The sequence below is a fragment of the Cervus elaphus genome, chromosome 24, assembly GCF_910594005.1.
Source record: "Cervus elaphus chromosome 24, mCerEla1.1, whole genome shotgun sequence".
NCBI lineage: Eukaryota > Metazoa > Chordata > Mammalia > Artiodactyla > Cervidae > Cervus > Cervus elaphus.
The window spans coordinates 64,420,807-64,665,855 of NC_057838.1; the positions used below are offsets into that span (position 1 = coordinate 64,420,807).

Consider the following 245,049-nt stretch of genomic DNA (forward strand, 5'->3'; position numbering starts at 1 on the left):
TGGGATCCTGCATCTGTGCCGTAAAGCTGCATAGAGGATCCTGCCGTGAAACCATGTTGAAGAGCCCAGCAGTGCTCCTGAAACCTTGACATCCCTACAGAGCCCCTGGGGGTCTTGCTGAAAGGCAGGCTGTGACTCAGGAGGCCTGGAGCGGGGCCCGGGAGTCTGCATTCCTCACAGGCTCCCTGGTGGTGCCCCTTGTGGGCCAGTGACCACATTTTGAATACGGACAGGCACGAGAAATCCAGTATAACTGGAAATGTTGAGCTTGTGAAACGAAGCATGTGTGTTTTCTGGCAGAGTGAGATTCACAGGGCTTGTCCTGTTATGAAATGAGAGAACAGGCACAAAACAGCCCAGCAGGCCACAGTGAGACCCCTTAGGGGGTCACTGATTGAGCCTGTCGGCGTACTCTGACCCTGGAGAATGTTTTCACAGGGCTCTGTCTGTTTTTCTCCCCCAGATTATGCCTTCTAGTGGGTCCTGATTGCTTGTTCCTGGCAAAAAATATTTGAGGTGAAGAAATAAATTTAGCCAACACCAACACAAAGCACCGAAGGGTTCTTCAAGGCTCTCGGGCCGGTGTTTTCACAGCGCTTGGCTGGATCTTCCTAAGGCAGGTGATCAGCTGAGTGGTCGTGGGGAGGAACTGCGGTGTTTTCCAGATAAGCTTGTTTCTTCATCTGTTCCCTCTGACCTGAAAAAAACCTCTTTGTTCCGTCCAGGCCTTTCTAAACAATGCCCACTTGGTGCTCTTTATACACATGAGTTCCTTCAGACAGCAGAAGGATCAATGTACAGAAAAGCCTTTCAGGTTATTCAGTTGAAACAGTTGTCCTTTGGAAGTGAGCCTGACGAGCAAAGGACACAGCCTGTTGCATGTGCTGTTTTCTTTAACCTTACTTTGAGCCTCACAAAGCCCTGAGTTTTGACCAGTAATTAATAGTCAAGTTGTTGTTCAGTCGCTCCATTTTGTCCGACTCTGTGCCCCGCCATGGACTGCAGCACGCCAGGCTTTCCTGTCCTCCACTGTCCCCTGGAACTTGCTCAGACTCAATGTCCATCGAGTCGGTGATGCCATCCAACCATCTCATCCTCTGTCATCCCCTTGCCCTCCTGTCTTCAGCCTTTCCCAGCATCGGAGTCTTTAGTATTCAAAGAGTAAATTATACAAATTCAGACATTTATATTATGACTTCCCTATCATTTTAGATTAAGTCTTTGCATTCAAGCCTTAGACTTATCATTCTCTTTTATCTTAAACTGCCATCGAGCTCATCTGTGTCCCGTTAGTTTTGTCCTATCTCACAGCAGAAACAGCACTGGAAATACAGCCACAGCCTGCAGCTGCCACCCCAGGCCCAGCTCTGTGCGGTCACTGGACTTCAGTTCTCGCCAGCAGTTCTTCAGCATCCTAGGGACTCTCTGCTTCACCGACACATGCCAGATAGTCTCAGTTTAGTGGATAACTTCAGTTCAGTTCAGTTGCTCAGTCGTGTCCGACTCTTTGCGACTCTGGGGACTGCAGCACACCAGGCTTCTGACTCCATCGCCAACTCCTGGAGCTGCTCAAACTCACGTCCACTGAGTCGGGGATGCCGTCCAACCATCCCACCCTCTGTTGCCCGTGTCTCCTCCTGCCATCAGTCTTTCCCAGCATCAGGGTTTTTTCCAGTGAGTCAGTTCTTCACATCAGGTGGAGATACATCACAAAGTATTGGAGGTTCAGCATCAGTCCTTCCAATGAATATTCAGGACTGATTTCCTTTAGGATGGACTGGTTGGATCTCCTTGAACTCCAAGGGACTTTCGGGAGTTTTCTGTAACACTACAGTTCAAAAGCATCAATTCTTTAGTTCTCAGCTTTCTTTATAGTCCAATTCTCACATCCATTCCTAACTACTGGAAAAACCATAGCTTTGACTAGATGGACCTTTGTCGGCAAAGTAATGTTTCTGCTTTATAATATGCTGTCTAGGTTGGTAATAGCTTTTCTTCTGAGGAGCAAGTGTCTTTTAATTTCATGGCTGCAGTCACCATCTGCAGTGATTTTTGAAGCCCAGGAAAATAAAGTCTGTCACTGCTGCCATTGTCTCCCCATTTATTTGCCATGAGATGATGGGACCGGATGCCATAATCTTAGTTGCTTGAATGTTGAGTTTTTTGTTGTTGTTGTTGTTTTAAAAGCAATTGTATTTTAATTATTTATCATGTAATTGTCAGTACCAGCTCTTACAGATACATATTTGCAAGCATATCATTGAAGTTTCTTTCAGATTTTCAATTCAAAAGTCAATTTAAAAAGTCAAACTCTATTTGTAGAAAATCAATAGACACATTATTGCACGTCCACATAATATTATTGTTGGACAATCTGTTCACCAGCAGTCCCAGGGTTTTCTTCATTTGTTGCAGAGTCCGGATGGTCCATCATCTGATAGCTGCTACCTTTCCAGAACTTTTTCATTTCCTTTCGTCTCCAGGCAACAAGCAAAGCAGTAATAAGTGTGCAAGGTACTAAATATAGGAGAGCAGGTTGCCCCTTTTCATCAGCACCAGAACAGCAAATGTAAGAATCGTGCCAACGGCATAGGCAACTGTGGAGGAAACAGAGTATATAGAAGAGCCAGCCTCAACGTCAGGTCTTCCACAGTATGCAGTCCACAGGCCTGGTACAGTGACGTCTCCACAGCCCGACATTGAAACTGGCCTGAGGGAGGGGGGATTGGGATGGGGAACACATGTAACACCATGGCTGATTCATGTCAATGTATGACAAACCCACTGCGATGTTGTGAAGTAATTAGCCTCCAACTAATAAAAATAAATGAAAAAAAAAAAAAAGAAACGCATGAGACACACACACATTACTGAGAAATAGGCCAGTTTTGGTCCCCTGATGACTACTGGTAACTTTTCATTATTTCCAAAAGGTCCAGCTGCAAGTTCAACCATGATACTCTCACCATTCTTTGTGATGAATGGTGTTATGAAAACAAAAAATGCATCATAGAGGAGAAGGCCCAGAAGTATCACACATGACTTGAAGTTGGGTAACTTCAGTGTTTTAATTAAATTCAGACAGAAAGCAATCTCCAAGATATCCTGTAAAATCCAAGCCCACCTATCTTCATTTCTAAATACAGCCCAAACAACAGCTACTGCTATGCACAGTCCAGAGAGAAAATTAAGTCTCACTTCAAAGCTCTTGCCACAACAGGTAATCGTGCATCGTCCCCATTGTATCTTACGAACTAGTGCAGCAAGAGAATTGTACAGACTCATCGCTGATGCTATGCAGAAAATTGCTATCATAACATAAACCAACCATTTGTAGAAGAAATAAAGTAAGACCATCATAATACAGCAGATGACCACAAATATAACTGTTAGAGGACTAAAAGTAAAATATTCTTCCTTCTTTTTCCTCACTTCTCTATCTTCAGTGTTTGTCATTGCCTTCATGTTTTCCAATTCAATTAGCCCGCTCCAGTATCCTCCTAATGCCACAGTGAATACAGCAATTACAAAAATAACCACCATAGTATAGTCAGAGTTAGGCCACGATGGAGAATACATTTTCACAATAATGTTATCTCCGAGAGTCTGCTTCATATCTTTAAAGTCTTTGTGGTTTATAAATGCAATCAATATTTTCACATCACGATATTCAGATTTGTTCCCTGAGGGAGGAAATAGAGGACACTGTTACTGGCAACCAACAAAGCTTCAGCACCTCCTGTTTGTGCAATTTTGGCTTTTTCCAGAAAATGGCAGGTTCCCCACTGTACCACAACTGCTTTGTTCTTTATTCCATCAGGAGGAATATCAGAAATGTTGCAGAGTGGTGTGGTAGATTCATCAAACTAGTGGAAGTTGCATTTTCTAGGGTACTTGGAAGAGATGTCCAGTGAGGGTTATATAGCTTGCAATAAGTAGTCCATAGATGGTGAAGGCGTGCCATTTCCAGAGGCATGGAGGATTGCTTCGTGAGAAGCTGTCAGAGGGAGCAGGAAGCCCCAGAACAGGGCGGCCGCGGCGGGGGTCAGCGGCGGCTGCCGACCCATCGAACTGACAGCAGGCGCCGGGAGGCGCGTGCAGGCTCAGCGGGGCAGGCTCCGGGTCCCGTCGCGGCGCTGCCTCGGTGGCTGGGCGGGACTGGGTCGGACCATGGAGCTTGACTGGGGCCGCCGCGGCTGCTGGAGCCACCGCTGCGGCGCCCGAATGTTGAGTTTTAATCCAGCTTTTTTCACTCTCCTTTTTCACTTTCATCAAGAAGCTCTTTAGTTCCTCTTCACTTTCTGCCATAAGGGTGGTGTCACCTGCATATCTGAGGTTACTGATATTTCTCCCAGCAATCTTGATTCCAGCTGTGCTTCATCCAGCCCAGCATTTTGCATGATGTACTCTGCATGTAAGTTAAATAAGCAGAGTGACAATAGACAGCCTTGATGTACAGATTTCTCAGGAGGCAGGTTAAGGTGGGCTGGTATTTCCATCTTTTGAAGAATTTTCCACAGGTTATTGTGATTCACATAGTCAAAGGCTTTGGCGTAGTCAGTAAAGGAGAAGTAGTTGTTTTACTGAAATTCTCTTGCTTTTTCTATGATCCAGTGGATGTTGGCAATTTTATTTGTGGTTCCTCTGCCTTTTCTAGATCCACCATGAATCAACATCTGGTACTGTCTCCCATTTTACAAATGTAAAATGTAAACGCAGGTTATACACTCATTTTTTTCCAAAGTCTGTCAATAGCAAATATAATTAAATGCCTAAGTGTATTTACAGTGCTATAATATATATTATACATGCCATATAAAAACTAAATTAAACACATTCTCTGCAAGTTATAGGGAGAAAAAGGTGTTAAATAATCCCCAATGAAAGAGTCGGGCAAATCCTGAATGTAAAACATTCTGCAATTTAAACAGTCAGTTTTGTCTCTTCAGAAAGTCAATGTCATGAAATTTAAAAGTTGGGAAAACCGTCCTAAAATCAACTCTATTCTTAGCAACTGCATGCAATCTGTGACCCTAATTAGATCCTGGAGCACTATGAAAATCATTTGGTACGATCTCCCTGCAATGTTCACTTTGCATACCATCACAGAGTCTAAAGTTACTCACTTCTGTAGATCATTTGAACTCTTGTGCTGTGCGGTGCTCAGCCACTCAGTTGTGTCCGACTCTGCGACCCTGTGGGCTGTAGCCTTCCAGGCTCCTCTCTCCATGGGATTCTCCAGGCAAGAATACTGGAGTGGGTTGGCATTTCCTTCTCCAGGGGATCTTCCTGAACCAGCAGGGATTGTGTCTTCTGGGTCTCCTGCATTGGCAGGCATATTCTTTACCACTGTGTCCACTCTTCTAAATTACATGCTATTTTACTTTTTCAGACCTAAGTTCTATTTTCTAGTTTTTCAAAATCCCCCAAATTGAACAGTCCTCTGCAGCAAGACCTTTGTCATGGATTAAGGGCTCACCATGATGTTCTGGAGCTTCATCATGAGCCATCCTGATATATATTTCATTCGTTTTTTTTTAATCCTAAATAAGATTGACTGGACTAAATGAATCCGTAGTGGAAAATGCTGAGCTCCTAGTACTTTTTTTAAGTATGGGTCTGTCTCAGTTTCTTTTCTCAATCTAGAATAAGCGTACACTATTTTATTGCCCTGTGTATTTCATCTGGGTATCTTCTTCTCATGTATTCTTTACCTGTTTCTGAGCAATCTTCCAGAAAATTTCTGACATATCTTTGAGTTCATCACATTTCTCTTCAGCTGTGTCTAATCCACTTTTAAACCCATTCACTGGGTTTCTGATTTCAGCTATTTTTCATTTCTAAAAGTTCCATTTGGTTCTTAATAATCTGTTGTCATTTTTCATTCCTTGTTCTTTACTTTTTATTTTCTGCTTTATCAGTAATGGAGAGAGAAGTATGGAAATCTCCATCATGATATGTCCACTTCTGCTTGTTGTTCAGTCACTCAGTCATGTCTGACTCTCTGCGACCCCATGGACTGCAGCACCAGGCTTCCCTGTCCCTCACTCTTTCCCGGAGTTTGCTCCATTGAGTCGGTAATAACATCCAACCATCTCATCCTCTGTCGTCCCCTTCTCCTCCTGCCTTCAATCTTTCCCAGCATCAGGGTCTTTTCCAGTGAGTCGACTCTTCTCATCATGTGACCAAAGTATTGCAGCTTCAGCTTCAGCATCACTCCTTCCCATGAATATTCAAGGTTGATTTCCTTTGCTTCCCAGCTTTTGAAGCTATATCTTTCTGGTGATAGATGTTATTTCTATCATTAATAATACTCTTTAATAAAGTCTATTTTGTCTGATGTAATATAGCTCTCCTTAGCTTTCTTTTAGATAATGTTTCCCTGCTATTTTCTTTTTATCATTTTACTGTAAATCTGTGATCTTCTATTTGATTTTTCTCTTGTATGTGGCATGTAAATGTATGTGTGAATTTTTAAATTCTGGTCTTATAAGTCTCTGTCACCATACACATTACTGATAACATCAAAGACATGTCCCCACCAATTGAGCCAACAAGCCTACAGTAACTGTAATACCAGATAGTAATTTAGTATTGAATATTTCCCAGATCATGTGACTCTGAAATTCATTCTGATCCATTTCCTTTGTATTTCCAAGAATTTATGTAAGGACTATTTTCGTTGCAGCATTCAGTTCAGTTCAGTTCAGTCAGTCGTGTCCAACTCTTTGCGACCTGATGAATCACAGCACGCCAGGCTTCCCTGTCCATCACCAACTCCCGGAGTTCACCCAAACCCATGTCCATTGAGTCGGTGATACCATCCAACCATCTCATCCTCTGTCGTCCCCTTCTTCTCCTGCCCTCAATCTTTCCCAGCATCAGGGTTTTTTCAGATGAGTCAGCTCTTCGCATCAGGTGGCCAAAGTATTTCAGTTTCAGCTTCAACATCAGTCCTTCCAATGAACACCCAGGACTGATCTCCTTCAGGATGGACTGGTTGGATCTCCTTGCAGTCCAAGGGACTCTCAAGAGTCTTCTCCAATACCACAGTTCAAAAGCATCAATTCTTCGGTGTTCAGGTTTCTTTATATTCCAACTCTCACATCCGTACGTGACCACTGGAAAAACCATAGCCTTGACTAGACAGACCTTTGTTGGCAAAGTAATATCTCTGCTTTTTAACATGCTGTCTACATTGGTCATAACTTTTCTTCCAAGGAGTAAGCGTCTTTTAATTTCATGGCTGCAGTCACCATCTGCAGTGATTTTGGAGCACAAAAAAATAAAGCCAGCCACTGTTTCCACTGTTTCCCCATCTATTTGCCATGAAGTGATGGGACCAGATGCCATGATCTTAGTTTTCTGGATGTTGAGCTTTAAGCCAACTTTTTCAGTCTCCTCTTTCACTTTCATCAAGAGGCTCTTTAATTCTTCTTCACTTTCTGCCATAAGGGTGGTGTCATCTGCCTATCTGAGGTTATTGATATTTCTCCCAGCAGTCTTGATTCCAGCTTGTGCTTCCTCTAGCCCAGCCTTTCTCATGATGTACTCTGCATATTAGTTAAATAAGCAGGGTGACAATATACAGGCTTGACGTACTCCTTTTCCTATTTGGAACCAGTCTGTTCCATGTCCAGTTCTAACTGTCGCTTCCTGTCCTGCATACAGGTTTCTCAAGAGGCAGGTCAGGTGGTCTGGTGTTCCCACCTCTTGAAAAATTTTCCACAGTTTGTAGTGATCCACATAGTCAAAGGCTTTGGGATAGTCAATAAAGCAGAAATAGATGCTTTTATGGATCTCTCTTGCTTTTTTGATATCCAGTGGATGTTGGCAATTTGATCTCTGGTTCCTCTGCCTTTTCTAAATCCAGCTTGAGCCTCTGGAAGTTCACAGTTTACATATTGCTGAAGCCTGGCTTGGAGAATTTTAAGCATTACTTTACTAGCATGTGAGATTAGTGCAATTGTGCGGTAGTTTGAGCATTCTTTGGCATTGCCTTTCTTTGGGATTGGAATGAAAACTGACCTTTTCCAGTCCTGTGGCCACTGCTGAGTTTTCCAAATTTGCTGGCATATTTTGTGCAGTGCTTTGACAGTGTCATCTTTCAGGATTTGAAATAGCTCAACTGGAATTCCATCACCTCCACTAGCTTTGTTTGTAGAGATGCTTCCTAAGGCCCACTTGACTTCACATTCCAGGATGTCTGGCTCTAGGTGAGTGATCACACCATCATGATTATCTGGGATGTAAAGATCTTTTTTGTATCGTTTTTCTATGTATTCTTGCCACCTCTTCTTAATATCTTCTACTTCTGTTAGGTCCCTACCATTTCTGTCCTTTATTGAGCCCATCTTTGCATGAAATATTCCTTTGTTATCTCATTTTCTTGAAGAGCTCTCTAGTCTTTCCCATTCTATTATTTTCCTCTATTTCTTTGCATTGGTCACTGAGGAAGGCTTTCTTATCTCTCCTGCTATTCTTTGGAACTCTGCATTCAAATGAGTATATCTTTCCTTTTCTCCTTTGCTTTTCACTTCCCTTCTTTTCACAGCTGTTTGTAAGGCCTCCGCAGACAGCCATTTTGCTTTTTTGCATTTCTTTTTCTTGGGGATGGTCTTGATTCCTGTCTCCTGTACAATACCATGAACCTCCATCCATAGTTCATCAGGCAGTCTGTCTATCAGATCTAGTCCCTTAAATCTATTTCTCACTTCCACTGTATAGTCATAAGGGATTTGATATAGGTCATACCTGAATGGTCTAGTGGCATGTGTACTCTTAATTGCAGCATGTAGAATTTCGTTCCCTGACTGGGGATCGAACCCTGGATCCTCTGCTTTGGGAACCACAGAGTCTTAGCCTCTGGACCACGAGGGAAGTCCTTCCTGCTTGAATTTAAAAGGACTCCCACCACCTCATTTTTTTTTAGTCTCAGGAATTGGAGAGGGTCAGAAAAGATCATTTGAGAGTCCTGGTAGAACACTTACATCTCAAAGTCACAGGGAGTAAAGAAACGGGTTCCTCTTAGAAGACCAGCTTCTTCTAACTGCAAATGCAAAAACCTGTTTTGGAATATCAGAAGAGCCCCATCTTGGCCATTTTCATGGTGGTATACTTCAGTTCTCAAATAGCCAGTTCAGTTTAAACAAATCACAGTAATAGACAGTAATATTTAGTAATAACATGTCATTCACCCACCTTCACACTTCAGACAAACTTACCTGTTCTGAATCAGGCTCGAGACCACATTTAAACTATCGGTTTCTAAGAGTGTCTCGACCACATTTTCAAGTTACCAAGGACTCTAAATGGTCAAAACCAGGGATAGAAGATTTGAACGTGTGTGTCAAGACACTCATGCACACACACACAAGATGAAAGCCAAACCAATTCCAAAAGACTTAAACGTTGATGCAATAGGATGAAAGCCTACACATAAGTGATGTCATCCCAGTTTCCTTCCCTTTTACAAAGCAGTTCTAATGGAAAGATGGTGTTACAGTCTAAAGAGCCACTGAGGGGTGGTTGTCCTCCAGATCCCAAGGAGTATTGAGGCTAAGCAGTATTGCAATAAGATACCATTTATGTCTTTTATGGGAACATAACTGAAGATCTCCCAGTTTTGCAAAATACACCCTAGGAAACTCCAAAATGGAATAGAGTTACGGTTTCCCATTATTCTTTCACACGGCTGGTATTAGTAGAAACAGGCAGATCAGTATCTGATGCCTCTCAGAGTCACGGTTCCCTAGCACAGGAATGGAAAATTTCCCAGATGGGGCTGCAGACAAGCCTTGGTCTAACAGGGACTTTCCCACTTACCACTCAGGCAATACCTGATGGGCAAAGGATTCCTCAACCCAGAATGGAAAATCCAGTAAAAGTGCTCCACTCAAAACCGGATGACTGAGTCCCATGCCTTCCCCTCCCCGAAAAGGGAAATTCTAATCAGAGCAACCCAGTAGAGAAGAATAGCCTGGTGTCCTCACACAGAGGTTCTGCCACTTGCCAGAGAAGTCAGGCTCAAAGCCTTGTTTCCGTCACCGTGAGTCTAGAGCACCTGGGTTAGCAGCGAGTCTGGGGGTTTGTTCCTGAGACGGGCACTCAGGCAGCTACGGGACAGGACCCACCTGCCACCACCAGCCAGGGGTCAGCGTGCCATGGGCAAGATGCCCACTGGGGACAGCTGTCCTTTCGTGGTTGCCAGTATTTTAACTGAACTTGAGTTCTGCTCAGCTGCTGCACAATAGCAGGGTGTGGGGAAGGAAAGTACAACATTTATTTGCAGAGCATCAAGCAAGGAAAACAGGGAGCTCAGGCTCGAAAGACCCTAACTCTTTACATCTTTCAAGAAGAGTTTCTAAAGGCAGCATTTGGGGTGAGGGCTGCAAGGTGGAAGACTTCCTTTGTGTTGTTGTGGTGGGGTGAGGTGACTGGTTGGTGTTTCAGGAATCTTAATTATCAGCCTTCTGATTCCAGTCTGAAGTCTGTGTACTTGGAGTCAGCAGATAGTCACCATCCTCCACGTGTGAGGGGGTCTTAGTTTCTGCCTAAAAACTCAGAGATACGCATCAGATTGTTACGTATGTCCCCTGAGGGGGAGCTAGGACTATGTTTTATCACGGAATTAATTGGTTTTCCTGCTGAACCATTTGCTTTTCCTTCTTTCTGTGTTCCCTCACTTCCCTAATTAGTAACAGGCTTGAGTCTGCTCTTTGGAATTCAGGGAAGGCCTAGGAGACTAAAGCCTTTTTCTGCAGACAAGAAGCAGGGGACATGGAGAAACTTCTGTACCCGGGGGGCCTCGCAGGACCCTGTTCAGTTTCACTGTCTCCTCAGCATCACACACATAACAGAGGCCTGTGCACACATCGATGCACACACAGATACACATTTATATACATGTGTGCATGCACTCACAAGCATGTATGCAGGCACACATACAGGCACACACAAATACACGCACAGTTGCACACATAAACACACACAAGCATGTGTGTATGCATCCACACAAGCACACATGCAGACACGCACAAATACATGCACATGCATATGTGCACACACTCAGCCCCGGGGCAGGGGCTTCCCCAGACTCTTTGGAAGACCCTCCTCTTCACCACCTGGGCTGGACCAGTGACCCCAGTAGCTTCAGCATTTCTTCTGCAGAACCTCCTCCTGATGGCTGCCAGATACCTTGTGTGCACTGTGTGTGTGTGTGTGTGTGTGTGTGTGTGTGTACATGCACGTGTGCGCGCCCCACAGGAGAATAAGCAGGTGCCTCAGACAGCAGGGGAAGGAGGACCATCAGTCGTGAAGAGGTTTTACCTCAAGTCCCCAAGCCGGCTCAAGGCACACAGTAGCAGGTGGGCAAGAAAGACTTGAGTGTCTGAAGAAATCTTCTGCAACATGGGACTCAGGCTCTTGGATAGAATTTATACTGAAGTGCTCAGATCTTGGGGCAGGCTTCTCATGTACCCACAGCCTCCTTGAGACTCAGCCGTGTGCCTGGCACTGGGGAAAGAAGGATGACTGTAAGACATGATTCCAGCCACAGCCCAGAGGGGACACGTATGTATCTTGCTGTTTTCCTGCCAACGCAGCACAGAAAGTGTCAGAAACCAGATATGCACCCAGTCCTGAGGGCGGGGGAGAAGAAGGAATGGATTCTGCCTGGGGACAGAGTTGCTGGCGCTTCTGGAAAAGGGTAATATTCCATCTGGGTCGAGAACAGTGGACTGGCTTTTCCCAGGTCAAGAAAGGAGAGCCTGTTCCTGGTTGAGGGAACTGTCCTGAAGTATAAAACTGCACCGCTGTTCCCAGGAGGTGAAACGTCTAGCCTCTTCTGGAACCTAGGTGAGCAAGGGTCAAATTCCTCAGGGCCCAATTAAAGAGAAAAAAATTCCCAGAGCCTCACAGACCAGGCTGAGGAGTTTGGACTTTTATCTTGTGGGGAACCGAGAGCCACTGATGAGATTAAGTAACAGCGGGATCACTAGGGTGAGCACATTACTGAAAGCTGCGAGGCTGTAACTTGTGGGGTAAGAATCTGGAATCCTGGCACGGGGCTGTGACCCACACCCACACAGCTGAGTCAGGGCCATCCCCCCTGGCTCCACCCTCGTCCAGAAATCAGATAAGGCGCACAGGCTGGCTTATCCTTCGGGGAGTGAGTCCTGCGTGACGGGGCCCAGTGAGACCGGACAGGCCGGTCCACGCGAAGGCTCCTTTCTCACTGCCTGTCGCGGGCCCCCAGGAGCACTCGGGGTGCGGCTTAGCTGAGCTGAAAACCCTGCTGCCCGTGGGCCCTGGCCCCTGAGAGCTGAACTGCCCCCCTCGCCCCTGCCACACAGAAGTTGCTTCCCCAGCCCCAGGTCCCTGTAGAGCCCTGGGCCAGCGCCTACAGGCTGGTGAGCGCCACCAGGTACATATTCAGGAATTGTGTGTGGGAGCTGATTGCTAAACACAGTCATTATTAAAAAGTGAGTGTTAGAAACCAGATATGCACCCAGTCTTGAGGGCGGGGGAGAGGGAGGAATAGATTCTAGCGGCGGGTAGAGCTGCTGGGGTTTCTTAAAAAGGATAGAATGGACCATCTAACAATTTAAATCAGAAGTAGTAAATCCTCAAAGCCCACCGCTTCCTAAATTATTTTCTACACTATCAGCTCTGTTCTTATTGAGGTTTCTGTCATTGCACTTGTATGGTGGACATTCAGTTTAATGGTGAGCTACTGCACTTCTCTCCAAACTCCTCTTTCAGTGACACCACGTTGGTAGCTTGGAATCAGCCGTAGTGGAGACATCTACACCACTGGTTAACCGATGTATCAGCACTCCTCCCACAGAGAGCCAGTGGTTAAACATCTGCCAGGCTGCTGCCGCTAATGCCCACCGCTGCTTTGCTGGCCCCCCATGGACGACACCCCCTTCCCAGGCCTGTTCTGTCCCCTCCTAGCGGCCACGGCAGCGCAGTGGGTCTTGTCAGGTTACAGTCTTCTCAGGTGGAGTTCAGGAAGGTGTGGGGGCCTCAGCAGGACTCCTGAGGACTTACTTAGTCCTGTGATGGGGGTGCCTCTGTGTGCTGCCCACAGCCCCACCCAGGGCCTCACACCGGGGACAGGCTCCCACGATGTCTGGCGGTGTGACCGGACGGAGGTGCTGGCTTGATCCCCGGTGTAGGGAATTGAAGAGGGCCTGGCCTATGTCAAACCAACAGATGCCAAGCAGCCTCCTGTTTCAGGTCACAGGCTGGGCATCTCCCTAAGGTGTCCTGTTCCTGAGCCACCATATAGCCGGCTTCCCTCTGGGAAAACTCATTTATGAGAATAAGAAAGAGCCAAGTCGATGGCTGGAGGCAGCAACATGCCCTCTTTACCATTCAACAGCATTAAAAGGCCACCCAGTCTATGTGTCACTGAGGCTTATTTTGCCACAGATTTTAATTATCTCATCATGACCCTGGAGTTGAAAGACTTATTAAAAAAAAAAAAAAAAAAAGAAACCAAAGGGGAACACTGAAATTAACCATTGGTAAATTAGGACTTTATTAAAGTTAAGTGTCTATTCATTGGTAGATGCAGACACCGGCAGAATAAAAAGGCCACTCACACACTGAGAGGAGAAATCTGTGATTCACAAAACTGACCAAGGGCTCATATCCAGAACACATAAAGAACCATACCCACAGCCATTTAAAAGCTGGCAGAAGACTGAGGCCCTCCAGGAAAGGGTGTATGCAGATAACCCCATCAGCCCATGGCAGGGTATGCACTGCTGAGCTTAAAGCCACAGTGAAGGGTCGCTGCACACCCACAAGGCTGGGTAGACCTTTGAGAACAGAGCAACTGTGTAAGCTGGTGCGGCCTCTCTGCAGACAGCCTGGCAGCATCTGCTAAAGGTGCACGTACGCCGACCTTATGGCCCCGAGTTCCCAGCAGTGAGTGGATTCATGCACCCGAGGGCTCCTACTAGATGGCATTAACACTTTATTCATCACAGCCACAAACTGGAAACAACACAAACGTCAGCCGTGATGAAGGTTCACTCACACCTCGGAAGACTAGGCAGCAGGGATGAAGGACATTGTCCACTGCACACGAGAATGTGAGTAAGGCCCACCGAGGAAGCCAGGCAGCACAGAGTATATATTGCAACAGTTCCATTTTGGAGAGGTCAAAGCAGCTGAAACTGACCCATGGGATAGAAACCAAGGGGGTGGGTTCCTTGGGTAAGGAGGGTGAGGGGTTAAAAAAAAACCTCTAGACTAAAATCTAAAAGTCAAAATCGTCTCCCTGTTGCATTGAGAATTTGTTCTGCTTTGCTTTTTGGAGGTAGGAAGGTTGACAGCAGGTAATATGTCTAAGGAGCCCCTACCTTCCTCACCACACCCCACTTTCATCTTCTGCCACCAGCCAGGGGCAAGTCTAACCAGAGACGGGCGCAATGGTGATTTCCTTTTGGCATCACATAAGATTTCCACTGGCAACTCTGCTTTTCATCTCTTTAATTTTACTCATTTATCAAGTATTTTCTTAACTGTTACTATATACCAAGTGGACTGTTCAAAGTATGTAACTATTAGTGTGTTACCCATTCATTTATTCAGCCTATAATAATGGCTTCTTTATTGAGCACTTAGTATGTGCCAGATAGTAAGCTAAATTGTTAATTCTCACATGAACCCATGGAAAGGGGAATATATCTGTTCGTGCTATAGATAAGGAAACAGGCTCAGAGAAGTTAAATGCCTTGTTCAAGGTCACAGCCAAGTCAGTGGCTTTGAATCAGAACTGAGATTCAAAGCCAGACCGTGCATTATTCCAAAGCACCCGACTTAGTCGCTGCTAGGGACCTCCTTAAACCCAATCACCTTGAGAGACTGATAGAAACAGGAGGCTTCTTAGGTCTCAAACTGAGGCTAATGAATTGGAATCTCTGGCCCCAGGAGTAGAATATCCCACCGCGGTTGTTGGAAACCTGGTCCGGCCCCACCTCTCCCTACCGAGCCATACAGCTGGCCCTGCACGCAGTAGGCGCACACAACTTATCTGTAGATGGAAGCAGGTGGCTGCGTGGGTCACTCCCGCTCCGCTGGGGAGGTGGGGGAGCCCCTCACTTTTTCCCGATCTCTGAACAAACGTAAGCCCCCTCCTCTGGGAAGCCCTCCTTGACCACCCCAGCCTAACACCCACCCGCCCCGCGCCCGCCCCGTAACTGCTGACCCCTTTGCTTTGCCTTCGTTGCCCTCCTTGTGTCTCTCTGTCTTAAATATGGGGTAAGATAAACCATATGGAGTTATCCTTTCTGGGGGTAAAAACTGGTTGAAATGGGCTCTTTCGTCCAGTCCACTGAAGCCTTTACCAGAGCGTCAGCTCCTGGAGGGCTGGGGGACATCTGTGTCGTTCACAGCCCCATCCCCAAAGTGTGGCACGCGGGTGGCCACACTGCGAATGACGCCTCCCCGGAGCGCGCAGCCGACACACCAGCCCCCACGTGGAGCCGCAGGGGCCGGGGCGCGTCCCTGGACGGCGCGATCTCGGGCTCCTTCCCGGCCGCGGCGGCCCGGCGGCGGGGTGGGGCTCGCCGTCACCCATTTACTAGCCTCGCCCCTCCGACGGGCGCGCCGTTAATGAGATTAGCAATTAAAAAGCGGGCGAGCGGCCGCGGCAGAGGCGTGGGGCCATCCCCTGGCCGAGCCGGGCGGGACGGCGCTCCTGGCGGCCGCGCACCCACCGCGCCGCGCGCGGAGCCCCGGGGCCATGGAGAAAACGCGGGCGCTGTGGGCCAGCCCGCTGCAGTTCGTGTTCGCCTGCATCTCTTACGCCGTGGGCCTGGGCAACGTGTGGCGCTTCCCGTACCTGTGCCAGATGTACGGCGGAGGTGAGTGCCCGCCCGGGCTGCGCCCACCCCGCCACGCCGGCGCGCGTCCCTTCCCAGCCGGGCAGCCCGGGCCGCGCTTGGCTTGGTCCCGTAGTGCGTGCCAGGAAACTGAGGCTCAGAGAGCGAAGCGATTTGCCCAGAATCACGGAGCCCGGAATTGGACCTAGGACATCTCAGCCCACAGCGGGAGCCCTTTACCAGAGCGCCCTCCCGAGCCCTCTGGGGCGGCCAAGCGCCCCCCAGCACCCCCGTCACCCCGGTCGGTCAGGCTGCCGCGCTTCGAGCAGTAGGAGTCGTCAGGGACACTCTTTTCCTCCCTCCGGAGAAGTGCCGATGATCCGACTGCTAGTGTGTAAACCTTAGGTTTAAGTGTAAAAAGTGAGCAGGAAATAGTGTTTAACAGAAACTCGTTATACAACTTTCAGATCTGAAGCGCATTCCTGGCAGCATGACTTGAAACTCAAGATAAAATGATCTTGAGCTAGTTTGTTTTTTTTTTTTTTTAACTTTTTAATCACAAGATTGATTTGGGTTTGGAACCACAGCAGGCAGGAAGGCTAATCACTGTATTTCACTTTAGTTCGTTTTTTGCAGCATTTCCCTCACATCGCAGGGCATCCCGGTGCTTTCACTAGTCAGCTGCACACCCACACAGCACCCCTACCTTGCCGGGGGCTGGAAGCACCTTCTAGGACCTGCCAAGGAGCCTCGGAGGCGGCCAAGTGCATTTGAGGGAGGCAAGGTGGCAATAGGGATTGAAGTCTCAGCATTAAAAAAGTTTTTGAATTATTCCATTTCTAGAATTTTACCTAAGTAAAATAGTTCTGAGAGAAGGCAGACACCAGAAGGACGGCCTCCGTCTTTAAATAAGAACAAGACGTTGGAAACTTCCTAAGCCCTCAATTAAAGGGGATTGCTTCCATGAATTATGGAACATGCACGCCATGCATGATGCTCTTGGAAGCCATTAAGATGATGTTTTCAAGAAAAGTATTTGAGTATTTTTTCACGTCATACATTAAACAGAGGGAGGGAAGTCAGATTCGAATCTGTATAAAATGGGTGCTCTTAATTATGTTTGAAGCTATGCAAAGAAAAGGGAATGAGCAAAAACATACCCAAGAGAATAAAACAACAGATATCTCTGGGTGGTTTTTGCTGACCTTGTACTGTGTGCGTGTGTGGTGTCTTCTATAATCAGCGTGAGCTGTTTTTTTCACAATAAAGGACAATGGAAGATGTTAGATCAAAGTATTTACCAAATCTCAGCCATTTAAGAAGACTAAGACTAAAGGCTCCGTCACTCTCACCCCCAACTCCCAGCTCAAAAAAAAAAAAACAAAACAAAGATGGCAAAAGGTTGTACAGGTTTTTAAAAATAGTGCATTCTTAATCCTCTGAATCCTTTTTAAATTTGAAAGGCATATATAATATGTATCATAATTATGTGAAGTGCATGTGTTGTCATATGCTGTAACAGCTTGATAATTGACTTTTGAAAGAATGGTCAGGATGAGATGTCCACATCATTCTGTGTTCAGCACACCTACCCACCATTCCTTTATCCTGGCTACACATTTCCCAAACATCAGGCCAGGTGAGCCGTACTGTCACATGGCTATTTAATCCCTTGTTTCTAACAACACCATCGCCTGAATAGTCTGCAGGTAGACACTGGTAGGGAGGGGTGGTTCTGAGGTTGAATATAATTGACCCTGGAATGACATGGGGGTGAAGAGCACCCATCCTCCATGCTGTGGAAAATCCCCATATAACTTACAGCTGGCTCTTTGTATCCATATTTCCTCTAGAGCCACGGTTCAGCCAAATGGGGATTATATAGTATTATTGGATTTACTATTGAAAAAAGCATGCGTATAAGTGGGTTCATGCCTTTAAGTCAGGGTTATTTAAGGGTCAACGGTATATATAAGTTGCTGGGGAGATGGTAAGACCTTCAAGACCCATGAAAAGAAGGAAGAAATCTTGTACCTGGTACAGAGTCCACTTAAGCTGATAGGTGGAAAGGTAGATGGATGGATGATGCTTGACCAGAGAATGGATACTGGACAGAGGATGGATTGGGAGGGTGGGGAGAGTGGATGGATGAATGGATGGATCTAGGGTGGACAGATGTAGCTTAGGTGGGTGGCATCCTCTCAGTCATGTGTCTGCAGATCAAGGATCAAAGAGTTTATCCTGTCTCACTGAGCATTTGCCCACCCAACACCTATCCCTGTTGTCACCTCATCTTCCAGCACCCCCTCCAATTATCCTGAACAACTCTTTGTTTACTGAACACCCACTCTGCCTGCACACTTTGCTCAAGCTACTTGTCCACCTGGACGTTAGCCTGGGCCACTCCCAGCACCTGGTCTGAAGGACTACACTTTGTTCTCGAGTTTCTGTCGCCCACTACCCCGTCTCTGTGAAGTGGTGGGGTCAAAGGAGGCACCCAGTGAATGTCTGTTGAATGAAGAAGGCAGGTCTGTTAGGAAAAGCTGCAGCGTTTGGGAGGCGGGGGAGCTGGGGGTTCCCCAAGCCTTTCGATGCCGCGATGTCACCTACAGAAGTGATGTATGTTTACACTCTCATTCTGTACCTGACCGGTAACCACCACATCATGAAAAGCTCTAGCCGGGTGTCTAACTTCCCTCCTGCACCGAGCTGGCTTCCACCACCCCTACCCCCCACCTCCAGCCAACAAAGAGCTTGTTTATAAACCGCAGAGCCAGGCCACGCCAAAACACTCCCCAGAATAAAAAGGATTAGGGTCCCACTCCTCTCCGTCAGGCTCTGCCCGTGACCAGGGAGGCTGGTTCCCTCCCTGGTCTGCGGGCCGGGCAGCACGAGGAATGTTAATTCTGAGATTACATGCCAGGTGCTTACAGCGCCCCGGCACTGGAACAAAGGAAAGGCAGTGAAGGAATTGCTCACAGTCCCTGCTCGGCAGGTCAGCGGGCCTTGGCGGCCTTGCCAAAATCTGAGGCCGTGGTATTTAGGAAGAAATCAGGGTACAAACGTGTTGCATCCTAACATGTGGAAAATGAGTGCACCCACGGTTGACTTTTATATAAATTTTCTCTTCATTGATGGCCCAGTGGGTAAAGAATCTGCCTGCAGTCCAGGAGACACAGGATACACGGGTTCGATCCCTGGGTCGGGAAGATCCCCTGGAGGAGGGCATGGCCGTCCACTGCAGTATTCTTGCCTGGAGAGGCCCATGGACAGAGGAGCCTGGCGAGCTACAGTCCATGGGGTCACAAAGAGTCGGACACGACTGAGCACATGCTCAAATCATGGAGAAAACATGGAGGAATAGCAAGTTATGTGGCTAATGGAAAGGTGGCTTACTTTTTTCCCCTAAATTTTCTCTATATGATATTTAACCCTTAAAGTGGGGTAGTTAGGGGGCATCTGACTTGGCAATAGGGTGATGTCACTTTTCCTCAAAGCCCCTCCTGCTCCTCCCTGGAACTCAGATCTGTGCATCTCAGATTTGCCCACCGAAGCTTCTTGATAAACTACTGGCCCCACCCCTAGAGATTCTGATATGGAGATCTGGGGGGAGGGCAAACTGCATTTCTGACAAGCTCCTAGGTAATACCAATGGGTGCTGCTGGCCCGGGGACCACACTTTAGAAGAACCCCACCCCACCAGGCCACTAGCTGCTGGGAGCCAGGCAGTGGGGCTCCGTTCATGTAGTGCTGGCTTTGGAAGGAGAAGCAGGACTTAATTTATGGTGTTTGCTGGTGTGTGACGTAAATACTCAGAAGATGGTCACGTTCAGACGGCAAGTGTGGTGTCCAGGGTGGTGTGGGGTTTGAGGAGATGTGCAGTCTCGACAGCTGGTGTGAGCCGGCCCCGGCACGCCTGGAGCCGCAGCGCTCCGGCCGGCACCCAGGCTGGGACTGAGCCACACCAGGTCAGTCCACGGATGGACAGGCGGACAGCACACCCACTGCTCTCTTATACTGTGTGTGTGCGTGTGTGTGCGTGCGCACGCTCAGTCTCTGGCTCTTGGTGTTTCTGCAGTGCTCCTGGATGGAACAGAATCCTGAGTTTCAGAGGCTGTAAAGTGTCAAGCACAATTTGGCAAGTAAGCTTGAGATGCTGGGTCCCAGGCGTCAGGAAATGCGGCCGGGCGGTCCCTTGAGAGAACACGTCTGTGGCTCGTCCTGGGGTTTCTGGGTTCAGTCCTGGTAACAACCAAGCTCTTGGGCTCCTAAGACGTGCTGGGCACCTGGAGGGTGGACACAGGGGACTGCACAGAGATGCCAGCAGAGTTAGCTTGGGGTTAGGCTGGGCCCCAAATAGGGAAGAACCTTTGTATTCTAGCACAAGTTAATCACTAAAGGGATGTTGCCTTAAGCTTGAATTATACATAATGAGCCATCTCTGGCAACCCTGGCTCCAGGGATAAGAAGCATCAAGCTAAAATAGCTTTGTTTAGCTCACAGGAAGGACTGCCTGGGTGGCTCAGTGGTAAAAAAAATTCACCTGCCAATGCAGGAGACCCAGGAGACTTGGGTTCGATCCCTGGGTCAGGAAGATCCCCTGGAGGAGGAAATGGCAACCCACCCCAGTAGTCCTGCCTGGAGCATCCCCTGGACAGAGGAGCCTGGCGGGCTATGATCCTTGGAGTCACAAAGAGTCGGACACGACATAGCGACTGAGCGCTCAGCTCAGACACATCCTGATCAGGCCCACAGTGAATGGCTGCCTTGCTCTTCCCCACAGCAGGCTGACCGGAAGCAGGAAGTGCTTGGCTTTACCCCCGTCCCCCTTCCTATAAAAGAGCCTGAATTCTTACTCCAGGCTTTGAGTCCGCCATCTTCTCAGTTCGCTAGCTTTCCAACCAAAGTCGCTCTTCCTTGCCCCCACAACTCATGTTTGCATTACGTGGCCCGGCATGCAGTCAGCAGTGCACACGTGGACTCAGTAGCAGATCTTGCCTTGGGGAGTGTGTGAGTAAGGCCCTGGAGGCCTCAGGACCGCCTGGCCTATGCACCTGGGCTTCAAAATTCTCCAAACCGCACTGGCTTCCTCAGTGCTTGGCGTTTGCAGCTGGGAATTGATATTTGGGATCTGATGGGCTCCGTGTAGTAAGGTAAATCGCTCTGGTGTGTACAGCCGGAAACTTTATTTCCTTTGGGTGTGGAGCTTTTTCTTCAAATTAAGGCAAGTTTTTATGTCTTTGAGTGGGCTAACCTGTTGGAGAGAGGAAGGAGTTGTTGGACTTTGACCTGGTTCATTTGCTTCTTTGTTTTCTGTTCTGTGTTTTAAAAAAACGCGTACAGATTTATTTTTGGCTGCTCTGCATCTTCCTTGCTGTGCTCGGCTCTGGTTGCCAGCGCGGGCTCTAGGGCACGTGGGCTCAGGTGCCCCGCGGCATGTGGGTCTTCCTGGACCAGGAGTGGAACCCGTGTCCCCTGCGTCGGCAGGCGGGTTCTTAACCCCGGGACCACCTGCTTTCTTGGATGTTAGCATTTGTATGGGCCGTCTATATTTTGTCTTGAATTTCGGTCTTTAAAAATGGGAAAATTTTCAACTATCCCTAAAGAAAGCCCTCTGAGGCATGTTTTGGTTGAGTGATCTGATTACGGCTGTGAGCGGAAGGTGATGCTGCTTTACTGTAACCCTGAGTGGCCACAGTACCTGTTAGGATGCCCTCCTCAAGGGCTTCAGGCGGGGTTACCTTGGGACCCTGTGCATCAGGTACTGCCAGCCTTGCTGTGTTAATGGCATCGCTCGCGGTCTCCTATGTTGTTGGCATGTGTAAAACCCCGAGACCAAACTGGAGGGTTTATTTAGGATTTTCTGATTGTCTTTGGGCTTTTTTGTTTCATTTTGTTTGGTCCTGTTCCTCCCATTTACAGCCAAATCAATTTGATGATATTTAAAACACTTAATGATGCCACATGGAGGAGAGTAATAGAAAAGAAAAAAAATGAAAACCTTCTCTTATCCTAGGGATAAAAGAAAGGTTCCGCTTGGTTCCTAAAATCACCAAACGCCCCAGCCCAGAATTCAGTCTGGTTGTTTGATACCAAGGCAAAGGCACCCTTTTGTAGTTAGAGGTAATCTATTGCTATTTATGGTCTTAGGGTGGGCTGCTCTGTGAAGAATTGGGGGAAACTGATGAAATTCTCTACATGCAAGCATTTGTGCTATTACATCAGAGAAAATAAGAAAAAGAAGGTAAAGTGAGTGAGGACAGGTCGCTCCAAACCTTAACTCCTCCAGCTGAGCCCAGGACGGCCCCTCCTTCCAGGGATCAACCAGAAAACCCCGTGTTAGTTCTGGGGTGCCGGGACCCGGTCTGGTATCACCATCTAAGACCCGGCAGGGCACCAGTTGGGGCCAGAAGCCACTCCTGGGACAGGGCGACTTACCTTACCCCGTCGTCTCGTGGGGTCCTCAATGCCAAGCACCTGCTGGCGAGGTTTCTCAGACGTGTTTATTTGCAAAGATCGTGACCCCCTTACAAGGAGGCTCTCCTACACCTGAACCCACTTGGCGTATCACAGCTGAACCAAATTGTGTCTCCATGAGGGAGGCCCGCTCTTATTAGAACTTTGCTTATCAGCACGTCCTGGCTGGGCTTTGAAAAGCGGACCCAAAGCAAGAGAGTCTGAACAAAACTCAAGCAATTCAGCAAAAACCATGTGAATACCCTTGTAAATTTTTGGAAAAGATTTATCAGGCATGTCTGTACATTACACTAATTACTAATGTACATTACACTAATACAGATCCTGAGGCCCCCTGAAAATATAAGAACAGTAAACTTGACCTTTTATTGGTGGGGGTTAGGGAATACCTTACAGCAGGAGAAAGTTGCAAAAATTAGTGCGTTTGGAATGAACCCTTCTCAGTTGGTAGATGTGGCTTCCTAAAAGTGTTCAACAGGAAACAACAACAGAAGAAAGAAAAGGCAAAATGAAGTGCCACCTTTTTGGAAGTGGCACTGGATTCCGTCAAAGGTGAGTAACCCAGAGAGAGTTTAAAACCCTGGGCACTATACTAACCTCTCCACGAGTTTGTCTCCAACAGGTCTGCCTGTCCAATGAAGTAAATGGTCATTTCATTGTAACTGGAGACGTGTCAGCCTGTTTGTTTAATTTTGTCCAAGTAAAAAGTCACAGCTAACACAATTTTCCTCACGCTTCTGTCGGTGGCTGGGCACTTCTCTCCCGGTCTCATCAGGCCTGGCTCACACGGCTGTATTTGCTGGTGGGTCTGCTGGGCTGGAAGGCCCCCCACATCTCGGCAGTTGGTGTCGCCTTGGCTGGACCCCTTGGCTCTCCTCCGTGTGGCCCCTCACCCCCAGGTGGCCTGTGCGTGGTGGCCTCAGGGCTGTGCTCCAAAAGGACGAGGCTGGAGCTGGAAGGCATCTTGAGGTCTGGGCTCTGCAGCCATCGTGGTGCCCCCTTCCCCACATTCTAGTGGACAAAGCCAGTCCCAGGGCCCGCCCAGACCCACGGGCGGAAATAGACTCCGCGTCTCTGCAGGAGCCGCCAAGAGCGCGCGTGTGTGGCAGGGTTTAGTCTCCCACACTTGTGCCCCATTGACATGCAGGGGAGTAGGCTCACCAGTCTCAGGCCTCTGTTAGCTTCTCTCTGATGCCAGGCCCTCCTCATACAGAGCCTGGGTCAGAATTCTTGTATAAAACGAGCTTGAGGAACAGTCCAGTTGGAAGAGGGTTTGGTGAGTGGGCTTGTTCTCAAACTGATCACAAAACAAAATTCTTTTATTGAGATTTTTTTTGCATGCAGAAAAATTCACATTTTTTGGTGTACGGTTACATGAATTTTGACCAGTGCAGGCAGCTGTGTTATCGGCACCGCAGTTATGGCCCGGTGTAGTCAGCCCCTCCTCACTCCAGCCAACCCCTGAAGCCACACCTCTTTTTCCCGATAGTTTTGCCTTTCTCAGAATGTTGTATGAATGGAATCACACAGTGCGTCGCATCTTTTGAATCTGGTATCTTTCACTTAGCATAATGCTTTTGAGATTCTCCCATGTTGCTGCTTGGGAGAGCTTGGTTCTTTTTTTTAATTGGCCAAGTACCACTTCATTATATAGATGTACCAGGGTTTGTTTATCCATGCACTCACTGAAGGACAATTAGATCGTTTCTGGTTTATGACAGCTGTGAATACAGACACTGTAAACGTCGGTGTGTAGGTTTTTGTGTGAATGCAAGTTTTCATTTCTCTGGAGTCAATACCCAGGAGTGGGATTTCTGGGCCAGACAGTAAATGTGTGCTTAACTTCAGAAGCAACTGCCAAGCTGCCTTCTAGAGTGGCTGAACCGTCTTAGATTCCCACTAGTGACGTATGGGAATTCGCAAATCCTCATCAGCGAATTGGTATCGTCAGCCTTTCCTGTTGTAGGCATTCTGTTAGGTGTATGCTGTCATCTCATGGAGGTTCACATAATGCAGTCTCCTAATGAACATTGTTTATGTATTTTCTTCAGTGAAATGTCTGTTCATTTTTGTAGCTTTTTGAACATGTTGTTTTCTCATTTCTGAGTTTTTATTAATATCTATTCTGGATATAAAGAAACATGGATGTCTTTGTCAGATGTGTTTCCCTGATGCTTTCTCCCAGTTCCTAGCTTGTCTATTTGTTTTCCAGACTTCTTTCATGAAGCACAGTTTTAAAATGAAGCCCAATATCTTATCAACATTTATCAATATTTTCTTTCACAAAAAGCTTTTCTGATGTTGTATCTGAGAAATCTAGGCCTAACCCGAGGTCAGAAAGACTTTCACTTGTGTTTTCTTCTAGAAGTTTTATAGTTTTAAGTTGTCCCTTTGGTCAGTGATCCATTTCAAGGGCCTTTTTTGGGTGGGGGGGTGCAGTGAGCGGTGTATAAAATGTGAGACATGGGTTGAGGTTCATTTTTTTCTGCATATGGATGTTCAGTTGTTCTTATTTGTTGAGAACGTGATTGTAGACCAGATCCACTGGGATTGTGTGTCGGTTGGGTGGTGGGAGGGGGTAGTAGAAACCTCTGAAGGGCAGGGCTGAAGAGCCCTCATATTCCCATCTGGGCACCAGGCCTTGAATTTCCAACCTCCCCACGGGCGGTGGACCATCAGGCAGGCTCTGTGAGAGAGAAAAACGTTCTGTGGACCTTGCCAGGCCTCCCGTGGTTACTGTTTAACGTCTTGGGTGAAATCAGGCTTTCCTTACAACCACTGAAGGCTGCTCCAGGCAGGCCGTATCAGCACAGCCTGTACTGACGGTGTCTGTTGGGCGGGAGCCCCCCGCCGCCTCTGGGACTCCTTGCTGTTGAGAGGAGCCGGGTGAGATGCTGCCGCCGGGCGAGGGCCTGGCAGAGTCCAGAGATGAGGGGCGGGATTCGCCGTGGCCTGGTGTGAGCTGGGTGTGCAGAGCCCTGCTGGTGGGGGCCTGCTCCGGTGCGCATACGCTCGCGCCTTTCTCTCTGGGGTGAGAGGGTCGGACGGGGGCTGTGCGTGGCCCTGGCGTCAGCCCTCTCCTTCTGGGATTTCTATCCCGAGGAGATAAACGCACAGACCAGACTTCGTTTACGATGGCAGAAGACTGGCAACAACCTGAGTGTCCAGGGACTGGTGAGGAACTGTGGGCACCTTCTCCTAGTGGAAGGTGCACGGGTGGTCCTGAGAGTGGTCGTGAGACCCTGTCGGGGCAGAAACGTGGCCTATAGGACAGCACGTGTGTACAGTGGAGGCTTTTTTAAAAAAAAAAATCTATTTGGCTGTGCTGGGTCTTGTTTGCTGCATGTGGCATCTTGTTTTGCGGGACGCAGAATCTTTCTTGCGGCCCACGGGCTTAATTGCCCTGCGGCATGGGGGATCCTAGTTCCCTGACCAGGGAGTGAACCCGAGGACCCTGCATTGGAAGGCGGGTTCTTAACCACTGAACCAGCAGACCAGTCCCCAAGGGAGCATTTTTGTGAATATTAGATGTGTCTATGAGCATATGTACTGTGTATACCGTAATACTTCCAGAGCCAGTTCCTTCTTTAAGCAGCCCTTAATCCCTGCAGCTGTAGGGTCAGGGTTTTCTTTTAATCAGAAGTCCTGCCCTCCTCTCCCAGTGAACCTTTTTTCAGGTCCACTGCCAAGGAGCCAGGAGCTGGGGGACAGATGTCCGAGGGTGTGTGGAGGAGGAGGAGACGGGACCAACAGCAGAAACAGTGGGGCAGGTGGGCTGGGGGACGCCCCCCCCCCCCCAGCAGGCTGCCAGCCTCTTTCCCTGTGTCTGGGGGTGGGGGCCCTGTCTTAGCTCTGTTCACTCACCCTGGTCCCCACTATCACCAAGGGTGCTTGTCTGCTGGTGGCTTCTTGGGAACCAGTGGGTTTAAAGTCTGTACTAGTCATAATGGTGGTGGCGTGTAGTTGCTCAGTCATGTCCGACTCTGCGACCCCATGGACTGTAGCCCACCAGGCTCCTCGGTCCATGGGATTTCCCAGGCAATACTGGACTGGGTTGCCACTTCCTTCTCCATCACCCCGACCCAGGGATAGAACCTGCATCTCCTGCATTGCAGACAATGCACTTTACCACTGAGCCACTTGGTAACCTGTTATTAAAATGAGAATTTAGGCTGAGGGCCACTGTATAAAACAGACATACGTACAACAGAAGTGCTCTTTCACGGGAGGCGGTGGCCTGGGTTCTGTCTATTGGGGGCCCTTGTCTTCACACAGACCTGTCAAGCCCCGACCTCATCTCTGAAGACATAGGCCCTGCGGAGTACTGTGGCTCTCAACAATCATGAGGCCACTGAAATTCTTCTGCCCGGGTGACCCCTCATGGGCAGGAAGCAGGGCTGCCATCCTCCCATCCTCCCCACACTCAGCTCGGGGCCTGCCCAGAGGAAGTGTTCGGTGAAACACCTGTTTAGAGTAGCACCCCCCGTGGGGCACCAGGCGAGCCCCGTGAAAAGCCCAAAGGAAGTACGTGGAGGTGGGTGGCCGTCTGGCCGGATCGAGGGGCGACGTTCAGAACAGTTAACCACTCAGCGGTCCGGGCTCCGACCTGCCATTAGTTGCTTTAGGAGAAATGGAACGGGGGTTTCTGGCAGAGGTGGGGGGGCCGCTGAGGCACTGAAGGCGCTCAGGGGTCTTGGGACAGCGGCAGTTTACCACGCAGGATGGAAGTATTTAGAAATGTTAAGGACTGATGTGGCCGCATATGATCCATGGATGGAATGATGAGTCGAAAGATAAAAGGCTAGAAGGATGGGTGCATGGACAGAAGAGTGGGGAGGTGGAAGGATGGAGGCTGAGTAGACAGGTAGGAGGACGGGTTCTGGGGAAAAGGTAAAATACAGGAATGGATGGGTGGGGCTTCCCTGGTGGTTCTCTGGTAAAGAATCCAATGCAAGAGACATGGGTTCCATCCCTGGTCTGGGAGGACCCCACATGCCACAGAGCAACTACACCACCACTACTGAACCCGAGCTCTAGAGCCGCGGGGGGCCACAGCTACTGAAGCCCGCTCACCGCAGCTGGAGAGTGGCCCCCGCTCGCTGCAACCGGAGAAAGCCCGCATGCAGCAACGAAGACCCAGCCCAGCCCAAAATCAATAGGATACATTTTAAAACCGTGTTTAAGAATGGATGGATGAACGGAAAGTTAGGAGAAGGAAGCGGCGAGTAGGATGGGGGAGTGGGGAGGGTGTGCGGGGGAGGGAGGGAGGGTGTGTGTGGGGAGCCCCCGGGGAGCCCCGGGTGACGGCTTCGGCTTCGTCTCTGGCCGCCGCAGGGAGCTTCCTGGTGCCCTACCTCGTCATGCTGCTCGTGGAGGGCATGCCGCTGCTGTACCTGGAGCTGGCGGTGGGGCAGCGCATGCGCAAGGGCAGCATCGGGGCCTGGAGGACCGTCAGCCCCTACCTCAGCGGCGTGGGTAAGTGGGCGCCCCCGTCCCCCCGGGAACAGGGAAGTAGGGCTTCCCTAGTGACTCCACGGTACGGAATCTGCCTGCCAACTCAGGAGATGCGGGTTCCATCCCTGGGTCGAAAATACCCGCTGGAGGAGAAAACGGCAACCCACTCCGGGATTCACCAAAACTCGGACGCCACTGAGCGATTAACTCACGCTACTGATGGCTTGTCAGTATTCTCGCCTGAAAAGTCCCACGGACAGAGGAGCCTGGCTGGCTACAGTCCAGAGGGTCTCAAAGAGTCAGACATGACTGAACAACCGCACACACACACACAAGAAAGGAGCGGCCCAAGACAAGAACTGTAACCAGTGTCTGGGCCATTCCATCAACCATCGTGGGAACCATGCAATGGCTCCTGCTAATTTCTGACGCCTCCCCCATCGGTGCTGGCCCGTGTGAGTGTGAGCTCACTAATCGTCATCACACCAGAGGGCTTGTGGGGTGCTGTCAACATCTCTAGTGCATGAAAAAAGGGGCCCAGTGAGTAGCAAGAGGGGCACTGCCTTCCCTCCCGCCTCTTGAGTTACTTTGAGCTGGTGTCTGGGGCGCCCTCGTGGGATCTTCGCCCAGCGTGGCCCTGGTGTGCCAGGCTCCCCTGGGAGCAGGACGAACTTTGGCCAGCAGTGGCCACAGTCTGTTCTGCTCACCTCACACACACCCACACCCCCACATCCAGGCGGAAAGGGAAACAGGAAAACACAGGAAAGTTTTAGGAACAGGGCGCGTGTGAACTAGCACGTAACTTCATCTCGGGTACAGAAGTGTGTCCAGAGGCCTCACACATCCAAGCGCAAGTGCCCCCTTGTCTTGAATGGCTATTAATTTTTAACACAGAGGTGTGTGGTTTTACGATCGGCCCGAGCCGTCAATCACAGAGGGCTTCTCCGAGGCAGCGTTTGTGGCCTGATAGGAAAAACACCAGATGTGGGTGCCAGCCGGGGATGCTGGTGAATGATTACCAGCCAGCTCTGTGAGGTGGGGTGGGGGTAGGGGAAGGCCCGAGGAGAGGTCCCAGAGCGGGGGCCGGGCCTGGAGGCACGCAGTGGCTCTTCAGACCCCCACAGTCTGCTCCGGTCCCCTGGCACCCCAACTGGTTCCCCGCAGGCCTGGCCACCTCAGGGGCAGCCCCCGTCCCCTCCACGCCTGACACCCCTCACAGCCTGCTCCCCACCACCACCGGGGAGGGTTTGGCACCAGTGACCCCGCTGTAGGCAGGCCGAGGAGGGCGCAGCCGTGACGTCCAGCATCAGTGACAAAGCGCTTCTCAGGGAAGGTGCGAATCCCAGCTCCACCACTTGGGAGCAGCGTGGCAAGGGCTGTGTGTCGGCTTCCCCCTCTGCAAGGTGGGCCTGAGGTCGCTCTGCAGCTGTCAGGCCCCTAGAAGAGCACCCAGGGCAGCGTCGCCGGGGAGAGGGCGGCAGAGGGCGAGACGAGCCTTAGGAAGCGCGCGCGGGGTTCGGGGCGCTCCTCAGGCCCCGCGCCCCATCTCTGCAGGTGTGGCCAGCGTGTTGGTGTCCTTCTTCCTCTGCACATACTACAACGTCATCAACGCCTGGGCCTTCTGGTACCTCTTCCACTCCTTCCAGGTGAGCGGACGTGGGCTGGGGCAGGAACGGGCGGGGGGTGGCCGGGCACCCTGGACCGAAGAGAGGGCTTCCGGGCTGGCGATCCATGGACCCCTGCTGTTTGTGTGATGTGTGCGTACATTTTTGGAGAGTGGGCCCACAGATTTCATCGGGTGCGCTCTGAAGGATGTGACCACCCCCCTCCAAAATATTAAGAACCGCTGCCTGCTGGGCCATGGGGAAACCCGTGGGGAGAGCTGATGGGGAAGGGCCCCCCCTGAGCATGACTGCATGGCCTCCCTCCTCTTTCCACTTCCTGCCTCTTACCATGTGTCCTCCAGGTTTCTGACGCTAGCCAGATCCCTCCTTGTCTTTGCAAACGTTCTCCTAGAAGGACCACCATCACCCTGTAACACAATAGAGGCTCTTCCCAAAGATACACAGTTGAAAAATGCATTTCTGATGATAGCCCTAGTTGATGCTCATTGTAGAAAATGTGGAAGGGACTGGGACTTGTGGAGAACAGAGGACCCTAATTCCACACTGAGAGGGGGGTCTTCATGTCTGAAGCTTCCCCTCCACGGCCTGTGTTCACATCTTTTCCTCAAGAGTCTGCCCATCCGCTCCCAGGGCCCCTCCTCGTGCAGCCTCCTGCACCTCAGCCTCTTCCCAGACGGGGGAAGACGGGGAAGAGACGGGAGCCCACTGGGGGGATGTCTCCCTCTTCGCCCCTGAGCCAGGCCTTCATGAGCCAGACCCTGTCTCCAAGGTCAGAAGCTACATGGGCCTGGTCGTGGACTCTGAACCGACCCCAGCTTGTGAGGCCAGTCTCTGGAGCATTTGAGTACACCATTGGGTCTTTGGGGCCCCAAGGAATGCTTGGGAGAATGACCTCAGTAGTCAGGAGCTGGCATCTATTCTCAGAAGGTGCTATATTCACATCCAGCTGTAGCTCTCCACTCTGCCACACCCAGGTTGTCTCGTGGGAGAATGCCCGGACAGGAAGGACTCTGCCCTGAGCTTAGCTATGCCTCTTCTTCCTCTCCCTGGCTCAACCTAGAGTTCCATGAAGACTAGTCACAGCCTTGCCTCTCTTCCACCTTCTGGGTAGAAGCAGGGCAGCTCCTCTACTCTCCAGCCTATTGCAGAGTAATGGTCTCCGGTGACCATTTCCCTCCTCTGTGCTGGGCTGTCATGTACGGTTGAGCAGGTTGTGCACTGCACAATGCCATTCCAACTAAGGGGTGGCCATACATGCTGCAGGCATTGTATATATATAGGCATCCTTAAGGCCATTTTCCGAAAGTGGAAGCGTTGTGTGTTCTTGTAACAAATCAAGATGATTTGACCGTTTTCCAAAGGCAAAGTGTATAAATAAAGTAAGGGGGTACCATTTTCTAACCCTCAGAAGTGTAAAAGTCAGGGATTCCTGGAAATCACTTGGCCGTTCATTCCAGCCTTCACAGGTCCATGCGCCTCTCCCCTGCCCCTCTGCCATGAGGCCTCCTCCATGGCCCCATGGGAATGGCAGTACCTCCAGCTGCAGACACTCACTCACGCTTGCTCCGGGCCAGCTAGCGCCACCAGCACGTTAGAACTATCCCCTTGTGTAATCGCGACCACATCCTGTGGTGCTGATGCCCGAGGTTCCTGAGGGGGCCTTCAAAGCCGGAAGGCTGGACGCAGCAGCCTGGCCACAGGGTCTGTGCTCTGGTCCAACCAAGTCGGGCTTCCCAGCTTTTCCCCCTGGGAGCTCCAGGCTAATAAGCATGTGAATGCAGGGATCTCAGCTTCCTCACCTAGTGATTCAGGGGGCGGAGAGAGGCTGGGTGCTGAGAAGTGGTCAGTCTAAGTCCTTCCATACTTAAAGCTTCTCCATGCTGGCTGCGTGCTGGGATCACCCGGGGGAGCTTTTAAAACTCTGAGACCCAGGCCCCACCCAGACCAGTGAAATCTGAGTCACTGCCGATGCAGTCTGGGCATCAGAGTTTTTAAAACCTCCCTTCCTCTGAGTGATTTAAGTCACGTACCTGTAGCCACGGTTGGCGACCAGCCTGTGCTGAACAACAACAGCGATGCAGTGAATGGACGCGGTCAGTGCCCCCAGGCCAGGCAGACCCCGGGGGCTGTGGTCTGGGCTTCAGGGCCTCAGGGACCCCCCACCTGAGAGGGCGCAGTCCTGGCTGTCACTACACCTAGGTTTACTCCACGCGGCCATTCTATCCACGAGTCCCCCTCGCTCAGCAGTCCAGCCCGAGGGGCTGCAGGGCGCTGGTCCACGAGGGTGAAAGTAAAAGCTGTGAGGCCAGGAGGTCACGTGGCTTCACTTCAGTGCCTCCTGTGGGTCAGAGCAAGTCACAGGTCAGCCCAGGTCACGGGCAGGGGCAGAGGGGGCCACCTCTCAAGGAGGGCCGCTGGTGGTCACCTTGGGGAGCATTTTAGGTCAAAGCTAGAAACCGGCTGCGGGGGGGGATCGGTTTCTGCCAGGGGTCCCAGCAGCACAGGGCCTAAGCACTTTGCAGGTGACCAACGTGGGCTCCCGCTCCTTACCAGCAGAGTAGCCCTAGCCACTCAGGCATTACCTAGCCCATCAGGTAATGCTGTTGGGCTCATTTCTGTTTCCTGTGAAATACAGGGGTTGAACCCATTGGGGTTAGACTTGCCTCTGTCAGCAGGGAGTGTTTGTCTCATGAAATCTGATCCACGCGGGGCTGGTTGTGGCAGAGCAGATGTGGGACCCTAACCCCTCCCCTCCCCCACTCAGCTCCGCACTTCTCTTTAGCTCTTGGCCTTGCGTCCTGTTCATCACCCCTGCGCCATTTAGGCGCTCTGGCTGCTAAGGGAGAGAGAACCCAGCTGGAACTAGCTGAAGCAGAAGTCGCCCTTACTGGCTCTACCTGCAAAGTCCAGGAGTGGAACCGTTTCAGGTGTAGCTTGACTCAGGCTCAACGGGATCAGTACCTGCATCAGTACTTTCTGTCTTAGATAGAGAAGAAGGCTGTGGTGGGGACGAACCACAGCCCCCTCGAACTTCCAGACACAGTGACTGTTAGGAAATGCCTGTCTCCACCTCGGTAGCGAGGGCAGGACCCCAGTCTTATTCCTGCTGGGGTTTGCTAGGGGCTGGTGGAAATAAAGACCACCCAGATGAGAGCAAGCAGGGGCTGTTTATCCATAGCTTGTTCTAACGAGGGAGTCACATGACTTGCATTTGACAGAGACTCCAGGGCAGGCAGAGCACTGGGGAATTGTGTTGGGTGTGTGACTGGTTAGGGGAGGGTCTCTGGCTTTTTCCTCTTGGCCCTGAGTTGGAGGGAACACAGGTTCAGAAAGCTGCAGTCAGCGACCAAGTCCTGACCACTCCGAGCTGACTGCAGGCGCTGTGCTTTGGGTTCCTGGGCTGGAGGCTGCCGAGGTTGTGGGTCAGAGTCCATTTGTCATAGACCGTCTGGCCATTGTCCCTTTGATTCGGCCTCTGCCACCCACCATGGAGCTGAGACGTTTTCAGCAGACACCCACGGGGTCGCTGGGAGTGTGGGGCCCCTGCCCGCCTGGCCCTCTGCCCAAGCCCCGCCTGTGCCCGGGGTGGGGGAGAGCCTTTGGCTCCCCTCTGCCTTCAGGAGCTCCTGCCCTTCGGGGACCAGCGACTCTTCCAAGAGCCTCCCCTCGGGCCGCCTCCCGTCCTCCCACCCCAACCTTTGGCCTCCGCCCGCACCTCTGAGCGTAACGGTGCTTTTGACCCCGCAGGACCCGCTGCCGTGGTCTGTGTGCCCGCTGAACGGCAACCGCACGGGCTACCTGGAGGAGTGCGAGAAGGCCTCCTCCACGCAGTACTTCTGGTACCGGAAGACGCTCAACATCTCGCCGTCCATCCAGGAGAGCGGGGCGGTGCAGTGGGAGCCGGCGCTGTGCCTCATCCTGGCCTGGCTGGTGGTGTACCTGTGCATCTTGCGGGGCACCGAGTCCACCGGCAAGGTAGGACTTGGGGGGTTAGCGCCCCGGGCAGCGGCGAGGCCCCTCCGCCGTCGGCGCTGGGGAGGAGGGGCGGATGGCGATGCTGGAACGAGTCTAGCTGCCGGAGACGGCCAGCGGTCCTGCAGGTCGCAGCCCTGAATCTCGAAATGCGGACCTCCCCCGTCCCCGCAAAGATGAGCATGTCTGTCCCAGTGACCTGCCTGTACCACCCAAGGGGTGCCAGGCAGCACGACCTAGTTTTCCTCTCTGTGAAAACTTGTCATGTCGACACGCGTCCCCGACACACGCTGCACTCAGCCGCACCGCGGGGAAAGCCCCTAGGACTTGGGTGTCCGTCCGACCCTCAGAGCTTCCGAGATGGTCCGTGAGGGGTACCTCTGAGCACTGGGACTTTAAAGGCTCTCCAGGTGACCCTATGAGCAGCTGAGTCGCAGAACCTCTGGTCCAGGCTGCTTTCCATGACCTAGAGAGCTGTTGGGCCTGATTAGAAACCTTTTCTCTTCGGCATGTCCCTAAGTTTATGGTCCTGCCAGACCGGAGACGTTTCTCTGACCCGCTCCGGGTGGAATGCCTTCCTGGAGGGTTCCCCTCACCTCCCATCTCTCCAGCTGCAGCAGATGCTCCGGGCATGCATGTGCCCACCTCGTGCCCAGTCACGCCTCACAGTGCATCCATCGTGGGTGGGACACGCAGGTTGTTTCAGTCTTCAGGCCTTCACAGGAGATCTCACTGTCCACTCACCTGAGGCTTTCAGAGGTGAAGTCCTGCCCAAGGGCAGAGCCAGCAGACCCCGCTTTGCCCCAGAAACTCCCCGTCATTTTCGATTGAGCACCTCCTGTTGGCCCACACTTTTCATGACTGAATCAGTCCCGGCTTTTCCCTTCTGAAGGTCGTAAGAGCCCACCTGGCCTCTTCCTCCTGACCAGCCCGGTTGCCTTCTCCAGCCCCACCTTGTGTCTCTAACTCTGGTTTGTTAATTAATGGCTGTGCTAGTCTTAGTCGTGGCATGCAGTCCTCACTGTCGCCTGTGGCATCTTTCCATGTGGTGTGCGCGCCTCTCTCCAGCTGTGACGTGTGGTCTCGGGAGTCGTGGTGTGACAGTTTAGTTGCTCCGCAGCATGTGGGATCCTAGTTCTCCAACCAGGGATCAAACCCCCGTCCCCTGCACCAGAAGGCAGATTCGTGACCACTGGACCACCAGGGTAGTCCCCCGACTGTGTGTTTCTTGAGGCATCAAGGCCAGAACTACCCCCAGTATTTTAGGTGTCCGGTGACACCCTAGTACCATGTCTAGTAGGATATCTTCTTTCAGTTTTCAGGGCCCCGTGATGGCCAGCATCTTAATCCCAATAACCCCCTTCTCAACATCAAAAACCTGAGATTCTACAGCAACTCACTCTGTCCCATCTTGAAATTTGGAGGATATTTTATGCTCAGAAAAAAGGTTTCCAAACTGGCCTCTGCCAAATTATCATGAACATGATCCAGAAGATCCGAGGGCAGTATCTGCAAACGTGGAGATTCAGTGAAGCCATCCCTTTTCCAGATCACTGAGAAACTTGCCAAATGAGGACATGTCATAACATGAAAACTTACTTCTTCTTATTGTCTATTTCCTCGGCTTAAGCCACGCCCCTCTCCATGACAAAAGTGCCCCAACAACTGTTAATTTATGGTATACAGCAAAGTGATTCAGTTATGAATATTCTTTTCCCTTGTGGTTTATTACAGGATATTTAGTGCATCCTGTGCTAGACAATAGGACCTTGTTGTTTATCCATTTTATATATATATATGTATTTTGTAGTTTGCATCGGCTAATCCCAGACTCCCAGTCCACCCTTCTCCCGCCCTCCTTTCTCCTTAGCAACCACAAATCTGTGGGTCAGTTTCTGTTTTGGAGACAGGTTCATTTGTGTCATATTTTAGATTCCACATATAAGTGATATCATGTGGTATTTGTCATTATCTTTCTGACTTCAGTTAGTATAACTTCTGGGTCCATCCATGCGGCTGCAAATGGCATGATTTCATTCTCTTTATGGCTGAGTAATAGTCCATTGTTTACATATATCACATCTTCTTTATCTGTTCATCTGTTGATGGACATTCAGGTTGTTCCCATGTCTTGTCTGTTGTGAATACTGCTGCCCTTACATAAGGCTGCATGTATCTTTTTTAATGTTAGTTTTGTCTGAATATATGCCCAGGAGTGGGACTGCTGGGTCCTATGGCAACTCTGTTTTTAGTTTTCTGAGGCACCTCCATATTGTTTTCCCTGGTGGCTGTACCATCTTACATTCTCATCAACAGTGTAGGAGGGTTCCCTTTTCTCCACACCCTCTCCAGCATTTGTTATTTGTAGACTTTTTTTTTTTTGTAGACTTTTTAATGATGGCCTTTCTGATCGGTGTGAGGTAATGCCTCATTGTAGTCTTGATTTGTCTAATGACTAGGGATGTTGAACATCTTTTCATGTGCCTATTGTCCATCTGTATGTCTTTGGGAACATGTCTATTTAGGGCTTCTGCCCATCTTTGGATTGGGTTGTGTTTTTGTTTTGTTGTAGTTGTCACTGAGTCATAGGAGCTCGCAACAGCTCTATTTATGGGGGTGAATTTTGTTAAAGCCTGTGTGCTGTATATTGGCCTTCTTTGTTGGACTCTGCTTTCTTCCCCTCCAAGGTTTGTTTTCAGATTATTGAGAAATGGTTTTTCCAAGTTCTTTAGGCTGGATCACATATCCCGCAGTCCTTCTAGCTTCCCTGATTGGGGAGAAGTGAGCCAGCCTGGTCTCGACTGAAGAGAGATTTCCAGGAAACTTGTTCACCTGAGGTGAATGGGGGCGGCTACCAAGGACTGACTCTGTGTCCTCTAAGCGCCCACTGGTCACAGACCACGGTCACCCTCCCCTGCTGTCTCTTGCTTTCCTTCAGCTCACTGGCCAGATGCCCTTCTCTTTCCACTTGCCCATTCCCATCTTGAACCTGGTCTATCTTCGTGTAATCTCATGTGGCTGTGTTACTCATCTCAAGTTACAATATCCTCACTTAGGAAGCAATCACAGAAGACACGCCCGGCGTCTGCCTACCATCCCCGGGGTCAGAGGGCAGAGCACCACGCGGGCGTCCTTGGAAATCCGTGGGGCGATAGTGCCGCACCTCGGTGGGCGTGGAGGGCCGGGTGCAGCTGGACTTGAGTCACCAGCTGTTTCTCACAGGGGGACCCAAACATGAAGGGAACTGCTTTTACTTTAAAAAAAAAAAAGAAAGAAAGAAAAAAAACCCAAAACAACACCCCCCCACACCCAACCAGACAAAATAACCAAGCAAACAAACAAATTTGCAAAGTGCTTGAAAAGGGGCTTTGGTGCACATATGAGTTGATCTGCAGAAAAACAAATTCCAGCCCTGTGTGGGCATCCGTGCACTTGAAGGTCTCTATTGTAAGACTTTGTGAAAAAAACTGCCTAGCATTGAGAGGCTACTTCCAAAGCTACCATGAAAATCAAAGATCAAACATCAGTGAACCCATGACATACATCAGCAGGGAAAGAACTGGTTGACAAATTCCACTGGTATGCACCTTTAAAGCCCGTGGAAGGCCTCTCTCTCCTTCTGAGGTGGCCCACACTCTGTATGTAGGGTGTGCTTCCCTCTGAATAAATCCACTTCTTACCGTTAAAAAAAAAAAAAAGCCCGTGGAAGTGAGGCCTTTCATAAAAACCTTTGAATTTCTATTGTATTTTTCACAGGAATACCAAATGACACTGCTTTTCCTTTATACACTCATGGCCAAGCTTGTCTCAGGCCCCAGTCCTGGGGGTACCTGACCTTCATCCAAGCTCCTGGTTGTTTTGTTTTGTTTTTCCTTTCAGAGACGATATAAATCCTGTAAGGGACTGCTTCCTGCTCTGCTTGGGCCACGAGGAAGCTCAGAGATCAGTCTGGCTCAGAAACTGTGTAGCACCTCACCTATTCCATGAGCCGTCTTTTCCTTGGGGCTCATCTTCCTGGGTTGCCCACATTTTCTTTTTACACGGATATCTCATGACGTATTCCTGTGGGCGGCCTTGAGTCCTTTCTGGAATAAGGTTGAGTTGAAGGGAGGCTGGAGGACAGAGGATTCCAGGACCTGTTCCCTCTTCTCCACTGAACAAGAGATTTCCTGGGGGTCACACGCGTGGGCATCTATGCCCACCACCCAGTTTCCCAAACTCAGAACCCGTGTCTGACCAAGAACCACAATACCTTCCCAGCTGCCGGTCGCCCAGACAGCCAAGATGGTGCTGCGGCGTTCCGTGGGGATGGCGGGTCTGCCTGCCTTGGGCCTGAGGGCCCCGTAGTGCCTGCTCCTCCAGGGAGCTGACTCTGTGCTCTGGTGCCCACAGGTGGTATACTTCACGGCGCTGCTGCCCTACTGTGTGCTCATCATCTACCTGGTCAGGGGCCTCACGCTCCACGGAGCCACCAACGGCCTGGCGTACATGTTCACTCCCAAGGTATGGGCTGGAGGGGAGGGGCCCCAAGGGTACCCCCATTCATCCCCCCGCCCTCCAGGATGGGTGGAAGGGGGAGACCAAGGCGGGTGGAGCAGTCATGAACTCAGGGAAGTGGATGTGAGCCTGCCAGGCAGTGAGGGTCGTGGCTTCCATGTCCTCAGCCAGGGAGCCCTCACGCCTGTGAATTCTGGGCCCTGACTCTGTGGTCCACGTACATGCTTGTCCTCACTGCCCCCAACCTCTGCTGCCCCAGTCTCACCCCAACCCTCCTCTCCAGCTGCAGACCAAGCTGTTCACCGGGAGCATCCCTGCAGTCAGCTCACCCTCCTGCTCACACTTCCAGTCACCCCTTTCCCTATGGGGGTGAATCCACACATGGCAGGGCCCCCGTGATCCTGCCCCATAGCTGATGCTCATCAAGAGGGCCACTGTCGCCTTTGGGACAGGGTCATTTAGCAAGTCTGGTCCCTGGAAACAGTATGACTATAGCAGCATTGCCTCTAATGTCAGTGCTGGGTACAACTCAGCCTTGGGCACCAGCGCCTCCATTTCTGGAGGCCGAGACCCATGCAGCGTCTGGGTCATGGATCAGGGGCTCAATTCGTTTGAAAACTTGTATCCGACACTGTCTCCTCTGGGTAAGAGGCAGTGAGGGGTGTGACGTGAGGATGTCTTTTATATGCTGAGAACCTGGCAGGGTACAGGCGGGGCCAGGAGGACTGGGTTCGAGCCTCAGGCCTGCCCCGGCTGGCTGTGTGCCACAGACCCGTTCCTTCCCCTCTCTGGGCCCCCTCCCCCTGCTGGTCTCAGAGCCTGGGGTTCCCACCTGGGGTTCACCCACCCTGTCCCCACTGGCTTTCCCCCACCAACTGCTCCCCACAGATGGAGCAGTTGGCCAACCCCAAGGCCTGGATCAACGCAGCCACCCAGATCTTCTTCTCGCTCGGCCTGGGGTTCGGGAGCCTCATTGCCTTCGCCAGCTACAATGAGCCCTCCAACAACTGCCAGAAGCACGCCATCATCGTGTCCATCATCAACAGCTCCACGTCCATCTTTGCCAGCATCGTCACCTTCTCCATCTATGGCTTCAAGGCCACCTTCAACTACGAGAGCTGCTTGAACAAGTAAGCCTGAGTCACCTGGTGGGCCCTAGGCCTGAGGGTGGGCAGTGAGCCTGCAAAGGCCTGAGCTGAAGGGCCTCTGAGAAGAGGCAGATCCCAGAAATCAAGGGGGTATTTTGATACCCCTTGGGGCACTGTCTTTGCTGCCCTCGATCCAGGATTTAAATCAGACCCACCAGCATCTGCCTAAGGGGATGAGGGCAGTTTTGTGTATTCAGAGCACTTATAGCACCAATAGAGCATTCAACATGTAAGAAACCAGTTTCTTCTGTCCCATCTCCCCTGCCTCAGAAGTAACCAAGAGCTCCCCAGCTGAGCCATGGAGCTTGCAGAATCTTTCTGGTGCCCCCTTACCCAAAACATAAGAAACATCATCCAGAAGGTATGCTGTCCAGTACAGCAATCCCTAGCCACAAGGGGCTATTTACAAATGTAAATGTAAATTGATTTAACATTAGCTAAAATTTTGTTTTGTTGTTGTTGTTCAGTGGCTAAGTCGTGTCTGACTTTGCCACCCCATGAACTTCAGCACACCTGTCTTCCCTGCCCTTCACTGTCTCCCAGAGTTTGCTCAAACTCATATCCATCAAGTCAGTGATGCCATCCAAACATCTCATCCTCTGTCACCCCCTTCTCCTCCTGCCTTCACTCTTGCCCAGCATCAGGGTCTCTTCCAGTGAGTCGGTTCTTTGCATCAGGTGGCCACAGTATTGTAGCGTCAGCATCAGTCCTTCCAATGAATATTCGGGGTCGATGTCCTTTTAGGATTGACTGGTTTAATCTTTTGCTGTCCAAGGCACTCTCAAGAACCTTCTCCAGCACCACAATTCAAAAGCATCCGTTCTTGATATAAGACTGGTTTCCACCTCAGTGTAAGGTAGTTGAGATCAGCCTCTCAGTGGCACTAGCCTCATTCGAGTACTCATTGGCCACGCGTGGCTAGTGGGTATGAGGTTGGAGAGCACTGATGTAGAACTTGCCCATCATCGCTGGAGGTTCTCTCAGACAACGCTGGTCCAGAGATTAAAACAGCCCACCCAGCTGTGTGGGTTTGGTTCCTTTGGTCATCACTGTTTCTGTCTGAGGCTCCTTCAAAGTCATTTACAATCACCCTGTCCTTTAAAAGCTCACCAGTCAACACATTCCCTAGGTGGGAGAGGGTTTGGCGACAGCGACCTTTGTAATCAGCTGCTCTGCCCTGCAGGGTGATTCTGCTGCTGACCAATTCTTTCGACCTTGAAGATGGCTTTTTGACAGCCAACAACCTGGAGCAAGTGAAAGATTACCTGGCGTCTGCCTACCCCAGCAAGTACAGCGAGGTGTTCCCACAGATTAGAAACTGCAGCTTGGAATCGGAGCTGGAGACGGTGAGCTGCTGGCAAAATCTTGACTTGCTTCACCCACACGCTTCACAGGGGCCTTTGACCCTGCCCATGAGAAAGGGCACCTTGAGGGGTACACACACCCCGTGAAAATCAGGGAAAACTGAATTTTCTTCCCTGCGCCTCTTAGAGGACGAGCGCCCTGCCCACCACGCTCCCGGGTGCCGCACGGGGATCCCAGTCCCTACACAGTTCCTTTGGGACCCCTGTGTCCCTTGTTTCTTTAACTTGGCTCTTTTCAAAATTTAAAAATAGAGGAAAGGATGAAGAGTAATTAAACACCCACCTGTCCACCTCTCAGAATGAAAAATCTAAACATTTTGTCAATTTGGGGCTCAGATTTTCTTTTTTATGTAAAAGGAAAGAACATTTTAGGGACAAAGGTAGAATTCTCTGTTACTCTCCCGAAAAATCTACCCTACTCCCAGAGCCCAGAAACTTCATTTTGACAACTTTATTACCCATATATATATCATGGGTAATGTTGTCATTTTCCTTGGCTGTTTTTAAGTGGAAATAAGTGGTCCTGAGGGAGATCTTTCTCATTTAGCATTTTATTTGAGATTGCTCTATGGGGATACATACGGACTTCCATTCATTCACTCTAAGAGTGACATTTTGTTCTATCATAAATATCCCACACTTGATAGAACCTGAGCCACCAGCACTGGAAGCCTGGCGTCTCCAACTGGACCCCAGAGAATTCTCTATGAACTTCCTTACTGATAAATATTTGGGTTTTTTAAAAAAAATTCCCCCAAAATTGCTCTTGTATACATTTTACAGAATTAAATTGCTATGCTGGGACCTCTATTTTTAAAAATGTAAAAAAAAAATTTGAATTCTGCTTGATTTAAAATCTGTTATTTTCTTATAAACATCACAATGATTCAGTTACACATAAATTTTTTTCATATTCTTTTGCATTAAGGGTTATTATAGATTATTGAATACAGTTCCTTGTGCTATAAATATTACCTTGTTTATCCAATATATCAATAGATATATGTGTGTGTGTGTGTATATAAAAGTTTTCATCTCCAGGTTCTAACTCCCAATTCAACCTTCCTCAGCAGCCCCCCCAGGCAATCACAAGAATATTCTCAATGTTTGTGGCTTTCTTCTTTCATAGAAAAGTTCCTTTTGGTCATATTATTTTGTAAGTTATTATTAATATAATTTTATTTTATAATGAGTTGATTTACGCTATTGTGTTTGTTTTGGGTATTCATCAACTTCAAACAGTTATACATAAAAGTATATCTATTATTTTGCAGATTCTTTTCCCATATAGGTTATTAAAGACCGTAGAGTACAATTTCCTGTGTTATAGAGTAGGCGTATTTGATACCTGTTTTATATATATATTAGTGTGTATGTATTAATTCCAAATTCAAAATTTATACTTCCCTGACCTGAGTTTTCCCCTGTGGTAACCATAAGTTTCTTTTCTAAATCTACGAGTCTGTTGCTATTTTGTAAACAACTACATTGGTATCCATTTTATTTATTTATTTTTTAAATTTATTCATTTTAATTGGAGGCTAATTACTTTACAATATTGTAGTGGTTTTGCCATATATTGACATGAATCAGCCACAGGTGTACATGTGTTCCCCATCCTGAACCCCCTCCTACCTCCTTCCCCATCCCATCCCTTTGGGTCATCCCAGTGCACCAGCCCCAAGCACCCTGTCTCATTCATCGAACCTGGACTGGTGATCTGTTTCATATATGATAATATACATGTTTCAATGCTATTCTCCCAAATCATCCCACCCTCGCCCTCTCCCACAGAGTCCAAAAGACTGTTCTATATATTTGTGTCTCTTTTGCTGTTTGGCATATAGGGTTGTCGTTACTATCTTTCTAGATTCCATATATATGTGTTAGTATACTGTATTGATGTTTTTCTTTCTGGCTTACTTCACTCTGTATAATAGGTTCCAGTTTCATCCACCTCATTAGAACTGATTCAAATGTATTCTTTTTAATGGCTGAGTAATATTACATTGTCTATATGTACCACAGCTTTCTTATCCATTCGTCTGCTGATGGACATCTAGGTTGCTTCCATGTCCTGGCTATTGTAAACAGTGCTGCGATGAACATTGGGGTACACGTGTCTCTTTCAATTCTGGTTTCCTCAGTGTGTATGCTCCGCAGTGGGATTGCTGGGTCATATGGCAGTTCTATTTCCAGTTTTTTAAGGAATCTCCACACTGTTCTCCATAGTGGCTGTACTAGTTTGCATTCCCACCAACAGTGTAAGAGGGTTCCCTTTTCTCCACACCTTCTCCAGCATTTATTGTTTGTAGACTTTTGGATAGCAGCCATTCTGACTGGTATGAAATGGTACCTCATTGTGGCTTTGATTTGCATTTCTCTGATAATAAGTGACGTTGAGCAACTTTTCATGTGTTTGTTAGCCATCTGTATGTCTTCTTTGGAGAAATGTCTGTTTAGTTCTTTGGCCCATTTTTTGCTTGGGTTGTTTATTTTCCTGGAATTGAGCTGCAGGAGTTCCTTGTATATTTTTTAGATTAATTTTGTCAGTTGCTTAGTTTGATGTTATTTTCTCCCATTCTGAAGGTTGTCTTTTCACCTTGCTTATAGTTTCCTTCATTGTGCAAAAGCTTTTAAGTTTAATAAGGTCCCATTTGTTTATTTTTGCTTTTATTTCCATTACTCTGGGAGGTGGGTCATAGAGGATCCTACTGTGATTTATATTGGAGAGTGTTTTGCCTATGTTTTCCTCTAGGAGTTTTATAGTTTCTGGTCTTACGTTTAGATCTTTAATGCATTTTGAATTTATTCTCGTGTATGGTGTTAGAAAGTGTTCTAGTTTCATTTTACAAGTGGTTGACCAGTTTTCCCAACACCACTTGTTAAAGAGATTGTCTTTTCTCCATTGTATATTTTTGCCTCCTTTGTCAAAGATAAGGTGCCCATAGGTGCGTGGATTTATCTCTGGGCTTTCTATTTTGTTCCATTCATCTATATTTCTGTCTTTGTGCCAGTACCATACTGTCTTGATGACTGTAGCTTTGTAGTATAGGCTGAAGTCCGGCAGGTTGATTCCTCCAGTTCCATTCTTCTTTCTCAAGATTGCTTTGGCTATTGGAGGTTTTTTGTATTTCCATACAAATTGTGAAATTATTTGTTCTAGTTCTGTGAAAAATACTGTTGGTAGCTTGATAGGGATTGCATTGAATCTATAGATTGCTTTGGGTAGTATATTCATTTTCACTACATTGATTCTTTCAATCCATGAATGCGGTATATTTCTCCATCTATTTGTGTCCTCTTTGATTTCTTTCATCAGTGCTTTATAGTTTTCTATATATAGGTCTTTTGTTTCTTTAGGTAGATGTATTCCTAAGTATTTTATCCTTTTCATTACAATGGCGAATGGAATTGTTTCCTTAATTTCTGTTTTCTCATTGTTAGTGTATAGGAATGCAAGGGATTTCTGTGTGTTAATTTTATATCCTGCAACTTTACTATATTCATTGATTAGCTCTAGTAATTTTCTGGTGGAGTCTTTAGGGTTTTCTATGTAGAGAATCATGTCATCTGCAAACAGTGAGTGTTTTACTTCTTTTCCAATCTGGATTCCTTTTATTTCTTTTTCTGCTCTGATTTCTGTGGCCAAAACTTCCAAAACTATGTTGAACAGGAGTGGTGAGTGAGAGTGGGCACCCTTGTCTTGTTCCTGACTTTAGGGGAAATGCTTTCAATTTTTCACCATTGAGGATGTTTGCTGTGGGTTTGTCATATATAGCTTTTATTATGTTATGTTCCTTCTATTCCTGCTTTCTGGAAGGTTTTTATCATAAATGTATGTTGAATTTTCTGAAAGACTTTCTCTGCATCTATTGAGATAATCATATGGTTTTTATCTTTCAATTTGTTAATGTGTATTACGTTGATTGATTTGTGGATATTGAGTAATCCTTGCATCCCTGGGATAAAACCCACTTGGTCATGATGTATGATCTTTTAAATATGTTGTTGGATTCTGTTTGCTATAATTTTGTTAAGGATTTTTGCATCTATGTTCATCAGTGATAGTGGCCTGTAGTTTTCTTTTTTGTGGCATCTTTGTCTGGTTTTGGCATTAGGGTGATGGTGGTCTCATTGAATGAGTTTGGAAGTTTACCTTTCTGCAATTTTCTGGAAGAGTTTGAGTAGGATAGGTGTTAGCTCTTCTCTAAATTTTTGGTAGAATTCAGCTGTGAAGCTGTCTTGTCCTGGGCTTTTGTTTGCTGGAAGATTTCTGATTACAGTTTCAGTTTCCGTGCTTGCGATGGGTCTGTTAAGATTTTCTATTTCTTCCTGGTTCAGTTTTGGAAAGTTGTACTTTTCTAAGACTTTGTCCATTTCTTCCAAGTTGTCCATTTTATTAGCATATAGTTGCTGATAGTAGTCTCTTATGATCCTTTGTATTTCAGTGTTCTCTGTTGTGATTTCTCCATTTTCATTTCTAATTTTGCTGATATGATTCTTCTCCCTTTGTTTCTTGATGAGTCTGGCTAACGGTTTGTCACTTTTATTTATCTTCTCAAAGAACCAGCTTTTAGCTTTGTTGATTTTTGCTATGGTCTCTTTTGTTTCTTTTGCATTTATTTCTGCCCTAATTTTTAAGATTTCTTTCCTTCTACTAACCCTGGGGTTCTTCATTTCTTCCTTTTCTAGTTGCTTTAGTTGCAGAGTTAGGTTATTCATTCAATGTTTTTCTTGTTTCTTGAGGTAAGCCTGTATTGCTATGAACCTTCCCCTTAGCACTGCTTTTACAGTGTCCCATAGGTTTTGGGTTGTTGTGTTTTCATTTTCATTCATTTCTATGCATATTTTTGATTTTTTTAATTTCTTCTGTGACTTGTTGGTTATTCAGCAGCATGTTGTTCAGCCTCCATATGTTGAAATTTTTAATAGTTTTTCTCCTGTAATTGACATCTAATCTTACTGCATTGTGGTCAGAAAAGATGCTTGGAATGATTTCAGTTTTTTTTACTTTACCAAGGCTAGATTTATGGCCCAGCATGTGATCTATCCTGGAGAAGGTTCCATGTGCACACTTGAGAAAAAGGCGAAATTCATTGTTTTGGGATGAAATGTCCTATAGATATCACTTAGGTCTAGCTGGTCCATTGTGTCATTTAAAGTTTGTGTTTCTGCTGGGGTCCAGCCTCAGCAGGATCCAGGGGTACCCTCAGGATGAATGGCGTCAGTGAGAGAGAGAGAGACAGAGAGATACAGAGAGAGAGAGACCAGACTGGGGGTGTGCAGCAGAGTCTGGCAAATCTTTATTTTTTACCGTAGCTTTTATATTTTAAGTTAGTACATTTTTAAGGGGAAGATAGTGTAATATTACATCAGCTTATCCTTCATGAAACCAGGGTGTTTTCTGCATACTTCTTTGTGAGAGTCTTGTACATTATCTTCTGGCCATGGGGCCTATTGACATTTTATGACCTAGGTGAATGCAAAGCACTTTTCCGTAATCTATTCTTTAATGAACACAAAGGTCAGTCCTTTTGCAGAAGTTATCAGTTAAATTTATCTAAAAGGTTTACCACACAAAGACTCTGCAGCTCCGGGGTGAGGCAGCCTCTCCCTGTTTAGCATTCCTGGTTAAAATTAACAATTCGAAACTCTTATTTTTCTAAATCTTTAACTATAACCACTTTTAGAATAATATTTTTGTGTTCTCTAATAGGGCTTCCTCACCCCCAAAGGGCTCTGTGCCTATCAGGGCCTTTTGTGTGATCAGGTTCTTTATGCTGTTTATGATTAAGGTGTTGTGAGCAGTCATGTGTATTAGTATGCATTTGCCAAGCAGGCTAGAATGCCAGCAAAGGAGTTTAAATTGAAACACTCCTTTCATCCTGGATAATCTTATAGGATTCCACCTTCCGGCAGACATATTGATTAAAGTTCTAAGTTGATTCTGTTTGGAGAGAGATCGGGGAAGGCCTTCCAACTGTGTCACAGAAATTAGGGAGTAGTCTAATATAGCAAGCATCAGAAAGACAGAGATCATCTTTAAGGTGAGCGCTGGGGCAGCTTTGCGAAATCCCTGAAGTCCTGATCTGCCTTGCTTGTCAGGTCTTCTCCTCACGACCTTGTCATGGGTGGGATCTCGTGAGCTGGCTCCGGCATGTTTTCTTGTTAATTTTCTGTTTAGTTGATCTATCCGTAGGTGAGGTATTAAAGTCTCCCACTATTATTGTGTTATTTTTATTCATATTATAAATAAAAGAATTATTATTAATTTTTCATACTTGCTAGCATTTGCCTTATATATTATGGTGCTCCTATGTTGGGTGCATATATATTTACAATTGTTATATCTTCTTCTTGGATCAATCCTTTGATCATTATGTAGTGTCCCCCTTTGTCTCTTTTCACAGCCTTTAAAGTCTATTTTATCTGATATGAGTATTGCTACTCCTGCTTTCTTTTGGTCTCTATTTGAGTGGAATATCTTTTTCCAGCCCTTCACTTTCAGTCTGTATGTGTCCCTTGTTTTGAGGTGGGTCTCTTGTAGACAGCATATATAGGGACTTGTTTTTGTATCCATTCAGCCAGTCTTTGTCTTTTGGTTGGGGCATTCAACCCATTTACATTTAAGGTAATTATTGATAATTATGACCAACCTAGATAGCATATTAAAAAGCAGAGACATTACCTTGCCAACAAAGGTCCGTCTAGTCAAGGCTATGGTTTTTCCAGTGGTCATGTATGGATGTGAGAGTTGGACTGTGAAGCAAGCAAGCTGAGCACCGAAAAATTGATGCTTTTGAACTGTGGTGTTGGAGAAGACTCTTGAGAGTCCCTTGGACTGCAAGGAGATCCAACCAGTCCATCCTAAAGCAGATCAGTCCTGGGTGTTCATTGGAAGGACTGATGCTGAAGCTGAAACTCCAATACTTTGGCCACCTCATGCAAAGAGTTGGCTCCTTGGAGAAGACCCTGATGCTGGGAGGGGTTGGGGGCAGGAGGAGAAGGGGACGACAGAGGATGAGATGGCTGGATGGCATCACCGACTCGACGGACATGAGTTTGAGTAGACTCCGGGAGTTGGTGATGGACAGGGAGGCCTGGCATGCTGCGATTCATGGGGTCGCAAAGAATCGGACACGACTGAGCAACTGAACTGATGATCCTGTTGCCATTTACTTTGTTGTTTTGGGTTCGAATTTTATACCCTTTCTGTGTTTCCTGTCTAGAGAAGATCCTTTAGCATTTGTTGGAGAGCTGGTTTGGTGGTGCTGAATTCTCTCAGCTTTTGCTTGTCTGTCAAGTTTTTGAATTCTCCTTCATATCTGAATGAGATCCTTGCTGGGTACAGTAATCTGGGTTGTAGGTTTTTCTCTTTCATCACTTAAGTTCAAAACCTGAGAACACCAGAGAACGCCTGACTTCAGGGAACGTTAATTGATAAGAGATGATCCAAAAACCTGCATACCTACACTGAAACCAAGCACCACTGACATCTCAAAACCCACTAGTGGACACTTCATTGCATCAGAGAGAAGAAATCCAGCTCCACCCACCAGAACACCGACGCAAGCTTCCCTAACCAGGAAACCTTGACAAGCCACTTGTCCTGCCGTTCCCTTCTGGGCTGAAGAGTTTTATTGAAAGATCAGCTGTTACCCTTATGGGAAGCCCCTTGTGTGTTATTTGTTGTTTTTCCCTTGCTGCTTTTAATGTTTGATCTTTGTTAATTTGATTAATATGTGTCTTGGGGTGTTTCACCTTGGTTTTATCCTGTTTGGCACTCTCTGGGTTTCTTGGACTTGGGTGACTATTTCCTTCCCCATTTTAGGGAAGTTTTAAACTATTATCTCCTTGAGTATTTTCTCATGGCTTTTCATCTTCTTTTTCTGGGACTCCTATGATTCAAATGTTGGGGCATTTAACATTGTCCCAGAGGTCTCTGAGGTTGTCCTCATTTAATTCTTTTTTCCTCTCTGCTTCATTTATTTCTACCATTCTATCTTCTATCTCGCTTATCCTATCTTCTGCCTCCGTTATTCTACTGTTGGTTCCCTCCAGAGTATTTTTTATCTCATTTATTGCACTATTCATTATATATTGACTTTTTTATTTCTTCTAGGTCCTTGTTAAACATTTCTTGCATCTTCTCAATCCTTGTCTCCAGGCTATTTATCTGTAACTCCATTTTGTCTTCAAGATTTTGGATCATTTTCACTATCATTATTCTGAATTCTTTTTCATGTAGATTCCCTATCTCTTCCTCTTTTATTTGGTTTGGTGGGCATTTACCCCGTTCCTTGACCTGCTGAGTATTTCTCTGCCCTTTCATCATTTAGATTGCTGTGTTTGGGGTGGCCTTTCCGTATTCTGGCAGTTTGTGGTTCCTCTTTATTGTGGAGGTTCCTCCCTGTGGGTGGGGTTGGACAAGTGGCTTGTCAAGGTTTCCTGGTTAGGGAAGCTTGCGTCGGTGTTCTGGTGGGTGGAGCTGGATTTCTTCTCTCTGGATGCAATGAAGTGTCCACTAGTGAGTTTTGAGATGTCAGTGGTGCTTGGTTTCAGTGTAGGTATGCAGGTTTTTGGATCATCTCTTGTCAATTAATGTTCCCTGAAGTCAGGCGTTCTCTGGTGTTCTCAGGTTTTGAACTTAAGCCTCCTGCCTGTGGATTTCAGTCTTATTCTTACAGTAGTGCCAAGACTTCTCCATCTATACAGCATTGATGATAAAACATCTAGGTTAATGATGAAAAGATTCTCCACAGTGAGGGACACCTGGAGAGGTACACGAGTTACAGGGAGAAGAGGGAGGAGGGAGAGAGAGGTGACCAGGAGGAGAAGAGGGGGAATCGAAAGAGAGCAATCTAGCCAGTAATCACTTCCCTATGTGCTCTCCACAGTCTGGAACCCTCAGAGATGTTCACAGAGTTACACAGAGGAGGAGAAGAGGGAGGAAGGAGACAGAGGTGGCCAGGAGGAGAAAAGGGGTAATCAAAAGGAGACAGACAGATCCAGCCAGTAATCAGTTCCCTAAGTGTTCTCCACAGCCCGGAACACACACACAGATTCACAGAGTTGGGTAGAGAAGAGAAGCGGGAGGGAGGAGATAGAGGTGACCTGGTGGAGAAAAAGGAGAGTCAAAAGGGGCAGAGAGCAATCAAGCCAGTAATCACACTCCCAAGTAAAAATGGGTACTGAAGATTGGGTTCTTAAAGGTACAAAATTCATAATAAATACCAAAAAGCAAAGATTAAAAATAGAGTAGAGGTTAGACTCTCAAAAATACAATATTAAAAAAACAAAGTCACAAAGATTATAAAATATATATATGAAGTTTGCTTTAAAAATAGAAAAAAAATTTAAAAATGATAATAGTAAAAATATCTCTAGGAATTTCTCTGGAGCTGTTGTGGGCAGTGTGGGGTCAGTTCAGTTTCAGATAGTCCCTTGATCCGGCTTATACTTCTCAAGATCTATAGGCCCTTTCCAGTGTAGTTGGTGGTAACTGCAGAGTTTTAATCTGTTGCACCTGTCACTTCCAAAGCGGTTCCCTCTGTTTATTTTAGCTTCTTCTGTTTGCTGGTCTCTTCAGTGTTTAACTTCCGCCCTGACACAAGGGGGCAAAGGTGGTCACTTATTTAGGCTCACTTGTTCAGCAGTGCTGTGGGGAGGAGGGAACACTGCTAACAAGTATCAGTGACGTGTGGGGAGCGCGCGCAGCGTCAGCCGCACTGGGTTTGCCCCGCTCACGGGGTGTGTGGGGAGCGCGCGCAGTCTCAGCCGCACTGGGTTTGCCCCGCTCATGGCGTGTGCTTTCATGGTCTGCTCTTCCCAGGCTCTAGTTGCTCCGCCGGGAACTGTCTAAGGCGGGCCCTGGTTGCGTGCACTTTCCAGGTCTAAGCCGCTCAGGTTCTCGGGTACTCCACAAAGGTGCAGACTCGGTTGGGCCTGCGTTTTGGGCCCTTCTCAGGTCGGAGCAGCTCAGGAGACCAGGTGCTTGGGTAGCGCAGTCACCCCCAGGCGGGGGGGTGCGTCTGATCGCCTCCCCCGTCCCAGCCACTTGGTTTTCTGGGTGTACAACGGGCACGGCTTCTCAGGTGTGCTGTCTCTTCTGGGGGGCTGATCTCTGGCTGCGACCCTCCCAGAGGATGTCAACAGTCCAGAATCCCAAGAACTCTTGGTTAGCAACGGAGCCTGCTTGCAGTTTGGTAGAGGATGCCTCTCTGGGGCTGCAATTTGCCCCTTTCGGGCTCTGGCTGCACCCCGCCTGCTTGTCCCAGCAGGGAAGGGCTGGTCCACAGCAGGGTAGCTCTCCTCTGGTATTCACTCAGTCCTTTGTTCTGTGAGTGGGCCCGGCAGTACCTCAGGTTAGGGCTTTTCACGGGATAGTCCTCTCTTTCTGTTTTTTTTTTCCCCCCTCTCTGGCTATCCCACAGTTTGGGTTGCTGTCTCACATTAGTTCCCTCAGACTGCCCTCAGGGCATCTGGGCCCGGTCCTTACCCTAAGAAATGCTGCCCGCGCCCCCCTGTTCAGCCCCTGCTTGCTGGTGGCGGCTGTGAGCACTGGGAGTTGCCGTTAGGCACGTAATCTGTGGGTTTATGTATTTATTTATTTTGCCTCCTGGTTATGTTGCTCTCTGAGATTCCAAGATTCCCCACAGACCGCCAGTGAGAGTGTTTCCTGGTGTTTGGAAACCTCTCTCTTGTTTAAGACTCCCTTGCTGGGACGCACCTCCATCCCTGCCTCTTTTGTCTTTTTATCTTTTGTATTTTGTCCTACCTCCTTTCGAAGACAATGGGCTGCCGTTCTGGGTGCCTGATGTCCTCTGCCAGCGTTCAGAAGTTGCTTTGTGGAATCTGCTCAGCGTTCAAATGTTCTTTCGATGAATTTGTTGGGGAGAAAGTGGTCTCCCCGTCCTATTCCTCCACCATATTAGGACCGCCCCCCCGGTATCCATTTTAAAGTGGCATCTATAAATGGTGTCATGTAATGCTTATTATCTATCTGGCAAACTTGACTAGTATGATCATCTCCAGTTCCATCCATGTTGCTGTAAATAGAGATTTCATTCTTTGAGCTGAGTAATAGTCCATCCTATGGATGGTGCACGTCCTAGGTTTATTCTGTCAGTGGACAGATGGGGAGTTCACATGCTTGTTGTAGGCAGATGGGAAAAGGCCAGTGGACTCCATGTGTGATTGTTGTCGATGGTTTTCTCTTTGGACAGACAGGCAGGAGTGGCATTGCCAGCTCTTCGAGGAGCCACACCTTTCCTTTCCTAAGGACCTTCTCTACTTCTCTCCATAGTGGCTGTGAGAAGTTTACCTTTCCACGTATACATTGCACAGGGTCCCTTCTCTCCAGGCCCCCTCCATCATATATTCTGTGTAGTCTCTTTAATGACTGGTGCCAGGAGATACCTCCTTGTAGATTTCATTTGCATTTCTCTAAGCACTAGAGATGCCCCCCCCCCCGCCCCCAGGGGGTTTAAAAAGGAAAACACAGGTTGAGAGAACTTTCCCCTTGGTTTGTCACAGGTTGGCCCATTTTTGAATTTGTCTTCGATTACCTCATGCAGAAAATTTCTTGAGAGCTGTGTGGTCTTTCACAGCCCCTGAAGCCTTTTGCATAGTTAAATACCCAGAAGCACAGGGTTTTAAGGCTGTTGCTCCTAAAAACGGCCACAAGGCGGCAGCACTTCTGCGTCAGCTCTCTGGTAACCTAGGTAACCAGAGTCTGGAGAACTTCCTGTTTCTTGCTTGTCAATCAGGTGCAAAGTGCCCTAACAGACACCCAAGGGCTTGTGTCTCATTTCTCCTGGCTCCATAAACTTCTAGACAGATCCCAACAACTGTGCTGGTGGTATGCAACTGAGGGACTGTAAGGAAGGAGGCTAGAGGTACCTATTCACCAGAAGCCATGAAGACCAGGGGGCTTGCTCTCCTTGCCCAGGGAGTCCACCACCCTTTAGCTGTATGAGACTTGGTTTACCTGTAGGATGGCTCGACTGTATTTAGAGATCAGGGTCCCATCCAGAGGAGAGCAGGCGCTACAGGTCCAAGGTGGCTTGTATGCTGGCTGTCCCATTCTCCCCCCGGTCACCGGGGCTCATGACTGTCAAAATAGGGATCCAAGCCACCTCTGCATTCCACGAGATGAGCTCAACCAGAATCAATTAGGCCTGAGTGAAACAGAGGAGGCATTCTTACATTGAATTTTTATTTTCTCCTTGAGTATGCTCAATTTACAGTATCGTCTTTTGAGTTCAATAGGACCTGGATTCAAGTTCACATAAACAAGGACCGATTTTTCTTTTGATTCTTTTGTGACAGTGTTTGTAGAGTAGAGTTGTCTGTGTTATGCAGTAGGGCCTCATTAATTGTTTATTTACATTTGTATGTATATTAGCGTGTACCAGTTCAGGCTAACCTCGTGATTTTTTCTCTCCAACCTCGCCATCATGCTCCACCAGAAACTCTGAATTTTTTTGCTGAGGGTGAGTGTTTACGTTTCCCTGTCAATTATTACAGTTCGGTTCTAGCTTCCACCTACAAGTGGTATCATCAGCTTGGTCTTCCTCTGTCTGACCTGCTTGAGTTAGTGAGGTCTTCTCCGGGTCCATGCATACTGTTGGCAATGGTGTGTTGCAATTTGGTTTTCTGAGTAATAGTCTGTTGTACACATGGTGTCTTCTTTGTATAAGATGTATACATACATCGTCTTTGTCCGTTCTACTGTCACTGACAATAGTCTGCATGCCTTGCCCGTTGTAGGTAGACGGGAAAAGGCCAAGGGAGGGAGTGTGTGATTTTCACTGCTGATCTTCTCTTTGGACATAAAAGCAGGAGCGCGTGGCCAAATGTACAGAGCTGTAGTTCTCCTTTCTTAAATAGCTTCTCTACTTCTCTCTATACTGGCTCTGAGCAATTTACCTTTCCACAAATACCTTGCTCAGGGTACCTTTTCTCCAGGCCCTCTCCATCATGTATTGTTTGTAGGATTTTTGATGATTTGTGTCAGAGATACCTTGTTGTAGATTTCATTTGCATTTCTCTAAGCAGTGGAGATGCTGAGCATCTTCTCAGCTGCTTTAAAAAGAAAACCACAGGTTGAGTGAACTTTCTCCTTTTGAAATTGGCATGTGGCAAGCAGACTCTTCTATGAATTTTTCTTCCGTGACCTCCTACAGAACTTCGTGAGAGCTGTGGTCTTTCACACCCTTCAAGCCTTTTGCTTATTAAGCACCCAGAAACATAGGTTTTACAGTCCACAGGGTTGCAAAGAGTCGGACACGACTGAGTGACTTCACTTTCACTTTCAACGTAGGTTTTAAGGTGGTTGATCCTAGAAACAACCACTGTCAAACTTGGGATCCAAGCTACCTCAGGGCTCCAAGATATGACCCCAGCCCAGCCCAGCCAGGCCTGAATGGAAAAGAGGAGGCATCTCTAAAGTGAAGTCAAGTTTTATTTTCTCCTGGATTATGATTAATATACAGAATCGTGTATGAGTTGAATGGGAATTGGACTCAGGTTCAAATGTACATGGGATGACTGTTGCTTGGATTCTTTGGGACACAGTTATTTGCAGAGTGAAGAGAGTTGTCTGTGTTCCACTGTAGGGTTTCCTAAATCATCTATCTTAAATATATATACAAATACATGTATATCAGTGTGGAGCTGTGAACTCCAAGCTCATAGTTTCCCTCTCCACCCTCCCCATCTTGCCCCTTTGAAAACAAGTTTGACATTTTTTTGGTGAGTTCAGTGCTATCTGGGTGTCCATGTATATGTGATATCATGTGTGCTTGGCTTTTTTCTGTCTGAGTAGCAGTCTGTTGTTTATATGAGGCCCATCTTCTTCACCCTTTCTTCTGTCACCGGGCATTTTCATAGTTTCCATGCCTTGCCTGTTGCAGGTAGATGGGCAAAGGCCAAACGAGCGCGTACATGTGTTTCGAACAATCGTTTTCTTTCCTCACATGCAAGCAGGAGTGGGACTGCCGGAGCTTTAGGGAGCGGCACCTTTCCTTTCCTAAGGACCTCGTCACTTCTCTGCATACTGCCTGTGAGCCACTCCACTTTCCACAAATACCTTCCTCAGAGTCACTTTGCTCCACACCCTCCCCATCAGATATTCTGTGTCGTCTCTTTGAGGACAGGTGCCAGAAGATACTTCATTTGAGATTTCACCTGCCTCTCTCTTAAGCACTGGAGATACTGGGCATCTTTTCAGGGACCTAAAAAAGAAAAAAAAACACGCAAGTTCACTCTACTTCACCCTTTGATGCTGGCTTATCACCAGTTTGTCCCAGTTGACTTTTTATGGGCTCACCTCCTGCAGTAGATTTCTTGGGAGCTGCGGCCACTCACAGCCCCTGGAGCCTTGTGTATATAAAGGAACCAGAAGCGCTGGAGGCTGCCGTTCATACAGGCGGCCACAAGGCGGCAGCACTACTTCATCCCCACTCTGGTCTCCCAGGCAACCAGAGTCTGGGAGAAAGCCTTGCTCCTGGGATGTCAATCAGGTCAAGAGTGCCAGAAAAGACACCCAAGGTGGGTCTCATTTCTCCTTACCCCTTGAAAGTTCTAGACCGATTCCAAGGCCTGCACCAGTGGCATGCAGAACTCTAAGAAAGAGGCCAAAGTACCTCTGCTCCAGAAGACTGGGTGACTTTTTAACTCACTCTGCCCTGGGAAACACCATTTTTTAGCCATAGGAAGTTTGGTGTACCTGCAGGAAGGCTCATCTAATTGGATCCCATCCAGGGCTCACCAGGCACTTCAGGTCTGCTGTGGCCTCCATGGAAAGTTGTCACTTTCTCCCCACTTAGAGGAATCATGACTTCTCTTTGAGGAGTCATAGCCACTTCGGGTTCCAGGATATGACCCCATCTCGAATTGTGTATTCCTGAATGGAAAAGAGGAGGTATTTCTAAAGTAATTCACTTTTTATCATCTCCTAAACAGTGCCGTGTTGAAATCATTAGTAACTGGACTCAGGATCACATATACAAGGACCATATTATCTTTGGATTTTGGGTGATATTCATTTCTGAGTGAGTAGTTATCCCTGCACTGCAGTAGGCCCTCGTTCACTGTCTATTTAAGATACAGATATATACATAACATATATATATATATACACACATATACACACACCTCACCGAATACCAGTGAATCCCACCTCCTAATTCCCCTCTCCACCCTCCACATTAGCCGTGTCAGAAGAGTTTCTTTCCTGAGCTGGCTGTTTCCATTTCCTCGGTGTGTTAGTCCGTTCTTTCAAAGCGTCCACCTGTAAGTGGTACCGTGTGTGCCCGGGCGCTCTGTCTGACCCACTTTAGGTGGTGAGATCCCGCCCGGGTCCATCCACACTGGTGTCAGGCCTGTGCTGCCATTCGCTTTTCTGTCTGAGTAGCAGTCCGTTGTTTATATGAGGCCCGTCGTCTTTACCCTTTCTTCTGTCGCCGGGCATTTCAGTAGTTTCCATGCCTTGCCCATTGCAGGTGGATGGGCAAAGGTCAATGGAGCGTGTACGTGTGTGTTTTCAAACGATGTTTTCCTCTCCCCACACGCAAGCAAGGGTGGGACTGCCGGAGCTTTAGGGAGTGGCACCTTTTCTTTCCTAAGGACCGCGTCACTTCTCTGCATACTGCCTGTGAGCCACTCCGCTTTCCACAGGTACCTTCCTTCAGTCACTTTTCTCCACACCCTCCCCATCTGTGTCGTCTCTTTGATGACAGGTGCCAGGAATACTTCGTTGTAGATTTCACCTGCCTTTCTCTAAGCACTGGAGATACTGGGCATCTTTTCAGGGGCTTTAAAAAGAAAAACACACGTTCACCCCCCAGTTGGCCCTAGCTGATGTTTTCATCCCTCACAGCCCCTCAGGCCTTACGCACATTAGGTACCCAGAAGGATAGCGTTCCAGGCTGCTGTTCATGGAAACGGCCACAAGGAGGCAGCACTTCTCCACCCCCTACTCTGCTCACCAGGGCGGCCGGAGTCGGGGAAAAAGCCTTGTCCCTGGGATGTCCGTTACCTCATTTTCCTCTCATGATCAAGTTCTAGACCAATTCCAAGCCCTGCACCAGTGTTATGTAGTTCACGAATTTTAAGAAGGAGGGCAAAGGGGCCTCTGCTCCAGGAGCCATGAAGACTGGGTGACTTTCTAACTTGCTCTGCCCCGGGATACACCATCCTTTAGCTGTGGGAGGTCTGGTATACCTGCAGGAAGGCTCATTTGGAAATAGAGATTGGGTTCCCATCTAGGGGATACTAGGAACTATAGGTCTCCTTGGAAAGCTGTCACCTCCTACCTTCCTCACAGGGACTCATGACTTTCCATCGAGGAATCCCAGGCACCTCAGGTGCCAGGATATACCCTAGGCTTAATCAGTTAAGCCTGATTTCAAAAAGGATGCATTTTTAATCTCTTGCAGTATCGTAGTTTACTGTGTCATGTTTGAGTTCAATAGGAACTGGATTCATCTTTACAGACGCCTGCAGTGATTTTTCCTCACCTGCTTCTGTATGCTCTTGTGTCTTCTTAGCTGTGCCTTCACCATCTCAACTCCCAGGTCACCTCCTCAGTCCTGATTAGGAAGCAACAATTATTCCAAGCTGTTAATACTTTATTAGTAGAGAATGATGTAAGTTCGGGCGGAAAAAACTACTTCAAACACTGAGTGCACTAAGAGTCAGGTATGAGGTCTTGACAAGTGACATTTCTCTCTAGCCCAGGTCAACCTCAGAGTGTGGGATCTCCTCGCTGATTTAAAGGTGCCCCAGGTACCTTAGCAGCGGCTGTGTTGAGGGAGTCCTAACCTCCCTGGGTGTGTAACTGTGTGTTCCTACCTCACACAGGCTGTTCAAGGCACTGGCCTGGCTTTCATCGTCTACACGGAGGCCATCAAGAACATGGAAGTGTCCCAGCTGTGGTCCGTGCTCTACTTCTTCATGCTGCTGCTGCTGGGCATCGGGAGCATGCTGGGCAACACGGCCGCCATCCTCACCCCTCTGATGGACAGCAAGGTCATCTCCAGCTACCTGCCCAAGGAGGCCATCTCCGGTGAGTGGGCCAGGCACCAAGGCGGTGGGGCGTGGGGAGCCGGGCAGAGGCTGTGTCCTCAGGACTCACCTACTCCCCGAGTCACTGCCGCATCCTCTTGGGAGTCCTGCCGTGGCGCTCTCAGGCACTCTGGGAATGTAATTCACCCCACATCTGGTCCTCCACATCATGGGGAAGTCAGGTGGTCACCCCAACCTTCAGCAAAGGCCAGATTCCCCAACATGGCCCTCCAAGCTCTTCAGGCATTCAGAGAGCCTGCTTTTTTGTCTGTGCTGACCTAAGAATAACCATGACAATTTGTACATTTCTTAAACACACTCTCAGTGAACCACCACCGACTCAAGGTACAGAGCCTCCCTCTCACCCAAGAGCCCCCTCCCGCTGCTGTCCAGTCAGCACGCCCCCACCCCAGCAGCTACCATCTGAGGGTGTTCCTGCTCTCACACTATACTTACCCTGTCTGTCTGTGGCTGTCATTCAAACTCAGTCTGTGAAATCCACTCTGGTTCAGTTCAGTCGACTCTTTGTGACCCCATTGGACTGCAGCACACCTGGCTTCCCTGTCCATCACCAACTCCTGGAGTTTACTCAAACTCATCTCCACTGAGTCAGTGATGCCATCCACCATCTCATCCTCTGTCGTCCCCTTCTCCTCCTGCCTTCAATCTTTCCCAGCATCAGGGTCTTTTCCAGTGAGTCAGCTCTTCGCATCAGGTGGCCAAAGTATTGGAGTTTCAGCTTCAGCATCAGTCCTTCCAATGAACACCCAGGACTGATCTCCTTTAGGATGGACTGGTTGGATCTCCTTGCAGTCCAAGGGACTCTCAAGAGTCTTCTCCAACACCACAGTTCAAAAGCATCAATTCTTTGGTGCTCAGCTTTCCTTGTAGTCCAGCTCTCACACCCATACACTCCAGTGGCAAGTGGCAATCATCTGTCTCTCTTCTGTCTGTGAAAAAATCCACTGATACCCCACACACAACGTATCTGCCCATTCTGCTCTCAGTGGACAAGCATGCCTCTCCACTTCACTCCACCACCCACCTGCTCCGCTCCAACCCACAGTGTCTGGAGGACCCTGGGACCCCCAAGCCCTGCCTCTGATGACACCATTCCAGCACATGTACAACAGCCCGTCAGCGCCCACCAGTGCCTCTCCTCCCAGGAGCCAGCACTGTGTGCCTACAGCTCCCCGACGGCTCACAGCCTGCTCTCCCCTCAGGACAGCGGTGGGGCTCATGGCGGGTGGCAGTGGACAGCGAAGGGGGGAGCGTTAGGGTCTCATACTTTTTGGGGGGGGGTGTCTGAATTCCATCACTGTCTCTTGTCGTGCTGTGTGACGTTGGGAAAGTTACCTGACATCTCTGAGCCGTGGCTCCCCCCACCCTGTAAAAGGGGGCTCGGCTCCTGCTACCTGACTCACAGCCTTCAGGAGCCGGCAGGGGACAAATGCCAAAGGCGCCGTGGGATCTGGGTCAGCATTTGTTTCCTCTCCCCCTCCCTACCCCTCTCTCTTCCGGTCAGATGGAGTCCTCTACTGGGGGTCCTGCAGCTCAACTCTCCTCCCCCCAATTCACCTCCCACAAGCTCGAGTTGTTGGGATAAACAACATAAGCAGACCCACAGCCCGGGTGAGATCACTTAGACAGCAATGCCCCAGTTTTACCTTTTACACTGAGTCGGGTGTCCGCTGCTAGACCCCTCCGTGAACGAGTGTCGGGAAGTCCTGCTGACACGCCTCCCACCACCTTGGCCCCACGGAAGCTGGGTGAATAGGTGCTGTCTAGGTGGGTGAGCAGGGGTCTTGTGGTCCCAGGTCTGGTGTGCCTCGCCAACTGCGCCATCGGCATGGTGTTCACCATGGAGGCCGGCAGCTACTGGTTCGACATCTTCAACGACTACGCTGCCACGCTGTCCCTGCTGCTCATCGTCCTGGTGGAGACGGTCGCCATGTGCTACCTGTACGGGCTGAGCAGGTAGGAGGCGCCGCCTGACAACGGCCGGGAAATGCACCCACGAAGGCCACGACTCCCAGCACTTTCTCAGTGTAGTTTCCAGAATCCTGGAGAAGTCTCTCCAGTCTACAGTAAGACAGATACTATCATGCTATTTATAAACTCAGGTAAAAGAGTCAAGTTATAAGAGACAAAGAGCGCGCTCGCAGACAGGATGGAGATCACAGTGGTGGGCTGCAGGCACTACAGCTGCTGACAGGCGGCAGGGCTGCCCTCGGGGTCCCCGGGGCTGAGGCCGGCTTCGCGGGCGTCTCCCCAGGCCCTCTGTGCCCCCGGCGCTGGGCGCTGCCCTCCTGTCTGCATTAGTGGCCTCCACCTGGAGGCCAGGCCCAGGGGTGCGTCCTGATGTCCACTCACCTGTGGGCGGTCCCTTTGCCCCGCTGGTGGCAGCCTGTGCCCTTGACCTCCCCCAGGGAAGAGGGCCCCGTGGTCGTGTCCAAGCACCACTGGTGCCCAGCACAGAAGCTTCCTACGCACAGACGGCTCTGTGGCCTGGACCGCCTGCCTCCAAGAGCACGGGTAATCCAGACTTTCTCTCCCCACTCTCCAATCAGATTTGAAAGCGAGCTCAAGGCCATGACTGGACGCGCCCTGAACTGGTACTGGAAGGTCATGTGGGGCGGCGTGAGCCCGCTGCTTATCATCAGCCTCTTCATCTTCTACCTGAGCGACTACATCATCACAGGGACCCTGCGGTACCAGGCCTGGGACGCTGCCCAGGTATCTGCCGTCTCGGGGGTCTCGCTTTCTGAAACCAAGTGCCTCTCCAGAATAGGGGCAGTTGTTTGTCGCGATGGGGAACCATCATCCAGCTCCTTGCTTTCTTCAGCCTTTATTGGAGTATGGTTGCTTGACGATGTTGCGTTTGCTCCTGCTGCGTGACAGAGTGAATCAGTCAGACTTACATCCATTTCTTTTGCACTTTCTTCTCATTTCGGTCACCGCAGAGCTCTGAGCAGAGTTCCCTGTGCTACAGAGCAGGTTCTCAGTAGTTATCTATTTATATACCATGTTACATATGTCAATTCCAATCTCCCAATTCATTCCATCCCCCTCTCCCGCTGAGACCTCATTGTAGTTCTCATTTCTCTAATAATTTGTGAAATCCGAGTCTTTTGTGTTTCCATATAGAGTGTGGAATGTTTTGTTCCAACGCTGTGAAAATGTCCTTGGTAGTTTGATAGGGATTGCACTGAATCTGTGGATTGCTTTGGGTAGTATAGTCATTTTCACAGTATAGAGTCTTTCAGTCCAAGAACACGGTAGATCTCTTTATCCGTTTGTGTCATCTTTGATTTCTTTCATCAGTGTTTTATAGTTTTCTGAGTACAAGTCTTTTGCCTCCTTAGGTAGGTTTATTCCTAGGTATTTTATTCTTTTTGTTGTGATGGTAAATGGGTTTCTTAGTTTCTCTTTCCAATCTTTTAGTTAGTTATAGGAATTTAGTTAGTGTATAGGAATGCAAGAGATTTCTGTGCATTAATTTTGTATCCTGCAACTTTAAACAAATTCACTGATTAGCACCCGTAGTTTTCTGGTGGCCTCTTTAGGATTTGCAGATGACATACTATACACAGAAAGCAGTGATATTTTTACCTTCTTTTTCAGTTTGTATTCCTTTTCTTTCTTTTTCCTCTCTGATCACTGTGGCTAGGACTTCCAAAGTGATACTGAATAAACCCACTACTGCATAGCACAGGGAACTCTGCTCCATGTTATGTGGCAGCCGGGATGGGAGGGAGTCTGGCGAGAATGGACACATACGCATGTATGGCTGAGTCCCTCTGCTGTCCATCTGAAACTATCGCAACATTGTTAACCAGCTATTCTCCAATACAGAAAGTTAAAAGTGAGCATCCCAGAAAAAGTCATAAAGTGATGGATATAAAGATTCCCACTTACTCTTGTAGTAGGCGCTGTTCCTGCTATGGTCATCTGGGAATTCATCCCTTTTGTGTGGACATGGGAGTGATTTGTGAACTCAGAGCCGAAGTGCTTGCTTTCTGTTTCCTTAGATGTACATGCTGTTTGGCTAAAACTCTGCAAGCTTCTTTATTACCAGTCTCGGACATTTTTAAAATGTCTAATTCCTGAGTAAATAAAAAGAGGGGGAACAAAATCATTAAGGGGGTGTACTCAACGATTTCAGAACAGACTGAACATATACAATATACCCTTTCACTCTGATTATGAGAGAAAGAGGCTGTTATAAAGTCATAGAAATAGTAATTTGAGAGGGCAATTTATTCAGTTTACATGGAAAAGAGAACACTAGTATCTTCACCTACAAATACAAAGCAGGTCTACAAAACCACACTTCACATAAAGCCCCCAAAACAGGTAGTGGGGGGAACTGTGTTAAGAATGGTCCTGTTCCTGATCTTAGCGGAAATGCTTTCAGGTTTTCACTGAGAATGTTTGCTATGGGTTTGTTGTTTATAGCCTTTATTATGTCGGGGAAGGTTCTCTCTCTGACTACTTTCTGGAGCGTTTTTAGTGTGTGTGTCAAAGCCTTTTCTGTATCTGAGCGTCACGTAAAACACAAAGAGCAACAGAGGTCCGTGGGCTGCTTCCCAGAGCCACACTCGGCGTGGCGTTTTGGTTTACACATCATATGTACTTTGGTTGACAGCAGGCTTCCTTGGCAAGAAGGCAGCATTTGTTGGCTTTGGGGCCTCAACTGGTTTGTCATCCATTTCGCATTTAAGGAAACGTCACAAATTCTGCCGACTTAAGTCCATCAACCCTTCTCTTGAGATGAGAGCTGCGTTACTGGACTTAGTAGCTAACAATGCACATGGCGGTTTTGAAGTCATTAAATAAAATTTAAAGTCCAGCCCTCTCGCATCACTGGCTGCACTCCGGGGCCGGTGGGAGCTCCTGCCTTGAGCACCAGCCTTTCTTATTCCCATGGGCGCTCCCAACAGCAGGCGCGCTGCTTGTGTTCAGGGCTCAGGGGCTGCGTCTGCCCCGCGGGTCCCTAGTGACTGTGCGCGGAGCGGGGCATCTCCTAACACTCGGGTTCTCTCCTCAGGGTCAGCTGGTGACCAAGGACTACCCGCCCCACGCCCTGGCCGTCATCGGGCTGCTCGTGGCCTCCTCCACCATGTGCATCCCACTCGGGGCCCTGGGCACGCTCATCACACGCTGCCTCAGGCGCGGAGACACAGCCCCCGTGGCCTGAGAGCCGGGCACCCCAGGACCGACGCCGGCTGCTCGCCCAAAGCGGGGCACATCAGCTGCTACCGGAAATCCTGACTCCGGACGCACTCGGTCCGCTGTCTTCTCGCCGATCAGGAAGGTGAGGAGGTGACTCCCCGAGGAGGAGCCCCGTCCCGCCCAGCAGGCGGCCCTGTGTCCCCGTCGCCTCCCTGCCACCAGAGAGGCAGGATTCCCACGGCGAGTCTGGAAGGTGGCTGCTTGATGGCAGCAAAGTCCAACAAGCAGGGTGCACTGTGAACTGAAATCTGACTTTAATTTTTATGAAATAAAATTTTAGCAGGTTTTTTTTTTTTCCCCTGAAGAAATCTCAAAACGTTAGAGGGCATTCGTTTGTAGAGAAGTTGGTAAAAGGAGTTTTCGGTGCCTAAGATGACAAATCTGAATGTCATCAGTGCAAAATAAGTTCTATTTTCAGTCACGGTGAACCTGCCATCAGCTGTGTTCTCCTTCCCTGAGAGGATGGGCTGGCCATAAAGAAAGAGAGGCTTCGCCCAGGGCTCACACAGGAGGTCACGATTCCCTCACCTGCGGCCTCTCCGTGGGGCCAAGGCCAGTCCTCCCCATGAACAAACCCAAACCCCAGTGTCTCAGAGCCTTCATGAGCTGCCAGAGCCACTGCAAGGATGAAAGTGAAGCCAACGTTCCCATAGGCAATATTTGGACATAATGACCAGCTCTCTATAGGAAAGACCATGATCACAGCTTACAGTCAGTGTTAAATTACTTACCTGTACATAAATTTTTCTAAAATGTATAGAAAGATTGGTCTCAAACAGAGCTTCTTTTAAGTGAAGAAACCGTATTTATGACATGGCATTAGTCCACCGTGCAAACATCTGCTATCTTTTTACCTGTAGCAGTAAGTAGGTCAAGGTCATCCTGACTTGAGAGGGTCCCTTCCTGTTCTAACATTCCTGAATCCCATGATCTCAGTGAAGCACAGGAAGGTTCTTTGGGTAGATTGTACAGACATCTTTAAAGACACTTAAACACTCACCTGGGACATCAGCTGGAGATGGCTTTTCTCTTACAACTTAAGACCGCTTGATGGTGTGGACTAAGCTGGAGAGTCACATGTAAATCAATGAAGTTAGGACAGACCCTCACCCCATATACAAAAATAAACCCCAAATGACTTAAAGACTTAATTAAATATAAGAGTCGCAGAAGAGAACATAGGCAAAACATTCTCTTGACAAAAACCATACCAATATTTTCTTACGTTAGTTTCCCAAGGCAATAGAGATAAAAGCAAAAATAAACAAATAGGACCTAATCAAACATATAAGCTGTTACACAGCAAAAGGAAACCATAAAACAAAAAAACAACCTAAGGACTGGGAGAAAATATTGCTAAATGATGTTACTAACAAGGGCTTAATTTCCAAAATTTACAAGTAGCTCATACAACTCAACAATAATAAAGCAACCTAATCCAAAAATGGGCAAAAGACCTAAACAGACATTTCTCCAAAGACAATGTACAGATGGCCAATATGCACAAGAAAGATGCTCAACATCAGTAATTATTAGAGAAATGCAAATCAAAATCTACAAATTAAAACATCACACTGGTGAGAGTGACCATCACTGAAAAGTCTACAAATAACAAATGCTGGAAAGTGTAGAAAAAAGGGAACCCTCCTATACTCTTGGTGGGAATGTAGACTGGTGCAACCACTCTGGAAGACAATATGGAGGTTCCTCACAAAACTAGAGTTGCCGTATCATCTAGCAATCCCACTCCTGGGCATATGTCCAGACAAAACTAGAATTCAAAAAGATACATGCACCCTTATGTTCTTGGCGGCACTATTCACAATAGCCAAGACATGGTAACAACCTAAATGTCCATCAGCAGATGAATGGAGAAAGATGTGGTACGTATATGCAATGGAAGATCACTGAGCCATAAAGAAGAACAAAATAATGCCATTTAGGGCAACAGGGATGGACCTAGACATTATCATACTATGTAAGTCAGAAAGAGAAAGACAAATATCATGATATCACTCATAAGTGGAAGCTAAAACACAATGCAAATGGACTCACAGAGAACAGACTTGAGGTCGCCAAGGGGGAAGGATGGTGGCTGAAGGATGGCCTGGGAGTTTGGGCCTACTATATACAGGATGGACAAACAGCATGGTCCTACTGAAGGGCACAGAACTGTATCCTACATCCTGTGATAAACTGTAATAGAAAAAAAAAAAACACCTGGCTTTAAAATGTATGCATTTACGTACCACATCTAGCCAGTCCTGTGATTTCTCATCAGAGGTTCTTCAGTGTCCAGACCCCTCAGCTATCAAGGCCTGAAGAGTGGGCACACTTGACAGTAAATAACACCGAGTCTGTTCCTACAGCCTTACAGCTCGGTCCCCACCTCAGCCCTCAGTCACGATCCCTTAGGACAGAGGCCACCCTTCTTGGGGATGTTCCTCCGCGGGGCGTCTCAGCCCCGAACGCCAGGGCCCTTAGGAGTGCAGACACAAATTCTGTCCTCAAGCAGCACCGCACTCACAGCGGTTGGACCTCGGTGGTCCTCCACCACGGTGTCCCTGCCAGCCCCCCGGCTGCACTTACCACTCCTGGTGCGCAGGCCACCCCCTGGAACCTGCCAACCTGAGAACCGGTGCCCTCCTGAAGAGATGGGGAACGGGTCAAACGTTCAGGCACATTTACATCAAAAGTGACCTTTAAAAGTCCTGAGAGCACTTTTGAGCACTTGTATGGAAAAGTCACTTCTCCAAAATAATTTCTGCTCACAAAAGTCAAACACATGAAGAACCATTATTATAGACTAATGTGCTCCAGATGAAAAGTATCTCCAGTTTCGGTTCAGTTTTATCCTGGATTCTGAGAACTGCATGAAGAGCAGAACATTTCACAGTCATCCTCTTGAACCACTAAGTCCTGTTTCAAAAAGGCCTTTCCTGGCTGTTTTCTAGGGACTGCACCAAAGTAGTCATCTTGGCATCCGTCCACCCTCCTTCAAGAGGCTGGAGAAAGAAAGGCACATTCCATCCCCACACCCTTAGCAGTACCATGACATCAGGACCAGACAGGAACTCCAGAGAGCCTTCTATTCACACTAAGAACACGCCAACTCCTAGTGCTAAAAAATCAGGTAGGGAAATATTTGTGTTTTTAGCCACTGTCATAATAAAACCCTAAACAAGTATCTCTCTCGATCTTTTTGGTCATTTATGGGATGTAGTTTTGAAATCTCTAAACACAGATTTTCCCCCTCATTCTGTAAACATACTACCTAATTTTGGAAAAAAAGGAAAATAAAGGAACAGAGAATCTGTCTGCTCTCTTTTTTATGTTTGCTTCCTCCCATGCACTGACCACACCAGTGCAGTAGTGTGTGAAGGCCATCACCTGAAAACAGAGTCACATGGTAACAGGAAGGCCAGCATCCCAAAGAAAAATCAGGGAAAAAATTCCAATTTGCTGGATTTAAGCAGCATGTGAGCTCTTCTGAATTGCTGCAGAATGTTTCCAACCCTTCTGAGAGACAGAGAGGTCCTGGGTAGTCTGCCCACCTCAGGATCCCTTGTTGGCAGAGGCCACGAGAACCCACTCAGTAGGCCTGGGTGTGACCTCAGAACTGTCCTGGGGTGGAAAGGCTGTGTTACCTACTGTGTTAGGTTTTTTTTATAAGTTATTGTACATAAACAATTATGGCTATTGCACTTTATAGACAGAAAAGCTGGGGAAAAGGACTCACCCAACATTTTCTACTGAACATTCAGGGAAAGAAAGAAAAAGAGTGACCAGTTTAAAAATTCCTTTTAAGGCAAAAAGTACATCTACAAATAAGAAATTCTCAACCAGAGCTTTCTGACCGGTCTCTTCAGGGGAATCTCGGGTCCTTTGGCTACTGCCCACCTGCACAGGATCCACCTTCATGGAGTCTGTTAAAAGCAGCCCTGGGGAGGTTCTAGGGACAGTTCTGGTCCCTGGACTTGATGGCTCTTAGACTCTAGAAGGGAACAGAAACAGTAATAAATGATACGATTACAGACTGCAATCTTTTCTAAGGAGGAAATAAACAAGCCCAGTAACGGTGTGAGAGGAACAATGCTAATATCAAGTGGCTGAGGAGGAGAAGCGGGCCTGAATTTTGAAGAAGGAACTGTAGTTACTGGAATTGCTGGAAGGTCCATCTAGGGAGAGGCAATAGCAGTGCAAAGGCCCACAGGGAGAAGGAGCAGAAAGGAGGCCTGCGGCTAGACTGGGGAGGAGAGAGAAGGTGGGTGGGCTTAGGGAGCAGAAGGGGACCTTTTGGTCCCCTACAGAGGTCAGATGAGTCCTGGTAGCCATGACAATGAGGTTTCATTTTCTTCAGAGAGCAGCATAATCTCACCCGAGGGTCTTAACATGGGACCCTGTGTCAACCAGCTGACATTGCAAGATCACTCATGGCTGTGGAGAAGGGACCACAGGGGCTATACATGGGGTTAGTGAGTCCACAGGCGAGACGGTGGTTGGTGTGGACACTGACGTGAGGAACTGGTGGATCTGAGGTGTATTTTAGAGGGAAGAGTTGCCAAAACTTGCTTATGGACAGGATGCATAGTTGAAAGAAGGAGAGGGATATAATGTCACACTTACTGGGTGGATGTTGGTGGCATTTTCTGAAATGGAGAAAGCTGGGCATGGAACCAACCAGTCTACAGAGTATACAAATCAAGAGTTCTGGAAAAAGGAAAAAAGAAAAAAAAAAACCTCTGCTAGACTGCATTTAGTTTGAGGCAACTGTGAATCAGGGGGGAATATGGGGTAGGCAGTTGAACATTAGAATCTAGGCTTTGGGAAAGATCCAATCTAGAGGTATATTTTTGGGAATCACAGTATAAAAATGCTATTCAAAACCAGGGGTCTAAACAGCATCACCAGGGGCAAGTGTGTACGTGGAGAAGAGGGCCTAGGGTGGAAAGCTACAAAAACCCCAGTGTTGCAGACACAGCCACGGCTTCCTTTCCGTCCTTCTCACAGAGAGGGGGTCTGTGTGCCTCCCCGGGCCTCTGAATGGGCTTCTGAGTGCTCCGACCAGGTACCTGATGTCAGAGGCTCGACCACAGAGGCCTCCACCTGGATTACCGGACCCCTCACTCGGGCCGCCCCGAGGCGGCAGGGCCACGCGGAGGTGCTGAGCTCACAGAACCAGTGGCATCCACCTTCCAGCCTCCCTTGTGTCACACCAGACCAACCTGGGCCAGGGAGACCAGCCCCCCTGTCAGCTGAGAGACCCCCATACGCGCCCCCTGGATCACAGGAGTCACCCTCCTGACTCACAACACCGTGAGACTGCCTTCCAGCAACAGGAAGCCAGGACAGGGATAGAGCCGGGAGGAGACATGAGCGGGCGAGAGTGCGGAGTAAAGAGCCCAGAAGGAGGTCTGCTCCCAAAGGCTCAGACAGAAGGACATCTCCAGGTCTCCTAGACACGACTGACGAGCTGTACTTTCTGCTTCTCACCTCAGAGTCTACGCTTAAACCTGACTGTAACAGGAGATCAATTTAGGACATGAAATGTAAGCCGATATTTTAATGGATGACACAGTAGCTCTGTACAGCTAGAAAACTAAATACACAAGAGGCATGAATCACTGAAAATGGTGAATGAAGAAAGACGAACGCCTGGGCCTTGGGCTAAAACAAAAAGGAAAGACAAAGTCATGCTCAGAATAATCGGTGAAAGGAAGTGCTAAGAACAAACAGGCCATCTAACCAGCTCAGCCAGGACCAGGGCATTCGTGGTGACAATTATACATGTCACAACAACTCATTAACTATTCTGCTCCCCAGAGTGAAACCCCATTCATGGCGCCTCTGCATGATGTCCAACACGGAGGACGGGAGCTGGACCTCGGGGAAGACCTTCCGCCTGTAGACTTACCTGGACTTCTCGGCAGGTGTGTGTGTGCATGGCGATCGTAGGGAACTGCCGTGTGGATGAGAATCAAAGACTGTGAAGAGACCAAGTTCAACCCTCAAGTGAGGTCCAAATACAAACCAGAGCCCACGTTCTTCAACTCCAAGGCCAAGTGCTTGCTCTCATGTGCGCCTTATCCAAATTCAGCTTCACAGGATGCTCTGTAAATAAAAAAAAATCCCAGACAAAAAATTCTGGTGCTGCTGCGTTACACACACATCCCTCTCTAGGAGTCACTTTTCAAACCTCTGACAAGCCCAAGAGCTGAGACAACTGTGACTATATCTGATGTCTGCAAATGGCTCTCATCTCAGATTCCTATTGTCAAAAGAAAAAAAAAGCTATGAGCAGGACTCGGGTTACTGCAAAACACCCCCCGGAGAATCCTCTGGCCCACAGACTGAGGAGCTGGGGCCCCGAGCTCAGGGCAGAGCCAGACCACCCTGCAAGAGGCGTCGGAGTGAGGATGCGTTCTTGGCAGCGCAGAAGCCCGACGCCCCTGGCAGTGGGGGGAGCCGCAGTCCTACAGAGACAGTGCTGTACCTCTCCCGGGAACCACGCGGGACAAGAAAACTGGACCGCGGGTCGGATCACAGCAGAGTCCCTCCCGGGCTGTGCTCCTCCGTCCCGCACTTCAGGTTTGGCCACACGACCTGCTCTGACCAATGAAATGTGAGCAGAAGGGGCTGTCACCTTCAGGTGGAAATGTCTCCCTTTCCTTCCTGCCAGGACAACTGGTCATGTTCCCGTGTGAAGCTGTCCTGTCACCAGGCCCCAGAAAGCAGACGGCACGTCACAGAGCCGCAGCAGGCCCTTCAAGGATACACAGAAGCAATGAGAAATAAGCCTTCGTGTTTTTTTTATGCCCTTAAGATCTGTGGCTCATTTGTTACCTCAGCATAATCTGATCTACCTGGATGGACACAGACCCTTTTCCTACTTTACAGGGAGGCAAAAAGACCTAAAAGGTGAAAACACAAAATTATCTCACAAGGACCCCCTTGGAGTTGAGCCATGTGGCCCTACTCAGGCACAAGCAGTGGGAGGGAATTTTTGGTAAATTCAACACCACTGAAGTCACACACTTCTTCCACCAAAAGTCACAAGAAAATGAAGAGAGGTCACAGACTGGAAGAAACATACAGTACACATAACCCACAGAGAATTCCTCTACAGACAAGGATTCCAACAAATCTTTAAGGACAGGCAATCTAACAGAAATGGGCAGAAGACCCAAAGGCACAGCACAGCAAACACCTGATTCTCACCAGCTCTGAATCACGACTTTGGATCGCTCCCTCTTTCCAGGCTACAACTAGACTCGCAGAGAGCCCCCCGCCCTGTATCCGCACCATGCGTGGTCCCCTCCCCGAGTGCGCTGACCCAGTGACTTGTTTCTAGTGCAGAGAATATGGCTCACGTGAGAGATGAGAGGACACTTCGGAGATGAGGTTAAAGAAGAATGTGACTTACTGGCTTTGATGAACCAAACTGCCAAAACGGAGAGGCCTATGTGGCAAAGAACACAGTATTTTAAAGATAATGATGACCGTGCATTGCTTTGCATGATTCTTAAAATTCTGAAATAAAAAAGAATATCCCTTTGAAGACAAGGCACAGGAATGACACCAAAATTAGTTAGAAAAGAATATGTCATTTTATTTTCACTTACAGATGAGACAGTACATGAATTTAGGAATAAAATCACTGCAGGTTTCTGAAATATTGACACCTCAAGGTCTAACACACTAACATTAGCCCATTCACTGCAAAACAGCCACATCAGCAGTTCAGATTTGGTCTTTGTCGTGGTTGTTGAAATAAGTTCTTAACGTGAAATGCCCAGTACGTCACAGTAGACATGAACCGAGTTTTGATATTTCCTCTTTGGAACAAATGATGCTATTTACAAGTTAAGAGTAGGCAGTTCTAATTACTTACCCTATTGTGAGTGTTAACGACTGACTTTAAGCTACAGAGGGTTTTCCAGCTATTATTTCCTTTAGAGTTTCTAAAAGCAACAACTCTTATTAATGTTTATCAATGATAATGTTGGAAAAAAGGTGATGTTAAAATCAAGGCGCTTTTTAGAGATATTTAAGGACAACAAAAGATATTATTACCATTGGGAAAAAAAAACCTGTACATATTTTCAAGCACAACACAAATATTGCAGCAGTATTTAATCGAACTATTGTAAAATAGTGGCAATTACACTACCTTAGATACTTTCTAGTTTTTAAACCTCATAATTACAATTTCAATATACAGTTTCCGACTTATTAATTAGAACTATGCACAGATTCTAAAGCGTATTCTTCAGGTTTATTTCTGCACATAAATTAAAGCTGTAAGTTGGTCCTTGATTTGGAGAACGATAACTACCTGGAAGCACTAAATTTCAGACACACTTACTGAGAACTAACAAAAATAATTACAGAGTGAAAAGTGTCAACACTACCGTGCGTGGAAAAGCAGCTGCTGCCTCCAAGTGCAACATGGAATTCGGCATGAGACGCGCTCAGGGACCCGCGTGTCTCGAAGAAAGACCCTAGGAAAGCTCGAGGGTCAGGAGGGAGGCGCTGACCAAGCGAGGGTGTTTCCCACACCGGGGCGATCCCGAAGACCGAGGCGGCTTTGGACCTCTAGCATGAGGAATAGACTTTACATTCGCTGATTTCATTTACACCTTTTAAAAAAGATAGAGTATATCTGAACTTTTTTCATCACACTTACACTGCACAGTTCAAGCTGACTGAACTCGTAAGGCAGCCCAACTAGAACTCAAGAGGAACACCAGACCCTGGTCTCCTCTTTCCTACTATGTAGTCATGGACAATTTTGTCCAACTATCTCTATGTAGGAGATTTACACGTTATGAACAGACTAGAGTTAGCTTACTGTTAAACTGTTAAGAAAAGTTCAAAGGTATATGGAAAAGTAAGCCTGCTAATAGCAACTGCTTCTACAGTGACAATAAATTGAGCTAGAAAAATAATTTTCACTGTTTCAAATGAGGGAAGAAGCTAGATTTTTTAAATATATTACTCATTCTTCAATGGCTGATTAAACTGATGATGTATAGGTTCCTTCCATCCTGTGGGTTGAATTCAGGTTACATTTTAATTACAGACTAGCTTCAAATTATAAATATAACTATGCCAATATAGTAAAGAGATCATCAAGGCAGTAACACCAGATCAACTCTAAGTCATCACCCCCACACCAAGCACAAGATGTGCTCCTGGATAAACGATTTACAAAGATCTCGGCTGCCGTGGAAAGCGGGTCAGTAAAGACTCCAGTTCTGCATGATGGAATCTTCCAGGCCAAGCCGCTTTCCACAGACACAAATTCAGTCTATCTTTTCTTTTTGGACCAATCTGGGAGCATCAACAAAGTCTTTGCCATTGTAAAGAATAATAAAAAATGTTCCAATGCTTGCGACTCCCCAGAAGAGCACATAGGCCAGGGTTTCTGTCCACGTGTCACCTGTTGATTTTAAAAAACAAAGAACTGATAAATAACAAGTCATTTTATTGACACTAGTTCCAGCTTTCAGCTGTTTAGCACATCTTGACAGCATTAAAGTTTACAAACACATCCAAAGGAAAAACATAAGAACCTCTCAGTTAAGGTTTGAACCAGTGGTTCTCTAACTCTGGCTGGCTCGAGAATCTTCTTCAGGGCTGGAAACAGTGTCAGCTGCTGGGCTCATCCCCAGCCTGTGTGCTTTGGCAGGCCTGGAGCAGGGCCCCAGAAGCTGCATTTCTCACAAGTTCCCAGATTATGTTGATGCTGCTGGTCGAGAGACCACACTTGAGAACCACTTGACTACACTTCCCTGGTGACTCAGACATTAAAGAATCCACCTGCAATGCAGGAGAGCCGGGTTCGATCCCTGGGTCAGGAAGATCCCCCGGAGGAGAGAATGGCAACCCACTCCAGTATTCTTGGGCTTCCCTTGTGGCTCAGCTGGTAAAGAATCTGCCTGCAATGTGGGAGACCTAGGTTCGATTCCAGGGTTAGGAAGATCCCCTGGAGATGGGCAAGGCTACCCACTTCAGTATTCTGGGCTGGAGAATTCCATGCACTGTACAGTCCATGGGGTTGCAAAGAGTCGGACACAACTGAGCGACTTTCACTAAAAACCAAAGTAGGGGCTAGAAATCAAACACTGTCATATCTAAACACCACAAACATCATTATGTTACAACAACTAACTGACATCAGGGATTACTATCCACAGCATCCAGTCCATCTTCACTTGTACAACATGCATATTTATACAGTTGCTAATTCTAACAGCTCTGGGTTTTAAAGCTCTTTCTGGATAAAGAGAAAGGCGGTTCCTCACAAGTCCACCCTGGTCACTCCCTAAAGGGATGGTCCACTGGTTCTGGCTGAGTCTTGGTCCTGATGTCCCTGCCTTTGCAGACGTTCTAGAGGAAAATGTGTGTATATAAAAAGACCAAGATAACAAAGCTAACTCAACAGTGGCGTGGCTCCCAGAAAAGGCATCCACTGGGCAGTGTGTTAAAGAAAGAAGTCAGGGGATTGAGGGCGTGGACAGAACCGTGAGCAGCACAGTCTGCTGATCCCTCCTTTTCCTTCCTGCCCCGAACGTGACACAGGCCCCCATCACGGCACACAGCGATGCGGCACTTGAGAGCCCCCGGCCTGTTTTTGGACTGTGAGAGTTTTTACATATTCAAACAGCTGCAAAAACAGTGTGCAAGAGAGACCATATGTAGCTTGCAGAATCTAAAATACTTATTGTCTGGCTCTTTTCAGAAAACATACGCTAACCTCTGCCCTAGAGTAACAGAAGGGCAGCTCCTTCCTGTGTGGTGACCACCTTCACTGCTAAACATGCGGGGATTACAGAGGCGAACAGGCTCCGAGCCGCCCCTGGGGAAGCTGGCAGAATCAGTGTGGGGGGTGAACAGGAGGCCCTAACTCCAGAAACGTTTGCTGAGGGCTTCCTGTATCCAGTATTCTTGCCTGGGAAATCCCACGGACAGAGGAGTCCAGTGGGCTATAGTCCATGGGGTCACAAAGAGTCGGACATGGCTGAGGCAATTTGGTACGTGCACCCTGAATCCTAGGCGCAGGAGGTAAAATAGTAAGACAGGTCTCTGCCTTCAGAAAGCTGCTGGTGCACTCAGAAAGATGAGCAAGTATGCAAAGCATGACTACCCAATGGGTGCTGGACGCCACAGAGCAGGGCGCCTCTGAGGATGAGACCCCGCAGTGCTCACGCTGTCAGGAGAGGGGAGTGCTCTTGAGGGAGGGACACGCCGTAGTGTGGAACCCAGAAAGGGGGAGCTGAGGTCTGTGCAGGGAGGACAAAGGGACACTCTGAGAGGACGGAGGCTGAGCGCAGAGGCGCCCCTTCGAGTGCCTGAGGCTGCACCTCCAGGCAAAACACGAGTGTCACAGACTCTCACTCTCAGAGCACCGAATGTTACTAAATAAGCAGCTAAGTAACTTAACCCCGTTAACTTAGTGACACAGGAAAATATTGAGAGGAAAAAGAAAACCAGTAAGACCCGTTTGTTAGCTCAGGTTCCTAGGCAATGTTTCTATTTAAATTTACTATGTATTAATCTATAATAAGACTGACTCGCCCAACAATAGGTGGTTGGTCACATAAACTATACATCCATCAACGGAATACTTTGCAGCCATTCAAAGTAAAAGACATGGATAAATATTTATACTGCTCAGTGAAAAAGACAGTACAAAAAAGTTTATAGGATCTGCCTTTTGAAAAAAAAATCATACACACCTACAAAGACTAAAACATCAAAACGTTAAAGAATAATTAGCTTATCTCTGAAAGGCAAGGTGATAACATTTTCTTTTCTAACTGTATTTTCTGTAATTACTATGTATTACTTTGGTAACGAGAAAAAAAAAAAAATTAAAAGCTTAAGTGGAAAAAAACACGCCATCAAGCTACCGAGTATATGCTTTCCTTCCTGTCACATCTAAGGACTCGCGTCACCTGCTCCCTTTACTCAGCTTAACGGGACACACCATGTACTGAGCAGGCGCAAACTCAAGATGCTGTACAGAAAAGTTCAACAGTCTAAAAGATGAATGTGAAATGAGTGCAGACTTACCAGCCATCAGCAGACAGATAATGCACATGGAAAAGGCAACAACCATGATAATAGGCAACTGGAAAAGGAAACAGAAACCACCACGTAAGATGCTAATCAAAGATTGTAAAATCAGCTGTCTGCTTTCCCTGAAAGACAACAGAACACTTCTGTATCTGATATACAAAATACCTTTCTTTCAGCAAAACATCATTAGAGTTTTGATCATAACTGCCCAAATCTTCAAACAGGTTAGAAGAGCTGAAGAAAGCAGAGGGAGGTCACCCAGATGTCTACTCAGACTCCAGGCGCCCCACTCCAGGACACCCTGCCCACTGGCATGAAACCCCAGAGAGGCTCTTGCAAAGTCTGGTGACCGAGTCAATAACGAGAGACGTGACGAAAACATACACTGACTTCCATGTCACAAGTTTGCCTCCAGCAGATCCTGAAGCTCGGGGGAAGCAGTGTCTCCCCGAAAGGAGAGGCCCTCACTCCTGCTCCATGTCTGTGTTCTCACTTAAACAGCATCTGCAACGGACATCTAGGTGCCTCCACGTCTCGGCCATCATACACAGTGCCGCGATGAACACTGGGGCGTGTGTCTTTTAGAACTGTGGTTTTCTCGGGGTATATGCCCAATAGTGGGGTAGCTGGGTCATATGGTTGATGTATTCCTAGTTTTTGTAAGGATGCCATACTTTTCTCCATAGCGGCTATGCAGTTAACATTCCTACCAATAGTGAAGGAGGGTTCCCTTTCCTCCACATCCTCTCGAGCATTTACTGTTTATAGATTTTTTTTAATGTGGTATATATATACAATGGAGTATTACTCAGCCATAAAAAAAGAACAAATCTGGGTCAGTTCTAGTGAGGTGGATGAACTCAGAGCCTGTTCTACAGAGTGAAGTCAGAAAGAGAAAAACAAATATTGTGTATTAACCCACATATGTGGAATCTAGAAAAATGGTACTGATGATCCTATCTGCAGGGCGGGAAATACAGATGGAGAGGATGGACACGTGGACGCAGCTGGGGAGGGGCAGCGGGACGAGTGAAGAAAGCAGCACGTGGTCATGTGTAAAATGCAGAGCTGGTGACGAGCTGCCGTGTGGCGCAGGGAGCCCGGCCTGGCCCTCTGACGACCCCGAGGGGCCGGGTGTGGGGAGGGAGGGGGCTCCACAGAGAGGGGCCATGTGTGTAATTACGGCTGATTCACGCCACTGTACTGCAAAAGCCAGGACAATGCTTTGAAAAGGAACAAAACCAAACAAAGGATCCGCAAAGGACAGTCAGCTGTGAGAGAGGGCGACATCCCACAGTGACCTCACTCTTCTCCCTGATCTGCTCCTTGCGGCAACTTAAGTGTTCATGTTCCATTTAGAGCAACATTATGTTTTATGTCAAGGGGAGCTGGACCATCTGTACCTTCAGTCACAATGCTGTTAACAACTTAAAAAACATAAAGGTTTCTTACAGCCAGGAATTTCAGATCTCTTGGAACACTTAACGGACTATGAGATTCTAATTCATCCACTGAATAGTTCCCAAGAAATAAGTCTATGGAATCCTAGAAGAGAAAAAAAGCAAAATAATAACTCCCAAATTAGGTATGGGGAACAGTACAAAGATACAGCCACCAAATAACCACAAATTAGCATCAGAAAACAAACTTACTTGTCTAAATCCATCAGAAAAGTTGTTCTTGTAATACCGTATTAATGAGTTCCAGCCATCCATTATAAGTCCCAACTGAGTTCTCTTTCCAGTTCTGGTTAAATAAGAGGTTAAGTTTTGAGTTACAGATTTGCATATTAAATTCTCACACTGTTTGCAGCCAATAAGTATGTGGTATGGAGATAAATAAATTATAAAGATTTCTTTTTTAAAATTCCTGAATATATAAAGAAGACATCTCACAAAAGAAACCAGTACTGAGTCCAAGAAATGTGCATCCTCTTTCTAGAGCATTACCACAGGAGACACAAAGAGGAAACGTGCTCAGTTCCACTCGCAAAGACAAGAAATAAGAAGAGAAACGCATAACCCAGGTTAAGTGGCATAAAGTAAACAGACTAGAAATCTTATCTTGCTCCCAGAGAATCCATACAGCAGAAAAAGACCCAACCACATTTGTAACAAATGCAACACATCCCAACCTCTCACTACCCAGTACGGTCCTTGAAACCAGCCCCAGCATCACGTGGGCACACAGTCTCGGGGTCCTCCCCAGACCTGCTGAATGGGCCTGGGGTGAGTCAGGTGCTCCGCAGGCGGTTGAGAGGAGCTGAGGTGCCCAACCCCACTGTGCACCAGAATCACCCAGGGATGCTAAGAAGCCACCGGCGCCTGGGCCTCATCTCCCCCGAGTCCCAGCTTAATGGCCTGGGACGAGGCCCAGGCACCAGTGGGAGCTCTCGTGTGAAAGTCGCCCGAGCGGTCTACCATGCACCGGAACAGTGCACCCCTGGACCGGAATGTGACTTCGGCGCACAGCTTACCTGGTAAAGTCAGTCTTCAAGGCACCAGTGCCTGCATACTGTTTGGCACAAGCATTTGCATTGTCAGCCCAGGCTGTGGGGGAAAAAAAGGAAAAATCAGTTAATAATCATTGACAATCAATGCTCTAAATCCAAAATATTTATTTCAAAATTTGAATAATCTTGCCTCTGTTCAAGAAATGACCTACCATTTTTGTAAATCTTCTCAAATTCATCTTGTTCTTCAAGCTTTTGTCCCACATGCAAAACTCCTAGTCTCTGGAATAAGAATCATACCCACGTTTACATGTTAACAGATTTCAGCACATGTGATTTAGGAACAAAAAGCAGAGTCTTCAGAGTCTCACGTGGTTGCTGGCTGCAGGCGGGAGGCGCTCTCCTTGTAGGTGGGGACCACAGCCCTCTCCTGCTCGGCCCGGCTGCAAACCCTCTGTCTGGGCTCCCATCTGCCACAGCCCCTCTCTCCCCTGAGCCCCAGACCACAGCCCCAGCGGCAGGACTGTGTAAACCCAGAGGCGGGGCAGAGGGAGAGGCGGGGAGCACGCAGTCAGTGCTCCCTCCTTCCCTGCCGCCCCCAGCCTCCCATCACCTGGACCCTCTACCCGCTTCACAACTCAGCACCCCAGACTGCTGGCTCCACACTTACCCCTAACCCAGGGGCCCTTTGAGAACTGGATGAACGCTACCTTCCTCCCTCACCACCAACTGCACCGAAGCACAGCCCTTTGCCTGTCATCTGACAGGACTCCGGGCAGCCTGAGTCTCTCTATGGACTCCCCTTTGGAGTTCACTGACCACAGATTAGGGACTCCCGCCTTGGTCTTGTTTCGGACCCGCAACCCTCTTAGAACCACTTATCTTCACTGCTCGCCTCCGATGACCCTTCCCTCACTCCCCCAGTGACCGGCCCTCTCTGGAAGGGGACAGGCACAGCTGGAGGCCCCACGTCAGCGGGCCCTGAGGCTGGACAGGCTCCTGCCCGAAGGCTCTCTGCAGGTTGCTGAGCTTTTATAGGACTGTTTTTAGCATGTAAATTAGTTAAATACAGATTACAGAACCTAGTCCAACAGATTTCTGTTAACCAGCCTTGGAAACAACCAGTCCCAATATGGTTTCTACTGAAAACTATCCTCTGAAGTAAAGCCATCAGACTGACAAGGACACAGCATCACAGAAGCTAGAGTACTCAAAGGCGGTGACCACGCCTTCGGCAAGACCACGTGAGGATTCGGGGAGGTGTTTTACTCCCCAATTCTTCTCAGAGTCCCACAGAATTGCCATAAACAGAGATGAATGCTTACAAATAATTTAGGCAGGAAATCATTTGGGATGCATTTTGTTTGCTCCTTACAACAACCACCACTGAGGTCTGGAAATCTAGGCTGTATGTATTTTTAGCTCCATAGATAAACAAAATAAACTATTTATACCTACTCTTTCTCAACAACACAGTCACACTGGTGCAGCAAAGCTGTGTCACAAAGTATTTACCTGGGTGTTAACATCCCTTGCCAACAATAAAAGAGATGCAAACAAAAAAACCTAGAGGTACTACTCTGTACTGTTAGAAAACCTTTCTAAATAAAAATACTTAATGCTAGCAAGATTCTTTTATTATTGCTGGCTGAGTGCAAAGTCACTTCAGGCATGTCAAACTCTTTGCAACCCTATGAACTGTAGCCCACCAGGCTCCTCTGCCCATGGGCTTCTCCAGGCAAGAATACTGGAGTGGGTTGCCATGCTCTCCTCCAGGGGATCTTCCAAACCCAGGAATCAAACCCACATCTCTTATGTCTCCTGCACTGGCAAACAGTGCCACCTGGGAAGCCCCTTGGAAAGTATAAATTCTCTTTAACCCAGTAGCAGTTAACTCAAAGGAAATAATTCAAGCTAATAATATTATACACAGGTGTATTCTCTACAATCTTATTTATAAGCCAAAAATGTAGCAACCTAAATGGCTTACTGAATTACAGCACAACAGTACAACTCTTAAAAAACTATAATGCTAGAGCAAAATAGCAAACTTTAAAACTGTATACACACACTGACCGTGGTCATGCACAAACTACACCCATGGATGCCAAGACACAAAACCACAAAGAGCTGGGTTAGGGCGGGGGCATATGAATGTGTTTTATTATTGGTTTTGAAAAATTCTTTACTTAATAAAAGAAAAAAAGCATGTGCACCTGAAGCTGGGCCTGAAGTGACCGGCGAGCCAGCAGGCTCTGGATCACGTTGGTTCTGTCCAGACAGTCCATGCAGTTGCTGCGGAACACGCCCTCCTGGGTACTCAGCACCAAGCCGGCTGGGTCCACTAGAAAATAACTAACACATATTTGTATAAACACTCTCATACCAAAGCCAGCCAAGCGGTCTTCCCAACCCAGGGATCAATCCCAGGTCTCCACATTGCAGGCAGATTCTTTACCAGCTGAGCCACAAGGGAAGCCCAAGAATACTGGGGTGGGTAGCCTATCCCTTCTCCAGGGGATCTTCCCCACCCAGGAATCGAACCAGGGTCTGCTGCATTGCAGGCGGATTCTTCTCTGAGCTATCAGAGAAGCCCTCCCACTAAGGACAGCCCTCTTATAACACAGGTCTATGTCAGAAACATTATTAAAGCCAGTAAATTAAAGGACAGACAGGAAATGTACAGTTCAGGTATATTTGATGACCAAAGACCAAAAGGAAGTTTGAACAGAACAGACAAGACAGACTCTATCTCAAAACAACTGGAGCATCAAGGTCACTTCACCCAACAGATGTGAAGGAGGAGTTGGGAGTTCTGTAACAGATGCGATGGGCAACACCATGTCTCCCAAGGCCAGAAGAGGGCTTCCTTTGACATAGTGCATCTATGGCCCCTTCTTCAGTCTCCTGTGCTGTATCAGAACTCGAGTTGTTCATTAAAAATGAACATGCTTGACCTTCACTTTTAACAAACAATTCAGAAATAAACTGAATAAGATCTCTAAAGAAAGGATTGGATATTGTGCATTAAAAACATTTTAAAATCTTTTCTTAAAATGGCTAACATATGCAAATAGTGCACAGTTTATGGAGTATAATAGGGTATTATTTGAAAAATCTGTTTTACTTTCTCTCCTGAACCACCCAGATGTCTGCACTGGAGCCAAACACAGTACCAGTTCCTGTGGTTCCGTCAGTTTTAACAATCTGTTCAAATAATTCTATGAACCCCCATGTTTGACAACATATAGTGTGGTGGTAAAGAGCACAGACTCTGCCAGCAAAGTTTGCTAGCCTTAGTTCCTAGGCAAGTTACTAGCTGTGTAATTTTAAGTAAATAACCTAATTTCTCAGAGCCTGTATTTTCCCACCCACAAACTGGAGACAGCAGCACCACCAATAGGCTGCTCTGCAGTTAAACGAGATCATGTATAATGCACATAAAGTGCTCGGCAGAGTGCATGGGACAGAGAATACAACGAATACTAAACAGTATTAAATTAACCACAATTATCCTCTAAAATCAAAAAGTGAAGGGGAAATACAACAGACTCACCACAGGCTAAAAATCATGACCTTAAAAAACAAGGGCTTAAGGGATTTCCCTGGCAGTCCAGTGGTTAAGATTTCATGTTTCCAATGCAGGGGACACAAGTTAGGTCCCTGGTCAGGGAACTAAGATACCATATGTCAGGATGCCAAAAAAAAAAACCAACAACAAAAACCAGCTTAAAAGAATGTGTTTAGACTAAAGATAGACAAGAGGTTCATTCCAAACCGGTGAGGTTCAATTAGAGTATGTATATACAGAGTGCATATGAGTGTTGGCATCCCATTAGTACTTATAAAATAAATACTTCATATTTTATAAATATTACTTCTTGAACTATAGAACAGGTCTAAGAGATAAATAGTATTATCTCCACTTTCCAGATGGAGAAATCAAGGCTTGCCCCTGTCCACACAGCTAATAAGAGGCAAACTGAGATTTCCAACACTCTGGATAGGGTCCCAAAGCCCAGATTCTTTCCACTTTCTCCTAAATCCCTGAGAACAAATATGAAGAGAGGTCTGAACGTCACAGTTTCATGAAAGGGGTCTACTGTCCCTGTGGAACATGCTGACTGCAATGGACACAGATTTTGGCGTCAATCTCTCCTTCTTTCTTAACTCTTGTGGGGCTGTGATTAACAGGTGAACTCAAGGAAATACCCCCCTGACAATGTTTCTCTACACCCCAATAATGATATAGGTCAACCCCTCTACACTAGCTATTCTCAAAACAAAACCTCATGGGGAAGGGGTGGAGGTGGGGGAAAAAAGCAGATTAAACTAACTATAGCTGGGATTAATGGAGAAGGAAATGGCAACCCACTCCAGTGTTGGCCCAACCCACTCCCATTCCAGTATCCTTGCCTGGAAAATCCCATGGACAGAGGAGCCTGGTATACTACAGTCCATGGGATCACAAAGAGTGAGACACAACTGAGTGACTTCACTTTTCTTTCGTTACCAATATAGAGACTCTCAAAGATTTTAAAATAACAGAAACAAAAGGTTGTAACTAAAGAGTAGGCAGAGGCAATTCTTGGAGAAGGAAATGGCAACCCACTCCAGTATTCTTGCCTGGTGGCCAATGGACAGAGGAGCCTGGTGTGCCACAGTCCATGAGGCTGCACAGAGTTGAACATGACTGAGTGATTAGCAGCAGCAGCAGGTATTATCTAATATGCATAAAAGCATATTTTTCTTAAAGCTGAGCAAAAGACTACAGGAGAAGCTTTACTATGTTACCATGAAACTGAAATTAACACAGTACATTTGGCTTGCCAGGATTAGAACTACAAAGGCAAAACCAAAATGAGACTAGTTTCCAGATTCCTACTTCTGGCTCTAAAACAGGTAAAGACTGATATGCATAGAGTACAATCCATCTGTGAAGCCACACAGTAATTAACACCTTAACACACATAAGTACCATAAAGATATTTAGACCCTTCGGTCCATTATCCTACCCTGAAGAATTTAACAATTTAACAGAAGTAAAAGTATATTTATACCCAGTGATTCACTGAAGCACAGTATTTCAGGGAAGGAAGAGAAAAGGAAATGAACCAGCTGCCCAATGTGAAGAAGAGCACTTAGCCAACTGTGCTATGACACAATAGAACACAGCAAAGCCCCTAAATGCTAACATTACAGAGTCTTGGTAGGTTAATGACAAAAAGTGGTAACATATTTAGTGAAAAGAACTGAACATAAAACAGTAGCAAACTATCTTTAATTGTGTAAAAATTTGTAAATGTGTAGAAGATAATACATAAAAATATGAAAATACCTAGACTTGGGTCGTTTTTAAGAATTTTAAAATACTTAAAAAAATCACCAAGCCTAATCTTTCAGAAAACAAAACTAAAACTGAGAACAGACCAGGGCTATGAACCTAGTGAACTATGTGTGTAGGTCTGCTGGATAATGCGTAACATATGATTGATGTATGCACCTGTCTCATCCCTCAATTTCCACAGAGAAGTAGCAGAGCTTACCTTAATTCATCTTGCATTTCTGCTACCTGATCCAATAAAATACTTAGCCGATCCCACCTCATATTTTTACATTCCTTATGGAAGTCAAAGGCAATGTACCTAACAAAACAAAAGATATTCAGAAAGTGACTAAAAATCAATCATTTTTTCTTTAATAATGCCTTCATAAGCTGATCCTCCTCTCTAAATATATTTCACCTAGGAACATACATTCACTCTGGGTTTACCACTATACACACACACACACAGAGGCATGCACAGATATGCTGACCTTCTCATGCTCATATCTACTGAAGGAAAAAAATACGCACTTGTGTCTTTACATGTTTTTCTAGAGGCCCTAAGATAGGAGTCAACAAGCCAGCAAAAAGGCTAGAGACGTGAGCTCAGGCACAGCAATGAGGCATGTTAATATAAAGTAGCCTTGTCCAACTGAGTTATCCACTGTGTATTTATTCTCTGCCCCTAGGTGCCAAGAATAGGGTCCCTTTCTGATTTTCCAATCAATTAAGATATTCCAAATGGTCAAACTTGATTCAGGCCAAGGAGGGCTGGACTGTGTTGAGTACTAGAGGCTGTGAGAAGAACAGAAACAGGATGGCCCCTACTCCGGCTGTGACTTGTTCATCCTGCCAAAATATTCACTTTATCAAATATCCATACATCACACACACATGTGGTAGAGAGAACTTTCTAGTCTGTCAATCTGTAATGGGTTGTTTTCAGTTATCTGATATTCAAGAGGCATAAATCTCAAAGCTGGAACACATCTAACAGTGAAGATGTCCTCCTAGGAACTCGAAAATGCTGCCCCTTGAGTGGGGGAGAAAATCATTAATCAACTCCCAAAAGTCAAAAGAGGAAGAAGAATGCAAAGAACCTGGGCACCAAGGTACCTGAAGATTCTCACACAAGCCACTTTCACCCAACTTCCTACTCAAGCATCAAGTCAAGTCATGGAGGAGGACTAGAAGGACACTATACACTCTCATCTACAGAGCAAAATTCAGATTAGGCGCCTGCTCTCATGTGACCTCCTGGCTCCAATGGCTGAAGGGACAGGGTAGGACAATACAGGGTAGGCTTTCAGCAGGTCCAGAGAGCGGTTCTATCACCTCAGCGGTTATCTCAGGGCAGAAGAGGGGCCTTAGACACCAGCATAAAAACAGAGGTTAGCCAACCATGGGGCCTTGTTGTTGTTGAGTCGCCTCCGACTCCTGCGACCCCCTGGACTGTAGCCCGCCAGGCTCCTCTGCCCATGGGGTTCTCCACACTGGAGCGGGTTACCATTTCCTTCTACAGAGGGGCCTTACACATTAGCATAAAAACGGACGTTAGCCAACTGTGAGCTAGACTTTGGGCAGACTGAGAGTGGGGGAAGCACTTTCAAAGGCAGCTCCACTAAAACTGGTGGCATCATATTTATTTTTGGAGAGCTCTGATCATGGCTATAGACTTGTCTGAAGAATTTAAGTGGCTCATTAGCACCTAAATGCATTTGGATTCTTCAACTTACATCCTTCTAAAATTATGTTTGTGTCTTCTCAGAGTATGTCTTACATCATTGTATTTCGGTAACAATAGCTTTAGGGTTTCACTTCTTAGCAGAAGGAGCCTTCCAAATGCACTGGAACACCCAAAGCACAACTTTAGACTGACATATGCCTCCAGTTCTCAAAGTTAGCTTCTGCTGCAAACCCTGGAGGCAAGACTGCCTACGGAAACCCTCTGAAGCACAGAAAAGGTCTTAACCAGGGGTGTACCCAGCAACCAGGAGATAAACTTTTGCTAGACTATATGATACATGCTGAGCTTTAAACCCACAGATTCTGATTTTTCAGGTCTTAGATATATTCTGAGTAATTCCTCTGAAGATTTTAAGGCACATCTTGGATAGGAATCACTTGTCTGATTCATGCAAAGTGTGTTTGGGCAGGTTCCACTGTGAGAAGGCAGAAATGTGCATGAAGCAAAGGTCTGAAGAATTTGCTAGAGGTTTTGAGTTGGACAAAACAAACTTAATTTCTTCCCCAAAGGTTCATTATGTCCTATTTTTGTTTATGTTTTAAAATTTTCTATAGCTTAAAAAAAATTGTTCCCAAATAACCCAGTACCATTTCTTTGAAAGCCTTCCCCACTGCCTGTGACCACTTCCTACCTGAGTACACCCCCACCTCCTAACCCAGTTTCTGGATGCAGGACACTCCAAACGGGCTGACTCCTCACCCTGCACACGTCCACAGGGCAACTACTAATGTTTTAGGGTCCCTCTCTTTTCTGACAGAGCTACAGAGAATTTCTAACTATTGTCTGGTGACTTACAGGAGAGACAAGCTGCCGCTCCAGACAAGGCCACCACTCAAGAGTAAACTGCTCCAGCTTGTGTGGGGTCAGGACCAGGCAGACGTGAGTAACTTAAAGACCCAATGACTGTGGCAACACAAAGTCTCAAGGCGAGGATTTTAACCAAAATTCAAATGAAAACTCAACTGTTAAATTATTCTGTACAAATGAGCTTATTTATGTAGAAAACAAACTTATGGCTACCAGGGGCTATGGGGTGGCGGGGGATAAACTGGCAGACTGGGACTGATACATACACACTACAATACATAGAGATAAAACTAGTAAGAACCTGCTGTGTAGCACAGGGAACCAAGGAACTCTACTCAGGATTCTGTAATGGCCTATATGGGAAAAGAATCTTAAAAAAAAAAAAGAGTGGATATATGTATAATTGATTCACCCTGCTATTTACCTGAAACTAACACAACATTGTAAATCAACTATACTCCCAGTAAAAATTAAAAAAGAAGTTATCCTGCAACATGAATTTTTTATGTCAGAGAAAATTTCAAGCAAACAAAATCACGCTTTGAAAACAACCAACTGAAATATGTCTAGAGAGAGATCTATGTACTTGCATCTACATGAAGTGCACATCTAACCTGAAAAGCCCAACAACAGATTTCTAGTGAGGTACCTGATCATTCCGTTCCCCAAGGAAGACACCATTGTGGCAAATGCCTGTTCAAGTGGCTTCTCTGAGCCCTTCTGATTTACCTGTAAAAAAATTAAAACCACCATAGTTTTAAGTTTAATTAAAAGGAGACAGTGACATCAGCAAAATGGCAGACTGTGAAGCTTTAAGCTCTTGTACCCTCACAAAAACATCAGAGAAAAGAGATGCTGTCTAAACCAAATTTGTAGGAACTTTGGAAAACAATAGAAGGTTTTTACCAACCAAGCAGATGTCCAATCAAGATAAAGCCATCTTCAAAACTGGAGGACAATTTTGCAGCATTTTTCCTGCCCTTACCTTACCCTTTCTCCAGTGCAGTGACAATCTTAGCTTAAGCAGCAACAGTTCTCAGTCCCTCTCCTCTAATTGGAGGGAGAAGATGAGAACTTATTTGCAAACTATTGTGTATGTTTTGTTCTGATCTGAAGGAGTGACTCGGCGGTCTCTGTCCTGCATAAACGTGAACACAGGCAAGGAAAGTGGTAAACACTGCTCATGTAAGCTGCAAGAGGACTACAAACCAACAGATAGATGCCTAGGGCAAGATATTTCAGGTGGTGACATAAAAAAGACCATCTGAAGCCTGCAGAAGCAGCTGGGGTATTAATGATAACTCTTCGGGAAAATAGGATATTAAAAAACAGCCACATTCATGGAGGGTTTTAGAAAGCCATGTGCATACCCAAGCAAGATGCACACTGTGAAAAATCCTAAAAAGACCTTAAGGCTTCACCTCAAGCTAATCCCTAGGTTCAGAGAGCAAGCCTAACTAAATATGTGAAGGACTGCTCCACCACAGAACCAGTCAGCAGAAACTGGGAGATGGGTTTGTTCTCTTTTTTGGCTTTTCCTTTGTCTACTTCAGGTCCTGATACTCAAGGAAATTTCTATCACTGTTAGCTGACAAATGAATAGAGACTTCAGTGAGCACACACAAGGAACAGTCTTTGCAAAAATAGTCTGGAAAAGTCTCAAAACAAATGAATTACTATAGCATTCAACAATCAAAACAAAAACAAAACAAAACAACAGAAAACCCCTAGGAAAGAAGAATCTGACTTTCTGAGTTACTGTATTATGTACATCCAATGCCCTGTTTTCAATAACAACAAAATCATAAGGTATACCAAAAAAAAAGGAAGACAAGGCTTAGTTAATGAAAAAGGATAAATTGATAGAAATCATCTCTATAGAAACCTTATTTATAAAGAACTTTCAAAATAACTGTCCTAAATATGCTCAGAGCTAAATGAAAACACAGACAAAGAAGTAAAGGAAATCAGGAAAACAGTATATTAAAAAAAAATGAGAATATCAAAGAAACAGAAATTACTCTAAGGAACCACACGGTAAGTCTGGAGTACAGAAGTACAAAAGGGAAACTAAAAATTCACTAAAGGAGTTCAACAGCACATTTGAGCAGGAAGAAAAAAGAATCAGCAAACTTGAAGATAGAACAAATGAAATAATCAAGTTGAAGGAGCAGAAAGAATCAGAAAACTGAACAGTCTAGGGGACTTGGGACACCACCGAGCATACAATATATTCATTATAGGAGGCCTAGAAAAAGGAGAGAAAGGGGCAGAGAGGTTATAAAGAGAGAAAATGGCAAAACAACTTCCCGAATTTGATGAATATATAGAGATCTTCAAATCCAAGAGGTATCCAATCTCCAGATATGACAAATCCAAAGAAATTCACATCAGACATTATAATCGAACTACTTAAAGACAAAGAGAGATCTTGAAAGCAGCAACAGAGAAAGGACTCATCACATACAAGTGATTCTGAGTAGAATTATATGCCAATTTCTCTTCAGAAACCGTAGAGGCCAGATGGCCACGAGATGGTATATTTATGTACTAAAAGGAAAAAAAAAGCACTGTCAACCAAGAATTCTATTATCTGGCAAAACTGTAATTCAAAAATGAGAAATTAAGATATTCTTAATTTTCAAAAAGCTGAGGGAATTGGTAGCTCAGCTAGTAAAGAATCTGCCTGCAATGAAGGAAACCCTGGTTTGATTCCTGGGTCAGGAAGATCACCTGGAGAAAGGGCAGGCTATCCATTCCAGTATTCTTGGGCTTCCTTGGTGGCTCAGACAGTAAAGAATCCATCTGCAATGTGGGAGACCTGGGTTCGATCCCTGGGTTGGGAAGATCCCCTGGAGGAGGGCATGGCAAGCCACTCTCGTAATCTTGCCTGGAGAATCCCCATGGACAGAGGAGCCTGGTGGGCTACAGTTCATGGGGTCACAAAGAGCTGGACATGACTGATCAACTAAGCACAGCAGACCTGCCCTAACAGAAACACTACAGAGTCCTCAGCTTAAAATGAAAAGGCGCTACAAAGTAACTCAGAGCCACAAAAGAGAAACAGTCTGCTTAAGATAAACAAGACACAAAGGAATAAACATTAAGCAATATAATGTAGATGAGGCACTTAGAACAGGCAAATCTACAGAGACAAGCAGAATAGTTACCAGGAGTTGAAGTGAGAGGGATAATAGAAGGTTACTATTTAAGGGGTACTGAGTTTTTGTCTGGTATGATGAAAACTTCTGGAAATGGAGAGTGGTGATGGTTGTACAACACTATAAAATAACTTAAGGCCACTGAACTGCACACTTAAAAATGGTTACAATGGTAAATTTTGTTACATTAAAAAAAAAAAAGATGCTAAGGTTTTGTTCCCCAAGAAATATAAAGACACATACCAGATTGATTATGACTTGTTTTCCATAAATAATTATTTGTGAATCAAAATGCCTTTGGAAACCGTCCATCTAGAAAGAGGGGGAAAAAAAAGTTATATATTTTACCAGATTACAAGAATACTTACAAGATGTTTAAAAGGATCTCCTTAAATGTCCTATCTCTATATTCAAGAGAATGACATTAAGCTGTCCTCTAGATATTCTTAATACCATGTAGTAAGTAGTAATTATAAGCCATTCTACTCTGAGCTACAATATTACTATTTTATTTCAGAGCTTAATCTCAAATAGAATACACTAAATATTTTGAACAGCATAAAGTTGCAAATCTCACTGAGATCTCTAAAATCAAAATTTACTGTGACGTTCAATTTGTTTTTCCACATTTTAATATGCCATCTATACAGTCTCTTGGTTTAGAGGTCCACTCTGTGCCAGAACCAAGGAGAAAGGCCTCAAAGACACTGAAGCCTGACTTATGAGGAATACATGCTCTATATGCAAATTATAATTCCAATAAGCTTCTATTCATAGTCAAAGAAAATAGCATGGAAGATACACACATGATTTGCTACTTTGTTGATCAGTGGCAATGGTTTGTACTTGAGGTTTGGTCTTTGAGACCAGTAAAGTGGTATTGATCCTCGAGTCTACAAAAAAAAAGAGAAGATATGTAAAAAGAAACATATACACACACACTTGTTTTTCTCAGCTTTCTGTCAGGGGTGTGTAAGTATCAATGACTAAAAAATAGAAAAATAAACATATGACCTATTAACTATGAAATAAATTCATGTTTACCTGCTCCTAAAGTCGTATTTTGTGGGGAAACATTTGGAAAGGACTTTTTCTGATTTTACATACATGTACTTGTGGACAGTTGGGCTTCTCCTAAATTCTAAAATAAATCAATTTATCTACAAGTAAAAATTACCAAGTTATGTCTGCTATATAATTTGGCATAATAATAAAATGAGAAAATTGCTTTATTCATTCTCAAAAGATTATTTTTATGAACTTAAAAATATTTTTAGCCATTAATGCTCTCGACCAACAAGTGATCCACTGCTCAGGTACTATGTCACAATGAGGTGCACGGCAGGTCACGTCAGGCATAAGCCAGCTGCCTGTCCTGTCCTCACCGCCCTGAAGAAGTCTGACGGGTTAAGCATACAGATGCTCCATTTCCACAACCCCTGCACCGCCTACCCTATCTCTTCTGTAGGGATTTAATTCAAGGGCTGGAAACAGAGGAAGCTGAGCACCAGCCAGCTTAACGCAATATCCTTATTCTGGGTGAACTCTGTCCACACCATAGACTGCAATATTACTTTTAAAAGGAGAGAAAAGGAGATAAACTCTAACAACATAACAGGAAATCACAATCCAAGCTGAGAAGACCAACTGGCTGGCTGCCTCACAGATGCAGTAACTTGCCTGTACAAACGAAGCCCTGCTCCCACTGTAGTGCACAATTTGTTCTGTTTCTACAAAGTTGGCTGCATGGCCTTCGGAATCAATTCCTGAATTGGAAAAAAAAATTAATATATTACATAACAAAAACATAAGAAACTCGCTAATTCACTCTTAACTTGAAGAGAATTAAGTCAGTTCAAATTAGTGGAAAAGTACTTTCAAAACTAAATTTCAAACAAATGCAGAGTACTCCATCAGAAAGCTAACAGATGCTTGCTCATTTACATGGGCTTAAAGGCAGTATTAAGGACCTATTAATAAACAAATGATGTTGACTGCTATTTACTATATCAATTATTTATATATACACAATTCCCCTAAAAGTGTTTCTCAAACTTTGTACATACATCTTTTAAAGAAAAAACAAGTTTTCAAAAATCTCTGAGAGTATATTATGACATAGATCCCAGTTTGAAAAACACTATTTTGGAAGTTAAACCATTAAATACAGTATTAAATGCGAATGTGGGCCATTTTGTTAAGTTTTTGTTATAATGATGCAAGTAGCCCAGCAGATGCTGACAACTTTAACTATCGAAATGAAAGCACAAAAAAATTGTATATAATCCTACAATTTCTAGAACTCCATGTATACACCCCAAAAAACTAATTTGAAAAGCTCTGCTCTTATTTAGCCTTGATTTAGTTAGTTCTTTCAAATGTTTGAAGCATTACCTTCCTATCTTGTTTACATTATCTATTTTAACTAAGAAAAGTTTGCTAAAAATAAGCAAAGGCAATAAGCAAAGGCAATTAGTGCCCGACTCAAATTATCAGGAAAAAAAATAAAAAGGAGATTTTTAACAATCTCAAATACTTAACATCCTTTCTACCTGACATATTTCTAAAACACATAACACTGAGGTGTAACGTATAATATCACTGTTTTTGTTAACATATTTACCAGAAGGGGAAAAAAATTATGAGTCAAATCAGCAATAAAACGCCTTTTCAATACCTTCTAAAACCACTTGTTGAAGCATGGGCTATACTTGGTTCTGCCCAGAATTTTCATTAAGGATAATAGGTAGTTATTTTAAAAACTGAGATTGAGAATAAGAGTTAAGAGAGTGTTTATGTGTGAAAGAGAGGATTTTTAAGAAGGGATTTTCAATATATATTTAGTTTAAAAAAACCCAAGGTACAAGAAAATGTACACAGTATACAACCACTGTCTACAAAAGGAGAACACACTTGCAGTAACATAAAAATTATCTGAAAGATAAGAAACTAACAACAGATCAGCTGGTCAGGGGTAAGATGCAGCAGATACAGTCAGAAAGGAGAAATATTTTTTAATTGCATATCTTTTTATATTTCTGACTGCATTGCAAATTTAAAGCTTTTAATTAAAAAATATGACTCCATCCAAGACAATCCAGATATAAAGGCATTGCTAACTTTAATCCTGGTTCTATAACCTTGGCCAGATAACTCACTAAATGTCTGTCTTCCTCTGCTATGCTAAAGATTAATGGAATGACTTTTACGATCTCCTGACCCAAAACTTTCATGATTTACCATAGAGTAAATCCATAGAGTTTTATTTTGATATACTTTGGCTTAAAAAATAGATTCAGGGAAACGTCTCTTCATAATGACAATAACTTGTAATACAGATTTTAACACCCTGGTTTAAGCAAATTAGCATGTTGCTAGTACAAAGTCTAGAGAATAAATGCTCCAGTGTAAATCTTAAAAGCTGAAGGCACAAAGTCAAATGTCTGGCTTTATACATGCAAAGAAACCAAGAGCAATAAAAGAAAATACTTTCTGATATGGGTTTAGGTTACACTATAGTGATTTCAGCTATGCTTTCAGACATTCAGCAAATAACATGATCGGTCCCTCTTAAAGCCTTAAGCGGCAGTCTACAGCGTCTCATGAACTGTAGTAAAGCACAGAAGACCTACCTAATTATTATTAGGAAGCAGGAGATAAACATTTAGCGAGGCTATCAGATGATAATGAAAACAAATAAAATACACAAGGTTACATTCATGTCACCAGGAGACAAACACTAATTAGAGACAGATACAACCCAGTACCAAATCGCACTGACAAAATTCATCTCACCTCTCACATAATAGCGCACACCAGCTCTGAAACAACTCCTCCTCGAGATGAGAATCCAATCAAAGTATTTTCCATTAATAGAACATGAGTGCATGGTAATAACTCAACTACATTAAGAAAAATACAACACGTGGAGAAATCATATGTATTATTTTCAGATGAAATTTGAATCTCTCTACCCTAGTTAGAAAGACTCTGTCTCTAAAAGGAAAAAAAGCACAGAGAATATGCAAGTCTTTTTGTTTCTTCATGAGTATTCACAAGCCTTTACTTCTGATTGTGAAGTTCTATCAAGTCAATGACCCTATAATGACATATTCAGTGTGTTTAAGGGGCTCATTAGAGTGTCTCTATTTATACAATATGATCTCCTTTCCCTGACAGTCCCAACCACCCTGTGAAAGTAAAGAATTACATGCTAACCACATCACAAAAAAATCACCTTTGAGTGAAAAACACACACACACTTAAAAACAGATTAGCCTTCAAATGAGAAATGGAAAAAAGACTAGGCAACTGAAGTTTATGTTAGATATATTACATACATAATTACAAATAACAGTTGGTAAGCATATGAAGATTTATAGGTCAAACTGTAAATTAAAGATTATTCAGAAGCAGATAATTAAAAATTATCTCCCCCTTCCTCATGTGTTTGGCCAAGGTTTTATATATATAAAACATTTTTCTTAATATAGTTTGATTCATCCATTATAAGCATAGTATCATAATAAAATATCTATAAACCTACTTTCAACTTCCAAACAGTATCAAAACCCTGAATCTAACCATCTGCTCCTTGATCCCATCCAACTGTCTACTCGCCCACAAGGCTTGTGGAGACCAGTCTCCTGCCTTTTTAGTGTAATCCCTGATAGCTCAGTTGGTAAAGAACCAGCCTGCAATGCAGGAGACCCCAGTTCGATCCCTGGGTCAGGAAGATCACTGGAGAAGGAATAGGCTACCCACTCCAGTATTTGTGGGCTTCCCTTGTGGCTCAGCTGGTAAAGAATCCACCTGCAATGTGGGAGACCTGGGTTCGATCCCTGGGTTGGGAAGATCCCCTGAAGAAGGGAAAGGCTACCCACTCCAGTATTCTGGCCTAGAGAATTCCATGGGGTTCCAAAGAGTTGGACACAATTGAGTGACTTTCCCTTTTTCATAGGCAACCATGACTTAAAAACACACAGCCTGTGTTATAAGAAGGGCACAACACTCTTAATATAACTCCAAGTCCTTGTTTATGCCCCTAGTAAGTACCTAACAGTCATCATTACTGCATGAAGCAGCAGTTCGGTCCTCTTTGGTGTCATATGAAATCTGGAAGGACCGTATCACAAAAGCCTAATTCTGCTGATGCAAATTGCAGTGTTCAGGGTCGGCTCTAACAGTGGTGCTATGGATATTCTGGTATACAGAGGGGAAGGCCTAGTAAATTCACAAGGAAATGCTAAATAATTTTCAAAACAGTGATACCGAATGGCACTAAAATATGAATTTTTTTTTTAGCAATATGAATTTATAATGATTCATCCTTCTCCATCACCTGGTATCATCAGACTTAATGACTCATCTTGAGCTCCCAGTTCACAATTCTTTAAAAGCACAGTGCTAGAGAAGACTTCAAAGCAGTTATTTATGCATTCATTGGCTCAAGTTATCTCTTTGGAGCAGGGCACAAAGATGAATCAGACAGGAGCCTGCCCTGAGAGAACTGAGTAAAGCATGGAATATGTCTGTTTTATGAATCATTTTCTTCTGAGTACAAGATGACTATCCTTCCAGAAAGCATGGAGGGGACAAGAGAAAAATAAAGTCATGCAGAAGCCCATCATCATAACACAAATTTTAAAATGTCAATGTGTTCACTTCTAATCTTGTATCAATTAGTGACTCCCAGGGCCATGCGCTCCCACGTGGGATACACATTTCACATGCTGTCCTCAACTTCTGACTACTGCTCACAGCTAATGGCACTGCTTCCAATTCCAGTGAGAAAGTAACGGCCACCCACATGCCCCCACCACACCTGCGTCCCCACCGGCCTCCACGCCCGCACACCTGCGCCCTTTCTACCACGGCGGCTGGGCTGGACAGTCCAGCGGGGGAGCTGTCCTTGCCGGGCCTGGGACCTGTGCACCCCCTCACACTCAAGGACACTGCGCCAGCACGGGACTGTGCGCCCACCCTCTCCAAACCCTGTCTTCCCGGGATGTGGTAAGAGCCTCCACCTGGGGAGGGGAGTGAGGGGAGCAGGAGCATGCCCTCCCTCTCTAACCGACCGGCAGCACATCAGCTGACGGACCTCTGCTTTGGGACACAGGTCTCACTTGGCTGGTTCTCCTCTCCCTCAGCGGCCTTTGCTGGTTGGTCTTCATCTCCCCAACTTTGAATCTTAGAGCCACTCTGTGTGACTCATCCTTTGCCTCACTCACTCTGATGCCCCGCTTCAAAGGCCCTCTGTCCTCACTGGGGCCAACAGTCCACGGCTCTAGCACTGACTCACGATCTAGAACCCCCTGCAGGCTGTCTTCTCTCCTCCACACCTTTTTCTTCTCTACGTACCTTTCTCCCTTTGATGCTCTCATCCCATAGCTTTGAATGCCATCTGTATCCTGAGGACTCGCAAATATATGTCTCCAATGTGTACTTCCCTCCTAAACTCCACTTTCATTAATCCATGTTTTCCTGCCATCTCTACTTTGATATTCAGAGACATTTCAAGCTTAACATGTCCAAATAAAGTCCCGGATACTCCAGCCTCCCTCCCAACTCAGCTCTTCCCCACCTCAGTGCATGGCTTCCTTCCATTTACTCTGGCTGAAATCCTTAAGATGCATACTAAACCCTCTGTCCTTCCCTGTGTACCACAATTTGTCAGAAACTCCTCTTAGTTCTACCTTCAAAACATATCTGGAGCCCACTGTTGATCACCATCACCTTCCATCCAGATTACGACAACAGCTCCTAACCCCCCCTTGTATCCCCTCCCCGCTCCCCTTTGGCTTATTCGCTCCACCAGGGTCTGAGTGACCCTGTCCGACCATGCCGATTCTCTCCTCAGATCCTGAGCGTTCCTCCTGACAGTTAAGGACCCAGCTGCTGAGGGCCGGCAGGACGCGGGCCCAGCTGCACCTCTGAACCCAGCTCCCACCTGCCCCGTCCACTCTCTGCCCTAGGAATGCTCCCGCCATGGGCCCTCTGTTCTTGTTGGTCTCTAAGCACACAGAACATCTGACGACAGCTCTAGTCAAAAGTCAACACCAGACAAAGAACAATGCAGGGCTTCCCTGGTGGCTCAGTGGTGAAGAAACGCCCTGCCAACGCAGGAGACACAGGTCTGATCGCTGGTCTGGGAGGATCCCACAAGCAGCGCAGTAACTAGGCCCGTGCTCCAGAGCCCAGGAGCCGCGGCTATCGAGGCCCGCGCACCCCGGCCTGTGCTCAGCAAGAGGCCGCTGCAATGAGGGGCCCGAGCACTACAGCGAAGGGCAGCCCCACGTGCTGCAACTACAGAAAGGCCTGCACACAGCAATGAAGACCGCCACAGCCAAAAACAGCTACATTTAAACACTGTTTAAAAGCCAACGTTGAGCTTCAGATTCAAGGCTAAATGGATAATCTGTTTCTGTAGTCTCATTTACCATTATTTGCCCATTCACAATCTCATTTTGGAATTAAAAAACACACACACAAACAAGTGGCCCAAATCCTTAAAGTGCTACCTAAATAGAACATTTGCTACTATTTTACCCTTAGGAGAACTTAGGAGAGCTTCAGGGAAAAAGCAAAACAAAACCAGAATAAACAAGAGCTTTTATCCTGACATTTTCTGATTTCTATTCCCTCACAACTGTAGAAAATCTTTCCTGCATTACTATTTTCTGCTTTTACGTATAATAAGCATGATAATTTAAGGAAATCTTATTAACATAATGAACAAATAAATCACAGACTGCTGTGTCAGCTCCCAAGCTTCTTTGGGAGTACTTGAGAGAGAGACCCCCTCAGTTTCTGCAAGCAGAGTCCCGATCTTGGGCGCTCACCAGCACATTGTGTGGACCCTGTAACAGCCAGCTCAGTCTGCTCCCTATTTTTATTAACATGATGATGTCTCTGATGAAGACGTTTTTAAAATGAACTTACAATTAGATAACCATTACTCATTCTGTACTAGTACCGTACCTGCCCCACAGGCATTACTCTTCGTAAAAACATCTATGTTTCATTTTTTCTGGGGCTATTTCAAATGACAAATATAATTTTCAATTGTAATTCTCCTCTCCAAGTTGCCGGTCACCCTAGTTCCCGAGTCTAACTTTCTTAATTACTAAGAAAATGTTCACTAGTCAGGCTAAAATTACTCTTGTTTATTGATACAAAGTCTAAAAAGCCAAAACACAGTGGACATATTTCTTCTTTTAACCCAGGAGCCCCAGAATTCTGGGAGAGAGAGAACATGATTCAGTCAAAAGAGGTCATTCTATTTTAAAAAAAAAAAAAAAAAAAGTCATTTACAACCAATTTACAATCAGTATTCTCAGATTTTATGTTAATAGGTTTGATTTTATTATCAAAAGCAGTATCTACTAATTCTAAAATACCCTCCTCAAGTAATAGTTGAGACTGTCTTTAAATCTGCCTTATAATATTTAAATAAAGACTGCCAGAAAACTAAAGAGTAATATGTAAGGATACAGCCATGTAATACCGGAAGGGCAAACCGATGGACCTGAAATGAAGATAATGTTTAGGAATAAATATAATTTGATAATAATAAAAAGAAGCACTATATAAAAAAAAAAGTTTCTAATGTAACATTGCCTTTTCAATTTAAAAAATTTAAGTATTTGCTGGAATCATTTGAGTTTGAACATTCATAGATTCTGGAACACTAGTAAGACCACATGAAGGGTCAGAATGTTTATCTCTGTCAGTTTTAGCCTACAACAACTGCATTCCTCCAGGCAGTTCAATCTACTTTCCCCAAAAAAGCAAAGCAAATGTCAAGAAATGAAGCCATCAGGCAAATCTATTTACCTAGATTCCATGCATTACTCTTCTGAAGTGGGCCTCCGTGTTTATACTTCATTTGTATAGACCAGTACAGAGGAAGGTGACATCTATGCATGTCTACCCTGGGTGACTGAAGGGAGTCAGGGTCCCTTACAGACACAAATGCAGAGCTTTCCACTTGCCTGGGGAATTAGCTATGGCCCAATTTCTACATTATTCATTTTCCAAGACCTATTCTCTCTCTCTTCCTTACAGAAAGGAATGTTATTTTTACTCAGATATTTTTTCCTGTATTTAAGGCTTCCATAGAAGATCAGAGTAAAATAACTAGGCTTCTTCAACCTAGAATGATGTGAGAGGGTGGATCTAGTTGAAGTCTACAAGTTTATAAACAGTTAAATTAGGTTTCTTTACCAAAATCTTTAGTGATTAACTAGCCATTTTGTAACATATATTCAATTACAACTTGGACAGTGACAAATAAGCTGGTTTTATTTAGTGTACATTACCTCTGGCTGAGCAGAAAGTTCTCGGAGAAGATGACCATTCCATACAAACCGTTGATCTGCCTAAGAGAGAAGTTTTAAAATTAATGTGGGCTCAGTCGTGTCCAATTCTTTGCAACCTCATGGACTGCAGCATGTCTCTGTCCTCCTGCAGACTCCTCTGTCCTCCACTATCTCCTGTGATTTGCTCAAATTCACGTCCATTGAGTCAGTGATGCTATCTAACCATCTCATCCTTTGTTGCCTCCTTCTCCTTACATCTAAGCCTACATATAATTTTACAAGTAGACGATTATAGGCTTCAGTAAGTCAGTCAACTAAAATACTGATTTAGGCTGAACTATATAAAATTATCACTTTTATGGATCAAAAATGGTCAGTTAGTGGCAATTTCATATGGTCCAAGCTAACAGATAACTGACGCAACTTTATAAATGCTATCTGTCCCCTAAACATATCTATTTTTGTTAACAAAAAAATATCAAGGCAGCAATTATCTAGGTTCCTGAACAGCAGAAATTTCATGTTAAGACCATCTGAAGTCTAGTTTTAAAGATACGTTTAATTTTTAAAAAACGGCGGGGGAGGGGGAAATCACAAAAAAACCCACACTAAACAAAAGCATATTTTCCAAGTTAATAAGCTGTTATTTTCTTGTTGTAAAAGCTACAGAAAGAAGTTCACCTCTTAAAACATTAATTTTACAAGCACAATGGTGTTGTTAATGTTCTGTTATACCACAGACCACTGAGAGCTAGGAAATGACCAACATGTGTGTTCAAGCTAGATTTCTGAAAACGCACAAATGCGGTTCTTGATCCTGTCTGTGAAACATACTTTTTTTGGGATCTTGAATTTGGAAGTGTGATGTCTACTTGAAACATGGTATGTTTTCAAAGCTCCATACATGATCCTGATACAGCCAGGACTGAGAAAAATCAATATATATTTTATGGATGAAATAGAGGCATGCTCCTAAAAATTAAAAAATAGATTAAAAAATTTTTTTAAATAGAAGATTAAGCTTACCCTTTCCAAGAGACTCATTTCCTGGAATTCTGGACTAGTGTTGGAGAGCCGCTGCAAAGTATGGGTCAAATCATATGTCGTTGAAAAGTAAAACCCATCCATACTCAAGACATGGTTCATCATTGCTAGGAAAGTTTTATTATCTTGTAACTGCAAACAAAGGAGAGAACACAGTCTATCTTATCCTTGAAAAGGCATCAGCGTGATCAGAGAGTCAAAGTAAAAACCTCTAAGTCAAGCCCTGTTAAATGTCATCAGCCCAAAGACTGGACAAGGGGGATCTCGCCACTTCCCTAGGACCGGGGACAGTTCCTGACACATGGACAATGCTCAGGGCACAGGGCATTACAGTAACTGGTAGGCAGACCTCCTTCCCATTAGCATCCTTCACAGTTTTTACTCTAAAGGGCTGAAGAGGTAGTTTAATAAAACATTACCACCTTAAGTTATGACCTACTGAGTCTCAGATACTTTACACAGATTCTCTGTCATGTTCCCAGAAACTCCTTGCTAGGTTAGCATAATTATCCTCATTTGACAGAAGAAAATAATCCATGTGGGGCCCAGTAACACAAAGGGTCAATGACAAGAGAATAAGTCCGTCCTCATTCCTAAGAAACTTTACTGGTTTGTGCTAGTTGGGAAGTCAAACGGAATTCTTTTAAAAAAAAAAAAAAAAGCAAAAAGGGAAAAGTCCAGGAGAGAAAGCAGTGGTCAAGGCGGTAATGAAGGAAGACCTTGAGCTCACCTCCTCCCACAGGCACCAAAATTACAACTATTCACAGAGCAACTGTCTTTGAAAGCAACCTGAAGACTGGTAGGGCATATTTCACAGCTAAAGATATAAAGAAGGAACAATGAGATGGGTAAGAGGGGTGAAGACCTGGTATGGTCAAGACTCACACCCTCAGGTAGGTGATTCACAAATGGGAGGATTATCACAGCTGCCGAGGTTTTTCCCAGTGAGCAAGGGGTCTGAGCCCTAGGTCAGCTCCTGAGGTCAACGATCTTATACCAGCAAGACAAGCTCCCAGAAATGTTTGGATCTGAAGGCCAGAGGGCCAGTAGGGTTTGTGTACAGAGCAGGACAACTGCAGGAAACAGAGACTCTTCTCCTAAAAGGCCCATAAAGAATCTCACATGCTCCAAGTCCTAGCTTGGAGGCATCTGAAAGGAGCCGGGGTGAGACCCACTGAGTGATCTTAGCAAGTCTCCTGGAGAGGCAGAAGGCAGCTGGGACTGCCACTGTGGATGGAGAGGCTGGCAGCAGCCACTTTAGGGAGCTCGTTCTACCAGAAGGACAGTGGTGCCAGCAGGCCCATTCTGGAATCCTCCTCAACGCCTCTTAGTGTGGGGGCTTATGTGCCCACAGCTGGCTGGCGACGGTGCCGGGACACCCCAGGGCAGACGACAGAAAAGGACAATGAAGCGAAGGCCTGGTTCTTTGAGAAGGTAAACAAAACTGATAAATCAGGGGAAAAAAGAGGACCTAACTAAATAAAATCAGAAATGAAAGAGGACAAATTGCAACAGACTCCACAGAAACACAAAGGACAGAAGAGATTATTACAAACAACTATATGCCAGCAAAACAGACACCCGAGGAGATGGATACATTTCTAGAAACAACCTCCCAAGACTGAATCAGGGGGAGATAGAAAATATGAACAGATTTACTACCAGTAATGAAACTGAATCAGTAATTTAAAAACTACCAAAGTCCAGGATCAGACAACTTCACCGGTAAATTATACCAAAGAGTTAATGCCTCTCCTAAACTATCTCAAAAAACTGAGAGGAAGGAATGCTTCCAAACTCATCCCATAAGGCCAGTATCGCCCTGATACCCACATCAGATAAAGTTATCACACACACACACACACAATCATAGGCCAGTATCACTGATGAAAACAAACGCAAAATCCTCAACAAAATATCAGCAAACCAAATTCAACAACACATTAAAAAGATCATATGCCATGATCAAGTGGTACTGAGCCCAGGGATGGGAAGACAGTTCAATATCCACCAGTCAAACAATACACTACATTAACTGAAGAATAAAAATCATATGATCAACACATGCAGAAAAAGCATTTTACAAAATCTATTATCCATTCATGATAAAACCTCTCAACAAAGCATGTGTGCTGTGCTTAGTCGCTCAGTCGTGTCTGACTCTTTGCGACCCCATGAACTGCAGCCCACCAGGCTCCTCTCTCCATGGGGTTCTCCAGGCAAGAACACTGGAGTGGGTTGCTAGGCCCTCCTCCAGGGGATCTTCCCAACCCAGAGATAAAACCCAGGTGTCCTGCATTGCAGGCGGATTCTTTACCATCTGAGCCACCAAGGAAGCCCATGAATACTGGAGTGGGTAGCCTACCCCTTCTCCAGAGGATCTTCCCAACCCAGGAACCAAATCAGGGTCTCCAGCATTGTAGGCAGATTCTGTACCAGCTGAGCTACCAGGGAAGCCCATAAAGGGAGCATACCTTATTAATAAAGACCATATATGATAAACCTATAGCCAGTATCAAGTTTAACATGGAAAATCTGAAAGCATTTCTTCTAAGGTAAGGAACAAGACAAGGATGCCTATTCTTACCACATCTCAACACATTAGATGTCCTAGCCAACTTGGTAGACATAAGTTTGAGTAAGCTCCGGGAGTTGGTGATGTTCAGGGTAGCCTGACGTGCTGCAGTCCATGGGCTTGCAAAGCGCTGGACACGACTGAGCGACTGAACTGAACTGAGCTATAGCAATTAGATGAAAGAAATCAAAGGAATTTAAACTGAAAAGGAAGAAGTAAAATTGTTACTGTTTGCAAATGAAATGATACTACGCATAGAAAACCCTAAAGTAAAGATGCCACCAAAAAAACTAGTAAAATGTTGGGATATAAAATTAATATATTGAAGTCTGTTGCATTTCAATACAGTAACAATGAACTAACTGGGAAGAGAAATTAAGGAGAAAATCCCAGGTATATCTGCATGAAAAGAATAAAATATCCAGGAGAAAAATCTAACCAAGGTGGGAAGAAGATCTGTCACTGGAAAACTATAAGATAACGACGAAAGAAATTAAAAATGACATAGACTCACAGAGACAAACTGATGGTTACCAGTGAGGAAGGTAAGTAAGAAGGATGAAGGAGGTAGGTATGGGAGTCTAAGGTATACAAACTTCCAGTTATAAGTCATGGGGATAAAATGTTCAGTTTAGAGAGGACAGTCGATGATACTGTAGTAACCTTGTGTGGTGACAGATGGTAAGGAGATTTATTGTGGTGATCATTTTATAATGCATAAAAATACTGAATTACCATGTTGTACACTTGAAACTAATATTATAAATCAATTATACTTCAATAGGAAAGAAAGGAAGATTCAGTAAAAGTAATATTTCTACTTATTTTCTGATAATCATTTTAGCTGGCTTTCACAATGAGTGCTAGGACTGACATTAGTTTTTTTTTCTTGTTTTAAAAATTTTTAATGTCTGTAATATTTAATGTTTAACAAATGATTAACATTTAGTCTACATATTACAGATCTACATACTACAAAATTTTTATTTTGGCCTCAACATTGTTTTGAAAAGTGAAAGATACAAATAAGCAATTAGTTACACAGTCTGACAACAAACTAGAGCAATCAAGATGAAATGTTCAATATTACTGGGCCATTAAATATAAACATTTTTATTGCCTTAAATTATTATGTCTCAGAGGATGAATATATTAATATATTGATTGATATACAAATAACAGAAAAAAGAAATTTTAGGTTTAAAGTATAAAAGCCATATTCTACAGCTTTGTTATTGTTGTTTTAAGTTGCTGTTGTGTTCAACTCTTTTGCAACCCCATGGACTATAGCCTGCCAGGCTCCTCTGTCCGTGGGATTTCCCAGGCAAGTATACTGGAGTGGGCTGCCACTTCCTTCTCCACGGGGTCTTCCTGACCGAGGGATCGAACCCCTATCTCCCGTGTTGGCAGGCGGATTCTTTACCACTGAGCCAACAGAGAAGCCCATTCTACAGCTTTAGTTAATCAATAAGACAATAGCGTTAGGACTAATTTTTTTTTCATGTTTATTACAGGTAAGATACATGTTTCAAAATAGGTTTCTTTTAAAAACAAACTTTTTGTAATTCTGGGAATAAAAATAAATACAATGTAAAAATTTTACAAAGCAAATACCATAAAGTACTTTTAGAAAACAAATACTCAATAGATATAAATCTCAAACACAATGTTGATTTAAGGTAATTTTCAAAAAACAGAAGTGTTAATGCCATTCAACTTAAGTTTTTAAAAATACTTCAAGCAAAAATAGCTTTGTTTGAATACAAATACAGGCAGTCTTGTCTTTGCACAATAGGGTTGGACCATGCAAATGACCAAGCTATCCTTCTCAATAATCTTAACCTAGTTAATAATCAATAGGAAAAATTATAACTGTTGCATAACAGATTTTTAAAAAATCAAAACATTAAAATACTCCTACTGTAAGTTATAAACGGAACAATGAAAACATAGTAAAATTAATATTATTTAGTATACTATAATTTAAAACATCGAGTATTTAAAATATTTCATTTCTTGGCAAAACTGTATCACTAGTAGCCCGAACAGTGCCTGTGCTGCCCCCACCATGTGGCTCATGAGGCCACCCTTTCCGCACCCTGCGGGACCATCACACACCTGAGCCTGAACCAGTTTCTAACTCTTAAATAGGAACTTAAATCTATGTGTTGAGTACATGGGCATTTTCAGTTTCTCCTTTTCTCTTTTATGAAATTTCATATTTTAAGAATTGAGTCAGTTAAAAAAAAAAGAACCACCCAAGAGCAATAAAATATATGAAGGGAGATATATCTCTCTGGTCAGGGAACTAGATCCCACATGCCACAACTAGGAGTCTGCATGTCACAACTAAAGATCCCTCATGCTGCAACTAAGATAGGGTGCAGCCAGATAAACACATTTTTTTTTAAAACTTCACGGAACTTTCTGTGTTCCACCTTCTTTCCCCACCCACGCCATGGGACTTCTTCGGGTTCTGCAATTAGTAAGTGTCTCCAGTTCTTACCTGAATATCAGTTAAGTGCAACATCGTCTTCTTATAAGAAAGGACATCAAAATCTGTTGCTTTCCAGATTACATGATTGAAAAATTCACCTATTTTTTTCTTTTTGGTAATGACAATTAGATAATTACCTGCAAAAAGCAAAGCCAAACTTAGGTAAATAGAAACAAGACAACGAGAAAGCCAAAAGTAGCAGTCCTTTAAACTCTAGAGGCAGGAGTTGCGTTAAATAAAGGACGAGTACATTTTTAAGGCAATCTTATAATTTATGAATAGAGAGATGAGCATATTATTTAAAAATATTTTTTTGAAAGGTCAAATTTTTTCTCAAAAAGATAAAAGCCAAAGCTTTTGGTAACCAGAGTAGTGACCCTAGCAGATGGAAAATAAGAGTCAGAAAACACTTCTCTCTCCCCGCCCACCCCCCACACATTACGCCCTAAGCATACATGCCTCTGCTAATGCGTTTCCCAATGTGTAGCTTAAAGCACCACAGGTCATGAGATTCGGCCACTGCGGGACAGTGTCCCGTCTACACCCACCATGTCGTCCCGTTATTCTAAATGGTAGAGAGATGTGCCGGGCAGTGTAACTAACTGGTTACGGTAACACTCCAAAGATGAGAGGTCAGGAAGAAGAAGCCATCACAGCACCATGTGTGTAACACACCAACCCTGATCTTGGCCGTCTCCTCTTCCTCCCACAAATAAGCCAGGGAAAGCCCTTACCACTAGATTTATTCCTCAGATCTGTTTGGGGCTCTAACCACAAGGGCCCTCTCTGGAAGCTTTCCTAGGTATACCTCTCTCCCAGAACTTGTCACACTGTACTGTGGTAATTTACCATTTAATGCCTCTCTCACTTGACTGTAAACTGCAGGACAAGAGGGACCTGCATCTTTTATAAATACAACAGCATTCAGCATTTAATAAATATAACAGCATTCAGTTATATTCAGCATACAACTGTATGCCTGATACAAGAGGAACTTTTTAAAAGTATGAAATAAAATTTAAATTTGAAAAATCACTCTTCTAATGCCTAGAACCAGGTAACATTCTCTAACATGCTCTATGTCATAATCAACCCCAGTAAGCAGCTGAAGGTATAGCATATTCTGGTTCATCAATGCATTAAAATTTTTGTGTAAACACTCTTAGAATTTATGAAAAATCTCTAGCAGACTAGAGATTTCAACTCTAGTTGAATAAAGCCAAAATCAAAACTTAAAAAAAAGGAACCTCAGGCTTATAAATTTAACCACTTGCTGCTAGGGGAATATTACTTTTAGAAATTAAGTACAAATACCTAAACTACAGATTCAATGCTTCAAGTAAGATACAAAGTGTGCCGTCATCTTTATACTCTAGTAGGGTCAATTTCATTACCTTTTCCCCCACTTGAGCTCATTTTCTTACCTGCCACCAGATGGATTGTGCCCAGTATACCAAATATTGGTCTTGTGACTGCTGAAGGAGGAATATCTTTCTTGACTTCAAAGAAAAAAATAAAGGAAAAAAGAAAACTCATTGAGAAAAAACTCAGCAACAGAAAGAGAAATTTAGTTTCATTTCAAAGGTTACTTCAACTAAATCAATATGCACGCTTTGTTCTAAGAAAGCTACAGCCCTTCATTAGTGCTAGACCTCTCATTTTGGCAGAATATAAAATAAAGATGTCCATGTTACATCACAAAGGTCTCTGCCTGGTCTAGAAAATGGTGCCAAAAGTAACATGCTTCAGCAACTTCACTACGTAAATTAAGGATTATTTCCTCGGCAACTTTCAACCAAACTTATTCAGCCTCTTGTCAGAAACCAAATCTATTCCTTTAAGGGAATTAGAAAGTAAATGGAGGTTGAGATGAGATGTTAATTGCAACATGCAACAAATGGAATGTAAAATTCCGGTATTCCTGTATAAGAATGTGGGAAGTGGAGGCAAAGATCAAAGAGGAGAAGGAGGCAGGACAAGCCTCCTCCTGGTGCCTAAGAGCTGATATAAGCATCCAGGGAGGCAGTATCATTGGCTGCGATTTATCAGTAATGCCCTCATTAATGAAGAGTACTTTAGATAACAAGGTGCATTTCACAACTGTTAAACTTTAAGCCAATGTGCTACACAAAACATATTTTGTAGAACTCTAGTTTAGGGAATAATGGCAAAAAGGAGGGAAAGCAGGATCTCCCAGGCAAAGAAGAGTATTCTGCTAACTCTGCTTCCTCTGAGTCACAATGTACAGTGGGAGATTAAAGGCTCTGAGAAGGCCTACAGTAAAAGAAAGCTGTTCCATGGTTTAATTCAAAGTTTTCCAAATTTACATGGCTATAAATTGTTTCTTTCAGTCACATTTTAATTATCATCCATTTTGAAACACTGCTGTCTTGTTTCCTAATGGCAGTCCTGTAATTCTAAAATTTACTTTTCTGTCAATAATTCAATTTACTTAGTAATGCTATGCCATAACTAACTGCCATGAAAAATGGGAATACCAGTGCAATAAAAAGCTCAGAGAAAACTCTGAACATATTGAGATAACTGATGAACTTAAATGTACTACTGATAGAGCTGTGAGTTACAATAACTAGAGTGTAACAGCAATGGAAGTGAAAGCGTCACTCAGTCACGTCTGACTCTCTGCGACCCCACGGACTATAGCCCACGCTCCCCTGTCCCTGGAATTCTCCAAGCAAGAGCACTAGAGTGGGCAGTCATTCCCTTCTACAGGGGAATCTTCCTGACCTAAGGATTGAACCCAGGCCTCCTGCATGGCAGGCAGATGCTTTACCATCTGAGCCACCGGGGGTGATAATTCCTAGGACTATGATAATTTTTCATGGGAGAAAAAAAAATCTCCTCTTTCTGTGGCAATGGTCTGCATTCCCAGTGGTAAAAGGTAACTGGCAGAGAAACTGGGATCGACAGGCTCTCATCATCACTGGCTTAAGGTCAAAGCATCTCTTCATGTGTCTACCGACAACTACTATCATTTTTACATCCACACTATTCAAGACCTTTAGCTTTGTCCACTCAAATGGGTTGGCAATCTCTACTTACAAAGAAAATGTCACTGACAGGTCAAGAGAGTAATTGAAAATACATCTACACTAAAGCTTTTATAAGACACTAGGTTGTATCAACGAGGTATAAAGAAGTATGGGGACTAAAGTTTGGAGGGAAACTAACAGTGGATAAAACCAGTCAGCCGTTCTGAGAGAGCAGCCATAAGCAAGTCATAGGAAACGCCACATTACCAGACTAAACAGCATCACTCCATCAGGTCAAACGAAAAGTTATACACAGGACTTAATGAAAACGCGCAGATAACCAAGGAAACAGACCTACAGTCCTGCCTTTCTTACCCTTTAGTATCCTAGGCAAAATATCTGCATGTTTCCCTTTATCCATTCGAAGGATAGTCACTATTTACTGAATGCCTACTCTACGGTCAGCCAAATACTGCGCTTCAGAAAAAAATAATAAAGAGTTCTGTCTAGAGGTGAATTTTTAAATAAGTGAAATATGACTTTCTAAATGTGATTCTCACATGGTACATTGATTTGTCACCAAAATTATTTCACATTAATCTAGTCAGAAATCAGTGTTCCACACAATTGCACAACAAGTTGTTTTTCACACCCCAGGGAAGCAAAACCAAAATATACATAGATTAGATAAAGCTTAGGGAAACCATTCTGCCTAAAACACAAGTTTTGGTGATGTATATATAATTTTTCATTTATTAAATTATCCTCACAGTCATGAATATTTTAAAAAACAAAGCAGTTGTTAAAATTCCGCACACTTTATGCTGAAACAACTTTCTCACACTCTAATACTTTAAATTTTATAGTTAGAGAGGGACATTAACATATCAACAAAATCAATCCTGTTATAGTGCCGTTAAGAGAACAAATAAAGAATTAAGTTTTTTAATCCTTAGAAACAGTAAAATGCTAAAAATTTCAAGAAAAAGCATAAAATCAAGGCACAAAAATCAAATGAGGTAGTTAAGAATTAAATTTTTTCTAAGAAGGCACTCAGAGATCCACACACCGACACAGATCTCGTCAGTTTAACCATTACTGCAACTTAGGTGTAAAATCTTTCAGGACACTTATAACCCTGGCCATGAAATACCTGAGAGTGTAACTTCTGTGGACACACGGTCGATGATAAGTACATCATCTGCTCCATCATCACAAGCTTCCACATAAAATTTTTCAGGGGTGATGTGCCTAAGAAGAAGTTCAAAACCATAAATAACTAAAGGAAATAATGCGGACACTTCCCATAAACCTACTGCAACAATGTAGTTAAATTTGATATCACTGCCCAGCTTTGAACAGATAAAGCTGTTATGCTGTCCTTATGTGTTCACTGCAACTCTTCTTACTTAATTTAACGCTGGTAAGGTTTTAATCTGCTGTAACATCACCACTTTGACTTACATAAGACAATCATACTAGAATCTAATTTAGAGCCAACACAGCGCAGAGGGGATGCAGCACAGCAGTCAGGAGCAGAGTCCCTGGAACCAGACCAACTGTGCAGTGTGAACTTGGGCGCGTTCCTTACCCTCTGTTCTTCAGTTCCCTTATCCACAAAATAAGGATACCACCAGACTCATCAAAGAGCACGGCTGTGAGGACGGAAAGAGCTAACCATTGACAAATTCTTAGAACACTTAAAACACAGTAACCAAGACGTAAGTATTAGCCAAAAATACTAAGAAACACATTTCCAGGAAATTGCTTAAAATAAACTTTAACATTTTGGTATTTTGTTAGAGTGCCATCTATACGTTCTTGGGGGGAAGAAAGATACTCTGGAAAATAAAAAATAAAGAGGGTAAAATCAGAGTTGGGGAAGAGTACTCAAAATGTATGCAACTTTGTAACCTGAGTTCAACAAAAATGAACAGTTGGATCTGCAAGAGAGAAACTGGGTAACTTCAGCAAGCAACTGAGCATGGTTCAGGAAATAACTGCCTCAGGAAATAAGCATCAACAAAACAACACAGTGAAAATATAGATTTGCATGCACTAAAACCAAAGTTTTAGAAAAGGCAGAGGAACCAGAGATCAAATTGCCAATATCAGCTGGATCATCGAAAAAGCAAGAGAGTTCCAGAAAAACATCTATTTCTTCTGCTTTATTGACTATGCCAAAGCCCTTGACTGTGTGGATCACAATAAACTGTGGAAAATTCTTCAAGAGATGGGAATACCAGACCACCTGACCTGCCTCTTGACAAACCTGTATGCAGGTTAGGAAGCAACAGTTAGAACCTGGACATGGAACAACAGACTGGTTCCAAATAAGGAAAGGAGTACGTCAAAGCTGTATATTGTCACCCTGCTTATTTAAGTACATCATGAGAAACGCTGGGCTGGAGGAAGCACAAGTTGGAATCAAGATTGCCGGGAGAAATATCAATAACCTCACATATGCAGATGACACCACCCTTATGGCAGAAAGTGAAGAAGAACTACAGAGCCTCTTGATGAAAGTGAAACAGGAGAGTGAAAAAGCTGGCTTAAAGCTCAACGTTCAGAAAACTAAGATCATGGCATCTGGTCCCATCACTTCATGGGAAATAGATGGAGAGACAGTGGAAACAGTGGCTGACTTTATTTTTCTGGGCTCCAGAATCACTGCAGAGGGTGATTGTAGCCATGAAATTAAAAGACGCTTACTCCTTGGAAGGAAAGGTATGACCAATCTAGATAGCATATTAAAAAGCAGAGACATTAAAAAAAAAAAAAAAAAGCAGAGACATTACTTTGCCAACAAAGGTCCATCTAGTCAAGGCTATGGTTTTTCCAGTGGTCATGTATGGATGTGACAGTTGGACTGTGAAGAAAGCTGAGCGCCGAAGAATTGATGCTTTTGAACTGTGGTGTTGGAGAAGACTCTTGAGAGTCCCTTGGACTGCAAGGAGATCCAACCTGTTCATCCTAAAGGAGATCAGTCCTGGGTGTTCATTGGAAGGACTGATGCTGAAGCTGAAACCCCAGTACTTTGGCCACCTCATGCGAAGAGCTGACGCATTTGAAGAGACCCTGATGCTGGGAAAGACTGAGGGCAGGAGGAGAAGGGACGACAGAGGATGAAATGGCTGGATGGCATCACCGACTCGATGGACATGAGTTTGAGTAAACTCCGGGAGTTGGTGATGGACAGGGAGGCCTGGCATGCTGTGATTCATGCGGTCGCAAAGAGTCGGACATGACTGAGCGACTGAACTGAACTGATCCCACTTGTTTGATTTAGGATGAATAGAATGTTAGATTTCTAATTTAGAGAAATAGATATGCAACAAGCAACAAAGGTTTACTGTACAGCACAGGGAACTACAGTCAGCATCTTGTAATAATGTATAATGGAAAATAATTTCAAAAATAACATGTACATATAACTGAATCATATACATAAAAAGAATTCTACTTTTTGAAACTTAGTAATGTTTATCTTTTTGCCAGTTTTTCTAAATGTCTTATGGATATCTACTAACAATGTATGAGATACAAAATTTTAAATATATTTGTGCAAGATATGATTAATATAAATTAAATATAAATCTATATTTAAATTATTAATCATATCATTCAAGATGTTCCTATTCTTATTTTTTCTGTATTTGATAAAATATCCTCAGAGAAATGTTAGTATGTCTCACTCTGATTATATATATATATTTTCCCCTTATATTTCTTCTGATTTTTGCTTTATGTATCTGTTTCTTTGTTGTTAAGTGTCTAATGGTTTATGAGGTCTATCTTCTCTGTGAATTGTACCTATTATGATTAAAAATATTCATCTTTCTTTAAAATAAATAAATTTTTTAGACTAAAGGTAGGGTAGGGAGACTGGGGGTTAAGGACAAGGGGATTAAAACAAAAATAAACAAATGGGGTCAAATAAACTTAAAAACTTCCTCATAGCGAGGGGAACCATAAACAAAATGAAAAGCAACCTAAGGACTGGGAGAAAATATGTGCAAATGACGTAACCAACAGCGGACAAACTCTTAAAATACACAAACAGCTCAATATTAAAAAAAAAAAAAACAACCAATCAAGCCTCTTCAACAAATGGTAATGGGAAAACTGGACAGCTACATGTGAAAAAAGAAGAAAAGAAATTAGATCATTCCTTAACACCATACACACACAAAAAAGCTCAAAATGGACTAAAGGTCTAAATGTGAGACTGGACACTATAAAACGCCTGCGTGCTAAGCTGCTTCAGTTGTGCCCAACTCTGTGTGACCCTGTGAACCATAGCCCGCCCGGCTACTCTGTACATGGGATTTCCCAGGCAAGAATACTGGAGTGGGGTGTCATTTCCTCCTCCAGGGCATCTTTCTCACCGAGGGATCGAATCCGTGTCTCCTGCATTGGCAGTCGGGTTCTTTACATTAGTACCACCTGGGAAGCCTAGAGGAAAACATAGGCAGAACACTCTCCAACAGAAATCATAGCAGTATCTTTTTTGATGCAACTTCCAGAATAATGGAAATTAAAAACAAAAATAAATAAATAGGATCCACTTAAATTCAAAAGCTTTTGAACAGCAAAGGAAACAAACCAAATGAAAAGACAACCCACAGATTGGGAGAAAGTATTTTCAAATCATTTGACTGTCAAGGGATTAGTCTCTAAAATTTACAAACAGCTCATGATGCTTAACAAAAACAAACAATCCAATCAAAAAATAAGTGGAAGACCTAAACAGACATTTCTTCAAAGAAGACACACATGAAAAGATGCTCAACATCACTCATTATTAAAGAAATGCAAATCAAAACTATGAGGTACCACTTCACACCAGTCAGAATGGCCATCACCAAAAAAATCTAGAAATAATAAATGCTGAAGTGAGGGTGGAGAAAAAGGAACCCTCTTGCACCGTTGGCACTTCCCCGGTGGCTCAGATGGTAAAGCGTCTGCCTGCAATGCAGGAGACCGGGGTTCAATCCCTGGGTTGGGAAGATCTCCTGGAGAAGGAAATGGCAACCCACTCCAGTACTCTTGCCTGGAGAATCCCACGGATGGAGGAGCCCGGTAGGCTACAGTCCATGGGGTCGCAAAGAGTTGGACACGACTGAGCGACTTCACTTTCACCTTTCTTGCACTGTTGGTGGGAACGTACATTGATGTAACCACTATGGAGAACAGTATGGAGGCTCCTTGTAAAACTAAACATAGAACTACTGGGCACATACCCTGAGGAAACCATACTGCAAGAAGACACACGTACTCCTGGTGTTCACTGCAGCACAATTTACAACAGCCAGAACATGGAAGCAGCCTGAATGTCCACTGACAGATGAATGGATGAATGGATAAAGAGGATGTGGTACGCGTATACAATAGAATATTACCCAGCTGTTAAAAGAAAATCAAGTCACTTACAGTGATGTGGATGAACCCAGACTCTAGCATACAAAGTGATGTGACTCAGAAACAGAAAAACAAATACCGTATATTAACATGTATATACAGGATGTAGAAAAACAGTACTGATGAACCTATTTGCAAGGCAGGAATAGAGATACAGACAGAGAACGGAGTGGACACGGGAGGGAAGCAGCGGGTGGAGGAACTGCGGGAGCAGCACTGACATGCTCACCACCGTGTGAACAGGTAAGACGGAAGCGGCTGTGCAGACGGGGAGCTCAGCCTGGTGCTCACCGCTGACCTCAGGGGTGAGACGGGGGCGGAGGAGGGGGGTGATACATGTATGCACAGGGCTGACTGACGCTGTTCTACAGCGGAAACTAGCACAACAGTATAAAGCAATCAGACTCCGATTTAAAAAAATAAATTTAAAAAGAGTGCACACTATGATACACTTTGTTAACGCACCCCTATGTTTATAGCAGCAGTATTCACAACAACTAAGCCATGGAAACAACCGAAATATCCACAGACAGAAGAATGGGTAAGGAAAATGTGTGGTATAGAGATACAACAGAATATTACTCAGCCATGAAAAGGAATGAAATAATGTCATTTGCAGCAACGTGGATGGACCTAGAGAAATACAAATATCGTACGATATTGCTTATATGTGGAATCTAAAACAATGATGCAACTGAACTCATTCACAGAATAGTGAGCATTAAATAAGCATCTATTAAGTACTTTGGCTAAGCATAACAGGGCTAACTCAGGTATAATAACTTTCTGTCATTAACAGAAACATTCTTTAAAGGAGAATAAGAGAGAAAAGTTGCAAGTTTTCATTATAGGGGCCTAAACACAGGACCCTAAAGGGTAATCAATCCGTATTTTAAGAAATACAAAAGAAGGCATTGATACCTTTGCCAATGGACAATCGCTAAGCAATTTACTTTTGTTAGGAAGATACTGAAATCAATTTATATCTCAATTTTAAAACATTCTTTTTTGGGGGGAGTGGGGCATAGACCATGTGAGATCTTAGATCCCTGCCCAGAGACTGAATCTGTGCTCCCTGCTTTGGAAGCTCACTGGACCACCAGGGAGCCCCTCAATTTAAATATATTCTATTTGAACATATATAACTGGAATACATGAACAGCAACATATTATCTATATTGTTGCTTTTGCTGTTTAGTCACTAAGTCATCTTTGACTCTTTTGAGACCCCATGAGCTTCAGACCACCAGGCAGTCTCCTCTGTCCATGGGATTTCCCAGGCAAGAATACTGGAGTGGGTTGCCATTTCCTTCTCCAGGGATCTTCCCAACTCAGGGATCAAACTCACATCTTCTTTACCACTGAGCCACCAGGAAAGCCCTAGCTACAGTTTAACTCATATCCTTTCCCAACTGTATTAAGCTACTAATTTTACCACATATTTCTAATTAGATAAAATTATTCCAGTAACAGTATTCTAAAAAGTAAGAATACCTACTTTTTTTTGCCCCAGAATTACAGTGACAAATCTGCCTTTCTCATAATTCCAATCTTTTTAAAGACCCAAAGTAATTATTTTCTAATATATCTGGATGGAATTCACACCAATGTAAATCTGTTTACAAGAAATGCATTCTTCAAATCAGAATATGACAAAAACCAATCCGAGAAAAAGTTACCTTCCAAAGAAAGAAACCAGAGTAGCATATCAGGGGTAAATCCTCACCCAAAACATCAACACTACATAATAGAGAGGTCTGATTTATCAAAGACATAGGTTCGGAAATTAAAAAAAAAAAAAACTAAGAATTATGACTGAATGTCTTTCTCCATTTATTTGTAAAGATTATGAGTCTATAATAAGAAAAAAGCTTTTAGTATAGCTTTTTTAGTCAGCTTTTGAAAGACAGCATAAGATGCTGGTTACAACCCTGCTACTTATTTTAGGAACCACTTTTACTCTGCATGCTGCTGCTGCTGCTAAGTGGCTTCAGTTGTGTCTGACTCTGTGCAACCCCATAGACGGCAGCCCACCAGGCTCCCCCGTCCCTGGGATTCTCCAGGCAAGAACACTGGAGTGGGTTGCCATTGCCTTCTCCTTACTTTGCATAACTATTTAAAAAATCTGAACAGTTTAACTGCAGACAGAATGTGCTGAAAATTCAAGAGTTTTACTGCAGAAATGATTGTGGTAGGCAGAATTCTAAAGATCACTGCCTAAGATTCCCACTCCTAATTATTCAATCTAGGTACTGCCCTGAAGATGGAATCAAGGTTACTAGTCAACTGGACTTTAAAAAGGGAGATTATCGGACTTCCCTGCTGTGGGTCCAGTGGTTAACATTCCACACTTCTACTACAGGGGGCGTGGGTTTGATCCCTGGTCAAAGAAGATACACATGCTGTGCCCTGTGGCAAAAAAAGAAAAGGGAGATTTGGATCGCTGGGATGGGCAGAAGACAAAAGCAAAAGACAAGGGAAGAGTCTGTCAGAGAGAAGTGGCAGAAGTGAGGAGGAGAGATTCCAACCACGAGAAAGATGTGACAGACTGTCGGTGATTCCTGAGATGCTGAGGCCATGCAGAGACAGGAGAGTGGCCTCTAAAAGCTAAAGGTGGTCTCAGGCTGACAGCCAGCAAGAAAAAACCAACCTCAGTCCAACAACTACAAGAAAGTAGATTCAGTCAACACGCTGAATGAGCTTCTAAATGAATTCCTCCCCAGTCTCCACTATGAAACACTTGATTTTAGCCCACTGAGACTCGTATTGGACTTCTAAGAGATAATATACTTGTATAGTTTAAAGTTTCTAAATTTATAGTAATTTGGTACAGCAGCAAGACAAAACTAATACAGTGATCAAACCCCTCCTAGAATGAAATAACCTCCACACTAACCTCTGGCCAAAACACACACTTCATCTTCCTGGCAGAAAGCAAGGAGATGTTTCCCTCAATTGAATCTGACACCTGGTGTCTGAGTTTCTAAGTGATAAAACTCTTTAAAAACTATTTTTAATGTAATGTCCTTATATTTTATTAAACCAAGTTTGTCCCCCTTATGTCTTAATCTAGGTATAAGTAACAACGTTTCCTTGACTCACAAGGATCTCTGAACACATTGATTTCTAGGCCATCCTACCAAAAGATGATGTCTTTAAATTCTAGTAACGCAGTACGGTGAAAAAATTGTAAGTTTTAAACTCTTACAAACCTGATTGGAATTTCAACTCCATGCTTACTGTCATAAGTCCCTGAACAAACCACTGAACTTCCCAGTTCAGCTTTCTTCATTAAAAACTGATAAGCAATGGGTGAGGGTAAATCAGAGAATACATGTGACATGCCTGGTACTAAGAAGAGAGCCCACAAAACGGTGGCATTATTTTTTTCCCCCACTCAATGGCCCTGGACCACTGAGTGCTGGATTTATTATCTTCTGCTGTCTTAAAGTCTCTGGGGAGAGGTGGACAGGGAGGGACCCTCAGGGTTCAGAGGATGGGGCAGAGCTCGGTGAGCCCCTGCCCACTTGGGCCCCAGGGAGCCTGGTGAGGCCCTGGGCCTGATCCTCTGCACTCTGAGAAGCCCCTGCAGTTGCACGGTGTCTAAGCCCTGCATCATCCCCAGGTCTCTTCCTGCCACGGAGGTCCTTAGCCTGGAGCCACCCCTGCCTAAGCTCCACCCTCCACAGGCAAGGCCATTTGGGGCCTTTTTTCCCTATTGCTATTGTGATTCTATTTTACCTTCTGGTTACTGTTTCACTTATATTTTTATTTTTTTCTAAACTATCTCTTAGTTTTCTTATTTTTTATTCTCTGTTACTGTTCTGCTCCTTTTTATCTTCTTGCGGCACCGCGTGATTTGCATAATCTTGGTTCATGTGCTTAAGGCTGGGCCTGAGCTCCTGTGGTGGGAGCACTGAGTCTGACCTGCTAGATTAGCAGAGAACCTCAGACCCCTAGGAATACTGGAGAGAGGTATCTCTGAGGTCCTGACCTTGGCACCAAGGCCCAGCTCTGCCCAACTGCCTGCAGACAACAGTGCTGGAAGTCTAAGGCCAAACAACCAGTGAGACAGGAATATGTGTATCCTAAGTCGCTTCAGTCGTGTTTGATTCTTTGAGATCCTATGGACTGTAGCCCACCAGGATTCTCTGTCCATGGGCTCCTCCAGGCAAGAATACTGGGGTGGGCTGCCATGCCCTTCTCCAGGAGATCCTCCTGACCCAGAAGATAGGAACACAATCCCACCCAGCAAAAAGAAAAACAAAAGGAACAGATGGCAAAAAAATTTTTACAGGTGAAAGTACAGGTAAAAGAACCTACAAGATCAAATAAATGAATAGGAAACAGACAACCTACCTAAAAAAGAATTCAGAGTAATAATAGTAAAGATGATATGAAATCTTAGAATGGAAGCACGGACTGAGAAAACACAAGAAATATTTGGGACTTCCCTGGTGGTCCAGTGGTTAAGAATCCATCTTGCAACACAGGCTTCTCCAAGCCGGGCTTCAGCAATACATGAACCGTGAACTTCCATATGTTCAAGCAAAACGGCAGAGGAGCCAGAGATCAAACTGCCAACACCCGCTGGATCATCAAAAAAGCAAAAGAGTTCCAGAAAAATATCCATTTCTGCTTTATTGACTATGCCAAAGCCTTTGACTGTGTGGATCACAATAAACTGTGGAAAATTCTTCAAGAGATGGGAATACCAGACCAGCTGACCTGCCTCTTGACAAACCTGTATGCAGGTCAGGAAGCAAGAAGTTAGAACTGGACATGGAACAACAGACTGGTTCCAGATAGGAAAAGGAGTACGTCAAGGCTGTATATTGTCACCCTGCTTATTTAACTTATATGCAGAGTACATCATGAGAAACACTGGGCTGGAGGAAGCACAAGCTGGAATCAAGATTGCTGGGAGAAATATCAATAACCTCAGATAGGCAGATGACACCACCCTTATGGCAGAAAGTGAAGAAGAACTAAAGAGCCTCTTGATGAAAGTGAAAGAGGAGAGTGAAAAAGTTGGCTTAAAGCTCAACATTCAGAAAACTAAGATCATGGCATTCGGTCTCATCACTTCATGGCAAACAGATGGGGAAACAATGTAAACAGTGACAGACTTTATTTCCTTGGGCTTCAAAATCACTGCAGATGGTGACTGTAGCCATTAAATTAAAAGACACTTGCTCCTTGGAAGAAAACCTATGACCAACCTAGACAGCATATTAAAAAGCAGAGACATTACTTTGTCAACAAAGGTCTGTCTAGTCAAAGCTATGGTTTTTACCAGTAGTCATGTATGGATGTGAGAGGTGGACCATAAAGAAAGCTGAGCACCAAAGAATTGATGGTGCTCAATGGCTTTTGAACTGTGGTGTTAGAGAAGACTCCCGAAAGTCCCTTGGACTGCAAGGAGATCAAATCAGTCAAAGGAAATCAGTGCTGAATATTCATTGGAAGGACTGATACTGAAGCTGAAGCTCCAACACTTTGGCCACCTGATGCAAAGAACCGACTCACTGGAAAAGACCCTGATGCTGGGACAAGCTCAGCTGGTAAAGAATCTGCCTGCAATGCAGAAAACCCGGGTTCGATTCCTGGGTTGGGAAGATCCCCTGGAGAAGGAAATGGCAACTCACTCCAGTATTCTTGCCTGGAGAATCCCATGCAAAGAGGACTCTGGCTGGCTACTGTCCATGGGGTTGCAACAGTTGGACATGACTTAGTGACTAAACCACCACCTGATGCTGGGAAGGGTTGAAGGCAGGAGGAGCAGGGGACGACAGAACATGAGATGGTTGGATGGCATCACCGACTCAATGGACATGAGTTTGGGTAAACTCCGGGAGTTGGGTGATGGACAGCAAGGCCTGGCGTGCTGTGGTCCATGGTGTCGCAAAGAGTCAGACACAACTGAGCGACTGAACTGAACTTGTAACTCGGGGGACGCAGGTTCGGTGCCTGGTCAGGCAACTAAGAGCCCACATGTGACAGAGAAACTCAGCCCGCAAGCCACAACTACCGAGCCTGAGAGTCACAAGGAAACATCCCACATGATGCAACTAAGACCCAAAGCAGCCAAATAAATAAATAAACATGAACCCAACAAAGGAGCACCTCAATACATAAGGCAAATGCTAACCGCCATAAAAGGAGAAATCAACGGCAACACAGTAATAGTGTGGGACTTTAACAAGCCAGTTACACTGGTGGACAGATCATCCAGACAGAAAATAAGGAAACACAAGTTTTAAATGACACCATAGGCCAGAGAGACTTAATTGATAGGACATTCCACCTGAAAGCAGCAAAATACACTTTCTTCTCAAGTGCATATGGAACATTCTAGAATAGATCATATCTTGGGTCACAAATCAAGCCTTGGTAAGTTTAAGAAAACTGAAATTATATCAACCATCCTTTCAGACCACAACACTGTAAGAGGAGAAATCAATTACAGAAAAAAATACTATAAAAAACACAAACACACGGAGGCTAGACAATACACTACTAAATAACCAAGACATCACTGAAGGAATGAAAGCAGAAAACAAAAAATACATAAGGCAAATGACAATGAAAACACAATGGTCCAAAACCTGAGAGACCCAGCAAAAGCAGTTCTGAGAGGGACGTTTACAGCACTTCAACCGCACTTAAAAAAGAAAAATCTTACATAAACAATCTAACGTCACACCTAAAGCAACTAGAGGAATAACAACAACAGCAACAAGGAACAAAGTCAGCAGGAAAAAAATCATAACAACCAGGCAGAAATAAATGAAATAGAAATAAAACAAAAGCAAAGGTCAATAAAACTAAAAGTTGGGTCTTTTGAGAACATAAACAAAATTGATAAAACTTTAGTCAGACTCATCAAGAAACAGAGAATTCAAACCAGTAAAATTAGCAATGAAAAAGGAGAAATTACAAGTGACACCTCAGAAACATAAAGGGTTCTGACAGACTACTACAGCAACCACACGCTGTGCTGTGCTAAGGCGCTCAGTCCTGCCCGACTCCCTGTGACCCCAGGGACTGCTGCCCACCAGGCTCCTCTGTCCATGGGATTCTCCCGGCAAGAACACTGGAGTGGGTTGCCCTGTCCTCCTCCAGGGGATCTTCCCTGCGTCCTGTGTCTCCTGCATCGGCAGGCAGGTTTTTTCCCACTACTGCCACCTGGGAAGCCCTACAAGCAACTATACCTCCCCCAAAAGGAAAAACTCTTGGGAAGGCACAACTTTCCATGAACCAGGAAGAAACAGAAAATATAAACAGATCAACCGCCAAGTAATGAAATTGAAACTATAAATAACAATCTTCCAACAAAAAGTGTCCAGGACTAGATGGCTTCACAGGCAAGTTCTACCAAATCCTTAGAGAAGAGCTAACAGCTTTCCTTCTCAGACTTTCTAAAAACTGCGGAGGGAGAAGCACTTCCAAATTCATTCCACAGGACAACCACCACCCTAACACCAAAACAAGACAGAACATATCAGAAAAAAGAAAATTACACACCAATATCATTGTTGACCACAGACGCAAAAATCCTCAACAAAATACTCGCAAAGAGAATCCAACAACATGTTAAAAGAATCATACACCATGATCAACTGGTATTTATCCTAGAGATGCAAGGATTCTTCAACATACCAATCAATGTGACATACCATATTAACAAATTAAAAAATAAAAACCATATGATCATCTTAACAGATGCAGAAAAAGAGTTTTACAAAAGTCAACACCCATTTATGATAAAAAAAAAAAAAAAAAAAAACCTCCAGAAAGTGGGCAGAGGGAAACTCCCTCAACATCACGTAGGCCAGGTATGACAAACACAAAGCGAACATCCTTCTCAACATTCTCATCATTCTCAAAAGACCTACACTCAGAAAACCATTCTCATTTAGTGAAAAACTAAAGGCATTTCCTCTAAGATCAGGAACAAGACAAGGATGTCCACTGTCACCACTCTTATTCAACACAGCTTTGAAAGTACCAGCCATGAGAATCAGAGAAGAAAATGAAATAAAAGGAAAAAAAAGTACAATTGTCACTGTCTGTAGATGATATGCTACTAAACAGAAAATCCTAAAGATGCCATCAGAAAACTACTTAGCCAATCAACGAATCTGGTAAAGTTGCAGAATACAAAATGAATGCACAGAAATCTTTTGCATTACTACACACTAGTAATGAAAGATCTGATAGAAAAATTAAGTAAACAATGCCATTTTCCATCACAACAAAAACAAAACACCAAGAAATAAATCTACCTAAAGAGGAAAAAGACCTTCACCCAGAAAACCATGAACACTGATCAAAGAAATCAAAGATGATGTAAACAGAGAAATTTACTGTGTTCCAGAATCAGAAAAATCAACACTGTGAAAAATGACTATACTATCCTAAGCAATCTACAGAGTCAATGCAATCCCTATGGAATTACCAATGGCATTTCCCACAGAATCAGAACAAAAACTTTTACAATTTGTATGGAAAAACAAAAGACCTCGAAAAGCCAAAGTAATCTTAAGAAAGAGGTAGGTGAAGGAATCAGAACCCCCCAATTACAAACTATACCACAAAGCTACACTAATCAAGACAATATGGTACTGGCACAAAAACAGAAATACAGATCAATGGTGCAGGATAGAAAACCCAGAGATAAACCCAGACACCTATGGTCACCTAATCTATGACAAAGGAGGCAATATACAATGGAGAAAAGACAGTCTCTTCAAAAAGTGATGCTGGGAAAACTAGACAGCTACATGTAAAAAAATGAAGTTAGAACACTCCCTGACACTCCACACAAAAACAAACTCAAAATGGATAAAAGACCTAAACATAAAACTGGACACTATGAAACTCTTCGAGAAAAACATAGGAAAAACACTCTGACATAAACCGCAGCAAGATCTTTTTGGACCCACCTCCTATAGTGATGAAAATAAAAACAAAAACAAACAAACAGGACTTAGTAAAACTCAAAAGCTTCTGCATAGCAAAGGAAACCATAAAGAAGACAAAAAGACAACCCTCAGAATGGGAGAAAATATCTGTAAACGAAGCAATGGACAAGGGATTAATCTCCAAAATACACAAACAGCACATGGAGCTCAATATCAAAACAACAGCACCTTCCTGGTCTCAATTCAGTTCAGTCACGTCTGACTCTTTGTGACGCCATGGACTGCAGCACGCCAGGCTTCCCTGGCCATCACCAATTCCCAGAACTTGCTCAAACTCATGTCCACTGAGTCGGTGATGCCATCCAACTATCTCATCCTCTGCTGTCCCCTTCTCCTCCTGCCTTCAATCTTTCCCAACCTCAGCGTCTTTTCTAATGAGTCAGTTCTTCATGTCAGGTGACCGAAGTATTAGAGCTTCACAACTGGAGCTCCTGGTGGCCCAGTGGTTAAGAATTCACCTACTAAATCATAGGTTTGACCCCGGATCGGGGAAGATTCCACAAGCTACAGGGCAACTAAGCTGTGCACCAAAACCACGTAGCCTGTGCTCCAGAGTCCACAGGCCACAACCACCGAGTCCACATGCCGCAACCACTGAAGCCTACGTGCCCTAGGGGCCATACTCTGCAACAGGGGGAGCCACCAAAAGGAGAAGCCAGTGTACTGGAACTAGAGAGTACTCCCCGCCTGCTGGAACTAGAGAAAGCCTGGCTGCAGCAATGAAGACCCAACACAATCAACAATAAATTAACTTCTAAAAAATATCAAAATAAAAACAACCCAATCAAAAAATGGACAGATGACCTAACAGGACTTCCAGTGGCTCAGTAGTAAAGAATCCACTTGCAATGCAGGAGACTGACAGGAGAAATGGGTACGATTCCTGAGTCAGGAAGATCCCCTGAAGTAGGAAATGGAAACCCACTCAGATATCCTTGCCTGGGAAATCCCATCAGAGAAGTCTGGAGGGCCGCAGTCACGGGGTCCCAAAAAGAAGAACACAACTGAGGGACTAGACAACAGCAACAAAAGGCACACGAACAACATTACCGACCAAAGCGACGCAGATTGGTGAGGGATCGCCTTTCACCAGCCTGGACGACCACCATCAAAAAAATCTACAAACAGTAAACGCTGGCGAGAAGGGGACTGTTCTGCATCGTGCTGGGAGTGTAAATTAATATAGCCATTGTGGAGAACTGTATGGATGTTTCTTAAAACACTAAAAACTTCTATGACCTAGAAATCCCCCTACTGGGCATATACCCTGAGAAAATGACAATTCAAAAGGACACATTTATCCCAATGTTCACAGCAACACTATTTACAGTATCCAGGACTCAGAAGCAACCTGAATGTCCAAAAACAGATGAATGGATAAAGAGAATGAGGTACATATATACAACGGAATATTACTCAGCCATAAAACGGAATGAAACTGGGTCATTTGCAAAGATGTGGATGAACAGCCACCATGGAGGTTCATTAAAAAACTAAAAACATGACTTTCCTGGTGGTCCGGCGGTTAAGAATCCACCTGCCAAAGCAGGGGACACAGGTTCAACACCTGGTCCAGGAGGATTCCACATGCCACGGGCAACTGAGCCTGTGCTCTAGGTCTGTGAGTCACAACTACTGGAGCCTGCACACTCTAGGGCTCACAAGTCACAGCTAACGAGCCCGTGGCACAACCACTGAAGGCTGCACACCCTAGAGCCAGCAAGTTGCAACTACTGAAGCCTGTGAGTCTAGAGGTCACTGCGATGAGAAGCCAGTGCACCCAGAACAGTCTCCACTCAGTGCAACTAGAAAAAGCCCACACACAGAAACAAAGTCCCAGGGAAGTAAAAAATAAAATAAATAATTTTTTTTAGAAAGCCTAAAAATAGAACTACCAGGAAGAAAGTGAAGTGAAAATGAAAAGTGTTAGCTGTTCAGTCGTGTCCGACTCTTTGCGAATCCATGGACTGTAGCCTGCCTGGCTCCTCTGTCCATAGAATTCTCCAGGAAAGGATAATGGAGTGGGTAGCCATTCCCTGCTCCAGGACTACCCTACCCAAGGACTGAACTGGGTCTCCCCCACTGCAGGCAGAGTCTTTACCATCTGAGCCACCAGGGAAGCCACGGAACCACCACATGACCCAGCAAACCCACTATTGGGCATATACCTTGAAAAAAGCATAATGCAAAAAAAAAAAAAAAAAAAGCATAATGCAAAAAGACACACGTATACCCCAATGTTCACGGCAGCACTGTTTACAGTTGTGAGGACATGGAAGCAACCTGAATGTCCAACAACTGATGAGTGGATAAAGAAGATACGGGACATATATACAACGGAGTATTGAAAGTGAAAATGAAAGTCGCCCAGTCGTCTCCGACTCCTTGCAACCGCATGGACTATACAGTCCATGGAATTCTCCAGGCCAGAATACTGGAGTGGGTAGCCTTTCCCTTCTCCAGGGGATCTTTCCAACCCAGAGATCGAACCCAGGTCTCTCGCATTGCATGCGGATTCTTTCCCAGCTGAGCCACAAGGCAAGCCCACAATGGACTACTACTTAGCCATAAAAAAGCTAGAGAAAAACTCTCTGACATAAGTCACAGGAAGATCTTTTCTGACCTACCTCCCAGAGCAATAAACACAAAACCAAAAATAAACAAATGGCACCTAAGGAAACTTAAACGTGTCTGCGCAGCAAAGGACACCATAAACAAACAAACAGACAACACTTGGAATGGGAGAAAATATCTGCAAATGAAGCAATGGACAAGGAATTAATCTCCAAAATATATGAACAGCTCATGCAACTCAGCATCAAAAACCAAACAGCCAGCCCTATTGAAAAACGGGCAGAAGATCTAAATAAACACTTCTCCAAAGAACACATAGAGATGGCTAACAAACACATGAAAAGATGCTTAACATCATTAATTTTAGAGAAATGGCAAAAACTACAGTGAGATATTACCTCACACCATTCAGAATGGCCATTATCAAAAAGAATCTACAAAGAATAAATGCTGGAGAGGGGGAACCCTCTTGCACTATTGGTTGGAATAGCCACTGATATAGCCACGTGCTAAACTGTACAGGAGAAACTAACACAACACTGAAAAACTCCTGAACGCAATAAAAATTATCTTTAAAAAATGGACGATCTAAAAAAAAAAAAAAAAAATGGACGATCTACTGTATAGCACAGGGATCCCTGCTCAATATCATGTAACAACCTAGACAGGAGAGGAACTTAAAAAAGAAGAGATACACACGTTTATGTTTTTTACAAAAGACAAATACCATATGGTCTCACTCAAATGAGGAATCAGGAGGGAAAAAAAACCCTGAGCTCACAGACGCAGAGAACAGCCTGGTGGTTTACAAAGGCTGGGAGAGGAGGGTGAGCAACATGGAGGAAGGGGGTCAAAGGGTACTAACTTCCAGTTATAAAATAAGTATCTCATGAAGATGTAATGTTAAAAAGAATAAAAAACAAAACTGAAAAACTCTCCTTGAGAACAGAAATAAAAGATAAGAGCCGGGTACAGGCTCTGGACTTCCGGTTCGAGATGGCGGAGGAAAAGGACCTGCGCTCATCTCCCCCTGCGAGAACACCAAAGCGGCAACCAGCTATTGAACAGCCCTCTACAGGACGCTGGAACCCACCAAAAAAAGAGATCCCGTGTCCAAGGACAAAGAAGCTGCAGCAAAGACGGTAGGAGGGGCATAATCACAATCAAATCAAATCCCATACCCATCACATGGCTGACCCACAAACTGGAGAAAAAGAAGACCAAAGACATTCTCCCCCCGTTGTGAAGGCTTGGAATCCGCTGGGCTTCCCAGTCTGGAGATCGGACAAAGGGACCAGGAATCCCCAGGGAATCTGGCCATGACGGTCAGCAGGATTGGATTACAGGACTTCCACAGGACTGGGGGAACAGAGACTCAGTCTTGGAGGGGACCAACAAAATCCTGGGCACATCAACACCTGAGGAAAGGAGCAGTGACCCCACAGGAGACTGAACCAAAGCCTCCTGCTGGTGTTGGAGGGTCTCCTGTGGAGGCGTGGGTCAGCAGGGGCTCGCCACAGGGAGGGGGGCACAGCAGGCCAGGAAGGTCCCCCTCAGTGTAGACCCTCCTGGAAGTCACCATAAAACCTACCAGAAATTCTGCAGACCCCAAGGCTGGGTCACCTCAGGCCAAACAACTAACAGGGAGGAGCGCAACCCCACCCATCAGCAGATAATTGGATTAAAGCTTTACTGAGCAAGGCCCTGCCCTCCAGAGCAAGACCCAGTTTTTCCCACCACCAGTCCCTCCCATCTGGAATCTTACACAAGCCTCTTAGCTTCCTCCATCAGGGGACAGACAGAAGAAGCAAGAAGAGCCATGATCCCACAGTGGTTCAAAGAAAAAACATATTACAGAAAGTTAATCAGGATGAAAAGCAAAGTTATGTCTCAGAGGAAGGGACAATATAAAACCCCAGAAAAACAACTAAATGAAGTAGAGATAGGAAACCTTTCAGAAAAAGAAGTCAGAGTAATGATAGTGAAGATGATCCAGGATCTAAGAAAAACAATGAAGAAGATTCAAGAAATGTTTACCAAAGACATATAAGAACTAAAGTGAGTGAAGTCGCTCAGTCGTGTCTGACTCTTGGTGACCCCATGGACTGTAGCCTACCAGACTCCTCCATCCATGGGATTTTCCAGGCAAGAGTACTGGAGTGGGTTGCCATTTCCTCCTCCAGGGGATCTTCCTGACCCAGGGATTGAACCCAGGTCTCCCGCATTGTGGGCAGACGCTTTACCGTCTGAGCCACCAGGGAAGTTCCCAAGAACAAAACAAATAAACAGAGATGAATAATAAATACACTAGAAGGAATCAGTAGCAGAATATTTGAGGCAGAAGAACAGATAAATGGCCTGGAGGACAGAACGGTGGAAATCACTGCCACAGAAGAGAACACAGAGAAAAGAATGAAAAGAAATGAAGACAGCCTAACAGACCTCTAGAACAACATCAAACACACCAACAGTAGCATTACAGGGGTCCCAGAAGAAGAAGAGAGAGAGAGGAAGGACCTGAGCACAGAGTCCCAGGCAGGATAAACCCAAGGAAGAACACACTAAGACACACAGTAATGAAACTGACAAAAGTTAAAGACAGACAAAATATTAAAAGCATCAAGGGAAAAATAACATATAAGGAACTCCCATCAGGCTATCCGCTGATTTCTCAACAGAAACGGTACAAGCCAGAAGGGACTGGCACCATACGTTTAAAGTGATGAAAGGGAGGAATCTACAACCAAGAATACTCTACCCAGCAAGACTCTCCTTCAGAGTGGACGGAGAAATCAAAAGCTTTCCAGACAAGCCGAAGTTAAGAGAATTCAGCACCACCAATCCAGCTTTCCAACAAATGCTATAGGAACTTCTCTAGGCAGGAAATACAAGAGAAGGAAAAGGCCTACAGAAAATAAACCCACAACAATTAAGAAATGGTAATAAGATCTTACACACCGATAATTACCTTAAATGTAAATGTATTAAATGCACCAACCAGAAGACATTGACTGGGTGGATGAAAACGTGCAAGTGTGTACTTTCACTTACCACACTACTCTGCTTGACCCTCCAAATTGTACATAATTATTTTATACTGTTTAATTATGTTGCCATTATGGCTTGCAACTGTAATTAACTTTTATTTTTTGTCTGGCTATTGATTGTGAAAACTGACAAACATCTTTCACTATTGTGATTATGTAACTATTACTCACTCAATACCACTGCCTCAGGTTTGGTCAACAGAAAAATAACAGAACTCTGTATCACCAAAACTACAGTAGAAAAAACTGCAGTCACTTTTCAAAATCCAGGTGCGTATCAGAATTGTCTTGAAATTTTTTGAAAAATACAAATGCCCAGGTATTGTTTTTTTCCTCCAGAGATCCAGATATGTTTCTAATGAGCAGTCATGTTTAAAAACAACTGGACTATATGGTAATCTTTTATGTTTAAAGATCTAGCTTACTTTTAAATGATCTAGTTTGTTTCACTTTTTCTATTTCATATTCAGTACTCCCATTTATTTTATTCTCCAATTTCTCCATCTCTTTTTTTTTTTCAAGTTCTTTCTCAAGCCTTTATCAAGCACAGTAGAAAAACTTCTGTACACATATAAACAGTATGTATAATATATATTAGAAAACTTATGAATTTTTGCCTAATTAAAAAATTTATAACCTTTTGATAACACTTGTTTGACATAGTATGAATAGAATGCTAGATTTCTAATAAAAAAATAGATATGTAACAAGCAACGAAAGTTTACATATAGCACAAGGAACTATAGTTGATATTCTGTTACAACCTATAATGGAAAATAATTTCAAAAATAATATATGTGTATAACTGAATCACCTTGCTGCACACTGGAAACATTTTAAGCAAACGATACTTCAATAAAATGTATATATTAAGAAAAAAAAAGAGCTGCATAATAGGAGAGCACAGAAAGGAAGAATGGGGAGAGGATGAGAGGGGTACAATCCAGGACGCTCAACATCCACTGAGCAGGAATTTCAGGACAGCAGACAAGAAAAAAAGAAATCTATCAAAGAAATAATGCAAAGAAACCTCAAACCAAAGGACAAGTTTCCAGATGTAAAAGGCCCACCAAATAAACATGGAAAGCGCGCGCACGCACACACGCATGCGCGCATACACACACATACACACACACACACACACACACACAGAGGCACATTAAGCGTAAAACTTCAAAACACCACAAGATACAATCCTAAAGTTTCTAGGGGAAAAAAAAAAAGCCAAAAAAGTAAGAGAAAGAAGTACTGAAATATTCAACAGTCAAACTACTGGATTACTCAACAGCATCACACTGTGGACTATTCCACAGCAAGGTCTTTAATTCTAAAGGATAATAAAATCCTAGCTGAGAATTCTATACTTAGCCACAGTATCATACAAATGTACCTGAGGACAAAATGAAAACATTTGCAGATGCGCAATATCTGAAAGATACTTCTCTTTCACTTTCTGAGAAAGAAGGAAAAGTTCTTTCATCAAAATGGAGTAAATCAACATAGAAGCCAAAGCAGGAGAGAGGTAAAAGAAATTGTCGTGACGATGGTAAAGGGAGGGTCCAGGACAACAGCTTATACAACAGGCCTAAGGAACAGCCAGTCAGATTAAAGCACAGAGGACACGGCTCCTGGAGGCGAGACTGAGAAGGAAATGAATCGACAGCTACCTGACTTATCTGAGAGGAGTTTTATTGCTGTCCCAGAGACTGAAGATTTATTAGCAATAAGGACATAAAGAAAAGCCAAGCAAATAAAATACAGGCACTTTTTTTTAAAAAAAAAAGCTTGTTTTGTACCGGGGTCGAGCCCATTAACCAACAATGCTGTGGTAGTTTCAGGTAAGCAGCCGTACACATAGGTGGATACATTCTCCCCCGAACCCCTCTCCCTTCCAGGATGCCACATAACATTGAGCAGAGTTCCACCTGCCATGCAGTGCGTCTTTGTTAGTTATCCATTTTAAATATAGCAGTGTGTACATGCCCATCAAAAAGACACTTTTTAATTCAAGGAAAAACAAAGCATTTTTATACGGAAATGTAATATTACAATATACTGTTGATGTCCTTTGAGTCAATCCTATGCAACCATAACAATGTGAACACTGGATCTCTTAAACTTACTACATTGAGAGGAGAGAAAGAGAGGTACAAAAACTAAATTCCTATTTTCTGAAGCAGAAAGTCATCATATGACTGAAACTGAAAAAAAATCAGGAACTGGCACTATAAGCATGTAGTTTACAAGGGCAGAGGAAAAAATCAGAGGAGACTGCCTAAAACATAAAAGCAGACCTCTGGGACAGTGGGACCTGGGAGTGCGGAAGAGTGCTTTTATAATAAGCTTCGCGTACTGTTTCATTTTAAACTGTACACTTGTATTAGATTACAATGAAAATTAAGTTTGAAAAGGTGTTAAAAGAACAAAAACAAAAATAAGAGTAACTGTGGATCAAGGTGAAAAAGAGTTCCATCTAGCCCAAGGGCTCTGGGACCTTTGCTGGATCTAAGTTACTACTGGTGCTGCCAGCAGGCTGCTCTGATCAATGTTATTGAAAACCGTTCACAAATTGGAAAAATGAAGATATGAACAGTGACTGCTACCTAATCAACATTTCTAAGAAGAGTAACTACAAGTAACAGCTCAGAAGCCAACTAATCATGACAGCAGATACCATTCCAACTCCCATCTTGTTTAGTCCCTCAATCCTGTCAGATTCTTTGCGATCCCATGGACTATAACCAGCCAGGCTCCTCCATCCATGGGATTTCCCAGGCAAGAATCCTGGAGTGGGTTGCCATGTCCTCCTCCAGGGGATCTTCCCGACCCAGGGATCGAACCCACTTCTGTCTCCTGCACCGGCAGGCGGGTTCTTTACCCCTAGTGCTACCTGGGAAGCTCTTCTGCAGTTACACTGTAACCAATAAGAGGAGAAAGAGGAATTGGGTTTTCTCTGATTAGAAGCTCTACAAAGTATCACTAAAGCCAAGTTCTGCCTGGAGTTTTTCCAATATTAACCAGTCAACAGGCTACACCAGGTTCTCAATGGATTAAGTACACAGAAACTAAGGAGACTCAGTGATGAACAAATATGTAGGCAAGGGACTTCCCCTGTGGTCTAGTGGTTAAGACTCCCCGTTCCCAATGCAGGGGGCATGGATTCCATCCCTGGTTTGAGAACTTAAGATCCCACCTGCCCCTCTCTGTGGCAAAAAAAAAAAAAAAAAAAAAAACCCTAAGATAAAAATAAAGATTGATTCTCTGGTTTGCAAGTGTGTGTGTGTGTAAAATTTTCTTCCTGGTGCAAAAGGAAAAAAAAATGGCCCTCAACTGATGTGATACTTTTCACTTCAGCAAAACTCTCAAATTACTTATCTTACAAGGTAGATTTTAGAAGTTAAAGAACTTCCCTGTGAGAAGATTATTTGATCATTAACTATACTGTTGATAATCAAATCTCTAAAGTTCAAGGTAATATCACATACTAAAATATATTGGTGAGGTCATAAGAATCCAGTAGGTATCAACAATTCTCTTTAACTCAACAGGAATACTACCTGGTGTCTTTCAAGACAGGGGATTTGACATCAACCCAGAGTTCTGGCTTCTGTTAAGATGACACAGTTTTTGGAAGACACACCAAAACAGGCACAAGCTTGCACTCTCTCTCCTTGATCCCAGAGACCATGGACTTCAAAACCCATTAGGTTTTAAAAATAAAGGGCCGTTAGGCCCATGGAGATGCGTGGCCAAGACGGCAAAGGTAGGAAGACTGTGAGCCCGCCTCCTCCCACAGGCACAGCAACATCACATTTACGGAGCAACTACCGATGGGACACACGGCAAGACCAGCAGAAGAGAGCCTCTCCACCTAGAGACACAGAGGAACCCAAGACCGGCAGGAGGGGAGGAGGCGCAGCGCAGCCGAGACCCACACCACCGGGCAGGTGAGCCCCCAGAGGGAGGGAAACCCCACTGCAGAGGCCCCCCGAGGCACCAGGGCTCCACCCCACATGGAGTGGGCGCTCCAGCTGGGTGCTCCTCCCCTGGGAAGCTCAGTCCGAGCAGCATTTCACTTTGAAGGCCAGTGGGCCAGAGGGTTGTGAGAAACAGATTTCACTTTTAAAGGGTGCACACAGACTCTCATGCTCCAGGACGCAGGACAGAAGCAATCGTTTGAAAGGAGCCTGGGTCGGGCTCACCCTAGGGAGCAGGATGGTGGCAGACATCTTTCACTCTATCACGAGGTCACTGGGAAGTGCCACTCTGGCATCTTCTTAGCTCATGAGCACAAGGACCTCGCCCCACTAGCTGTCTAGCCTGGCCTGACCCCACAAGCGTCAGTACTGGGGCACCTCAGGCCAAGCAACTGGCCGGGCAGAGACACAGCCCACCTACCCACCAGCAGACATGCTGTCTTAATGCCCGAGTCCACAGCTGCCCCACGACCCAGCCCTGTGCACCGAAGGGCCCGGGATCAGCCCTAGACACCAGGGTCCCGGGACTAGCCCCAGGATCCCCAAGGCCCTGCAGCCAGCGGCATGGACCCAGCCCCACCCACGAGTGGGCTGGCACCGGCCCCAGGACCAGCCTCACCCACTAGTGAGTAGGCACCCCCCCGGGGGCCCCCTAGGTCCCAGCTCCACAGTCCAGTGGGCAGACAACAGCCTGGGACCACTGCAGCCCCACAGCCTGCCGTATCAGAACCCAGCCGCTCATTCTGAGTCGGAGCTCTGCCCACCAGCGGGGCAACACCGGCTCTGCAGCCGGTGGGTACAGCCAGCAAAATCACCTCCATCCCGGAGGAGTAGTGAAGGGATACGCAGAACAAAAAGGTGTCAAGGACGATGTCAAATGAGAAAACACGCTGGGCTGGGGGCGGGGAGGAGAGGAGTAAAAGTGCAGTCTGGTTAAAATGCTTTTCATTTAAGAGATCAGCAGCTTAAAATGATGACTGACAGAGACTTCTACACGTAAACCTCGCAGTAACCACAAACCAAAAATCTATAACAGATACACACGCACGCACACAGACACACACAGGACTTCTTCCAAGTGCACAAGGAACATTCTCCAGGACAGTGTGTTGGGAAAACTGTGGACAGCTACATGTAAAAGAGCTAAACTGTTCTCTCACACCATGCACAAAAGTTAATTCAAAGTGGATTAAAGATTTAAATGTAAGATCTGAAGATAATAAATTTCTAGAAGAAAACACACGCAGAATCCTTTCTGACATCCATCTCAGTAATATTTTTTTTTTTTTGCTATGTCTCCTCAGGCAAAGGAAACAAAGTCAAAAATAAACAAATGTAACTACATCAAACTAAAAAGCTTTTGCACAGTGAAGGAAACTATGAACAAGAGGTAGCCTACTGAATGGGAGAAGTTATATGCAAATGATACATATGATATAAAGAACTCTAACAACTCAAGAGAAAAGAAACGAACAATCTGATTAAAAAACGGGCAGAGGATCCGAATAGACATCTTTCCAAGAAGATATTCAGATGGCCAATATGCACATGAAGAGGCGCTCAACATCACTAATCATGAAGGAAATGCCAATCAAAACCACAATGAGATACCGTCTCTCATTTGTCAGATGGCTATTATCAAAAAGACAACAAAGAACAAGTACTGGCGGGAACGTGGAGGAAACGGAACCCTGTGCGCTGGTGATAAACTAGTGCCGTCACTATGAAAGAAAGAAAGCAGGCTCCTCAAAAAATTAAAAACAGAACTACCATATGATCCAGCAATTCCATCCCTGGGTATTTAACTGAAGAAAACAAAAGTGGTAATTAGAAAAGATAAATGCACTCCTACGTTCAGTGCAACATTATTTACAAAAGCCAAGATATGGAAACAATCCAAGTACTCATCAATAGAGAAACAGATAAAGATGATGTGTTTTATACATATACACAATGGAATATTACTCAGCCATAACAAAAGAATGAAATCTTGCCATTTTAACAACCAATGAACTAAAAGGGTATTATGGTAAATGAAATGAGTCAGAAAGAGAAAGGCAAAATCTGTATGACTTCAACTGTATGTAGAATCTAAAAGACAAAGCAAATGAACAAACCTAATGGAACAGAAGCAGAACCAGATACAGAGAACGGGGTGGGGGGGGGGGGAGGGTTGCAAGAGTAGAGGGAATTAGGGGGAGGAAAGGAATACGTGAGGGAGATGAACAGGTACAAACTTCTAGTAAGAAAATAAATGAGTCAAGGGTACGAAGTGTACCACGTGGGAAATACAGTCAGTAGTGATTAACATCTTTGTATGATGAAATAGCATAACCAGACTTATACACTATGAAAAGCACAGAAATACCAAATCATTATGTTGCGTACCAGAAACTAACATAGTGTTGTAGGTCAATTACACTTCAAAAACAAACTCATAAAAAAGAGATCAGATTTGTGGTTATCGGAGGCCAGGCAGGGGGAGGTAGAATTGGATGAAAGCAGTCAGGAAGAGAGATGTGTGAAAAATCTGAATGCTCACTGTACTGGATAGACTACATATGCCTTCATCACAGACTAGCCCAGTCCACATCTGTTCCCAGGGTTCTAGCGCCTCCGCCCTGGTTGACCTCATAGCTATGACAATTCTTTTTTAAAAAGAAAAGCCACTTCTTAACTGAGGAAACAGTGTTTCTTTAGATATAAGCTGCAGCCTGATTCACTTTCTAGATTTCCTGCCTTACACATTTTTCACCTGACATTTTAACAGGAAAAAACACCTTGCAATGTTTCCAATAATGGATTTCTGTTGTTAACTGTCTTGTAATTTCAAATTTGTCATTGTTTGACATCAAGCTTACATAAATGATTTAAATGAAATAGGATCCTCAGAACTGCCTGGATGTTAAAGTTGTATAAATTTCAAATTCCCAACAAATCACTATTGTTTTCTACATGTTCAAATTAAAATTGAACATGTCCATTATTTTCAATCATAAGTAACTCATTTCCACACCACCCAGGACTAAGATGAGAGCAAACTGAGATAAGAGAAGAAAAGGTAATGTACAAGGAACACCACAGTGTAATGGAAAGATCAGTGGACTCTGGACCTGCTGCGTCGCATGGCCAGTTCTGTCTGGCTGTGTGACCCAACTGTGGGGCCAAGGGCAATGACCTCCCTGTCTTCCACGATGACAGAGAATACACATCAACCTAGACCTCACAGAGGCACTGGAAAGATAACACCATCCAAGAAATGACTTAAGTTGCTGCTGCTACATCATATACTCCAGATCACCCCAGACTGATCTTTTTAAAGTGCTAGTACAAGGAAGTTCTTTTCATTTACTCAGGTGCTCCACTGAGGACCTGCCACGCACCAGGCTTTATGCTAGGTACTGAGGAGGACTAGAGAAGAAATCAACATTAAGATGTTTCTAATATGTTCTACATACTTGTAACTCGGTTGGAGAAACAAAGTATACGTAATGATTTCATCATTTCTAGGCGCCAAAGTGGGTGCTTCAAACAAGGCTATGGATCAATCATTCTAACTTTCAGTCCTCCTGTCCATTAGATCCTAAGTGCACTGTTAATGAATCCTAAGAGACAGGACGTGCAAACCCACATGGACATCTGGGGTCTAGTCCTTGTGAGAGCCGACTGTTATAGGAGCTCAGTGAAGAGACAGACATGGGGGGAAAGCTTCACAGAGAACAGGAGTTATCTGTTAAGTACGCTGATTGTGTCTATACTCTGTCATCCCTTATAATAATGATACTGTGAAGTAGAAACCTTCCCATTTTACAGATTAAATCCCATTTCAGGGAGAGTAAGTAACAGGGTCAGGACACAAAGCAGCAAGGGAATATAAGTCTGTTGCAACTAAAAAAGCTTGCACTCCCTCAGCTCTACCACAGATGTGATCAGCATGTACAGATGGGAGAGAGGAAGACCTTCTGGATACGAAGATCAAAATAAGACCAACCTGGAAGTAAAAAGAGGGTGGCCAAATCTGGTGCAATGAGAAACAAACAAAAGGCATTGAGCAGTTATGGGAAATAAGGTTAGGGGACAAACTGTGAAGAGGCAAGAATACAGGTGGCTAAGAAATGTGGACTTAATCCTATGGGTCAATAAAGTGGAACTGGAGACTGTAAGCAGGAGAGCAGAGGATGAAATGCAGGCATTAGGAAGGTGAACATCATATGACAGAGACGGGCTGGAAAAAAAATGTTCGGCATAACAAAAAGCAAATTGTTAAAATCCCAAGCACTTCAATATTTAAATAAACCCAGTAATAATATTTTCATTATAAAATAATCATATTATCTCTTGTACAGATCTCTTAAAACACATCTCTAGGCACTTTAGAAAATGACCATTGTGTCCCACTAATTCTTTTGTGGGACAGAAACCACTTCTACCTCCAATGCATCAAAAAAAAAAAAAAAAACACCTCAGGTCAGAGGCCACATTTTAAAATCACGCCTCAGAGCAGTAAGGGCCAAACAGAAGAAATAAGAGCAGACTCCAACACACACACGCTCCTTGACAAAGAAAAACAAAGTTGTATCTTTCAAAAAAAAAAAAAGTTGTATCTTCATTTACAGAAGCACTTAGAACTATTTTTGCAGGCAGAAAAAGTTAAGCAGTGACAAACTGGAGCATGACTTTCATATAACCCCAGATTTGCTTTTTCACCAAACATTTATAGTTTCCATTTCTCACAAAAATCAATACAAAAGCATCAGCCTCACCATGTAAGTGCCAAATTTCCTTTCTCTTTTATGGATATAGAGCCCCACCCCCCACCCCGGCATTTTTTTTAAGGTCTGGGGACTGATGCATTTCAGTGCCTCCTAGACAGTTATCGCTCTAACTCTCAAGTTCTCCATCCCATTCAATCTTGGCCACAGGAAAATTCAATCGCATTTCATAACCTAATGCTGAGCTGCAATAAAGCCAAGGCTCCAAACTGCTTCAACACAATTGACACCTGGTGTAGGGTCACAGTAAACCCTTCAGCGACTATCAGGTAGGCAACAATAACCTAATTAGCCAGCACGACCCACGTGACACCAGTCTGGCCAGCACCACAGTCAAAGACAGCTTGCTAGACTCAATTAACCAACAAGGATCACCTTGCAAAGGAGAACCAGGAGAGAATGTGTGCAGCTGGGGTTTTCCAAGGGAATTAGAGTCAAGAGACTGTGGCAAGGTGGGGGGCAGGGAGCAGCTGAGGAAGAAGTAATCATCTTTTACTCAAAACATCTGATGTGGACATGACCTCACTTCCAATTCTGCAGCCTTAACCTTTATCTGAACCTTCCAGAAAGTTAAGTGAGCCTGATTCTGTGAGCATAGGAAGTGTCCAAACCACATCTTTCTGTCCTCCTTTCCCTGTAGAGGAAATGTGGTATCTCTGCCTAAGTCCCAAAATATTTTAACTTATTTAAGGATAGATAAGCTTCTGGAAAATTACATTTGCTTCTGCTGCCCAAGACATTCTGAGGTACCAATCACTGGATTTTCAGTCTAGAGATAAAATATTAAAACACAAAGTTGAGTAGAACAAAGTTATTCACAGACAAGCAAAGTGCAGGGGATGACGGTAAGGCTAAGGGAAATACACGTTACTGCTTTTTAATCCAGGACAAACCTCAAACCCTACAAACACCTAATTCATAACTCTTAACAACCAGAGCCTATTTTCTCAAAGCCTCGAGAGCTTGGCTTTACCGAAAACTCGATCTGCAGAGCCAAAAATTCTCGACAGTAGCCCCTGGCTGTCAACACGGACTTAGGAATCTGCTTTATGCTTGGGCGGGATAACATTTAGAGCCAAGTAGACATTTTTAGGACCTTAAGAGTACTGACTTGTACTTTTAAAATTTTCCTGCAGTCTAAAGACTGGTCGGGAAGGTTTCAATGGCCAGCTAGACCAGGTTTATCCACTCGTGTGTGTGCCTTTAAAATGCTACCATGGGCCCCTGAAACAAGAAGAAAAAAACTTTTTCTCTCCTAAGCAGTAAGGATAAATTTAGACGCCACCTCTGCAAAAAAAAAATAAAATGGGAAGGAGGGCGCCCGGAGGGCTGCATGCTAACGCCGGGCCCCGCGAGCAGCTCAGCGCCCCCGCCGCAGGCGCTGAGGCGGAGTCCAGCGGAGAGAGGCTGGCGGGACTGTCGCTCCCGGGCCTGTGGCGACTCCGGCAGGGACCCAGGGGCGGCCGCGCCTGGCCAGAAAGGCGGGGAGCGCGCGGGACTCTCACACCCGGCCCGCCGCCCCGGGCGGGGACTCAGGAAGCCTCCCCGCGGCCGGCGGCCGACACCTGCCCCCCACCGCACCTCGCTGCCCTGCAGGCCCCCTCGGACAACGGTCCCTGGCCCGCGGAACTCACAGCTTCAGCTGCTCGTAGGTCGTGGCCGCCATCCTGCACCACAGCCTCCTTCCTCCGTTTCCGACCGCGCCGCCCCGCGCCGCCACCTCGGCTCCGGCGCTACCGGTCACCCTCCAACAGCGGCCGCAGGTCCCAGCCTCTTCCCACCGCCCCGCCCCGCCAGGCTGAGGGAGAAAACGGGACGCGGCGGTGGACAAACTTAGTGCGCGCGCACTGAGCGCCACAGGCGCACATTCCGACGCGACGCCGTGGGAGGGCGAGGACGAGCGCGGTGACGTTGCGGCTGAGGATTGGCTGAGTGCGTTGGCTGGGGGGAGGCGGAGCCTTGGGAGCTTGTAGACCCGAACCACACAGCGCCCCGCGCAGCGGCGGAAATACAACACTAGTGTCGTGGAGCCTGTCGTTAGGTGCGTAAGGCGTGATCTGCGCTCCAGTGCAAACCTAGCTTGTACAGGGCCAGTGGCGCAATGGATAACGCGTCTGACTACGGATCAGAAGATTCTAGGTTCGACTCCTGGCTGGCTCGGGGTGTACTTTTTGTCATGTCTGGGCTTGATGTTAACAGGGTGTCCTTAGAAAGGACTGGTGAGAAGGGTGAATGTCTCGAATCTTAAGGCTTGTGTTGCTAAATCGTGTCCGACTCTTGGCGACCCTATGGACTGTAGCAGGCCGGTCTCCTATGTCCTCCGCTCTCTCCCTGAGTTTGTTCAAATTTATGTCCATCGATTCAGTGGTGCTGTCTCATCCTCTGCTGCCCCTTGTCCTTTTGCCTTCAGTCTTCCCCAGCATCAGAGTCTTTTCCAGTGAGGCGGCTATTCGCATCAGGTGGCCAGAGTATTGCAACTTCAGCATCAGTCCTTCCAGTGGATATTCGGAGTTGATTTCCTTAAGCCTGCTCTGTCCGAAATGTCATCTGTTGAGCTGGGTTTGGAACCCGGAGTTGTCTCAGGTGGTTTGTAAATTGCAAAGTGCCGTAATTAATGATACACACGAGGAGACTCTGTAAACGGGGTACATTTAGGAAAACACAGCTAGGATGGTGGTGGGTAGGGGGTGTGCTGTGGCCGGAGGTTAGCTAGCGGATGACACAACTGCGCATTTAAGGCAGGCGTTCTGGCCCTATTTCCAGTGGAGCAGAAACCCCCGCGGCGACGCGAGGAGCCGCGCAGTCCGTTTCCCGGGATCCAGCGAGCTCTAAGCTGCAGCGGAGGCGGGAACGCTGCAATGCGACTGCGCGCGTTGGCTGGGGGTCCGCGAAGTGTTCGGGGGTCTGCAGCCCTGTCCTTTCAGAGGGTGTTTTTACAGTACCAAGACCCCAGGGAATCTAATTTATTACAGCTCCTTTTATTGGTGCCTGAGTGGAAGACCTAAGAAGGACGGAAGGTCTGTGTTGGAAAGGAGAGTGAAACCTGAAACGTAACATCTGACACTGTCCATTCACTAATCATTCAATCGATCAGTAGTAACTCTCCAATACGTTTTTTCCTCCTGAAGAAATTACAGGACATTTGTAAAATACAGAAAGGTACTGGGAATTAAAAAAGAAAATCCAAATTCCCATCACGAGATCATATTAACATCATAATCTCTCATTACAATCAGCGTCATAATTTTTTCTTATGGACTTTTTTCCATTTTTTTTAATATAAATAAACCTATACACGTATTTTTTCCAAATCCTTTCAATTGAAGGAAATTGCTTTACAGAATTTTGTTGTTTTCTGTCAAACCTCAAGTATTTTTTCCAAATTTGAGATTAACAAATGTCTTTGTGTTCTCATTTTGTTCCCTTAGCTTTCATCTGAGACTTATGGTCATTAAATATTCCTTGAAGATAGCCCATGAAAAAACTAGATATTTTAAATATTAACCTCTTTGTTGGGAATTTGGGTTGTCAGTTTAATACTTTTTAAAAAATAATGCTGTTGAATTATTTCTGATATGTCTTAAAATTTTTTAGATGTTGAATGATCAGACAGACATTTTTAAGGTCCATTTCATGGATGTTTTTAAGACTGATACATACTTTCACACTGCCTGCCAAAAAACTAGATACACATTTCCATCAATACCATCAGTTTCCCTGAATGCTAATGAGTATTATAAATTTCATTATTTTTTGCAATTTTCATAATTGAAAAATGGAACTTCCTTTTGCTTATATTTATTACTTGATGTATATATTTTATCTTGATATATGTACTAATTTTCTTAATAGATTTGTTGAACTTTTAAATATATTAAGGTTTTAATTCTTTAGCTGTCAAACACATTGCAACATTTTTAGTTTATTTACATTTTCCTTTGCCCTTTATTTTTGAACCTCCAGTAATTTTCACTTTTATATACTCAATAATTACCTTATGATTTTTTTTCAAATTGGTTTGTTTGTATTGCTTTTTTCCATGTACTTTGATCCACTTGTAATTTATTTTGTTGATCGTCCCCATGGAAAGATCAAGTAAGTCTTTAAACCTGTAACTTGAGCAGTGGCTTCCCTGGTAGCTCAGATGGTGAAGAATTTGCCTGCAATTCAAGAGATCTGGGTTCAGTCCCTAGGTTGGGAAGATCCCCTGGAGAAGGGAACAGCTACCCACTCCAATGTTCTTGCCTGGAGAATTCCGCAGACAGAGGAGCCCGGAAGGCTACTTTCACTTTCTTTCAAGAGCTCTGCTTGCTCCTTGAACTGTGTACGTATATGTGCTGTGCTCAGTCCTGTTTGACTCTTTGTGACCCCCTGGAATGTACCCGCCAGGCTCCTCTGTCCATGGAATATTCCAGGCAAGAATACTGCAGTGGGTTGCCATTTCCTCCTCTGGGGGATCTTCCTGACCCAGGGATGGAACCTGCATCTCTTGAGTCTCCTGCAGTGGCAGGCCGATTCTTTACCACTGAGCCAGTGGGGAAGCCCTTACTTGGACTAGTTCAGTCAATTCCACAATAGTCCCATAAGTTAAGTTCGGTTGTTATAGCCATTTTCACAGATGAGGGAACACAATTTGCTTATGTTCATTGAGCAGTTAGGTGGTAGAGCCTGAGTTAGATCTTGAATCCAGGCTTTTGATCCCAAAGGTGCCCTGCCCAAGGCTTCCTCTGCACCAGAGGGCTGACCACATGAGTAGACTCAGGGTCATTCCCTCTCTGCTCATGGATGGCAATCACATATGCTCCTGACCCCTTCTTCCATGCGAGAGCAACCAGGAGACATCTCTCGTCCTGGGCATACCCCAACCCAGACGTTTTCCCCAACTACATCTTCATCCCCTGTAGCGTCAGTTGTAGAAAAACAGCAGCCTACGTCTGTAAAGTCGGAATAGCCACTCTCGTTCCTTGCCCCTTCCCCTTGCAAGACCTGCCTTCCTGCACATGTCTGCCTTAAATCTAGAGGGTCACTCACCTCTGGGATTCAATATCCTGTGATAAACCATAATGGCAAGGAAAAAAAAAAACCCAGAGCTCTAAAAGACCAAATCCCGTTAGCAAAAAGCACCATCTACTTATTACTCCACACACAGAAAAGAAGATCCAGGAAACATCATTATGGTGGAGATCACTTTAATAGTCTACAAATTAAGGCAGTTTTATTGTCATGAGATTTTGAATAGTTTTACAGTAACAGTAAAAAATTTTGAATAATTTTATCATAACAATATTCTGAATAATTTTATAGTAACAATATTCTGAATAATTTTATAGTAACAGTAAAATTATGAATAATTTTACAGTAACAATATTTTGAATCAAAGTAAAAGAAGAGACACAGGGAGGGGACAATGATTTCTCTGCCAAGTGAACTTTTCATCCACTCTATGGAAATTTCCCACATCTGTCCAGTTCTGGCTCAGAACAAATGATAGCTAACACATCTTCCTCATCTTTTTCCTATAGCTTTTAAAAGTTGTTAATACTTCAGATAGTAACTGGGAAATCAGGACTCATTCCTGGCACAAAGGAGAAGACAAAGCATGTGGTTTCCTGGCCCATAGTTTGAATAAGTGCATCAGACAGCAACAGTTTGGGGTCAAGTCTTGCACACGTTCTTTGCAAGAGCACCAGCAGCCATCATAGCCCTCCTAAACTTTCACACTTGTAGGAAACAGCACATAAACATGGCCTGCAAAGAAGTGTGAATTCCAGATCATTCTCTCAAATTCTAACATTATTCTTTTTCATCGTGGGTGACTCGAGCCCAGGGAAACAAGTCAATGGCAGGACCTGAAAGCATTGGAACTCTTTGATTACATCACTGGCCGCCCAGGACTCAGGAGAACAACCCCAGTGGACTCGGCTGAAAGCGGTTTCCACTCAAGCGCTATAACCACGGAGCAGCAGAGTCCTGCCGCCACATGCAGACAATGACCCAACAGGACTCAATGCCCTTCCTTATAAAAAATGAACAAATCACTTTCTACTCAGCCATGGATGGGAGGATAACAGCAGAGAGAATCCTGATACTATAGGCCCAACTGGCTTTGCTCAGGGCACCCAGACAGTCTTTGAAGGACCCTAGCTGGGGTGTAAAAAATGACAAGAAAAAAAACTAAGGGGCAAAGTGAAACAAGGGGGAAGGTTGGAGGCTGGCTCTGGGGTCTGGAATCAGCCATAATTCTTGTTTTATCTAAAGTCGAAACTCAAAATAGGGCTATCTGCTCTACCTTTTGAAACAAACTTACTCATCCTGGTCTAGGAAGCGCTTGTGTATTCTGTGTGTGCGTGCTAAGTTGCTTCAGTTGTGTCCAACTCATTGCAATACTATGGACTGTAGCCCGCCAGGCTCCTCTGTTCATGGGATTCTCCAGATAAGAATTCTGGAGTAAGTTGCCATTTCCTCCTCTAGGGGATCTTCGTGACCCACGGATCGAACCCGGGTCTATTATGTCTCCTCCATTTGGCAGGTGGATTCTTTACCACTAGTGCCACCTGGAAAGCCCATGTTCTTTCTACACACCTATAAATAACTACCTGTTACAGCTTGATTTGGTTAATAAATTATAGAAAGTTTAAAATACCTGGTAAGTGTGCATCTACTCATGGCTTTTGTGCAAGGGCCTGAGGAGGAGACAGAACTGGCACAAGATTCCTACCCAGTACCCTCTCCAGGGGAACCTGATAATAAGAGAAGCTGCTGCTCAGATTTCTAGAATGTCTAGAAATTCTGTTACTGTTCTTCTTCAATGGTATGAAATATTTGCTGAGATACCGAAATTGCCTCAGTCGAGTCCACTTTAAAATTTTCATTTCAAAAATCAATCACTGGTTTTTAAACAACAGTTGCTCTTCGAACAACCCTAGGGTTAATCCTCATATAACTTACAGTCAGCCGTCTGTAACCATGGTCCCCCTGCATTGTGGATTCAACCAACCACAGATTGTGTAGTACCAACTGCCCGCGGTATTTAACTACTGAAAAATAGCCACGTATCAGTGGACACAGGCAATTCAAACCTGTGTTGTTCAAAGGTCAACTGTTACCCAATTTGCAAACAAATCCTCTACTTCAGACGTGGCTCCAAGGCAGTTTTCTTTGCTCTGCTTGACTTGAAAGTGGAGCAAAGTCCTGTCATCAAGGCCAGAAATCAACCTAGGTTGGCCGAGGCAGGTTAAGACATACTGACTGGCTCCATCTGTCCACCAGCCTCACGGAGGCTGAGCTGGATGATGTACTGGGAAGGGAGCGGTGACCCCAGGGTTGGCTTCCCTAGCCCCCCTACACTCACGGGTTTTTAAGAGGCTCAGCCTGTGAAAAGGAACCAATGGAAGCAAACATCACAGCCTGGGTTGAAGAGACATCTGGCCAAAGCATCCCAGCAGAATGAAATTAACCGAAATGGAGAAGCCAAGCCACGGCCAGTTCCGTGCTGCTCACAGGCAGCTGCCACCAAATGAGCCAAAACATGGCCTAGAAGCAGAGCAGGGCCAGTGAAGTGAATAGCCTGTGAGTCCCTTGTGCCTTTGGGTTCCACGGACACCCTCCGAGGTCCCAGCCACCCAATCCCTGACTCTGGGTGTGAGGCCAGGAGGCAGAGAGCAGCCGCCGGCCTCCGTGTTCCCGGCCGGGCTGGCAGCAGTGAGACGGCCCCTGCCTTCTTGCAGCAAGGCCCAGGGCTCCTCCCCATGGGCTGAGAGGGTGAGTGCCAGCCAAGCTTTTTCTTCCCCTTTCTTCTCATTGAAATACCAAAGGGTACTGACCTCTGGCCTTGGGCGTGTGACAGACTTTGGCCTTGAAATCCTGCCAGTGTGTGGCCCTTAGCCCCCGCCACCCTGGGGGAACCAGGGTGATGCAGTGAATAAGGCAAGAGTACCCAGTGTCAATCAGATCTGTCCCCAGCTGGCCCTTAGCTATGATTTCAGTGTTCTGACCCACTGGCCTGACCTGGGCGAAGCCAGAGATTCCTGACATGCACTGGCTGCGTCCAGCGTGATGGCTGAGTCCCTCCTTAATCTGAAGCTCTTTTCTGTGAGGTATTTTTTGTGTGTGTGGGAGACTGAAAGTAGAGGGAAACAACTTTTTTAAAAAGAAGGGAAAAAAAAACACAGACAAAAGCAGTGTACCTTAAACTGGTTTCTTCAGATGTAATGCCTGGGCCAGGAATTGGGCGAGAGAGAAACCTGTGAAATGAATATAATAACTTATGCTGATTCTCTCTCCCAGGCTGGCTTTGAGATCTCACACACACACAGTCTCCTCGTTTATAAGGGGCTAGGTCTCAGTACATGCGGGCACCCTTTCCCAAAGCCCATGTTAAATAAGCGAAACACAAGAGGATCCCCACAGAAGATCCTGAATCCTGCCTTTGCAGGAGCAACTCTGAAGTTCCAGACTCTCGAGAGCTCCAGAGGGAAAAGGGCAAACAGGCGGGCAAAAGAGGCCTGGCGCCCGCACCAAGTTCTCATCCCAAAGCCCACTTGGATAGAACAGGATCGACCTCTGCCAGACCCCCCGGCTGCCTTTAAAGGCATGAGGATCTGCAGGGGCACCAAAATGCTATCCAGGTACGAGGAGGAAATTCCATCTCATTTCAAATCTTGGTTCTGCTTTAACCAAGTGAATTCCTCCTAAGATGCAGAGCACATGTTAGAACTTCCCTTTTGCAAGGATGCAATTAAAATTTGCAGCCATTCTACAGAAGTGAAGCTCTGGAGTGGAAGGAAGTCTTAAATTATGGTGTGTGTGTGTGGGGGGGGGTGTTTGGGTGTGTGTGTACGCAGTTGGGCAGGGGTGTTTGTGGGGGCGGGGAGGGGGTGTGTGTGTTTGGGAGGGTGTGTGTGTGTCTGGGAGGGTGTGTGTGTGTCTGTGTGTGTGTGTTTGGGAGGGTGTGTGTGTGTGTCTGTGTGTGGTTGGGAGGGGATGTTTAGGTGCAGGTATTTCCCAAAGTGGAGGGAAAGGACTGAACACACTGGCAGCTGAAATCTCTCTCCAGAGCATGCGCTGAGTGCAAGTCTCTCCCTCTGAAGCATGAGCCCCTCCCAGAAGGACAGGAGGGTTCACTCGGTCGCGTTACTGAGATCCATCACATGCCACGCGCTTGCCAGGGTGTCTTCCTGAGTCGTCTGATGAGGATGTGGCAGTGGAGAAAGGCACTTGGAAAATACACAGTCCCAGACCGGCAGGGATCCCCTCCCTGGTTCAAGGAAAGGCACCCCCTGCACACACGCAGGAAATCACCTGCCTCCCCCTGCTCGCCCGGCCCCAGTCCCACCCCAGGGGTGACTGGGATGAACCGGTGGGCTTCTCAGGGTGCAGCCCTGGCTCCTTGTCTGGCCGTGAGATCTGCGGGAGGCTCTGGCTAGAAGTGGTGCTGGCGAAGGGCTGCGGGCGAGGGGCCCTTCTCCAGCCTCTTGACATGGCAGGAGTGGCAGAACAGGTGGTCCTCCAGCGGGTAGCACCGGTGACCATCTTCATCATTGAGCTCCAGGCCGCAGTCCTGGAGTGAGGCAAAAACAGGCAGTGGTGGCGAAACAAAAAACAGACTGCAAGAGCTCCTGGATGCCTTCTGATTTCAGTACCTTTAGACCATGAGATTTCTGCACCTTGTCTTACATCCCTGGATGTCTTCCAGTGTCTCCTGGTTGTAGGTTCCCACAGCCTACAAGTCTGCGGGAACTTGAATAGAATTTGTATCCTGCTGTTGCGTGAAAATTGTATAAATCTTATGCTGAATTGGTTCACAGTGCTTTTCAGGTCTACTCTATTTTTCTACTTGTCTGTCTATTCTGTTAATTTCTGAGAGTTTGATACTGAAATTCCAACTAAAAATTCTTAATTTATCTACTTAAAAGTTGTAATATATAGTGGAACTATATGTAACTTTGATCTACATTTTCCAAGTCTCCTGTAAATGTCTTATCATACTTTCATAATTAAAATAAACAGATTGTAGGAGTGACATGAAGGCAAAACACAGACCCAGAAGCCAGCAGAGGGTGCTGTCTGTCTGGGCAGAAAATGCCAGCACAGAGACGCAGTTCCAGCCTGCCCAGGGAGGGTCTGGACTGTGCTCTTCGATGCCTGAACCACTGGCTACAGGAAGCTCTCAGCAGTTGCAATGGTGCTGCTAGGAAATGAGATGTCATGGCAGGGCCAACACAGACCAGATTTCTAGAAATAGGATGGGAAAAGGATATGGAATAGCTCCGGAAGAATCCTTTATCTAGACTGTGCGTTGAATCAATCACATATTGGATATATCAGTTCAGTTCAGTGGCTCAGTCGTGTCCGACTCTTTGCGACTTGAATAAAAGCACAGTCCAGCAAGTTCCTCAACGTTTTTCTCCAGCACCTGGGGTACCACTGACAGTGATTCCCACCTATTTCTTCAGTGCTGGCAGTGGAGTCAAGCTGTATGTCCCCCACGCTTGCTGTTCTCCCTGCCCACAGCTCACAAAATAAATCACTCCTTCTGTGGGTGAGTCCACTTAATTCTGGCTGAAACTCCACAGGCACTTTCATCATTTGTGTCCTTCACAACCCCCGGCCCTCCTGACAGTGATGGGGCACCAGTGACTCCTTCAGCCTGGGGTGTGACAGCAGAGATGGGACCGACGGGGTCCACCTGCCTTCACACCTACCAGTGACATGCCTGTTTCCAAGTGGGGCATGGCGCAGGGGTGGGGAGGGTTTTTTCATGATTTTCAGTGCTCAGCTGAAGAAAGGGGCGCCTGGCAGACAGAACAGCCTACAAGCTGAAGGGGAGGGAGTCTATTCCCCCAAATGACACACCTGCCTGACAATCTGGCCCCGCAAAAGGATCTGAAACCCATGCTTCCCGCCACCCACTCCCTTAACTCTGCAGCTTCAGGGAGAGCAGCCATGACCAGTTCAGGACTCGGTGTTCACAAAGGTGGAGAAAATAGTAAAAAGACTGTTATACCCAATCATCTGCATCGTTTGCAACCTCCACCCCCCACCACCAAATCAGGCTTCACCCCACTTCTTCCATCAGCTCTGGGGCAGAGCCCCTGGCCCACATCTTGCCCCCATCAACCCATGATGCTTCCTTCTTGGACTTTTATGACGCGTTCTGAGGGCCTTCTAGGGCAGGGAGGGGCCCGCCTACCTCACAGTGGTAACACTCCACGTGATAGTCTCTGTCCATGGACACGACGCGGATGGTCTCATCTGAACCCTAGACCGAAAGAGAGCAAGAACCTGAGGCTAGCTGGGGGGCCATCGGGCTCTGTGGCCATGGGGTGGGAGAGGGCTCCGGGGTAGCAAGACAGTGGCCTTAGGAGAAGAGCAGAAATCAGCCGTGGATACTAACAGTGGCAGGAAAAAGGACACAATTAGGGGATGAGGGGGAAGTGAGAGGGATGTGGGTCTACCATCTGGAATGCTGGAGTCAACAGTGAAAAGACCACCTACGGGGTCTTGTTCATCTCTTGTCATCTAATCTGGGAGTTAGTATCAAGTCAGAGACTACTTTGCAGAGACTTCCCACACGTCCACTGCAGCGGGCACACGTTCGATCCCTGGCTAGGGAGCGAAGATCTCGCATGCTGTGTGGTACAGCCAAAAAAAGAATAAAAAAAATTTTTTAAAGAAACTGACCGAATTACAGGGACAAATAGGGTGTAAGAAGGGCACCAGGCTCAGGAAGGCAGCTAATAAGAGAGAGGCTTCTTGGTGCGGACACCACCGTCTCAGAGCTGAGATTTTAGAATTTTTAAACAGACAGAAGAACAGGGCTTCCTGGGGACCCCAGCTGATAGAGAAACCACTTGGAATGCAGGAGACGCCGGTTCAATTCCTGGGTCGGGAAGTTCCCATGGAGAAGGGGTAGGCTACCCACTCCAGTCTTCTTAGGCTTCCCAGGTGGCTCAGATGGTAAAGAATCTGCCTGCAATGCAGGACACCTGGGTTCTGTCCCTGGGTTGGAGAGATCCCCTGGGGAAGGGCATGGCAACCCACTCCAGTATTCTGGCCTGGATAATCCCCATGGGCAGAGGAGCCTGGCGGGCTACAGTCCACATGGTCGCAAAGAGCTGGACATGACTGAGCGACAGCACAGCACCGCTCGAGAACAGGACACAGATCTTGTAAATGACCCAGGGAGGTATGTCTTGGAAGACCCCAGGAGCAGAGCTGAGAAAGCATCTTACCTCAGGAGGAAGGATGGGAAGGCCACAGGCTGCACACTTGGGGGCCAACACTCTGTGGGGAGAAGCAGAGAGTGGTCAGGCTCGCCCCATCTCCCGCCCGTCCCATGTCACACGAACCCCTTTATGAAGACGGGCCTGGCACACTCTTGAGACTACTGCTTTGGGCTTGTTCCCCAGCGGCAACAAGCGCACGTGGCCCCCTCAGTCCACTGGGGGTGGAGACTGGCCTGTCTGTTTACCCCCACTCACGGTGTCTGGTGAAGCCTCAGGCAAACTGGGGGTGTGGAGGCCAGCCCTGAATCGGCGCCTGTTGAAGTCTGGTAAGGCTGGAGCCACAGGGCTTGGCAGACTCCCCTAGAGGCCTAGCCAGGGCATCCGATTATAGGTTTCTTTGGTCCTGTTTTCCCAGTAAACATAATTCCTTAACCAGTTCCTGTCTGTATCGGCATCCACTGCCCCCGAGGCCCGGGCTGCACCCCTCCAAACCACTGCACACTGGCTGCTCTGTGGAGAGCGGTGCAAACGGCCTGCAGACACGCCTCCGCGGGTCCCCCGCCCTCCACTCTGCAGGGCTGCAGCCAGCGTGGCTGGCGTGAGCGGCTCTTCCCACCCCGTCCCTCCTTACTTGTGGTAATCCCGGACACAGTAGATCTTGTTCTCTGAGTCCACGGTGAAGGGCACCCCGTCCAAACACTCATTACAGATGACGCAGCGGAAGCAGCCGGGGTGGTAGGACTTCCCCAGGGCCTGCAGGATCTGGGGGGGCAAAAGGAAGAGGCCAGGACTCAGCAGGGATTATAGGGAAGGAAGGGAGAGACACATCAGACCAAGAGACCACATGGGAAAGTGTCACCCTCACACCGGTCCATCCTCAAGGAGATCAACCCTGAATACTCGTTAGAAGGACTGATGCTGAAGCTGAAGCTCCAACACTTTGGCCACCTGATGGGAAGAGCTGACTCAGTGGAAAAGACCCTGATGCTGGGAAAGACTGAAGGCAAAAGGAGAAGGTGGTGGCAAAGGATGAGACGGTTAGATAGCATCACCGATTCAAAGGACATAAATTTAAGTAAACACTGGGAGATAGTGGAGGACAAAAGAGGCTGGTGTGCTGAAGTCCATGGGGTTGAAAAGAGTAGGATAGGACTTAGTAACTGAACAACACTCATCCCAGTTTCATGTGGACCAAGTCAAAAGATGATGACAGACTTCCCTGGTGGTCCAGTGGTTAAGACTTCACTTTCCAATGCAAGGGGTATGGGTTCGTTCCCTGGCTGGGAAGCTAGGATCCCACATGCCTTCAGGCCAGAAAACCAAAACACAAAACCTAAAACAGAAGCCATATTGTAACAAATTTCATAAAGACTTAAAAATGGTCCACATCAAAACAATTCTTAAAAAAAAAAAAGATGATGAGGCAGGAAAGGCTAACCAAGTTACAGGCATAAACAGGAAGAAACCCAACGGGATCCTTCTCCAGCACTTATAAATCTCCAGCAGGGAGGGTTCTCTATCAAAACCCATGATTCTCTGTACGAAATGATGCAAAGCAAGGCCATGAAAAGACCCACCCCAGATTTGAGAAGCGGCTAGTACAAGGAAAGACAAAACTTAACTCCTTAAGGAAACAGCAGAGCTCAGAAAAAATCCTCTTAACTTCTCCCTCCTGAGTGCCCCTTCTAAGCAGCTTTGTCTCTGGTTATAATCCAGAAGCCGTGACTCTTATCTCAAATCCAAGTGTAAGTAAAGCCTCTTTGTTATTGCTGCTTTTAAACACAGCCAAGAGAAAGCCCCAGGCACCTTCTTCCTCTAAGTGTCATTAGATCTGGATGTGGTTGATACCTGGGACTGTTAGAGGCCATCCTGAAACCAGGACAGAGCCTAGACTCAGAAGGTGGGAGAGAAATGAACATCCTCGGTGATGGAGATGAGTCAGCAAATTAACTCTCCACCGAACTGCCTACCCCCCAGCCTCTTAGGTGAGATAAAACACTTTTGCTGATAAGTTCAATGGTTCTCAAAGTTTTGCCTCTGGACCTGCAACATCAGCGTCCTTTGGGAACCTAATTAAAATGCACGTTCTTGGGCCCTGCCCAGCAACCGGTGTTTTAGTATAGTGATTCTGACACAGGCGGAAGTTTGGGAACCACCAGCTTCTCAAACTTGAGCTGAGTTTCTGTGATTTGCTGCTCAAAGTACCTCCAATAATTCAGCAGCAGATTCGTTTCTGGGATTACCTGCACCATGACACTCAGCACAAACAACACAACCGTGGAATCAACGCCAGCGAGCCTGCACCAAAGTGCCCGTTGGTGAGGAACGTACAAAGCAGTCATGAGCATCCCCAAGTAGGACCACACAGAAAGCCTCCCACCAGGCAGAAGGGGACTTGGAACTAAACAGAACCTCGGCAGAGGGTTGTGAGTTCCGTGGGAAAGCTGTGCCGTGTCCTGGCTCCTTCCAGTGCCCGACGCTGCCTGCAGAGGCCAACACCACACCTCACAGCTTGCAGTCCGGGGGGCACCAGGAGGACACGGTGCTAGTCCAGCTCTCCTCAGAAAGCTCAGCTTTCAAGCTTCCTCATTCCCTCTGGGATTTCATTAACCTCCCAGCCTCCTCAAGCTGCCCAAGTAGGAAGAATAAGTGGCTGGGCTTCAAAGACTCCTTGGCAATCTGGACCTTGGAACGCATTTTGTCCCAGTCTAATGCTGTCGTGGCAGAGACAGACCCTTAATTTAACCCACACTGTGCCAGAGGGTAATGATGCCATTTTGCTGCACTCTGACTAGCTATAATAACTTTTTTTCAGGTGGGAAATGCCCAGTTTCAACCTCCAAGCCCAGAGTATTTCCCTCAATGAACAAAGATGGAGCAGAGACAGACAGTTTACATCATGAGCTGGACAACCGAATTGTAACTGAAGGAATGGTAACTGAAAGAATCTTTCTCTATATTGTTATGATTCTTAGTGGCAATTATGAGTTCTATTGTTAAAACTAAGTGTCACTATCAGACAGACATTGGCTGAAAGTTTTCAAGTCTGAGAGCAGACCTATAAGAATCCAGGGGCGATTTGGCTTTATCCCACAGGGTAGAGAAGGTCTCCAAACTTAGTTCCTTTCCTTCCTATATGCACAAGCTGATCCTTATGCCTTTCAACCGGGAGTGGCTTTGTAACTTTCTTTGATCAACAGAATGAGGAAGGGGGACTTCCCTGGCAGTTCGGTGGTTAAGACTCCAGGCTATCAATTCCGGGGGCATGAGTTTGATCCCTGGTCAAGGAACTAAGATCCCATATGTCTGTCAGCATAGCCAAAAATAAAAAAAAAAGGAATGAGAAAGAAATGATGTTCTGAGATTTTTTTAAGCCAATGATGAAAGAAAACTGGTAGCTTCCACTTCCTCTCTTGTTGAAAGGAAGCCAGGCTAGACTATTGAGTAAGATTAGTGGCCACAGGGAGAGAAGCCTGGAGGGTGAGAGGTCACCTTGTGTACCAGCTGAACACAGCTGAGGAAGTGACCCCAGCCATTGCCACATGGAGCAGAAGAACGGCTCTGTCGAGCCTTGACCTAATTCCTCACCCATGGAATCATGATCAATAATATTCATGTAGCAATAGATAAGGGCTTCCCAGGTGGCTTAGTGGTAAAGAATCCACCTGCCAATGCAGGGGACGTGGGTTCAATCCCCTGGGTGGGAAGATCCTCTGGAGTCAGAAATGGCAACCCACTCCAGCATTCTAGCCTGGAAAATCCCACGGACAGAGGAACCCGGAGGCCTACAGTCCATGGGGTGGCAAAGAGTTGGACACAACTGAGCGACTGAGCACACACACAGCAATATATTAATGCAACACCCTGAGACGGAGCGAAGACTTAGTATATTGAGAAATAAGAACAGGGTACAGTCACGTTCATAAATTTGGACACTGTTGGCCTCAAATACGGTAGGTTTGTTGGAAGGGCTCTAAAACCAAGGGCAAAATCTGCTAGAGAAAAGGAGCCCTGTGGAGTTGGGCAGGGACCTGGGGAAGGTGGGAGTGAGGCAGGCTCCACCTGCCTCCTCCAGGGGGATGGCTGGAGGCCCGTGTTCCGAGGGAGGCCTCAGCCGCTTATGAGGACGCCGCTCACGGGGCCACGCTGTGCTGCACTGCGTCAGAGCCTGGAGCGCAGCAGGGTCTCCTCCGCCCCGGTTCTCTGTTTTCCACCTGTCAGCATAAAACCAGCTTATGTCCATCAAAGACATGCCTACGAGTGTTCATGGCAGCTCAGTCATAAATGGCCCAAAACTGGAAAACACCCAAATCCCCATCTGCAGGAAAATGGATAAATAAATGGTGCTATATCCACACAGTGAAATTCTACTTAGCAATGAGAAGAAATGAACTTAAAACACACACAACAACATGGATGAATCTCCAAAACATTTTCTAAGTGAGAAAAGGCAGATCAAAGGAGTCTATACTGTATGATTCTACAGTATGGAGTTCCAGGACCAGTGAAACAAGTCTGGGGCCACAGAGGTCAGAATGGTGGGTGTCTTTCTGGATATGGAAAATATTCTAGATCTTGATCTGTATGGTGTTAACATAGGTATAGTGGTAAAGAACCCGCCTGACAATGTAGAAGATGCAGGAGACAGGGGTTAGATCCCTGGGTGGGGAAGATTCCCTGGAGATGGAAATGGCACCCAATTCCTTTCTTGCCTGGGAAAGCCCATGGACAGAGGAGCCTGGTGGGCTACAGTCCATGGGGTCGCAAAGACACAAATGAGCGACTAAGCACACAGATGCATAAATATTCATTCAGCTGTGCACGTAAGACATGCACCCTCTGGGGTGTTTCTCAATAAAAAATGGTAAAAGAAAAAAAAAATACAACTAGTTTAATTCCCTTCACCAGAACAGAATTAATGGCTCAGCTTAGAGAGGTTAGATTTAATTCTTGCAATGAAAAGAATGGGATATAATGATTCTCTCTGACCAATATATGAAAGAAATTCGACAGGGCTGATGTCCAGTGGTGGACAATTTGATCCCTGACACAGAATAAGAACCCTGTACTCATAAACCTCACAAACTGAGGAGGCCAGGAAGGAAGACCTGTCCCCACTCAGGATAAACTCAGAGAGTCACGGCTGAGTGGGCAATGGAGCGGATAAAACCCGCTCCCTGTTCTGCTTTCTCAGAACTAATGATGGGGCCCCACCCTCATCTTAGGAAATGATTAAGCTGGGAAGAACATGGGGGAAAAGCAACTATGTTTATCTGATTCCAAAGCAGCTAAGATTTCGCCATGAAAACACAATGTTTGACATCTCACCTGGGATGCCACAAAGATCAGAGAAAATCAAAGAGAGGCCAGCATGACGTGAACAGCCCAGAGGAGGAGCGCACCCTCAGAAATGACCCTGTATGGACTGCATGGTGAAGGATGCAAATTCCAATAAAAGCCAAATGCGGGGCTACTACAGCAAGCAAGGTGCATGGGGTCTTCAAATAAAACCAGCCATAGGGACTTCCCTGGTGGTCCAGTGGTTAAGAATAGCCTCCCAGTGCAGGGGACACGGGTTCGATCCCTGGTCTGGGGAAGACTCCATATGTTGCGGGGCAACCAAGCTGAGGAGCCGCAACTGCTGAAGCCCATGTACCTAGGCCTGTGTTCCGAAACAGGAGAAGCCTCTGCAGTGAGAAGCCCACGCATCACAACTAGACAGAAGGCCCCACTTGCTGCAACTAGAGAGAAGCCCGCACAGAGACGGAGACCCAGCAGAGCCATAAATAAATAAAAATAAAACCAGCCATGATCACAAATCAAGGTAGGAAACATTGTTTTCAATTATTAATTTATTTTTTCCTGTCAATGCCTCCCCCACACACACACCATGTTATCAATATTACCTTGTTTGCCTGACCCTACTCACCATGTCCATGATCAGATGTCCACAGAGGAAACACCTGTCCGCGGACTGCTGGAAACCAGAGTACTGCAGAGAAAAGAGAAAAGAAAGTTTAGCCCAGGCGGGGCAGAGGAGTCTAGCTACTTCCCCGCCAGCCGCAAGGATCACAAAGAATGTCTTAGAGAGACGTGTCACTCTATTCAGGAATCTGTCGTGTCTCTATGGACAACAGTGTGGTGAATTACAGAATACCCTCCGCCACAAGAGCCATCACAAATGCTAATACCGCTCATCTCTCAACAGTTGCACCCAGGCATCCATGACAGGCCAGGCTCTGCATAGGAGGCTGTGCAGAGACAGGCATCAGCCTCTAATCCAGTGGTGCCCAAGACACGTTCCCTGGCATCACCTGAGAACTTGTCAGAGTGCAAATTCTTAGGCTCCATCCCTGACGTATGGAATTGGAAAATTGGAAACTAGGAGCAGGGGATGGAGGGGTAGCGGCAATCTGGGTTTTTGCAAGCCCTCCAGGGAATTCTGATGCATGCTCAAGTTTGAGACCACTGCTCTACATTTTCAAAACAATTCTGCAAGGTATGTACTACACTGTTTCTCAAATGGAAACAAAGGGAAGCTCAGAGAGGTTAAGTTGCTTTCTCATCGTCACAGAGCCTATCCGGGGTAAGGATGGCATTCAAATTCAAGTCTGGGTCTGGTTAAAAAGCCAGTGCCTTGATGGAAGCATATATATCACCATAGGCAAAATAGATAGCAAATGGAAATTTGCTGTATGTCAGGGAACTCAAACTGGGGTTCTGTAACAACTTAGAGGGGTGGGAAAAGGTGGGAGGGGGGAGGGAGGTTCAAGAGAGAGGGGACCTGTGTACACTTATAACCAATTCATGTTGATGTACGGCAGAAATCAAACCAATATTGTAAAGCAATTATCCATCAATTAAAAATAAATAATTTTTTTTAAAACCCAATGCCTTTTACAATCAGCTTCAAAGAAACTGGATAAATATTATTTACCTTATCTTACCAAAACACACATACACACACACACACACACACACAGAGCTGGAACCTGGAAAGAAATCAGGCACTCACCTCAGAAAACAGACTAAATACTACACACTGGAAGATACTAGAAGCTTAGATATTAAGAATACAACTTAATAAGGGAAATGTAATAGAAAGGTTGACTCATTGGAAAAGACTCTGATGCTGGCAGGGATTGGGGGCAGGAGGAGAAGGGGACGACAGAGGATGAGATGGCTGGATGGCATCACCGATTCGATGGACATGAGTTTGAGTAAACTCCGGGAGTTGGTGATGGACAGGGAGGCCTGGAGTGCTGCGATTCATGGGGCTGCAAAGAGTCGGACACGACTGAGCGACTGAACTGAACTGAACTGAATAGAAAGGAAGGTGGAAAAAAAAAGGGAAATTTTCTGGAGCCTTACACCACATAGTACAGGGGTTTGCTGCCCGGTACTTCTTCCTGATTCTCGGGTAACAGTTCTTCATTTTTTAGTTGTATTTATTTTTATTTTTGGCTGTGTTGGGTCTTCCTTTCTGCGTGTGGGCTTTCTCTAGTCACAGCAAGCGGGGCTTACTCTCTAGTTGCGGTGCACGGGATTCTCACTGCGGTGACTTCTCTTACTGTGAAGCATGGGCTCTAGGCATGTAGGCGTCAGCAGTTGAGGCACACGGGCTTAGCAGTTGTAGCTCCCGGGCCCTAGGGCAAAGGCTTGGTTGTGGTGCATGGGCTTATCTGCCCTGCGCTATGTGGGATCCTCCCGGACCAGAGAAGTTCTTTATTTTTGCTTGAGATCCAGCCTTGCTCTGCCACCCTGTGGTCCCGTGATTTCTGTGGGGCTGGCCCCTCATGCTAGGTTCTGAGGCAAGGACCTGGTCAATCAGAGCCTTGCATGCCTCCAGCACCCAAGACTTTGCCCAGGGGTGAGCAGATAACTCACCCAGAGCCCATGGGACTCTAGGAGCAGGACAGGCACTCAGCCCATCAGATCTGAAGCTAGGAGACAGTCAACTCTGGTATGGCACCACCATCTGACTATCGCATCACAGTGCCAGTGACTAAAGTTGAGCACGTGGGAGGAAACGACCCCCTGGGGGCATGCAGGAATTGGTTTCCTTGGGTTTGCTTGTCTGTTACTGGCAAACATGAGTCATCTTGAGTCAACCCACACTCCATGAAGAAGCTGGTCCCGAGCCATCTCTGGGTCTCACACTGGTCATCCTAGTGACCGGGCACGGCTCCTTGCCTGGCGGTGTGTTAGGGTCTGAAGATGTAAAGGTGAACCAGCGCGTTCCTCCCTCCCTAGGAACTTTCGGTCAAGTCAGGGGAAGACTTGTAAATGGACAGGCAGTGCGCTAACCGCTGGCCAGAAAAGGCCAAGGGCGGCAGCACAGAGGAGGGGGGATCCACTCTGAAGTCCCGGGGAACAGGCAGGCTGAGGGGGATCTGGGCAAAGAAAGAGGGAAGGCATTCCAGGCAGCGGACGCAGCACAGGCTGGCACACGGGGTGGAACGTGGGCGTGCAGAAGCGCAAGCCCCGGAGTGAGTGAGACGCAGGGCTGCGAGGGAGGCGGCCCAGAGCGCAGGGAGCTTCCGCGCATGCGCCGAGCCCTGGCGCCCGGCCTGGGCGCCGAGGCCGTGCAGCTGGGTGCGGGCGGCGGAGCCACAGGGCCGGGGCCGGGGGCGGCGCGGTGGCAACAGTGCCTGGCCGCGCTCTAGGAGGGAGAGGAAGGAGGCGGGGTGCGGGAGGACGCGGGGGCCCTGTTCTCAGAGGCTCAGGCCCTGCCAGCGGTGCGGCCTCCAGGGGGCGCTGGGGGCGCCGCAGAGTTAAACCACCTTCTGCCAGGCCTGCTTGGGTGACAAACTCACCAGGAAGTCTTCCTCGCAGAACACTTTGCCATTGACGAAATAAAAGGCTTTTCCTCTCAGCTTCCGGCCTAAGGAAAAAGCACGAAGGCAGGGTAAGAAGAAAATGTTCATAGGCGGTGGAAAAGGAGACAAGAAGGGCAAAATCTTGTAAAGCAGAAATAATCATGCCAAAAACAATGCCAACTGTTAGTAACAGTTTCTGGTTTCTGGAAGGTGACATGGCCCTTGGTAACGGGCAGACTCAGGCCAGAAGACAGGGTTCCCTGATGGGTGCCGCCTGGCAGGCTGACTTGGGAACCATCCGATACCTACTTCCCGCACCTCCTCTCTCTGAGAAAGAAGATGTTGGGGGACATGTCGGGGGAACAGGCAGCAGTCTCCTGTGAAGCTGCCGTTTCCCACAGGATTGTGACCCTCACTTCTGACACCTTCTCCAGGGAATGCTGGAGACAACCTGTCAGGAAAGTCCTATAAACTGGTCAGCTCTTATTTTCCTTACTTTCACATCTTTTCTCATCTGAAGGACAGAAAACACACTCTGTTGAAAAGGTGACGAAGTTTCCTATTTTCTCTTGACCTTGGTGGGGTGGGCGGGAGTGGGAAAAATTCAAAACACCCTGACTGCTCAGATGTAACTTTAGTTTCCAGAGAGCTAGGACGGTGACAAGAAGAGCACTCTTCTGTCAATTCTTTGGACCTCCTTTGAAAAAAACACCTGTTCAAGGTAAGTGGGAGCATCTCTGTGGGAGACCCTAGGTCTGTATTCAGCAGCAACCCCAAATCGAGACTATTTCCAGGGACACACACAAAACACACCCAACAGACTTTGTGGAAGTTTCAGAAGCTGAATGAATTCTGAACACTAGTGGGATCAAGACCCTTAGGCCGAAAGTCCACCTGAAACCAAAATCACCAATGTCAAAAACGCTAACGGTGCTCGAGACACACAGAAATCCCCCCATACATGATGGGTGTCCTTGCTTGTGACACCCCAGAGCAGGCAAACAGCACAAGGAAACTGGGGGAAGGGTGCTAATGAGGACTCGTCAGACCTCAGAGAGGACTCTGAAAGCATCAACGTAGGGGAAACACCGCAAAAAGGGAAATAAACCCAACTACAAAAGCAAACCTCCAGACAGACTAAAGACCTCAGACTTTCTGTGAAACACAAAAGCTATTGTGTTAGAAAATACAGGTGACTGTCTTTTGACTTTGGCGAGGTAAGGATTTCCATCCACTGACCTTCCACTAGTAATGGGCTTCCCTAGTAGCTCGGTAAAGAATCTGCCTGCAATGCAGGAGACCCCAGTTTGATTCCTGGCTTGGGAAGATCCCCTGGAGAAGGGAACAGCTACTCCACTCCAGTATTCTGGCCTGGAGAATCCCATGGACTACAGTCCATGGGGTCGCAGAGAGACGGACACGACTGAGCGACTTTCACTTTCATGGTAAGCTCGTCAGGAAGGCCCTGATCCTCTCCTGGCCTCATCAGACCCTTTGTGTGGTGTTAGCTGCTGCCAGATTCACCGTTATCTCACTGTCGCCCCAACCCTCTGACTGGTTCCTCTAGAATGGTTTAATGCTCTGAGCATGTGCTACATTCCCTGAGGATCTAACTGTAATTTTAACTCAGCCTTGGGCTAAGAGGGCTTGGTAATCGTCTAACTGAGGGCAATAAATTGAATAGAAGGAAAGCAAGTCAGGGATGAGAAGATGGCTACAACATAGCATTAGTATCTAAAACGCATAAAGAACATCAATAATCCTGAGGAAAAGACAACTGTGTGTGTGTTTGTATACCTAGACAGGGATAAACATGCAGACTTATATGACTGCAAAAATAAGTGTATGCTCATACATACATGTAAACCAAATGTCAATAGTCTCCTCTGAGTAAAGGAAATGGTGATTTTTATTAGTTTTCTTTTTTCCCCCCTGCAATCACTACGTGTATTACTTTTATTGCCTGAACAACAAACTTTAATGGAGTGAGAGTGTGAAGGGCAATGGGGCGTATGTTAGAAGTCTTTAGCTCTCCAAACTTTCCTTCTGTCCTCCCCTCAGAGTTGTCCTAGGAGGTTCTCATTATAGAACCTTCACAAGCACTTCCCAACTAAACTAGAGTAAAAAGAATGAGTACCTACAGCTCAATCATTTTGGGGTCCCTAACAGAATCCTCTGACATCCACAGAAGTTTGATTTAATAATGCTACTGACTTACAGTTCTCCCCCTCCATCAAAAGATTCCAGAGGACTCAGAGTTTCAGAAAGGAAAGTGAGAACAAGAGTGTCTTCTCCACCTTGTGCCCCGAGCAGGCTCAGGGTGAGAACCAACGTGCTGCTTCTCTACGCCAAGGCAGCAAGGACACGAAGAGCCCACCGTTAAGAGGAGCTGCCCAGACGTGCAGGGAAACAGTCTCCCCCGCCACACACACGGTCTGGCTGCAAGTCTGTGTCGCGCCCTGGCTCTGCTGCTCCCACCTGGGGTGTCCCAACCAGGATGAACCGGTGCTGATAAGAAAAGAGGAAGCAAGGCTGCAGCTGCGAAGGAGGTCACTAGAGGGAGCAAGCAGGCTGCCTGGAAACACACAGGACTTCCAGAGCGAGAGAAAGCTTCCCAGCCAAGGTGTGGAGAACACCCAGCTCTTCTCTTGGAATGGGACCTGCGACGTTCTAAGGAATCTCGGCAGGAATTAGCTTTTTGATTTAATAGAGGGTAGATCACCTCTCTTCCAAAAATCACAGAGGAAAAGGATCACACACACCAAACTCAAACCTTGTAGCATTCTAAGAAAGATAAAGGAGAGCTGTTTCACATATGATAACAAAGATTTTTTCAAACAATCACATCTGTTTGTGATGGCCGTCAGTGCATATTTCTGTAAGCTACAGAGAAGACTGTAAAATGATAAGCTCACCCTGGAGAGGAAACTCTTAAATTATTTATCTCTGGCTCAGTGGGGCTGTCTGGGACTTAGCTTAGGGAATGAATCAGAAACATGAATAAATGTTCACTTGGATCCAAACTGGCAGCCTTAGAGGAAGTGATCACATAAAGCAGAGTGCATTTAAATGTAACCTGTAGCCGTTTAAAATACCCTTCAAATAAGTGTTTCAGTGGATGAGAAAATGCTTTACTATAGGAGGATACTCAAATTACGTGAGTAAGGGGAAAATGCAAGCTAGATACCTGCAACTCCATTTACAGCACAATTCCATTTTGGTAACCTATTACCCCCCCACATACCACTGATGCTGACAAAAAAAAAAAAAAAGGAATATAGCATACTAAGTTCAGTTCAGTCGCTCAGTCGCATCCGACTCTTTGCGACCCCATGAAGCGCAGCACGCCAGGCCTCCCTGTTTATCACCAACTCCCGGAGTCCACCCAAACCCATGTCCATTGAGTCGGTGATGCCATCCAACCATCTCATCCTCTGTCATCCCCTTCTCCTCCTGCCCTCAATCTTTCCCAGCATCAGGGTCTTTTCCAATGAGTCAGCTCTTCGCATCAGGGAGCCAAAGTATTGGAGTTTCAGCTTCAGCACCAGTCCTTCCAATGAACACCCAGGACTGATCTCCTTTAGGATGGACTGGTTGGATCTCCTTGCAGTCCAAGGGACTCTCAAGAGTCTTCTCCAACACCACAGTTCAAAAGCATCAATTCTTCGGCGCTCAACTTTCTGTATAGTCCAACTCTCACATCCATTCATGACCACTGGAAAAACCATAGCCTTGACTAGACAGACCTTTGTTGGCAAAGTAATGCCTCTGCTTCTTAATATGCTATCTAGGTTGGTCATAACTTTCCTTCCAAGGAGTAAGCGTCTTTTAATTTCATGGCTGCAGTCACCATCTGCAGTGATTTTAGAGCCCCCCAAAAATAAAGTCAGCCACTGTTTGCACTGTTTCCCCATCTATTTGCCATGAAGTGATGGGACCAGATGCCATGATCTTAGTTTTCTGGATGTTGAGCTTTAAGCCAACTTTTTCACTCTCCTCTTTCCCTTTCATCAAGAGGCTCTTTAGTTCCTCTTCACTTTCTGCCATAAGGGTGGTGTCATCTGCATATCTGAGGTTATTGATATTTCTCCCGGCAATCTTGATTCCAGCTTGTGCTTCCTCCAGCCCAGTGATTCTCATGATGTACTCTGCATATAAGTTAAATAAGCAGGGTGACAATACACAGGTTTGACATACTCCTTTCCCTATTTGAAACCAATGTGTTGTTCCATGTCCAGTTCTAACTGTAGTTTCCTGACCTGCATGCAGATTTCTTAAGAGGCAGGTCAGGTGGTCTGGTATTCCCATCTCTTTCAGAATTTTCCACAGTTTATTGTGATCCACACAGTCAAAGGCTTTGGCTAGTCAATAAAGCAGAAGTAGATGTTTTTCTGGAAGTCTCTTGCTTTTTCAATGATCCAGTGGATGTTGGCAATTTGATCTCTGGTTCCTCTGCCTTTTCTAAAACCAACATATTGCTGAAGCCTGGCTTGGAGAATTTTAAGCATTACTTTACTAGCATTTGAGGTGAGTGCAATTGTGTGGTAGTTTGAGCATTCTTTGGCATTGCCTTTCTTTGGGATTGGAATGAAAACTGACCTTTTCCAGTCCTGTGGCCACTGCTGAGTTTTCCAAATTTGCTGACACATTGAGTGCAGCACTTTCACAGCATCATCTTTCAGGATTTGAAATAGCTCAACTGGAATTCCATCACCTCCACTAGCTTTGTTTGTACTGATGCTTCCTAAGGCCCACTTGACTTCACATTCCAGGATGTCTGGCTCTAGGTGAGTGTGAGTAATCACACCATCGTGATTATCTGGGTCGTGAAGATCTTTTTTATGCAGTTCTTCTGTTTATTCTTGCCACCTCTTCTTAATATCTTCTACTTCTGTTAGGTCCATACCATTTATTATTAAAGGCCCATGTCCTTTATTGAGCCCATCTCTGCATGAAATGTTCCCTTGGTAACTCTAATTTTCTTGAAGAGATCTCTAGTCTTTCCCATTCTATTGTTTTCCTCTAGTTTTTAGCACTGGTCAATAGTATTACAGGAAAATTTCACTTTCTATTTTGTATTTTTCTTTCAAAAACTTATCTATTGTTATATAGCACTGACAGGCTTATTCAAGGGAAATTTCACTTGCCACTTTATACCTTTGAATATTTACAATTTTTTCTATTATTTTAATACAGCAGAAGATGGTATAAGAGAAATTTTACCTTCCGCTTCACACATTTTAGATTAAAATTTTCTAGAATCATATATTCATAATGTGAGAAACAATACTTTCTTCTTAATTTTCAAAGGAAACTCATGTAATAATGTGAAAAGTAAAAAAAAAGAAAAAAAGTAAAATTCAACTAAGTAACGAAGAAATTCAAAGAAAAAAGACGGGAAAGGAAATCTGTCCAAGAATGACAGTGCCTCCGGGTAGACATACACGGTGTCTGAATGACTGTGGGGGGTGAGGGGGGAATTCGCTAGTTGTTTGCTTCTTTATACTCTCCTCAACTTCCCCAAACTTAATAATGAGCAGGTGTCAGTTTGATGATCATTCTGAAAAGTGCCCAACTGGCTAGACAGATCTCTCCCTGTCCGGTCCCAGAGCTGAGGAGTCCCATATCCAGACCCCAGAGGCGAGGGGAGAGGGCAGCAGACAGAGGTTGCATCTGTATTTCCTCTATTATCAAAAAAATATAAATAAACAAGGATTTCCCCCACAGACCCAAGAAGGTGGGACCTTCCTCTGCTCTGAAGGACTCAAACTCTAGTTTTCACAAAAGTTTTAAAAGATCCACACCGCCCCCCCCCCCAGTTTAGAAACTGACTTCCACACCCATAATTAGTTTGCATTTTGTCAAAGTGAGAAAAAGAAACTAACATCTGTTGATGGCCTCCTGTTGTTTCAAGTACTGTATTTAGAAGTTTCGTACACTAAAAAATAGTTCTTAAAGTATCTGAATACAGTGCCACACACGTTACTACATCACTAGTCCCCTTTCTGTTCCCACCTTCCACGTTCCGTTCACAGAGACATTTCACAAACCAGTCCCTGTCTCCTACTCTAGGATGCATTCAGTGGGGAAAGAATTCACCAAAGAATTAGGCAGAAATTGGACCCATCATGTGTCAACATCGCGGAGCAGTGTGGGGATGCAGGAACTGGGGATCACTGGACATGACAGCCAGTGATCTGTGGCCAGCAGTCTGGGTTTCCTCTTCTCTTTCATAAAGACACCATGTGTTGCTGTTTACTCTCTGACTCTGTGAGACCCCATGGACGGTAGCCCACCAGGCTCCTCTGTCTGTGGGATTTCCCAGGAAAGAATACTGGAGAGGGTTGCCACTTCCTTCTCCAAGGGATCTTCCTGAGCCAGGGATCAAACCCACATCTCCTGCATTGGCAGGCAGATTCTTTACCACTGAGCCACCGGGGACGCCCTAAAGACACTATGGCAAGTGAGTGTAGTTGCTCAATTATGTCCAACTGTTTGTGACCCATGGACTGTAGCCCGCCAGGCTCCTCTGTCCATGGAATTCTCCAGGCAAGAAAACTGGAGTGGGTAGCCATTTCCCTCTCCAGGGGATCTTCCCGACCCAGGGACTGAACCCAGGTCTCCCGCACTGCAGGCAGATTCTTTACCAGCTGAGCCAGAAGGGTACTTACAGGTCAAACAATATCATCTCCATTTCCTACATTAGGAAGGCTCAGCGAGGCTCGCCCAGGTAGTAAGCGGGCAGGTTGGAAGCCAGGCTGTCTGACGCTGACGTGTGTGCTTGTTCCATTGCACCATGAGCCCGCCTGCGCAGTTTACCATTGGCTGAGTGCACACCGCCATGTGGAATCCAGTCTCTCTCTCCCTCCCAGGGAATGGAGAAGAGCATTTTCATTTTTTAAAGCACTTTCTATGTATAGGGCACTTTAGCTACCCTGTATCCCTTTAACTGTCTTGACAATTCTGTAAAAATCCCTTGCGACTGCACCCATGTGGGGTATAACTTGACTGGTGACGACCCCCATCTTCTACCCTAGGCATGCTGAAGGAAGGTAAGGCCATGCAGAATACAGCAAGCAAACTCATCCTGAAAAGCAGGGAGGCAGAAAGAAGGTCTTCTCCAGGCTGACTCACTCTAGATCCAGCCAATGAAACAGACACCGATGAACTGGGAAATTCCTGGAATCACAGCCGCTGCCCTGAAAGTTCCAGGCATAAGTGGGGGACCCCGAATCGTCCTCACTGACAAATAAGCACCACCAGGCGGCGCCAGACCACAGCCAAGGCAGGACAGGCAGGCCCCACACAGCAGGGCTGAGACCTCCAGGCTGGTTGGTGGGTGCTGAGGCTGGCTGGGGTCATCTCATTAAACCCGGCAATAATGTGACCCCAGACTGTAAGCAGTTTACCTCCACTGACTGCGTTATATGCAGTTTCACTGAGTTTTCATGTTGCAGATGAGGAAGCAAAAGCTAAAGAGGTCAAGCAAATTTGGCTGTGTGGCCAAAGTCAAGTACGAGAGCTGGGGTGTGAACCCAGGCCTCACAAGAAACCCTCTCCAGTACTCTTGCCTGGGAAATCCAATGGACAGGGGAGCCTGGTGGGCTACAGTCCATGGGGTCACAAAGAATCGGACACAACTGAGCAACTGAACAACAACCACTCACGAGTGCCAAGTCAACACTCTTCCCATCACACTATACCATCCCTTTGCCCTGGAACAGACTGTGGGAGGGGAAGAAGGTGGATTTCTTGACCTTCCCAATCATACATCTTCCCCATGTGACTCCCCTGAGTGGTGGTGACAAGTCACAGTCCGCACACTTCCTATGGTGGCACCTATTTGGAGCCAGCGGAGCCGTGCCAGAGCTCATACAGACCAGAAGATAAAGCAGAATGGCCAAGGTGTGAACACGAGAAAACAGGCCAGCAGTTCTCGGACTTTAGCATGCTTTAGAACACACAAGATTTCTACAGCCCCTCCTCAGAGATTCTGACTTAGTAGGTCCGGGAAGGGCCTGAGGATCTGCCTGTCGAATGACTTCTCAGGTGATGCTGACCATGTTGGTCCAGGGACCACACTTGGAGAACCATTGAGTTGGGCTGTGCCTCAGGCCTGTCTCTGAACCAGCATCTCCACTAGAAGAGATTCATCTTTGTCAAACAGAAGTGCTAAGCCCTGGACCAGGACTTCCCTGGTAGTAGTTCAGGGCTTAAGAATCCACCTGCCAAAAAAAAAAAAAAGAATCCACCTGCCAATGCAGGGCATGTGAGTTTCATCTTTGGTCTGGGAACTAAGATCTCACATGTCATGGTGCAACTAAACCCATGTGCCAAAACTACTGAGCCCGCGTTCCCTAGAGCCTGTGCTCCACAATGAGAGAAGCCACCGGAACAAGAAGCCCACACGCTACAACTAGAGAGTAGCCACCTAGTATCGCAACTAGGGGAGGTCCGAGCAGCAACAAAGGGCCTGTGAGCTGCAGGTAAGGCCTGGTGCAGCAAAAAGTGAACACCCAGACCATTCCTATAACAATCAGCATCAAATATAAAGCTGTTGAGAAGGAAGAAGGTGTGTTGGGTTACATCTTTGCAACTCTAGTTTCAGAATCACCCTGCTTCAAGCAGAGGAAGTCCCTGAAACGGGAAACAGCTGGTGACATGCACACGAAAAATATTCCAAATGAAGAGTTTTTCCAGAGCTATGGAATATAGTAGTCAAAGCCGCTCTTTATTTTCTGATCACAACAATAGCTCATAAAATATTGACTAATAAATGTACAGACTCATCAAGAATCCACTCCAAAAAGCCACTTCCCATAGATACAGTGAATATTTTATATACATCTACAGGGACACCTTCAGATGAGAAATGTGGATAAAGTCAGTGTAGTTTAGTCAAGGAAAGAGCAGCTGAGGACGACACAAGAGGTCGGCCACTTAGTGTGACAAATAAAACTAAACTTGCAATACTCCCCATTCTTCCTGATTTCTAGAAATAGAAACAGCTCATCTATTCTGGAAAAGTAATTGGCCCTTAGCGGTAAGACCTTACCGCAAATTTGTTTCCAAAATATCTCCCTGAAAAGTAACAATGCAGTTTTCCCGACAATGAAGATACTTGCTGAGTGAAGTAAAAACCAGGAATCCTTCAGATATGTTTTTATTGTACTGTTCCAACCGGTAACTTCTACCTGTGCCATCCACATTGGCTACCAGCCCATACATGGCCATTGATATGTAATTCTGTATTAATCAAAAATAACATTAAAAATTCAGTTCAAGGGCTTCCCTAGTGACTCAACAGTAAAGAATCCTCCTGCCAATGCTGGGGACGTGGGTTCGATCCCTGATGTGGGAAGATCCACGTGCCGCAGAGCAACTAAGCCCGTCTGCCACCACGACTGAAGCCTGGGCTCCCTGAAGCCCGTGATCCACAACAAGAGAAGCCGCTGCAGTGAAAAACCCATGCACACGAGAGAGCAGCCCCCACTTGACGCAACTAGAGGAAAGCCCGTGCAACAGTGAAGACCCAGCACAGTGAAATAAATAAATTCTTTTTTTTAATTCAGTTCAGGAGAAGGAAACGGCAACCCACTCCAGTATTCTTGCCTGGGAAATTCCATGGACAGAGGAGCCTGGTGGGCTACAGTCCATGGGGTCGTGGAAGAGTCAGACATGACTCGGCGCCCAAATGAGAACAACGTTTCAATGTATAATAAAATTAAAATGTCTGCTCAAAAAAAAAAAAAATGAGTTCAAGCTTCCTCAAGCAGGGTCTGGGGAAGGAGCGTCAGGCGTCATGTCAGGCTTCGAAGGTGGACGAGGAAGATAAGGCATTCAAGCACAAACAGGAGGAGAAGCAGAAGAAACTCGAGGAGCTAAAAGCAAAGGGCAGAGGCCTTGGGGAAAAGCCCCCTGGTCACATGTGGAATTAAGAAATCCGGCAAAAGGGAAGCTATTCCTTGTGCCAAGGCAACGATGATCCTTAGTTCCATTCCTGTGTAAACATCTGGATTCGCTGCCACAACAGCTGTTGCCACCTATAGCTAGAATTAAATGTTGTCTTGGAACCTCCTGTACATTTAAGAATAAACTTTTGTAAAAACAATAATCAGTTCAAGTATTTGAACAAGTACATTTCAAGTCCCCGGAGGCCACTAGTGACCAGGGCAGCTCTGGAACACCTGCATCATCCACAGAGGTCTACCTGATCTACTTCTGCAAACAGCTTTTCCAGAACAGGTTAACTGTTAGAAGGCATTGCTAGCCACAAAGCAACAGAAAGAAACCAAGCAAACTGGTTGGGTTCCAACGAACAGTCCACTGGACTCACGCTGGAGTCCACATAGGCTCACGCCGGCCCAGTGGGACGAGGAACAAAGCAGAAAGAGGAAAGCGGAAAAGCACTCAGGCTGGGGTCCTTGGCTTCGACTTCCCAGCAGTGAGAGGCTGGCTGGTCATCTACACCCCTGGGTCCCTTCAGAGGAGAGGACAAGATTAGGGATGACAGTGTGCCCAGCACGGCATCAGCTCATACTAAGCATGTGCCATAAGTCACTGTTGCCAGGATCCCATCGAAACCTTCAGTTTCTGAAGCAAAAAAATCACCTCCACCTCCGTTTCCCTCTTTGTCCAAAACCTCCAGATCACTACTGCTTTCTCAGTTTTTCTGTGCTCAAGGGCCAAGTCTTGGGGGTTTTGTTTTTAATTTCCATCTGCCAGACTTATTTTCTCATAAAATACAAAAACGTGGGGAAATGAAAACATATGAAATCCAAGCCTCAATTTGCTTTGTCAAGTTGTTATGAAAGTGTTCAATGTCTGTTGAAAGTGTTAGAAAAAGCCTCCATGTCTGTGCTTCTGTCCTCACTGGTCAAGGACCGCACTGTTGAGCAGTCCACTCCACACTCCAATCCTCTTCTAAATCGCTACTCCGGAGTCCTTTTTTTTTTAATCCTTACAGTTTTACAAATCCATTCTCTTCTTGTTTTCCACGTCCATTCTTCCAGACCATCGTCATCTGGGTCAGGAAAGAGAACGCTGCACAGAAAGAAAAAAAAAAAAAAACCCCAGAGCTTTGCAGAGGGTCTCCTTGGAGGATTTAGCAGAGCACAGATCAGCACAGGCATGTGAAGAAAATAACCACAGCTGCGGCCGAAAGACATCCAGAAGGATGAGAGAGAACAGTGCCTGATGTTCACAAGGGCCGGAAACGGTTTATTCCCAGCAGACAGACTGGGAGGACGCGTGATAATCCAGGCGATGCTGAGTAAAGTTGTGCCCTGTGTTGGAGGGAATAGTTAACCCTAGACTGATTCTGCTGTATAAAGAAGGCTGAGCACTGAAGAATTGATGCTTTTGAACTGTGGTGTTGGAGAAGACTCTTGAGAGTCCCTTGGACTGCAAGGAGATCCAACCAGTCCATCCTAAAGGAGATCAGTCCTGGGTGTTCACTGGAAGGACTGATGCTGAAGCTGAAACTCCAATACTTTGGCCACCTGATGTGAAGAACTGACTCACTGGAAAAGACCCTGATGCTGGGAAAGATTGAAGGCAGGAGGAGAAGGGGACGACAGAGGATGAGATGGTTGGATGGCATCACCGACTGAATGGACATGGGTTTGGGTGGACTCTGGGAGGTGGTGATGGACAGGGAGGCCTGGCGTGCTGCAGTCCACGGGGTCGCAAAGAGTTGGACAGGACTGAGCGACTGAACTGAACTGAAGTCTGCTGTAAACTCATTTAGCAAATCATAAAAAATCACCCTGGAAAGGATCACTGTTTCCAAGTAACTTATCTGCACCCCAGAAGATTTAGCTGCTCAAGATGATTTAATAGAATGTAAAAATACCGAGGACTCAATAAGGTATGGTTCACAATGCATGGCTTTCAGTCAAAGATGATCCGATAGGCAAAGAAGCAAGAAAACACATCCCATAATGAAGAAAATAATCCATCTGTGGAAATCAACCCAGGTCTGACACAGACATTAGAATTAGTAAAGAAGGACAAGTTACTATTGTTCTATTCCACGTAACAGTAAACAACTTTGCCCCCAAAGTTAAACAGCGACCCAGAAGATATTAAGAGGCCCAGACTGAACTGCTAGAGATGAAAAGTATGTCAGAGATGAAAGAGACACTGAATGGGATTAAATGCAGATTACACATTGCAAGAGATAAAATCTATGACATTAAAGGCACAGCAATAGAAATTGTCTGAAATGCAACAGAGAGGAAAAGAATTTGAGAAATGGAAAGGCCATGAAGTGAAGCCGTGGGACTTCAAGGTGCCAAAATGGGAATTCCTTGGCAGTCTAGCAATTAGGACAGGGTGCTTTCACTGCCGAGGGTGTTGGTTCAACCCCTGGTGTGGAATTAAGATCCTGCAAGCTACAGTGTGTGTGTGGGGGGGACTATACACACACACACACACACACACATATATATATATATACACACCAAACCAAGGGACCACTGGGTCCCTGAAGTGGAGGCTCGAGGGGAGAATGGCAGAAAATTTGAAGAAATGATGGCCAAAAATACTCCAAATTTGATGAAGACTATTATAAAGTCACAGATCCAAAAAGTTCAGCAAATCTCAAGCACAGGAAGCATGAAAAGTATACCAGGTACATCATGATCAAATTTCTCAAAATCAATGACAAAGAGAAAACCTTAATCAGAGGAAAAAGACGTTACATACAAAAAGACAAAGATAAAGATAGCCTTGGAGTTCTGGTTGAAAACAAGCCAAGCAAGAAGACAGTGAAACAACATCTTTAGAAATGAAATAAAAAGCTATCAACCTAGATATTTCTACATATATATTTTAGGATAATTTATGTGTGTGTGTGTGTGTGTGTGTGTGTGTGTGTGTGTGTGTATTTTAAAACCAAAGTGAAGTAAGAATGAATTCAGACGTTCGAAAGCTGAAAAGAATTCTTCAAGGCAGATCTGCACTACCAAAAAAAAAAAACTTAAGTCTTTCAAGGAGAAAGAAAATGGAACCAGATGAAAACCTGGATGTAAACAAAGGAATGAAAAGGACCAGAAACAGTAACTATTTTTGTTGTTGTTGTTATTAGTTAAATCTCTTTAAAAGATAATCGATTCAGTTCAGTTCAGTTCAGTCACTCAGTCATCTCGGACTCTTTGCGACCCCATGAGCTGCAGCACACCAGGCCTCCCTGTCCATCACCACCTCCCGGAGTCCACCCAAACCCATGTCCATTCAGTCGGTGATGCCATCCAACCATCTCATCTCTGTCGTCCCCTTCTCCTCCTGCCTTCAATCTTTCCCAGCATCAGGGTCTTTTCCATCAGCTCTTCGCATCAGGTGGCCAAAGTATTGGAGTTTCAGCTTCAACATCAGTCCTTCCAATGAACACCCAGGACTGATCTCCTTTAGGATGGACTGGTTGGATCTCCTTGAAGTCCAAGGGACTCTCAAGAGTCTTCTCCAATACCACAATTCAAAAGCATTGATTCTTCGGTGCTCAGCTTTCTTTATAGTCCAACTCTCACATCCATACCTGACTACTGGAAAAACCATAGCTTTCACTAGATGGACCTTTGTTGGCAAAGTAATGCCTCTGCTTTTTAATATGCTATCTAGGTTGGTCATAACTTTCCTTCCAAGGAGTAAGCGTCTTTTAATTTCATGGCTGCAATCACCATCTGCAGTGATTTTGGAGCCTCAAAAAATAAAGTCAGCCACTGTTTCCCCATCTATTTGCCATGAAGTGATGGGACCAGATGCCATGATCTTAGTTTTCTGAATGTTGAGCTTTAAGCCAACTTTTTCACTCTCCTCTTTCACTTGCATGAAGAGGCTCTTTAGTTCTTCTTCACTCTCTGCCATAAGGGTGGTGTCACCTGCATATCTGAGGTTATTGATATTTCTCCCGGCAATCTTTATTCTAGCTTGTGCTTCCTCCAGCCCAGCGTTTCTCATGATGTACTCTGCATATAAGTTAAATAAGCAGGGTGACAATATACAGGTTTGACGTCCTCCTTTCCCTATTTGAAACCAGTCTGTTGTTCCACGTCCAGTTCTAACTGTTGCTTCCTGACCTGCGTACAGGTTTCTCAAGAGGCAGGTCAGGTGGTCTGGTATTCCCATCTCTTTCAGAATTTTCCACAGTTTATTGTGATCCACACAGTCAAAGGTTTTGGCATAGTCAATAAAGCAGAAGTAGATGTTTTTCTGGAAGTCTCTTGCTATTTCGATGATCCAGAGGATGTTGGCAATTTGATCTCTGGTTCCTCTGCCTTTTCTAAAACCAGCTTGGACATCTGCAAGTTCACGGTTCATGTATTGCTGAAGCCTGGCTTGGAGAATTTTAAGCATTACTTTACTAGTGTGTGAGATGAGTGCAATTGTGCGGAAGTTTGAGCATTCTTTGGCATTGCCTTTATTTGGGATTGGAATGAAAACTGACCTTTTCCAGTCCTGTGGCCACTTGATTAGCGCAATGGAATAAAATTGAAAGACCATAAGTAAACCCTAACATTTAGCATCAATTAATTTTTGATGAATATCCCAAGACAATCCAACTGATAAAGACTGGTTTTTTCAACAGATGGTGCTGGGAAAACTGGCTACACACATGCAAAAGAATGGATTTGAACTTCTGCCTCACACCACATACAAAATGAACTCAAAATGGATCAAAGAGTTCAACCTAACAACTTAAACTATAAAACTCTTAAGAAAATATGGGCATGCATCTTCTCAACCTTTGATAGGGCTATGTTTATTTAGATAAAGCACCAAAACCACAAGAAACAAAAGAAAAAATAGATAAATTAGACTACATCAAAATTAAAAACTTTTGTGCTGCAAATAATAATGTCAAGAAAACAAAACGACACAGAATAAGAGAAAATATTGGCAAATTATATATCTGATAGATTTATATGAAGAACATATAAATAACCATTAAAATGTAATAATAAAAAGACAAATAACCCAACTAAAAATGGGTAAAGGGTCCGAATAGACTTTTTCCAAATAAGACATACAAACAAGCCCATGAAAAACATGCTCCCCATTACTGGTCATCAGGGAAATGCAAATCAAAACCACACTGAGATTCAACTTCACACTCACTAGGATAGTCAGAATCAGTCAGATAATCACAGGTGCTGGCAGGAAATGTGGAGACACTGGAACATTCATACACTGCTGGTGGGAATGTGAAATGGTGTCGCCACTTTGCAAAACAGTTCCTCAAAAAACCTAAACATGGAGTTACCATATGACCCACCAACTCCACTCCTAGGTATCTATCCTAGAGAACTGAAAAAAAAATATGTCCACACAAAAAACATGCACAGGAGTCCTCAGAGCAGCAAACGGCCAAAAAGTGGAAAGCAGTGTCCACTGACTGATGAATGAATAAAATGCAGTCTATCCGTACAGTGGATCAGTATTCAGCCATAAAGAGTGATGAAGTTCTGATACACACAGCATAGTTGACTCTGGCTAACATGATGCCAAGTATTAATAAAAGATGCTAGTTACAAAAGACCACATGCCTATGAATCTATTGATATGGGACATCCAGAATAGGCAAATCTATAGAGGAGAGGTTGGTTAGGGCTAGAAAAAGAGGGATGACCAGTGCCACCTTTATGCCCCCCGATATTTCCTCAGTGCTAACTGTGTGCTCTGCTTATAGTAAAGGTGGCAGATCAAGGGAAAAATCAAGATCAGTTAAACACTGTCCCCATTCTCCCAAAACCAACCTCAGAGTGGGAGGTGCAGACCCGGCCAACAGTTTCAATCTAATCATAATTCCACACACCCCAAGACAGGTATGGTGATCCTGAGATGGACAGGAGACCTGTACCCAAGGGGCCACAACAGAGGCTGCAGTGGAGGACACCGCTCAGAGAGCAATGAGCACCTGTTGGGATGAAGCGGGAGGCACAGGGGTAGGAAAGCGGGGTGGGAGACGTTCAGTGTGGCCGGAGGTTCCCAGGGACACGGGGTGGAGGAGACGGTGGCAAGAGAGCGGACGAGAAAGGGGCTGGAACCACCTGGAGGAATGTGCTCAGCGTCAATAAAGGAATCAGACTATGAGGTTATGAGAAGAAGTGGCTGAGGTCTCGGAGGTGGGGAGTGGGCCCCTCGCAGCTGTGTGGATGGAGCTGGGCAGGGCAGCCGACAGGACCTGAGGCGGTTCGGAGGAACAGAGAGGGTCTTCCCCCCGTGGGGCACCCAGACAACCAGACCCCCAGTGATGGCCACTGCTGCTGGAACTCTCTGCCCAGGCGTTGGATCTGCCAGACTCCCAGGCTGGCTGGTGCCCCAGCGGTGCCTATGGTCCTTGATCCACGCCTGGCCCCTTTGATGAGGGTTCTCTTCCCCTTTAAACCTTCACTGGCAGGAAGGTCACACTGGCTTTGAAACATCAAGTCAACAGAATCGTATGCGGCAGATGCTTCAGAAGACCACGGGGCGACGAGGAAGGAGCATGAGACCTATTTCTAAATGGGAGAAACAGAAGAACATAAAAGCAAGCACCGTGATGACTTCTAAGCACTTAAAATGTGGCTAGCGTGACCAAGGAATTAAATTTTTATTTCATTTTAATTAATGCAGTTTCAATTTAAATACGGAGAAGACACTGGCACCCCACTCCAGTACTCTCGCCTGGAAAACCCCATGGACGGAGGAGCCTGGTGGGCTGCAGTCCATGGGGTCGCTAGGAGTCGGACACGACTGAGCGACTTCACTTTCACTTTTCACCTTCATGAACTGGAGGAGGAAATGGCAACCCACTCCAGTGTTCTTGTCTGGAGAATCCCAGGGATGGGGGAGCCTGGTGGGCTGCCGTCTATGGGGTCACACAGAGTTGGACACGACTGAAACGACTTAGCAGCAGCAGTAACTTAAATAGCCACACGCAGCTACTGACTACCATATAGGACACTGCAAGTCTCTACTTCCTAAACCATGGTTCACTTATCAGTAAGAAACAATCAGTAAGTTTATTGTTTTTAGCACTTTATACATCACAAAGGCACTACTTAGCCACATTGTAAAAAAAAAAAACCAAAAAACACGTGGGAGAAGAAAATCACCCATAACCCCCAAAACAAAACAAATAACGTCAGTTCTGGAGAATCCTACAGACAGAGCAGACTGGCACACTATGGTCCATAGGGTCACAGAGAGTCGGACACGGCTGAAGCGACTTAGCACGCATGCATACTCACGCGGGCGTCATTTTTGCCAGGTTTGTCATCACGGGGCTAACGTTAAGCCAAAATTTGGGCGCCCAGTGGCCCAGTCAAGTTGACACATAAAATTAACCATCACAGGGCCAGAGTGTGGGACAGAAATGTAAAAGAACATTTGAGAGATGGAATATTTGAGAGAGAGGAGATGCTCTTAGCAGGATGAGATCACCAAGGAGACCCAAGCAGTGACTGTGATGGAAGCATAAAGCTCAGTTTTCTGTAAAAGTTCTCACTCCCTAAATCCAGGATTCTGACACTCACTGCAACATCATGTGTTAATTAGGGTGCAGTGAGCCCCTCCATGTCAGAGCACCCTCCACTCTATTTTTAGAGTTGAGGAGACCCTGGGTACCACCAGGGCTCATGTTTGGTCTGGTTTTATTGAGGGAATGGGTACAGATTTCCACCCTAACCATGCGTATGCAAGTATCAGGTGCTTGGAATGCGGATGTGGCAATTAATGACACAGGTCACACTGGAGTTACCCTCACAACATGGCTTAAAAGTCCCAGACTCCTTTCGTGTCCCAGGCACAAAGAAGTTGACGCTTTCCTGCTGTCAGGGACGTCATGGCCTCGGATGGCAGCAAGAGTCTGCTCTGGGAAACCAAGTCCGCTCCCAATTCTGCTGCGTGCAGCAGAAGGGGATTCGCTGGAGAGGGACATGTGACCCTGTGACCACACGCCAAGTGAAAGCCTCTCCTCTGACCCGCACAGCCCTCTGCCCAGCTCCGTCTATTTTGGTGGTTTCCTGATTCTGCCCTCGCCCACTGGTTCCCTTTGTCATCTGCCCACTCTCCCTTTCTCACATTCTTGATCTTCAGCTTTTCCCCAAGATCCAGCTGACTCATTCAGCTCACACACCAATGATGAATGTGGTGAGAAATATCGGGATTGACTCAACAGCTCAGAAAACTCAGGGATCAAAGGGCTTAAGAAGGAACAGACATCTAATGAAAGCCCTTAATCCATTTCTCTCCTATGGGTGCATCACACCCGCTACCGAATTCTGACTCCCCTATTCCAAGTACCAGGCCACTCTTGTGCATTCACACAGCGAAAATATCCCAGGACCCAATCTTTGCTGTCACACAGCACCCAGGCAGAACTGAACCTGAGATGTCACGGCAAGATCCCGTGTCTCTCTAAGCAAAGCTCGTTAGATACAGTGGCTGCGAGCAAGGGCTGTGGGTCCACACGGTCCTGGCTTCCAGTGTCAACCAGGCTATTCAACATTGATATAACCAACCAGAAGGAAACTCAACTTTCCAAGCCTCTGCTCATCTGTGAAATGAGAGTAATAACAATGCTGAACTCACTCGGGTTGATAGGCCGATTCAATGAGCTAGTGCGGGTGGAGCGCTCGGGGCAGGGACAGGCCGACAATAAGCTAGAAAGCTTACCTGTGAACTACTTATAAATACTGAGATGACTCTCAAGGAAGCAGGCCTGCCACGAACTAAAGGGAGACCTCCTTAATTCAGGCTTGACTATTTCAGAATCTGGACATCTCTGAAAGCTGGGTTGCTGAGGCAGCATATACGAGACATCACTTTGCCAACAAAGGTCCATATAGTCAAAGTTATGGTTTTTCCAGGAGTCATGTACAGATGTGAGAGTTGGACCATAAAGAAGGCTGAGAGCCAAAGAATTGATACTTTTGAACTGTGGTGCTAAAGAAAACTCTTGAGAGTCCCTTGGACAGCAAGGAGATCAAACCAGTCAATTCTAAAGGAAATCAACCCTGAATATTCATTGGAAGGACTGACGCTGAAGCTGAAACTCCAATACTTTGGCCATCTGATTAAAAGAGCTGACTCATTAGAAAAGACCCTGATGCTGGGAAACATTAAGAGCAGTAGAAGAAGTGGTCTACAGAGGCTGAGATGGTTAGATAGCATCACTGACTCAACAGACAGGAGTTTGAGCAAACTCTGGGAGATGGTGAAGGACAGGGAAGCCTGGCATGCTGCAGTCCATGGGGTTGCAAAGAGTCGGACATGACTGAACGACTGAACAACCACCATGATTTTAGAGGTGATGCTTAGACTTATTTGGTAACAAAAACGAAACACCCTCCAAGGACCTTCTGGTACTTTAGCTGTGACCTTCCTGGTGGATGAATCATCAGTCACTGATTTATTCACTAAGAACCTCTGTCCCACAAATCTGTGCTCATTTCTAGTTGTTTTATTTACTCAAAGGAATGAAATGGCACTTTCTAGTGTTCTCACTGCAGACTCTCATTAACTCTATAGATAGAGTTCCCCAGATGTTGTTTAGCCGACATGTCAAGTCTGACTCTTTGCAACCCTATGGACTGTAGCCCGCCAGGCTCCTCTGTCCATGGGGATTCTCCAGGCAAGCATACTGGAGTGGGTTGCCATGTCCTTCTCCAGGGGATCTACCCAACCCAGGGTCGAACCCTGGTCTCCTGCATTGGCAGGCGGGTTCTTTACCACTGAGCCACCTGGGAAGCCCCTTTCCCAGGCAGGGCCTAAATAAAGGTGTGAGATCTCACCAAACAACCCCTTTACTACCTTTAATGGGCATGGATATTTGGGTTTTGGAAGGTGGGATGGGCAGTGGCATATATTCTTAGTTTTGCTGTGTATCTTCCCTAAGATATGGTTGGCAGATTACAGTGCATGCCTACCTCCAAGGAACCCAAGCACTAGGTCACAACACTCAGTCACCTGCTCCGGCCGTGACCTGCACACCTGAGCCCTGTCCCAGGAGGGGACCCCATCCGGCCCTCCTCTGAGCTCAGGCCCACAATGGGCATATTCCTCATTGGCCTTGGCACTGCCTGCCCCCAAGATCAGGGCACCCTCATGGTCCATGAGCTTCTGGAAAGAAGTATCTCTTATCTAGTCCATTATTTTTTAATACACGCAGCTGAAAAATAGTAGGGCTATGAATCAGGAAATTGGTTTCACCCATGATTCCCGGGTGGAATTTATTTAGTTTTTACAAGATGAACAAAAGTTTACTTTCTGGACCTAAAACGGCCTGGGGTGAGGACACAGAGCCCAGCCTTCTCTCTGCCTCATAGTTTCTTCTGGAAGGTGCCAAGGAGACTTCATTTGACTCCACAAGCCCAGCAAACTTTTTCCCCCTTCTTGTTCAGCCTCTCTCGAGCCCCAGACAGGCGCCAGCTTCTCCATGGACCGGCCACTTGACACAAGGTGTGCAGACACGCGGCATGTGGCTGCTGGCCAGGGCCATGCCCTCCCCCCACCCGGCTGTGCCCACAGCTCCTGAGAGCCTCCAGTTGGGGGCATGGCCGCCTTGGGTGGGCAGAGCCCGTTGCGGAAGAGGGAGACGCACTGCACGCATCTCCATGGCAACCAAACACGCCCACCGCTGGAGGAGCCCCTTGAGAAAGAACTTCAGCAAACCACGTAAACGCCCACGCATCGTGCCCTGAATGCTTGCTTCTGGGAACCAACTCCAAGCAAACAACTCAGCAGAGGGAGAAAAACAGACAGGCACAAAGACGTCTGCTGAAGCCACGTGTAATGTGTGTGTGTGTGGCTGACTCACTCTGCTACGCAGCAGAAACTGGCACAATATGGTAAAGCAGCGATACTCCATTAAAAATTAAAACAAGAAACCCCAGACGCGCTGTGTGCCATCAAACCGTCCAACGGCTCAGCTGACAACCATGTAACTATTGAAAGTATTAAAAATGAAACTATTTATTTTAAAACTGGTAAAATGACCACTAATGTAACCAAATGTAACCATGTAACTGACAAAATTATCACTATTATTACAAAGATGACAGAGACGTGGCTGAATGTATGACACAACATTAAATCAAAAAGGATACAATATCGGTGTACAAGACGACAACTCTAAGAAATGCGTATAAATGCGGACAAAATCTAGAAGGGAAAACATTAGTGAAAATGCCTGTTCTAGAATGATAACAAGACAGGTTTCTGTCTTTAAAACTCTTTGTGGCTGTCATGTGGTTCCCACAACTAAAAATGAACCGGACATTGTTGTCTATTGGCAGATGGGGAACTTCCATCATCCAGAGGCAGGGGTCTGTCTGGGCGTGTAGACAGCTTGCGACAGGAAGGGGGCAACGGACCACACGACCACTCAGCTTGTGCAGACTGGCTGCTGAGCACCCCATAATGTACACGGCAGCCAGCGGCCCCTCTGTCTAGTGTCATGCGAGAGGGATAAAGGCACCTCCGCCAGGCCCTTTTTGTTGCTCACGAAGGGGATAAATTGTCTGAACTAGAAGTAGCTCGTTTTATCTTTAATGGTCAAATCCATCAGGCCTTGGCCTTGCCTTGTAAGTGCGTGAGAGCTCAACAAGATGCCAGCGTTATGTTTTGATAAAGTATCAACAGGATCCAAGAAGCGAGTGTGTGAGAGTGTAGGAGTGTGTGCACATGTGTCTGTTCCTACAGAAACACATCGCCATGGTGTTTCAAGCCAGATTACTTTCATAAATGAAATGAGGAAACAGAAAAACACATACACCAATATGGGAAAAAAACCACACTCATCACATACACTTTAACCAAGCAAACAGACGTTCGAGGCTAACCTAATCTAGATTTAGAAGCCGTGGATTCAGCTCAAACGTTCGGTTCTCAGCCTCGAGAGAGGCCCGTCCCCTCTCGGACCACATTTTCTCTTCCACCAACAAAGTCGGGGACGGCGCGGATGAGCCTGGCCCTGGCTGTGTCGTGCCCACACACCAAGGCTCATGGAAACACACTCGAAGACATGCAGGGCCAGGATGCGGGGCACCCTGGCACCGCCCTCTGCTGAAAGCATTCACAGGCAGCAGTGAGTTAACTGAACAAAGGCAGATCACTGCTGGCGTCCACGAGAAGCTGCTCAGACACGTGCCTGGGTCTCCAACCGCCCCTGCAAGTGGAGAGGAAGCCACGTGTTTACCCACAACTGGAGTGCCATCACACTCTGCCCTAAGGCCTGGTTTGCTGGCACTGGAACTGCAGAGACAGTGGTTCATGGTTTATGTGAGAAGGCAGGGTGTGCCTAACTCAGGAGAAAAGGTTCCTTCCTGCTCAGGGAACAAGGAAGGCTTCCTGGGGGAGGAGGCACTGGAGCGGGTGCTAAAGGCAGGACTGAATTTAAATGCATGCAGTGAGTGGGGAGAGGGGTTTCCAGGGAGCCAATGTGGAAGAGAGAAATTCAGTCAGACTGTACTAAGAAAGTAGGAAGCAATAAAACAGAGACCAGACCACAAGGGCCTTAAATGCTAGAGCAAGCACAATCCCAAAGCAGCTGTCGTCTTAAGTGTGTGTATCTGCCGTAATTTCAAAATAAACTCAACCGATTAAGGAACTGCCAGCTAGCCAAGCAGCCACTGGTGGAACCAATGGATTCCACAATAGCTCTTTGCCCCCAAGGACTTGCTAGTTCAAATGGTAATTGCCTGAGGTATAAAAACAACCTCTGCTCAATATTTGTTTTCTCTTTTCCTGGAAGATAGAGCAAATATCAAGAAACAGTTGCAAGAGCCAAGAGTCTGAGATAATTTTTAAAAGAAGGCATGATCACAACTCTTTACAAATAAGACAACACAGGTCAAATATTTTATTTAATTCATCAATTAATGAGAGACCAATAAGATGTGATTGGCTTCCCAGGTGGCTCAGTGGTAAAGAATTTGCCTGCTAATGCAGGAGATGTAAGAGATGTGGGTTCAATCCCTGGGTTGGGAAGATCCCCTGGAGAAGGAAATGGCAACCCACTCTAGCATTCTTGCCTGGAAAATTCCATGGACAGAGGAGCCTGGTGGGCTATAGTCCTCCCATGGGCTATAGTCCATGGGGTCGCGAAGAGTCAGAAGTGACACACACACACACACAAAAAGATGTTACACCTGGGAGACAGCGAAGAACCATCTAGATGCAGGCCATCAGAAATGCTGGAGTAAATTTCTTAATAGATGCCAAAACTGGTCAGTCTCCACCAAACACAGTTTGCAGTGCTGTGGACAAGAACCACAGACTTTGCCGTCAAGATTCTACAACTTACGGCTCAAAGGCAAGGAAAGGCCCAGAGATCCAGGGAATCCGATAACCAAGAAAGTCCTACATTCCCATGCAGGTGCTAGGAGACTGTGTAATCCATCTCAAGTGAAGTGAAGTGAAAGTCGCTCAGTCGTGTCTGACTCTTTGTGACCCCATGGACAAGTCCATGGAATTCTCCAGACAAGAATACTGGAGTGGATAGCCTTTCCCTTCTCCAGGGCACCTTCCTGACCCAGGGATCGCACCCAGGTCTCCTGCATTGCAGCCAGATTCTTGACCAGCTGAGCCGCCAGGGAAGCCCAATCCATCTCAAAGTCTTTCACAATTTTCCCTACAAAGGTGAATACTGATCAAGGTGGAAACTCTTAGCATGTGTTTTATGGAAAACCTAGGTGAGGATGAAGCCTGAGGTTGGGAACCAGGCATACACTGTGTCGTCAAGACATGGCAGGCCCACGCCGACCCGGGGAACGTCAGACTGGGAGCCCCGAGGCTCTCAAGGGCTGTGCCACAAACCAGGTGACAAAGACCCTCCCATTTCTGGAGGCTCCTAAAATGAGGAGCCTGGCATGAATCCCAGGTGCTCAGTCTGGCCATGCCTGGGAGTCACCTGAGGAGCTTATAAATCTCTCATGCCCCACTCTGGAAACCCCAGACCTAGAGCTTCCGATCATGCTGGTCAGGGTGAGGCCGCAGCATCACTGGCTTCTAAAATCTCTCCACCTCCCCAACACCACCCCAGTGAGTCTAATGAAAAGTCAGGACTAAGGACCACTAGGCCAGACGATAAGACCCCTTTGTCCTAGACACTCTTTGCGCTTTCTTATAATGTTTTTTTTTAAATAACGGCTGTCAACCTCGGTGCAAAACTGGAGAAAGTCAGTGGGACATTTTTCAAAAACGCTCCTCAAAATTAATCTTTGGTAGATACCATGAAACAAGCATAATTCATGACTTGGTCAGACCTGACAAACAGCCCAAATGTGTTAGAATCTTCCGCCATGTTTGCCACTCATTCAACAAGCAGTCTGCTGAGCTGAGCACAGGCCTGGTCTCCTGATTAGATGTTTTAGGCATAACGTCCACAAAGCAGTACAAAGATACCCACAGGTGTTGCTAAGAGGCACCCACACGTGTATGGCGTGCATTCACACAGGCATTCACACACACGCTCACACTGTTCACTCAGAAAGCAGCCTCCAAATGCAATACCGGGGCCGAAGAGCTAGGAAGGGACCCGCTTCACACTGGGGTAACTGAAGAATCACCTTTTGGTTGGCTGGTCCCCACAGTGGGGGAGAGAAATGACAAGAGGGCAGAGGATGGTGAATCCCAGCGCTCTCCTCCCGACTCTTCTGAGACCTCTGATGTTATTAGGGATAACTCAACTACACCAGAGTGGGCGCCAGGCAGTGCCTGGTACTCTGATGGGCCTTGAGCTAATAGTACAAACCCCTCTTCTAGAGGACACTGTCCTGCCTTCCCGTAGGACCATGCAGGGACATGGGCCAAGTGTCTCCTGGAAGGATGCTCTTCCATCTCCTCCCTTCCTCGGTCCTCCTGCTCCTCACCCTGGGCTCCCCTACCCCTCCCCCCCCACATACACACACACACTTACTGCAGGCCGCACAGGTGAAGCACGCGTCGTGGTAGAGGTTCCCCATGGCCTGGCAGGCCTGGCCGGCCCCAAACACCCCCTTGCTGCATTTCACACAGGCTCCTGCAAGGGAAAGAACACAGCAGTGAGTGGGAAGAGAAACACTGTAATGTGCGTCATAAAAAGTCAATGGCCAACAGCAAGATACCCAGCCCTCCCCATAATCAGCCCATCCCCGAATCCCGAGGATCACTCCTCTAGAATGTCTCTCTCTCTCGCTCTTTCCCTCCATCCGTCTCTCAACTGTCAGTCCTTTCTGCTGCAGGAAACAGCCCTGGGCTCATGTTCAGGCTCCCTCCACACCAGCATGTTAATGCTCAGAAAACCTCCACTTCTTTCATCTTCTTCCTTGCCCAAAGCTTTCTGGGGACTTCCCTGGTGGCCCAGTGGCTAAGATTCCTCACTCCCAATGCAGGGGAACCCGGGTTCAGTCCCTGGTCAGGGAACTAGATCCCACCTGCAGCAACTAAGACCTGGTGCAGCGAAATAAATGAGTAAATATTAAATTTTAAAAGGCTCCAACCATTATAAGACAACGTCCAAACGCTGCACCATGATTAAAATAGACCAAATATGCAGGCTAAGTGAAAGTTGCTCAGTCGTGTCCAACTCTTTGCAACCCCATGGACTGTAGCCCGCCAGGCTCCTCTGTCCATGGAATTCTCCAGGCCAGAATACTGGAGTGAGTAGCCTTTCCCTTCTCCAGGGGATCCTCCCAACCCAGGATCGAACCCAGGTCTCCCGCGTTGCAAGCAGATTCTTTACCAGCTGAGCCACAAGGGAAGCCCAAGAATACTGGAGTGGGTAGCCTATCCTTTATCCAGCTGATCTTCCTGACCCAGGAATTGAACTGGGATCTCCTGCATTGCAGGCGGATCCTTTACCAACTGAAATATGAGGCAAGCTCAATATGCAGGCTGGGCAACTTCAAATTATTTTCTTCAAGTCTCAATGGGACCCACCAACAGGGACTTACTAACCTCACTTTTTACAAAGATCGATCAGGCCTCCAAGCCCCAGGTCCGTCCGACCGCACGGCCAGTGCGCCTTCCTGCCCCCACCCCGGCCACTGGGTCTCAGCTCCTGGCCTGCGCCCCGGGCTCCCCCGCCTGCACCCCACACCCACCCTCTGCTCTCTTTACGTGGTGCCTTACGTGGGCCAAGCCACATAAAGTGGGGTGTTGGGGTCTCCCTCCCAAAGAACTCTCTCATTATAGGCAAATGAAAAAAAATACAATTATGTAAATAATACATGAATTAAAAAAAAAAAAGATTCAGAAAAGAAATACACCAAAACTGTAAAATTATGGCTGAATTCACTGCTTTGCATCTTCTGTATTAGAAAAAAAAAAATCTTACATTGCTTTATAGCTGAAAAATGTCTAGTCTCAAAAAGTATTTTGTATCTGGTTTTTGTTTGTGGCCATGCCGAGCAGCTTGTGGGACCTTAGTTCCTCGACCAGGGATTGAACCCAGACCATGGCACTGAAAGTACCAAGTCCTAACCACTGATCTGCCAGGGAACGCCCCTGGATCTGTTTAAATGTACTGTATAGTGTTAAAATTTTTGAGAAACAGATTATATACTTATATACAATTTATATATAAAATACAAATAAACATATGTAATTTTTCCAAAATTTAAATACATATGAAAAGGTCCTCTAGGCTTCCCTTGTGGCTCAGTGGTAAAGAATCTGCCTGCCAATACAGAAGACATCAGTTCAATCTGTGGTCCAAGGAGATCCCACCTGCCAGGGGGGCACCTAAATCAGTCACAACTACTGAGCCTGGGCTGTAGAGCCCGGTAGCCACAGCTCACGAAGCCTGTGTGCCCTAGAGCCCGTGCTCCTCAACAAGAGCCCCTACCGCAGTCAGAAGCCCACAGACCGCAGCGAGGAAAGACTGCTCAGGGACGCAGACCTAGCATGGCCAAAAAACAAACACAAAAGCTCCCCCAGCACTCAGCAGGGTGACCAGGGGCTCAGCCAGCCTTTCTGGTTCTGTCCGATCTTTCAGGCTGTTTTCAGATTGCAAATTCACAGCCACATTCTGCCTACAGGGCCAAAAGTCCTGTGTTTCAAAGTTCTTATCATTCCAAGCTGATAAACTACATCACCTTCAAAGGAAGTCCAAGTTGACACAGCCTTCATGAAATGAAATGCACCTGCTCCAACCCCACCAGGTCCACAGAGAATGCATAAGCCCAGGACCCGCACGCCGCTTCACCAACACTAGGAAGCAGGTGCGGCCGTCCGTAAGAACGGTCCTGCGTCAGCTGAGAAAACCAGCTCCGGAGAGAATGCGCTGTGCCCAGCTCTAGGGATCACAAGCGGTGGTTATTTGTAGTTCTTCTGTTTCAACGCTGTATTATGAAAACGTTCAAGCATGAAAAGAAAAATGGAAAAGAATCCCATGTGCCCACAACCCCAATTCTACAATTAATTGTTAGTACTTTGCTGCCTGTCCCTCAATCAACCCAACCAACCGAATTGTGATGCATTTCGCAGTAAGATGAAGACAGCAGTCCGCTTCATCCCAAACACTTCAGTCTGAATATCATTAATAAGATATAATAAGAGGTCATTATTTGCTTACAGTTATCTTTTTCAAGATAAAATTCAAATAGTGAAATGCACAATCTGTAAGTCTATCACCCGATGAGTTTTGACAAGTAACCTATGTAATGTAAACACCAAGTAAGATACAGAACATTTCCAACACCCCAACAAGTTCCCCAAGGCGCTTCCCTTCCATCTTCTCTTACTGGTTATGAAATTGCCTGTATATGTGTGTGTGTGTGCATGCACGCACACATGCAGGATGAAACTATTGGATAGCTGGTATTTCTTTACCTAGCAAACAGCATGATACAATTGAAAACTCCAAGGAATTCAGAAGCATCAGCATGTCTTTTTGTCTGATTATTTCATATACAACATAGGCTGTTCTTAAGTCAAGAAAGACATCTATTCTGGAACTTCCTTGGTGGCCCAGGGGCTAAGACTCCACACTTCCAATGCAAGGGGCCCGGGTTCAATCCTCGGTCAGGGAACTAGATCCCACATGCTGCGACTAAGGAGCCCACACGCGCAACCAAGACCCAACACAGCCAAGTAAATACAAGAAGTACATCCGTCCTGGGCAAACTGCATTCCTTTGCTGGCACATTCAGAGCTGCCTCCAACGAGCAAGCAAGAGTGGCGAGGGCAGGATTCTGCCAGCACCACTCCTCTCTGGGGCTCATCCCTCTGGAAATCAGCAGTGCTGGCGGCTGCCGCTGGGAGCCAGAGGACCGGCCGCTGAAGCAGGTGGGCCAGGAGCGTGTGCGGTCGTGGAAGCAACCGGGCAGGTGTGCCGGCACCGGATACACCTACTGTGCTGGGGCAGGTTCCTGGCTACCTGGGCACTGGCCCATCTGTCCTAGCGAACTGGGAGCGCCTTCAAGATGGGGTCCACATCGACTGTGAGCTGGTGCAGCCACTGTGGAAAACAGTCTGGTGGTTCTTTAAAAAAACTAAAAATAGAATTACCATATGATCCAACAATCCCACTTCTGGGCATGAAAAGACAAAAACTCTAATTTGGAAAGATACATATACTCCAATGTTCAATTTACAGTAGCCAGGACATGGAAGCAATCCAAGTGCCCATCAACAGATGAATGGATAAAGAAGAAGTGGGGTGTGTGTGTATATACACATACATAATGGAATATTACTCAGCCGTAAAAAGGGATGAAATAATGCGACAGCAACATGGATGGACCTAGAGATTACCAAACCAAGTGAAGTAAGTCAAAGATAAATTTTATACGCGATCACTTATATGTGGAATCTACAGAGTAACACAAATGAACTTGTTTACAAAAAAGAAATAGATTCACAGAGACAGAAGACAAACTTATGATAACCAAAGGAGAAAGAGGGCAGAGAGATAAATTCGGAGGATGAAATTAATAGGTACACACTACTGTATATAAAACAGGCAACAAGGATTTACTGCGCAGCACAGGGAAGCACATTCAGTATCTTATAATAGCCTACAGTGGAAAATAATCTTAAAAACAACATATACAGTCATTCAGCTGCTAAAGAATCCGCCTGCAATGCGGGAGACCTGGGTTCAATCCCTGGGTTGGGAAGATCCCCTGGAGATCTTACTTACCCACTCCAGTACTCTGGCCTGGAGAATTCCATGGACTGTGTATAGTCCCTGGGGTGGCAAAGAGTCGGACACGACTGAGTGACTTTCACTATATTATATATACATATAAAATCCAAATTGCTTTGCTGCACATCTGAAACTAACACACTGTTATAAATGAACGATAATTCAGTAAAAAATAAATAAAAATGTTTAAAAAGTAAAATAAAACAAAACCTCCAACAACAAAAAAAAAGATGGGGCCATGTCTCAGCTGTGGCCCCAGAAGTGTTCAATGAAGAATCGCTGAGTTGAATCAGTTTCCGGGCCACCTCCCCTCTGCCCTGGCCCTCACCCGTTGTTCCTGGGATACACATGTCCCCTTGAGTGCCTTTTACAGAGATTCAGAGTCTTACCGTCTCTGAACACCTGTAGTCCCTGACAAGGTGCACTCGTGTGCCCTCAACAAACATACATAAAAATAGAAATGGATGGCATGGACCTCTGCTGACCACTTCCAGGGCCACTGTATAATACAAACACAGTGATGGAGGGGGCGAACTTTCTCTTGAATGGCAGTTATTGGACCACGGTGAGGTATCAATAATACTGTTTGGTGATTCTGGGGTAGATTTTCAGATCATCCGTCCCAAGCGCCCTGGCACTAGACTCTAAATCTTTACAAAGAGCAACATAGGCTGGTTTGTCCAGCAGCAACCAAAGCCGGCTCAAAGCAGCCTTGAAGGAACATCAAAGCAACAGGAGTGTGGTTCTGTTCACGGACACAGAACCTCCCCACGCTCCACATCACTTCTTCCCTCTTCATCACCGCGGCCTCTGTGCTTAAGCCCCACAGAGATGCCGGCTGCAAGGCGCAGAGGAGCGCTGAGACTCAACAGCATGGTCAGACTTCCACCAGCCATGTGGTAAGCGCAGGGCCCGGGAAGACAGCTCGCCCATGGGGAGAGGCGGGGTACACCTCCTGAGTCAGAGGGATGGAGCTGACTCAGGATGCCGTGAACTCAGCTGCTGCGGGCTTGGAGAATAAAGTCAGACCACCTCTCGCTCCTGCTCACAAAGCGAGTGGCCGGATGGCAGCATCTTCCAGTGGACACTGACAACTGCCCAGGCCCCCCGGGGCTTCCTGCTCCATTATCTCTCCACATCAGGCCTTCCTCTGCCCCTGCAGCCAGTGGGGAGACTCTCTGGCTTCCTCTTGGTCCACAGGCTGGGACCTGCTGACTGCAGCCTCCCCCTCACTCTCTCTCTCCTTGGGGCTGCCGACATCCTTTCTCCCCACGCGGAGTACCGCGTGCAGATACAAAGCAAGGAAGGAAGCCACTTCTGTTCGAAACGCTCAGTCACGGACAGAGGCGGTCCCCAAGAAGCCAAGGAGGTAGGAAAACACTTCATCCCTGTGGCCTGCGGTGAATGGATAGCAAAGCAATTCGGGGGCAGGAAATAGACTCAGTCTTCCTTTGGCAGGGGAAAAAAAATACTGAAGTAAATTTCATATTCTAGGAAATAATGTTCCTACCAGAGCCCAGGCTGGGCTTGTTCGTTCAGTGAACGTAGGGTGTGTGCCCCTTTCTCAAACCCAAGTTCCACAAAGGTGCTGTGATGAAGGTCATGCTGCTGGCAGGTTTGAAAGATGGAATCTGAGCCCAAGTTCTAACTCAAAGGTCCTGTTAGCCCCATCTGGTTAGCAGTCATGTGGCTATTCCTGCCACACACGTGGAGTCCCCCTCCCCAAAGGGGGCTCCTTCATCACCATCCCCCCGCTGCCCAACACACAACCTGTTCAGGGATTCAGACTCAAGGGAAGCTCCGCCCCAGATCTCCTACTGGTCATCCGGCCCAACTCCCATTCTGGCCCATCCTATACACCCAAGGCCATCTTTCTGCCCAGAACCTCCATCCCAAGGCCCCCCCTGCCCCGGTGCAGAGCCCCTCTGTCCCTCCTGCCCTCCTGCCGGGGACACTGCAGCTGAAGGATTCACCCACCAGTGCTTCTCCAGCATTCATTCGGAGCCAGGCTCTCTGCAGATGCTGGCAGCGGGATGGTGAGCAAGCTGACCGCACTCTGGCCCTGCCCTCGGGGGATGGTCATCCAGGGAGCCGGGAAACCAGAATCTGCCCACGCTGATGGGTGAGCTGACCGACGTCACCCGAAGTCTTGTGCTGTGAGCTCACGAAGGGGCCTGCAGATGCTGGCAGCAGGATGGCGAGCAAGCTGACCGCACTCTGGCCCTGCCCTCGGGGGGTGGTCATCCAGGGAGCCGAGAAACCAGAATCTGCCCATGCTGATGGGTGAACTGACAGACATCACCCGAAGTCTTGTGCTGTGAGCTCACGAAGGGGCCAGCGCTGAGCAGAGGCTCGCGTTTGTGAAATAACAATACATACAGCGCGGTTTCTGCCTCCAGCTCCCCAGTTTGATCCCAGTTTCAGACACAGAGCCCCTAAATCTCTTGAAACATCCCGGGCAAAATGAGCATCCTTGGTTCTACTGAGGAGGTTCTGGGTGGGCTCCTGGTTGGGCGCTGGTCACCAGAAAGACCAAGCCAGGCTTTCAAGTTTGGAATTTTCAACTCTAACCCTCCACCTTCCAGGGAGGGGAGAGGGGCTGGAAAATGAGTTAATCGATCATGCCTATGTGATGAAGCCTCCTCAACGGGCAGGGTTCAGAGCACTTTGAGGTTGGGGAATACATGTACATACCAGGAGAGTGACACACCCCGACTCCCCGGGGCAGAAGCTCCCGTACTCGGGCCCTTTCCCTATGTATCTCTTCATCCAACTGTTCGACTATATCTCTTATCAAACCCTTTACAATAAACCGGCAAATGTGTCTCCCTGAGTTCTGAGAGCCATTAAAGCAAATTATCAAAGCCAAGGAGGGGGTGGTGGGAACTCTGATTTGTAGCCGGCCAGCCAGAAGCACAGATGACAAAGTGGGAGGGGGCTGTCTTGTTAGGGCTGAGTCCTTACCCAGTGGGGGCTGTGCTAACCCCGCCTGGCATCCGATTGAACTGAACTGTAGGGAACCGAACTGTGTGGGAAAAACCATATATCTGGTGTCAGAAGCGTGAGCACTAGTGGTATAGAGGGAAAACAGAAGTGAGGTGTTTTTTTTTCTGAAACAAGACTCAATGAGGGGTTGAGTCACCAGCCACTGTTGGCGCAGTGGTCAAGAATCCTCCCGGCAATGCAGGAGACATGGGTTCAATCCCTGATCCTGGAAGATCCCATAGGCTATGGAGCAACTAAGCCCGTACCCAACAACTATTGAGCCTGTGTCCTAGAGACAGCCCGTGCTCCTCAACAAGGCAAGCCACCGCAGTGAGAGGCCGGAGCACCACAACTGGAGAGCAGTCCCCGCTCCCTAGAACCGGAGAAAAGCCCGCCCAGCGATGAAGACTTCTCTTGGCGGTGGCTCCTCTCGTTGCAGAGCCCAGGTTCTAGGCACACGGGCTTCACTAGTTGCCCCGGGAAGTCTCAGTAGGTATGGCGCACAGGCTTAGCTGCCCTATGGCATAGGGGATCTTCCCAGACCAGGGATTGAACCCATGCCCCCTGCATTGCCAGGTGGACCCTCATCTGCTGTACCCCCAGGGAAATCCTCGCAGCTTTATTTTAACTCAAGGAGTCTTCCAGCCTTGCCCCATTTTCTTTCCATCCCTGAAGGACTGTTGTCCATCCTTGCCTGATATCCAGTTGGTTTATATACTAAATCAAGCTGGTCTAACTCTCGTGGTATACAATAGCAGCTTTCCAACAGCTTAGAGGCGGAGAAACTTTTCCCAAAAAAAGTATCAGTGGAACCGCAAGTATATATAACAGACAAAAGGGAAACCATGATGGCTGAGGTGGGACAGAACCTCCTGGAACATCTCAGGCCCCTGAGACAGTTCCAGGAAGATTATTTGAGAAGCAGTCACACAGCATAACTGATCGAATGCAGACACCACCCAGCCGAGCCTGGGCAGCGTTCCACGTGAAGTAAGTGATCTTGAATTGACGTTAAATTGATCTCCTGCACACCCAAAGCCAAAAAACAAATTGGGTTTAGGGCCATGGCACGTTCCCCCCTGGCTTGCAAAGGCAGGATTTACAAACCAGGAGGCCGGCAAAGCAGCCTGAGTGTGAGGTTTTGGCTCCAAAAGAATTCCTGCTTCCTTCCTGCAGACCGCCGGACAGCTGGGCTGAGGACCCTGCAGCCATCCTTCAACTGACACACAGCCAACCTGGGTGACGACAGAGTCGGCCCTTTTGTTGTCAGCACGGGGTCTGAAATAAAAAGACGCCGTCAGCCCAGCCGATGGGACTGGCCTGGCAACCATTCCCTTCGGCTCACTCCTGGCCTTGTCCAGGTGACCGCTCCTCTCCCAGTGAGGACGGGAGGCCTCTGGGAGGCGGGGGCATCCTTTTTAGCTCCACCCTTTTAGCTCCACGTGTGATGCTGGACATCACACGACACCACACAGCCACGGACCACATATTGCACTAAAGGGGGCTGAAGCCAGGCGCAGGGCACGCAGTCCAGTTAGGGGTGGTTGGGTGAGCAGATCTGAATAAATTAGTCTGCACGCAAGTTGAGCAAGGCTTTTTCTCAGCAGAAGGTTGCAGCCTATGGACCTGGAGGTCAATAGGTTCTGGAAGAGGTGCCAAGCATTTGGGGCAGAACCAGACCAGAGGACCCAGCAACAGACTTCTACCAGTCACCACATAAGCTCACGGAGAAATCCCCCAAGGCAGTGGGAGCCGAGCCCCTGCCTCCCAGGCAGACGGCCGCTTCTCGAGTCTGGCTGCAGGTATCAGAGTGGATGCCACCCCTCCACCTCCAGAGACTCAGGTTCCAGTCTGGGGACGGGATCACAGGTCCTCAGCTGACTCTAAGGTGTGGCCAAGGCGGAGAAGCCGGGATGCGGAGGACACAACCAACCCCACCCTCCCTGGCCCCGGGCCTCCCCCGCCTGCCCGCTCTCCCACACACCCTGCAGTTCCCAGGTCAAGGGGCGAAATTCTCACCACACTGCAAAGGAAGTATTTAAGGCCATTCAGGGCTACGGGGTCATTGCGCCAGCTACTTTCTTCACTCTCGAAGCGACTCAGAACCGACGGCTTCACCTCACGGTAGTGGGAAAGGGAGTGTCTTGCAGTTTCCCAACCACCACCCTAAGCTCGAGCTCACCTGGCCAGAGTACCAGCAGGCGTGCTTCTGCCCCGGGGCACGCCCATCCCCTGGCCTGAATCATTCCCTGCCCTCCACTCTCTGGAGGAAAAAAAGTTCAGGGTATCCCCAAGCAAACCCTGCACCCGACTCTCCCAGAGCCCCAGGGCACCCTGAGCCGTGGCTTCTGGGCTTGCCCACCAACATCCTCCCCGTTCCAGAGCCCGGGTATCTTTCTCAACTCTAATAGGAAACAGAAACAGCCAGTCAGCGTAGGAAAAGGTGTTCCACCTTGCTGTTATTGCTGCTCAGTCGCTAAGTCGTGTCTGACTCTGTGACCCCGTGGCCTGCAGCACACCAAGCCTCCCTGTCCTTCAGTATCTCCTGGAGTTTGCCAAGTTCGTGTTCATTGAGTTGGTGATGCCATCCACCTTGTCAGGAGCCAAATGCAAAGGTGGATGCCACTCCTCACTGTCTCGGGAGCAGAGATGAAAAACAATGGTAAAAACAATAATAAGAGTGTCACGGAGGGTGCAGAGAAAAGGGTATCCTCGTTCACCATTAGAGGAAGCATAAATGTGGATGGCCTTTCTGGAGGGCCTTGGGGCACCATGTATTAAATAAAAGCCTGAATAACCTCATGCCACCGGATCAAGAATTTAACAAGGCTAAAAAAATAAAAAAAGATGCTGCCCAAAATGGATATGCAGAGACAGTAAGTAGATGACCTGGGGACAGGGGGTCAGGGAGAATCTGCTAAGGAGCGGGCTTTCTTTTGGAGAGGGAAGAAGGTGTTCTAAATTAGATATGGTGATGATTGTACAACTTGGTGAATATACTAAAGGTTGCTGAATTGTACAGAACCAAAGGATCAGATTTATGGCATGTGACTTATATCTCAGTAAAGCTGTCATAAAAAAACAAAAATAGTCATCAAAACTATTATTAAAACACTTCAGTATGAATAAATGAAAACAAGTATCCAAATGAAAAGGGAAAAGTTAAATAAATACTACACAACTTTAAAAAAATCATATTCTACAGCAATGCCGTCCAATAGAGCTTTTCCTGTGATAAGAAAATGTTCTCTTCTACACTGTCTATGATGACAGCACGTGAGATTGTTGAGCCCTTGAAATGCAGCCAGTACACCTAAGTATGGGCTTCCCAGGTGGCGCTAGTGGGTAAAGAATCCGCCTGTCATTGCAGGAGATGCAAGAGACAGGGGTTTGGTCCCTGGGTCGGGAAGATCCCCTTGAATAGGAAATTGCACCCTATTCCAGTATCCTTGCCTGGGAAATCCCAGGGACAGAGGAGCCTTGTGGGCTACTGTCTGTGGGGTCGCAAAAGAGTCGGATACCACTTAGCGATGAAACAACAGCAACAACTGGGTGATAATCCATTTCTATTATTTGTTTTGAAGATAGATTCTCAAGGTAGCTCACTTTTAACATCATTCTTCTTTGTGAGAAGGCGCAAAATTGTGCCTGTTTCCCAGGTTCTTTGCACAAACATAAATGTCAACCTCCAGCAGAACCCATTTCGAAGGCCGAGTGGTAGAGCATTTACATCACTGCCCACTTCCCTGTCTGATTATTCCACACAGAGCTCTCCTGACGTGGTTCAGTTTCCCAGCAGCATCTCGGAATCCCCATGCTGCCCCGTCTGCTTTCCTCCTGGATCATTTTCTTGCCTTTGGCCTCAGAGTCCTTTGATTTCTCACATGAGGCTCCGCTGTGTTTTCACCTCCCTCATGTCTCAGCTCAAACGAGGCTCATCAGATAAACTACTGGTTGGCCAGTTAACTGCGAATTTTAAATAAACAGTGAGTAATTTGTTAGTGCAAGCGTATCACATGCAAATTGGATTTTTAGGTAAGTGAATAACTGTGTCGTATAAGTAGGTCGGGCTTCTCAAGTGGCGCTAGTGGTAAAGAACCTGCCTGCCAGTGCAGGAGAAGAGATGGGGGTTCGATCCCTGGGTGGGGAAGATCCCCTGCAAGAGGGCATGGTAGCCCACTTCAGGATTCTTGCCTGGAGAATCCCATGGAGAGAGGAGCCTGGTGGGCTACAGTCCATGGGGTCGCAGAGTCGGACACGACTGAAGTGACTTAGCACGCACGCACTTAAGTATAACATGCATGAAGAAAACCCCATAGGACGTTAAGTTTAAAGCTTGATTTTTCACAAAATAAGAACTCCTGTGTAAACACCATTCAGATCAGGAAGTGGAGAGCTTCAGAATCAGGATCCACTGCTGCTGAGCCTGAGGATGGCCCGGCACCCCTCCCCACCCCCTGCCCCGTGGTGGATCTGGAAAGTATGAGTTCGGGCATAAACCCTGGGTTCATATCTCACCTTGGGCACAGGCGTGATTTCCTTGCGTGCCAAATGAATTTTAATAGCATACACATTTCATGGGGTAACTCTGAGCATCACCTGAGATCACGTAAGTGCCTGAAATTGCTCCTGGCACATGGGAGGTGCCCAGGAATAGTTCATTTCCTTCCCTCCCTTTCCAGGAAAGTTGATTTTCCTTCCTAGTTTCCTATCAGGCCTGAAACTGAGAATGAAAACATATCAACCACTCTCCTGACAGTCACCCACACTCCAAACTCCTCACAAAACTCCTGAGTCCTTCTGGGGAGGAGGGGCAGATCTGAGCTCCCTCCATTTCCCCACTGTGTTCTAACCGCACTGGGGGGAGCAACTGCTTCTGCCCTGGATATGCTCAATGGTCATTTGCTGGTTGCATGAATAAATGAATGAATGAACGGACAAAGCCACACTCCCCGCCCCTGGCTCCTCTCCTGCTTACAGGGCTCCATGCATTTAAGGGGACCACCGTGACACAGAGAGGCTCTGAGATGAGTGACCCCAGGTAGGCTTAGACAGGAAAGAATCTGCCAGCAATGAGGGAGACCTGGGTTCGATCCCTGGGTTGGGAAGATCCCCTGGGGAAGGGAATGTCTACCCACTCCAGTATTCTGGTCTGGAGAATCCCATGGACAGAGGAGCCTGGCGGGCTATAGTCCACGGGGTCGCAAAGAGTCAGACACGACTGAACGACCAACACACACACACACAGCCATGAGAAGCCTCATACGAAGGTCTGACGCCAGAGGCACGGCTAACCGTGTGCAACCAGAAAGGAACGCGAATAAAAATCCTTTTTTCCAAGGAAGAAATCAAGTCTTGAACTTTCCTTAGAAATACCAAAGCTGATTTTAGAGACGGTAAAGATCCACATTCACCCAAAATGAGAAAAGGGTGTGATGGAGAAGAACAACAAGACAAAGTGAAAGATGCCGGTGGAACTGTGACGCTGAGGGGACACGTCTGTCTCTGCAGTTCCCAGAGTCCTCCCCACCCCATCCTCCCTCTCCCTCCCCTGGGGAGTCAGGAGCGGAGAGCTGGGCTGGATTGAGTCTCCAGCTTCAGGGATGGTGGGAGAGAAACACCAGCAAAAGATTTCCCCTTAGAACAAAGAGGAAGTCTGGAAGCAGGCTTTGATGGGTTCTGTGGCTGAGCCAGTGAGCCATCTTGGACCAGTTACTTCATGGCTCAGTTTTCCCATCTTCAAAACGGGGAAGTAGTCCTGGGCGCGCTGCAGGGCTGCGGGGAGCCTGAGAGGCAGCAGGGCTGAAACCCCCGCACGTCACTCCTTCCTAAACAGTCCTGAACCGCGCGTGGGAACAGTGGTTTCAAAACGGAGGTTTTAACGTCACTTCTGGGCTCGACTGAGCGTGTAACACATTCCCCTTTTTGAGAAAAGACAAAATAAATGCTTTTAAAGACTATCCCATTTAGAATCTGCAGAATGAATGAGCTACCTGTGAGGCACGCAGCAGACATGAGTTTCCTGGGCAACCGGGAACCAAGACATCTTTCAGGGAGGGGCCTGAACAACTCAGCCAGTCAGAGAGAGGAGCCTGGAATGGTGATGTCCAGCATGCATGGGCCGGGAGAGGGGAGGAAGTGGAGGAGAGAAGGTTGGTTGGACGACGGCTCCAATTCTGAGCGTGAGCAATGGGGCAGAGGGGAAGGGGGAGTTTTTTCTGAGCCCAGCAGTGACAAGACCTGGTCGTTTTAACAGGCCAGTTGGATCAGATCTAGGAAGACGGGAGCCCAAACAGAAGACTTCCTAACGATCAGAACTGGCCGACTCAGGCTGAGGTCCCTGGACTGCCGGTGACACAGAGGAGAGAAGAGGGGTTTTCTGCTTCATGGAGCCGGAGGAGGGGGGCAGGGGGGTGGCACGGGGTTAAAGGCTCCAGGCTCTCAATTCTGATTCTTTAATAACTTGCATGAAACTAGACTGGCTGCTCACCCTGCAGAAAAATCAAGCCAGAAGCTGGAATGACACAGAGTCCCCCAGAAGTTCCAGAAACCAAACAGAAGTACCACTTTCAACAAGCAACAGAACTAGAAAGTGCCTCTGAACTTTGGCTTTGTGACATCCTGAGAGGCCCCCAACCACTATGATTCTAGCCAAAATCTAAATATCTTTGTGTTTAAAACAGTCTGTCTTGGAAAAAAAAAACTGTCTATCTTGGGACTTCCCTGGATGACCCAGTGGTTAAGACTCTTTGCTTCAAATGCAGGGGACCCAGGTTCAATCCCTGGTCGGAAACTGGATCCCACGTGCCGCAACTAAAGATCCTGCACGTGGTAACGAAGATCCCAGTACAGCTAAATGAATAAATAAATACTTAAAAAATAATAACAGGTTTAAAATAATAATAATAATAAAATAGTCTGTTTTAAGCACGATTATCCCTATGTAGAATGATGGATGCCTTTAATTGGCTTGACCAACAAGTTCGTTTATGTTTTTCCATAAGATGTTACAGAAAAACCCAAACAAATTTTTGGTCAACTCCAATATTATTATTTTTGTCTATTATGTTCTGACTTTTCTACAGTTGGTTGTGTTTGTTTAAACAGTTTTAAAATGGCAAAAACCAGAGGAAAGCTGCTGGAAAAAAAAAATCAAACCCTTAAGACAGCATGGTAACTACCAAAAAAGGGATGGAAATCTCTTGCAAAGATATTGCAACAGAAGAAACTGGAAGGGTATCAGCCAAGTGACACCAGCTTGCAGAGCAGGTGGTTTAGAAAGCGACAAGCAGAACAGAGCCCAAAGAAATTCCGGAGACAGGTCAAGTCAACGACCATAGAACTGGTGCAGCCACTACGGAAAACACCATAGAGGTTCCACCAAAAACTAAAAACAGAACTACCATACCATCCAACAACAATTCCAATTCTGGGTATATATCTGAAGAAAATGAAAACACTAGTTCAAAAAGACTCTTGGGAGTCCCTTGGATTGCAAGGAGATCAAACCTGTCAATCCTAAAGGAAATCGGCCCTGAATATTGCTCCAGCACTTTGGCCACCTGATGTGAAGAACTGACTCACTGGAAAAGACCCTGATGCTGGGAAAGACAGAGGGCAGGAGGAGAAGGGGGCGACAGAGACAGCTGGGTGGTGTCATGGATTCAACGGACACTGAGTTTGAGCAAAGTCTGGGAGACAGTGAAGGACAGGGAAACCCGGCATGCTGCAGTCCATGGGGTCACAAAGAGTCAGACACGACTGAGCGACTGAACAACAAACAATTTAATAAGATACACACATCCCAGTTCTCACAGCAGCACTGTTTACAACAGCCAAGACATGGAAGCAAATTAAGCATCCATCAACACATGAATGGATTTTAAGAAGATGTACCCCCCCCATACACACACACAATGGAATACTACTCTGCCATAAAAAAGAAGGAAATTCTGCCATTTGCAGCAACATGGATGGACCTAGAGAATATGCTACTTAGTGAAATAAGTCCAACAGAGAAAGACAAATATTGTGTGATATCATTTATACAATAGTACAATACAAATGAATGCATATGCAAGACAGAAACAGTCTCACAGATAGAGAAAACAAACGTATGGTTACCAAAGGGAAGAGAGGAAGGAAGACGGACAGATAAGGGGTGTGGGATTAACAGATATCAACCACTACGCAAAAAAAAAACCAGATAAGCCACGAGGGTGTATTGCAGAAAAGAGGGAACTATAGCCATCACCTGGTAATAATTTATAACAGAGTATAATCTGCAAAAATTGAATCATTATGATGTATTCCTAAAACCAATATAATCTTGTAAATCGACTATACTTCAATTAAAGATATTTGCATACATACATACACCCCACAGGAGGGCTCTCACACTGCTGGTAGGAATGTTACAGTCCACAGCCACGCTGGGAAGCCTTCTGGCAGTTGCTGGAAAAGTTAAACATACTCCTACCATATGATCCAGCATTTCCATTCTTAGATATGTACCCCAGGGAAATGAGCACGTATGTCCACACCACTGATCACAGCAGACATTCATCATGGCCCTACACCGAGAGAACCCACAGTTCCTTCAAAGGGAGATACAAAAACGTGTATTCATACCACGGGGTATTACTAGGCAGAATAAGAGGACCAACCACTGATACAGGCAACCACAGGAATTAATTTCAGACACTCTCTAGGTGAAGTAAGGCAGACAAAAGAATACTACAGTAGATTCTCATGATTCGAGGCAGTTATGCTCCATAAAGTCACCACAAACACCAAATTGTTCTGTTGTGGTGCAGTTGCTAAGTTGTGTCTGACTCTTTGCGACCCCACGGACTGTAGCCCACCAGGCCCCTCTGTCCATGGGATTTCCCAGGCAAGGATATTTGGGTATTCTTTTTTTGGGGTTGCCATGTCCTTCTCCAGGAGATCTTCCCGAGCCAGGGACTGAACTCACGTCACCTGCATTGGCAGGTAGATTCTCTGAGCCGCTGAGCCACAAGAGAAGCTGATACTATGAACAGCAGGTCACTGCTCTCAGAGGAAACGCAAGGTTAGGTTCCTGTGAGCCTCTGGGCACAGGAAAGCCAGTGTTCTATTTGGGGTTCATACCCACTGCTCTGCTTCTGGACTCCAGAGCTCTACCCAAGCTCTGGAGCTCTGGCCAAGCAAGACAGGAAACCATCCAGAGACACACGCGAGTTCCATGCCGTCACACTGAAACTCTCTTATCAGCAAGATGTGGTCACATCTCAGGTTTGCCCTGGGGAAGAGGAACTCTCCAGGCTTACAGACTAGCCCACCCGCCACCAGCCACGTCACCCAAGTCCTTGCTCAACAAGCTCATCCTTCTGCTCAGATGGGTGGTCAAGGTCTGACAGACATCAGACAGCATCCCAATTACCATCGGGCACAAGTGACAGAGAAACTGTGTCTGCAGCATCCACTGCGTGTCAGCCTGCCGGCATCGTAACCAAAACATTTCCATTTTTTAATCTGATTGCATAACATGATAAATACACACCATGATTCATTCATTCAATAAACACTTTACAAGTAACTTCTACAGACCAGGCCCAGGATTTTGTATTTAGAATCTTGTCACTAAATTGATGTTTGGTTTGATTTCCTCACTGTCCTTATTTCTTTTTTAAAATTATATATTTATTTATTTGGCTGCCTTGAGTTAGTTGCAGCACTTCAGATCTTTCCTTATGGAATGAGGGCTCTGTTGCCTCGAGGCATGTAGGATCTCAGCTTCCAGACCATGGGAGACGGACTCTTAACCACTGGACCACCTGGGAAGTCTTTTCCTTATTTCTTAAGAGCTGGTTTATCATAGAACTTCAATTTTGTTTCCCAAAAGAAAGCAGTTCTGAGTTCATGAGCAAGGCTGATGATGACCAAGCACTGTTAGTGGGGCAAAGGCATTTCGCCGTCACCTCTGCTGGGACGTGATCTCACAGAGGGACGTGGCGGGTCAACCAGGAGAAATGCCTGTCATCACCACCCACTGGCCTGCTGCCCGGGGAGCATCTGTTGTTTATCACACCCTCCCCATTCCAGCTTCTGTGCTCTGTGGCTGGGCTCTCTGCAGGCCAGCGAGGGACCCGCTTCCATCCAACTGATGCCCATATGCCCCCTCAATCCAGTGTCTGGGTCCCGCCTCCAAAACACCGTCACCCCTAGAGCCAGGCGTTTCCTCCCAGCCAACAGCCCCGAACCCAAAATCAGCTCTGGAGGCTCGGGGCACAGGAGAGGAGTCAGAATTATAAGGAGCCCAGGCCCTCCAGTACCCGTCAGGTGAGGAAACCAGAGCAGCGAAGTGGAGCAGGGTGTCCAGGCCAGCACAGCCCTCTAGCACCGCTAGGAAGGCCCACATCTCGCTGCCAGCATGTTCCACGTGACCGTAGCTGTCAGCAAATGTGCTGGGGCCCAGCCCTGAAATCCGCCCCTCTAAATTCACTACCTGACTGCACCAGCAGGAAGCAACGCAAATCAAGGAAGGGGAGAGGGTGACAGAACAGGAGATGCTTTGGCAGATGGGAAACCTGACCTCCTCCCCGGGGCCAGCCCTGCCCGTCCTGTGAGCAAACACGGCCACGACTCGGCTCCACTCTGCTGAAAGGAAACCATAAACTCAGCTCACGGGAAGGTTCAGCCAAACAGGGAAGCCGCTGTCAGGCTCCCAGGCAGCAAAAGGCCAATCTGCTACTGTCTTCTGAAGCTGAGGTGACTGTTACATGCAGTCAGGCCCAGGGCTGCCGTGATGGGTGCCCCTGACTCAGGGCTGCATTATAAGATGGGGACCCTGTTTATGAGGCCCTGAAAGACCTGAGTCACTAGACCTCCCAGGACTGACTACAGAACTCAAGTCCCCTCCTGTTGAATGACAGCATCGCAGAAGGCTTCCAGAACCTTCTATATGTTACAAAGACATGTGTGGGTGGAAGGACTCCTAACTTCCAGTGACCGGGAGTAACCAGACCGCGCTCCCCCGGGACACGTGGAGACGAATCACAGAACAAAACAGATGAGGGGAGAGCTTGGCCAAGTCTAAACTCGTGGCTCTCAAAATGTAAAAATAACCTGGCCCTAAAGTATTCCCTCAGAAACACTCAGGCAGAGAGTCTCCAGCCTTCCAACATGACCCTGAGGTTCTGCGTCCAGCTGGTTTCCCTGGGAGGGGACAGATGAAAAACAAAACCTGACACAGATATAAATATTTGCTGGCAAGTACAACCCTGCAGTTGACACGCCTTGGAAATTTTGGAGGCCTGTTTTGATTTAGGGTAAGGTTTCTGTTCAGTTTGCCAGATGGACTCTGAGCGTAGCTTCATCTGACATTTGGGTTTAAACATCTAGACACACGGCCTGGGGTTGATACTGACCTTGAGACCAAGACACTCTGGCTGCCCCCAAGGAAACTGGGCTGGCACACCCCCATCCTTGCGCACAACACTTGGGGGTGTCACAGGGCACTACCTACGGCATGGCCCACTCGCCCTAACCCACACCCTCCAGGGGAACAGGAGAAGTCCAGGGCCTGACGGGCTGTGGGCAGTCAAGACTCCTGAGCAGCCCACGTGTGTATTAACACCCCTGAGCTTCCATGGTTCCGTCACCACCCGGCAGGGAGGGGCTGGTATGAGCCCCTGGCCCCTGGCCTGAAGGCGAACCACACCTGGCTGCAAGAGGGGGATACGCCCCTCGAGCCACCTCAGGCATCCCCCCACCATGGCCTGCCTTCCTCATCACTCCATCTGAAACGGGGGAGACCTCAGGCCTGACCTCCTCGTGGCCACGATGCCCCCTGAGGTCCCACAGCCGAGGGCCAGTGCAGCACGCAGGTCAGGACCCCGGGCTCAGCAAAGCTCCTTAATAAATATCTCAGGCAGGTTAATTCACTTCTGTGTACCTCAGCTTTCCCGTCCATAAAACGGGGGTCGTAAGATAGGGTTGTTGGGAGGATTAAACACCTTAATGCGTGAGAGATGATTAGCAAAGTGCCTGACACAGAGCAACTTGCTTGATAAATTTTAGCAAAACTACCTCAGAGCCATAACCCAGGTGAACATCCTTTCTTCTTTCCCCCCCAACACTCTAAGTGAAGCCCTTCCGTTCCTTCAACAGACATCCCCCCAGCCCCGACGAGGGGTCTGATGGGCCCTGAAGGGCCAGGCCCCGAGGCCACTATCCCCTGCCCCGTGCTAAGCCTGAGACCTAGAAACAAGAGCCCATGGAGGCGTCCTGGGATATGCCGGCAAAAGCAAGTTCAGTGACCCCATGGCGAGTCCCCCTGCTGTCACCCACACTAGGGACCCCAAGTTTAATTAGAATGAGAGGGCTTCCCTGGTGCTCGGTGGTAAAGGATCCGCCTGCCAGTGCAGGAGACATGGGTTCAACCCCTGATCCAGGAAGATCCCACAAGCCCATGCACCCCAACTTCTGAGCCTCTGCTCTAGAGGCCGGGAGCCTCAACTACTGAAACCACTCGCTGCAACAACTGAAGACGGTGCGCCGCACAGCCCATGCTCCGCGACAGGAGAAGCCAGCGTGATGAGGAGGCCATGCTCCAAAACTAGAGAGTGGCCCCTGCTGGCTGCAACTAGAGAAAAGCCCACACAGCAGTGAACAGCCAGCAGGGTCAAAAATAAATAAAATTAGAATTAGATTGAGAGCCTCAAAAGGCTTCTGGGGTGGGTGACCCCTGTAATACCACTGTCTCCCCATGTGTGGCTGTTTCCTAAAGGACATCTTCAAGTCCTTCCTAAACTCCCTTTCATCAGACACACCCTGCGGAGCAAACTGTCTTCTAGCTCAGTAAAGGCTTCCACATCTGGTCAAAGGGCCAAGACCCATGCTCCATCCTGCATCACATGAGCTCTGGCCACTACTGGGGATGAGAAACTGTCTGCAGAAAATCTGAACACTGGTTATTCTAAGGACAGAAGGCAAGTCAGTGATCTGTGGTTCTTGTTTTAGTTGAATGCATTTTCTGGCGTGCCTGAAGTAAAAAATGATTACTGCTTACAACTGAAAATGCAACTCTCACTAAACAAAACAAGTTGTATTTTAATTCTGTAGAGGCCTGAAAGGGATGAGAGCCTTTCCAGGCTCTTGCCACTGTGGATAATGCTGAGGCCCAGGCCCTTGCTACTTGACCAGCTAAGATCCAGGCGTCTAACTGGACCCACAGCTACACGACTTTGGGTCAAGAAGGGCCCTCAGAGGTGCCCTGGGGCTCAGTATGAGAAGAGCAGGTGGCCCCACGTCACACCTGGGGCTGCTGGCAGCCCGGGGCCCAGAACACCTGGCTGCCTCATTCCCAGATGCATGCCTTTCTTCCACAGTTCCTCGTCCCCAGCGGGAGCCATAAATCAAGAGATGTAAAGGAACATTAAAAAACCTCTGGCATGAATAGCCACATTGGGTCAATTCAATGTTCTGGGTTATGAATCAAAAGAGCAGGAGGATAAGATGGAAAAAACAAGGCATGCATTCCTGGTCACAAAGGAACAGAGCAGAAACGTTTCACAGAGTGGGGGAGGACCTCAGAAAGACAGCCTGATGGGAGGAGGCAGCTGCGGTGGGAAACCACTGTCAGGACCCACCAGGGCTGCAGCTGGAGACCCGCTCCCCGCCGCGTTCCCGAGGGGGATCGCCGGGGGCAGCCCAGGCTGGCCGGGGGACATGGGCTGGGCAACAGCAAGAGCAGAAGTCCTGGGGTGAGAAGGAACGCCGTAAGCTCAGGACCAGCCATGAAGTCGGTGTGACAGGAACTGGTCACCATGGTGGGGCTGCGGGGGACACCCCGAGTTTGGACCTGAGGCTGGGGTGACAGGACAGCGGCTGTCACTCCAAGTGCGAGGACTTGAGTCTGACCCTCGAGCGTCCTTCCAAGCCCAGTGCTAAGAGCAGAGCAGGGATCGGACATGTATACCTTGCTGACAAGTGAACCCAGTGAACAGATGACTCACTCTGCATGAACTCTGGGGGTTGTTCAGAATCCCTCCACCCCAAAATCTCAGAAGGGAAATCCTACAGAGAGAGGTAGGGGTAGGAACAGGGCTAAAGCATATGATGAACCGTCTATCTGTCTGGACCGCAACACAGAGGACCCAAACAGTATCGGAGCCCTGACCGCTGACCACAAGGGAGCTGCCGCTGTTACGGAGCGAGCTGGACAGTCCTGCTGACGGCACTCATTCCTTGCTGTCTGAGCCTTTGCTGCACCCTGATCAGCCCTGAGCTCTCCTTCCATCCAAAACTTGCCGTGATAGGTTTTTTAAATCATCTCAAGGTTGTAGGGAGTTTCCTAGGTGGCACTAGTGGTAAAGAACCCGCCTGCCAATGCAGGAGATATAAGAGACTCAAGTTCGATCCCTGGGTTGGGAAGATCCCCTGGAGGAGGACACAGCAACCCACTCCAGTATTCTTGTCTGGAGAATCTCATGGACAGAGGAGCCTGGTGGGCTACAGTCCATAGGGTTGCAAAGAGTTGGACAGGAGTGAAGCAACTTGGCACGCATGCACAGGTTTTAGAAGTTACTTTAAACCACACGATTGCTCAGAACCTCATATTTGCAGTCAGAAGCCACAATTATGCTTGGAGAGTGGTGATCACTGTGGGGGGGCACATGGCAGGGGGCTTCTTGGGTCCTGGTCCTGTTTTGTGCTTTGATCTGAGTTCTAGGCGTGTTCACCCAGTGAGCATATATATGTGAGTTTTATTTTTGTTGTTGCTGTTTAGTTGCTTAGTCGTGTCTGACTCTTTGCAACCCCATGGATTGTAGTCTGCCAGGCTCCTCTCTGTCCATGGGGTTATTCAGGTAAGAATACTGGAGTGGGTTGCCATGCCCTCCTCCAGGGAATCTTTCTGACCCAGGGACTGAACCCACATCTCCTGCATTGGCAGGCGAATTCTTTACCACTGAGCCACCTGGGAAGCCAGTATGTGTATACTATACATCAATTTTTTTTTTTTTAAGTGTAAAATACATACATTCCTGGTTTTGAGAGGAATATTACCTGGCCTACAAAAAAAAACAAAATCCATGTAAACTATGCAATTTTTAAATGGCTAGGAGTCCCCACGTCTTATGGTGTGCACCTGTTGGGCTCGACAGGTAGAATTAGACTCTTGAGTGTCATTTACAAAAGTTACCAAAGGATCAGAAATTTACTTCCATGGCTACCGAAGCCTGGATCCAATAGGTCCAAATTACCATACCATATTTCCTAAAGGAATGTGGGCAGAAGTTTCCACACTTGGTCACGCCAGCTACTCAGACAGGCCCAGATGTTTAATGATCTTCTGCCCACTTCTGCTACCTCAGCGTTTGGTTTGGGTTTACTGCAATGCCTGATGTCTGGGGTGGGGGGGGAGGTGAGTGGGGCCTCTGGGGTGCACACAGGCCACTGTCCTGAAACTTGGAGGGGCCCCCCTTCTACAGGACTGGCCCATGTTGTTTTCTTTTATATGACAAAAGCTCAGAAAAATCACTCTCTATTGTTCATTCAAGGCTGGACTTCAACTCCTTATTTCAAGCATCAGTTGCTAATAAAGCCAGATAAATAAGCTCAAGTCATGTCCGACTCTTTTCGACCCCATGGACTGTAGCCCACCAGGCTCCTCTGTCTATGGAATTCTCCAGTCAAGAATACTAGAGTGGGTTGCCATTTTCTTCTCCAGGGGATCTTCCCAACCCAGAGAGAGAACCCACGTCTCCTGCATTGGCAGGCAGGTTCTTTACCAACTGAGCCACCAGGGAAGCCTGGAAGTCAGATGAGACTTAAAGGGTCATTAAGACAACTTGCAGCTCAATGTTGAAGAGACGGTCAGATGGGAGGGAGCAGAGAGGACATCTATGGGTTCCTTGTCTGGACTGCTTGCTTCACCTCCTGTGCTGCTAGTAAAACAAAATCAGGTGTGACAGGTTCCCTGGCCCCTGGCAGGGCTGGGCCATCCCCGGGAGGAGTCACACCTCTCCTCAGGCTCCCAGGCTAAGGCGGGTCTGCTGTTAACAGTTTTCCGAGCTCGCATACTGCTGCAGGAACGTCCACCCAAGACAGCAAAACTGAAGACGCAGCCAAGCGTGCAGGTGGGCAAGTGTCCATCCGTCCGCCTGCTGGGTGACAGAGACCCTGGAACCAGCTTCCTCTCGCCCCACCGCCCCACTCGCTGGCTCCTAACAGAGTGTGGCTCTCATGGGTGGCCCCAGCAGTCCCCCGTCCCCCACATCAGGGGGCGGGGGAGACCCCAGGGGGCGCTGCAGGTCTAGAGTCCTGAGCCTGGAAAGGGCGGGGAGCCCACTGATGCCCCCGCAGCAGCTGAGCCGAGACTGAATCTGGATGAACCCACAGGAAACATCCCCCTCAGCCCGGAAACGCCGCCCAGTTCTCCATTCGGGGAGTCGGGGCCCCAGCCGGTGTGGCAGCCCCACCACTGACCGTGCTGTGGTCCTGAACACTTCACGGCCTGGGTTCCTCAACTGTCAACAGAGGATAGTGGAGTCTGGCTGTGAAGGTTAAATACAGGCGCTCAACAGACATCACAGTGATTAAAATCATGGCCAAGGTCACCCAGAGTGGGGTCTTATCTGCCCTGGACAGGGGATGTGGTGGGGTGCCCAGATCGCCCTTCACTGAAGGAGCCTGGCCCGGGGCTGGGGGTGCAGGAGGGCGGCCCTCAGCTGTCAGCCCCTTCGGGCATGGCCCCAGCTACACGGAGGCACCTTGCCGATGATCCCCAGCCGGAGAGGACCAAGGTGGGGGCCAGGCCATCTCACCCCAATTCAGGGCAGCTCTGAAGGGCTTTTCCAGCCCCGGAGCCCCTTGGGGTCGGCCCAGGCTGGTCAGGCCCTCAGTGCAGCCGGGGTGTCTCTCTTGCCCACTCCTGCGTCCCCCCGCCCTCCACACACACGGTCCCAGCAGCGTCCCCTAGGCCGCCCCCTGCACAATAGACTCTGCCTCGGAGTCAGCTTCCCCGGCCACCCCGCCGGGGACAGGTGGTTTATCTATGTCTTTTTCCTTAGAAGGGGAGGAGACGCCCGGTGTGCGGAGGACAGATGGCCACTGGGGACGAAAAGGTGAGCGAGGTTAAACAAAAACCGCGAGGGCCTCTCCACATTCTCTGCAGTGAACCCACATGTGTGAAATGGCCACACTGCGGCACCTTCCAAGCGCGAGGCCCGGGAGGAGGAACCCGACGGCGTCCTTTCAGCAGCATCAACTCTTTCCTTGAGGAAGAAACACACAAAGTGGCCACAGAGGAACACAGCAGAAGGACCAGGGGAAGCAATGCCTTCCTGGGACCAAAGTGTCCCAAACCCACAAGACCAGGCCATGGAAAGTGCCAGAAAGGTCCGCAGTGATGAGCTGATCAATAACCAGACACTGAGGTGTCTTCAGACCCAAGGGTCCCCAAAGGTGGTCTTGGGGATTCACCAAGTCTTCCCACAACGTCATGCCCAGGAAGGGGTCCAGGTAACCAACCCAAACATCAGCTCCGCTTTGCTTCTGGATAGACTTACATTGACTCTAACGGGGACCATTGCATTTCCCTGATTCTCTCTGGTAAGAGCCCTATATCAATAGATAATCTTCCCGTTGTTCAGTGGCTAAGTTGTGTCTGACTCCTTGCGACCCCACAGACTGCAGCACACCAGGCGCCCTGTCCTTCACTATCTCCCAGAGTTTGCTCTAACTCACGTTTTTTAGAAGTAAAATTTCATCGTTATTTAGTGTGTTGGACAGACAGAAATCTTTCAGGTAACACCAGATGCAGAGAAGAGAAAGGCATCTGCTGATGTGAGCCCCTCCACAGGCCAAGCTCCCCGTGCTACGGAGAAGGGGAGAGGCCTGGAAGGGACTAGGGTGTGTTCAAGGTCCCACAGAAGGGCTGGGCCACACCCTGACGGTCAGGTGCTGGCAGGAGACATGTCCTCCTCGGCCATGTGGCCGGTTCCATGGGAGCAGCTGAAGCTCAGCTACAGAAGCTCTCCTGTTGATGGGCAGTGGGGTCCCCCCGTGAGCCCAGCGGAGGGCAACGAGACAACACTTTAAGGGTGCAAATGGAGTCCACCGCCCCTGGGAGTTTATCCCAGGCTAGGCTTGCAACTTGCAGTTGGCCTGAAGTCCAAATGAGGCTGCTTACGTGACCAGAGCACACGCACAGAGGCTGACACTGAGTCAACTCAACACGTGCTGGTGTGGGACAGCTGCCAAGACGTGCCGTTCGGAGGGAAAGGCAGAGGGCAGGTGGGCAGCGGGCCGGGCTGCGACCCACGGACAGAGACACGCACGTGCTCACACACCAGGATGCTCGGGTACAAACAGGGGTGGGAAGCAGACTGACGTTTCACTCCATCTGTTCTTCCATCTTTGGAGTTTTCTACATGCCACTGTAATGCTTAGTGAAGAAATAAAAGAGATATGATTCCCTCTATATTTCACATAAAGGTAGAATAGGTAAGGTCAGAGGGATAGAAAACAGGTTGGTCACTGCCAGGAGCTGGGAGAGATGAAGGGTTCAGAAGCAACTGAGCTGTGGGTGTGGTTCCTCTGCGGGTGATGAATAAATGCTTTGGAACTAGACAGGGGTGGTGGTTGCGCAACATGGTGAAAGTGCTAAATGCCACTGACTGCTTTTTAAATTAATTAAAGAGCTCAATTTTATGTTATAGGAAGTTCTTCTTGATTAAAGAAAAAAGTAAATAAATAGTAAATGATAGTAAGTAAATAAAACAGGCTTTCACCCGTCTGTGCTTGGGAGGCAGCTGGGCAATGCTGGTTAGAAGAGTGGGCAGGGGGGCTTCTCTAGCGGTCCAGTGGTTAAGAATTCGTCTTGTAACGCAGGGCACACAGGTTCGATCCCTGGTCGGGGAACTAAGATCCCATATGCCACAGAACAACTAAGCCCTGGCACTACAACATTCTGTGGCCCACGAGCCACAACTAGAGAGTCCACCCATGGCCACAAAAGACCCCGCACGACGCAACAAAGATTCCTCACGCTGTAACTGAGGCCTGACGCAGCCAAATAAATAAATAAAATATATTTAAAAGAAGAAAGAACACAAATTCCTTTTTTAAAAAGTATGTGAGAATAGCACATATTAAAAAACATAATAATAATGATAAAGAGGAATGGGCAGGGAGGCCCAACAGTGGGGCTCAGACCTCAGCTGTACCCAGCAGGCCCTGTGAGACCTGGGATCAGTCATCTGACCTCTCTGAGCCTCAGTTTCCAGGCTGGTGAAATGGGCTTCCTAAGGTCACATGCATAAAGTAAATAGGCCCCGAGGGCCTCTGCTCCTGCTGTCTGCCCTGCTGAGCATGCCCTTTCCCAGGGCAGACTCGAGGGTCACCCCCTTACCTCCTTCAAGCCTAGCTCCAAAGCCACCTTCTCGATGGGATTTCCCCTGATCACTGGCTTGAAAACCAGAAACCCTGGCTTGACGCCCTGCCCTGAGGCTCCATCCTCTCCACTTCCTGTTTCTCTCCCTCATACCTGCGTATTTATTTTGTTCATCTCCTGCCTCCCTCTCCTGCACCACCTGCTCTGGAGAAGTAGGGGTTTCTATCTGCCCCGTTCATTATGTACCTCAAGGCAGGTGCTCAGTAAATACAGGATGAATGAATGGATAGCGTTAGCTAATAGATCTGCTATGATCTGCTGTGTAAACTTGCCTCCCTCCGAAAATAAAACTGCCGTTTGTTGTTCAGTGAGCTTGAAATTAAAAATTCAAAACAAATACTGTATTTCACATATATGTGAAATCTAAAAAAAACCAACACACACAAACAGACACAAAAAACATAAACAGAGGTATAGACACAGAGAACAAACAGGTGGTTGCCTGAGGGGAAGGGAGGTAGGGGAGAAAAGAAATAGCTGAAGGAAGGTAACAGGTACAAAGTTTCAGTTGCAAAATAAACCAGTCATGGATATGAAATGTACAGTATGGGGAATATAGTCAATAACAATGTAATATCTTCATATAGTGACATACTGTAACTAGACTGACTTGTGACAAATAGAAATGTACAGAAATACTGAATCATTACGTTGCATAATAGGAACTAACATACTGGTGTAGGTCAATTATACTTCAAAAACAAACTCATAGAAAAAGAGATCAGATTTGTGGCTACCATCAGGGAAGGTGTGTGCTTCTTTGGGCTTCCCTGGTGGGGTTCAGACAGTGAATGAATGAATGAATGCATGAATCTACCTGCAATGCGAAAGACCTGGGTTTGATCCCTGGGTTCGATCCCTGGGCTGGGGAGATCCCCTGGATGAGGGAACAGCTACCCACTCCAGTATTCTGGCCTGGAGGACTCCATGGAAAAGAGAAGCCTGGTAGGCTACGGTCCATGGGGTCGCAAACAGTCAGACATGACTGAGCGACTTTCACTTCACTTCAGTGGTAGGTGGAATGGGAGAGGGGGAATGGGACACAAAAGCAGTGAAAGGCATAAACTTCCTAAGGATATAATGTACAACATGATAAATATAATTAACATTGCTATATGTTGCAGATGAAAGTTAACAGAGGAAATCCGGAGTTCTCATCACAAGGAAAAAGTAATTTTTTGAAATGAGAAGAGATGATAGATGTTCACTAACTTTATTGTCATCATCACTTTATGCTGCATATAAATCAAATCATTACATAAATCAAATCATTATGCTGAGGCTCTCCTGGAGGCTCAGTGGTAAAGAATCCTCCTTCCAACGCAGGGAACAAGGGTTCGATCCCTGGTCTGGGAAGATCCTACATGCCACGGGAGAGCTGAGCCTGTGCATCACAACTGCTGAGCCCACACTCTAGAGCCTGTGCGCCTCAACAAGAGTCGCCCTAGCTCGCCGGCAACTAGAGAGAAAGCCCAAAAGCAGCAATGAAGCCCCAGCACTGCTGAAAATAAATAAATAAATTTGCTTAAAAATTAAAAACCTTTTAAAAAACAAAAACTTACACATCTTTTAGAAAAACTATTATGCTGTGCATTTTATACAATATCGTGTGCCAATTATCTCAATAAAACTGGGAGAAAAATACAACAGTTTAAACTAAAAAAAAAACAAAACCAAAACCCACAGTATTTCCAGAGAAAAGTATTATTCCCAAGGAGGGGAATTTGCAAAGGAGAGGAGATGGTTCACAGTGAAAGGATGTTCACAGTGAGACGGTGCTACATGCTCTAAAACATAAACATCGAGTAAACAGCCACCCTGACCTCTGACTGCCCAGGGTGGTGTGAGCGCTGTTCCTGCGAGGCTCTCATGAGAAGCAAGAACACAGTGCCCGGCCTTGGACCTGTCCCTCCAAGCACCTTGGGACAGAATCATTCATTCACGCAGGATGGGGTAGACGGACAGCAGCAAGCCAGTCACCCTGCCTATGCAGGGCCTTCCCTGCCCCCCACCAACAGGCTTCACAAGGGGAAATGGTGACCTCAATTACGCACAGTTCTAAAAATGAAAAACTAACATAAAATATTGATACCATGCATCAAATAAAATGAGAAACTGTCGTACAGCTCAGAAAACTCTACTCCATGCTGTGTGGCGGTCTAAATGGGAAGGCAATCCAAGCAAGAGGTATATTTATAGCTGATTCTCTTTGCTGAACGGCAGAAACTAACAGAACATTGTAAAGCACCTATAATCCAATCAAAAGTAATTTAAAAAAATAAATAAAACTCAGGCTCTTCTAACAACAGGCTGTCTTTCTAGTTAGCTCTTCTGTGAGACGGCTACATCATTACTCAACAGGGTGGTATCTCTGCTTTTCTGCTGCCTCCAAACTCCGCATGGAGGAAAAAAAAAAAAGCTGAAGCCAGCAATCTCCAAGAGTTTGTGGCTTTAAAAAGCGAATAAAACAAAACCTACAAGAGGGAGTACAACCATCAAGGAGCATCTTCTGTTCTCTTAGGAGCCACGACTGTGGGTGTAACCTGGCTGCCAGCTAGGAGTCAGGGTGGGGGTGCTGAGTTGGAAGGCACCTAATGCATGGGTCTCCAATTTCCCAGAATGTCAGGTCCGGGGCTGGCTTTGTGAAAAATGCCAATTGCTGGGCCCCACGCCAGAGTTTCTGATGCAGTAGGTCTGGGGTGGGGCCTAATAATTTGCATTTTTAACTAGTTCCCAGGCAAAAGGACGCTGCAGGTTCAGACTACACTTTGAGAACAACTGCTCTAGAACAAAGCCTTCCAGGTCAGAGTTTCACCTCCCTCCGCTGAACGCAGGACAGGCAGGCAGACACACGTGCACGCAGGGAGCCGCAGAGAGCCGGGTCCAACCCCTAGTCCTCTAATAGCCAGACTCCCCGGCACAGCCAACAACTGATGGAACGAACCCTCAGGGGTACAGAGACCTTTTAAGAAGCCCGTTCAGGTCCCGCCTGAGCCAGTCACTGCGACAGGTTCTAAGTCACTCCTGAAGCCCTTGAAATCCAAAGTCACAGATTTCCCTTTCTGGGGGGAGCAGTCACGAGCAATCCCGCCCTTTGCACATGGGTAACCACCGGCGGCAAGATCCGCTTTCTGCCTAGTGATGATCTCAAGTCTCTTTTCAAGTTTCAGAAGCAGCAGCTGAAAGAGGAAATTAAAAAAAAAAAAAAGACAGCCCACTCAAGGAGAGTGACAGCATCCCTGGTGGGGGATGGGGGAGGGGGGACGCTTCCCCCTAATGCCCAAATGCAGGGACCCCATCACCCGCTGTGGACCACCACGCCAGCCTCTCAACACTCACCAAAGTAATCAGCCTTGGGGTGAGCATCCATCTCCCGCTCCAGACGCTGGGTGAGGGCTTCTAACTTTAATTCGGCGGCCGTGGGTCCAAGCTCAGGGCCCGGGATGAGTGTCTGGCAGGGTAGCCTCACTCTGGGAGAACTCGGCGTCTCTGGGAGCACAGGCCCCAGGCTACCATCAGAGGCCCAGCCGGAGGCACCTTCTTTACAAGATAACTCAGGCAGGGTGGACATCACTGGATGGACAAGGCTGTTGGGGCTGAGCTTGGGACCAACGCCAGAATCTGTACAGCCAGGCTTGGGACCCAGCCCAGGGACGGCACCCGCCTGCATATGGTCCATGCTGGCTGGCGAGGATGAAGGGGCAGAGCTAGAAAGGTAAGATTTGGGCCCATCTTGGAACCAGGGTTGAGGGTCCGCAGTGGGTTTGGGCATCGTGCCTGAAACCTCACTCCCTACCCCTGAGTTTGTTCTGGGAAGAGACCCTTGACTGGGCCGGTTCAGGGCCAGGGGCGCTGAGAAAGAAGGGGTCCTGGGCTGAGCAGACCTCGGGAGGGCCCCATTCTCTGGGCCCGGGGAAGGGAGGCCAGGGCTCACTCGCTGGGAGGAGGCGGTGGTCCAGACGCCCGCTGGCTTCTCGCTGTTGCCTCCTCCAAGCCCACAGTCCTGGCCACTCTGCAAAGACCTGCCCGAGCCCGGGGAGAGCTGCTGGTGGTACAGGTGAGGCTCCCTGGAGGGCTTAGACAGCAGTGGGTCGCTCCCTGGGGTCCCAGACCACCCACTTCCTACACCCAGCCTGATGCCAGGGGACACTCCCGGGTCGTCGGCCCACTTGGGGCCTGCCAAGGACAGGTTGTCGTAATAGTCTCCGTGGGTGAGGCAGGAGGGATCCTCACAGGGGCCCGGCCGATGGAAAGCACACATCTCAGAACTCGTCATGCTCTCCTTGGACCCACAGTCTTGGCTGCCTTGCCTCGAACCCCGGACGTACAGCTTGGCCCTCTGCTCCTGGGGTGGGTACGAGGGCTGCCCAGGCGCCGCGGTGGTGGTCGTCCCAGGGGCCACGGTCGGGGCAGCGAGAGGGGGCTTGGCAGCGCCGTCCGCGGCCAGCCTGCTGCCCCCACCAGCTTCCCGGTGGGCGGGTGGGCCCAGGCGTCCCCCGCCGTTAACGGGACCCCGGCTCCCCCTGGGCAGGGTCTCCTCCTGCAGGAGCTGCTGCTGCTGCTGCTGGAGGTGGATTTTGGCCATCTTGGTAGCAAACACCCTGCGGGTTTCCTCAAACTCCGGGTTGTTGCCTGCACCCTTGTCCACTCGGAAGAGTCCATCTTTGGAGGCCTCGTACATGTTCAGGTCCTCAATGAACTTACTGGCCTCCAGGCCCAGGTCGTCGTACTTATCCATGTTGCTGACCCGGCCTAACCTAGTTGAGTGCGTGGAGGTGGGGCGGCGGGGTTCCTGGCAGACGGCGGACACTCAAGTCCAGCCCAGGACAGGTACAGCCTTCCACCTGCCCACCATGAGAGTCATGACCCTGGGCCTTAGAGTCCAGAGGATGCTGAGGCCTCAAAGTCACTTGGGCCCAATTTGCTTCCAATTCCCCTTCCCCTCGGAGGTGTCCGCGTGGGGGCGGCTGGCGGCTCTTGGCTGTCCGAGCTGGCTGTGAGTTCTTTTCTCCGTTTCAAATCATAAAACGGAAAAGAAATACGGAAGAAAAAAAAAAATCACATCCTCCTTAAGCAACCAAACTCAAGACACCCACAAGAAGGCAGCAGCCGCCGGACAGGAGGGAAAGTTGCTCAGAGAGCCGAGCGCAGAGGGCCCCGGACCGGCCGGGCCGGAGCGAAGGCGCGGCGGCGGAAGGCGCGAGCACGTACCGGGCGCTCGGTCCTCCGCGGCTTCCCCTGGTGGCGCGGAGTTGCGATCGTGGCCGGCGCGGGGACGGATCGGGGATCGGGATCCGGGGCACACGGGCCGGCCGGGCCCCGGCGGGAAGTTCACGGCAGCCGGGCGGGCGGTCTATTGTCCGATGGCGGCGGTGGCTGGGCGCGCGCGAGCCGGAGGGCGGCGGGACGCGGAAGTGAGTGCGCCGGACGCCGTCCCCGCCGCTCGGTCGCCGGCCGGGCACGTCGCGGGCCTGCGAGGAGGCGGAGGCGGAGGCGGCGGCCGAGGGGCGGGGGCGCGGGAGAGGGGCGGGGTCGGCGCGCGCGGCTGCGGGCGCCCAGGGGCAGGCCCGAGCCCGACGCGGCTGGGGAACCTGGAGGTGTGTCTCGCGCGCCTTTTCCAGCCCTCGAGCGCCGGGCCGCCCCCCGGAGAAGTGCTACCGGGCTCCGGTCCTTGGGCAGAGCGGGGCGGAGGCCACTCCGCGGGGATCCCTGGCAGGCGACGTGGACGGCTTGCGTGGACCGGAGACGTGCAGCTTGAACTTTGCGGGAGTCCCAAGGTCGCGCGCTCCTCGCCCCACTGTGCCTCAGTTTCCCGAGTGGAAAGTCAACCCCTCGTGCCGGCTTGGCCCCGGCCGTGCCCTCGCTCCTACACAAGGTGCAGGATTGGCGACTCACGGAGTCACCTGGGGGCTGGCCCAAGTCCTCTTGGACAGGTAGGGAGACTGAGGCACCGAGGGAGAAGTGTCCAAGATGCCATCATGACTAGCAAAGCGTGGATGGGTGCCCAGTTCCTCTGAAAGGGTGTTAAAAGGCACGTTGTTGCCCAGAGCGAGCGTCCCAAGTCCCTCTGTTCGGCCATAAAATCTCATGCCCTGCTGACTCATTATTCAAGAGAGGATTTCTGACCCCCGAAAGTAGATCCGCGCAAGGAGCCGCCAGGCCTGACTCCGGGGCACCCTAGCAAGGCCCACCACTCCCTGCACCACCTCCGAGGTGACCCTGGAGAGGTTTCATTTCCCAGAGAGCAGACATCGTGATCCTAAAGCCGATACCAGACCGGTCACTTCCCTGGTTAAACCCTCAGTGCTTACCAGGGACTTGGATTGAAACCGACCCCACAGCGGCCTTCCTGCCCTGGCAGGGTCTGCCACCCCGGGGCAGGTTTGGTTGGGGAGTCTTCCCTGCCACTAGTTGCAGGAGCTTCCTGGTGTCTGCCCAGAGCTGGCCTCTAAACTTCAAGATGGCTCATCCTTACCATCTCTGCCAAAATAACACTCTCTAGAACCCTTCTTTTTCAGCACCCTCTTTATTTCCTCATCAGTTTTGATCACTATTTATATTTATCTGTTTACATGTGGTTTTTTTGGTGGTTGGTTGGTTTTCCACCCCATTAGACCATATCTGTATGCCCAATATCTATATGTCACAGTACTTAATGGTTGAATAAGTGAATTAGTGAATCTATTTGCCAGCGTTGTGACAAGGAACCAAATAATGCAATACATATGAGAGTGCTTTGTACTCTGTAAATCCAAAATGTGGTTCATTTTGTGGCAGGTAGACAACCTCAGACATGCAGATGACACCATGCTAAGGGCAGAAATGGGAGAGGAACTAAAGAGCCTCTTAATGAAGGTGAAAGAGGAGAGTGAAAAAGCTAGCTTAAAATTCAACATTCAAAAAACGAAGATCATGGCATCCAGTCCCATTACTTCATGGCAAATAGATGGGAAAACAATGGAAACAGTGGGAGATTTTATTTTCTTGGGCTCCAAAATCACTGCAGATGGTGACAGCAGCCATGAAATTAAAAGATGCCTGCTCCTTGGAAGAAAAGCTATGACAAACCTAGACAGTGTATTACAAAGCAGAGACATCACTTTGATGACAAAGGTTCATATAGTCGAAGGGATGGTTTTTCTAGTAGTCATGGACAGGTGTGAGAGTTGGACCACAAAGAAGGCTAAGCGCCAAAGAATTGATGCCTTTGAATTGTGATGTTGGAGAAGACTCTTCAGAGTCCCTTGGACAACAAGAAGATCAAACCAGTCAATCCTAAAGGAAATCAGCCCTGGATATTCACTGGAAGGACTGATGCTGAAGCTGAAGCTCTAATGTTTTGGCTACCTGATGCGAAGCACCAGCTCGTTGGAAAAGATGCTGGGAAAGATTGCGGACAGGAGGAGAAGGGGGCGACAGAGGATGAGATGGTTGGATGGCATCATTTACTCAATGGACATGAATTTGAGCAGACTCCGGGAGATGTCGGTGGACAAGGAAGCCTGGCCTGCTGCAGTCCATGGGGTCGCAAAGAGCTGGACACGACTGAACGACTTAACTGAACTGATTGGAGGTACAGAGAATTAGCTGAGAGTGACCCAGGGATGCAGCTGCAGGGAACTGGCTGATTAGGGCAGTGAAAACGTGAATGGGCTGAGGAAGAATTCATGATGGAAGCATGAAGCCTCCCCCTGTGCTTCCCACTGCCACCTCCACTCCCCGCCCCCCCCACGAGATCCTGGCCCTGAACTGCAAGGAGGCCAGCCAGCACAGGGCACTAGAGACCTCCAGCTGAGGTTCCGTTGCACAGATGTGGGTGTGGAGTTGGGTCTAACCAGGGCTGCCTCTTGCCAAGTGAGCGCAATGTAACTAGAGGGACAAGAGAGTCACTGTCTCTTCTGCCCAGAACTGCTCCACAGATATGCCTCTGTCTCCGTCCTTTATAGCCCTCAGGTCTCCACTCAACGGTCATTTCCCTGGGAAGTCTGCATGCCCCCTGTCTATCCCCAACCCCACCTGCCCCCACACTGACCAGCTGTCTCCTCACCAGAATGCAAACATCATGAGGCCCCAGATCTCTGCCCATTTTGTTCTTCACAATAGCCCAGGAAACCAAAACAGTGCCTGGTGTGTGGTAGGGCCCCCAAATGCTTGATAAATTAATGCATGTGTCACATCAGAAGAGGAAGTACAGGTGTTACCATCCACAGAGAAAAAGAATTAATTGGACTTCGGAACTCCCTGGTGGTCCAGTGGTTGAGAATCCGCCTGCCAATGCAGGGGACGCGGGTTTGATCCCCAGTCCAGGAAGACCCCATATACCACGGGACAACTAAGTCTGTTTGCCACAACCACTAAAGCCCGCATGCCTACAGCCTGTGCTCCACAACAAGGGAAGCGACCGCAGTGAGAAGCTCGTGCCCCGCATCTAGAGAGTAGCCCCTGCTCACCGCAACTAGAGTAAAGCCCGCGTGCAGCAACGGAGATCCAGCACAGCCAAAAATAAATCAATAAAACTATTAAAATAAGTTAATAAATAAGCTATAAAGACATGCCCATATTAATTAAATCAACAACAACAACAAAATAATTCATTGGACTTAACAGTGACCCAGATTCAGAGAAGCAATTCAGAGAAGAATACAGAGGAGACTGTATTCTTCCTCTTATAATTCTGTGTATCACTATAAACCTTCTGCAGATCTTGTTTGATCACCTTGTACCAAATATCTGATCTGCCTCGGAGATCGTACATCTTGCCAGGCAAGAGTATGACTACATAGAACTGTACGTGTGTGTGTCTGAACGTATTCAGGAATGTATTGGACTGAAGAATAGCTGTTTGCATGCATACATATATGTTTTTTATATAAATGCGTATAAAGGATCATTGACTAAACAGCATTTGAAAAACCCTCGTCCAACGGACTGGAGGCAGTAAACGGTGCTCAGACAGCCAATGAATTACCGGGGGGCCCAGGAGGCAAAGGGGCCCCGTCCTTGGACGGAGCCCTGCTTATTTTGCAGTTAACTGAAAGGGCCTTTCTGTCCCTTTTGCTGGGCTACAGGGAATGTCCCAGCACACAAAGCGGTAAGTGTCCCAAAGCTGGAGGGCTACTTCAGGGAGAGCGCTGAAAAGAATCTTTGTATTTCAGCCAGGCGGATGGATAAAGAACTAAGAACCCAGGTTCCTCTGGGCTCTTTCCATCCCACGGATGCCTCAAGCAGGCCAGGAAAGCCTGGCCCTTCCAAAGTGTTTCCTGAAATTTAGGCTTTCTCTCTGGTCCCAAGTTTCACTGTGGAACTGTCCCATGAATGGAGAGAAGCAGCTTCGATGAAGGCCCTTTCCTGGCACTTCTAATGAGCCTGTGTCTCATGACTGTCTGCCCTGGAAAGCTGCCCAGGCCAGACCCAGCTATAAGGACCACGACCTTGCCCTGCGTGTGCTGCCGGCGCCCGCTCTTGACCGGTCTCAGCCCCACACCCCGGGCCTTCCGCTGCACAGGAAGACCCAGCTGCAGGCATGTGCCTGGCCTCAGGGCCCCACGTGGCCCCCCGCAAGGATCCCCACACGCCCACGGGGGAGGGAGGCTGCCCCTTGGCCCTGGCCCAGCCCCTCCCGGGCCATCTGCTCAGAGTGCAGCGAAATATGTTTAGCAGAACACAGTGAACTGGAGTGCTGATTTTTGAATCAGCACCAATTTTCTGCTTACTCCTTTTTTTGTGTGGTTGTTAAATAAGTAATACAAGTGTACGGCTTCAAGTCCAAAAGGTGCACATGAGCACATGTGGTGAAAGGAGTCTCTGGTGCCCCTCCAGACACACCCTATCACCAAAGTACACAGGCATGTACTTTTCTTTCTTTCTTTTTTTTTTTTCACACAGAAAGTAAAAGTGCACTGCCCTTTGCTTTTTGCATTTAACAATACTCTTGGAAACCTTTTCACACCATTTCACATGCAGCTGGCTCGTTCTCTTAGAGGGCTAACATTTCTTTCTTTGGGTGAGTCATGGGTTTCTTAACCAGTCTCCTGTTCACAGACATTTAGGCCGCTTCCAAGCTTTAGCTATTACATATTCTGTGGCCACGGCTGACTTATAAACCGTATCACACCTCTGCAAGCAGGGCCCTGGGATAAACACCCACGAGGCAGGCATACTCTTGAGAACTCCACCATACTGCCTGGATTTCTTCATCGTCACCAAGAAGCTCCGCCTTGCTCTCTGCTGGTTACTGTCTCAATGGAGTCAGAGTTAGAACCGTTGATGAGTCACAACAGGAACAATGATTATGAAAAGCATCGTAGCACCTACGCTTTGCCCAGCACCATTCTCTACACTCAGTACATGTTACAGTGTTGATTCCTCATAATAGCTCATGAGATAGAATCTATTCATGCCCTCCTTTTAAAAAAAAAAAAAACAAAAACTATTTTATATTGGAGTATCACTGATGAAAAATAGAAGGCAAAAAGAGAAGAGGGCGGCAGAGGATAAGATGGTTGGATGGCACTGCCGACTCGATGGACATGAGTTTGAGCAAACTCCAAGAGACAGTGAAGGACAGGGAAGGCTGGCGTGCTGCAGTCCGTGGGATCACAAAGAGCTGGACACACAGCTGAGCAACTGAACAACCACAAGGCCTGATTAATAGTGTTGTGATACTTTCAGGAGGATAGCAAAGCAACTCAGCCATACATAGACATGTGTCCATTCTCCCCCAAACTCCCCTCCTGTCCAGGCTGCCACAGAACATTCATATTATGCCCTCCTTCATACAAGTAAGGAAACGGAGGCACAGAGGAAGGAAGGAACTTGCTTGAAATTCCATAGCTAGGAGGCCTCTGGGATTGGAACACAGGCGGCCCAGCTCTGTGACACATCACCTCTCATGCCAAAACCTCCTAAGTAATCACTTGGCCACTAACGCTGCTTCCAGGCTGTGTGTATCAGTGGGTGCTTGCCTGCAAAGCCCAAATGGGAAAGTGTATCTTCTGTTTTCAACAACACTGTGTACCCAGAAGAAGGATGGACCAGCTTGTGCACTCTGAGAGGGCAGGGACCAGCTCTGCCTTGTTCACCCTGGTATCTTACATGCTGCTCACCTAGTTACTGTTGAATGACTGAATGAATATTATCCTGGATAATAATACTGCTAGGGGACTTCCCCGGGCTCCCCAGGTGGCCCAATGGGAGGGAATCCTCCTGCCAGTGCAGAAGACTCAGGAGATGCAGATTCGATCCCTGGGTAGGGGAGAGGCACTGGAGGAGGACATGGCAACCCACTGTAGTATTCTTCTTGGAAAATCCCGTGGACAGAGGAGCCTGACGGGCTACAGTCGAGGGGGTCACAGAGAATGAGGTTGTTGTCGTTGTTGTTGTTCAGTCACCCAGTCATGTCTGACTCTTAGTGACCCCGTGGACTATAGCACACCAGGCTTCCCGTTCCTCACCATCTCCCAGAGTTTGCCCAAGTTCATGTTCATGCCATCCAGCCACTGCATCCTCTGATGCCCTCTTCTCCTTCTCCCCTCAGTCTTTCCCAGCATCAGGGACTTTTCCAATGAGTTGTCTGTTTGCATCAGGTGACCAAAATACTGGAGCTTCAGCTTCAGCATCAGCAAGAGTCAGGTACAAGTGAGCAATTGAGCGCACACACACACACACGGGGACTGCCCTGGTGGCCCAGCAGTTAAGATTCCATGTTTCCAACTGCAGGGGGTGTGGTTTGATCCTGGGGAACTAAGATCCTGCATGCTATATGGTGTGGCCAAAAAAAATTTTTTTTGCATGCTAGTAATAGCTGATATTTATGGAGTACCAGCTAAGAGTTTGCCATAAATTATCTCATTTAACCCTCACAATGGCTCTCTGAGATAAAGTCCATCATTACTTCCATTTTACAGATGGAAAAACAGAGGCTCACAGAGGTTGAGTAAGTTGCCCAAGGACACACAGCTGGTATTAACAGATGAATTGGGATTTGATCCCTGGATGTCTGCTCTCTACCGGAGATTTCTGAGGTCTTGTCTGCACCGAAGTTTGTGAGTCCACGAATTTCCCACTTAGGAATTGACCTCCACTGGATGCAGCCTGAAGATAAGAGCCACATGTCCTTTTTTTAAAAAAAATTAAATAAACTTAATTTTTAGAGCAGTTTTAAGAGTAGAAAGTACACTTTTGTGTACTCCAAGTAAAATTTTCAGTTTCATAGAAATACTGAGTGGAAAATACAGAGATTTCCCACATGCTTCCTGACCCTACACACATAGCCTCCTCCACCATCAACATCCTGACCAGAGTAGTATAACTATTACAATCAATGGATTTATGTCAACACATCACTATCACCCCAAGTCCATAGTTTACCTGAGGGTTTGTTCTTGGTGTCATATAGTCTATGGATTTGGACAAATGTAAAATGATGTGTATCCACCATTATAGTGTCATACGGAGCAGTCTCACTGCTCTAAAAGTCCTCTGCCAGCTCATCTCTCTCTCCTCTAAGCCCTGAAAACCACTGATCTTTTTCTGTCTCTGTAGTCCTGCATTTCCTAGAATGTCATATAGTTTCAATCATTTCAGATTGGCTCTTTCACTGAGTAAGTCTCATTGAAGTTCCCCCCATGTCTTTTCATGCTTTAGAGTAAATAGGTTACAGGTATCCGGGGGGGAGGAAAAGCTAATAAAGTGTAAAGATAGAAAAAAGAAATACAGCTAAAAATGAAGCAACTGAGTCTGTGGTCCACCCGGAAAATACCAGGGACGAGCCGAAGCAGAAGGAGGTCTGTCTACCCCAGGGCCTCCCGAGGAGCTGCCAGCCCTCTGCACAGGGCCCCAGGCTAACACTTTAATTATGGTCTTCAAGTGAGGACGAACAGAGAAGCACCAACAAGAATGAAACAAGATGTGTATCACATAGCTGCATGTCTCTGTCCCTTTACCAGCCAAGTTGCCCATACGGGGTACAAGGAACTCATTTAAAAAATAAACAAAACCTGGGTCTTCTCTGGCAGTCCAGTGGTGAAGGCTCGGCACCTCCAATGCAGGGGGCATGGGTTCGATCCCTGGTCAGAGAACTAGATTTCACGTGCTATGTGGCAAGGCCAAAAAATTAAAAGAAAAAAAAAAATCCTGGGGGGAGGGATAAATTAGGAGGTTGGGATTCAGATGTGTGCTTAATCGTTCAGTCGTGTCTGACTCTTTGTGACTCCATGGACTGTAACCTACCAGGCTCCTCTGTCCATGGGGTTCTTCAGCAAGAATACTGGAGTGAGTTGCCATTTCCTCCTCTGGGAGATCTTCCTGACCCAGGGATCAAACCCTCGCCTCCTGTGTCTCCTGCATTGGCAGGCAGATCCTTTACTTATTGAGCCATCAGGGATTAAAACATATGCTCTTCTGTATATAAAACAGATAGTCAACGTGACCTGCTGCACAGCCCAGGGAACTCTCCTCAACACTCTGCAATAACCTATGCGGGAAAAGAATCCAAAAAAGAATAAGTCTATGTCTTTGTCTAACTGAGTCAGGACGCTGTACACCTAAAACACAACATTGTAAATCAACTACATTCCAATATCAGATAAAAATTTTAAAAATTAGTCCTGTGGCCATATTATGAGTGTGGAGTTTTGTGCGAGTTTAAGTATGTTAAACATACTAACATTCTATTTCATTACATGTAAATATTTAAAATATGCCACAAACTTTGAACTCTATTCTGATGCTATTTGTTTTCAAACATACTGGGAGCCTCAGCAAATCAAAGCAGCCAGGACCTCTCCTGACCTTACGAGGTGCCATCCGCTGGGGATCTGGGAAAAAAGAAGTTAAAAAAAGAGCGTGTGTCTCTGTTGTTCAGCTCTGTCCCCGAAGAGAGGATAGGAATCTGGGACAGGCTGATGAAGGATTTAGGACATGGCACGGGGTTCCAGTGGGAACAGAGAGGGAGGGTGCATCCAGCCCACCCAGGGCTGGCCCACTGTTCTGTGGGCTCCAGAAATTTCCATTGCTTCTTTGTGAGACTGGAGATCCACAGTTGTAGGTAAATGAGACGCCCAGTTTTTGTTAAACAAATGAATTTCATGATCAAGGGCTTTCCATTTGCAGAGCATATTTGAATATATAGATAAGATATGTATTTGTCTCTTGTGTAAAAGATGCCTGGGGTGTGAAGGATGGTGCTCAGTCAGGGGGCCTCCTCAACCCTCTCCTCTCTGCTCATCACAGACGTTCCATTGACTCCTCAGGCCACGTGGTGATCACCACCGACCCCAGGTCCCGCCCGCTGGAGTCCAGGCCACCATAGGAAGACTACTCCACTGTCTCCGTCTCAAACTCTAGTTCTCAGGAAGAAACTCTGATTGGCCCGAGGTTAGGTCAGCTGATTCCCCAGCTCACTCACTGTTGTCAAGGGGTGGCCGTTGCCCTGTATTAACAAGGGCTCTGTGAACTAAGTAGACACCGCAAACAGGGAGGGGAAATGTCATGACCTTTCCAGTCTGCTCTGGAAGGGAGGGACTAGAATTTTCCGTGCCCCCTCTTCAGCTCATGGAGAGACTTTGGGGGTGAGGAGCACCTGTCCTTGACCCTGGGCTCCACATGCGAGTGTGGTAGGAGATACTCGAAGCTGCAAGCGAACAGGAACAGGCGTCATTTACTTCTCAGCCAATTCTTTGTGGTGCTAACAGTGAGGCCCTGGAGCCGATGGAAACAATCCATTAGCCTTTTGGTTGTTCGCCTCCCCACCACACCCCCACTGCTAACACACACATGTGGCTCCCAGTCGAGTAAAGGGGGACATGAGAGTCCTCTGCACAACAGAGGCACAGGCATTTTCAGGGAGTGTGTTATGGAGATAAGGTAATATTTAAGGGGCCATCTGAAGGCTGAGAAAAAGCCAAGCCCTCAGACACCAGGCGAACATTCGTGCAGAGGGAAGGCAGCGCCCAGCCCGGGGCAGGAAGGCCAGTCAGGGTGGCTGGAGCCCCAGGAGCACTGGGAGCTCAGCACTGTTGCTGAGCCTGGCAGGGCTGGGGCAGAGGGGTGCTTTCATAGCTGAATTTGGCTTTGAGTGTTGTTAAAGCAGGGCTTCCTGGGCGGCAGAAATGGTAAAGAAGCCGCCTGCCAATGCAGGAGACATAAGAGATGCGGGTTCGATCCTTGGGTCGGGAAGATCCCCCTGGAGAATCCCATGGACAGAGGAGCCTGGTGGGCTACCGTCCACAGGGTCACAAAGAGTTGGATACGACTGAAATGACTTAGCATGCCTGCACGTAGTTAAAGCAAGTAGTGATCTGAACTAAAAACAGTGGACCGGCTTGAGATAACTCGGGAGATTGTGGATGGAGGTGCGGGAGGCAAGGAAAAGGAGAGAACCAAGGGGAATTTCTAAGTTTCCCATTTGAGCAATTGGATGGTTGGGTGATGGGTGATGCTCATTTATTGGAGGGTAACAGGGTACATCATGAGAAACGCCGGGCTGGAGGAAGCACAAGCTGGAATCAAGATTGCCGGGAGAAATATCAAGAACCTCAGATATGCAGATGACACCACTCTGTAGCAGAAAGTGAAGAAGAACTAAAGAGCCTCTTGATGAAAGTGAAAGAGGAGAGTAAAAAAGTTGGCTTAAAGCTCAATATTCAGAAAACTAAGATCATGGCATCTGGTCCCATCACTTCACGGCAAATAGATGGGGAAACAGTGCAAACAGTGGCTAACTTTATTTTCTGGGCACCAAAATCACTGCAGATGGTGATTGCAGCCATGAAATTAAAAGACGCTTACTCCTTGGAAGGAAAGTTATGACCAACCTAGACAGCATATTAAAAAGCAGAGACGTTACTTTGCCAACAAAGGTCTGTCTAGTCAAGGCTATGGTTTTTCCAGTGGTCATGTATGGATGTGAGAGTTGGACTATAAAGAAAGCTGAGCGCAGAAGAATTGATGCTTTTGAAGAGACTTGCAAAGAGTTGGACACAACCAAGCAACTGAACTGAACTGAACAGGGTTGGAGGGAGAAATCAAGAGAAGAGGCGAAGAAGCCAGCTGAGGGGCCAGAAGGGAGGTCTGGCTGGACGTTAGGTCTGGAGTCACTGGTGTTGGACATCGTGGGCCTGAGGGAGCTCACCTGGTCCGAGGATGGGGGGTGGCGTGTAGCCAGAGGAACACTGCCCAGGATCAGGTCTTGAAGTGCTCAGAGCGAGGTGAGGGCCAGAGGAGGAGACTGAGGCAGAGAGGCCAGGGAGCCTCCAGGAGAAGAGGGGAAAGAGTATGCGACATTAACAGGAGGGTCTATCCCTGTCGTGGGTTTGCACCATGGCGGTCACTGGTGGGGCAGTTTCTGGGAAGGACCATGGCTTCCCCATGGTGTCATGGGGACATGGTCTGGCTCTATTTCATTTGGGTAATAAGGAAGTGGGTGATGCCAGGGCAGAGGGTTTGGGGACCGCTGTGCTAAGTTCGCAGAGCAACGTGAAAAAGGAAAACAGTGCCTGTGACATTTACATCGGCCGGCATGGTTGGGGTGTGAGCTGGGAGGGCAGCCTGAGAAACAGTGAACTGGGGACCGGAGTGTGAAGCCGCTCCCCGTTGCCACACTCCCCGCCCCCGCCCCACCCCCCAGGAGGAGAAGGGCCCGGCCACATGGAGAACCTGAGCCCTACAGACAGGAAGGAGGAGCGCCCTGTTTATTTCTGTCTGCCTGATTTCACATCTGCTGACGTCTTCACACCCACCCCCACCCCCCCTTCTTGAAGCCTCAATGGTTTAGGAGCTAAAAATGTAGCCCTGAGGCCAAAGCTATGTGTCATGCTTGGTCAGTTTAGCACAAGCAACCTAGCGGGGAACTCAAGATGTGAAATACTGAGAGGTAAAAAGGTTCACGATCCTCGAAACCTATAAAAACACAAACCCCTGAAGATAGAAAAGATGTACCCCACGCCCTCTGAGCGCGACGACCAAAAGATGGAGCAGGTGTCCGCCGGGCACCCAGCACCTCTGAGGGCTGGCTGGAGCCACTGTTTCTTTTTCCTGTCAAAATAACTGGGCCTTTGGGGTTGAAAATGACTTCATGGTTTCATTTCCTTCGAGGACATCCAGCTCTCATCGACATGAACATGCTTCATGGAAACTCCTGCTGCAGCGGTCTGGCTCTCCTGGGTGACCTTCATCCTAGTGAGCAGGGAGGCCTGGGCCCCCGTCCTGCAACCCCCACCCACTGGAGGGCTGACCTGCTGGGATTCCCCAGACCCCAGGCTTCTTCCCCTGATAGGGCCCAAGCTTACTGCTGGGCTGGGAGAGAACGGCTGGCCCTGGTGACCATGGGCAGGCCCTCCAGTCTCCTACTGTGGGGGAGCAGGACTGCCTGATGCCCCGATGCCAGGCTCTGAGCCCAGGGGCTTGGGCGTGAGGCCACACGTCCCACAGGCTGCGCCCAGCCCCTGGCTGAGCTTGGCGGGGACAGATGCTAAGACAGGCCTGTTCCTGGGAGATGCGGGGCTCCTCTGCAGGCAGCTCTAGCCTGAGGAAGACCTTCCTTTGCCCTTCCTTCTCTCCTTCCCCGGGGTTAACCCGCATCTCCATCTGCAGGTTCTCCCAGCCTCCTGCATCTCCCCTCCCCCCTCCTCTTATGCAGGCGTTTTCTCCAAGACTCTCTCTCACTTGCAATTTCATCTTGGTATTTGTGTCTCAGAGGACCCAAGCTGGGCTTCCCAGGTGGCTCAGTGGTAAAGAATTCATCTGCCAATGCAGGAGACGCAGGTTCAATCCCTGAGGTGGGAAGATGCCCTGGAGATAGAAAGGGCACCCCAGTCCAGTGTTCTTGCCTGGAGAATCTCACAGACAGAAGAGCCTGGTGGGCTACAGTCCAGGGAGTCTCAAAGAGTCAGAGCACACACACACACGTGGACCCAAGTTAACACACCTGGAACTTCCAGAAATGGATAGGAGTGCCGTGCACAGTGTTCATTGCCTAGAGGGCAGGGTCTCTCTCTCTCTCTTTTTTATTGGAGGATAATTGCCTTACAATACTGTGTTGGTTTCTGCCATACATCAGCATGAATCAGCCATAGGTATACCTATGTGCCCTCCGTCTTGAACCTCCCTTCTCAAGGTCAGTCTTATGCACAGTCTTATGTCAAAGCCTGCCTCTAACTGGGGTCATCCCTCTGTCCCCTTCTGAGGAGACACAGATTCCCTCACAAGGGTTGCACGCAGCATCCCCATGCCTCTTGGTGCTGGCTGCAGCACGCTGACGCTGAGCCCCAGCCGGTCTTAATCCATCCACCCAAGTCGCTGTGCGTCCCCATGACGGGCGCCTGGGTGAGCTGGTGATTCCCACGTTCCAGTGTGACCTCACACTGAGGAACGCAAAGGGCATTGGCACACAGTCAGCAGTCCCTCCTCTTGCTTGTCGGGGAGCGTGACTTTAACTGGGGATTGTGGGTGCCAGGAGATTAGAGAAGAGGGGGAGGGTGGGGTAACCCGGTTATTTTACCACTATGGGGAGGTGTGGGAGCGGCGGCGTGTGGAACGTGGGCAGGAGGTTAGAGAAACCAGACAGGAAGGAGTAGCTGAAGACCTGCACTGGGCTGATCAACCCCACCCCCCCTGAATTCACGTCCTTCCTGGAACCTCAGAATGCGACAGTATTTAGAAATAGAGGAGCTGCCGACGTCTTCAGTCAAAGGGATGTCAAACTGCGGACTTCCCCGGTGGTCCAGTGGCTAAGACTCTGCACTCCCGATGCAGGGGGCCCAGGATTCGATACCTGGTCAGGGAACAAGATCCCGCATGCCACATGTAAGAGTTTGAGCGCCACAACTAAAGAGCGTGCACGCCACAGCGAAGATCAAAGACCCCTCGAGCTGCAACTGAGACCCGGCACAGCCAAAAAAACTCGTATTTTTAAAAAGGCGGCATCAAACCGGAGTAGGGTGGGCTCTAAATCCAACATTGACTGGTGTCCCTACAAGAAGAGGAGAGACACAGGAGCCAGGAGGAGAGGCCATGTGAAGACAGAGGCAGAGGCTGGAGCAATCCGAGGGCGAGTGAGGAATGAGGAGATTGCTGGCAACCACCGGAAACTAGGACGAGGCAAAGATTCTCCCGTAGCACCTTCGGAAGGGGCATGGCCCGGCTGCCAACCCTGACTTTGGGCTTCAGGCCTCCAGAACCATAAGAGAAAAGATATCTGCAGCTTAAAGCACAGAGTTTGTGGTCCTTTGTTACGGCAGCCCTGGAAAATGATACTGCAGAGGCCCACGGTGAGGCATGTTGGTGAAAGCGTTGTAATAACAGCTCATTCATTCATTCAACAATTATTTAGTTGCACCTAGTCAGTGTCTGGCCCTGTGCTCAGCGCCCAGGAAGGTTCGGGAATGAAGTAGATGTGCCCCTGGCCCGGGGGAGCCCCCAGCTAACAGGAGACAGATGAGCCTGGGACAGTCACACAATGGATGGAGAATCACGCGTTGTTAAAATGTGCTGGGGAAGGCAAAGAACACATTCCTATGAAAGCGATCGGGCATGAGGGAGCTGAGGAGTGGAGTAGTCAGGGAGGACTCTGCCAGGAGCTGACGCTTCAACCAGGACTGTGTTGGAGGCCAAGGGGAAGGACCAGAAGAAGGGTGGCTGGGCATCTGGACCGAGCGGGTGGCGGGGCAGCGCTCACCCTTCAGGAACTGAAAGAGGGTGTGGCTGAGCTCATGAGCTGGGTGGGGTGCGGCTGGGAGAGGGAGGCAACCTCCTAGGGCTCCTGGATTCAAACATCAGTGAGAACACGGATTTCCCTGGTGGTACAGTGGATAGGAACCTGCTTACCAATGCAGGGGACATGGGTTCAATCCCTGCTCTGGGAAGATCCATATGCCGCAGAGCAACTAAGTCCGTGTGCCACAACTACTGAACCCAGAGGCTGCAACTACTGAAGCCCACGTGCCTACAGCCCCGGCCCCCCAACAAGAGAAGCCATCACAATGGCACCACATCGAAGAGTAGCCCCTGCTCACTGCAACTAGAGAAAGCCCACCCTTGGAAACAAAGACCCAGCACACCCAAAATTAGTCAATTAATAAAAAAAAAATCAGTGAGAACACTCCCAGCTAAACCCTCACCCCAGGTGGTGATGCTCAGGAATGAATTTTAAAACACGGAGAAGAGGGTGGAGGCCCGGATGAAAAGTCATGATGAAGTGTTGTCATCTCCTGGGCAGCAGTGGGTCACCTTAGCGGAAAACGCACCCTACACTCCTTCTTCAAGTGTGTGCAGACCTCAGACTGAGTCTATATGGAGAAACGGGCCTACATTTGGCCTCCAAATTGAGAGGAAAAGGCAGGAAAGCGGAGGGTGGAGGGTCCGCCCTTCTGCCTTTTACAGTAAAGCACCCTGACTGTCCTCTGAGGCTGGGTGGTGCCTCTGCAAGCGTGGGTGCCTTAATCAGGGGCAGTGTTTAGAGAAGAAACGTCTCTGGGTCTCAGCTCTCTCAGTGCTGCCCTGGATCTCAGAGGCCCTGCTGCTCCTGCACATGGGAGTTTTCTCCCTGCACAGAAAGGAGGAACCTGGCAGGAAAAGCTGGGAAGGTCGAGAAGCGGGTCTCCCGTGGAGGGTCACAGACGGTGGCACTCAGCAGGGCTTCCCTCCCCTCTCCTGTGACTCGGCAGGAGCAGGCCAGAACCCTGGGGGAGAGAAATTCTCAGCACCTCTGGCTTCAACGGAAGTCTCACTGTCCCGTGTAGGTCTCCATTTTTATGTCTGTGTGCCTCTCATCTCTTTACTTGATAGTATGTGTTCATTTACCCACTCACTCTTTTTTCAAACAATATCCATTGTAGTCAATATTCTTAACTGCAAACAACATCACCCTCAAACAAAACCAGGATCTTTAACATGGCCAAATGGGCTCCCACCCACCTCTTCAGGGTCCCCTGCCCTCACTCACTGTTCTGGTCACTCATGCCTTGCAGTTCCTCAATGATGCTGAGCACTTTCTTGTCACCGAGCATTTGCACAGGTTGTCCCCTCTGCTGGGACCACCCTACCTCCCAGTGTTTACCAACTCCCACCCCCTCTCAGAAGCTGGAGCTCTCCCACTGTCCTCATCATCCCCCCCACAGTACATTGCCATCTCACTTGGACATCATCCAGCTGCTACTGCTTCTGTCTTGAGTGTCAGGGGATCCACCACCACTCTTGGGAACCCACCACTAAGACCTGAGGACCACTGATTCCCACCAGAATGGGTGGCCCATCCAGCCTCATTTTCATCATGTGACTCTGGCACGTATACTGATGGAAATGTTCTTGGAAACAAGCTTACAGAGTGAAACCGGGCAGGTGCCAGAGTGCCTTCGGTCAGTGAGGACGTCAGGAAGGCCGTCTCTGGGTCACCTGCTGCTCACCCCCACTCTCATCCAGTCCTCCTCCATAGGAAGTCAATGCCTACATCTTTCCTTCCTCCAGGGAATTCCCTAGTTCCATCTAGGTAGGCACAGAATGCTCCAATATGCTTCTCCTCCCAGGACAGCCATCCACAAAACCTGCCCAGCAAGGTCAGTGCTGACGTCCCTGCCTTTGATCACTTTGCTGCTCCTCTTCCTAACCACCTGACAGGGCTGTGTCTTTCAGAAGGGCTGGGTGTACGGATCAAGGACCTCTTTGCTCTGGGCCTGACTGAAGACCCAGTGCAAAACCCTGTTCTAAATGCCGTGTCGACCCTACACCCCTCTGGTAACACACTCATCCAGACATCTGTCTGTTCATTCAAAAATAATTTAGGAAGTGTTCATTTTTGACCCAATTCACAACCACTATCTATTGAGCGGAGATAGTGAAGGATGAGACACAATCCTTGTTTTTAAGGAGCCTATGTGTTGAGGGAATGGAGTGGGGGCAGGACAGAGTAGAAATCCAGGTCATTCCAAAGCAATGGGGCAAAGGCATGGAGGAAGGTGTGTGTGGCCGTGGTAGGGGAAGAACTCTAACGTAGCTAAAAGGTTCCAGGAAGGTTCCCTGGAGGGAAGCCTCAGAGGTGAAGAGAGGTTGGCCTGGTAAAGAAGAAAGTCATTTATAAATCTGGCAGAGTACCTGGGGATAATGTTCAGGGTTGCCAGATCTCCTTAGCCACCTGTTCAGAGGCCATCTCTGCTGGAGGGAGGGGCCTGATACCCACTCAAGACTTGAAACTAAGTGAACTGAAACTACCAAAGCTATGACTGAGTCCCTGAAGAGTTTAGCAAGTCCTTTCTGGGAGGGCTACTACCCACCTCATCCTCTAGTGTGCTTTTATAACTATACCTGGCATACGGTTAAAAAAAAAAAAAGTTATGACACATGAAGAAGCAGGAAAATGTGATCCATCAAGAGAAAAGAAACATAACAGAAACATACACAGACACTCAGGTGTTGGAACATTTTAAAGATGAGGCATTTAAAATAACTTTAAGTATGTTTAAGAAGTTATGTAAAAAGATAGACAAATATAGGAAAAAATGGCTAATGTAATAGAAAAATGAAAACCTATTTTAAAAAAGCAAATGGAAAAATTTGAATTAAAGTATATGGTATCAGAAATGAAGAATTCCTTACATAAGTTTAACAGCAGACTAGGCACAGGTAAGAAAGAATCGGCGAACTCAAAGACATGCAAGTAAATATATAATTCACACGACCCAGGAATTACAGTCTTGGTCATTTACCCCAGAGAAATAAATGCTATGTTTACACAAAAGCCTATACATACAAAGCTTTATTGGTAATAGCTAAAAACTGGAAACAACTTAGATGTCCTAAAGATAGTATGTACATACCATGGAATGCATCTCAGTAATAAAAAGGAACAGACTACTGATAAATGCAAAAACTTGGATGAACTTCAAGGGAATTGTGCTGAGCTAAAAAAAAAAAAAAAAAAAAAAGCCAGTCCTAGAAGTTAAATACCATATGATTCCATTTATGTAACATTCTTGAAATGACAAAATTATAGAGACGGAGAACAGGTTAGTTATTGTCAGGGGCTAGGGATAGGGTGATGTGGTAGGGGGTAGGGTGGTTATAAAAAGGCAACTGAGGGATCCTTACACTCACTCTTCTGTATCTTGACCACAGCGGGGGACACATGAACCTACCATTGTGATCAAATTGCACTTGACTAAACACATGCACACACATACACCAGATCAGTACAAGTAAAACTGAGGAAATCTGAATAAGATTGGTGGATTCTATTAATATCATTATCCTGATTGTGATATTGTACTGTAGTTCTGCAAGATGTTATCACTGGGGGAATGGTACAAGATCTGTTTGTATTATTTCTTACCAATGCATGCAATTTGATTTATTATTTTTTAAGAAGAAAAAAGAAAAAAGAACAGAACAGAGTACCAGAAGACTGTGAGATAGCATCAATGATCTAACATAAATGTAAGTGATATATCAGAAAGGGAGGGGAGTAAAAAAATGGGGCAGCAGTACTAAAGATTTAACAGTAGAGAGTCTTCTAAAATTGTTGAATGCTATTTCACAGATGCATGAATCTCATGAACCCAAGCAGGGTAAAAACAAAGAAAACCATATCCAGGGAGTGGATATCCTCAGGGGAAATACCCTAGTCAAACCACTGAAATAGAGTAAAAGAGAAAACCTCACAAGTAGCCAAAGGAAATAACATATCTTCAGTGGAACAACTAAAAGAATGATGGCTAAAGTTCATCAGAAACAATGAAAGCCAGAAATCAACAGAATGGCATCTAAAATGTTGAAAGAAATTTGTCACCAAGATACCTATATCCAGTGAAAGTACAGGGAGAACATTTTTCTTTTTTTCCACACAAACAAAGGCTGACAAACTTGACAGAATTTACTGCCAGCAGAAGCACCAAGAAAATTCTTTAGGCCAATGGGAAATTATCTCAGATTGAAAGCCAGATCTGCAGGAAGAATCAAGAATACACAAAATGGTAGGTATTTGGGAAAATAAAAAAGACAATTTTTTTTTCTTTTTAAAGCAAAAATAGTAACCAATTTGTGTGGGATTTATAACAAAATAATTTGACAATAATTTTACAGAAGGACAGGAGAGGATAGTTCTGTAAGGGTTCAGTCTGTCCACTGTAAAATGATATAACATAAACTCAAGGAAGATGATTATTGGTTAAGCTTGCACGTTGCAATTTAAGATACCCACAAAAAATAAAAGAAGGAAATATAATAAATACATTATCTATTAAATACTCATGACAACTAGGCAGAATGGGCATTACCACACAATTTCATAGGTAAAGAAACTGAGGCTTGGAGAGGCAAAGGCTTTGCCTGCAGGCACCAGATTGAAAACAGATGCACCAGAACTCAACCCAAGTCTTCAGACCCTTCAAACCCAACGTCCCCCCTCATCATTCTGAGGTTCAACAAGCTTTCTCAGCGCAGGACCAGACTACGAATATTTTAGGCTTTGTGGGCCATAGAATCTCTGTCATAACTACTGAACTCTGCAAAAACAACCACAGAAAATTCATAAATGGCAGTGTTGTGATAAAATTTTATTTATAAAAACAGGTGGAGGGCCAGATTTGGCCCATGGGTCACTGTTTCTCAGTCTTGCCTTATGTTACTGTCCAGCGGTTTTTGTTTTTTTTCTTTTTTTGGCTCTGGCCTAGAGAGGATCATTGTGACCCACAGTCAGAGCCCAGGGCCACCAGCATAGCAACAGGCTCTTTTTGATCTATGGCTGTCCACCTGTTTCCCCTGCCTGGCTTCCATGGCCCCACCCCGCCTTATGACAAACAGAAACCTTAGTTCCTTCTCATTCCTGCCTCAGGGGAAAGAGCCAATGAAAGGCTTACTGCGTCACCTTCTGCTCCCTCACCCTTGGCAACCTTAAAATAAAGCCACAATGCTCCCTCCTGCAGCAGCTCACTGCCTTCTCACTGTCTCCACGTGGCCTTTGCTTGAAGCTCCCTCTCCTGAGGGCCTCCAGTCCTTGGGGTCAGCCCAGCTCTTGACAATCAAGACTTTCAAACACACACACACTATATCTGCAAGAAGCTCACGTGCTCCAATAAAACCGCATGATTTACCTTTATTGATTCCGTGGCAGCCCAGGCAACAAGTCGTAACTGAAAGGCGGAGCAGGAAACCATGCAACTGCTGTCATTTCGTTCCCCTGGCAAAGAAATCCCAGGACTGTCATTTCGGGCTGCTCAGCAGTTTCCAGTTTACAAAATATCCACAGACTATTTTCAGATTTCCCTTCCAGGATGCCCACCCCACCCACTAGCTGGCATCACTGTGTCAACATTGTGATTAAGGAAATTAAAACCTCTGCTGGGTTAACAACGTGCTCAAGGTCACTGAGCCCACTTAGGACCAGAATCATTCATGCAAATATTTACTGAGCACCTACTGTGTGCCTGACGGTGTTCTAGGCCTGAGATACAACAGAGAGGAAAACAACTGTAAGTAAACAAAATAAGGCTGCAAGAGTACCTGCCCTCACAAAGCTGACTTTCTGGAGGGAGAGACACATGATAAGATAAATATGCAAACTGTGTGGTTATTAGCTAAGGAGCAGGGGATGCCGGGGGATGGAGTGGTGTTTCGTATAGAATGATCTGGGAAGATCTCACAGACTGGGGACCAAAGTGGGTGAGAGAACCAGCGATCTGGGGAGGAGCCTTTTCGGCAGAGGGACTCCAAGCCTGAGCTTGGGAGGCAGGCGTGTGCCCGGTGTGGCTGGGGAGCAGCAAAGAAGCCAGGGTTTCTGGAGCTGAGTGAGCTGGGGGCAGCGTGGAGAGGTGTAGGTGGGAGTGTGGAGTGTGTGGACCCATCCTGCGGAGATCGTGTCCTGTTCGCTCCAGGTTCACTTTGCTGAGCACAGCGCAGGGCACGGCTCAACTCACCAGAGGCTGACGGCAGCCAGTGGGGCTGCAGTAGCGGATGTGGGGGAGCTGGACCGTGCGGGGGACCTGGTTCTCCATCCTCACCTGGAGTCTGTCCCTGAGTTCCTTCCTGCGGGGAGCAGCCTCTGACTCACATTCCTGGCTCTTGCGCTGAAAGACCAGCATGCAGATAAAAACAAGATGGGATCTGGAAGTGAAGACCTCCCCAACCCCCACCCCTTGCCTCTGCTTCTCCCTGACCCCCAAGGTCATCCTCTGGGAGGCTCACGTTTATCATCATCCCAGACAGGCTCCAGCCCAGACCTCTGACCCCTGCCCCGGTCCACGGCTGCGCCTCAGCTTGCCTGCCCCACCTGTGACCACGCCAGCCATGCTGAGTTCTAGGGGCCGCCCTCTCACTCGCCACTTGTCAAGTTCAATCTCTACACAGTCAGTGCTCAATACACAGGAGAGCCCGACTTACTACTGTGCTTCCGTCAACAATACAGATGATTTCCACCACAGGGGGTGCTGCCAGAGGAGGGGTCCCTGCAGTTGGACACCTCTGGTGATGGGGTCACCTGAGCACAGGTGAGGATGGGGGCCTCTCTGTGTAACTGTCCACCCTGGCCCCAGCCTCTGCCCTTCCATGCCTGGCAGCAATGACTTAAATTAATCCTCAAGACAAAACTGACCTCCCCACAATGCCCCCAGTCACCTGTGGGGCTTGTCCTCTGTTTGCCAAAAATAAATTACAAGTTACTACTCCCCAAAACAGGCTTTTGGCTTGGGTATGTGTGTGTGTTGCATGCTGGCATGTATGGTGTGGGGTGTGTGTGTGTAGTATGTGATATAATGTGTGTGTGATATATATGTGGTATATTTGCAGTGTGTATGTGTGTGTTGAGGTGTGTGTGTATGTGGTAAGTGTGTGCTCTCTATGGTCCGTGTGTCTGATAGGTGGGGGCATATAAGAGTGTATAGTGTGTGTGTTTATGTGTGAGGAATATGTGTGTGGGAGGTGTGTGTGTGTGTATGTTGAGGTGGTGTGTGTATGTGGTGTGTGTGAAGAGTATGTGTGTGGGGTGTGTGTATATGTTGAGGTGGTGTGTGTGAGGAGTATGAGTGTGGGGTGTGTATGTGAGGTGTTGTGTGTGGGTGTGTGTGTGTATGTTGAGGTGATGTGTGTATGTGGTGTGTGTGAGGAGTATGTGTGTGGGGTGTGTGTATATGTTGAGGTGGTGTGTGTGAGGAGTATGAGTGTGGGGTGTGTATGTGAGGTGTTGTGTGTGGGTGTGTGTGTGTGTATGTTGAGGTGGTATGTGTATGTGGTGTGTGTGAAGAGTATGTGTGTAGGGTGTGTGTATATGTTGAGGTGGTGTGTGTGAGGAGTATGAATGTGGGGTGTGTATGTGAGGTGTTGTGTGTGGGTGTGTGTGGGTGTATGTTGAGGTGGTGTGTGTATGTGGTGTGTGTGAGGAGTATTGTGTGGGGTGTGTGTGAGGTGGGGTGTTTGTGTGGGGTATGTGTATATGTTGAGGTTGTGTGTGTATGTGGTGTGTGTGAGGAGTATTGTGTAGGGTGTGTGTGTATGTTGAGGTGGTGTGTGTATGTGGTGTGTGTGAGGAGTATTGTGTGGGGTGTGTGTGTGAGGTGGGGTGTGTGTGTGAGGTGGGGTGTGTGTGTGTGGGGTGTGTGTGTATGTTGAGGTGGTGTGTGTATGTGGTGTGTGTAACGAGTATTGTGTGTGGTGTGTGTGTATGTTGAGGTGGTGTGTGTGAAGAGTATGTGTGTGGGTATGTGTGTGAAGTGGTGTGTGTATGTTGAGGTGGTGTGTGTATATTGAGGTGGTGTGTGTATGTGGTGTGTGTGAGGAGTATTGTGTGGGGTGTGTGTGTTGAGGTGGTGTGTGTGCATTGAGGTGGTGTGTATGTGGTGTGTGTGTATGTTGAGGTGGTGTGTGTGAAGAGTATGTGTGTGGGTATGTGTGTGAAGTGGTGTGTGTATGTTGAGGTGGTGTGTGTATATTGAGGTGGTGTGTGTATGTGGTGTGTGTGAGGAGTATTGTGTGGGGTGTGTGTGTTGAGGTGGTGCGTGTGCATTGAGGTGGTGTGTGTGTGGTGTGTGTGTATGTTGAGGTGGTGTGTGTGAAGAGTATGTGTGTGGGTATGTGTGTGAAGTGGTGTGTGTATGTTGAGGTGGTGTGTGTATATTGAGGTGGTGTGTGTATGTGGTGTGTGTGAGGAGTATTGTGTGGGGTGTGTGTGTTGAGGTGGTGTGTGTGCATTGAGGTGGTGTGTATGTGGTGTGTGTGCAGAGTATGTGTGTGGGGTGTGTGTGTGAGGTGGTGTGTGTGTGTGTTGAGGTGGTGTGTGTATGTGGTGTGTGTGCAGAGTATGTGTGTGGGGGGTGTGTGTGAGGTGGTGTGTATGTGTTGAGGTGGTGTGTGTATGTGGTGTGTGTGAGGAGTATTGTGTGGGGGGTGTGTGTGAGGTGATGTATGTGTGTATATTGAGGTGGTGTGTGTGACGAGTATTGTGTGGGGTGTGTGTGTGAGGTGGGGTGTGTGTGTGAGAGGTGTGTGTGTATGTTGAGGTGGTGTGTGCATGTGGTGTGTGTGAGGAGTATTGTGTGGGGTGTGTGTGAGGTGGGGGGTGTGTGTGTGGTGTGTGTATGTGGTGTGTGTGAGTAGTATTGTATGGGGTGTGTGTGTGAGGTGGGGTGTGTGTGTGTATGTTGAGGTAGTGTGTGTATATTGAGGTGGTGTGTGTATGTGGTGTGTGTGCAGAGTATGTGTGTGGGGTGTGTGTGTGAGGTGGTGTGTGTATGTGGTATGTGTGAGGAGTATGTGTGTGTGGGGTATGTGTGAGGTGGTGTATGTGTGTATATTGAGGTGGTATGTGTATGTGGTGTGTGTGAGGAGTATGTGTGTGGGGTGTGTATGTTGAGGTGGTGTGTGTATGTGGTGTGTGTGAGGAGTATTGTGTGGGGTGTGTGTGTGAGGTACGGTGTGTGTGTGTATGTTGAGGTGGTGTGTGTGAAGAGTATGTGTGCAGGGTGTGTGTGAGAAGTGGTGTGTGTATGTTGAGGTGGTGTGTGTATATTGAGGTGGTGTGTGTACATGGTGTGTGTGCAGAGTATGTGTGTGGGGTGTGTGTGTTGAGGTGGTGTGTGTATATTGAGGTGGTGTGTGTATGTGGCGTGTGCAGAGTATGTGTGTGGGGTGTGTGTGTGAGGTGGGGTGTGTGTGTGTTGAGGTGGGATGTGTGTGTACGTGGGGTGTGTGTGAGGTGCGGTGTGTGTGTGTGTATGTTGAGGTGGTGTGTGTGCAGAGTATGTGTGCGGGGTGTGTGTGTGAAGTGGTGTGTGTATGTTGAGGTGGTGTGTGTATATTGAGGTGGTGTGTGTATGTGGTGTGTGCGCAGAGTATGTGTGTGGGGTGTGTGTGTGAGGTGGTGTGTGTGTTGAGGTGGTGTGTGTGTGTACGTGGGGTGTGTGTGAAGTGCGGTGTGTGTGTGTTGAGGTGGTGTGTGTATGTGGTGTGTGTGTGCAGAGTATGTGTGTGGGGTGTGTGTGTGAGGTGGGGTGTGTGTGTGTTGAGGTGGTGTGTGTGTGTATGTGGGGTGTGTGTGAGGTGGGGTGTGTGTGAGGTGGTGTGTGTATGTGTTGAGGTGGTGTGTGTATGTGGTGTGTGCAGAGTATGTGTGTGGGGTGTGTGTGCGAGGTGGGGTGTGTATGTGTTGAGGTGGTGTATGTGTGTACGTGGGGTGTGTGTGAGGTGGTGTGTGTGTGTGTGAGGTGGTGTGTGTGTGTGAGGTGGTGTGTGTGAGGTGGTGTGTGTGAGGTGGTGTGTGTGTGAGGTGGTGTGTGTGTGTGTGGGGTGTGTGTGTTGAGGTGGTGTGTGTGAGGTGGTGTGTGTGTGAGGTGGTGTGTGTGTGAGGTGGTGTGTGTGTGAGGTGGGGTGTGTGTGAGGTGGGGTGTGTGTGTGTGTGAGGTGGTGTGTGTGTGTGTGCACGTGGGGTGTGTGTGAGGTGGGGTGTGTGTGAGGTGGTGTGTGTGTGTGTGAGGTGGTGTGTGTGAGGTGGTGTGTGTGTGCACATGGGGTGTGTGTAACGTGGGGTGTGTGTGAGGTGGGGTGTGTGTGTGTGAGGTGGTGTGTGTGTGAGGTGGGGTGTGTATATTGAGGTGGTGTGTGTATGTGGTGTGTGTGTGTACGTGGGGTGTGTGTGAGGTGGTGTGTGTGTGTGTGTTGAGGTGGTGTGTGTGTGTGTGTGTGTGTGAGGTGGTGTGTGTGCACGTGGGGTGTGTGTGAGGTGGGGTGGGGGTACAAGTGTCCAGGACCAAAGCACAAGGTGAAGCGTTTAGGGCTGTGTCACATTTCTACCCTGAATAAACAGCCCTGACCCTTCAGAAACAGGAATCTGAAGAATTTCCCAGGTTTCCGGCAGGGCAAGGGGAAACCTGCTTTCTTCTACCTTTTAATTAAAATGCCCCACCTCCTCCAAAAGATCAAAATGCTCCAAACTGTCTCCATTAATCAACGTGTGAATGTCACGGAGGCAGGAGACTGGGGAGAACTGGAGGCCAATGAGCAGAACTCTGGAGTAAAAATCGGTCGTTTATAAAGTGGCACAAAGCAGATCTGTGATTTCATTCATTTCTGGAGCGAGGCCTGGAGTCCAGGACAGAGGGCAGGGCGGCACGGCCAGCAGGGGAGGTGATGAATGAATTATTTCAGAGCCACAGTCTGCAGCTTTCACCCTTTCAGAAGGTACACAGTCCTTCCTCCGGGCAGGGGCGGGGGAGGGGGGCTTGCCTATAAATCCCTGTGTCAGCAGACAACTGAGAGATTTAGAAGATAACAGACAGACGCTGACAGCCAAGAGTCTAAAAACAAAAAGGATGGTTCAGGTGGTGCAGGCAGGTGGCTGCCCACCGAAGATGTGGGTTCCTTTCCCTCATGGAGACCTGTTGCTGGGGGGGTGGCTGCCCACATTTCCCAGGGGCGGAAGAGAAGCATGCCACTTTAGATTCGGTCCCTAGAAACCTCCTTATGAAAACTCCAGCTCTCTCTGCCCGTATCTGAGGGCTGGGTATCAATGTTCAGCACAACCCTGAGAGCCAAGAGTAAAGACAGAGGAGTCCTCTTCAGCCTGCCCTCCCCTCCCCCCGCAACCCCATCAAGCTGGAAAGGAAGAGTCCCTCCCCTGCTGCCTTCTCCAGAGGCAGACTTATAGGAATGAGAAATAAAGTCTGCGGGGTGAGCCCACCATGGTTTAGGGGTTTATCTGCTATAGTTTCCCTGGTGGCTCAGATGGTAAAGAATCTGTCTGCAACGCAGGAGACATGGGTTCGATCCCTGGGTTGGGGAGATCCCCTGGAGAAGGGAATGTGTGTGGGGTGTGTGTGTGAGGTGGGGTGTGTGTGTGTTGAGGTGGTGTGTGTGTGTACGTGGGGTGTGTGTGAGGTGGGGTGTGTGTGTTGAGGTGGTGTGTGTGTGTACGTGGGGTGGGTGTGAGGTGGGGTGTGTGTGTGTTGAGGTGGTATTCTCCAGTATTCTTGCCTGGAGAATCCCATGCAGAGGAGCCTGGTGGGCTACAGTCCACAGGATGGCAAGAGTCGGACACAACTGACTAATGCTGCAGTTATACTTACGTCAACAATTAGCTAATAATTTTTTAAAAAATTATTGCTAAAGATGACTGGTAGACAAGATACTAGCAGATTGGGACTCCACCAGTGGTCCAGTAGCTGGGGCTCCAAGTTCCCAATGCAGGGGCCTTGGGTTCCATCCCTGGTCAGGGAACTAGTTCCTGAATGCTGCAGCTGAGTCCCGGCTCAGCCAAATAAATAAAATATTTTTTTAAAAGATACTAGCAGACTGAGCAACTTCACTTTCACTTTTCACTTTCACGCATTGGAGAAGGAAATGGCAACCCACTCCAGTGTTCTTGCCTGAAGAATCCCAGGGATAGCGGAGCCTGGTGGGCTGTCGTCTAGGGGGTCGCACAGAGTCGGACACGACTGAAGTGACTTAGCAGCAGCAGCAGCAGCAGACCACCAAGGTGTTAGTGCATAATTAGGGGTTGCAGTGCAGGTAAGAACAATGTAACTGGTAACTGAGCTCTGCTGCACTCACTAAAAGGGGAACTGACTCCTAAGATGGTAATTTTTGAAGGAGCGGAATACTGGCCAAAGCTTGTTATGCTCTTTCCAATACACCATATTGCTCTCCTGGTCCATATGGTTTCTAAGGGCAGGATCCCTGTGTTTTATCTTGGCAGTCTCAAGTGCTCATCAGTGAAATCACAGTGCTATACTTCAAAAGTCTCTCAGACCTAGTTAAAAACTAGATACGGTGTTCTGAAAATAATATGACATGTATGCTTTAGGAAAATTTTAAAGCAATAGGTGGCTCAGTGGTAAAGAATCTGCCCGCCAATGCAGGAGACTGGGTTTCGACCCCCTGGGTTGGGAAGATTCCCTGGAGGAGGAAATGGCAACACGTTCCAGGATTCTTGCCTGGGACATCCCATGGACAGAAAAGCCTGGCAGACTACAGTCCATGGTGTTGCAATGCGTTGGACGCAACTGAGAACATATGAAAAACATGAAAAGATGTTAGTAATTATTTCAATTCTTGCTGCTATAACAAAGTACCATAGACAGCAGAAACTGATAAACAGCAGAAACGTATTCCTCATGGTTCTGGAGGCTGAAGTCTGAATTCAGGGTGCCAGCTTGCTGGAGTTCTGTCAAGAACCCTCTTCGGGTTGAAGACTGCTGACTTATATCTTCACATGGCAGGATGCAGGGAGGAAGCAAGCTCTTCTGTGACTCTCAGGAGGACACTAGTCCCACCCACAAGGGCCGTACCCTCATGACCTCACCCAGTCATCTCCAAAGCCCCACCTGCTAGGTACCATTACCTTTGGAAGTACAGTCTCAACATATGCATTTCAGGGGGACACAAACATCCAGACCATAATAAAAACCCATTAAAGTTAATTATTAATCAAAACTAAGTTTCTATTACTAGCAAGCTAATGTGTTATCTGACAACTAACAGTGATAACTAAGAATAGAGACCCTCGATGACGTCTGGCTTTTCAGCCTGCTTCCACGTGGTGGCTGCTCTGTGTCCTGCCCGCAGACAGAGAGCCCCCTGGGGCACCCACCTCGCAAAGCCCCACCGGCCCGGCCTGGCCCTGTTTCTCAAGAAGGGAATGACACGCCTTTTCCCTGATAAATGACATTCCAGGCTCAGGGAACGGTGTCACCTTTGGGGTGGCCCTGCCTCCCTGGTTGACCCCAGAGCATCCACTCTATCCACTCAACACTGACCCGTCACCTTACAGGGTCTCACGAAGAGGATTCCTGCCCAGGCCCGGTTCTCCTCCCGGTCCTGAGGGGAGCCCGTGAGAGTATAGCTGCAGCAGGCGTGGCAGGCAAGTCCACCTCTGGGTGGGGCCAGCGTCAACCAGCCCCACGTGATCCCAGAGGAGGCCTTCTGTGGTGGGAGGGATGGTCTGGGGAAGGATGTTCTGGGATGCTGTGAGGCCAGGCAGCTCTCACCGTGCCCACGGACCCAGGCCAGGTCTCCCCCGCTCTTGTCCATGGGATTTTCCTCCTGGTATTCGGAGTGGAGTCAAGTTGACCCCCTGACTTCTAGGTTCCAATGATGAGGCTCAAAGGTGATGGCTTAGGACTTCCCTGGTGGTCCAGTGGTTAAGCATCTGCCTTTCAATGCAGGGGATGCGGGTTTGATCCCTGGTCGGGGAACTAAGACCCCACATGCTGCAGGGCAACTGAGCCCGAGCATCACAATGAAGATCCTGCGTACCACAGCTAAGACCTGACACGGCCAAATGAATCCATAACTATTAAAGGTGATGGGTCCCTGGGAGAGCTCAGGCCCGGGCTCAGAGAAAGCCCAGATCTGTCCCCGGGCACCAGGGAGGTGCTCACCCAGCTGTCCTCGGACCAGGGAGTGTGGGCTTGGCAGGTTCTTGACAACTGGAGAGAGAGTCAGAAATCAAGGCTGTGCTGGCAAACCCAGGAGGTTCAGGGCTGGTCTGCAAGGCCTGTGGGAAGCGGTGCGGTGGAGCAGGGTCGGAATCACAGCTCTGCCAGCCTCTCACGTGGTCCTGAGCTCAGCCCCTTCTGTGGTAAGGCTCCCAGAACAGGGCCGAGCACACAGCTGGCCCTCAGAAAGTGGCAAACGCTTCTTACTGCTGCTGATACGAGGGCATCTCAGGCACACCCAGTGTTCCACACAGGTCGGCTCTTTCAGAGGCCAGACAAGACCTGGAATTCAAGTGCAGAGCTGGAGGCACACGGAGGTGAATCATGAGTGTCGGATTCCAGGCGCCTGACTCGGGCAGGCCTGGCCGCTGCCTCCCCCCAGGGCCTTGTTACCCCTGCCTCCCCTCTGTCACGTGGGCAGACATGATGGAGACCTGGAGTGAGGTCACCCATTCTGGACGATTGCTGGCCCCACCCTTGGATCCAAGGCCTCTGCCCACAGGACGGGTCTTTCCCCAGCTGTTCCCGGCCACCCCCTCCCTGCCAGCACCGCTCACCCACCCACTCTGGGGATTCCCTCTTGCTCGTGGTTGGCCACCCTGGATTCCGATCTCCAGACTCATCAGCTTGGATGAGAGTCTTTGGCCACCCACCCTCTGAAAGTCAGACAGGGATCAGCCCACGAAACAGATGTTTTCTGCTTGTTCGTCGCAGAGGAAGAAATGGCGGGGGGTGCAGACTCTTCTCATTTGGTCTACCCCGATGTTATCCACAGTTAAAAGCATTTACTTCCAGAGCTAAATTCTGTCTGGTGGTACCACCTGGCTTTTCCAGGGGTACCCCTGAGTGGAATGAGCACAGAATGGGATTGGAAATACTCCCATAACTCACTGTAGGGCCCCGAGCAAGTCTCAGCCTGGGTGAGTCATGGTCTTGTCATCTGCAGAAGGGGGATGACGGCTTCCGGTTTGGCCTCATCACTGTCTCTAATGCAGCGGCACTGCCTGGAGACACCCCCCAACCCCCACCCCAGCCCAGGGTATCAGGGCAGCCCCGAGGTGGCTCAGCTCATCCTCGCCCCATCCTGTGTTCTCTGCGTCTCCTGTGACTCGGCGTCCGTCTGGAGCCTTTCCTTGCCCCCCAGGCTGGCTGCTTCTCAAGCGTGGATTCGCACCCTCTCTCCTAGTGGTGATCACCTTGGGGACTCCCCCAGGTCCTCCTCACAGGCAGGGGCACCTGGCCCCAGCTCCCACACATGCTGGTTGCTGACGGCTCGGCTGTGCTCCTCTCCGGAAACCTACCCTGAGCCAGTGGGAGTCCCTCCATCCTAAGATGCCCAGAAAATTATTAACTACCTCCCTCCACCCTGGGCTGGCCCGCAGCCAGTGATGGACGGATTTGGGGTATAAAAGCCCAGCCCGCTTCCTCAAGGAGCATCTGCGGTGAGGTTGAGTCAGGAGTGTTGGGTTGCATTCCGCGGGGCCACATACACACGCCAGAGCTCCAGTTTAGAATTCCTGGGACAAAAAGAACAAGCTGTATTTCCTCCCAAGACACCCCACTTCTTCCCTCCCGGAAGGCAGGTTGGAGAAAGCAAGCTGTGAACAGGAGGGCAGAACCGGGACTGAGTCCTGGCTCGAGCAGTTATCAGCGGCAGGACGTAGGTAACTCGCTATACTTTGCCAGGCTTCGGTTTCCTTTGTTAAAGGGTGTGGATCACAATTCTCACTTTGCAGCACGGCTGTGAGGCTTGAAGAGCAGCAGCAAAGCCCCCTGCACGGTGCCTGCTGCACAGTGACCCTGGAGGCTTGTCTGCCTCCTTCCCTTCCCTCCTGGGCGGAGAAAGACCAAGAGGGCGGCAGGGGGTGGAGGCCAGGGCAGCTGGTGCAGGAAGCAAGCCCTCTGGCCTGAGTAGTGGCCCGGCAGGAAAGTCATCAGCGCAGGAGCATGGCTGTGCGCACCAGCAGCCTCCTAATTCTGACCTGGCCTCAGATCAGGAATCAAACCACCTAGAGAGGAAAACCAAAGCCAACTTCGGATGCTCAGCTTTAGGTCTGGAGTCTATCCTGTCAGAACACTAGCCTGCCAAGGGCCGTGAGTGGCTTGCAAGGACTTCTGGTAGGCTTCTTCATGTGGCCTCAAACCTCCAGCTCACACCACCGGGCCATCTGCCCCCAGAAGCCTCAGGCCATCAATCAGGGAGCCCTAAGCCAAGGTAGCACAGAGGCAGCAAGAATAATGGCCACTCCGTGCAGTCACGAGGCGTCCCTAGAGAGCCCCAAGCTTCCAGCCGACATCTGAGTTTTCCTCAGTCTGGTACTTCCAGCTAGATGCGCAATGAGGTGGGGGGACTGGTAGACACGGTGGGTGGCACAGGCAGATTTAGAGGCCAGAGGACCGGGGTTTGGATCCGGTTCTTGTACTTACTGTGGGGCCGTGGTAAAGAATCCACGTGCTGATGCAGGAGATGCAAGAGGCTCGGGTTCGATCCCAAGGTTGGGAAGATGCCCTGGAGAAGGAAATGGCAACCCACTCGAGTATTCTTGCCTGGAGAATCCCATGGACAGAGGAGCCTGGCAGGCTACACTCCACCGGGTTGCAGAGGAGTTGGACATGACTGAGTGACTTAACAACAGCAACAACAAAAAGTTTCTACTTATTAACTCTGCAAACTGAGCAAATTACTGAACCTCAGAACCTGGGTTTCTTCATATTTATGACAGATTCATTCTTTCCCTCTAGGGTTTTACTGGAAATTAAATGACATAATGCAAGGGAACTTGTTCCGTCCAGGTTTTGACCTAATCAAGGCAGTTAATAAAGAACTGAGATCATTCCCCACCCCAGGGATCAGGTTCTTGTTTTCAATTGTTCCATTACACCAACTAGCTCAGTGACACCAATGAGCTCCTCTGTTTTTAAAACTTTTTCTCCTCTTGGAGAAGAAGTTCTTCAAAGCCATGCCGTTTAGTCCAGTGGTCCTGAAGCTTTACTCACCCACTGTTCTAGACAGATTATGTGCTAATAAAGGGATCCCTGACCTCATCTTACTGACAGACTCAAGATCACTTAGCTTACTTTAGGAATAAACAAG

General features: G+C 47.0%; 3 protein-coding genes, 2 long non-coding RNA genes, 1 other non-coding gene and 1 pseudogene across 16 annotated transcripts; 2 read left to right on the forward strand and 5 right to left on the reverse strand.

Moving 5' to 3' along the window:
• Positions 1-2,095: 2,095 nt before the first annotated feature.
• Positions 2,096-4,156, reverse strand: LOC122682904 (annotated as a pseudogene).
• Positions 4,157-15,646: 11,490 nt separating this feature from the next.
• SLC6A20 (solute carrier family 6 member 20) lies at positions 15,647-68,632 on the forward strand. Of its 5 annotated transcripts, none has more exons than XR_006337489.1 (12): positions 15,648-15,881; positions 27,651-27,791; positions 29,325-29,416; positions 33,143-33,370; positions 37,760-37,870; positions 38,753-38,994; positions 40,196-40,358; positions 57,246-57,450; positions 59,267-59,426; positions 60,020-60,185; positions 62,500-62,766; positions 68,508-68,632. XR_006337489.1 is itself a non-coding variant. In XM_043885759.1 (11 exons), the coding sequence occupies exons 1-11, from the start codon at positions 15,761-15,763 to the stop codon at positions 62,647-62,649; spliced, it is 1,779 nt and encodes a 592-aa protein (XP_043741694.1). In that variant the 5' UTR covers positions 15,648-15,760; the 3' UTR covers positions 62,650-62,981. The 5 variants fall into 5 exon arrangements, 1 of the variants encoding a protein (XP_043741694.1); XR_006337492.1 differs by lacking the exon at positions 15,648-15,881 and adding an exon at positions 25,088-25,202; XR_006337490.1 differs by lacking the exon at positions 15,648-15,881 and adding an exon at positions 25,326-25,490.
• LOC122682717 lies at positions 52,576-58,062 on the reverse strand. Of its 6 annotated transcripts, none has more exons than XR_006337497.1 (4): positions 57,906-58,062; positions 57,520-57,727; positions 57,237-57,428; positions 52,576-56,974 (listed from the first exon to the last, which is right to left on the reverse strand). It is a non-coding gene; the product is annotated as an uncharacterized LOC122682717 (long non-coding RNA). The 6 variants fall into 6 exon arrangements; XR_006337496.1 differs by having other exon boundaries at positions 52,576-56,197; positions 56,903-57,428; XR_006337495.1 differs by having other exon boundaries at positions 52,576-55,287; positions 55,917-57,428.
• On the reverse strand, positions 58,248-64,111 carry LOC122682718. The gene is made up of 3 exons (XR_006337499.1): positions 63,685-64,111; positions 59,117-61,555; positions 58,248-58,399 (listed from the first exon to the last, which is right to left on the reverse strand). It is a non-coding gene; the product is annotated as an uncharacterized LOC122682718 (long non-coding RNA).
• Positions 68,633-70,268: 1,636 nt separating the features above from the next.
• Positions 70,269-137,269, reverse strand: SACM1L (SAC1 like phosphatidylinositide phosphatase). Of its 2 annotated transcripts, XM_043885761.1 has the most exons (20): positions 137,103-137,269; positions 107,844-107,941; positions 105,122-105,196; positions 103,707-103,834; positions 98,608-98,757; positions 97,582-97,641; positions 96,755-96,788; positions 92,057-92,158; positions 89,942-90,027; positions 89,068-89,154; positions 88,505-88,573; positions 85,750-85,829; positions 82,767-82,865; positions 79,437-79,575; positions 77,433-77,502; positions 77,245-77,317; positions 76,421-76,514; positions 76,221-76,313; positions 74,763-74,820; positions 70,269-72,126 (listed from the first exon to the last, which is right to left on the reverse strand). In XM_043885761.1, the coding sequence occupies exons 1-20, from the start codon at positions 137,132-137,134 to the stop codon at positions 71,990-71,992; spliced, it is 1,764 nt and encodes a 587-aa protein (XP_043741696.1). In that variant the 5' UTR covers positions 137,135-137,269; the 3' UTR covers positions 70,269-71,989. The 2 variants fall into 2 exon arrangements, with proteins under 2 accessions (XP_043741696.1, XP_043741697.1); XM_043885762.1 differs by lacking the exons at positions 103,707-103,834; positions 137,103-137,269 and having other exon boundaries at positions 107,844-107,918.
• A 286-nt stretch (positions 137,270-137,555) lies between these two features.
• Positions 137,556-137,628, forward strand: TRNAR-ACG. Its single transcript has one exon. It is a non-coding gene; the product is annotated as a tRNA-Arg (tRNA).
• Positions 137,629-140,640: 3,012 nt separating this feature from the next.
• Positions 140,641-213,525, reverse strand: LIMD1 (LIM domain containing 1). Its single transcript, XM_043885548.1, has 8 exons — positions 211,390-213,525; positions 181,416-181,517; positions 156,512-156,579; positions 153,625-153,687; positions 148,327-148,457; positions 147,702-147,753; positions 146,660-146,728; positions 140,641-145,027 (listed from the first exon to the last, which is right to left on the reverse strand). Exons 1-8 carry the CDS (start codon positions 212,786-212,788, stop codon positions 144,890-144,892), a joined length of 2,022 nt encoding a protein of 673 aa, XP_043741483.1. The 5' UTR covers positions 212,789-213,525; the 3' UTR covers positions 140,641-144,889.
• Between the last annotated feature and the right edge of the window lie 31,524 nt (positions 213,526-245,049).

Coding starts and splice junctions, on each gene's coding strand:
- SLC6A20 (XM_043885759.1), top strand. CDS start 15,761: ATGGAGAAAACGCGGGCGCTGTGGGCCAGCCCGCTGCAGTTCGTGTTC. Junction 33,371..37,759: donor GCACCGAGTCCACCGGCAAG/GTAGGACTTGGG, acceptor TGGTGCCCACAG/GTGGTATACTTCACGGCGCT. Junction 40,359..57,245: donor TGGAATCGGAGCTGGAGACG/GTGAGCTGCTGG, acceptor TACCTCACACAG/GCTGTTCAAGGCACTGGCCT.
- SACM1L (XM_043885761.1), bottom strand. CDS start 137,134: ATGGCGGCCACGACCTACGAGCAGCTGAAGCT. Junction 90,028..92,056: donor TGTGCGCTATTATGTGAGAG/GTGAGATGAATT, acceptor TTTCCAATTCAG/GAATTGATTCCGAAGGCCAT. Junction 72,127..74,762: donor TATCTGTCTGCTGATGGCTG/GTAAGTCTGCAC, acceptor TAAAATCAACAG/GTGACACGTGGACAGAAACC.
- LIMD1 (XM_043885548.1), bottom strand. CDS start 212,788: ATGGATAAGTACGACGACCTGGGCCTGGAGGCCAGTAAGTTCATTGAG. Junction 156,580..181,415: donor CTTCACCTGTGCGGCCTGCA/GTAAGTGTGTGT, acceptor CTTTTTCCTTAG/GCCGGAAGCTGAGAGGAAAA. Junction 148,458..153,624: donor GACATCTGATCATGGACATG/GTGAGTAGGGTC, acceptor TTGCCCCCCCAG/ATCCTGCAGGCCCTGGGGAA.